The sequence below is a fragment of the Eublepharis macularius genome, chromosome 5 (genome assembly GCF_028583425.1).
Source record: "Eublepharis macularius isolate TG4126 chromosome 5, MPM_Emac_v1.0, whole genome shotgun sequence".
Classification (NCBI taxonomy): Eukaryota; Metazoa; Chordata; class Lepidosauria; order Squamata; family Eublepharidae; genus Eublepharis; species Eublepharis macularius.
The window spans coordinates 129823341-130081493 of record NC_072794.1 but is presented as its reverse complement, the minus strand read 5'-3'; the positions used below and the strand labels follow the sequence as shown (position 1 = coordinate 130081493).

Sequence of the window (258153 nt, the reverse complement as noted above, 5' to 3'; positions counted from 1 at the left end):
CAACTTGCCCCCTATCTCTCAGCCCGGGACCTAACGACAGTGATCCATGCAATGGATCACCTCCAGGCTCACTCTAACTGTAACTCACTCTACGCAGGGCTTCCCTTGGGTCTGATCCAGAAACTACAACGGGTCCAGAATGCTGCTGCTCGTGTCCTGATGGGTGTTCCATATAGGACACATATTACACCAATCCTACAGCAGCTTCACTGGCTACCCGTGGAATTCCGGATCCGTTTCAAGGTGTTGGTTTTAACCTTTAAAGCCCTAAACGGATTGGGACCAGCATACCTGAGGGACCGTCTCTCCCCGTATGTGCCCCGGAGAGCGCTTCGTTCAGCGGATAAGAACTTACTGGTGATCCCTAGCCCTAGGGAGGCTCGTTTGGCCTTGACCAGGGCCAGGGCCTTTTTGGTCCTGGCCCCAACCTGGTGGAACTCTCTGTCTGAGGACACTCAGGCCCGCCAGGATCTTGTATCATTTTGGCGGGCCTGCAAGACAGAGATGTTCCACCAGGCTTACGGTTGAGGCCAGCATCAGGACCATCATTGAGCCTCCCACCCGTCTCCGGTATTCGAGTACAGCTCGTCTGTCTGTCTGTCTCCTCTTTGTATGCTGGGGGCAGGAACGTGTACCCAACCATTGGAGGTTTTTGTATATATATGATTTTAATTGCTGAATTTCATTGAAAATGTGTTATGCAATTGCATTTGTTATGCAATTTTATGACTGTTGTACCCTGTCCTGAACCCACATGGGGAGGGTGGGTTAAACACCGCATAAACTAAACTAAACTTTATTGATAGCGGGCCATTGGCTGCTTGCCAACTGTAACCACCAATAAGACTGAGCATCAGGAAAGCCTTATTGTTTATTCAAGCTAGGGCTAATACATAACACACTCTTTTAATGACTCAGTATGTGTGCTTGTGGAGTGGTGATTAACATTAGACTTTGAACAGAACTAGAACATATTAGATCTTCTGGTTTAATTAACTCAGAGCAAATTTTTGTAATTTTGAAAAAAAATAGTTCCCACAATAATCTAAAATAGCATGGGATTCTTTGTATGCATCTTAGTAGACTGTATACATCAAATTACAAAATGCCACAAGCAGAGACTAGGAATGTGCAAACGGTGTACCTGCCAACACACACCTGTGCATGAATGTGTACACATGTACATGCACTCCATTTATCTTACCATGTATCATATTCCCTTTTCTGCTTCTTGTTCCTCTGCCTTCTCTTTCTATGCCCTTTCAGTTTCTTCTTTATTCTAATGCCTACCCACTGCTAATTACCACATTTTCCTTCATATTTGCTAACAGGCTCAACATGAAAATGACTTAGTCTCTCAGGATATTAAATATATAGTAAATTGGTCGCTCAGGCATACTTTTCTGCTGACACATTTGCCCAGGATTCATAAAACTCATGGGAGTAGAATGGTGATGAGCAAATAAAAACTCCCCATTCTGTGGGGACTGGGTACAAGGGTCGTCAGAGGCCCACCCTTGATTTCAGCACCTTAAAACTCTGACATGATCCACTTCCGGAGTGGATTTATTTATTATTTAAGTACTTTTTTAAGTCCACATTTTCTCCAAAGGGCTCAGGGCATTGCATATGATTTTCCCCTCCTCCATTTTATCTTTGCAACAGCCCTGTAAAATGCAGATTGAAAATTACTGACCCAGTCATCTGGTGAGTTTCATGGCATTTTTAGATTTGAGCTTGGGCCTCCCCAGCCCTATTCCAATGCTCAAACCACTCCATGACACTTGCCTTTTAATTGTGGCTTTGACCCTAAACAGAGGACAAAACTACCCTATGATGAGAGTACTCATCCCTGGGGCAGCCTGATCATTAGTTTCAATTTGTCAAGTAGTTAAGTGGGAATTTACCACAAAAATAATCAGCTGCATATACATGGTAGAAGGCAAGTAAACCTAGGCAGTGTAATTCTCTTTTCTCGAGAAATGGTTAAATCTAGTCAGTGCTATTGGTTCTGCCTACTCAGGTCAACTGCTTACAGAGAAATTATGAAACTGTGAACAGGAAGGAAGGGTGAATTCATGCTTCTTAGACTCTCTGAACCAAGAGTCATCATATGGATATGAGTTTGGTTGTATCTATTAAAATGAATGGGACTATACTTGGTTTTGTTTCACAAAATTGATGAGTGATCTGGCAAATGACAAAAGAAACTCAGTGGTCCATAATGTCCTGAAATCTCTATGAAGACCCTTTCAGAGTGAGGAACAAATAGACAGCTAGAAGCAGTGATTGTTTGAATATGGAATCAAGTAGAGGTAGGGAACTCTTACTGGAGTTATTTAATCTGAAAGATTCAGGGAAACCATGGAAGTTCATTGTACTGTTTTAGGGATTATGATGCATGGTAATAGGTTTACTGCTTTTTTAAATAGGTGTTTGCTTGCTTCCAGTAAGTTCTGTTTGTACATTTGTAAAAAAAAAATCACAAAGACACCATAATTATCTAATGGTCTGTTATCCAAAGAAAAGAAAATCCTGTTTCATTTATTTATTGCATTTATCCCACCCTTTTCCAGCTCAAACAATTTACTTCCAAAGCCATTTATTTTACAGTGATCTAGATTTCGCCATGATACAGGATGCCTGGCTGCTGCTTTCCTTCCTTTTGGTGTTAACGATGGCACTTTATAGCTAGAAGGAAAGCTCTTAGATGGTGCTGGCTCCACTTAGGATAGCATTTGGCTACTGTCTTATCTTCCTTAAGTCTCACTGATTGCAGGACAGCTGGGAGAAGAATTGATCAGGCACAATGGAAGAAGCCTGGCTGTTTCCTATTCTTTGTAAGAAAATGGCTGGGCTTCTCACACCTCGGTGGAATGTCTATGTGTAAAAATATATATGAGGATGTGGTTCAGAATTAGATCACCCAGTTCAGTCTAGTCTTCTCTGATTGGCAGTAACTCTCCAAAGCCTCGAGTAGAGATCTCTCCCAACCCTGCAACTTGAAATGCTTTTAACTGTAAATATCAGAAGAGTGAATTTGAGATCTTCTGTATGCAAATTAGATCGTCTGTCTCTGAACTGCAAGCTCCCTCCTCAATCTATCTAATAAAATGTATGCATGAATAAACTATAACATTTAAAATCTCTATGTCCTAGTCAATCTATTATCAATCATTGAGTATTTTGTGTTTGCAGCTGATGCAGAATCGTGTATTTCCAAGCTTCTAGCTTCAAAAGGACATACACCTGACATGGAGCACTTTGGATTTATACCATAGGCATTAACTTATTTTCTTGCAATACAGTTTTATTTTGTGAGAGTGCGGTGACAAAAACCTTTCCATGCATATCACACACTGTAAAGATAACAGCTGTATATTCTTTTCCATTCAACACTGGGATGTCCTACACCTGGAAGACAACAGGCAGGTTCTTTCTTTTTGCTCGCCAAGGATGCACAATGGCTTCGAGGTACTGAATTAATTCCCTTCGGAAAACAGGCTGGGTGCAAGCATAGAGATACATGTTGAGGGCAGTGTTGGTCATTTCCAGCATGGTGCCAATATCTGCCGCAATGTTAATGCTCTTAGTGTAATCTTGCCTATCAATGTTATAGTAGGTTGTCTTGAGGAGAATCTGGGTAATAAACCTGGTGGTGCAGAGATAAGCAAATGTCATTGAAACTGTCAGCAGGAGAATAATTGATTTCTTCTTCTGAGTCCTGAACTGGGATCCAGATGGGACTCTGTGCAACATTCCCTGTGTGACACAGTGTACTTTATTACTGAGTATTATCTGTCTTAGACTGAGAGTGTTTAAAGTGAAGATGATGATGTATGGGATAATATAAGTCAGAGAAGTCTGGAACCACACAAGTCCTTCAACATATACACTAGACAAGTTAGGATTATATTTGCAGATAACATCTCCTGTAACATTCACTGCCTCTGAGTAGTTAGACCAGAAATAAGGGATGGCCGCAGTGTAGCTGCAGATATGAACCACAGCAATGGCGTAAAGTGTATTCCTGGGGGAACAGAGTCTCATCTTCAGCCTGCAAGTGTTGATAACAATGAAACGCTCAATAGTGAAGGATACCACCAACCAGACAGAAGCGTTGACTGATCCGTAGTTGAACACATCCCGTAAGGTACACCAGGGGTCTTTGTACCAGAAAGGTCTAACACTGAACGATTTTGTGATAATCTCAACAATGACGAGGAAAATAAGAACCACTGTGTCTGCCACAGACATAGCCATGAGGTGATAGCGACTGGAGGTGGAAATTAGGCAGTCTTTTTGCCAGAAAACTGCTAATGTCACAATGTTTGCTGCAATGAAAAGGAAAAACATGTAAACAGCTGACACAGAAATAGTGGGAGATCCCTTGTTCTTTGCCTGTGTGTTCCTGCTGTATAAAAATAGGATCCCATTAGAAGCACAACTATAATGGGGCCCAAACACTATCTAAACAGAAGCCTGCAGCCAATACGTTGGTTGGGTAGCTCAAAGCAGCAGGTGGAATTCAAATTCCACAAAATTCTACTGCTTCTTAGGTCTCACAGCACACTCTCATTAGTTTCTTGCCTTTCCTCTCTTCCTTGTCTTCAGTACACCATAAACTTGATAACATGCAGTTGCCTTATACAGAATTAGACCTCTGGCCTATCAAGGTCAGTGTTGTCTACTCAGATTGGCAGTGGCTCCCCAGCATCTTAAGTAGAAATCCTTCACATCACTTACACGATCCTTTGAACTAGAGAGGCCAGGATCGAACCTGGGATCTTTTGCATGCAAACCAGATGCTCTGCTATTGAGACTTGACTCTTCCCAAAGCATCTTCGGTACCATTCACTACCTCTGAATAGTTAGACTAGTAATAGGGAATGACCACAGTGTAGCTGCAGATATGGATCACAATAGTTTCCTTAACCTATCTCAGTATTATTGTAACTAATTCAAAGAGAAGACTCAACAACAGCCAATAATATATATTCACAGATCTTTGGAATGGTCCATCATTCTAGCTATTTGGTTTTAAAAAATTTAAAAGTGCCCTTTGGTGGTGACAAGAGGGGAAGGAGAGCCATGGAAATCTGAATAGAGCAAAGCGTGGGGAAAACAGCCATGTAGATACTGCAGCTGCAATTACTTCTCTTGTGTGTTTGCAATAGCAATGAGAGCTCCATGGAGCAATCAGAGTATGAAGCAGCTGATCTAATCTTTAATAGCCCAGCATTTTTCAGGAGCTTTGTCATGGTAGTAGCTAGAAATATAGGGGAACTGTTGCTGGATTTGACCAAGATGATCATAGATGGCTTTACACAAAGAAACTGGGCTAGCTTGGCCCCACAACTAGGCATGCCAAGAAGGAAGTCTGGAGACCCAGAATTGAACAATCTTGGAGAGGGACATGAAACAAAGGAGTAACACAGCTGTATGGGTTTATATAGATTAAAAGAGCCATCAAATCCATATCAATAGATACCATGTCTTGAAGCCCAGGGTCACAGAGCACCTGGCAGGAAATGTCCAATTTCACAGAAATTGAAGATACGATTCAGTGATGGGCAACAAGATATTCAGAAATATGAGAAACTTGTGATCATTATTTTTACATAGACCTTAAGATTAAAATGTAGCAAGAATGAATTAACAATTTTATATACTTTTATGGTGTTTTAAGTTATAAGATAATTAATTAGCAAAGAATGTTAGCCCTTATCAAGGACAATCAGTTATAGTTAGGAAATGGTTCTGAAGCCCTATAAATAAGAAACAGAATTGACTGGGAGTTTCTTCCTAGAAGGGGCTCCTTGTTTGTGACCTGCTTAGCTTTGGTAAGATACTTTCTTGGACTCATGGAATCATTCTCCTTTAATGACCTATGTAGATATAATGGGTGGTATGATTTTCTGTCGATTGAGCTAATATTAAGAGTGCAGAACAATCATCCTACTATCAGCTTAAAAGCAAGCCTTATTGGCAACGACTCACTTTTTATCCTCATGCAGGTACACTCTGGCCTTGAGGTCGCTGAGAAGCGCTTGCTTGCCACCAGGAAGGGGCGAGCCGAACTGATGGCCTAAGCACTCCTCCTTACACCTCCCCTCAGTGCCCTCCCGCTCTGGCCTCCAGGCCACTGTGAAGCACCTGCTTGCCACCGGGAGGAGCGCTTAGGCCATTGATTTTCTGGGCCCCCTCGCGGTGGCAAGCAGGCACTTTGCAGCCAGCCCCAAACCAGAGCAGGAGGGTGCTGAAGGGAAGAGGAGCAGAATACAAATTAACTTTCATGCAGGCACATTGCTGGGAGGGGACCTGCTGAATTGGAGGCCTAAGCTCCCTGCACCTCACCTGAGGGTTGCTGAGAAGCCCCGATGGCACTGAACGCCTGTCCATGCTTGCCTGAGAGGGGTCCCCACTGGATCCTGTGATGCTTATTCTCCCCTCCCTGAAGAAGCCTGGCTGCAATCTTGAAGGCCGTTTTCTTGGAGTAGCTCAACTGATTATGTTTCATGAATTTTTTTTTAAAAAATGACAAACAACAGTTTTCTAGAACCTGTTGCATTTTTTCACACAATGGGCTTTGTTGCTAGTGTTGCTAAGCCATAAAGGCTTAGAATGGAAGCAGATTCTGTAATAGTATAATTTGTGTACTATATTTGATAATAAACCTAAAATGTTATTGAGCTATATCTCTTGCCAGGAGTTAACACGATTTGATATTGAAAAAGTAACTAGGAGCTTAAGGCTTCTTAAGTGCACACCTGTATCTGAATCAGACCTGACCAGAGTCATCCAGAACAGCTTGCACCCCAAACTTACCTTCCTGTATAACATGTGGCACATGTTTTCTGCTTTCTATTTACAACAACAACAACAAAAGCTCTGATATTAAAATTATTATATTATACCTTCAGAATATGTTTGTATCTGACCACAAACACTTGGTTGGATGGTTCCTCATTACTATTGGGAAATATCAATACAGGAGGATTTTAAAGGTGTTCTGGTTGCCTGAAGGGTAAAGGTGATCTAATACCTGAAAAATACAGGTTGCAGCTAATGGTTTTTATACGTCTGCCATTGATTGGTCAAAGAAACAATCTTGGTGATGTAAGCATTTAAAACAGAAAGCATGTTCCAAGTTCTTAGAGGCTTATAAAAGAGGCAATCCCTCCTCCTCCAAAGCAGGCTTTGTTTGCAGACCTGTCTCAGTATGTACATGCTATCAGAGACACAGAGAAAGACTAGGATCCATTGCTTTTTACAAAAAAGAAATAATTGATTAGTATCATAACATTCTGTCCTGAGGAAAAAAAGTCAAACACTGATGTTGCAGAGGGAGCAAAAGGGCGGAGTGCTGGCTCTACAACTCACATGATCACATTTCTTGCATACCTGGTATCGAGGTGGTCCTACTTTCCTGCTAAACTTAATGACTGCAAAATGGCATTGTAAAAAATGATCTCTCTCTCCTATTACAGGCTTCCTGTTTTCTGGGACTACTGTGCTCAAGGCTGCCCTCTGCTCATTAAATGAGACCCCCCATTTTCTATCTGAAATCTGCCAGGAAGGATCACTTGGGGGAAGGTATGAAATGGAATGAAGTCCAGTTGGAAGAGGAAAGTTACTGACAGCAGCACACTCCCATTGAAACCAGTGGAAATAAAAAATAATTAAAACAACCTTTAGAAATAAAGAGAACAAAGCAAATTTTCTCCTCTGCATCCATACTACCTATCCTGTCTCTTCCGTTACCCGGCCTCTGCACTAACTTCAACGACTGTTTTTTTGTCTCTGCTTGTCCTCCCCATTTCCATCTTTAAAAATTGCGAGATATTGATCCTTACCTAACATTCCCTCACAGAAATTGAATTACAAATGTTCCATGCTACTTTCAAAGGTCAAGTTCCAGAAGAACAAATCTCAGAGACTTCTTCCTTTCATTGCACTGTATCCAGAACAACAAGTTCAAAGCATCCTAGGCTCCTATCTATAACACTTGCCAGCACAGGGTTAACTGGATGTTAACGGCTAAAGTTGTCCTGGATGTCAGAAACACAATGGAAGGAGCTGCTGCCGCCAAGACTGGGAAAGACTCCTACTTTCAGGAGATGTTTTCCTTGTCCCTTCCTTTACAGCTGCTTCTTCCTCACCTCATGACTGAAAGATATGTAATCCATTTCTTATTGCTGGTTGTTTTTCCCAACGTTAATCTCCTGTACCTTTAGCTCCTGTTGTTTTCCATATCTCTGATTCAGTTAAGGAAAACATTTTAGTAGCTTACGATTTTGAGATCTGCTTTACCTTTTCCCTTTATTAACTTCTGCTTTTGTCCCTCATACTCACATGGAATGCCAATTATAGCCAGAAGTGGGTAGAACATCTTTTTAAGAGTTATCATCCAGTGTTCCTGCATCATTTTGTAATCCAGGTTTCTGTTGTCAGTATCTTGGTTCCTAGGACCATGAGCAAATGTCGCCAGTCCCCCTCCAAGCCCAGTTTTCCTTACAGCAAAATGGTTCTCTGCTTATCTTTCTTATACTGTCTGTTTAAACAATCAATTACTGTACTTAATTTACTCTAGCACCTACACATCTCTGGTTAATGATTATTTGGTTGCAGAAGGTGAAATTACATGAGAAGACAGGTATTAAGGCTGCACAGAACTGAAGCAGAACAGTTAACGGGACGAATAAGGATCTTGATCAATGACAATTTTGAAATAAGAAAGGATAAGATCTGGCTTTGGATTCAGAAAACTCTGGTACAGCCTACTTCCATTTTGTATCTTGCATTTCAAGTCCACCGCATTTGCCTCTCATTGCCTATACTTCTTCTACTGTTCTATCACATTGTTGCTATTCTAGTCTTTTCAGCAGAATCTGCTGCTGGCTTAGATTCAGGGCAGTATCCAAGACAACAGCACTTTGCTTATGTATTTGCAGACAGGCTCATACTAGGTGACTCATGGAGAGAAAAGGAAAGCCCAAACCAGGAAAGATTTTAAAAGTACATTGACAGCAATGCTGTTGTCCAGTTGTCCTTAAGGACAATGCTATGCATTAATACAGTAAAAAATATTAAGGCAAATACACTTGCATTTCTTTCCCCTCCCAAGCTTTGAACTCAAGAATGATAAAAAAATTCTGTTAATCCAGAATAGAGCTTGATTTAGAAATAATCTGTTTATGACACCGCATCTTAGAAAAATCATTTATAAACAACGAAGAAAAATATAACCCAGGAAAAAAAATTAAGGGCTGCTGGACAACATCACTACGTTTCTGCATGGAAGAAAACCTTTGGAAATCCAAAAGTAGCAAGATATGAGAATTACACACTATTACAAAATGCCCCAAAGGTAACAATTAAGCATTCAAATTGTAAACAAGAGACAAGTAGGTGTAATGAATGCAAGTAAAGCTTTAACGAAAAAGCTAACCGACACCTGCAAATCCATATAGGACTTAATAACAACAACAACAACATTCGATTTATATACCTCCCTTCAGGACAACTTAATGCCCACTCAGAGTGGTTTACAAAGTATGCTATTATTACCCCACAACAATCACCCTGTGAGGTGGGTGGGGCTGAGAGAGCTCCCAGAGAACTGTGACTCGCCCAAGGTCACCCAGCTGGCTTCAAGTGGAGGAGTGGGGAATCAAACCCAGCTATCCAGATTAAAGTCCCGTGCTCTTAACCACTACACCAAACTGGTACCAAATAGGACTTTATAAATGTATGCCTTTCAGCAATATCTTTAGCAAACCCACACTGAAAAGAAACCCTTTATTATATATGGAAAGAAATGTTTACTCCAAAGGGTCAACATTTAGAGTACCAAAAAACCCATATACAGATAAACACAACTGAACCAAAGTCTGCTGCACTTCAAATAATATTGTGTTTTATATTATCTTGTCTAGGGCACACTGAACAACGCTTAGGATATTATATGCACTAGCAAGATGCCTACCAAATATTGCACATCCAAATGACGAATCACTCAAGTTCAATGGAAAAGAAACTTGCAGATGTGTGGGATATCATATATAAGATATTCAGTAACAATCACTCAGTTTTACTATGTTACCTCAATTTTTTTTAACCATCACGTTTGGTAGCCATGTTCTATACTTAAGCCTTTGTTCCATAGCTGGCACACAGTTTGAAGACCCAAGTTACAGTGAGTTCTCCAGCATCAGAGCCAACAGGTTACCAAACACTCAATTAGGGATCTTCCCTCCCTCTGCTACAGAAGTCACATGCTCCCAGAAACACTCCAAGCACATCAGTCCACCTCTTGCTGTATGAAAACTGATAGCAATCTCCCAACACTTGAGAATGTACACAGGCACAAAGGACAAATAACTACATGGCACATACAAGCAGACTGAATGGAAGTGACCAAGCTTACGTAGAAATGAAATATATATTCTTACTGTGAAGGTAAAAAGGCAGATGTTAAAGAGATTCTAGTGAGGCCTACTATTTTCCTATACAGCTGCCTCCATTTGGAAAATGGATGTTTACCGTCATGCCTAAGGCACATGGAGAGTGTTTCTTTCTACAAGTACATGGATTAGTGAAGAAATCTAAACTTATGACAGCGCAGACATTTTTGTAGATAAGAGAAATAGTAGTGCTAGTGCAGCAGTCGTCTTTGAGCAGTTCTTCTAAAAAGCACTGAAAACACTTGATCATCACTCTCTCATATTGTGAATATATGAAATGTTAGAGGAGTCTTTCTAGCTAGATACTGCACAGAAACAGAACACTGGCTTCTTTCAAAGGAAAAAACACAGGACACGTTGTGTTAGCACCAGAAGAATTTTAGTTGAAGTTGTTCTTTTCCAGATCAGAAAGTATGCCTTACATAAGGGTTTGACGCAACCCTATTACCAGAGAATATTATTTCCCACTGGTGATCCCACAATGTATACCAGAGGCTGGCTTATCAAGTCCAGTAATTTCTGGAGGTTTTGTATATAATCTACAACTAAAATAAAAATTAGGCTTCGTAAAGACTTCAGTTTGTACCAAGCGAACTACTCAGGAATCTTCAGATGTGTGGAGAAGGGAACTGTGGGTGCCACCAGTCAAAGAGGCGCACACTGTGCACAGGGTCCATGATAACTTGTACTCCAGGGTCAAATCGAGGTTTCTTGCTATTCCACACTGGAGAATCATGGAATACCATTTTCACTCTGTGATGTCTCATATCAGTACTTACATTTATTGTGAACTGCAAAGGAGACAGAATAAGAAACCTTAAGCACTATTTCTGAAGCACACTCAGTTCCATTAAAGTGAACGGCATTTCAATGTAACCAAGCTTTCTACATCATTTGAGTTTAACTCAAATATTTTCAGAATAAGCTTAATCTTTAGAGAATACTTGGAATCACTGAAATTGATTGCAAGGCCACAGACCTGTCAATGTTGCCAACAGCTTTTAAGGTGTTAATCTTCTTGGATTTTATTATTTATTTACTTATACCCAGTCTTTTTCCCTAGCAGGGACTCTCAGCTGCTTACAACATCATTCTCCTCTCTTCTACTTTATCCTTGCTACATCTCTTTGAGACAGGTTAAGCTGAAAGTGAGTGACTGGCCCAAGGTTATCCAGCAAGCTTCTGTGGTGACGGGGTGTAGCATTCAAACCTGTAACTTCCAGATTCTAGTCCGACACTCTAACTACTACATCATACTAGATTAAGTGTGAAACAGGCCTGAGAGGGAGGGGGTCTATTTTAAAGTTGATATACAAAAACATTTTACGCTCAGTATCAGATGCAATGACTGTGTTCTATCCATGAATCTGTCTAGTAACCATCTGACATAAATTGTCATAGTCTTCACTATGAATGGTTATCTCATTATCACAGGTAACTGATTTCCTTTACAGAGGCGGGGTCAGGGGGAGTCCAGTGGCACCTGGCGTGGGCTTTCGAGGACCACGGTTCTCTTTGTCAGATGCATCTGGCGGGGAGGACTGTGGTTATCGAGGGCTTGTGCTGCAGTGCTGCTGAACTCTTTTTGATTTTGCTACTACAGACTAACATGGCAAACTCCTTTGAATCTTTACACAAGCAAACTGATCCCCACACCAAAAGGAGCTGTCTGCATCTCCATATCAAAGGAGTTTTTTACATCCCCCCTCTCCTCTTTCCCCCCTTCCCCCTCTCTCCTCCTCTATATTTGGCCAGTTTCCTTCTGCCCTCCATGCATCTGACGAAGAGAACGTGATTCTCGAAAGCTTATGCTACAATAAAATTGGTTAGTCTTAAAGGTGCTACTGGACTCTTTTTGATTTTGCTACTACAGACTAACACAGCTAACTCCTCTGGATCTATAGTCTTCACTATGCACTACAGAAAAATCTTCTATTCTTGCCAGTCTAGTATAAAGACTGTCCTGGCCATTTTTAAGGTGGTGGCAGGTACTTACCAAAGTAATTGTCATGCCCATGACTATGGGTACATATATAAAGTTGAAGGTAGTTATCTGCAGCAGGCAGCAGTCTTGGTCAGGATTCATATGGACATCTTCATACTGGACAGGTGGTTGAAGTTTCAAATGTCTATTCTTGAACTTGGGAGACTCAAAAGAAGGAAGTTCATTCTGTTTATCTGAAACTGGCTCCATATCCATAAACTATCACTATTACAGTTTATAGGCACAAACTCAAATTTGGGAGAAAAAGAATTAGAACTGCTTGAGCCCTCTGACTTGCATTTCTTTCTCTGTAAGAAGGACTTTTCACTTGGTTCTAAAACCTTCCATTTACTGAAAGAAGTGCCAGCTTTTACTAAGTTTTGATGTCATGTGAACAAACTTATGATTTCAGTGATGGCCTAAGATTTGGTAGGACAACTGAGAGTTAAATCAATTATGGGGAGGGGGAATACACTTTCAAAAAGTTCCTAAGTATGGCGATATTCCATATTTTATTAGATCGTATTTGACAGTCAATGAGATTCAGCTCAGGGTTGTTTCATTTTTTTTTGCACACTCAATAATACAAGTACTATCACATATTTCAAACTGTTAGCATTCAGATTAATAGTGTTTTATTTTCTTACCTGCCTTTGAAATTTGAAGCTGAATTCCCACAGTGAAGACTGTTTGTCAATCCTTTTAGACCAGAAAAGCAGACACTAAGGCAGAAAAAAGAAATGTCTAAATTGTAGACATTGTTTAATTTAAAAAAGAGACTTAGAAGTAAAGTAGATCTTGTAAACCAACTCAGATTAGTAAACACAGCATAATTCATGAAGCAAAATCTGTCATACTTTTAAAAGTGGTAGAGGGCAGCACAGTACATGTTCACAGCTTAGACATGCTGCTGCTCCATTTATTCCAGGAGATACTTGTGTTAAACTTCAAGCTTACATTGAAACATAGGCAGTAAAAGTACTAAGTATAAAAGGGCAATACAAATTGTGCTTACAGTTTACTGGTAGATAAACTGAAGAAAGCAGTTCATGTCATTAGTGCTATTAAGGATACTCTTAGGCACAGAATACAAAACCTGAAAAATCTTATTCATTTTTCAGAAGAACCCACAAATATTGCAGGAATTTTCCGTGATAAGGCAACTTTTCTACATAAAAATCTGTTAACTTATTCCTGGAAAGAATTTGATAGTGAGCATGGAGCCATGTACCTACTGCTTCTTACTTGCCTACATGCCAAATCTGTTGCTACTTTTTTTATTAACGACAATTCCAAAAGGCTTTCTTCTTCTGCAGTTCCACAGACAAATTTCTATCCTAACTGAAAAGTTGGAATTTTAATTACGTCTATGCAGTTTTCTCCACAGTTACATGGTAAAGGCAGGGAAAGTGACTCCTAATGCATACAAGCGAAGACTGGCAAAAAAACCAGATTCTAGATTCTAATTCCTTGCTTTCCACTGTCTTCTTCTATTACCATTCAAATCCTTCTCTCCCTTGACAGATTACCCTTGAGCAGTGGGACTATTTGAAAACGTTATTACATCACAGCAAGTCAGCCCATTGTTTAAGGTGACGGTTGGTTTCAATACACTGCAGCTGGAGCTCTACTAGCTTTTATTTCCAAGCTACTGATATTGTAGCCTATAATATATGCACTTGTGCCTGCATCTCCGGTTCTTTCAACATCCAATACAACGCAACTTATCAATATAGGCTTCCTGCAATTTGGGGAGGGGGGAGGTTTACAAAAAATTTCCTCAAATATATGGGCTTTGTGATTTAATGCATCTCTTTACATCCATAGCTAACTGGCCTGTAAACTGTTTACATAGAAGCATCATATTAAGAAGTAGGAAATGAATATTCATGTTTTTGTAGAACTGGAAACAGATTGCCAAGAGGAAACAAACTGCACATCAAAGCTTGTATTTCAAATAAAATTTCAATAGTCTAGATCAGCAATAATGATTTCAATGTACAGCCGAGAACAATGTTATTCACAGTACAGCCAAATGAAAAACATTTCAGGACACAATACTGTGTTCAGGACATGGAATCCACATTTTGGATTTACATGGAACAATTAATCCTACTAACATAGCCCAAGTTACACTTATTTTAGTGACAGCATCCTATGGAAGCTCTCTATTACCTTGTCAGTCATTCACAAGATTTAATAAACATACACAACCAGTTCCAAATATACCAAGCCTTGGCACCACTGTAAAAATACCAATGCAATCCCTCCTTATGTGTAGAGAGCAAACCTGCTGCCCAAGTCAACAGCTAATAGGACAGGCTTTAATCTCAAATTATGCACAGAAGGCCTAGAAGAATCTTTATAATGGAGTCATGCACAAGCCAAACTGTCAATGTGCAGTACTGAGGGAGATTTATGCAAAGTGTCCCCTATGCCTGGGTTAATGGAAGCATGCTCTCTATGCTTAATCCTACTTCCATGCAAAATCTATTTCACTGAGCAGCTTTGGATATTAATTACAAGGAGGAAAGTAGTTACCTCCTAAGGGGCAGAGGACGTCGTCCACATATCAGCTGTCCTGCCCTTCAGATGTGTGCCATATGGCCAGCTGCTCCAAAGAGTATGGGTGTCTTTAAGAGCAAACTTCTGCTGACACCAAAACGGCTCCAGTGTCCCACATAAGCTACACTAGGAAAGAGAAAAGGAAATTAAATAAAAAAAGCTGGATTCAGTAACCAAAAGATCCAGGTCTCCCTGCCTTAAACACTTCATGTATGTGGTCATCTCCCATAAGTGAGAGAAGGATCTAAAAGGGTAAAGGTAAAATCCAAAGGTATGGTTGTCTGGTAGTACAGTGTACAAAGACACGCAGAAGTACATACAAAAGAATGACTATTTTCCATAATGCCAAGATGCAGTGGAATCAAGTTGATATTAAATTTCTATGCTTTTAAGCCAAACCACAACCATTACTGCAATACAGACTTTTGACATTTAATTTCCTTTTGAAAACCAATTTATTATGCTACCAATCTGAATATCCCTTTTATACAATATAGTATTATCTGTGGACACCAAAGCCGTTGTGATGTGAACATGAGAAAATCCAAAATGCCAATCTTTCCATTGGACTGAGAGCTGGCTAGCCCCTTCTCCTGCTGGAACAGAAAAATCTTGACAGGGGACAGAAAGGTGCTTTAATACAAGAAGAATACGTAAATTGTTACTGAACTTTCCAGAAACAGAGATGACTATAATAATGATTGTGCCCCCAAACTAAATTAAATATTTTAATTTCTACTGTGATTCTATTTTATTTGGCCGGTCCAAAAACCAGCTAGTCACTGAATAAACATCCCTGAGAAACCCAGTGTTAAGCACAAAGTAGAGATGCACACAAATGCTCCTTGCACTGACAAATTATGTCAGGAGCTGAGTGAAAGTATTCATTCATGTGCATTTCACTGCCTTATCAAAAATAAGTTAAAGAATTCTGTTACTTACTTTTGAATTTTTTAGAGAGCTGGGAGTAGTCTCTGGAATAGCTGGATTTCTGCCTACTCGAGAAGCAAAAGGTCTATACATATGGTATAAAGAGCGAATTACACATGCTCGAAGGCAATACATCTTTTCCATTGACTCTGGTTGTAAACGGATTGGGAGGAATGCATTCCTGTTGTAGTGCCTAAAAGGGAGAAAGTTTAGGCTACTAGTACCAAGTTTCAAGTAAACACCATTTAAACCAGTGATTCTTAGATTTCGAGCTTGGGTCTCTCATCTAAATTTATTCTACTTTCTGAGAATCCAAACCCAACACCAACCATCTTTACACAACACAGCAGGCACAGATCCTTCCATACTGCTGTGTAGATGCTGCTTAATATGCGCAAACATTTGTGCAGTGGAGCACTAGTCTAATATTGGCATTAGAAAAGGTAGCACAAGAAGACACCTTGAGCCCTCCTAAAAGTCCACATAAAGAAACATTATTAGACTGAAGCTACATATCTTCCCAGATCAGGTTTGAATTTGGGGACAAGTGTGGGATTAAAATGGTGCAATTCCACTTAGGATTCCACTGTACATCATCTACCCAAAAATGCTTGACATACTGCTATACCTCCTGTAAAGTCTTGTCCAAAAGGCAGCAGTGCAAGTGACAGTCCATGCTCTTTTACAAATAAGAGAAAAATTCACAATATCTTCTGGACGTATATAGGATGCCAACATCAACCAAATATCGATGGGATATTCCTTGCCTACTGCTCCATCAGTGTTTTCTAAATATAATGAAGAAACAAAAGTTATAAATAGGAATGTACATTATTAAACATTTAAATAAAAGACTAATTTACTATTTAGATACTCTGTAAATGTTTAAGCAATAAAGCCAACAATCAGCAGGGGAGCCAAGAGAGAAATGAGAGGCTCTGCGGGTCAGTTCTTTTCCTTGTATCTGAAGCTATTCTAATATTAATTATAGGGTCCTCATTAAAAACAATATTTATATCCTTTACATCCCCAATTATCAACTGGGCTAATGGCAACAATCTTCAGAGCTAGCAAGGAGCTAATAAACCAACTTCAGTTTAGTAATATTAAAAAAATATTCAAGTCTCTTTATTGCAGAGACTACAGGGTTTTTTAAAAAATAGATTTGTTATAGTAAGATCATAATATAATTTTCATCTCTTTGCAATGGTAGAAGAATTTTTACTTAACTAAACTGTTTCATTAGAAAGCTTGAGTTTGATGCCGTACTTAGTAGCAGTCCAAATGTAGCTCGGAAAAACATTCAGACAGATAGATAATATTGAACTGTTTGATTCATTATTTTAAATATGTATTTTTCCCTTTTTGTTCTCAGTAACTGCCTTGAGCAGATATTTGGAAAGGCAGGGCATAAATATATTAAATAAAGTAGATCCAGAGGAGTTAGCCGTGTTAGTCTGTAGTAGCAAAATCAGAAAGAGTCCAGTAGCACCTTTAAGACTAACCAATTTTATTGTAGCATAAGCTTTCGAGAATCAAGTTCTCTTCGTCAGATGCATAGTACAGAAACTGGTCAAATATAGAAGAGGAGGGGAGGAGAGAGAAGATGCAGTTAGGGGGGGGGAGAGGGAGGGTGCAACCAAAACATTCCTTTGCTAGTAAATGTAAACATCTCCTTTTGGTGTACTTTTGGGGTCAGTTGGCTTGGGTGAGGGCAAACTCACCCAAGCCTCACCCAAGCCAACTGACCCCAAAAGGACATCAAAAGGAGATGTTTACATTTACTAGCAAAGGAATGTTTTGGTTGCACCCTCCCTCTCCCCCCCTAACTGCATCTTCTCTCTCCTCCCCTCCTCTTCTATATTTGACCAGTTTCTGTACTATGCATCTGACGAAGAGAACTTGATTCTTGAAAGCTTATGCTACAATAAAATTGGTTAGTCTTAAAGGTGCTACTGGACTCTTTTTGATATTAAATAAAGTAATACACTTTAAATCAATAAACAGGGAATTAAGCCTTTAACTCCCAAGCAAGTGCATGGAACAAGTATAAGAAGTTATCATGCCTGGATGTCTGCAAGAACAGGAGAGAACACCTCTTTATCATGGATGCAGCTTCAGTTATTTAATAATTTAGTTTGAGCTTAAGAACCATACATAAGAGTTACTCCAGTTTATCTCGACAAGAACCCTATCAGGTGGCTGAGATTAACAGATCCAAGATCACTCAGTAAGCTTTATAGCTAAGCGGGGATTCAAACCTATGTTTCCTGTTCCAAGTCCAACATTCTATATACCTCACTAGGTTTAGACAGGACTTGGCCTTCAATCCTATAGAGAAATAATAATAAGATGATGATGATTAGCCAAAGAAATAAATGCACAGATGTTCAATCACAGTTTTTACATGACTGACAAATGGGAATGATAAAAAAGCCACAGCTGTTACCTTTATGCCTCTTGCTTTTCTTTTTTCTAGATAATGTTCTATCACCAGTGAAGTCCTTAGAATCCATTTCATCACTACTGCCACAGGATTCTGTTGCTGATAGTACTTCATCAGTAGGTACAAAAGAAGCCTCCAAACCACAAAGTGATTTTACTGAAACCACAAACACACACAATATATAGAGAGATATGAGCTGGTCCACATTTATGATGGGCTTCAGTCTCCTAAATTTTAGTGCCAACGTAGAAGAAATGATTAGAAAAGAGTAGTTCTAAATCCAGCACAAGCTATTCTACAAAACTTCAGGTTGGATCCCATGCAAAATCTTTGCTAGCAGAAGAAATGAATCCATAGGAAGATTGATCAACAGACGGCAGACTACAGGAAGTAATAAAAGAGGGCAGTGCCCCCCCCCAAATAGGAAACCTTAGGACACAACAGGCAATGGAGACAAGGCTTTGACAAAGGAGCAGTGAATAATAATGGGATTGTGAGAAACACAAGCTACACATCTGGTCTAGAGAAAGTTGTGTACTATTGTTAAGAATTAAGTATGAAGACAATGAACATTTGGATGGGTGCCAGTGATCCCAGAAAGTATAGCACTGTGTCCAGATCCCACAGCGGAATTTTGCCAGTTAGGGCTTCTACTGCAACATCATGACATAGTAAATCATAAGAAAGCAAGAACAGAACCACTTTTCTGCTTATTAAATTTGAACCAGTCAGTTAATTCTTTGGCTGCAGAAGCACAGGGGGGTTGGGGGGAATAGTATTGGAAGCACTCCTTCATTTTTGCACTTAGAAATGGATACACTATTTCAGAACAAAATACAAGCACACACTTTGCAGCTACAGGATAATCCAGTATTTTCTCTTAAACAAACAGTCTTCTACTTTATTAATTCAGGAACAGAGCAGTAGTTACTGAGTAAAATTAGATTCCTCCCCACCTTACACACACTTGTCAACTGGAATGCATTGTAAAAGGGAATCTTAATATACCCTAATTCCATTCCTCAGGAATATATTGGCAGACTGTGGATAATCCTGCATGGGGCCTCCCTGCTCTGATAATTCTACAGTGATGGATGTATCCATCATGGTGGCTTTATTCTTCAAAGAACACTCAAGTGACTGTATTCTGCAGTTAAATAGCTGACCAAATTGTTCAAATTGGTATGGAGAAGTTTGGCTTTATTCTCACTTTAACAGGGTTTTTCTGTGTCACAGTGCTGCAGTATAAGCCATAACTGGCGGGATTCCCCTGTAGGGTCTAGATTTAGCAACATAATGCTAGGTATGCTGGGATCACTCCATCCCCATTCGCAGCACTAGTGTACCCCAGCATACAGTTCTGAAATCACTACCCTGTAGCGGAATCACTACCCTGCCCATTAAATGTAATGCTTACCTTGGTGAGATACATATTTGAGATATTTTTCTTAACCTTTGACTGGAGTTAAAATATGCTACTTAACGTAAAGTGGATAAAAAATAACATAAAGGTTGTTGAGTGGAAGATAGATACAAAATACATTGTTGAAAAATGTTTATAATCTTAGTGGTACTTTTATATATTCATCTGAGCATTGTTTTGCAACAAATCTGTTTTTAATCAAACAAATCTATGTCAGTGCCAATCAACCTTTAGGACAAGTCCAAGGATGCCACAAATGCCACTTCTATATGGCACGATGCCACAAGAGGCAAGCAGAGACACATGATAAGAGTACTCATTTCACTTTTTTACAGTTGGCACCCTGAGGTATCTGCCATGTTCTGCATTGCTGGGCCACTGGTATTCAGTTATAGGGCAAAATAAATTCCTGACTCCAAATATGGCAAGATTAGGGCAGAAACATAATCCATGATTCAAATCATCCCCCTCTGTGAAACTAAATACTATATTCCTGGCTGTGGCAGTTCCTGATGCCAAAGAAATAATGATAAACAAATGATAAACATAGTAGGGAACCACTTAATTGATCCCAATGGACAAAAACTGAGGCATCATGGGGGAAAGTCACATCATGCATGTCTCAACTACAGTAGACTCATTGCATTCACAGCAGTTCCAGAAATTTTATTTCTAATCCAAATTTATTAGGATCCAGAGACAAATTTGTAGGCACTGGTTCCCCTACTCAAATTGCTTCATTATGTTGCTCCAGTTCTTAATAAATCCTAAGGGAAGGTTTGACAGTACTCCTCCTTTATCCCCAATGAGGACCCAAAGTGGCTTACATAGTGACTAGCTCAAGGTTACCCAGCGCAGTTCCATGGTAAAGCAAGCATTTTAACTTGGGTCTCCCGCATCCTAGCCCAACACTGCAACCTCTACACTACATTGGGTCTCTATTTATGGTTGAACATTCCTGTACGTTTCAGATCACTCTCACATAACAGACACCTTACCATTTCAATTCTAAAGGCTTGGTATTGACTGCTGTAGAGCTGATATAATTTAAATTCACAAACACGTCAGTTTGCACAAGTACTGCTTCAGCTGTATTTTGCGCAAGTTCAACCCTGTCAGTGTTCATGATGAGATGGCAGTGATGACTTCCGTCATTACTTGTTCGATCCCTTCAGTTTTCACAGCAATACATGAAATGTTGTTACTTAGCTACAAGTATGCAGCTGCACAAACTGATAGCAATTATGGGGGGAAGTGGCAGATACCGTAAGAAGCCGACCAGATCCCATTCATAATGCAAACCAGCACGGTATAAACAAGCAGAGTGCTAAATTTACACAAACAAGGCCAGAGACACCTTTAGCAACCCCCCTCCCCCCCATAATAAACACCATGTTCTTTTCTAAACAGAGAACTGGAAACCACTTGGGAACCTAGGGAAACCACCACTGAAGTTACATGTCCCATTAGCAAATCAAAGTGAGAGTGCCATCCCATGCAGAGCAACTCCCATATAAACGAAATATTTCAAGTGGGTATAGACTCTGCACAGAACCGCCTTTCAGAGATACATTAAGTCCCTGACGTGCAACAAGAGCAGGCGAACGCGGCTCCTCCTTCGAAAGAGGCGTCGCACCGGGTGGCTCTTCGGGTCAGAACCAGCCTTCGCGGGACCTTCACACCCGAACTCACCTTCCTGCTGCACAGCGTTGGCCACAGCCTTCTTCATGCGCCCTGACTTCACCACGGCGGGATCCGAGTTGGCGTAGTCGGCCACAGTCACTGCGGAGAGAGCGCCAGACAGTCAGCGATCCGCGCGACGAGGCCGCGGCCGTCCACCGCGGCAGGCGCCGGAGGACCGGCTACTCACCGCGCTCCGAACAGACGTCGGCGGCCCGAAACTTGAGGCGCTTCCGGGCACCGCGCTTTCGCATGGCGAACTGGGGTGCCGCTACCGGACGGTCCCGAGGCGCCATTTCCTCCCCAGGGGCTGAGCCGCGGAGCCTCCCTCGCCGGCCCCGCGCAGACCCTCAGCCATCCTGCTCCTGCCGGCACCTGACTGGCCCAAGCGCGAACTCTCGCGACATCCCCAGGCCATTGGCGCGCGCGAGAGCGCCATCGGAGCCCTTACGACATCATTATGCGACAGTAATGGCGGCGCGTGATGGGATTGAGCGCCGCGGACAGCGCGACTCTCTCGAACCTTGACTAACCCAGCCCGGTAGAGCACGCTTGAAGTCTCTTCATCACTCACCTCACACTCCTCCATGAAGCCGCCGACAAAAAACTGTCCTCGGTTGTGTACCGCAAGCCAAAGAACCGGCGTGGGACTGTAGCCGGGCCTCTGACGGCGAGACTCGGGTTAAAATCTCGGTCCAGCAGGCCTTGAACAAGTCACTTTTTCAAGTGATCCTACAAATGTATTGAAAGGATACAGTAGGATAACTGTCTTTGCACCGCTCTGATGAAAGATGGAAGAAACAATCTTAAGCAAGTCTGTTTAAAAGTAAATTTCGTATTACACTTCCAGAAAAAAGACCTTTAGGGTTGCAGCTGGAACTTATTTTTCAACGTACCTTTTAAACGTATTTCTCTTTCTAAATCTCCAATATAAAGGTTCGATACGGAAGTTGTGGTGTCCAAGATGTAATAACTATTTAGAGTGTTTTGGATGTAAAGGAAATGTTAGGTATGTTTACAGAATGTTATGCTATAGTTAGGCTGTATTTTAGCTTTTATCTGTTTGCTAAAGAACTTATTGTGTGCAATAAGCTATCTGCTCAGCTATTATTTGTTTTTGTGCAAGTAAGCAAGTTACAAAGGTTTTTCTCCCCCACCTGCCTAAGTGGGAGTAGTCACGGTCCCCTCTAACCTACATCTTCAAATGGGTCATGCTCAGATCATTGTTGTCAAGATTTGCAGTATTTTTCCTTCTAAGCAGTCCTGCTGAGGACAAGGTCCCTTCCCTTCAAGCCTCCCAAGTTGATTTACCTTCAAATCCTTTCTTACCCTGGTGAAACCTTACACTGGGGTCCCCAACCTTTTTGAGCTTGTGGGCATCTTTTGAATAATATAGGATGGTGGGTGAAGCCACAAAAGGAAGGGAACAAACCACAACATGGTTAAGAGAGAGAGCTTGGTAACGGGACAGGGACTATTCTACTGAGTACTTGTCTGTTGATGTAGTTATGGTCCTACTGGGTAGATTCCATGTGGTTAAAAATGTCATGTTTAATTATTTATGCTTTATTTCAGCAATGTTTTCATCATCAGATTTATTCTGGTTTCAAATTTCTATAACCCATAGTGTATTGTATTTGCTCACTGAATGTGCTAGGTGTTGAGCTTATTGACTTGCACTTGGATCTCAGTGAGAAAGATGGACAATAAATAAATAAATGACTAAATAGAGAGGCTATGCATAACAAACAGCAACTCTTCAATATTTCAGGCAGAAGTTCTGTTTAACAAAATAACATTTAAAATTAACGTTTTAAAATATTTTCTTGCATGACATTCAGTCATGTAGTGCAGATCTGTGTAGTGGTGGCAGCTGCTGCTGAAAGAACTTTTTAAAAATCTGCACAGCCAATGAGATCTCTAGAAGTCCTGCTGGGCAAAATGTCCACTTGGCCCCATCCCCACCACTTTCTAAAACACTTGGCTGGTACCAGGAGACTTGCATGTTCCCAGGTGCCTATGGGTCCCACAGTGGTGATCCTTGCCTTATACTGTAAATCCTACCCTCTCTCATATTTCTTATATTATGCCTTAGTTGATTTATCCTGCTATTTTACTTTGTAAGAACTTTTGTTCCCATTTCTTCTTTCTCTTATATATAACACAGTTACATACTCCCATTTCCTGGCATTTTGAACTATTGCTCACAGCATTGCCACTCTTAGTAATTCAGTTATACAATATTCAGGTTGTCATGAATTGCAAAACTAGGAAACAACACATTTCATACAGAAAGGCCCTGATATCATTGTGCATTAATCATATGTGGGGCTACCAGCCTGACTAGAAAAAATGACCTGGTCTGAACTTGTGATTTTAAGAGCTGCTTGAGATGTAGAAATCATAAGATGAAGTTTCACTTGTTAGAGTCAGTGTGATAATGTCACACTGACATTAAAGGAATGGCTTTGTGAGCTGTTGAAAAATGACCACCCAAATGTGATTGAGTTCTCTCAGAGGATTTTGTGAAAATGCTCACTTCAGTTCAGTGCTGATCTGAGTAAAGTGTGTTATGCTATATTCTTATTCTTGAGGGACTGAAAGTTCAAGATGGCTGTCTCCTGAACACAGAAGATGGTGTGCTTTTTTGAAAGATCTTTTATTCAATCAAATTTGGTATTACAAATATGATAAATTTTCCTTGGCAATCAAAACATTTTTTACATAAAAAGTCTACATTTGTTTTTTGAAATGGAAATAGATGTGGTCATAGATCACTATTATATACTGTTTTTTTTTAAAGCTCACAGAAAGCTTTGTGGTGGCATAGACGAAGGAAAAAAATGTGGGGGGAAATGGGACCTGAGAGGGGCTGATAGCAGGAAAATGGCACAGATGACTTGGCAGCAGGAAAATGCACATCATTCCTGTCACATGAAATGCAAATACACTCGAGTGCTTTTCTTTCCAAAAGGATTGGAGCATATTGAGCAGAGGGGAAACATGGAAAGATGATGATCACAGAATAATACACTAGATGCTCAAAGGTGCGAGGGGGGAGGGCTGGAAGGGAAAAAAAGCCAAGATGGAGAATCACATCCTTACTATGGCAAGCAGCCATAATAAGGATGTGATTCTAAATCAACCTTTTTGCATAATCATAGAGCAATTCACAGTGCAATCCTAAATAGAGCTACTCTAGTAAAAGCCCACTGAAATCAACTCTGCTTAGGCTTGCACTGTCAGAAACTCATTAGAACCACATTTAAAACACTTTTTCTTTTCCACACATGCATAAACACTTAAACTGCTTGTTTCTCAGATGTGTGCTCCCAACAGTAGGAGAAAGTTGAACAGTGCTTTGAGTGGTCCATGGAACCTGGTATGTGGGGCTTTTTAGAAAAAAAACACTGCTAAGAGGAAACATAACAAAAGATAAGAATATGATGTGGAGAAAGATCTATCAAGACCCCCCCCCCACTTCCTTTCATAATACTAGAATTTTGGTGTTATTTTGTGATCTGCAATAGCATCAAAATGGACAAGAAATACTGTTTCACACACAATATGGAACTCTCTACCATAGCTGTAGTGAAAGCACTAATACTGAAAGTTTTAGAAACGGTGCTAGAGATAAATTGAGATGGCTATTGTTGTCTATCAGCAATGATAGCCAAATGGAGCTTCCATGTGCAGTGGCAATATAACTCTGAATATCAGATACTGTGGGCACACAACAGGAGAGGGCTGTTGTCTTCATATCCTGCCTGTGGGCTTTTGGGAAGCATCTGGCTAGAAAGAGGATGGTGGATTTGATGGCCCCTCAGTGTGGTGCAGCAAAGCTCTTGTATTTTTTTTAAAAAAATATTGAACTACATAAATGTGATACTGGACTAAAAGCTGACAAACAATATAAAGTATATTTACATATAATAAATAAACCTCTGTAATTACATACATATGTGTGTGTGTTTGTGTGTGAGAGATTTAAATAACAAAGGTAATAGTTTAAATAAATGGAATATGTTTGATAGGAGCAACATTCAGACTGTAAACTGCACATGCTCTGAGGCATTTTGTCCTTAGGCCCACTTTTTTTGTGGATGGATTGTATTTTGCTTGGCTTTTCTTCATTTTTTTGTTCCAGCTCAGACTTAAATTCTAAATGACCTAATGCATCATTCTGAATTAACTATGTATTTATGGAAGCTGGCGCTGGCAAATGATATAGGCCCCTCCTCCCTCTCCCAAGTACAGCTGGAAGTCAAGTCTCATGAGCAGAATAGAAAAGATTAAGCAGGTTCTCTTTCTACCTGCTTAGCTAGGCTGTCATATAATACTCTTGTTAGCATGAGATGGGTGTACTGTTTGGATTTTGAGGGGGAATATTTACACAGTCGTGTAACAGCTGTCCCTCCCCCATATATACAATTATACAGTTAACATTAAGTAACTCAACAGTTCCCATGTATTTTTACTTGGGGGCCAGATAGTAATGGGATTGCCAGCTGACATTAAGCATTCGTGGATCTGATTTATAAAGGTTTTTTTTTTTCCTTTTGAAAGTAAGCTCCACAGTGTATGACCTCCTCGGAAGCAAGCCAAATTGGGTTCAGCGGGGTTTATTTCTAAATAAGCATACGTAGGCTCTTAACGTTAAGCGATTTCTATGGACGGTATGAACTTGTTCTATGATGCCGTTTGGAAGACGGGTTTGGACGTGACTCAACGAGGAAGAAGAACAGGGCCTTGCTCCTTCCGCCGCAGGACAAGCACCCCTGCCTCCCAGAAGCAGCGATGCTCCCGCTAAGGAGCGTTTCCTATCGGGAGATCAGCAACACCCTCCGGTACCGACTAACCGCTTCAGGCACGGCGTCTTCTTATCCGCATGGCGAGAGGCGGGGCTATCAGGAGGCTTCCAGGGCGTGCCGCTGAAGTCACGGCGGGGCGGGGAACGGCTGTGAAGGCCGCGCAAGAGCTCGGGGGGGGGGGGGGAGAACTGAGGGGGCGCGGCCACGTTCTGAGAGGGAGCCCTGCGGAGGGGCGTGGCTTCGTGCGAGCCGGGAGGGCAAGGCGGCGCGGGGGGCGTGGCTTTGCGCAATCGGGGACTCTCTGGTAGCCGTCGAGATGTGAAGCTTTTTTCCGAAAGCGGGTGAGTGGCGGTTATTTCGGAGGGGCTCCGGGGTGGGGGATGAGTCTCTCTGGCTGTTTCCCTCCTGAGGGCAGTATGCGCGGATGGAGAGGGTTCTGCGGAGGGCGGCGAGCAACTTGGCTGTCAGCTGTGAGGCGTTGTGGGGATGGAGGAGTTTTGGGCGGCTGGGAGCTGGTGCTTCTGCGGCTGGAGCGCGTAAAGCGAGCGCGTCCGCGGTTCGGGCCTCGCTGTGCCCGCCCTTGCCGCAGCACATAAGCCCCCCTCCCCTACTTCCGCCGAGGAGCATCTGAGGCCGCGAACAGGTGCCTTTAGGGAGCACGTAGGAGCCACCGAGGAGGCAACACGAGCCATGCTGCCTTTTCGAAAGGGAGGCGGCCGGCATCCTTGCGAGGCCCGCTGGTGATGCCAAAGGAGGCTTTGCCTCGAACCCGGCATTCTGCCTGTAGCTCTCTTACGAGAGCTGCTTCGCTCTTATGGAGTAACGGGAATAAAGGCGATGGGCGTAGACGCGGCGATGCCGGAGGGAAGAACACTTGTGGGGTGAGCTTGGTCCATGCCGCCCTTCTGCCATGCTTGCTAGTGAGGCTGGCCTGAGGCTGCTGGTGGAGAAATAAAAACGGGCTGCGCTCTTTTTTTTTTTAAAAAAAAGCCATGGCATCCTTCTTTCAAATAGTAAAGGGGCTGTTTTCTGTTGATAATAAAGAATACAGCAATACCGCAGGAAAGACAGGGGTTTCTGCTTGGGTTATTCCTCAGGTATGCAGAGAAAATGATTTAGTTGGTTAACCAACACAAGATGGGAAGCTCCCCCCCCAACCAAAATGGTATAATGAAGACTAAAAAAGTTCCAAGAGGTATGGAATGTTGAGAGCAGCTGAGAGTGGGTTGATTGGGAGGGGTGGGAATAAGCCCAGGGTCTGGGGGCTTTTGGAATCTTAGATTACAAAATTTAGTGTGGTGGTGGGTAATTTCCAAATTGTTTCATGTAATTCCTTGTGGATGCCCAGCTTTTTTTCTGTAAGAGCAAACTCAGTAGGGTACATACTCAGAGTAGAGGGATTCCTCTGGTGACAAAAAATGACTGTAAATGAGCTGAAGCCCTCCCTACCCACATGACTGAATGAGGACTGAATTTGCTTTGGGAGATGGCTTTCAGAGGAGAATCAGGTAAGGGAGGGTGGGGAGGAAGAATTAGCTTGTTCAAATCACTGAGAGCTTTTAGAATCAGGGAGGAGAGATTTGGGATATGGAGGGGGCGGGATTATCAAATTGTTTTTCCTTGCACCTTCACTCAGGGCCCTAGGTTATTTTGTCCTTGCCGGAATCCAGAATCTCCTTTTTCCCTTTATTTGAAGTGTTTGGTGGAGAAAGGAGGGTCTCAGGAATTGATTATCATTTGTAACTGAATTCTAAAGATTCAGCTTATATTTACAAAAGTGTGGTTCTCCTATTTGGGAGAGATGGCTTTGTACAATATTGTGATGTGAGTCTGTAATATAAACCTGCTGTTAGTATTTGCTATGTTTTAAAATGAAGGTGAGTTTTCTTAGTGGTTACTATCTTCATTTGTGTACAGTTTTGTTAGGTGGTTATCATATGCTACTGTGAAATCCTGTCAGTGTTGCAGGATTATATTCTGTACTAAAATGAATAGCATGCCAAATTACTGTGGGAAAATACAATACTAATTAACTTGCATTGTGATAATGGTGAGAAAGGGATGACTCTGTTTCCAAAGATGATGTGCAGGCTTGGGAAGAGGGGGTGATGGTGCTGGAGTATTTGTCCAAAGAACTTGAAATCAAGCCTGAAATAAGAAGGAACAGATGGATGTAACAAATGGTTGAAAGAAACACAAGGGGACAGCATGACAGTACAGAACAGGAGAAACAGCTGTCATAGCATACCAGCTGCTGAACCATTCTTGAGTGCTCTGTAAGCATTATGGCGGCTTTTATAATTGTTTGTATGTATGTACATAGAATGAGGCAGAATAGATACTTTCATCTACAAGATGAATGTATTGGACTGAAGTCCTATAAAACAGTCCCTTTACTATCAGTGGATGGAATTATATGGGGGTACTTTGTGCTCTCTGTAACCATTGTTCCTCCATCATTTAATAAACGATTATAGATTGCTTCATCTACAGGACTCAGCGTGTGTCTCTTATTATGATTGGCTAAAGGGACATTCGAAGTACCAGTTGCATACTACAATAGTGAATAGAAAAAAGAACATAACCAGGTTCCATTCCCTTGCTTCATCACTAGTCCAGGAACTATAAATTCTTTAGGATGTCGGCTATGCATGTATACTTGCAAGTTGTATGAGAACTATTGATGGTCTATTTCCTGTTTAGTGCCTTAGTGTATGCTACCATGGGGAAGGAATTCTGGGTAAACTCTTAGGTAACCTGGTGAAGGAGCAAATAGACATACTATAATCCTATACAGAGTTACTCCAGTCTAAATCCATTGACATCAGTGGGCATAGACTGGAGTAACTCTTTAGGATTTCACTGTTAGTTACTTATAAAACAGTTCCCCCCCACCCCCTGCTTCTTGTTATATCTACAGCAAACCAAAGGTGACACAGCTTGGCAGTGCTTCCTTTGATTCTGAGTATGGACTTGCCAAAATTACTGAGGTAATAGGAAGGGCATTTGGCGTCTTTTCAGTGGATGGAACCCCACACTCTACTGGGAGGCTGCCCCTCTTCCTCCTAGGAGAATGTCATATCATGGGGAGGATTAGCTGAGCCACAGCCAAAGAATAAGATAATTTTCCTTACAGGTTATCTGTACCTGCTTCATTGGTGGTGGGAGGCAGTTTTTTCCTTTTTCCCTAAAGCATTGTGGCACCTCTTGGATTTTCTCTTGTTTTCTCCCATTATTTCTCATATCTACACTGATACAAAGTTTTGTAGTAAAGCCTGGATGATGAGCACTGGAATGTTCAGATTATCCTGGTCCCATCCTCATGGCAGCATTTTCCCCACTGTGGCCATTTTCTTCCCTACTTGCGGAGGACTTTTTTGTTTTTGAATCAGCAACTCAGTATCATTAAATTGATATAACAATACAAGTTGGAAACCCAAAAGGGGTTGTGTGTGGGGATGTCACTTAATCGTCCCTCATATGCTCTTCCCCACACGACTTACTCTTCTGTGGTACAGTAATTAAGTGGTTGGGTTGCAAATCAGCACTCTGCTGGTTCAAATTCCACTACAGCCGGAAATTCAGTAGGTGGCCTTGGGTAACCCACTCTTGTAAGCCCCTGTTACCCAGTTGTATTGTGGGATAATACAACACTGACCTTATTCACCACTCTGAGTGAATAATCTCTCAAGAAGAGTGGTATATAAGTGCAATTGTTCTTCTCTTAGCAGCCCCTGTGTCTTCTCCCATTTCCCTGCTTCCTTCTGTCCTCAGATGACACGTGAAGAAGGGAATCTGCATGTTAGTGTAATGGTTTTATCTAGTTTGGGGATGGAGACCTATCATTCACATGGCATATTTCAAGTATTTAAAAACCTTATATACACATATTATTATCACAGCTACAGCAGCCTGTAAGATAGATCAGTTTTGTTATCTTGATATTACAGATTGGGGATGAAGGAAAATAGTACCTTGTCAAAGTTAGGACCCTATGCATTTTATTAATAAGTAATTCTCAACAAATTCAGCTAAACCTACTAAACATTCTTAGAATTGCAGCTTTAGGTCTGTATCCCTGATACATAAATTTGCTGCTCTGTATCTCAAGAAAGACACTTAGGAGGATGTGAAAAGACCGCATATTGAGAGCCAGTTGGTGTAGTGGATAAGTGCACGGGACTCTTATCTGGATAACGGGGTTTGATTCCCCACTCCTCCACTTGAAGCCAGCTGGGTGACCTTGGGTCAGTCAGAGCTTCTAGAAGCTCTCTCAGCCCCACCCATCTCACATGGTGATTATTGTTGTGGGGATAATAATAACATACTTTGTAAACCGCTCTGAGTGGGCGTTAAGTTGTCCTGAAGGGTGGTATATAAATCGAATGTTGTTGTTATTATTATTATTATATTAGTATGTCCAGAGTAGGTTTAATTCAACCTTAGTAACTGCAGTTCTCGTCAATGGGGTATGGAGGGGCAGATCTTGCATGACTGACACTATAGCTTGGGGCTGTCTGGAGCTTTGTATCTTTCTTTGAAAATTAAGGATAGAAGCATAATCATGGCAAGGCTGAAGTGGCATAAATCTTTGAGGAATTAGTATAATCTCCCACCTGTTTGTCATCAGCTTGTTGTAGTCTTTGGGTTTTAGAGCTTTTTGTTTCAAGCTGTTTGTTAAAAGAGCAACATATTTTAGGCTATTGTTATGTGTGCTCCATGCTTCAAAGTAGAAATACCTGGGGTATAGCTTTACATGGGTTGGTTCTTTTTGGAAGAGAGAGCACTGGAGACTTAAGATGTATTATACTATTTGCTTTGTTTATAAATATGCAGATAAAGTGCAAGTGAAGGCCCAGAAGAAGGTCTAAGGCCTACAGAACTGCTACTGGTAGTTTGCTTCTCTGTCTCTTCCAGCATCTAAATTAAATAATACCCATCTGTTAGCTTGTTCTCTCCCTCCAACTAGGCAGGAAGCCCACCTCTTTCATGCCCTGACACTTAAGGACTGGTCTAGAAAGATATCTATAGCTAAGATCATTATCCTTACTTTTGTCATGTAGGATAGATTGATCCACACTGATCAGAAGTCAAGCCCAAGAATTCACCACACTTAGCTCTGGCAAAGGCCAGATCTCCTGCCTTCTCTTTTCTTCCTTCTGGCACCCTTTGGTAATCCAAGGGTTTTCTCTCTGGTATTAATTCTAGCTTGTCACAGGTCCTGCATCTCTTCCAGCATGCCCATGTTTTCTTTTGTACATCGTGTTGAAGGCAAAGAGGAAAGCACTAGACCCTATAACTAGAACAACAGCAGATATCAAATGAAAGAGCCACAAGAGACACAGAATCAGTACTACTGTGCTAGTGTAGGTACCATAGTCGTTCTTAGGTTATTCCTTAAAAATTAAACCAGATTTGTTAATCAATTTCAAATCTTCTGACTCTTGCTTCTTTTTCTTGTCTCTAAGGTCAGAGAAATGTCCATAGAGAGGGATTAGGTTTCTATGGCACTGACTCTCCTGTCTGGAAGTTTCTAGTGTATTTGTATCTGTTGCATAGGCACATTTTAATTTGCTGCATTGCCAAGTAGTACTCTGCATTAAGAATCTTCCTTACCTCATCTTAATTAAAGTTAAGTATTCTTGCTCTTCTGTGCTTTGGACATTGCTTCCACTGAGGCCCTATGTTGATGTTTTTAACACTTAAGTGGTCCCTGCAGGTTGCAGCAAATTTGCACCAGTGCATAATGTACAAATAATAATAATGTGTCAGCTGCTTGTTATAGGCTAGAAACATACACTAAAGTTTTATTTAAACTTTTAAGTTTTTTAAAAAAATCTTCACTGGATTAGTGCTTTGTCCTACATTAGCATTCGTGTAGATCCATGAAAAGGAAACTTCGTTTCAGACAGCATTCAGTAATATTTATTTTCTTCTGATGTATGTACCATTTTTCACACACTGCACTGCATATCTCACAAGAAGTGTTTATTTTAAAAAAGGGGGTGAGGGAGGAGGACAAATGGCTTTAACCTTTAGAACGCTATCACTTTACAGCAAAATGTGTTATGCCAGTTCTGTAGGTTGTTGTGGATTTTCCAGGCTGTATAGCCGTGGTCTTACATCCTGGAAAATCCACAACAACCATTGTTCTCCGGCCTTGAAAGCCTTCGACAATATACCAGTTCTGTAGGATCAGACTTAGCATAAGTGGCAGACCCAACCAAGGAGGGCTAGGCAGTATGTTTTCCTAACCTACAAATAAAAGTAATGTTTGTGGTAAGCCCAATGTTCTGTTCTTCTGGAGAGGAAGGCATCATGAACAAGGTATAACACAGACATACCTCCCACCACATGTGCAACTATCTGCTGTGGAGCAGCCTCTGAGGACTTGCTGAAGAATCTTTTCCCCAAGGCTTTCCACCAAGGTGAAGGAGTCCACTCTGAGTGTTACTCGGTTAATGACAGAGGCCCATGTTGCAGCTTTGCAGATGTCATCTAGAGAAGCATTAGTGCTGAACACTGTTGCAGCTGCCTCTCTTACTGAGTGGACTGTAATTCCTTCAGGAATTGTTGCTTCTTTGGTAGACTGTTGTAATAGGTTGGTGTGGGCATCCCTTTTTCTTGTGCTGTGGGGTAAAATGAATCAAATAGGAACATATTGTACATATTTCAATTTTGGATGAAAATACTATGCTCTTTAGACATCGAATTTGTGGTGTTCCCTTTCTTTTGGGCACTGAGGCTTAGAATAAAAGGAAGGAAGACATAACTCTTGAGCTCAATGAAAAGTGAGTTAATTTTAGGGATAAGCGCTGAGTATGCCATAATGTGACAATTTCATTGTGAAACATGCAGTGTTTTTATTTCTGAAACCCTTCAAGCAGATGCCAGTACTATGATAAAAGGACCTTGGGCATAAGGAATTCCAGGGATAATGTTAGGTATAGGTTTGAAAGATGATTTGGTTAGAGCTTTAGGGTAGTTAATTGAGTTTTCCAGTTAACTGAGTGCTAGTTAGCAAAGTTTTTATTGTATTTCAAGGAAGATGAAACTAGTGGGGAATATATCCTGCCTTCACCTTGGTGGAAATCCTTGGGGGAAAGATTCTTAAAGGCTGAGGCAGGATTGTACATCATTTTTACTGTACATCTGTTGGTTGTAAAGTGATAAAAATTCTAGTTGAAAATGGAGGGTTGGATTTTTTGTACCACTAGTATGTGGCACTGAAGGAAACAGATGTTTCCCTGCCTTCCCCTTCTCCAAGCAGCTCCCTCTGAGGGATGAAAAGGTGCTTTGGGGTCAAGCAGCATACAACATGGATGGCTGCAATGAGGAGGCTGAAGTGGGCAAACTTGTACCTGTAGTCTCTTTGGCTAGCAGCATTTCCACTGGTTCAAGGGACTCCACTGGTGTAAGGGGCAAACTACAATTTCACCTCCCCCTCCTTACTGCAGCTGCCTGTGTTGTATGTATTTTTTTCTGTCAATGTGACCCCTCCAAGATTGCTTTTATGCTGTGCCCAGAGAGATGCTGGGGGAAAGTGAAAAATATTTACCTCTCTCAGTGCCTTTTACTAATGGTGCATATTAACAGTTAAATGTAATTTCCATTTAAATCAAAAATTCTGTACCAATATTCTGCACTAAGAAAAAAGTATTATGTAACTTGAATAAATGTTTGCTAATCTTTCTTAATTTGTATTTGTTTGTTTTCCATAACTGCTGAACATAGGAAGGGTAAGAAACTACTGAAATCGTGTTCAACGGTGTGTTCCTTCATCCCTCCACAGCTTTTGAATCTTCACAAACACCACTTGCAACTATAATCTTGAAAATGGTTTTTCTAAAATGGGGAAGTTGGTTCTCAATATACTGAGTTTTTTGCTTAGTACAAAATATTTTGTGTGGCTAGCATAACTAGAATGTCATAGTACTTACAGGCCTTGGTATAAATAAATACATGTTGTTATAAGTAAATGTTTTTCTTTAAGGTGCCTCTGGACAGACTTGTTTTTACAACATTTGGTTTAAGAGTATATATTTGTGATATCCTTCTCAGACTAATTGTTCTTCCCTACATATCAGTCATAGAAAGACTAGTGCATTTGTGAGAACTTTGTGCCTAATGCAATATTAGCTACTTCTCAAGATAACAAGCAGAGGATTTGAGGGAGAGGGGGGAGTTTATCCCTCTTACTGATTTTTACTTTTCAGGACTTAAACTCTCTAAATTCTTTCTAGTTTTCAGATTTTTCTGTAAATATTGGTGTTCCCCCAAGTTTGTATAAATATCTTCTATATATCTGGGTGGCGCACTGTGCTAATTTTTTTCTTTTATATGAAAATGGGGTTAAGTTGAGAATTAGATATATGGTGGTTTATGCCATATATTCTTCAGAGAGTCCTCAAGGTCGAGAATTATAATGAAACGCAATATATGTTTGTACAGGGCATTCAGTGTACACCGAGTCTTATGTCTTTATACAACTGCTAGCTTAAGGTTTGCATAGAACATCTCCTATACCATATATAAATCTCCTGACATAAATCACTATTTTGACCTGTTTCAGTTATTCCTGTGCCAGACACAGATTTATTTTTCTTGTACTAAATCCATTATAAAAAAAACTTTCCTAGGCTTTCTCCAGCTTGCTGTATTTGAATGATATTGGTGCTTCATTGTAGTATTTGGAAGATCTTGTTTGCCTTCATTGGCTTTTGATCCTGACCTCATTTAAGTGGTTTAAGCAAAGGATTGCTACTGCTTTTTCCGCTCTCTTTGGGGATGGTATAGTTATGCTGATGCTGAATATTTTGTCGCCTTGTTTGATTTCCCCAGTGCAATGTGCTGTGAAGGTTTTCTTTTAGTACCATCTTTAGTGAGCTGTTCCCACCTCTCACTTATAATCGTTTCTGTTAGAGTGTTAATGAAGAATTGAGTCACAAACATTCTGTTTTCTGTGGCAGTCTTCGAGTTAGAATTCTTTCCCATCTGATGATTCTCACTGGTGCTGTTTCAGTTTGGAGATCATGAGTGTTGTGTCCAGTGGTGTTTCCATCTTAGTGCTGATAGTGGTCTTGCTCTGCGAGAATGCAGTATTCATTGAAGCGTTGTCCCCATCATCGCTACTACTAGGCATGTGGCAAGAATAGTGGAAAATACCAGAACAGCCGATGTTGACTGAGTGGCATAGATGTAAACTTGCTATCATCTTTATAGTCATGTAATCTGAGTAGCTATTGCCATATCTGAGAGTAAAATGGCTGGCCTTCATGGTAGTCACGCGAGCAGCAAAACCCACAGAGTTTTGCTGCCTCCATATATTTAAGGTATACCCAAGATACTCTGAAAAGTATTAATTTGTAAATGAACCAAATAGGCAGGTATGAATTATTTTGTGCAATTCAGTCAGTGAATGCGGAAAAGAGGAGGAGGAGAAGAAAAACTATTCATAGGATTTGGGGTCATGGGGGATTTCCAAATTGTTTTCTCCTATTAAGAACATAAGAAGAGCCTGCTGAATCAGTACAGTGGCCCATCCTGTCCAGCATCCTGTTTCATCTGGTGGCCAGCCAGTTGCTGTGAAGAGCACTAGTATCCAGAGGTTTGCTGCCTATGGATATGGAAGTTCCCTTCTGTCACCATGGCCATTGATACTAGCCATTGATGGACTTGTCCCCCATGAATCTTTCTAACCTCCTTTTAAAGCTATCTGTGCTGTTGGCGTTCGTTTCTTCCTCTGTCAGTATATTCTACAGTTTAATTATTTGTTGCGTAAATAAATGTTTCCTTTTGTCTGTTTTCAACTTATTTCCCAACAATTACATTGGATGCTTCTGAATTCTAGTATTGTGGGGGAGAGAGAGAAATCACTGCAAACTGGTTTGTTCATCAGTTGGGCCTGACACCAAACAACCAACATGTACCAAATGGGCAATATCAGTTCTGTAGTACTGTCTCCAAGTCTCTGATAAGCCACTGTACATATCAATGTACACTGATTTCATACATTAAAAGCCTTTTTAAAATTCCAGATGTGTCCATGTAACAAGGTCATATACAACTAAAATAGGGAGAGTGCCAGTATCTCCTGCATGGCTTCCAGCTTCCTCACTTTAAAGGTTGTCCATATAAATATGATATATAGATTATTAAAAGCCAGAGGCCTAAGAGCAATCACAATAGGAAAGACTGGAGAGCCTGGACTTTTCAGTCTAGAAAAAAGATGGCTAAGAGAAATACAATAGAGGATAATATTTTGCATGAGGCAGAGCTTAGTTTTATATGTACAAACTGATTATTGAAACCTGTTTGCAGGATGTTTGTGGTGATTTAGATTGAACTCCGAAGAACTGGAACAAGCCTGTGAACATAAGCAAAAAACCCAGAATTAGACATATATATTTGGTTAGTGCTATATGGAGTAATGGTTGTTGTGGATTTTCCGGGCTGTATAGCCATGGTCTTGGCATTGTAGTTCCTGACGTTTTGCCAGCAGCTGTGGCTGGCATCTTCAGAGGTGTAGCACCAAAAGACAGAGATCTCTCAGTGTCACTGTGAAACACAAATATAAAAAAATAGAAAGGAATAATCTCCAATTTTCTCTGTGACAAATACATAAACATTACATATTATATACTCACTCTAAAATTGCCATAAGCAAAGTACCTCTCCTTTCCCTCTAAATTTTTTTTTGCCTCTTCTTAATCTTCAAAAGCATGAGTCATCAGTTCATTTCTTTCTGTTTCGTGCAAAAAGTCTATAAGGGGTTTTCAAGTTTAGCTATCTCTGCAAGCTCCATCATCTTCACCAACCATTCTTCTGCTGTAGGTAATATTGAAGTTTTCCATTTTTGAGCATATAACAGTCTTGCTGCTGTTGTCATATATAACAACAATGTTCCATGAGTAGTGTCTAGTTGTTTATCCATTAATCCCAGTAAAAATGCCTCTGGAGTTTTGGATTATTCTTCTAGGTTATTTAAAACGTTATATTAAGTTGTCACCGTAAGTTGAAAGTGAACTTGATAGCACATAATATACACACTTAGCTATAAATCAATGTTTTGTTATAGCAACCAGTTAGTATTTTATTTATTGAGTTCATTTATAGTCTGCCTTTCTTGCTGAGACTCAAGGGGGTTACATTTAAATGCTTGTTCAGTAAATACGTGGATTTCAGAATAAGAAACTTGACTAGAATAAATGTTTAAAGGGGACATAAAAGTTATCTTTTGCATCTATGTAGCTCTTTTTTGATTTTGAGCTACTCCTATATATTGTCACTGCATTGATTCAGTGTTGATATTACATAGTCCATGTGGCAGCCATGAGGACTTCAGGCAGTTTTGTGCGAGGAACTCAAAATCAGACCATGATATGCAGGGAGAGTAGGCTTTAGTCTCTCCTTACTAATTTCCTGACCTGCAACAGCCGCAGGGAGCCAGTCTTAGCCATGCTGGGGAAACAGATGTATTCATCACTACGTTTAAGTTTCCCCAGTAGAGTAAAGAAGAGCCCTCGGGTATGATTCAGGTCAAGAAAATGGTGCGGAGGGAAGGCTTACACTCCTTTGCTCCCTGCATTATGATCTTGATCCAGTGATCAGGCTGCTGTGTGCTTGGGAATGGAGTTTCCAGTACACAGTATTCACAGTCCACATATTTACCACGTAGATTTTTTGACATGTGAATCTTCCCTCAGTAATATTTCCTCAATGTTCTTGTATTGCATGTTGATTTAAATTAATTCTATTAATCCCAGTTTGTGATATTACCTATCAGTGGTGGTAGTGGGGGACAATATATTTGGTTCCTTCTGACTTGTGGAGGGAGATAAAGAACAGAATAAAAGATTCTGAACTGAGTCTGATTTTTCTTGTTAGGTGAAGTAGTTTTGTATTTCTAGACCTGTAGAATCTGAATGTTGCTGTAATAATAATTCTGTCTAGATAACGATAATATAGCTAGAAACTGGTCATTTGCAGTATTCCCATATGCTTTTATGTGACTTCTTAAGGTCACCAAAGTTGTTCTGTGAATTGTAGAGCAATGTTATGAAAGTAAAGGGAATATGGTGAAATAGCAGTCTGAATGGGGGACGGGGTTATGTAAGTCCAAGCCCCCAAGACCATGCGGCAGTAGAGCTGAACAAATAGCATTGTGCCTGAAGCTTTGCCAGTTCAATCATGAGATACTGTGCTGCACATGAATTGCTTTGAAATCCTAGACAATTTATTTGCCTAGTAACAGTTGCTGACTGCAGTATCATTGAACTTGTAGTTAGTGGTTGCTAAGGTGCAAGTGATCATGGCCTAATTATGTTTATGACCAAACTGTATGTTGTCTTAACCTGCAGTATGTTTGCAGATTGTATATTTATAAAATATATATCAGGGCTTGTGGATTTTAAGGACAAAACTTTCAGAGATTTAACAGCAATTATGCCAAAAGTAACTATTCACTTATGTTTTTACCATTGTAGATATAATCTTATTTATTCACCTTCCACACTGTAAAATCCTGACATATAAACCCAAAGTGTGAAAAAAAATTCATTAAAGTAACACAATTTAGATGCAGGTATCTAGTTATCAGTTGGCTAATGGAACATACCAGGGAATTTCAGAAGAAAATCAGCCTGTTTTATAGATTAGAGCAAAGCTTTTGAGAGTGTGGATCATGAAAAGCTATGGAGAGTGTTAAAAGAAATAGGGGGGCCACAATATCTGATTGTTTTGGTGCACAACCTGTATTCCAGACAAGAAGCTACTGTCAGGACAGAATATGGAGAAACAGAATGGTTTCCAGTTGGCAAAGGTGTCAAAGGTGAGCACAAACTGTGCAGTTCATGGTTTGTTGCGTTTCACGAACCACAAACTTTTGTGAACTTGCCCTGGTTCACGAACCAGTTTGTTTAGTTCATGAAAAGGTCACTTCCAGGACTGTAGAAAGCCCATCCCCTCCCACTGTTGCCAGGCTGTCTGCAGTGATGAACTGAAAAATGAACCAGACAAACCAACCTAAAATTCGTGGGCGGTTTGTCAGAAATGGGCTCTGATGAACTGCCAGTTCACGAACCATGAACCAGCCCAGTTTGTGACTAGTTTTGGTTCGTATTTTGGTTTGTGCCCACCTCTAGTGTCAGACAAGAATGCATATTATCTCCCTATCTGTTCAACCTCTATGCAGAATATATCATAAGGAAAGCTGGATTAGATCTAGAAGAAGGTGGAGTGAAAATTAGCGGAAGGAACATTAACAATCTCAGATATGCAGATGACACCACGCTACTGGCAGAAAATAGTAGACTTGAAATGACTACTGATGAAGGTTAAAGGAGAAAGTGCCAAAGCAGAATTAAAGGTGAACATCAAGAAGACAAAAGTAATGAAGAGTTACACAATTTTAAAGTTGACAATGAGGAAATTGAAATGGTTCAAGGTTTTCTATTCCTTGGCTCAATCATCAACCAAAAGGGGACTGCAATGAAGAAATCAGAAGAAGATTGAGACTTGGAAGAGCAGCTGTGAGGGAGCTAGAGAAGACTCTTAAAGATAAAGATGTCTTTCTGGGGTCCAAGATCAAGATAATCCAAACTATGGTATTCCCCATTATTATGAATGGATATGAGAGTTGGACAGTGAAAACTGACTGGAAGAAAACAGATTCTTTTGAAATGTGGTGCTGGAGGAGAGTTTTGCGGATACCATGGACAGCCAGAAAGACAAATAAGTGTGTACTAGATCAAATCAAGCCTGAATTCTCCCTAGAAGCTAAAATGACAAAACTGAAGCTATTGTACTTTGGTCACATCATGAGAAGACAAGATTCTCTGGAAAAGTCAATAATGCTTGGAAAATTGGAAGGTAGTAGGAAAAGAGGAAGATCTAAAACAAGATGGCTTGACTCAATAAAAGAAGCCATGTCCTCCAGTTTGCAGGATGTGAACAAGTCTGTTAATTATAGGACGTTTGGGAGGTCTTTCATGTAGGGGTGTGCAATTCGGGTATATGATACCCGGAAAAACCCCGAAACATTTCAGAAAACCCGAAACGTTTCGGGTAATCCGAAACAGCGATTTCCAAAACGTTTCGGTAGTTCAGCTTGTTTTAGTAATGCATTTCAATGGGAAAAAGCCTCCCCCATGCTTCCCGGAAGCCTGGGGGAGGCATTTTCCCACCAAACCAAGCCAAACTTGGTGGGGACCTTCCTCTAACTCCCCTCTAACAACCCCCCAAGTTTCAGAAAGAGTGGACTTTGGGGGGCCAAGTTATGGCCCCCCAAAACAGGTCCCCCTATCCTCGCCTAAAAGGGAAATGTTTTTGCTTGCTGCTGCTGATCTCTTACGTTGTGGATGCTGCTGCTGATCTCTATGTTTCCTATGGGGGAAAAATGAAGAGGCAGGCTTATGCCCCCAACCCTCAGGGGCCCTTCTCCTACCTTTCCTCCCACCCCCCACCAAAGCTCAGCCTGCTCCCACTTGGGAGGGGCATTTCATGGCCTCCCCAAAGTAGGTGCTCTTACCCCCCCCCCTTTCTGCACTATTTCCAGCTGGGAAATAACAGAGGCTTGACTTGCCAGGGGTGGCATTTTGCATGCAAAATGCCTCCAACCCTCAGGGGCCCTTCTCCTACCTTTCCTCCCACCCCCCACTAAGGCTCAGCCCCAAGGCTCAGCCTGCTCCCACTTGGGGGGGGGGAATTTCATGGCCTCCCAAAGTAGGTGCTCTCAGCCCCCTAAGTCCACCCCCTACAGCCCCACACATACCCAGTTCTCCCCCAGCTGCCACACACAGATCCAAATCCCCACAGTAGCTCCTCACAGGCCCAAATCCAGCCCCAGCAGCCCCACACAATCCCAGGAACAGGCTGGCCAGCCTTCTCCCTTTGTTTCCTGTGCTGTGAACTATAACACTCTGTTTTCCAGAGCAAATGTGCACAGCCCAGGGATGCCACAGTGGTGGACACACTTCTGAGTGCCAGCTTGTCCCTGTGAAAGAGCACCTGAACCACAGACACCCTCCCTCAAATTCCCCCACCACCTACAGAGAAGGCTGGCCAGCCAGCCCCATTGTTCTCTATGATGGGAACCAACTGAACAACAAAGAATAAAACACGAACAACACAAAGTTTTTTTAAAAACATTTATCACTTTCAAAGTACAAGTAGGCAAAGCATTATGACACACACCAGCAGTCCCCCCCACAGAAAAATAACATGACTCACTTAAGATCAGAGAATCACAAAAACACAATTCCTGTCAAAAACACTTTATTTCTTTAACTGTTTTAGGTTACACAGTAGGAGGGCACAACAGGGCATGAAAGCAGCGTACTACACAAAATAATACAGCCCACTTCACCTTTTTTGACAGCAATTGTGTTTGAGTGATTCTCTGATGTGAAGTGAGTTGTGTTATTTTTGTGTAGTAGACTGAGCCTTGGTGGGGGGTGGGAGTAGAGGTGGGAGAAGGGCCCCTGAGGGTTGGGGGGCATTTTGCATGCAAAATGCCACCCCTGGCAAGACAAGCCTCCCCCAGCTGTAAATAGTAGAGAAAAGAGCACCTACTTGGGGAGGCCATGAAATGGCCCCCCCAAGTGGGAGCAGGCTGAGCCTTGGTGGGGGGTGGGAGTAGAGGTGGGAGACGGGCCCCTGAGGGTTGGGGGGCATTTTGCATGCAAAATGCCACCCCTGGCAAGACAAGCCTGCCTCTTCATTTTTTCCCCATAGGAAATAATGAAGAAGATTAGCAGCAGCAAGCTAAAAATACGTTCACGTTTCCCTTTTTAAGGCGAGGATAGGGGGACCTGGTTCGGGGGGCCATAACATGGCCCCCCAAAGTCCAATCGGTCTGAAACTTGGGGGGTTGTTACAGAGGAGTTAGGGGAAGGTCCCCACCAATTTTGGCTTGATTCGGTGGGAAAATGCTTCCCCCAGGCATCCGGGAAGACGGAGGCATTTTCCCATTGAAAAGAAACCCGAAACAACCCGAAACGATACCCCGATACCCCTCGTTTCGGTATACCCGAAACGAGAATCCCGAAACAGTGTGCCTTTGCACACCCCTATTCATAGGGTTGTGATAGGCTGGAGGCAACTTGACAGCACATAACACACACTCACCTGCCTGCCTGAAAATTATCTACTGTGCTTTGAATTTTATTTGCTGCTCAGGAATGGGATCAATAGTACTTAGGATGAATAAATTTCTCTTTCAGCTGTGGGGAAATCACGTTTCTTAAAACAGTTGCGTTAATAGATGCATTGTATAATGAAGTCAAGAGTTAGGTTGCTGAGGTATTATTATCTGGCATTCTTAACTTCTAAATGAGGGACTGCTGTTTCAGATTAGAAGGATGTCTTCTAAATGCAAAGGCTGAGTGGGTCAGGATCAGTTCAAAGTAGGATTCCAGGTCCCTTTACCCTCCTGGCGGGAATGGGAAACCCAGCACTTACCTGCTGCTGTTTTTTCATCTGCATGCTCCCAACATGGCATGATGACATCACTTCAGGGCGTGACACCAATTTGTAGACCCCAGAAATGTTTCTGGCCTTTGCACTGGACTGATTTGGACCCTCAAACGGGCCAAACTGGCCTGGCATGAAGTCTGGGAACACTCCCAGGGTCTGAGTGATAATGTTGCTCCTGAGAGTGATGTCGTCATGCTGCAGTGGGAGTGTGCCCTGGGAGGCCTGTTCCTGTGCCTGTTCCCCTGCTGGCAAGGTGAGTGATGGTGGGGGGAGGAGGCTGGAAGCAGGAGATATCCTGCCCCCATCTGGGGGAGCGGCAGCTGTAGTTCAAAGCTGAGCCAGTCTTGATGGGCTTGCCCTTTTTTCAGTGCTGCTTCCATTGCTGTTTTGCCTTTTATTAGTTATCTTACTTGCTTCTTCCCTTCTGTTCAGTTCATCTATGACTTGTCTCTTCAGCCATGTTGCTGAAATCCCCACTGAATGACTGGAATGTATATGGAAACATGGCTTACAAATGGGCATGTCTTTTCATTATGATCAGGTTTTTTTCATTTAAAACCTAGAGAACTTGTCCCTATGTTCCTGTGTCCTCTACTTGTGTATCCATAGTAATGATGATGGCTGCTCACCCCTGTATGTCTACATTAATCTCTGTTTCTAGGCCTCAAGTATGGCAGATTTTGCCCTTTTCCTTGGTGCAAAATTCATTCAAAAGAGCAGGTTTTTGTCTTACAGAAATATGGAGGATTTGAATGCAAATAGGTCTGAAATGAGCAGGTAACAATTATTCAAATGCTGAACTGGAACCCTGTCTAGAAGAAAAGAGGCAGTTAGGGAAATCTAACTGCCTATCTTTCTATTCATTACTTTTTCTGAAAGTTGCTCCCCTTTCCCGAAATGCTGCTTTGTAGACAAAAAATAATGTTTGGGGTTTCAAAATACTAAGTGGCGCAGAAAGTGTAGTTCTAACTTCATTGACAAGGATCCTTTGAGTATAGTACATGAATATCCATGTAGGAAAGAGATTTGACCAATTGATTTAAATAGTTTTGTAATCAAGATGCAAATTTCTGGTTCCCCAACCCTGGTAGCAAGCTTGTACTTGCCCCATTAAAAATACCTAATAACTCACAATTCCAGAATGTCACCACATGTTCTTAGATGCTCCTAAGAGCATCTATTTTATTTTATTGCGACGCATCACATCAGTTCTTGGTGAAAACACAATGCTTATTTATAATTTTGCATTGACTAGTCTACTGTAACACATTCTCCCTTTGAAGTCAGTTCAGAGATTCCAGTTGGTGCAGATTGCCACAGCTTCACAACTATCAGGAGCATATTACTCCGTTGGCTGCTCATCAGTTACTGGTCTCCTTGGAATGTTTGTTATAAAGCTACATCCTGGGATGGATAAAAGGTTGTTGTTTTGGCCTTTTGGTACCATCATAAAACTAGAGGCATGGCCAATGTGACAAGGGCTAGCTAGCCATGGAGTTTGAGAGAGACTGGTTTTAAGGGAGAGAACTCCCTTCCCTATTTGGAAAAGAGGGTACAAAAAGGCTCTGCAGCCTATTGTGTGTGTGGTTCAGTGGGATGGAGAATAGAGGGCCCTAGAGGCGGGCTTGCCTCCATCTTCCCAAGTGTTGAATACCCATCCCGGCAGGGGATGCCTCAGGTACCATTTGGTAACTCTCAAGTGACAGTTACATATTAGACTTTTGAGTTTTTTAAATTTCTCATACTAGCTGTTAAGCCTTGTGCACTGATTCTATATATATATTCTTGTGGTCTGTGTATTTTATAGTCTATAGTAGTACAATAAACAGGTGTAGCCATTACTACATTTAAGTTTTTCCAGTTGCGCAAAGAAAAGATCCCTCAGGTCTGTTTCAGCTCAGGAAAATGGTGCAGGGGAAAGGCTTAAGGTTGTTTGCACTTTGCATTATGATCCTGATTGAGAAAAAGCAAAAGCTTCTATTCACTTTCTTCATCACCACATCTATAATTTTAAACCTTTATCTTGTTTTTCCCCAGCATTTTTTTCTAAACTAAAAATCCCAGACACTCTAGCCTTTTGTCATAGGAAAGGTGCTCCGGCCCCTTTATCATCTTAGTACGCTTTTCCATACATTTTCCAGTTCTGCAATATATTTGAGAATGTAGGTTCTTCTGAGATCGGACCTTTGGACACTTACCGTGAAGGGTCCTTCTCCTCTGAGGAAAGGAGGACATCTTGGGTGATTCCCACCATCCAATCAGGGAGGCAGGAACTAACTTTCTTCCTCTTCCTGTCTAGCCTGTGGGACCACCCTCTCTTCAGTTCAGGTGACTCCACAAAGCAGTAACATTGAATTTATCATTCAGCAACTGTTAATACTGAGAGAAAAAACACCTGTTGCATTAACATGTACTGTAAATAAAGCATAACCCGGAGGAGGTATAAGAATGAGGCAGCAGGGTAGAGAAGGACGGAGACCCGGGGAGGGCAAGATGTCCTCCTTTCCTCAGAGGAGAAGGACCCTTCACGGTAAGTGTCCAAAGGTCCGTTCTCCCTCTGAGGCGGAGGACATCTTGGGTGCTCCCAAAGCAGTTTCCAGTTTCTGGGTGGGATGTGGTCTTCGTCCATGATCATGCACTGCAGTACTTTTCCACTACAGTCGGTGTCCACTGAATCATATAGATTCGATTTGTAGCATCTTAATAAGGTCAAGACTGACAAACTTGTAGCCTTCTTCTACAAAAGTGTTCCCGTGTAACGCTGCACTGGTAGTAGCATTGCTCAAAGAGTGAGCTGGTATTCCACAAGGAACCTCTGCGAAAAGAGTTTTTAGGAGTTTCGATAGTGTATGTTTTGCTATTGGCACCTACTGCTGCTGAAGACATTTTCTTCCCTAAACTGAGATGAGATATATTTAAGAACAGTAAGACTGACTTTCTAATTTGCACTATTCGGAGCAGAGGCCTTAATCCTCCTTCTGACATCTAGGTTGTGTCAGAGCCTCTCCCTCGTCTATTTAGGGTACAGGTATAAATATGGTAGCCTTATCTCTTGCAAACTATGCAGTTTGGAATACGGTTTTGGAAGACAGCACGAGGCATCACCTTACTATTGGGAAAGATACAGAGTTCAGGTCTTCTGGCAGACGCGAACATAATAAGGAAGATAGTCTTCATTCTCAGCCTTCTCAGGGGAACATCCTTGACTGGTTCAAATGGATGCTTGGTCAGGGCTGTGTAAAATGTCTACTGAGTGAGGGCTTCCCAATAAGAGTTGTAAATTCTGAGCATAAACTGTTTTCTGAATGCTAGGAGAGTGTTGGTCACCTCTCAGAAATATTCCCATCTTAGGAAGGCGTTCCTTTCTATTTCCACACGGTTAAGCAGAGTAAGTCTAAATGAGGGAGCCAAATTGGTCCCTGCTGTAACTTGACCGAAGAGGTCAGTAGGGTAAAAGTTGGAAATATCACCATCTGTTGGAGGGTGGAAAGGCATGGTCTGTTACTAGTAAGGGTAGTAATACACAGAGGAGGCCTAATGGCCACTGCAATGTCAGGGCATCTGCTTGTGAGTAGAACAAATCTTGTCATGTACCCCGGTAGTTGATGGCTGTGTTGGGGCGCACACAGGTTCATGAGGTGTTGTGAAGTGTAATGTTATGAGATGTTTCTTAAGGGACTATTCCCATTGTCCCCTCAGCCAGTCTGCCCGGGCATTGGATATGCCTTTGATGTGTACAGTTCTGATTGAAGCTAGATGGCCATCCTCCCAGGTAAGTATCCTTGCTGCCACCTGTGTCACTTCAAGGTCTTGAATCCCCCCTGCTTGTTTATATATATTTTGTCTGCAACCTTGTCCATACAGAGCTCTGAACTGGAGCAGGGCCAGACAAATTGCTCCCCTTCCTACGTCATTGATAGGGAGACATGCCTAACCTGATTCTTACACCTGTAAATATTTGTTGTTCTCGAGGGATCATGAATCTTTTGCTTTGTATTGGGTTGGTGACCTTAGCTCAGATGGGTTTTGATCTGAAGTGGTATCTGAATGGGAAGATCTGTCTTCTCCATGATCTGTTGTTAATGAGATCTAAGAAAGGTCTGAAGTGGTCTTGCCTATAGACGACCCCAAAGGTATTGCATTGTAGGTAGCAACTAGCAAACCCATCAGTTTCAGTAGTGTTGTGAGAAGTGATTATGCACTCTGATGACAGTCTCAGTCAGCAGTTTGGTCTTCCTGACCTTTTCTTTGGTGAGGGATAGAAAAAACCCTTTTGGTGACTGTGATCTAACCCAGGTGTTCAAGCTTGTAGGGACTGAATGGTGAATTGAGTGTTGTGGTGAGATTTTCTCTTGAACCGATCAGGAGATCATCTGGGTACAAGTGAACATGAATACCCCCTGTCTCTGAAACATATGATGAGGTTGATCATGAATTTTGTAAATACTCTCGGTGTGACGGACAGGCCAAAACAGGATGGCTCAGAACTGCCAATTTTTATTTTTAATTTTTTTTTTTAAACATAAAATCTTAGATAATTTTGATGGGCTGTCAGAATTGGTACATGGAGGTATGTCTCTGTGAGATCTGTAGATGTCATGTGTTCTTCTGATTGATTAGTCACTGCGACTGAGCCCAGAGTCTCCACTCAGAAGTGATATAATTTGATAAACTTGTTCAAAAAACTTGAGGTCTAATAACACCCTCCAGTCCCTATTCTTTTTAGGGACTGAGAAGAAGATTGAGTAGACCCCTTTCTGGAGGGCAGCTTTCAAATTGTATGGAATAGCCTTGTGAGACTATGTGTAAGGCCTGCCTGCTTGTCAACCTAAGCTTGATGGTAAAGAGTAGTTGGCCTCTCACGGGACAGCTAGCAAGTTCTGTCTTAGAGATCTGGGTATTAAGGTTGATCTCTTTCCCCGTGTGGAGAACTGTCTGTTTGATCTTGGGAAAAGGTAAGCATTATCCCCACAATACAGCTGGAGAGCTGGGACTGAGAGGACTGGTTTATCCAAGACCATATGGAAAGTTCATGGCAGCAGTGAGAAGTAAACCTGCAGAGGACTGCATAACTGTTCAGTTATTTAACCGCTATACTACAAGTGTGGTCTTAAAAAGACCCCCCTTATTAAAGGGTTGCCTAGATTAACCTCAGGATGGCCATTTGGAATCTTGTCTGGACCTTAGTAGTGCGTGTTATGAATAAAAGGCTGAGGTCCAATGGATCTCCTCTCAGATTGTTTGAGTGTTTTTGGCAACACATTCTTCTGTCCTAGGTCTCAATCTAGATCTTTCCCAGGGCACCCCCAAATAGCTTGTCTCTCTGAAAGAGGTAAGCCAGGATGATATTTTTAGAGTGTGAATCTGCTGGCCATGCTCTTACTCAAGTGTGCCAGCTTGTCACTGCTGTCAAGACCATAATCCTAGAAGAAAAAGGTAAATGTATCCAGGATGATGTCTGCCTTGAAGGTATTGACCCTTACATTTCTGTTTGCCCCTTCAATGGGGGCAGCTATTGTTGTACAGGAGGAGTTGGATCAGTTTCCAGATCCATACTTCTGACACTCTTGAGGCAATAGAGACAATAGCTGTAGCCTTAATAGCCATGGTCATGGCCTCGTGAGCTCTTGTTAGCATGGCCTCTCTCTTCTTGTCTAAGTGGTCTCTGACTGATCCTTACCCATCTTCTGACCAGAGCCCAGATGACTGAAGAGTAGCCACTGGAGGTTCCATCGCAGGTACCTGCAACAACTCATAGCAAAGAAAGGTAGTAAGTACAGTTTTTTGGGGGGACCAAGTTTGAGGATTATTAATTGGCTTATGGTGTAGAACACTCAGCCTTGAACCTTCTCCACAAATATTCTGGAAATGGGAGGACCTTTTCTGAGGAACCTTCACGAGGAAGTGACTCGTTTCCCTGGGCTGGATTTGGTATTCCCAGTCTAAGGGTCCTACTCCCCCAAGGCTAATTTTTACAGCTCTAAGGCTGAGAATGTCTTAGGTGTAAATTCTGGTAGACCTCAGATTCTGACAGCTGGACTGACTGCTCTGGTAGGGATATTTCTTCCTTTGCCACATCTGAAGGAATTCATCCTTCTCCCTGTCATTACAAACTCTATCTGAGGGCGATCCCCCTGCTCCGTGGGGATCCCTGACTGATAAACGTTGCAAACTGCCTTATTCTGACTCAGACCATCGGTCAGTGTTATCTCCTCAGACTGGCAGCAGGTCACCAGGGTCTCAGAAAGAGGTTTTTCTCCTCATCTACCTAAACTCTTAAACTGGAGTTAATGGGGAACAAACCTGGATCTTTTGCATACAAAGCAGAAGCTCTTCCACAGAGCTACAGCCTTACTCATGGAGGGAGGAGGTAGACACCACACCACTATTTCCTCTCTCCTGGTTAGTCTTAAGAGTTAAAAGGTTCAAAGACACCGGCAAAATTGCGCCCTTTATACATTACCCATCTGACAGGGAAAGGCAGGGCTAGATCCTGTTGTAAAAGCAGGGCTAAATCCAAAGGGGAAAGGCCTGCTGTAAAATCTCCAGCCAGGAGATTGGCATGGGCACATTCACATGGAGCCAGGGCTGAGGAGATTCCTGGAATCTTTATAGGGCCAAGGTGCTTCTGACTGGTAAAGTAACAGGATTTCCTCCCTCACAGTCAGTCTAATTGCTGACAGGAATTCTGGAGATATAACACGCTCAGGGGAACACTTACGTGGCCCTCCTGGGCTTGTCGGCTGGAGCTCTGGGTGTCTGGATTATGTTTCAGCCATGTTTCTCCTGCCAGGAGATTGGCAAGTGCGTTGCGTTGTTTCCCGCCAAAATTGAGCTCCACCAGGTGGCGCTGTTCTCAGCTGGCTGGCTGAGGCACGCTGTTTGAACAAGCTCCCTCTGTGGAAGAGGGGGCTGTTGAGAGGCCTGCGTCTCTTCCAAGGCCATTTCCTTGCCGGGGAACACATACAGCCTCAGAGGCATGTTGGTGCCGGCTGGGCCTGTTCCCGCCATCGGTAGGACGGCACTCCATGGGAACAGCCCATATTCTCCTTGCCAGGGAACCCATACAGCCTCAGAGGCATGCTGGTGCTGGCTGGGCCTGTTCCCGCCACCGGAAGGATGGCTCTCCGTGGGAACAGCCCAAATTCTTCTCCATGAAGCTTTCCTCAGAGTCCGATGACTCTCTAGAGACCATCTCGTCCTCTTCTTTTCATTCTTTGGCAAGAGGAGTAAAAGAAGAGGAAATGGGAGGAGAGTAAGGTAATGAAGTAAGTAAGGAGTAAGGTAAAGAATGATTTGAGGAAGAAGAAAGATAAATAAGAGATAAAGAGAAAAAAAGGCAGCAGAGCTAGTCTGCTGCAGAACTGCTCTCCCTGGAGGCAGGAACAGAACTGAAGAGAGGGTGGTCCCACAGGCTAGACAGGAAGAGGAAGAAAGTTAGTTCCTGCCTCCCTGATTGGATGGTGGGAATCACCCAAGATGTCCTCCGCCTCAGAGGGAGAAGATGGTTATTCCACACAAGAGAGGCCTGGACATTTTTCTTTGGTTCTAAGAGCAAGCCCAACAATTTAGGAACCAGGCTTATTTGTCAGCCTTCAAGGTTTTCTACTTTAATGTTCATATTTTAAAATTATTACTACTACAGAACGTAATCCTTTTCAGTTTCTTGTAAATTTATTAAAGCTATGACAAAATTGTCTATAAATAAATGTAGGAGATAAGCCTGGTTGTTGTCACCACAACTAAAAGCTAACCTCTACCCTAACTTCCCCCAATTTCTTGTAATTCCGTTATTACTTTAAAAACCTCCGTTTAATAATATAATTATTTCAGCAACATCTAGATTCTACAGGTCTAGAAATACAAAACTACTTAGCATGACAAGAAAAATCAGACTCAGCTCAGAATCTTTTATTGTGTTATCTATCTCCCTCCACAAGTCAGAAGGAACCAAATGTATTGTCCCCACTACCACCAATGATAGGTAACATCTCCAACTGGGATTAATAGAGTGAATTTAAAACAACATAGAATATTGAGTTTATACACAGCTGTTTGGAAATACTACTGAGGACAGATCCACGTGTTAAAAAGTCTACATGTAGATATATAGACTGAGTAGCAATCAGAGTTTTGTCCTGGTAACCCCATTCCCATAATACTGAAACGTGGAGGCTCCCAATGAAGTTGAGAGACAGTTGGTATATGACAGACAAAGGAGTAATTAAAGTATGGAACTGGCTGTCCCTGAGTGTCATGATGGCCACAAGCACAGAAGGCATTAACAGGAGGTTAGGCCTCCATATTCAGAAACAGCAAACCTCAGAAACCCACTACTAGCAAGCAACATCATGAGAGGGCCTTGGCAACAAGTATGCTCCCCATACAGCTGGAGAATCCAGACACTTAAAAAAAATACACTAGAGGTGCATACTTACTTATTTTACTTTATTTTATTTTTATTTATGTTATTTATAGTCCACCTTTCTTACTGAGACTGAAGGTGGATTATATAGTGTGAGTCAGTAAAGTCAATGTCAAAGATATTTCAAAAAAAACTTGTAATGGGTTCTTAGATGTGAATTTGCAGAGTTAAATAAACCTGCAGAAATCTGACACAGAGCAGAAGAAATGTTGAAACAGAGCATAAGTAAATCTATGACTGACATATTAAACATTAGGAACTATTCAGTAGGATCATATGTATAGCAATAATCGTGGAGTTTATGGTCTATCAATATTTACAGCAATAGTAATAAAGTCTGTGGTTCCTCCCTATCCCTTCATTTATGGATCATTCTCTATAAGACCGCTTCCTTATGCCATCTTGTAGTTCAAACATCTTGTCAAATGCATGCATCCCCATGGCCTCTCAGAGTTTCCCCAGCATTAACAAAGTTAAAGGACAACAGTTGCCATGGTCTAGACCAGTGGTTCCCAAAGTGGGCAATACCGCCCCCTGGGGGGGGGGCGCTGGAATGATCCAGGTGGGCGGTAGAAGCCTGCCCTTGAGTACAATTGGAGGGCATTGAATGAAAATAAGGGGGTGGTGGAAGCATAAAGAAAGAAGAGTCCAGAACCTATCTAAAGCAGCCTTTTTTGCCTTCTCCTGGTCTTCCCTGGGATCAGGGAGGGAGGGGGTAAATTTGTCTCTGCATCTTTTTGTCCACTTCTTGAAGGTAGATTTCCAGGGGGACACTGAGTAATTTTTTTTCTGAAAAGGGGGCGGTAGGCCAAATAAGTTTGGGAACCTCTGGTCTAGACATTGCAAGATCACACATGTGTGTTCTTGTATCACTTAGAAATCATTCTCCAGTTCTAACTGGTCTCTGGCTAGTGATTGAGCTATAGGAGTGCACTTCAGTCATATCGTAGTTTAACAGAAGTCTGAGAAATGTGCAGCCATAAGTTCCTCCAAATCTTAGGGATGGAGTGGGAGTGCATTTGCTAGGGTCAGTAAACTGAGATTGCATCAGTGTTCTTGTGCTGGTTTTTAAGTGTATTACCTTGCCGTTACTGTATTTTTTCTACTTTTATAATTCAGTTTTCTGCATTGGTTATGGTACATTATGTCTTATGTCAGTTTTTATTTGTGTTGTTTTCTAATTTTGTAATCTTTTATTTATTTATTTTCAATTTATATTCCACCCTCCCCACATCAGCAGGCTTAGGGTGGATTACAACAAAGTTTAAAATCACATTTCACAGTTTAACAGTTTAAAAACATAAAACACCTGTGTGTGCGCGCGCACACGCGTGCTTTTTCGCCATTTCCAGAGCATTTTAACAGGGAGATATGTGAGAGATGAAAGGTTTCACTGGAAGGGAGGGCATATACTTTACTCCCCCGGCTAGGGGGCACCACCTTGCATCAACCATATACCTGGCAGAACAGCTCTGTCTTGCAGGCCCGGCGAAAAGCTAACAAATCTTGCCGGGCCCTGGTCTCATTAGACAGACCGTTCCACCAGGCTGGGGTCAGGACTGAAAAAGCCCTGGCCCTGGTTGATGCCAGGCGGGCCTCCCTAGGGCCAGGGATTTTTAATAGATGTTTATTGCTAGAGCGAAGAGTCCTCTGGGGTTCATATGGGGAGAGGCGGTCCCGTAGATATGATGGTCCTAGTCCACATAGGGCTTTGTAGATTAGTACCAAAACCTTGAACCTGATTCGGTACTCCACCGGCAACCAGTGCAGCTGGCACAATACTGGTGTTATATACGCACATATCGGCATTCCAGTGATGACCTGTGCTGCCGCATTCTGTACCAGCTGTAACTGCCGGATCAGATTCAGGGAAAGCCCAGCATAGAGTGCGTTACAGTAGTCCAGCCTAGAGGTGACCATTGCTTGGACCACTGTAGTCAAGTTGTGGGACGAAAGATAAGGGGCAAGTTGCCTGGCCTGTCTAAGGTAACAGAAAGAAGACCTAGCAACCGCAGTAATCTGATCCTCCATCGTCAAGGAGGGATCGAAGATCACCCCCAGGCTCCTAACTCTTGGAGCTAGTTTAAGCACCGCCCCATTGAGTGTGGGAAGCTGGGGTCCCAAATCCACGTTTTCATGACTCAAGTACAGGATCTCCATCTTCGCAGGGTTCAGTTTCAGCCGACTTTGCCTCAACCATCCAGACATCCAGCTTCAAAAGCACGTTCCAGGACAACCGTGGCCGATCCAGGCCGTCCGTCCAACAACAGATACAGCTGGGTGTCATCCGCATATTGGTGACACCCAAGCCCAAAACTCCGTACCAACTGGGCGAGCGGGCACATATAGATATTTAATAATAATGGGGAAAGTATCGCCTCCTGTGGCACACCACATATTAGTGGCCTACGGGACGATAACATCTCCCCCAGCGCCACCCTCTGTCCCCAGTCATGGAGAAAGAAGACTAACCACTGTAGTGCTGTCCCTACATCGGTGAGACGGTGGGTCAGAAGGTCATAATCGACCATTTCAATGCTGTTGAAAGATCTAATAAAATCAGCAGTGCTGATCCACCTCGATCCAGATGCCTGCGAAGATCGTCTGTGAGGGCAAACAGCGATGTCTCCACCCCGTGTCCTGGGCGAAAACCGGACTGGAAGAGATCTAGGGCTGAGGTCTCCTTCAGGAAATTCTGCAGTTGTTTCTTCGCCACCCCGCTCAATCACCTTACCCAGAAATGGGAGTTTTGAGATCGGGTGGTAGTTGAGTGGGTCGGTGGGATCCAATTATGATTTCTTCAAAAGAGGCCACACCACAGCCTCCTTTAGCACCCTGGGAAAGACTCCAGAGCTCAAGGACAAGGTTACAATAGCCTCCAAGGAATACTGTAGTCCGTCAACACTGGCTTTTACCAGCCATAACAGACACGGGCCCAGGAGGCATGTGGTAGGCCTCACCACCTGCAGAATCCTGTCCACTTCCTCCCCGGAAATGGGGCTGAAATGATCAAATATCTGCCCCGAAGATGGCCAAGGGGCCTCTAGTTCATGTACTGTATCAACTGTGGCTGGTAAGTCATGGCGGAGAGACAGGATTTTATCAGCAAAAAAGCTCGCAAAAGCCTCACAACTTATCTCCGAATTCAAATTATGACGGTCCCTACCTGAGTGGGAGACCAATGAACGCACCACATTGAACAATTTAGCCGAGCGTGAACTAGCTGATGCAGTGGAAGATGCATAATATTCCTTCTTCACAGCTTTCACTGCCATCTCAAAGGATTTCATAATCAACCTATAGGATGTTCTTGCTTCCTCGTCATGAGATCGCTGCCACACACACTCAAGTCATCTTAATTCCAGTTTCTATCGCCGTAGCTCCTCTGTATACCAAGGAGCTTGAGGGTTTCGAGAATGAAAAGGATGACCAGGAGCGATTTCATCGATGACCTTGAAGAGCCAGACCTGCCAGTCCTCCACCAGCTCATTTAATGAACTGCTGTGGAGCATCGGTTCCCATAGAGCATTCTGGAAACCAATTGGATCCATGAGTCTTTGCGGGCGAGCATAAATTTGCTCACTGCCCTTACGGGGGTGTGTGTGTATGACACCCTCAACTGAGCCTCCAGGACCGTGTGGTCTGACCATGGCACTGACTCTATTCTATCCAGAACCACATCCAATCTCATCCCGAAGATCAAATCTAGTGTGTGGCCTGCTTCATGTGTGGGCGCCGATACAAACTGGGAAAGCCCCAGTGTTGCCATCACCGACACCAGGTCTGTAGCCTGTACAGAGGTGGCATCGTCAGCATGGACGTTGAAGTCCCCCAGCACTAGCAGCCTGGGGTAGTCCAAGGCCCATCCCACCACCACCTCCAACAGCCATGGCAGGGTGTCTGCTGTTGCGCTAGGCAGTCAGTACACCAGACAGACAGACAAACTTTCTTTGGCGCTCCACACCAGTTCCACACAATCAATGCCAGAGATCTCTGGGATGGGAAGTGGCCTGAAGGAGAAACCCTCTCAGATGAGGATTGCCACCCCTCCCCCTCAACACCCCGTTCATGACTGATGGAGGACTGAGTATCCTGGGCGGGTCAGCTCACCCAAGGCAACTGTTTCACCCTCCCTCACCCAGGTCTCGGTCACGCATACCAGGTCCATATTAGCTACTGCAAAGATATCACACAGAGTTATGGTCTTATTATTTATGGACCTGGCATTGCACAACATCAGTGTCGAAGGGGGATTTTTCTTAGCTCCAACACCAGCGTGTCTCAGGATGAGACGTAGGTTAGAAGGGCACCGAGCCTTTTCATATCTCCGTGGCCTTCTCCATTTTAACCAAGTCCCACTGCTATACCTCCCTTGTCCCCAGAGGACTGGGATCCCTGTCCCTGTTGCCCTCCTCACATCCATCATCATCACATCACAATACACGATATCCTTTTAGCAGCAGGAAGTAGCACTAGTTCTAATAGCAACAGAGAGTAGCAACCAATTCTGATCCAATACATTTCTATGGGTCAACCTAGCGATTTCCACCTGATCTAATAACATCCAGTAAAAACCAAGGCCTAAATCAATTTTGATATTCCAATTCAGTTCAATTCATAGCATAATCCCCCCGCTACCTAATTGCAGATTTCAAACTCCCGATTCCGACATTTACCATCTTGTTTAGCAGTTCCAATTTGCAGCAGGACTTTTCCCCCCCATTTATTTTGGGAGAACTCTTTCATGATTCTCTAATTCAGTTAGGGCTACAACTAAACTCTCAGCAATCATTTAAATTCTGGGGGGAGTGTACATCTCCCAAGTTGTGACTGAAAAACCTCTGTTCTGTTTGCTGTTACCTCGGGTCGTCTTTAGTGATAATTCTAGTTATTATTTAATTGTTTTTAGTTATTCACCCGACCTCAGCGGAGCTCGAAACCTCAAGCCTTTGCTCATACCGCCATCTTGTTCCTATCTGCACCATCTTGTTCCTTAGTGCTATTGCACTATTTATTGGATGTCTTATATTGCCTGCATTGTTTCATATTTTGAAATCTGTCTCGACTCTCTCAGCAAGAAAGGTAGGCTATAAAAATACATAAATAAAAAACCTTAATAACCTCTGTCAAGTTTCCATAATGTTTGCAGACACTGGGGTGGGGTGGGGGGGGGGAGAAATTTGAACTGCTTACTGGAAGTCCATGGAATGGAATTCAGTCCAATGAATAGTCCAAGGGATACTAATTTAATCTGATCTCATCTGATTTTTCAATTGTCCCTAGTATAGGTGTGGAAAATTCTCAGAAGAAAAATGAAAGAACAGGGATACTTGGATTTAATCTAAATGCTTTGCTTTCCTAGGTATTTGTGGCCCTCGTGCTTCCAGTCAAATCACTCTGGGTACTACCTTCAATGTCCTAGTCAAAACATTGTCTTCTTTCTTTAGATTTGTTCTCTTTGACTTGAGGACCCTCCACAACATTAAAATAAGTTGAATAGCCATCCCTGCAAGTTAAGTTGTGTATGAATTACCAGAGAAGACTTTTCCATGATGTCATACTTCTTCCTGCTGATTACAATAATGGTTTTGTAGCTTTGAGCATCTGCTGCTGAGCAATGACAGGTATTAGAAATAGTCTAGTTCTGTTTAATAAGAATTTTCACTGCTGCAATACATTTCTCAAGCAGTCTACCCTAGGAATTTTCCAAGGTACCATGTATTCTATTGACATCTAAAACATGGCCAAATGTGGTATCCAACTAAAATATCATCTAAATTTGTGGGTAAAGCAGGGAAGGATGCTTAAATCTTTAGGAGGAGTATGGATTTTCTGAATAAAATCTATGCTACTAGAAGCTAGCCCTGACCTGGATAGCCCAGGTGAGCTTGGTCTTGTCGGATCTCAGAAGCTAAGCAGGGTCGGTCTCGGTTAGTAACTGGATAGGAGACCTCCAATGAAGACCAGGGCTGCAGAGGCAGGTAATGGCAAACCACCTCTGATAGTCTCTTGCCATGAAAACCCCACCAGGGGTCGCTGTAAGTCAGCTATGACTTGAGGACATCACACACACACACACACGCCTAGAAGCTAAGGCTTCATAAATATGCCAATGTTACAAACTATGCATTTTATGTTAAAGGAGAATAAATTTTGGGTGGTAAGTAATGCATATTTCAATGTTTCCCAAAATTTGTGTTTTTCCCCGGAGGAAAAGAACTGAAGAGAAATGCCTGTTTTTTAAAGGCTTCAGAATTTCCAGAAACGTATTTCTACTTCTGTTTCTGTCATAGCAAATGCTATGTCTATAAGTGAGGACTCCAGGTAGGTGAGCCTAGATTTGGAATAAAATGCTAGGAATTGGCAGTGCTGAGGTTCTATCTTACAGCATGGAGGCTAACTGAAACATTCTTGTGATGAGAGGAAATTTGGCTTACTTTAGAAGACCACAGTGGTTAGGATATCGAATGAGAAATGAAGAAATCTGACTTCAAATCTCCCCTCATCCATAAAGTTCATTGGGCAACCTTGAGCCAGTCAAACACTCTCAACCTTACCTGAGAAAATGGGTAATGTAGGAACCATGTATGCTGCCCGGAGCTCCTTGGAAAGAGAATGGGATAAAAATGTGATAGTTCAACTAATGTTTTAAAAAATAAAAATGAAGAGTTCTGATCTGGTTAGAAAACTGTCTGTAGTGTATGCTAGCTCATAATCCATTTGCCTGGTAGCCCTTTGTTATGAACAAGATGCCAGTTCAGAACAATTAAAATAGTTCCCTTAGACCTAATGGGTCATGCAATTCAGTAGTCAAGGGTTAGCTGGATTCCTGCTTAGTGTGAGTTTGCAGGGCAGGACTGGGAGATGGTTTCAATCTTATCTGTATTGCCAGTGTTGACATTAAATTAAGTCTGAAACAATTCAGGATTTAGACAAAGTGTGAAATCTATTATCAAGCTAGGAGTCAGTCTCTAGAATGCTAGAGCATTCAAGCATTATCCAAAGACTGCTCTTGTAGAGTAAGCATGCGTGACAGGGGAGGGAAGATTGACAGTACTAACTAAAGTGTCTAGCTTTTCTTGACACAGCAGCAGAATTAGCAAGTAAATGTACAGGTTCAGAATTAGCAAGTATCTGTTTCTCTTCCAGGATTATGAAACTCTCTTCTGAAATACATATTCATATGGATATTAATAATTTGGTGTTCTTGAGAATGTTAGCGGAGTGCAAACAGAGCAGAGAAGTTATGCTGTGTTGATTAAAGAGGCTAAAAAGTTTATTTAAGAAATACATACTTGAGAGTGAAGTGCAGAGAGAGATAGGGTCCTTGCTATCTGACTATATCTTGTAGAAGCGTGAATAAGGCAGGGGAGAGAAGAAGCAGGATATTGCCATGTTTAGCCCAATAGGAGACAAGACAAGGAAATGACCCCCAGGAAACAAGAGGGTTGCTGCTCTCACTGTCTAAACTAAGTGATCCTTGCTGCCCCCTGCATAGAAGGCTCTTCTTCCCTTCTAGCTGCTGCAGTACACCAGACATTGCAGTTTCCAACAGAGAAAACAGTCCGGTGGCGCCTTAAAGACATTTATCCAATACTAGCAATAGAGCTCATTTTTTTTTAAAAAACGGGCCCTAGAAAACGGCGCTGCCCCTACCGCCACCCCCCTCACTTGCAGATCAGCTGGGCAGGGAGATAGCCTTCTCCCTGCCCAGTTGAGCGGCAGGCAGGCTGGCTGGTGGGCGGACTCCATTTTGCCACTCAGCTGGGCAGCCCTGTGCTGCAGCGGGCTTCTCGGTGGTGGGCTTCTCAGCAGCGGGAAGGCTCGGCGCCACAGCACTGGGTCTTCCTGTTGTTGGGCTGTGTCTTCCTGGGCCTCCAAAAGATCCAAGACAGCAGGAAGCCACGGTGTTGGGCCTTCCTGCTGCCACACTGGGCCTTTCTGGGCCTGTGGAGGCGGTGGGGAGGCAAACCATTTTGCCCTCGCTCGCTTCTTATCCCTGTGCATTACGCATGTGCGGCGACGCGGTTTGCCTTTTATATAGTAGGATGAGCTTTTGTAAGCCAGATCTTGCTTCTTCAAGTGCAACGGAAAAACCTTACCCTGTTATTTAGAATGATAGAAGCGGGTGAGAAAAGGGGAGGAATTGAGCAGTAATGTATCATAAATCATGTGAGATCATAATAATAATAATAGTAGTAACAACATTTCTAACCTGCCCTTCCCGCATGTGGGCTCAGGGCGAGGTCAGGGACTTGAATGTTTACATTGTTTATACATGTTTATGAGAAATATTAGTGCAGTAAAGATTAATGTTCAATAATGTTAGGTAATTAACAAACCAAGGAAGAAGCAGTCAGAAGGGTGACAGAATTAACTAACATCAATAATGGTTGTGATATGATACAACAAGTTAAGAGCAGTCTATTAAAGTTTCTAAAAAGTGGGTCTTGTTAGGTTATTAGAAAATATGAGCAGCGAAGAAATCCAAATCACATTTTAAGCCAGGGTGTTCATAAGAGTCTGCTTTTAAACACCTTGGCTATTTCGTTTTCCTTTCATCTACCTTGGGTCTCAGTTCTTCTCCTATAACTTATTCTCTGTTCTTGTTTTACTGAACAGGTTTGTATTGTCTATATAAGCATGTACATACTGACCCTGCCTATTTGGCCAGACTGACATCTACATGTCGAATAACCTTGGAATAGTACCTTTAGGCGCAGAGCCAAAGTACATCAGCCTCATGCATGCAATTAATTATTAATGTACTGTCCGTCCTTTTCAGGGATAACAATCATGTGGACTTGAGGTTTTGCCAGCTTTTTTGCTCATTCTTGCCTGGTTCCCTTTCTTATCTATAGCCCCTGTCCCACATGGCTTTTGTTCATGCATGTCTCATGATCTCTAACATAGCCTATTTGGTTGTCAAGGGGAAACCCCTCATGCTACCTTTACTAGTGGAAAACCTGGTTGGATCTAACCCTTTAGCCCTCTATAATAATAATATTCAATTTATATACCCCCCTTCAGGACGACTTAACACCCACTCAGAGCTTTGTGTTTGAGCCTTGTTGCAATGTTAAATATTGTGGATGTCAGATAGGACCAAAAGCTAGTGGGAAGTTTCACACCATAGGTCTTGGAAGAGGTACCACTTGGAGGAGCTGCAGCTGTTTTAACACATGACACATGGTCTGTTTAGATTACTGCCACCTCTTGTTTGTCTGACCAGAACCTTTTTCTCAAAGGATACCCTCACGTATACCTTGGGAGAGATTAATATAGTATGGTAACTAATATAATTGAGCATTGGGGGTGTAGCGTTGGTGCTGTACAGGATGGATGCTTAAAAGAAAGCTCTGTCTCTCCCTGACCCGAAAACCACAAATAAAATCATTGTAACATTCAAAATTGATCCAAAACTATCAGGATATGGGAAAACTAGACACAAAGAGCAAAAAAAAAACAACAACCAACAACTTAAAAGCAGTCAAGAACCTTCAGGATTCCGTCGGTTTCGTTTTCTCAGCCATGTCAGACGCTCCTCTTCGCAGGTCCGAGAGGAAGCGCCCAAGCACCCTGTCCGGGCAGCTGATCTGCGAAGATTAGCCCCCAAAACTCCCAGTGAGGGAGGCTGGGTCCGGGACGCTGCGGGAAGAGCCCCCCGGAATCAATGCGGGGGGTTAATTGCCCGTTTGTCCCTACGGAGGCCGGCAGACGTGCGCGGCGCCTCGAGTGCTGCCGGGCCATGGAAAACGGCAAAGAGCAGAATTAGGCGAAAGCCTGCAAGTAAGCGAATCCCTTCTGTTACTACAAGCGCACGCGAAGGAGTGGTGGGATCTGAAGCAAAGAAGGCTCGTTCTTCCCCTTCGCTGAGTTTCAGAATCTGGTTGGCGGTTTCCCCCCCCCCCCCCTAAAATGGCAACGAAAAAACAAAGTCCCGCTCTGGGCAAGTCAGTTTCGGCTGCCCTGAAGGGAGAGTCGTTGGAGGAAGTAGTGCGGAGGGCAGTTGGTGAAGCCATAAAACCCTTTGTTGACAAGCTGAACGAAACAGATCAAAGGGTGGGCTTAATTGAGAGCGAAGTGAAAACCATTAAGGAAGCAGCGGGGGGGGGCAGAGAAGTCTGCTCGGGAAAGTGCGTCACTCGCGAAGGCTACGAGTAAAGAGCTTAAGCTGGTGGAGAACCAGCTGATCGGGCTACAAGTGGAACGAACACAGACAATTTTGCGCCTCCAGAATGTGAAAGAGGAGGAAAATGAGGATTTACGGGGTCTGGTCTCGGAACTATTGGCGACACCCGCGAGGGCAACTAAAGAAGAAGTAAAAAGCGCCATTTTGGAAGTCCGTCGGGCTACTTCAAAATATGCAATGAAGCGTCAGCTGCCTCGCGAGATCATCATTGATTTTTCATCTAAGAGGATCCGGGACACTATCCTATATAATTCATACAATGCAGATTTGGACTTTTTGGGTAATAAAGTTAAGATATTGAAAGACGTCCCATTTCTAGTTCGGAAAAGACGTTTTAAGTATAAAAAGTTCGCAGCTCTTCTGAGAGAACGTGGAATAAAGTACAAATGGTTATTTCCGGAAGGAATCTGGTTCAGTCACAAAGATCAAGCTTTCAAGATATTATCAGAAGATCAACTAAGGGATTTTGAGGATAAAAATCCGGAATTTCAGTGCACCAAGCAAGACGAAAAGGAGAAGTCTGAGGGGGGGGGGAGGAAACGAGCACTGCGGCTGCAGTTGCTCAGAGAGAATTGCATCCGGGACCCAGGAGGGGAAGGAAAATTTAATTTGAATTTAAATTGTAATTTGCATTTAGTAAGGTCAACCACTCCATCAATATAACATAAAGCTTTAACTTTTGAATAATGGCAGTATGAAGGGAAAACATTTTGTGTAGCATAGTTGTTACATGTTGTAGTTGTTGTGTTTTTTTTTCTCTCCTCCCCTTGTTCCCTTTCTTCCCTTTGTATTGTTAGTTAATGTAGTTAATAAAAAATAAAAATATTAAAAAAAAAGAACCTTCAGGATTCCCCCCTCCTTCTCAGTCTCAGAAGCCAGCACTTCAAACGGAGAGCAGAAAAGACACTTATATGCTGAGGGAAGCCGGGTGAGTTTGCTCCCCACCCCCCATCTTGCTCTAGTAGCTCTGATTGCTTCCATGGAGCAAAACCTTCTTGAAAAAATGTCCCTACTTATTAAACCAGTAACAGATCAATTTTCAGATCTTAAAATAAGCATAAACAATGCCACACAGAAAACAAACTGTCTTAGAAAGGGGTGAGACAATACAGGAAGAGGTCTGGAAACTTCAAAGGGATAAGAGGCAAATGCAAGAGAAAATATTGTACTTAGAACTCCAATCAAGACAATCAAACCTGAAATTTAGGGGTTTTGAGGAACATCTGACTGCCTCAGAGGACCTTCCTTTCTGGCAAATTGGCTAGCTAATATTTTAAACTTAGAAGATGGTATTACCCCCTTAATAGGAAGAACTTACAAGATTTGCCCTCAGAATCACCAGATCAGAAAAGGCCCCAGAGATATCATGGCAGTCTTTTCTGACAGGAGAGCAAGAAAAAAAATTGGCACTGCCAGAACTCAGTCTGCACTTACATATAAAAGTAATCCAGTTTTGGTTTTCACTAGTATTCCAAGTGAAATACTAAATAAAAAAAAGGAACTTAAAACGACGACAGAAGCATTGAGATGAGCTCATATCAGATACAAATGGGTAAATTACACAAAATTACAAGTGAGTCACAAAGATAAACTGCTTTGTGCCACAAACTATGATTCAGGTCTAACGGTTGCAAGATGTAAATCTGTCTACACCTATGGATCTTGATAAAACTTGCCAAAAAAGGAAACTAGCACAGCCATCTACTCCTCACAAGGAAAGTAAAATGACTGTTTGTCTCAACTAATGGAAAATGCAGATGGATACTAAATACAAAACATCAATTTATTATGATTGCATAATACCTTAAAATTCTGTGGAAAGTTATGACTGTAGTTTTATAATTAAATATAGAAAGCTTTGTGATTGAAGGAACATTAACAATTAAATCAGAAAGTGCCAAAGCAGGATTACAGCTGAACATCAAGACAACAAAAACAGGTTGATAGTAGAGAAATTGAAATTGTTCAAGATTTTCTATTCCTTGGCTCAGTTATCATCCAAAAGGGAGACTGCAACCAAGAAATCAGAAGATTGAGACTCGGAAGAGCAGCTGTGAGGGAGCTAGAGAAGATTCTTAAGGATGAGGATGTGTTGCTGGGAACTAAGATCAAGATAATCCAAAGTTTGACGGTGAAGAAAGGTGGCAGGAAGAAAATGTGGTGCTGGAGGAGCTTTTGCAGATATCTTGGATAGCTAAAAAGGCAAATATAAGTGGGTTTTAGATCAAATCAAGCCTGAATTCTCCCTAGAAGCTAAAATGACAAAACTGAGACTTATACTTTGGTCACATCATAAGAAGAGAAGATTCTCTTGAAAAGTCAATAATGCTTGGAAAAGTTGACGGCAATAAGAGGAAGACCCCAAATGAGACGGCTTGATCCTCTGACTTGCAAGATCTGAGCAAGTTTGTTAATGATAGAATGTTTTGGAGGTCTTTCATGCATAAGGTCACCATAAAGTGGAAGCAACTTGACAGCACATAACACATACAAAGGTAACTATTGACCTGTCAGCTTGACATCCATACCTGAAAAGGTTTTAGAACAAATCATCAAACAATCAGTCTTTCGTAAGAGAAATATATAATAAACTAGAACAGCAGGAGGAAAGAATTCTTCACCTGGAAGTGTCAGCTCGTTACAGAAATCTCAAGCTCCGTGGGATTGAAGAGTCCCTTATAGAAAATGAAAATATAATCAGAACATTAACACCTTGGCTATCTAAGCTGCTGGGCATTAAGGAAGGCACAAACCAACTCATAACAAAAGCTTATCGCATTGGATCTTTAAGCCAGCAGAAAAAAAGAAATATGCCGAGAGATATCATTATTGAAGTACCAGATACTAACATCAGGAAGAAAATAATCAATGAAGCAAGATCCAAAGGCTTTCTGTTATTCAATAACACCCAGATACAAGTATACAGTGACCTGCCTAATGAAGTTCTCTTAAAGAGAAAAGAACTTAAACCCACAACCGAGACTTTGAGGAGAGCGAAAGTACAATACAAATGGTGGAATTACACGAAACTACTGGTCTATCACAAAGGACATCGTCTTATTGCTTCGGACTACGACTCTGCAGCATCAATGTTAAATGAACTGAACCTAGAAGAACCGATGGAAACAAGCAAACCAAGTCAAAAAAGAAAATTTTCTCAGTCAACATCTTCATCCCTCAGAAGGGAAGTAAAAATTCAGTAAGAGACAATTGATTTAGACACTTAGCCACAATGCTAAAATTTAAGGGAAGCGTTATCATAATACTCTTTATTGAAGATTCAAAACGGGGTAAGAAAGGGAGGGGGGAGTTCGGTCCTTTCAATGTAACTCCTTTTTTAGTTAAGCCCGGTAAGTTTTGGTATATACCAAACTAGTGTGTGAATAGAACACACTAGCTAAAAGGGCTTTGGGGAACAAATCTATTATTTTTGTGCAGTTTGTAACAACTGGCCAGGGGATTTGTGGGAGGGAAAGGATTTGAAATAGATCTCCCATTATTGTGATCTTAGAGCTAATCAACCAAGAGTTCCGTGGGAGGGAAAGATAAGATAACTAGGGAAAGGGGAAAGGGAAACATCAAGGGAGGGGGAGAAATTTCCAAAGCTCATTTGTATTGCTAATTCAGACTTAAAGGGCAAAGTTGGGTGGGTTAGGGAGGAGGAGGGAATAGAAAGGAAAAGAGAGGGGGGAAAGGAGGGGGGAAAGGGGGAAAATTAAACGAAATAAGTTGATTTATCTAAACAAAGGATATAAGAAAATAGAACAGAGTAAGGAGTTAGAGAAAAGGAGTGGACAGCTAGGGAAAATCAAATAAATCCTTCTATATTACATTCAAACTACTTAGTGTGAAACTACAACACTGCAAAAAAGAGGGAAAGAAAAGGGTAAGAGGTCAGTGGAAAGGAAATCAAACAATTTATTTTCAATAACTATTTGAAGTGTGAATAAAACACTTCACTAATAGAATCATTTCTCTTATTTTATTTTGGCCTATTTTTGTCTTGAAATAAACAAAAGAGAGAAAAGAGAAAGAGGCAAAGCTTAGAAACGTTCAAGGGTAATTGCTAAGTTATATAAAGCTGAATTCATTGTTCAAGTTAATAAAAATCTCCATAAGTTATAAACACAGAAAATCATTTAACTTTTACTTGTTTAAATTTACTTGATACCTGTACCAAAGAACACTCTAAAGATTATTTATAGATCCTATTGATATAGTCACTACTGCAGCAATTTGTGATCTCTTCAGACAACGTTAGAAGGGAAAGTATATACACCAAGCTTAACAAGTCAAAATAAAACTTTTCAAGTGAACAGGAATTTACTAATCTATTAAAACCTTTAATACTAAGTATCCACAATTCATCTTAGCTACTAAAGATCCTTCATATAAAGCTAGCAAGTTCTTCTATAAATTGAATCCTACCAAACAGTACAAAACTACCACCTATAAATTAATTGCCATAATTGGAAGAAAATTGATTGGGGGGAGAAATACCACATCATCAATTAATTAAACCCTTATTCTCGATTTTATCAATCTACCTTGAGATAGTGCTATTACCAAATAATTAATTAAAATACATTTTTAAAAGAGGGGGGGAATTCATCTGAACAATTCATTAGATTCAATATGTCATCAAATATTAAAATCACCTCTTTTAATGTTCGTGGTCTAGGTAACCCCATTAAAAGAAAACGCATTTTGGCAAACTTAGCTAAAACAAGGTCAGACATCATCCTTCTTCAAGAAACACATCTCCACCCCATAAATAGTCAAAATCTAAAAGCAAGCTGGATACACCTTCAATACCATGCAAAAGGCACTTCTAAGGCGAGGGGAGTAGCTATCCTAATCTCTAGAACCATTTCTTTTCAACATCAAAGCACATTAAGTGATCCCAAAGGGAGATTCATTTTTGTAAAGGGCAAAATAGGATCACAAACTTACACCCTAGCTTCAATTTACGCCCCAAATTCAAATCAAATTGCGTTCTTGGAAGACAGTTTAAACAAATTGACTTCTTTTCAGGAAGGTGAACTGATCTTGGGAGGAGACCTGAACTACATAGTAAACCCAAAATTAGACAGATCCAAACCTAAAAACAAAAAATGTAAAAAAGAAACTTCAAATACTAAACTAGCAAAGCTTCTAGACAATAACTTTCTAACAGACATATGGAGACATTTACATGGTATAGAAAAGGATTTCACATACTATTCATCTAAATATAACATCTATACTAGAATAGATTACATTCTAATTTCCAATACAGCAATAAATAGGCTACTTTCCTCTGAAATAGGTAATATCACCATATCAGACCATGCCTGGACTAGTTGTACACTGATGGCCACCCAAGACACATTGAAACAAAGGCATTGGTCATTCAATAAATTACTCATTAACAACCAAAATGCTATCAAAGAAATTAGCAATAACATTGAGCTGGCTATAAAAGAAAACACAACAGATGATGTTAATTCATGCATCGTGTGGGATACAATTAAAGCAGTTACTAGGGGCCATATCATTTCTTTATCATCACAACTAAATAAGAAGAGAAATGTCATGAAACAGGAATTAATAGAAAACATCAAAGCACTAGAACTCAAGCACAAAAAAACTGGTAGCAAACAGACATATAAAAAGTTATTGATTCAGCGTAAATTATTAGAAACCTTAGAAACTAACAAAATTTTGAAAAATCTCCAATATGTTAAGCAAAACTACTGGTATAACAATCCGAAATCATTGAGGTTACTATCATATAAAATAAAAGAAAAAAAATCATCCAATATCATTAAACAGATATATGATAAAAATGGGAAACTACAATTCAAAACAAAAGAAATTCTTGATACTTTTGTCAATTATTATAAACAACTTTATTCATCTAAAATACCAAATGAAGAGAAAATTACACATTTCTTAAAATCACTCAAGAATTTAAAACAATTGGATGACGAACACCGTTTACTCTTAAACAGCCCCATCACACATCAAGAAATACTTGATGTTATTAAATCACTCAAAAATAACAAAACTCCAGGACCTGATGGCTACCCATCAGAATTTTATAAAAAGTTTGCCACACTAATTGCTACTCCACTAATGCATGCTTGCAACACAGTTTTAAATACCGGACAAATACCCCCATCATGGCTCACTGCAACGATCATAGTAATCCCTAAACCAGGTAAAGACTCAACTAAAACAACTTCTTACAGACCTATTTCATTACTAAATCAAGATTATAAAATTTTTACAGCTATACTAACTAAAAGGTTGAATTCATTTATTACACATTACATGCACCAAGATCAATCAGGTTTCATTCCAAACAGAGATTTAACTAATAACATCTATAAGACACTCAACTTAATTTCACACAGTCAAAAAAAACAATTAGAATTAATATTTCTATCTTTGGACATAGAGAAAGCGTTTGATTCTCTAGAAATATCGTACTTAAAACAAGTTTTACACTGCATGGGATTTGGAGAGACATTCCTCAAAATAATAAATGCTATATACTCACAAGCAACTGCCCAAATAACAATTAACAATCATCTATCCCACAAAATATTAATCCAAAGAGGCACGAGACAAGGGTGTCCTCTCTCACCAATCTTATTTGCGTTGGCTATCGAACCGTTGGCTATAGCTATTAGGGAAGACCCCAAAATACAAGGAATTAACATAGAGAACAATCAATATAAATTAAGCCTTTTTGCCGATGACATGGTTGTATATATTACAAATCCCATAGATTCTCTATACCCACTCCAAAATAAACTACTGGAATTCGGCTCAATTTCGGGCCTTACAGTCAATCAATCCAAGTCACAGCTCTTTCCAATATTTCTCCAAGCAAACACTGTTACACATATCAAACAATCTAGTCAGTACCACTGGAACCATAAGCAAATGTCATATTTAGGCATAACCATCCCTAATAACCTTAACCAATTGATGGAACTAAACCACATCAAAACAATCAACCAAATTAAAGCAGATCTACATAAATGGGGAAGGATTACACCCTCATGGTTAGAACGATACCACCTAATTAAGTCATTTGTACTTCCAAAATTACTCTTTTTTTTTTAGGGCAATACCGTTAACAATTCCACAAAAGAAAATTAAATCATGGCAACAATTATTAAACCAATTCTTATGGGGGAAGAAACATCCAAGAATAGCCTTTAAAACTCTTAAGCTAAGAAAACAGCAAGGAGGCTTTAAATACCCTGATCTAGAACTCTATCAGACAGCCACCAGACTATTCAATACATTACAAATTTTAATTACAGCAAATAAGACTGACTGGATCGCAATCTTGGAGTCAGAACTTAAACATTGCAATATACAAAATATGTTTTGGAACACAAAAAAAGATCGACCCCACAAAATAAATAACCCTTTTCTAGAATCAATAATCAATACCTGGGATCGTACAAGATTCAAACTTATACCACAATTCTCAAGATTCTCTTCTTTTATAGAACAGCATTGGTTCCCTCCAGGGCAAACTAAAGCCTTTAAAAATATATGGCTCCAAGCAAATATGATCCGCATAATTGATATAACAACAAAAAAGGGAATCATAAACAAAATAGAATTAGAACAAAAAATAAAACACAAGATTCACTGGTTTGCCTATTTTCAACTCTCAAACATGCTACAACAAATAAAAATACAAGAATTACTTAAAAAGAACGCAACCGATTTTGAACTCCTACTTGATACCAAATCACTCAAACAAAAGGGATTAATTTCTAAACTATACAACATCCTTTTATCTCTCAACCAAATTAAAACTCTAAAATGCCAAACAAATTGGCACTTAGATTGCAACATAGAGCTAACACCTGAACAATGGAGAGAAATATGGACTGCAAACATTCTAAAACCTAAGACAGTTACCTCCCAAATCCAAAATTACAAAATCATTCACAGATGGCACATAACACCAAGAAAACTCTCACTAATAACTAAAACAAATCCTCCGCTCTGCTGGAAAGAGTGTGGAAATATAGGAACATTTAAACATTGCTGGTGGGAATGCCCCCGAATAGAACCTTTTTGGAATGATATATTATGTTATATAAAAGAAATAACGGGCTACAAAATCCCCCTTGATCCAAAGATCATATTCTTGAATGTATGGGATACTTTCGAAATTCCACAAATAAGAAAAGATCTAATTAGCAACCTTTTGGTTGTAGCCAAGAACTTGCTAGCTTTACACTGGAAATCAAAGACGGTTCCCACAGCAGAAAAATGGTTAGAAAAAATATGGGACCACTATATACAAGAAAAAATACATGACGAATTATACCAGAGTGAACACTATTTGAAAGAAACTGATTTTATTGCAAAATGGTTACCATTCATTGAATTCATTTTCAATACAAATCACTCTCCACCTAAGCATTTACTTTTTGTTACTCAGATTTGAAGCAACGACTATCAAATAATTGAAAAAAAAATGCTAGTTGTCTTTGTTTTAACTATATTGGCATGACGTTTATTGTATATAGTTCACTAAGACTTTGTTGTTGTTCTATTTTACTTCTGTACATTGTTTTTGTTTGTTTGTTTGTTTAGTTTAAAAAAATAAAAGAACTTGGCACAAAAAAAAAAACAATCAGTCTTTGAGCATTTAGAAAAGACAGCTGTGATTACTAAGAGCCAGCATGGGTTCTTCAGGAAAAAGCCATGTCAGATGTCAGACTAACCTTATCTCCTTTTTTGAGAGAGAGAGAGAGAGATCACATCCAAAGAGTGCTTGTAAATGGTTCCTCATCCTCTTGGAGAGGAATGACAAGTGGAGTGCCTTGGGGATCTGTCCTAGGCCTGTAGTGTTCAGCATCTTTATAAATGATTTGGATGAAGGAATTGAGAGGGAATGCTCATTAAATTTGCAGATGATACTGAATTGAGAGGAGTTGCAAAGACAATAGAAGATAGAATCAAGATTCAAGGTGATCTTGACTGGCTGGAAAACTGGGCTAAATAACAAAATAAATTTCAACAGAGAGAAATGTAAAGTTCAGCATTTAGGTAGGAAAAATCAAAGGAATAATTATAGAATGGGGGAGACTTGTCTTGGCAGTAGTGCATGAGAAAAGGATCAGGGGGTCTTAGTAGATCATACACTGAACATGACTCAGCAGTGTGATGCAGTAGCTAAAAAGACAAATGCGATTTTAGGTTGTATCAACAGGAGTGTAGTGTCCAGATCATGCAAAGTGATAGTATCACTTTACTCTGTTCTGGTTGGACCTCAGTTGGAGTACTGTGTTCAGTTTCGAGCACCACAGTTTATGAAGGATGTTGACAAGCTGGAATGTGTCCAGAGGAGGGCAACAAAGATGGTGAGGGGTCAAGTCCTATGAGAAAAAGTTGAAGGAGCTGGGTATGTTTGGCCTGGAGAGGAGGTGACTGAGAGGTGATATGACAGCCCTCTTCAAGTACTTGTAGGGTTGCCGCATAGAGGATGCCGCCGAGTTTTCTGTTGCCCCAGATGGTCGAACCAGAAACAATGGGTTAAAATTAAAGCAAAAGATTTTTCAGCTAAACATTAGGAAGAACTTCCTGACAGGTCCTCAGTAGAACAGGTTTCATCAGAAGGTTGTGGCCTCTCCTTCCTTGGAGGTATTTAAGCAGAAGATAGATGGCCACCTGACAGCTATGGTGCCTCTGTGACTCAATATGAATGTACACAGATTGAGAGAAGGAGGACATGAAGGGATGAACCAGAGCTAGGCTGTTATGGCCTTTTCTTACATGCCCCAGGTAATGTCAGTTGCCATTTTGGGGTCAGGAAGGAATTTTCCTCCAAGCCCCCTATCTGAGGATCCTGGAGGGTTTTTGCCTTCCTCTGGGCGTAGGGGAGCAGTCACTGGGGCAGGGACAATGAATTTCCTGCATTGTGCAGGGGGTTCAACTAGATGTTCCTTGGGGTCCCTTCCAACTCTCTGTTTCTGTTTTAAAATACATAATTACAAGTGGGTGCCTTCCCTCATACCCCCCCCCCACACACATAGCATCCTCTGCCTGGGAAAATTTCTGGGTGCACTTCTGGCCACCGCTCTGGGTTATGGCCATTTGAGTGGCAGAAAGCCTACAAGCACTCAAGGGGGGACATACCTCACTTATCCCTGTATCCCCTTCCCCACACCATCTCCTCTTTTCCTGGCAGCTGCCATATCCTCACATATCTTTGCTTCCTTTTCCTCCTTCCCTGCCACCAACATTTCATTTGCTTCGTAATTTATATCCCACCTAGGACCCCAGTGGGGGCCTAAAGCAGCTTATATCATTCTCCTTGTCTCCGTTTTAGCCTTACATTTTAGCCTAATGTATTCTTTTTTTTTTTTAAGATTTCAAATTTTTCTGTAAACCTAGGGCTTTTTCAGGTTTGTAGAAAGATCTTTCACTCCACATTCAAAGTGTCTTTATTTCTTTCCCTGTCCTCTTTATTGTGACCCATGTGCATCACACCAGTGGGATCTTGTGATGGAGGCTCATTTCCCAGCTTGGGCTTCCAACCCACTAGCAAAAACTAGTGATGTAGGTAAATCCAAGTGAGTAGTTTAATGTCTTGTTTTTAATCCAGTATTAAAACCATGTTAACATACTGTTCTGCTCTTTATGAAATGGATTAAATGAGCAGTAACACTCTATTGCTATCAGTACTCAAGGAAAACGGGTGTTAACAAATATGTTTTGACTAAGTGTGCATGTGTGTAGCACAATGTACTTTCCTAATATAAACAAGCCTCCACCTCTGTTTGTTCCCAGCAGCTCTTTTTGGAGTTCTCATTTGCAGGCTTTGTTTGAGAATAGAACTGTGTCGTTATGATTTTCTATGGCATTTTGGCATGGAGCATCATTGTGCTTCTTATGTTTTTTATTCATTAAATCAGTGCTTTTTTTCTAAAAAAATGTTTGGGGTACTCTCAGTACGTGGGAATTCCAACATTTTAAAATTTTTACTTTCTCCCGTTAGATTCACAAAATGTTTAGGGGTATGCGTACCCCTGCGTACCCCCAGAAAAAAAGCACTGCATTAAATAATTTTTCTGGGTATTGACTATTACTGACTTATTCAGTGTAGCAAGACTTCACTGTAGTTGTAATGAACTCAGTTTACCAGTTTAACCATAGCAGCTTTCTTTTCTTTTAAGCTGAACATAACGGTCTTTATTCCTGTTGCCTGTGTGGAAATTTACAAACCTGAATTCAGCTCAAGGAATCTGGAGACCTATAGATAGATTGTTTCTGTAATAATCAGGATATGGCTGCACATAAACAGGCCACTGCCGTACATCATGTGTTACTTTACTGTGCATAATGAAGAGTCAAGTCAAGTATGTCCATATTGCGTCCAGTCATTTTGGATGCAGATTCATTACCTGTCAGAAGAATTTGAAACTAAAAATATGATTAGGAATATATTCATAGCATTTGTTAAATAACCAGAGCATCCATGCTTTGTTCAAACTGTTAAATGTCATGCTGGGGCCAGAGAATGGTTTTATGACACTTGGCGCAGTTCTGTTCTGAAGCTAAGTTAAATGAAGCCTGGCCAGTTCTTGGATGGAGAACCTGTGTACTATATGTTCTTTAGGAGGAAGGTTCACATTTTTTTAAAAAGTGAAGTATTTAAAGGGCTTTGGGAAGGAGGGGTCAGCAGTTTGTCTATATTTTGAATAAACTCTTGTGTTCATGATTAGCTTAAAAAGCTTAAGGCTTCTTGGGATGCATTAAGTTGTGTTCTGTTTAATAGACCATTGCTGCTGTACTTTCTTAGCACTATTCTGAGCACTGAACAAACTATTTGAGCATTAGAAACAATCCCTTTCTTTGCTTTATAAATAGTTAAGCAATGCACTTCTTGGTTCTGTTCATGATTCCCTGGACTTTTTCACTGTTCTTCTTTCTCAAAATCCCATATTCCTGGAGGAATCCAAAAATATCCTGTTTGCCCAGAGGCAAATAGATGTGCATGTAACTGTTTCCTGAAGAAGGTACCCATTGGGCCAGTTACTGGAATGGAGTCTAACAGTCATGTTTTCTTGTTTAAGAAATACATGTTACTTTTCAGATTTAGGTTATATGAGTTTTTAAACCTGGTTATGCCCATCTGTGACAAAGGCCATCTAGCACGCACGGAACTTGATCATAGGACCCAAGCCGATGTCTTTATATTGCCTCAAAAGGCAAATGCTGCACTAGTAAGGAAGATAGAGAAACTTATTCTAAATGAAACCAAGTGGTTTATTAAAGTAAAGGGTACAAGAAAGCATAAAAAAAAATTACACATGTGGTAAGATGAACTGAATATGCATTGTAACAAATAAGAGCAAAGGGTTGTGGTACTACAATTTGAAATGAAACTATAGGGTAATTTTTGCCTTTCTAGACTCTGTTCTGCCCATTCTAATTTGAAGCTAAGTTACTCAAAGTATTCTCCGGTGGCCTAGAGGGAGTGGGACAGTCCTTACAAATGGGAAGTAGCTCTTCCTCTCCAGTGCAGGGTCAGTCAACTTGATTGATCCCAGATGGGGAGGGGCTCTCCCACAGCTCACCAGTTTTTTCTTGCCCTGCCTTGATGCAGAATGTTGATGATGCTCCTTCAGAGCACAGGATCCCCCCCCCAAAAAAAAACAGAAGAGAAGAAAGAAAGAGAATGAATGGGGCAAAACAGAGAGCTCACTGGGGAAGGAAGGGTTTCCCACCCACCTACTCCTCGATTGTGGCAGACACAAATGAGAGCGGCGGAGCTGACAGCACTTGGTGCACCTAGCTTCCAAGGCTTTCGCCCAGGCTCCCGCGCTGAGCTCCAGCCCTCGAGCAAGGAAGCTTCTCCCCCCCCTTCGCTTCTTCTTCTCACTTGGGGGAGCCAGCAAGAGTAAGATTGGGGCTGAGAGGGCCTTTAACAGCTCAGTGCAGCATTTTTCTGTTAGAGGCTTCTTACAACACCAGAGGAGTGGCAGTAACATTGGTTTGCTGGCAAAACGTGCAGTAAGAAGCCTTTTTTCAGCTGTTTGGGCAGCCTTTTTCTTTGATTTCCCTTTGTTTTTTCTTAGACTTCCACTTCTCCCGCCTTTTTCCTAGTGAATGTTGCTAATTTGAGCGTGAAAGAGCAGCTCCTAGCAATAATGGCAGCCAAGGCAGGCTTAACTCCTGCTGCTGATACAGAGGGTGCTCTTTGTGATTTGGACTTGCCTAGCTCTCCTACCTCCTTGTCTCCATGTCAGTCACCACGGGGTGAAAGGGAAGGCAATGCTGAGTTAGATTTCTCAGGTCCTGAAGCCAAAGCTAATTTTCTAACATGGCTCAGAACAGAGATGAGGAGAGAGTTTAAGGAGGTATTAAAAGAACATGGCCATATCAGTCAGGGCCCTGCTTCCTCGGAAAGGCAAGGAAGGCAGTTCAAAAGGGGGCAAACCTCCAAGAGAGAAAAAGCAAGGGATGCCTCCCCCTCCCCATCAAAATCTAAGAGAAAGAGGGAGGAAGAGTCTGTTGTTGATAGGGATCTTAGCCCCTGCAGAAATGATCAATCAGACTCAGAAATATCAATCCCATCCTCAACTAATGAGGAAGGAGAGTTATCTGAGGAGGAAGAGGATACTTTCACCCCATCACAGGCAAGGTTGTTTCCTCAAAAGGAAAAATGCTAGACTGTTGCCTAAGGTCTTAAGGGTGCTGGAAATTCTACCAATCCCCTCAGACAAGAAGGAAATGGACCCTGCCTTCCCACAGGGGTCAGAGATGGTTCTACCCAAGAAAGGCAGTCTACAAACTGGTGTGCTCCTACCTGCAGTTTTCTGTGATATTATGAAAGAAGAATGGGAAGCACCAGCAAAATCAAAAGTTACTCCCCCTATCGTGAACAAGCTTTACTCACTGATATCAGATGCGGCTAAGAAAATAAAATTACCCATTGAGGACGATCCTGTATCTAGTCTTGCAATTACTTCAGTCTTACCCATGGAGGCAGATGGACTCCGTAAGGACCCTTGCAATAGGAGGATTGAACAGGCACTACGTAGAAACTTTGAAGCCTCAGCAACATCATTCAGAGCTTCAGCAACTGGCTCCTTATTTGCAAGGGCAGTGTTCTCCTGGGCTTCAGACTTAGCTGCAGCAGAAAGCAATGTTCCAAAGGAAATTAAAGATGAGGTCAAGAAGACAGCCCTGACAACAGCCTTTGTGGCGGATGTCTCCTTGGATGCTCTTCAATTTTCTTCCAGAGCCATGGGCTTCAATTTTGCGGCTAGAAGAAATACTTGGCTGAGAAAATGGGAGGTAGATCCTTCAGCAGAAGCCAAGGTTGCAGCCATCCTGTTCAAAGGAACTAACCTATTTGGTGAGGCACTGGAAAGAGTAGAAGATAAGGAGAAGAAGGTTCTACCGTCTAAAAAGAAGGAACCACAACAGAAAAGGAGGTTCCAGTCCTTTCGAGACCCCAAGAGGACTCCACGGTTTGGGAGCTCCAGACCTCTTAAAGGACGGTGGCAACCCAGAACCAGATCTAGCAGTAGATCCACAGCCTTCTCCAAATTCAATCAGTACAACAAGGGACAAAAGAAAGAGTTGTCTGCATGACTACGACACCCCAAAAGAGACCTCTGATATAGGGGGCAGGTTACAGAAATTTGCAAGCATATGGCATCAAACAATCTCAGACAGATGGGTTCTGAACACCGTAACAAGTGGATACTCTTTGGAATTCAAATCAACACTACTGAGACATGTCCTCCAAATGTCAAGGAATCCATCAAGTCAAAAGCATCAACTACTACTAAAAGCAATCTGACACTTACTCGACATAGGTGTGATAGAACTGGTCCCTCCAGATCGCAGGAACCAAGGGGTTCACTCAGTGTTCTTCATAGTACCAAAGAAAAACGGAGATGTCAGGAGCATACTAGATCTCCGGTGGCTGAACAGCCACATTAGGATGAGCGAATTCTGGATGGAGAGCCTACGGTCCATTGTGTCCGACATTCAAAAAGGGGATTTTTTAGCCTCCATTGATCTGTCGGAAGTGTACTTGCACATCTCTATAAAGGAGACACTTTGAAGGTTCCTCCGTTTTGCTTACAATGGAAAATACTTCCAGTATCGAGCACTGCCTTTCGGTCTCAAATTGTCTCCCAGAGTATTCACCAAGGTACTAGCAACGCTGATGACACTCCTTAGGCTTCAAGGGGTCTCATTATTTCCATAACTCGATGACATTCTAATAAAGGCACCCTTCTTGCAACTGGGCTTGGAGGCAGTAAAAAGAACATCAGAATGTCTGAAGGAACACAGTTTCATAATTAACACAAGAAAGAGCAGTCTGGTACCAGTTCAGAGGATTGCACATCTGGGAGTAATGATAGATACAACAAAGGACAGGATATTCTTATCTCTAGAAAGACAAAGGAAGATATGATCCATGATATTACAGATTCGAAAAAAACCAACAGCAGGATGTGATGTTCCTGGCTCAACTCACAAGAATGATGGTTTCGTGCCAGGACATACTACAATGGGTGAGATTCCACACATGGCGACTCCTTCTTCCTTGCCATCACACGCAAGAGACACATTCTGATAAAGGTACCAAGAAGTCGTCTTCTAGAGATCAATTGGTAGATGGACCCTTGCAGGTTCCAGTTAGGTGTCCCTCTTCAGGAACTGAGGAGAGAGGTGATAACTACAGATGCCAGTTGGTAGGGCTAGGGAGCCCATTCCCTGAGCAGGATGGCCCAAGGTCCTTGGTCGGAGGAAGAGAGATCCAAGAGCATGAACCTGTTGGAACTGAGGGCCATCAGAAAGTGACTACTGGAATTCAGGAATCAACTTTCGAATACTCACATGTTTGTACAGACAGACTACATGATGGTGAAAGCATCTCTGAACAGGCAAGGGGGGACCAAGTTCAAGACATTACACAAGGAAGCCAGTGCCATAATGGAATGGGCAGAAGCCAATATCCAGTCTTTAAGAGCAATGCATGTGGCAGAACATAACAACATTTTGACAGACCAACTGAGGAGAGAAAAAATAGATCATTCAGAATGGATGCTGAACAATGAAGTATTCCAGGGGATATGCAACAAGTTCAGCATGCTGCTCATAGACCTCTTTGCAACCGGTCAAAACTGCCAGGTTCAAAGGTTCATGTACAGAAGAAGGGACCCTCAGGCCATAGACACTGAATTGCGTTTGGCCACAGCAGCTACTGTGTTTTTTTGCCGATACAACTAATTCACAGAGTAATAAAAAAAAATCATAGAACAACAGGCAGAAGTAATACAAATAGCACCACATTGGCCAAGAAGGGCATGGCTCCAAGACCTGATGAGACTGTCAACCACGGAACCATGGCATCTACCCATCACAGAGAATCTGCTGACACAAGGTCCTCTCCATCATCCTCAACCAGCGGTACTAAACCTCACTGCTTGGAAATTGAGCGTGACCAACTTAGGTAGTTAGGTTATACAGAGGACTTGATATCCACTATACTAGTCTCAAGAAAGAAGTCATCAATCAGAAGTTATAACAACACCTCGCCGCTTTTGTTCATGATGGTCTTGGAAGTATTATTGAGGAAGATCAGGGAGGATGATACTATAAAAGGGATAAAAATAAAAGGGTCTTCCTACAAATTGAGAGCATTTGCAGATGATGTGATGTTTATAGTGGAAGACCCTCTACAAATCCTGCCAAGATTGCTAGATAAAATAAAAGAGTTTGGAGATTTGGCCGGCTTTTATATAAATAAAAAGAAATCAAAAATAATAACAAAAAACATGACCAAGAAGAAGCAGCAGGAACTGAATGATTTAACAAATTGCGAAGTGGTACATAGAACTAAATATTTGGGGATAGAGCTGACAGCTAAGAATATAGATTTATTCAAGAATAATTATGAAAAGCTCTGGACTCAAATTGAAAGAGACATGATAAAATGGAATAAATTAAATTTGTCGTGGTTAGGTCAAATTGCCACAATCAAAATGAATGTGCTGCCCAGAATGATGTTTTTAATGCAAACAATACCAATAGTGAAAGATAAAATGCAATTTGAAAAATGGCAGAGGAAAATTTCGGAATTTGTCTGGGCAGGAAAGAAGCCAAGAGTGAAAATGAAAATTCTTTGTGATGTGAAGGAAAGAGGAGGTATGCAACTACCTGATCTAAGACTTTATCATGAAGCGATATGTTTGGTGTGGATTAGAGAATGGGTAACCTTGACCAATCATAAGTTACTAATACTGGAAGAACATAATAAAATATTTGGATGGCATGCATACATGTGGTATGAAAAATATAAAATGGATGCAATGTTTCAGCACCACTACTTAAGAAGAAATTTACTGTTAACCTGGCTCAAATACAAGAAATTTATAGAAGAAAAGAAATCACTTTGGATTGTGCCGGCTGAAGTAGTTAATCCAAATTTGGAATATCAGGGGAAAGAATGGCTTACCCTCAAAGAACTAACAGTACTAGAAGATGATCAGTTGAAGCTTAAGCGAAATGAGGATTTGCCATTTAGATATGGTTGGCTACAATATAGACAAATTAAAGACCTATTTGATTCAGAGCAAAGGAAGGTAGGTTTTAGAACTAAAAACTCAGATTTGGAAGAGATACTACTGGGAGATAATATTAAGGTAATATCCAAAATGTATAAGCTGTTATTGAAGTGGTTCACAGAAGATGAGACAGTAAAGGTTCAAATGGTAAAGTGGGCTATAAACTGTAATAAAGAAATAACCATGGAAGCATAGGAACAGTTATGGAAAAATACCTTAAAAATATCAACTTGTACCAAGATTAAAGAGAATGGGTATAAAATGCTGTATAGGTGGTACTTAACACCAAAAAAGCTAGCCACTGCTAACAAACAGTTGTCAAACAAATGTTGGAAATGTAAAGAGCACGAAGGTTCTTTGTTTCATATGTGGTGGACTTGTCAAAAGGCTAGGGACTTCTGGTCTAAAATATGTGCTGAAATGTATTTGATATTACAATATAATGTTGCTAAAAATCCAGAAATGTTATTATTATCTTTACACTTAGAAGAGGTTAATAGAAATGATAAGATATTGATATATTATATGATAGTAGCAGCAAGACCTCTATACGCTCAATATTAGAAAAAAGAAGTACCGAATATTGAAGAATGGACAAGGAAACTGTTGTATATGGCCAAAATGGACAAATTAACTAGAAATCTGAAAGAGCAAGATCCAGAAACATTCTTGGAAGATTGGAAGAAGTTTAAGAAATATTTGGAAAAGAAATGCGATGTTAAAGGGCAATTGTGGTCTTTTGAGGAATTTTAAATCATATACAAAAAGACTTTAATCAAAGAAAATATATTAAGATCTATACCAGGGTATAAGTATTAGCAATATAGTGTAATAATAATAATATCTATGAATAAACGGGGGGCTCGAGTGTTGTTGGAAGTCAACAAAGAAAAGGGGGAGGGGAGGGGGTGGGGTATATAGATATGTAGAAGAACTAAATTGGATAAATATATTGTACTAAGTAATGATTGTATATTACCTCATCCAATAAAATTTTCTAAAAAAACAAAGAAGTTATAACAGCACCTGGCAGATTTTCCAAGACTGGTGTTTGAGGAGACCAAAGGACCCAATATCAGTTGTAGTTCATGAGGTCCTAATGTTCTTACAGGAAGGTTTAAACAAGGGTTTGAGCACAAGCACCTTAAAACAACAAACGGCAGCCATATCAGCTCTTAGAGGGTGTAGGAAGGGAAAATCTCTCACCCAACACCCACACATTAAAAGATTCCTCAGAGGCACAACATTGATTAATCCCCCGCAAGTACACAGATTCCCAATATGGAATCTTAACTTAGTGTTAGAGGCATTAATGAAAGAAACTTTTGAGCCTATGGGGACATGCCTCTTGAAGGAGCTAACCTTTAAAACTCTTTTCCTAGTAGGGATAACATCAGCAAGAAGGGTATCTGAGCTAAATGCGCTATCAGTGGATAGGGAACTCTGCATTTTTCACAATGACAGAGTTGTATTAAGGCCAGACCCAACCTTTATTTCTAAAGTTAATTCCACTTTTCATAGAGGTGCAGAAATAAATTTACCTTCCTTTTGCACAAATCCCAAACACAAAAAGGAAAAGGAATGGCACTGCTTAGATGTTTTGCAGAGCCTTGTGTTGCTATATAGATAGGACAAAGCAGGTCCTCAAGTCAGAATCCATGTTAGAATTGTTTAGAAAACCATCCCTGGGCAATAGAGAGTCTACTTGTACGTTAAGCAGGTAGATCAGAGGATGTATCATTGTGGCTTATCCAGAAGGGATAACGGCCCACTCTCTCAGAGAGGCGGCTATCTCAGCTCTGTATAGATCTCTTCCTTCTCTGAAGATGATTTGTAAGGCAGCCACTTGGAGATCAGTACTCTCGTTTACTAGAAATTATAAAATAGCCTCGGCCAAGGCTTCTTTTGGAAGGAGAATACTGCAACACACCCTCTGAATCTGAAAGTCGAGTAACCCTCCCTGGGGCACACTACTTTTTTATTTCCGTTTGTAAGGACTGTCCCACTCCCTCTGGACTGTAGGACTGTCCCACTCCCGGCTCACCAAGAAGGGAAGCACTGAGATTCAAATCTTCCATTCTCCGGTGGTCCAGAGGGAGTGGGACAGTCCTACCCACTCATCAGAGGGAGAGGGTGTGCTGAAGTAATACACTTTGAGAGTAGGGTTTACTACAGTTAGCATTATGGAACCAGGATCCGATGTATATAGTTGTTACAAAAATAAATAAATAAATAAATTATTGTTATAAGTTGTGTTATAGACAGCAGGTTGAGTTTTTGACAGAAAGGTGGAGGGGAGCTTTTTTTTTTTTATTAACTACATTAACTAACGATACAGAGGGAAAGAAAGGGGACAGGGGAAGGAAAGAAAAAAAAACAGCAACATATAACAACACTACACTACACTACACTACACAGAATGCTTTCCCTTCATACTACCATTATTAAAAAAAAAATTACAGCTTTGTATGATATTGATGGAGTGGTTGACCTTGCTAAATACAAATTACAATTCAAATTAAGTCTTCCTCCCCCTCCTGGGCCCCGGACGCAATTCTCTCTGAGCAACTGCAACCGCAGTGCTCGTTTCCTCCCCCCCTTCAGACTTTGCCTTTTCTTCTTGCTTGGTGTCTTGCTGAAATTCCGGATTTTTGTCCTCAAAATCCCTTAGTTGATCTTCTGATGTTATCTTGTAAGCTTGATCTTTGAAACTGAACCAAATACCCTCCGGAAATAGCCATTTGTACTTTATTCCACGTTCCCTCAGAAGAGCTGCGAGCTTTTTATACTTAAATCTTCTTTTCCGAACTAAAAATGGGACGTCTTTCAGTATCTTGACTTTATTGCCCCAAAAGTCCAGATCCACATTGTATGAGTTGTATAGGATAGTGTCTCGGATCCTTTTAGATGAAAGATCGATGATGATCTCGCAAGGCAGCTGACGCTTCGTTGCATATTTTGAAGAAGCCCGATGGACTTCCAAAATGGCGCTTTTTACCTCTTCTTTAGTTGCCTTCGCGGGTGTCGCCAATAGTTCCGAGACCAAACCCCATAAATCCTCATTTTCCTCCTCTTTCACGTTCTGGAGGCGCAAAATTGTCTGTGTTCGTTCCACTTGTAGCCCGATCAGCTGGTTCTCCACCAGCTTTAACTCTTTATTTGTTGCCCTCACGAGTGACGCATTTTCCCGAGCAGACTTCTCTGCCCCCCCCGCTACTTCCTTAATGGTTTTCACTTCGCTCTCAATTAAGCCCACCCTTTGATCTGTTTCATTCAGCTTGTCAACAAAAGGTTTTATGGCTTCGATAACCGACCTCTTCACCAATTCCTCGAGCGACTCTCCTTTCCCCTGTAGGGCAGCCGAAATTGACTTGCCCAAAGCGGGACTCTGTTTTTTCGCTGCCATTTTAGGGGGGGGGACCGCCAACCGAATTCTAAAACTCAGCGAGGGGGAAGAACGAGCCTTCTTAGCTTCAGATCCCACCACTCCTTCGCGTGCGCTTGTAATAACAGAAGGGATTCGTTTACTTACAGGCTTCCGCCTAGTTCTGTTCTTTGCCGTTTTCCATGGCCCGGCAGCACTCGAGGTGCCGCGCACGTCTGCCGGCCTCCATAGGAACAAACGGGCAATTTACCCCCTGCATTGGTTTTCAGGGGGCTCTTCCCGCAGCGTTCCGGACCCTGCCTCTCTCACTGGGAGTCCTGGGGGCTAATCTTCGCAGATCAGCTGCCCGGTCAGGGTGCTCGGGCGCTTCCTCCTGGACCTGCGGAGAGGAGCGTCTGACATGGCCAAGAAAACGAAACCAACTGTGGTGGAGGGGAACTTTCTATACCGATCATGGAGGCTCACAAGAACACAAAGCTTGAAAAAGAACTGGTGAGCCCCTCCCCATCCAGGATCAATCAAGTCGACTGGAGAGGAGGAGCTACTTCCTATTTGTAAGGACTGTCCCACTCCCGGACCACCGAGAAAGGAAGCTTCACGGTGAGATGCAGATCTTCCATTCTAGACCCATGAAGCATAGACAGCCATAATTATCTAGTAGAGGCTCAGGACATGGGATGACTCCAATAAATCTTCAGTTCAGGTACTTTAGCTGCTTGATTAGACCCATCCAAACCCTCTGCCTTTTATTCATCTTTCTTGACTAGGGTTCCCAAAGCTACAAGAATTCATTATCTCATAACATTTCTGTGGTATCTGACTTCATGTAAAGGTCTTAGAAAAGGCACCCCTTGGAATCATGATTATACATCCACACAGTTATATGGGCATCTCACATGCATGGGATCTTGCCTTGTGCACTCTGGTTGCATTTAACATTGGTGTCTGATAGCATCAAGAACCCACTAATGTCTTTTGACATCTCAGCAGCTGTTGATCTTAACTCAGTTGACACAGCGTCAGCACAGCATATTCCTGTTTTCCAGCATAAAGTTTCCTTCTATTGAATCCACAGATCTTTCTGGAACTACTGGAAGAATAATTCAAACTGAGGTCAAAAGTCCAGTAATTCAAGCTTTCCCCAATACTGCAACAGTTGGGGTCATCAGGAGGGGGGGGGGCTTCTTTTTTTTTAAGATTCCTTTTGGGGGGGGGAAATCTTTCTATAAACACTAAGAGGTACATTTAAAATTATTAAAGCTGCTTGTGGTTAAAGTTTCCCCACAAAATGCAAAAACAGCAGAATAGTCTCAGCAGAAGTTAGTTTCTGATTAAAAAAAAAATACACAGTCAAGATGTGAAATTCATCATCTTCAAGATGCCAAACTGAAAGTGCTTTAGTCGTCTCAGGGCAGGACCCCGCAGGATAAGAGGGCTGCATTAACAGCCTTCTAATAATATGACTAATGACTATGCAGCTAATGTCCTTGTTCTTCTTGGTGCTTGTTGCATTTAGCATAGTGTGACATTCTGCTTCATAAATGGATTGCAGATTCAGCCTTAAAACTTAAAGTAGAACTACTGCTTCCATTTCATGTCCTTCTAACGTAGCAGCCTTATAGAACGAGCTGTTGAAGATGGCGTTTTATAAGCTGAATGTGTGTTATCCATTAACTGTTCTTATAGTAGCTGATGCTGAGAAAGTGTATTGGGAATTGGTGGCATAAAATCTAGCTGATTTCTGGAAATTTAATCGTTAAACTAAGTCAGCAGAAACTGACTGGAAAAAGTGCTACCTGGTATGTAATTGGAGATTAATGAGCATTAAATGTATATGATACAGTGATGGGAGGTGATTTGGTATTTCAGCTTTTACTGCAGCACAGTTTGCAGGTATACATAGAATAACAGCATTTATTTAGAATGTCCTTTTTTGTAGACCAGGAGCCCTCAGCATTTTTGGAATTTTGAGAAAGGGTAACGGTACCATTGCAAAATGCTAGTGATGGGGGAGTCTAACATTTAAATTTAATTGAGTTTGCTTTGGGGGTGGGTGGCTGGGGGATTTTTCTTAGTCCCTCACCTTTACATCTCTCTGAAATTTTTAATTCCCCCCACCCCAGTTTATAAATCAATAAAACATACATGTACATTTACATCATTAGGGATAATTACCTGAAAAACGTAGCTGGGGAGGGGGGTGTTGGAACAAGCCAGGTTTAAGTCCAAGGTATCATTTGAAACCATAGTAGAGATTAACTGTGGCTAATAAACCAACTTCACACTATGGTTTCAGATCTGGGTTTGACAAACACTGAATTACTGAGTGGAGTGTCCCTCATTCAGACTTACACACTAATTGTAGCAAGTTTAATTAAACCATGTGTGAGGAAACAGCCTTGCAAGCCCTACTGGGGTTTGTCCAGGATCTCAGAAAGTTCTGCTGCCGTCCTGTGTCTCTGCCCAGTGAGACACCCCTTTCTTTTACTCTTGGAGTACCACCTTCTCTCTGGATATTTTCCCACCATCACAAAAATATCTAGAAGAGCATATCCTGCTGCATGTACTCCTAGCACTCTACTGGATTGCCGTTTAAAGGCTCTGCCTAGTGGCCATATTTCCTGCTTCACTCGTATCAGTTAGTGTGGGGAGGTCTGTTGAGCTTTCTCACTTTACGAAAGGCAAGCTCAGTCACTACTCCTTCTCTTTACTATTTTTTTTGGTAGTAAGGCCAAATTAAGTATGGTGTGGTTACAGGGACCTGGCTTTGAGTTTTAAATTATAAGAAAGTTTAATAAACACATAGAAACTACGCATTGTTGATACAAACATCAGGCTTAGAAGGATTTTAAAAAATGGTGTAAATATGCAGTCCTCTAAACTCTAACTCTGTACTTCCTCTAAACAGTCTTAAATTAGGCTAGAATGATGTTGCAGCACTTATAACCCTCCATTATCTTAGTTCTCAATTTGGGCCTTTTTTCCCATTATCCCTTGACACATGGTCAATATAGAGTCCTGTTGTAAAGACTTAATTCTTCTTTACTCAAGCAAAGAAGAACAAGAAAGAAGAGAGCTTCTTCCTCATGTCCAGAGATGTTATCGCCCCCTGGGAATCTGTCTTCCTCTGGGGTGAGTTCCAGTCTTCCTGACTCAAAATGAATAAATATGATCTAGCCTTCTGACTTTCCCAGCTTCTGTCCTTTAGGTGTGACAACCTAGCAGAGGTGTTGGATGGTAAATGTTTTGTCTCACTCTAGCCAGAGCCATTTGCATCTCTTAACATTGGAGTTCTTGGGGAATGATGACTCAATCCCAGTAGTATTCCTCTTCACTAGCAATGAACTTGCAGCTGGGCTCCAGTACGCAGACTGCAGTCCCAATTACTGCATTATAAATGAGATGCCTTCTTCAGGGTAGAAAGCATTTCTCCGCACCATGTTTCTGTGTGATATCTGAACTGAGCCAAGTAGTCAAACCGTATCTAGTTTGGTTGCTAATTCATCTTGCATCTCAGTGAAAAGAGTTGACTGCAAATAATATAAATAAGTGAAGTGTGAGTCCAGTAGCATGTTAGACCAACAGAGTTTACAGGGTACCATACACTGTACCATGGCTTGAGCACAGGCTTATAAACATTAGAGGCATAAAATCATGTTTGTTTGTTCTTTATTTATTTATATTAGTTTCAGGTGAGTAGCCATGTTTATCTCCAATAGATGGGCAAACCTCAAGTCCAGTAGCACCTTAAAGACCAACAAAGAGTTTCCAGGGTATAAATGTTCGAAAGTCAAGCTATCTTAATCAGATATGAGTAGCATCTCCATTCCTACCTGTTTCACATTACCTGTACTGCTTGCCCATCCCTCCTCATGCTTAGCGTTTAACATCTCCTCCTTAACCAGATCTATTCCATCCCAAGCAATCGTCTTTTCATTGAACTTCTTGAAACTTAGCTCTTGAGGTAAGAGATTGATTCTGTGTACATTGATTTGCAGAGGAACAATAGGACTGAGGTCTCTTTCTCTCAACTCCATATGTTTGTTTTAAAACATTTTGCTGTTAAGAAGAGGCATGTTATCTTTGTAGATACAAATTCACAGTTCTGAGAACTGCAAAACCAAGCATTTGTGATAGCATCTTCTAGATAGAAAAATTTTGCAAAATAAGCTTATAGAAACCTCTGGGAGAGCTTGACATTGGAGCCCTACTGAATGAATTAATGGAATTCATTTACAGAATTTTAAAAACATTGCATGAATACACAGTATCATATTACATAATTAAATATTAATTCTTATTTCATAATGAAAAACCTTTGGGCTATAATGCATCTTAAATAGAAAACTATCTTTAAGTAGATTTTCTCTCAAAAACCATTATATCAAATAAAATCCAATTATATAAAAAATTCATTTTTAATTGTTTAAAAAATCATTGATTTTTATCCACCCTGAGTGAAATAAACCTCTCCTAATGGTGCATAGGTTAATAAATGTAATTTGGTCCTTTAATTTTGGAATATTTTTGATTACAGGGATAAGCAAGCCTTGCTACCTATGCACAGCTGTGTACATGTAACATCTAAAAATATGCTGGATGGTACAACTTTGTCAGTGCTGAATTTTGTTTTCATTGCCTTTTTCTTGGTTTAAACCTCTGGTTTGAACAGTCTAGACTTGGTTTTTGTGTTTACAAAATGCAGTCAACCCTGAGGAATGTCAGTAACTTCTCTAGATTAAAATACTTTGCATATGTAAAGAAGTAAAACTATTTTTGTTTTGATTCTGTTGAATTTGTTTTTAGTACATAGTTAATCTTCTGACTTAATTACCACTACTTTGAACCTGACTGTTTTTTTCAAAATAATGTTGTTTAGCTGCTTGTTTAGCTGTTGTTTTGTTGTTAAACAACAAAATAATATTATTTAGCTGAATTGTACTTGTTTCCACAAGGTCTTACCAAAAATTCTGCAATACTGTCATGCCTCTTCTATGCTTCTGTTCTTAGATGGTTTTATGCTTCCATACAAAACCTACTACAGACATTCGCCAGAAAAAAAAGGGGGGGGATCCAGATTCGGGTTTCAGGGATCCCCCCAAACTCTAGGATTCCTGAAATCTGGGAAAGTGTTCAGAGAAGCCAGAAATCTTACCCGGATCAGAGAAGCCTGGATTTATTTGGCCATTATTCCCTATGGGAAAAACTTATTCTCTACGGGAAAAACTATCTGAGGGCTATCGGTGGGGGGAGGGGGGGACTGTGGGAGTTCAGTTCTGTGGGCCCCCAACCACTTTCCATTATGCATTTAATTTATGTAATTCTGTAAATGAATTCCATTAATTCATTCATTAGGGCTCCAATGGCTAAAAGTTAAGCACTATAATATGATTAATTCCATAGGGAAGTTGTTAACTTGAAGATGATGCCTTAATTGGAATTGGTTTAAGAGATTTTAAGCAGTGATTATTCAATATAGTCCCAGGAGGACTAAAACTCAGAACCAGTCAGAACATGCTTAGGAGGCAATTCCTAATTGCTTACCAGTGTCTGAGCATGGCTGTGAGTTGTTTCTTTGACATGTTTCATCTCAGTTGTGTTGCTAGCGTACTAACTTATTTTCTTGCGTGAAATGAATAGATAGTAAAGATAGGCAGACTCTTTTAAAAGTGGCAAGTAAATTAGAGGGGGGGGGTTATCTCATAATTCTTGGAGCTTAGAATCTTCTGCAATATTGGTCGATGCAACAATGTCTTTAGTTCAAGTAAAAATACTTTTAAAAACCCTACATCATTGAATGAGTGGAATGTCATGTGAGCCAATGTGGAGACTTGGTTCAAATCTCCACTCAGCATTGATGCTGATGTTAATGCAGTATAATGGGTAGGGGTCCCAAGTAGGGTAAATGAGGGACAAGAGGGGAGCCAATTCTCTTGGATATAGGGATGGCCACAGGCATAGCCTGCTTTAAAAGGGGATTAGACATACTCATGGAGTTAAGGAGTATCACTGGCCATGGTAACTTGCCATGGTAACTAAAGGGAACCTCTACATTTAGAGGCAGTAAACCTCTGAATACCAATGTCAGGAGGCGTCAGATGGAGGCCTTGGCCTCTATGCCCTGTTGTTGACCCTCCAGAGTAACTGGTTAGGATGCTGAACAAGATAGACCACTGAATAAATAAATTATGATCCTGAAAAATAATTTATAATACTCTAAATGTTGTTGGTCTTTAAAGTGCTACTACACTCAAATTTTATTCTACTACTACAGATTAAGACAGCTCCCACTTGAAAAATGAATGATTTTTTAAAGTGAAAAGAATATTTTAAAATGAAAACCATATAAAAATGTACAACCTTAGTGTAAGTCCAAAAGTGGTGATTGAAGGAGGTGGCTAAAAGGCAATAGAAACATATTATAAACAGTGTTGGGATCTCTAAAGAGCAAGATACTCTCAGAGAAGAAGGCCAAGTGGCAAGGTCTGAGGTGATTGCTGAGAATTGGTTGGATGACTGTGGAAATGTCCAGGACAGATTGTTGCAGTGTGTTATATGAATGGTTGGTTACGAAAATCATTTAGATATTTCAGTTGTTTGGAAATGCAGGACCAAAGTATCAGTGGGGCTCACAAATGTCGCTTTAAATCAGCATTTATTCCATCATCGCTGGCTACTAGCTAATTTCTGGGTATGGTTCATAGTGCTGGGATTTATCTTTTTTAAAGCCCTGAACAGCCTAGAATTAAACTAATTGAAGGTCCTTGCTTCCATATGAAAACTACTATGGGCATGCCACACAAGCAGCAGAGGGGGAGGATCCATATCCTGGTTTCAGAGATCCTCCTAAAATCAAGAATTCCTGAAATCTGGGAAAGATTCTCTGATCTGGTCAAGAATCCCAGATTTATTTGGCCATTATTCCCCATGGGAAATCTATCTAGGTGTTATCAGGGGGTGGGGGTGGGGCTGTGGGAATAATTTTTCAAGCAAACTCCACCAAATTTTCCGGGAACCTACCCCTGACTGTCTTCTAAAGACCACCACCCAAGTTTCAGGAGAATTGAAGCCTGGAGTCCAATTTTGTGGGCCCCTAAAGGTGCCCCCAACCACTCTCCATTGTTTCCCATGAGGGGAACATTTCCAAGCAGGCTCTCAGGCAGAAACACACAGGGGCAAGGCTACAAGTGACCAAAGGCACACTCCCAAATGTAAGAGGAAGCCCAACAGACCCAAACTGAATCAAGGGAACCAACATCAAACCAGAGAATTATGTCAAAACAGAGAATTCCACCCAAACCAAACTGAAACAAAGGATACTGTTGCAACTTAGCCCAACTGAACCAGTGTCACTCACAGAGTTCAGGCAGACAAGGAGAACTCCTGCATGGACTGGCCACTCCCTTCCCCCTCCTTGCCTCACTCCCCCTCCCCTCTTGGGAAAAAAATTTGGAGAAGCCCAAGAAGAATCCAGACAGAGGCTAAAGCCATGTTTCATGGATTTACCTAGATTTATCCAGAGTTCTGGATGCAGGTTCTCAGATCAGATCCCAGATTCTCTGATTTGTTTTGGTAAAGCAGGATTTAGCCAAATTGGCTAAAATCCAGCTTTTTTCCTGAATCCCAGACCAGGATTGCAAACCTCTAGAAACCTACCCATGCCTTGTGATCTTCTGGGTGAACCCACCTTTAGAAATGAAGCAGGGGGCTATTGAAAATGAGGCATATAATAATATATTAAATATGTTATTAAATATTTTACCGAATAATATTATAAACATGCATAGTGAACGATTTAAGTACATGGTGACGGCGGCAAGAATAGTATTTACAGAAAATGGAAGGCAGAAAGATGTCCAGTTCTGCTGGGATGGAAGAATAAGTTATATGAATATACGTCAATGGCAAAATTAACATCTTATATGCATAATAGACCAATTTTGGAATTTCAAGAAAACTGGAAAGTATTTTTGAATACTTAGTTGAAAACTAAGAATAATTAAGAACAATTATTAAATATGAAGATAGATGGAAAAATATTTAAATAGAAGTGAAAAATTAAGAACATGTATAAGCAAGTTCTATATAAATATATGATTTAGTTGATGACAATATGATTTAAATGATAGTAGTTTATTCATTATATTTTTCTATGTGATCTAGATGATGTGTTTAGATTTTATGTATAATCTAGATGATTACTGATGACTGTAGTAGTAGAAGGTGTGATTGTAGCTTATGTCTTCTGTTTTTGAGCTTATTAATTGAAATAAAAATTGAAAAAAAGAAATTGAGGCCTTTCCCTAATGTCTCCCATACTTTGGAGTACGCTCTCCCTAGGCATCAGTTTTCAGACACCTATTCTGTTTTCTTTTAAATGCAAGTTAAAATATATATTTATTAAGTCTTTGTCACTGTCTGAGTTTTGTTTTTTCCTCTCCAAGTTTGGTGCAAGTTTGACGCAGGTTTGGTGTTGTGAAGTGGTTAAGTAGTTGAATCTCTTGAAACTTGCCCTGGGTAAGCCACTGTTTTCAGCCCCAACTCCCCAGCTGCATTGTAGAAGTAAGAACACTGACTTTGTTCACTGCTCTGGATGCGTCTAATCTGTCCAGAAGAGCGATATACAAATGAACTGTTATTATTATGCTACTATTTATTGTAATAGATTGGTTTTGGGTTACGTGTAACTTTGATTGTAAATCACCTTGAATGCTTGGATTAGGTGAAAGGTAGGGTACTTTAAATAAAATAAATGTAGAATGACAGAAGGAGAAAAAGAATGACAGAAAGGAGAAGTTCAACACCACTTGAAGCAAAGCCTAGAATCCACTGGCAAATCCACTGGAGAGGCAGTGCTAACCAAATTAATTGAGGCTGAATATGAGCATAATGGCAATTGAGCTGAAGTAATGTCCAGTGCCAGCAAAGGCTCTGGCTTGTATTTTGCTTCCTGAAATGAACGGATCTCCCTTCAGATAGCTGCACACTCAGCAGCCAAGTGCCAGAATGTGTTATACTTCTGGTTTTCTTAGTATCTTCTGTTCTTAGCCTTCCAGTCAATGAAGTGTCAGAACTGAAAGAGAAGCATTGTTCATGCATAGGACAGAGCCTTTCCAAATCGATAAAATGATGCCACACCTCAATAGTGTTCCTTCTAATCACTTGTAATGCAACTTGTCATCTCCTCTACTCAGCTGCTGTTCTATTTTTCTTTGAGTAGTCATGTACAGCACCATATATGGATGATCAACGTCATATCATTTTATGGAACCCTTTGGAAAGTTTTGTCTAGGTTTAAAGTTGTAGTGCCTCTGTCACCTGATAAGTATAGCTGTGGTGTCCCCTCTACTTTTTTCAATAGTTAACAGCGATGGCTAAGAACATGTGGTCCTCAATGAGTGAAGTGTAATTCTGCTCAGTTAGGACTGAAGATTTTTGCATTACCCTAACATGCTGCAAGCATTCTCCAGAATCTCAGCAAGCAAAGAGAATGAGGCCCCAGTAGCCCTAAATGTCTGCAAGTTCCCTCGGGTATCTCAAGCCAGAAGATATTATTATATATATGAAAATGAAACAACTAAGAGCAGGTGCTCTCTCTCTTACACATGCACGCGTGCAAGAGAGTGAGTGAGTGAGAGGGCACATGCGCTCTTGGTTTCATTATGTGTTTACTAATGACTAAACACATAATATTATTCTAGTCACTTTTACGAGTACAAGTGCTCATGGCATTTTAATTCAACTCTGGGTCTGAATTCTAGTAGGCGTGTTGTTTTCTCTTAACACTGAGTTTGTGTGTGTGATGAGAAAGATCTTGTGTCTCAGGGCCACACCACATACTGCAAAATTAACATGTGTGTACCACAGTATATCAAGTCAGGTGTGATGGGGGTGGGAATATACATAGGAGTTGGACAGAGCCAGTTATGCCTTCAGGTAGTACATGAAATGCACAAATAGTAGAAAGAAAGAAAGTTAAGATCCTGTTCTGCAAAAGAAACACAATGCTGCTGTTTTGTGCCAAGTAAGCTTAATTATCCAATGCTGTGCTCCAAATGTCTAGCATAGGTCGTAGGATTTTGACCCAAACCTTAGTTTGAGGTGCCTGGAAAGAGGTGTTCCCTGTTTTTAGAGTATCTAATTGATTGCTGTAAAGAATGATCAGAAATGTTAGGAATCCAGATAATTTATACTGAAAGCTTGCTACACTAGCTCCTTTTTTCCATCCCTTTCCCCTACTTTTATCTTCCCTCTTTAAAATGTAATTTCCTAGTTAGTCATTACCCGGTCACCATTAAAAACATCCTTAGATTTCCTTGCCATTGGCATCACATGCCAAGTTCTACATATTTTGGTTTTGCCACTGGTTTCAGTTCCCATTACTTGGGGCTAAACAGCTTCTGAGTAAGCAGGGAGCACACAGCTGTAAAAAACTTTTCTTTTGATTTTGATCCTTTAATTCCAGACTGAGTTAACTCTTATAGGAATGGGGAATCATTGGGAAGAAAGGAATTTTGTGATAAGCCCCACTGCAAGATTCCCTGTAGTGCTGGGGTGAGATGGCTGTTTGATCATGACCCCTACATACAGTGGAAAGATGGGAGTATCTTTTTCCCTGCAGAGGGATGTCAAACACACGTGTGGAATACAAATTGGGGTTTAAGCCTCACCACTCAGCTCGAGTTAGTGTGTCTAACTCAGGAGGAACTAGTGACAATACCACCAGAGAATCGAGACTTGCAGCAAGTGTTTGAGGAAGAGGAAGCAAGTGAATTGCCCCCCCCCCCGTCCTTCAGACTGTGCAATAGAGCTGATTCCGGGACAACCCCTCCCCAAAGGAAAGTTATACGCAATGAGCCCAGCAGGGAGAGAGGAACTCCGTACGTTTATTGATAAGAATTTACAGAGGGGATTTATTAGGCCAGCCAATTCATCACATGCAGCACCTGTCTTGTTTTGCAAAAAGAAGGATGGAGGCTTAAGACTGCATACAGATTTCAGGGGCTTGAATGCTGTGTCTGTGTCAAATGCATATTCCTTGCCTTTGATTAAAGATTTGTTGGGGGTTCTGGCCCAAGGCAAAATCTTCACAAAATTGGATCTGAGAGAGGCCGAGAGTTGTGGAAATGCTGAACCAGCAGCAGGCTGAGGTGGGGGAACTGAGAAGGGACATGCACAACTTTATGCAGCAGATGCAGGAGCTGTTGCAAGCAGCCCCCCAACCCCTTGACAGGCAAGGAGTTCCTGATTGCCAAATACTGCCCGGGGGCCAAGCTCCCTTGGGACAGGCAGGGCAGGCATTTGACAAACTAAAAGAGTTGTTCAGCACAGAACCAATTCTAAGCCATCCAAATGAAAATAAAAAGTTCTTTATACGTGTGGACTCTAGCGATAAAGCAATACGGCAGTGGGAGTCCCCTTGCACCAGGCGACAATTGCAGTAATTCCTGGACTTTGCCAGTTTCTACAGGCCCTTCATTCAGAACTTTGCTAGTATTATGCTGCCCCTCACTGACCTATTGCACACTAAAGGGAGGGGGCAGCAGCGGGGGAACCAAATGCCAAATTGGCATGGAATGCAGAATGTCAACAGGCTGCCCTGCTCTCTCATGGACCTGTTTGCATACCAACACAACCATCGACTACCAGGGTACCTGACAAGATTTGTTCTACTCACAAGCAGAAGGGTCAGATGCCCTGACATTGCAGTGGCCATCAGGCTTCCCCTACGCATTACCACCCTTACCAGTAATACCCAACTCCTGAGAAAGATCAAGGAACAGGGAGCGAAGTGCTAGTGGTTGCCTCTTGGTGGCCCCCCCAGACTGTGCTTTTCCACACTCCCAACGGATGATGATAGCTCCACCTCTCATTCTACTGACCTCTCTGGTCATGTTATAGCAGGGACCAATTTGGCACTCTCATTTAGACTCACTCTGCTTAACCGAGTGGAAATAGAAAGGAACACCTTCCTAAAAGGAGGATATTCCTGAGAGGTGACTGACACTCTCCTAGCATCCAGAAAACTGTTCACAGTCAGAATTTACAACTTGTCTTGGAAAGCCCTCACTCAGTGGGGCAGGAGGAAAGCGCTGGACATTTTACACAGCCCTGACCAAACATCCATTTGAACTGATCAAGGACATTCCCCTGAGAAGTCTGAGAATGAAGACCATCTTACTCATTGTAGTCACGTCTGCCAGAAGAATCTCAGAACTAAGCGCACCATCAGTCAGACCTGAACTCTGTATCTTTCACAATGATAAGATGATACTTCGTACTGTCCCCATCTTTCTTCCAAAAGTCTATTCCAAATTCCATAGGTTGTAAAAGATAAGTCTACCACATTTCTACCCGTACCCTAAATATCCTAAGGAAAGGCTCTGACACAACCTAGATGTCAGAAGGATGCTCAAGGCCTATCTGCTCCGAATAGTGCAAATCAGAAAGTTGGATTTACTGTTCATCAATATATCTCCCCTCAACTTGGGGAAGAAAATTACTTCAGTAGCTTTAGGTGCCAATAGCAAAACATACACTATTGAAGCTCACAAAGGTCTCATCGTAGAGGTTCCTAATGGAATAATGGCTCACTCTGAGAAGTTACCAATGCAGCATTACACAGGACCACTTCTGTAGAAGAAGTCTGCAAGGCAGTAACATGGTCGTCAGTCTTGACCTTGGTGAAATGCTACAAATTAAATCTATGTGATTCAGTGGACACCACCTGCAGTAGAAAAGTACTGCAATGCATGATCTCAGATGAAGACCACATCCCACACTGAAAGTGGAAACTGCTTTGAGAGCACCCAAGATGTTCTCCACGTCAGAGAGAGAATGGCCCTTTGGATGCTTACTGTGAAGGGTCCTTCTCCCCTGAGAAAAGGAGGACATCTTGCCCTCCCCAGGTCTTCCTTCTCCTCTACCCTGCTGCCTCATTCTTCTACCTTCTCTGGGTTATGCTTTATTTACAGTACTTGTTAATGCAACAGGTGTTTTCTCTCTCAGTATTGACAGTTGCTGAATGATAAATTCAGTGTTACTGCTTTGTGGAGTCACCTGAACTGAAGAGAGGGTGTCCCACACGCCAGGCAGGAAGAGGAAGAAAATTACTTCCCGCCTCCCTGACTGGATGGTGGGAATCACCCAAGATGTCCTCCTTTCCTCAGAGGAGAAGGACCCTTCACAGTAAGTGTCCAAAGGTCTGTTCTAGCCTACTCTATCCCAAAGATCCAGAGTAAGAAACAATACTTAAAACAACATTTCCATAAAACCAGTAATGACATAACCTGTAAAATAAGAAATGAGGCTAGATTTTATGCTAACAGTTAAAAGCTCTTGAGGGATTCTGCAAGGATTTATAACTGGTCCAGTAGCACCGTGTGTGTTTGCATGTGTGCTTGTGTGCATGTGTGTGTGTGTGCATATGCGCACAATCAACTTATGGTAATAATAATAATAACATTCGATTTATATACTGCCCCTCAAGATGATTTAACACCCACTCCGAGCGGTTTACAAAGTATGTTATTATTATCCCCACAACAAAACACCCTGTGAGGTGGGTGGGGCTGAGAGAACTAGAATCTGTGACTAACACAAGGTCACCTAGCTGGCTTCAAGTGGAAGAGTGAGGAATCAAACAAGAGAGTCCCATGCCCTGAACCACTACATCAAACTGGTGACCCCAGCAAGGGGCTTTCAAGGCAAACGAGAAGCAGAGGTGGTTTACTGGTGCCTTCCTCTGCAGTCATCCTTGTTGGTCACCCATCCAAGTTCTGACCTTGTTTAGCATCTGAGATCTGATGAGATTAGGCTATACTATGCTGCCTTCCCTCCCAGTAGTACCCTAATGACTAATAAAATTTATTCCAGTGCAAGGTTTTGTGAATTAGAGCTCATTTTATCAAATGTGTCAGATGATGTGAACTCTCTTGCACAAATGTTGGAGAAAGTTTCATTAGTCTTTAATGTGCCACTGGACTCATTTTTATTATGTTGCTGTAGAGAAATATGACTACCCTTCTGGAACTATAAGGACTTGTGCACTTTTCCCTTGTAACCTTAGAAATAATCTGATTTGAACTGCTGTTTGTGACTGGATAGGGCACTGGTAAGTTAAATCCCCAGTGCTGAAAGTTCTTCTGAGAGTTGGCTTGGGAGTGAGGGGCCTAACAGCTAGGTCTGATGCAATGAAACAAACTCTATATATAGTAGAATAGACTTGATCTTGGTACATTCATTATTTCTAAGTCACATTCTGCATGTTGTCATCTCTCATGTTTGCCATTTCTGCTCTTTGCCTGTTGATGTTCTTTCACATATTAACTGCTGGCTTCCAGTTGGCACGGTTTCCCTTCCAGACTGAGAAGTTTCAGTCAGTCATTTATTATTACAGCAAAAGCCAGTAAAACAAAACAAATCTGCGATAAAAAATAAGTTATTACATCAGGGCATAACAATAAGATCAGAGCATTAGTGATGGAAGAATTGATTAAATAAAAACAATGAAGATAAAAGAGAGTTAAGAAAAAATTGCAAAAGCGATTATACCACATTTTCAGCTAAAAGGAGTCTACATTTCCTAATGGCTAAAGAACAAAATCTGGCCATGGCATAAGTCACTGAGCTCTGAGTGTCTTCTAAAAGGAAATTGCTCAAGATTTCTGGTCTAAAGTCGAGATAGGAATGCAAGGGGTTAAAGTTAGACAAGAGAGGCAGTATAAGACAAACCCTTTCTTCTTGATATAGTTTGCAGAATAAGAGAAGTATGGCTATACTTTTGGATATTTATATAAATCAACAAGGGCAAGACACTTTTGGGTGGGAAGCTGAAGCATGTCTCAGTCTACTTTCTTTACTTGCTGAAGTTCACAAGGTGTACTACCCTTACTCTACCTTAGGGCAAACTAATTTCATTGTTCTTTTTCACTTTGCCGAAGGTGGCTGCTGAACAGGCCAAGTTTGGCAGCCTGTCTGAAAATCACTATCGTAGTGTGTCTGCAGAAGTGCAAATTTGTGGTTTAAATATGCTAGAACTCAACAAATGTAATGGAATTGCCACTGTGGGTCGGTAGGTTATTTCCTGCTTCAGAATGTTTAGGAATAGATGTGGAGTTGGATCCAGCCAGCTTTTTTGTTCAGTCTTGCCTAATGTTCCGGCACACTACAGCTCGCATAGCTTTTGTTCATGCATGTCCCATGATCGTTAGCATAGCCTTTTTGGGTGGTCAAAGGAGACCTTTCCACCTTCTTCTACCAGCAGAAAAGCTGGTTGGATCCAACCCATTATCCACAGGATTTGCTTTGGACCTTGACCACAGATAATGGGTCGGGACTGTATATGCCTTTCTTCATACCAACAGTTTACGGTTTACATGGAAAATGGGTTTAGCTTTGAGAATGAGAAACATGGATGTTCAAAGTAGTTAATCAGTGTCACCCTGTGTGTTCTGCTGATGCAGAGGGAGGCAGCTGATGGTAAATTCTCTTCCTGACACTGGCTTTTTGGTTTTCCTAATATAATGGCTGATTGGGACCCTCCCTCTCAAGAGTAGCTTCTTTGTCTGTGTTCCAGAGGGTGAAATCACTCCCCCTTGTGACTTGGGTGCTAAGGCAGGGGGTGGGATATGTTACAGCTTGCAGATGATGAGGGCAAGGCATAATTGTCTCATCAGAGCTTTAGTTATAGCATATACTTTGGCAATGCTGCTCAGTGCTGGTAACTCTGAATAAATTAGCACTTGTTGTCATGGTCTGAGTAATGCAGAGGAGGAACTGTGTGTGCCAGTGTTGTTGAGAAAGCAGAGATTGCTCTAGTTGAGGGATGCACCATTTCCACAATCATAGATCCAGAGGAGTTAGCCGTGCTAGTCTGTAGTAGCAAAATCAAAAAGAGTCCAGTAGCACCTTTAAGACTAACCAATTTTATTGTAGCATAAGCTTTCGAGAATCAAGTTCTCTTTGTCAGATGCATCTGACAAAGAGAACTTGATTCTCGAAAGCTTATGCAACAATAAAATTGGTTAGTCTTAAAGGTGCTACTGGACTCTTTCATTTCCACAATGACACTGATAATTACTCATTGATACATTGGCAACTTGATAATGCTAGCAGCTCTTTCTGCCTTGATGTCTTAAAGATATGCCAGTATTCCTTCTCAGTTTTAGAAGAAGGAAGACCTGCACTTATGGCTATGCACTTGCTTTGTAGTCTAGTAGTTTTCTTTCCAAAATTTGTGTTTTGATTAGATTATTTATCTCTTGCTTGGGTGAAATAGCCAGAAAAGCAGCAGTTTAAACTCTGTAGTATTTATTAGTGGTACTTTGGAACTTCGCAGTATTTACTCAATAATGTGCACTGCTGTAGAAGTCTTTGAATTAAAGTCTTGCTTGTAATTTGAAACGTAAATGGTTATTTTTCCATCTCACTTACCATGTTAGGTTTTTCTCATTTGCACCAGTTCACCCCAGCACAGTTCTCAGACTTGTAAATGAAAAGAAGTAAATTAATCACTGAGGGCCACTTTTCTAAAGACTACCAGCTGACAGGTATCAGAAGACAGTTTAGGGGAATAACTGCTAGTCTCCCCTGGCTTTGTGCTATGGGATTTTGCTGTACCCTCTGCTGTTTAATACTATATGAAAGCACTGGGAGAGCTCACTTAAGAATTCAGAGTGAAGTGTTGTCAATCTGCAGGTGACATCTACCAGAATTTGAGCATGTTTTGATGAAATACAAAAATCAAGGTAGGTTTATTTTGCATATTGATAACCAGATGTTCTGGTGAGGCTGTAGAGGTTCTGAACCAGGGCTTGGAGGCAATAAATGGCCTAGATAAGGACCAAAAAACTGAAGCTCAGTTGAAATAATAGGAAGGTTGATAAAGACTCGATCTCCCTTCTGAGCCTCCTCTCAGTTCTGCAGTACAAACCAGAAGATGTAGACTATGATGATGCTCTGGTCCACTGGAGCTCAAGAATCATTTTGAGATGCTTGAGATGGTGATGGAGACGAGAGTGGAAGGAGAACCACAAAGACCTGAAGGAAGAAGTGAAGAGGGTATGGGGCCACACGGAAGTGGAAGAAAACGGAAAGTGGTGGTCATCGGGGACTCTCTGCTCAGGGTTATGGAACATCATGTGTCCAGGCCAGATCCCCTGCTCCAAGAGATGTGTTGCTTGCCAGGGGTCAGAATTCAGGATATTACAGACTGACTACAGAAACTGATCAGAGCTACTGATCAGTACCCGTTTGTGCTGGTCCACGTGGGAACGAATAGCCACGAATACCATCACAAGAATTAAACCATAGACAGCTTCAAGAGGGGATTGGATAAACATATGGAGCAGAGGTCTATCAGTGGCTATTAGCCACAAGGTATAGATGGAACTGTCTGTCTAGGGTAGTGATGCTCTGTATTCTTGGTGTTTGGGGGGGGAAATCAGTGGGAGGGCTTCTAGTGTCCCTTCTCCACTGGCAGACCTCCTGAGGACACCTGGTTTTTGGCCACTGTGTGACAGTGGCCTGATCCAACTGGATGGGCCATTGGCCTGATCCAACATGGCTTCTCTTATGTTCTTATGAGGACTATGAAGCTCTTGGAAGGCAGTTGAAGACATTGGGGGCACAGGTGATATTCTCTTCTATTCTTCCTGTCAAATGAAGAGGAATACGAAGGAAGCAGACCATACTCGAGGTGAATTGTTGGCTGAGGTGGTGGTGCCAGCAGGAGCGCTTTGGGTTCTGGGACCACGGGATAAGTTTTCTCAGAGAAAGCCTTCTGGCTCATGATGGGCTTCACCTCTCATGGTCAGGGAAGAAAATGTTTGGAAAGAACCTGGAGAGCTTCAACAGGAGAGCTATAAACGGATGCCGCAAGGGGAAGGGGACAATCAACATGGGGATTTCAGTGAAGAAGTGATAACAGCGGGGGCCCACCTGGGTAGGACAGATCAAACAAAGGTACAAGGCTACAAGTGCCTATATACCAATGCCCGAAGTATGAGTAATAAGAAGGAAGAGCTTGAGCTTCTCTTGCAAACAGAGGGCTGTGATACTGAGACTTGGTGGGATGATTCCCATGACTGGAATGTGGTAATGGATCAGTACGAGTTGTTCAGGAAAAAATGGAAGGGTAGAAGAGAAGGTGGAGTGGCATTGTATAAGAGGAAAGGGCTTGATTGTCAGGAAGTTCTGGAGAATGTGGTTGACAGTCCAGTGAAAAGTATATGGGTGAAAATAAGGGGAGGAAAGACAAGGGGTATTGTTGTTGGAGTCTGCTATAGTCCACCTAATCGGGAGAGGAAATGGATGCTGCCCTCCTTGAAGAGATTGGTAGAGTATCCGTACATTGTGCACATGACCATACTGTGTGAACATGTTGAAAAATCAACATCAAAGCACTGCTTCTAAATTTGCTGCTTGGGTTTTTTTAACCACTTAAGAGTGGTTTTACGTGTTTCAATGGATCTTTGAATCCATCTCTGAAAGTTTCTGTTTTGGTGAAAGTTCTTAACTTACTTGAACTTGATACACACGAAGTATTAACTAGTGTACTGCTCACTGGACACTTTACATAAGGCTCTTCCAATGTGGTTTGTCTGCAAATTGATTTCATATCTTCAGTACAACTCACAGCTTACCTAGTTTTTGAAACCTGTTGCTTCTTGCTTGCCTGTATGTCGATGAAAAGATCATAACAAAACAAGGAAAAGGGAGGAGGAATGGTTCAATGATTATGAACATCCAATCATTTTGAAGTGGGTTGGAGGTGTGTGGGAGTGAGCAGGACAAACAAAACCAAAAGAAACATGCATGAGAAAAAAAAGGTGTCTCAGAATTGGCTTCTTGAGAAAGATTGGGGTAAAAGTAGTCTCAAAAGAACTGGAAAAACTAGGGGGGGGCAGGGGGACTAAAGGCATAAAAATGTATGGAGAAGTCAGGGGTTTCCTGAAGCAATATGAGGGTGGGGAATTAGAACTGATTTTTAAAAATCCTAAATTTAGTAGGCATAGGATTAGAGCATGGGTCCTCTTGTGGCATAAAAATTGTCAAGTGATAGGACATAGAGTATAAGAATACATAGACAGTTCTCACAATGGGTGGGAGGGAGCAGTGGGGTATCACAAGAATAAGTGTTGGGACTGGTACTACTTAATTTGTTCAAAATAATCTGGAATTTGGGGGTGAGCAGCATAGTGATAACCAAGATAATGAAGGGACTGGAGCACATTTCCTGTGAGGAAAGGCTAAAGTCTGGGACTTCTCTGTTTAGAAAACAAACAAACATAGTTTAGATGATGGTTGTTTTTGTTATGTTAATAACAGTTTATAATAACAGCTGTTATTATAAAAAAAATAGAAAAAAAGACAAGAGGGGTGACATGATAGAAGTTTATGAAATTATGTCAATATGGATGCTTAAAGTGGATTGAGATCTTTTTCTCTGTCTTGCATAATACTAGCCCTTGAGACACCCTGTGAAGTTGATTGGCAATACAATCAAGACAGACCCCCCCCTCTTTATTTAATAAATAAATAAATTGTGGAATTCAGTGCCACAAATATCAATGGCTTTAAAAAGAGATTAGACAAATTCATAGGGGACAAGTCCATTAATGGCTACTAGCCATTTTGGTGTAGTGGTTAAGAGCTATGGTGTTTGATTCCCCACTCCTCCACTCAAAGTCAGCTTTGGTCAGTCACAGCTTCTAGGAGCTCTTTCAGCCCCACCCATCAAATAGGGTGATTATTGTGGGAATAATAATAGCATACTTTGTAAACCACTCTGAGTGGGCGTTAAGTTGTCCTGAAGGGCGGTGTATAAATAAAATGTTGTTGTTGTTGTTGTTAGTCATGGTGATTAAAGGAAACCTCCATACTCAGAGGTAGCAGCATCAAAGGAAGGCCTTGGCCTCTGTGTCCTGTTCATTGGCCCTCCAGGGTAACTCGATGGCTGCTGTGCTAAACAGGTTGCTGGATTAAATGGACCTTTAGTCCATCTTCTTACATTCTTACCCTTTTTGGAGAGTAATAGTGAGAAATATCTCTAATAGTTACAACGTACTGCTGTGGTCTCCCAAATGTTTTTTTTTAACTATGTTGTACAGCTACCAAAACAGTATCAGAGGATGATGTTAAATGTAATTTACTGCAGTTCAGTTGGTCTTTGCATGTTGCTGAAAGAACAATACTGCATCTCAAGAGTGAATGGCAGGAGAAAATCAAGGTGGTATACGTCAAGACTTATAGTCTTGCAAAAGGCTCTGGTATGTATACAGGTAGATACATACCAGAAATGATTAATGGACTGAGGAGTGTTTAGTAAACTGATCAGTTTTCATTGTGAGTTAAAAATTGTGGGAAAAAAAGTTTGTTCTCTTGTCTTCTGCAATTTGAGCAAGGTTTCTGTTACTGTTTTTTTTTAAAGGCATTGTCTGTATTAGGTGGATTTATTTACTGTTTAAAATAAAATACTAAGTTTTCACATTCTGTACTAGTTTATTAAGCAAATGTTTTAAACCTTATTCCATGCACTACTTTGAGAGTTGGCTCTCAAAGGACTGTTGTCATGATTAAGCTCTTTGTTTTTGTTAGGAAGTATTTCTACAAGATTACTTGAAACATATGGCTTTCTAAAAAAGCAGCTGCAAGATGTTGTTTCCCTTTTCTTATGCTGCTTGTTGCTGATTTTTTTTGTTGAGCATATGAATATGAACTTGTTTTGTAAGGGCCTGTGTGCACCGGACTTTTGATTGGATTTCTAGTATATATCTGCCTATTGGTTCCTTCTTTGTCCCTACTTGTCACACTGTAGGCAGCTAGTTGCAGAACCATTTGGGGTATTCATTCTGCAGTATAAAGCATAGATGGGGAGGTTTTAATGTTTTCAGGCACCTGTTTATTTTGCTTTCCTCTGATACATTGAATTGATAAAATCAAAAAGAGTCCAGTAGCACCTTTAAGACTAATCAACTTTATTGTAGCATAAGATTTCGAGAATCACATTCTCTTCGTCAGATGCATGGAGGGCCAAAAGAAACTGGTCAGATATAGAGGAGGGGAGGGCAGGGCGGAGTAGATGCAAACAACTCCTGATATGGAGATGCAAACAGCTCCTTCTGATATGGAGATCAGTTTGCTTCTGTAAAGGTTCAGAGGAGTTAGCCGTGTTAGGCTGTAGTAGCAAAATCAAAAAGAGTCCAGTAGCACCTCCAAGACCAACCAATTCCACTGCAGCACAAGCCTTCGAGAATTCTCGAAGATAAAGTAATTGTATTCTAGAGATAAAATATAGAAGAGATGACTGATTAAAAATCACTGACATTAAAGTTTGGATATAAGCAATTAAGGAGAGAGGAAGAGAGTTATATAATCTAGTTGTGCTGTTAATATACTTTGAGAATATATTTTTCTGTTGTAGTTTAAATCTAATTCAAACGTAGCGGTTTGTAAGTGTCTAATATGGATATACTTTGCCAAGTTAGGTGTGTGTGCTCTTATGTGAATTCTGGCACAGCGATGGGGCTTCTCAGTTGACGAGAATAGCATGGCTTTATTCTCAGCTGGCAGCATCATTCTTGGAGGTAGACAAAAGAGGCATGGATTTGATGAAACATTTAGAGTAGATTGTCTACAAGATGGTCTGAGGTATTCTGTTTTTCTTGCTGTAAAACCAAGTCCATCTCCTGTTTCTGTTGCTGCTGATGCCATCCTGATTCTTTATTCATCTCTTTACAGAAGGTGATAGAAGTTACAAATATCCATCAGACTAGTATTATCTTCACTCTTACGGTGTGTGTTCATGTAGTGCCTTTGTCTTAGAGAACATTGAACACAATGTGTCAGATGGTGTTGCCATTCCGTTTACAGTTTTGAAAAACTCATCCTTCTCCAGTGTGGAAATGGATAGTACAAGGCTGGTTATACTAACATAACATTATTTTAATAGAAATTCTTTACTAGATTCGGTCCTCTTTCATGTTCTCCCCAGTCTGATCAGGAAAGCATATTTGTGATCCTCTCATCTCCTGATCACAAAAGAGCAAAAAGACATGACAGGACAGCACACTCTTTCATGATATGTTCCAATCATGAACATCACAGAGTCTCCAATCAAATAGATTTTGCGCATCTTTCTACTTTTCATCTTCAGCTTGTCCATTGCCTTACTCATAGAGGTAGATAACAAGACACTGTATTCCTGTGCCCGCTAAAATAATTGGCCTTAGTTGGGTTGGGTGAACAGCTGGAGGGGCAATTTCACTTTATTTTATTATCAAGTTCAAGTTACAACATGTTAAAATCTATATATTACAATGGCTTTTAAACAAAATATCTGAAACTTCCAAAACATGAAGATTAAACTCCTAAAATAATCACATTAATATTCCTCCTTTATTCCATTATAGAATCCAAGGCAGGCTAAAAGGTTTCAGACCAGCATAGCTTTAGTAAGGCCTTTCATGTGCATACCAGCCATACCCTGGGACCAAGTAGACTTGCCTGAGCCCTTTTGCTCCCTCATGTGGCTTTCCTGTATTGTTATGCAATTTTTACAGGTGTGAAGCATACATCCTTAGGTTTATTGGGTTTGTGGTAGATTACAGTCTTCTGCTGTGAACCTCCATCAGTGTTTTTTCTTGGAAAGTACCATTGTGCATCATTTGGGCTAGCAACATCCTAAGCCCTATCTAACTAATATTTGGGCTAGCAAAATGTTTCATACAGTATCTTCAAATGTTACAGTGGTCTTGTTGCCTAGCACATGATTATTCCAGACTTTGTTGTCAAGCAAAATTGATTCTGGAGGCAGGTTTGCGATGCTCTGTATATAGTGTACTGGTTTCATTCTGAAGGACTTCCTGAGAAAAGTGAGGATGACTTGAATCCACCAGAAACTTTGGCTGACAGAGACAGTTTTTTGTCAGCACAGCATGACTTTCTTGGGTCCTGCTGCAGCTCAAAATGTCACCTGAAAAGCTGCTCCTAGGGGACAGGGCACCCCAGGAACAGCATGATGAGGGGCAGTCAGAGATCTGCAGCAGGAGAGGGGAATTGGCAAAAGTTTTTCTTCCCATCTGTGGAAATCTTCTGGTGCATCCAAGCCTTATTGTATAACTTTGCCTATCTACAGTGACTGAACTTCTTGATGCTAGCATAATAACATATTGATTGTGGACGAAGAATCATGTCTTTCCCTAAAGAAATGCATAATCATTGATTGCTGCATCAACACTAGCTTCTGGTCCTCATGCATCTAGAAGGTAGCCTGAGTGCACCTGCATAATACAGGTCATCCATATTGTTACTACGTCCTCTTTGTCCATTCTCAGCATTTATGCTTTAAGGTGTAACATTTTCCAATAAGCAATGAGAGGAAAACACTTCTGGAGATCTGTGCAGTTTCCCAAGACAGCTTTGAGGTTTTTTAGATGACATACGTTCTCTGATCTTGTCCTCTTCATGTAGCTCTGTGTCCTAAGTGGCCAAGAATGTGAGCTAGTTCTAGTTCCTATTCCAAGACAGCATGACAAGTCTTGAGGTTTGCATTCTTAGTCTGTTACAATCATAGTTCCACATTGTAGCAATGGGATATAAAGATAACATGATGAAGTCAGTTTATTAATTCTTGGTGACTGTAGGATGTATTGCTCATAACTGAAATGCTTGTAATATCATTAGAGAAATGCCCTGAATGCTGTGTATGTTTGAACCACTATGTCTGAGGATGTAAGTCTGAAAATAATCTTGTCAGAATACAGTTATATTTGCTTTCTATTTTTGTCACAGATATTGCCTGTAGACTAATAAATGAAAACCCAGACTTCAGAATATTGCACCACAAATGGCAACTCCATACTCCTCAGTGGAGGGCTATTGGTGGAGATTATGCTGTTCAGTCATTTATAGAAGTGTCATTTGAAATTGCAGTGGTCAAACTTTGGCATAGTTAGTTAGTTGTTCACTCAATTGAGATTTAAAAGTGAAGCCAAAAAGTTTAAGGGTTGGACAACATTACTAGTGTAAATGTGTCAGTTAGTTGTAACTAATCAGGAAGGATTGCGTTATGCAGCCTCTCCCTGAAAGAAGAGACATTATCTGATTGAGAAGCATAGGGCCTTATCTGATAGAATAAGGATGCTGTTGTTCTTGCTTTTTCTTCTTGGGACAGAGCATCTACAAGTAGCCAGTCTCATTTGGTCACTCCTGTGAGAAAAGTGTTGCATGAACCTTTTGTGCCAGAGCTCTTTCCTGAGCAAAAGAGCAAAGTCCGTGCTGCTCTTGAAGTTTGGATATTGCCACTGTCTGAACACGTGAAATGGAACGTCAAATTGAGCCACAAATTCTGAATGTCTAGTGAACAGTGCTCCACTTACTTCCCCTTTGTTGGGGGCTAGATTTTTGTGGTTGTCCTCAAGATGCCTAAATGGAAATGAGTGCAGAAATTATTTCCCTGTTGTCACTCATATATATGAACTGGCCAGCCAACTGGAAGGGTGGTGTTCTAGCATCTAAGTTGCTACTTTAGTTGTCAGCATCTTGGTTGCTATCCAAACTCCAGAACCAGCCTGCCCACATTCTGGTATGTATATGCACGTTCCAAACATGTATTAATTTCTATATTCTGTCACAGGGCAGCTGATTGCACAGTAGGAAATCAGCAGTTTGTGGGCGAGTGTGTGCGCGCACGCATGCACGCTGCCTCTATGGAGAGTGACAGACAAATGGCTCTGGTTTCTGTGTTTGGCACAATGAACTATTTCTACATGAACAGATATATCAATTACTGCAGTTTGCTAATGTTTTATTCCTGGGCTGGAGTGCCATGTAATTTATGGTACTAGCTTAAATATTCTGTATTCTGGGCCTGACTAGAGCATGATTTGAGCAGGATACATTTGCAATCAAGATCATAACAAGAGCCCTGTTGGGTCAGATCAGTGGACCGTGTAGCCCTGTAACATGTTTCACACAGCAACCAACCAGTTACCCTGGAGGGCCAACAAACAGGACATGGAGACCAAGGCCTTCCCCTGATGTTGTCTCCTAACTTTGGTCAGATACAATCTGATTTGCAACTGGAGTATTCAGTTGCATCTCCTTCAGTATTGCTAGGGTTTTAATTACACAAACACATGAAATTTTCTTATACTGAATCAGACCACTCATTAGTCCAGGTCAGTATTATCTACTCTGACAGGCAGTGGCTCTCTTGGTTCTCAGGCAGAGGTCTTTCATATTGTCTTTCAGTTGATTCTTTTAATTGGAGATATAGGGATTAAAACTGTGATCTTCTGCATGTAAAGCAGATGCTTACCTCAAGCTAAATAAATCTGTATTTGCTTATTATTCAATTAGCTGCAGACTGCTTTTCATGTCAGTGTCCATTGCCTTCTGCTGATTCCACCTTTTAAGGCAAATTGGTGCTTAGCATTTTTCTTTTAGTATTAGTGAGAAAAGTGTATTCAGCTTCAGTGACTCTTATAATGTGATACATTTCCCTCCTTGAGTGTTTTCCATCAGATTTATAGCTAGATTGCTCTTGCAACTCTTGTGTGTAGTGAATATCTTTCAAATGACTGATTCTTCAGTGTGTGACTTTTTTTTGGTCTGGTTCTAATAGCAATTTATTGGACTCTTGAAACAGTAGGTGAAGAAGCTAGCCAAAACATTATTAGATCATAAAGCTGGAAAGGATTACAGATCTAGGGTATGTGTATACACATCTGTACAGAAGGACCTATCTGTGGGCATAATCCAGAGCACTGCTTATCACAAACAGAGGGAAAGTGACTACAACTAATCATCAAATACTTGAACAAAGCAATACATTTCAAGGAGGGAATGAATGAAGATCCAATATGTAAAAGTAAATACTGTTGATCTCAGTGGAATTGATTTTTGATATAACTTATTTCGGATCATGTGTGCGCGCACGCATGAGAGAGAGAGAGAGAGAGAGAGAGAGAGAGAGACCCTTCAGTTACTTTGCAGTTGTTATTTGCCTGATTCTATACATATCCCTCTTCCAGTTTTTAAAACCTTTTCTTTTTTGTCCTGCTCTTTTCTTGTGTTTGGCTAAATTAGATTATTGGACCGATCTTATGTTTTATTCCTCTTCTATAATTTCTAGTGATGATGATTAGCCCGTCTTTCTCACTGAGATCCAAGAGATTACACACTGCAAGTGAAGACAATAGAATCAATAGCTAGGACATTCAGTGAGCAAAATACAATATTTATTTATTTATTATTTATTTTATCATATTTATATTCCGCCCTCCCTGCAAGCAGGCTCAGGGCGGATAACAGCATTAAAAACATTTAAAATATTTCATTAAACATTATCATAAAACATTAAAAGCAGTATATAACGATATTAAAAATAGCAGCACTCTTTTTTTTTTTTAGTGGCGATTACAGAAAGTGCAGCAGTGCAATTGAAACATGGCAGCAGCTTCAGAACAGTGGTGGACAGCTCTCATAGGGAGGGGAGTAGATGTTATATCCTCCAGCCAGTGGAGGCCCAGCCTCAGCCATAAGCCTGGCGGAACAACTCTGTCTTACAGGCCCGGAGGAAAGATAGTAAATCCTGCCAGGCCCTGGTCTCGGTAGACAGAGTGTTCCACCAGGTAGGAGCCAAGACTGAGAAAGCTCTTGCTCTAGTAGAGGCCAGGTGGGCCTCCTTGGAGCCAGGGACTGATAGTAATTTCTTTTCTCCTGATCGGAGGGTCCTCTGGGGAATATACGGGGATATGATCAACAGGTAGGACATTCAATGAAAATTTATGCAAAAGTAGCAGAAAATTTGACAACTAACAAAGCTGAATACAAAGATGAAACCTTTCTGAATTAAAGTTTAATTAATTAACATGACATCTTTAGCAATGTGGAACTACACAGTAGGAGCGTATCTTCATAAGCTGAAGATCTCTTTGAGCTATTTCTTATAACAGAGTCCTATATTTTAAGTATAAAGTCCTCCAGAATAATTGAGTGGGAGCTTTCCTGACTTTCTCAGGCGCAGGCCATTCCATATTTCTATACAGAGAGTACATATACAATTACCGTTATCTAGAAATATGAGAAGTCGATAAACTAACAGCTGAGGAATAATCAATACAAATTGTTTTGTTATTGTTTTGTTATGAAAATGTGGTGGAATGATGCTGGTCAGGACCCTTAATTTCAAGTTATTCGGTTATAAATGAGAGAAGAGAGCTTTGGAGAATGTAGCCTCAAAAAAAGGTTAAAATGTGCAGATTAGGACAAATGGTCCATAGCATCTAAAATGTATAGGCATATTGTGCCTAACAGGTAAAAGTGTGTGCCAAGTTCCTGAGTAGCATTGATTAGATAGTAAATTAAGGCCTGTAGTACAAAACTTTGTAAAAGCACCCAAGCCCTTCAGCATTTATCTTGTCACTTGGATCTTACAAGTGAATTACTTTCTCATTCATTTCATGGAAGTAATCAGGCAATATACTCAAAGTACTTGAAATATGGATTTGCAAGGCAACTGGTGGACACCATTCTAATGTTTAAAATGTTCTTTCCCAATAGATCCTGGATGAATGGAAGATTACTTTGGCTCGGCAAATGACCAGTCTGCTGAAATATCATGCTAAACCTCACAAGGCAATGGATGATCTGTCTGCACTGACTATTAACATCAAGAAAAGTGAAGTACTCTGCAATCTCTGGATATTACGGTGTCTGTGCTGAAAGAAGGCGGGATAATTTTTTGAGCAACATAGAGCAGTATCCCATGGGTGCTGGCCCCCACTGGAGAGCTCTAATATCTGTCAAAAGTGCTTGGAATGACCCTCACAGGATCACATAGTCTGTTCAATCCAGGGGCCTTGCTGATTGTAACAACCTCATGTATCCCATGTTAATAATGCTGTGATGACTTTTTTTAGACTTTTACAAGTGCAATGTAATCTCCAGCTTTTTACAAAGGGAAATGAAGGGTTTACGGACCTTACCATACAGCCTGCATTTGACACTTGCCATGACCTGCGGTGGGCTACAGTAACAATGTGACCTTAACTTGCTGTTTCTACAGCCCTAAGAGGCACCCTGACTAGGAATTCCCTGCCAGTCCCTAAGCTTTCTGTAACACAGGGTATTCACCACGTGTTGCCATGATGTGTGAGGTGATGCCTACCATCAGCGAGAGTGACCCCTTGGGGTCACAGCCTGGTTCTGATTCTGATGCCAACTTTGAACAGCTGATGGTGAACATGCTTGATGAGAGAGACAAACTGCTAGAGACTCTTCGGGAAACTCGTGAGACTCTGTCGGTGACTCAGGGCCGGCTACAGGAGGCCTTGCATGAGCGAGACCAGTTGCAGAGGCAACTGAACTCTGCTCTCCCTCAGGTAAGAAAGTAAATATGCAGATGGTGGCAGCTGCTCAGCAGGAAGCAGTAACAGAAATATTTCTGGGTGAGGGTGTGTGGAGGGTTTTAGGGACAGATGGAACAGCTTTCTTACTAGTACCTAATCTAAGACAATAAGATATCAAGGCAATATGGCTGAAGTCACATAAGGATTTAATGTAGAATGTACTGGTCTTTTATCTGTCCACTGGGAGTTCGACATGTACATAGTTTTGCAGTCTGTTTAATTCTAAATTAGTGTTGGCTTTCTCTGAGAATAATTTTGGCCAGCATATTTGAGAAATATCATCAGCATACAGAAACATGTAAGAAGAAAGACCTATTTTTCTTCCAGTTAACAACATTTTGTTGTTTTCAACATGGAGGAAGCACCCAAGCTTTACATGGCTTTTAGATAGTTATGCTACATTCTTGATGCTTTGTCCCTTAATATTAGGATGTTAAATTCCATCATGCTGGTCAGTAGCTTTCTTAAGGAATTTTGCTGCTTAACTACATCTGAGCATTGTTAACTCCTTAGAGATCTGTTTTTAGAATTCTAAGGGTTTTATCTTTGTAGAAAGGAGAGGAGGACAGCATATGTTTATTATTCATGGTACTATTATTTGTGCAAGATTGTAAATTTTTAGGTTAATGTTTTAAACACAATGGCAATGTCTGTGTTCCTTTAATAAAGATTGAATGACTACATTAATCATTGTCACTTTCTAGAAACTAAGTGTCTCAGTATATAATATTGATTTTTTTTTTTACAGAAAGACTTGGTTGGAAAGTCTAATTTAGCTTAAATTTGAAATAATCTTGTCATATGTTTTATTCTGAATTATTCAGTATGTAATGATTTGCAACATTCAAGTTCTTAACAATTCACTTAAAGACATTGTGGCTGGATTTCAGAGGTGTGGACTTCTTGCCACTTATAACAGCTGCTGGCTACCTCTGCCAAACAAGGAATTTAATATGATATAAAATGCTTTTATACATTTATTCCCTAATGTGGTAAACTGGATAGAAAGAATCATGTGTCGTAACAGGAGTGTGTGTTCTGCCACAAATGTATGTATTGACTGAATAGTCCATATACCAGACACCCAATCCATTAATCAACAGCAATTAAAATCTGCAGCCTTTCTTGTGTTTGCACTTTTTCATTTTGGAGAGTAATCTCTCTTTAGTTGGAAGAAATTAAATGTGAATCAGTTCTGAAAAGAACCTGAAATTAAATTGATTTATTTTTCCCTGCATTTTATATACAGCTAATTTTATCTTTTTTCTTTTTTGAAAAATAGCGGAAACTTACTGTGCTGAGTTACATCACTTACATTTGAGACTGTTCATAATGACCCAGCTTGTGGAATAAGGGGGTTGCCTAATATGCAGATAGAACAGGGGTCTCCAGCATTGATAAATCTCTGGGCACTTTTGGAATTATGAAAACAGATAACGAGCACCACAGCTGAATGACTGTTTTGGTAGGCGAAACTAGACACTAAACCTTGGTAGGTTCCATGCTAACCATACTCCTGTGATGGTGTCAGCTTAGTTCCAAATGAGTGCTCCTTGCAAACACAAAGTTGCTGTCCCCCAGGCTCTTCAGAAACATTTTCTGTTTCACTGAGATGGGGGAAAGTTAGGATTGGCTATTTGGTTTGAGGAGGCAAATAGGGTACCAAGAAGCACATCAAAAGTGGGGCATCCAGCTGTTCGCATGGGGCAAAATCCAAAGTGGAAGCAACCCATGTGAGTGGGCAACTAAGCAGTTTGTTGTAGATATGTACTATATTTTGTTAAGTTTGGTAGCTTCCCACCATCTCTTAGGGTTGCTGGGGCTCAGGCTTTGGCCCTAGACACAGGCTTCATGGATTTACTTGCAGGGCCTCAGTGTGGCAGATTGTAATCTCTGAACCATCAGCTAGCTGGCACACTGGTTGGGAGTCCATAATCTGGCACTTGAAGCTCAACTGCATTTTACATTTAGTGCATCATTAATTTTGATTTTATTTTTTGTTTGTGGTGAATAGTCCATTTCTGAAGAGCCATGTGATTGGGACTATACACATTGCAGGTAACATGTATTATTTATTTTATTTAGGACATTCATATTCCTCCTTTCCAGAGATCTGCTTGAGGCAGCAATACCTAGTGTATGTTGGCAGTAGTATCGTTAATATTGCTATGCAGTGACATCACTGAACTCCCACTCATGACATCAGGTCCCCAACTCAGTATGATTCAGGAATTGGAATAATGGAAGCTGTTCAAATGTACTTATGCCGTCTCACCATAAACGTTCTATATTGTACTGTTGTGGAACTCATTCTGGTTTTGCCTGCTACAACACATTGCTTAGGAATGTCATTATTCTAGATAGGCTTAGTGATGAAACAACATCTCATAGTTAATTTATGTATGCATTTGGATGACAAATGTTTAGTTTGTACTCAGCTTCTGAAGTTAACCTTAAACACCACAGGGATGCAAAATATGGTAGATCAAACTTCTAGCTAGTTTTCAGGCTGGCTTCATGAAGAGCATGACACTTGTTAATGCTGTTTAATATTTTTATATGCCATTTTTCAACAGTCCTGCTTGATATGGCTTACACAAAAAACAATATAAAACCATTTAAAAAGTCATATATTATGAATATAAAAAACAAAAAATCATTAAAAAGGCCTAGAGTATGAAAACAGCACAAAACCATTGAGTACCCTAAAAACAATAAAAATAAAGTGTTGAGTAGCTAACAGAGCAAATAGTTGTAGTATTAAGACCCTCACAAAACCAGCAGTCTCACCAAGTCATCTGTATCCAAGACTCTGGAATTTTCCACCAGATGCAGAAGTGGGAGGGTTGGTTAAAGGAGTGTGGCATGTGAGGAATTCCAGGAGGGCATCCTCAGACAAAAGGGAGAAACGGTTGTCATTTTTGGCTCCGTGGATGAGACGTGAGAGCATATGAACACAACAAAAAGCTGGGTTCATGCTCATGAAGAACAAGCCTCCATTTCTTTATTATATCTGAATGCACCCTGAGAATTGTTGTTACTAAAATAGAAAGCATTTCTTCAAGAAATCTAAACATGTTGAAATGTGGCCATCCCGATAACTCCGGGAAAATGGTTTTTAGATACCTTTCAGTCTTTCTGAATTCCTGTGCTTGGCCAAATTGACTGTGAGGAGAAGTTTCTACTAGTCTGAGAAGATCCGGAAGGTTCCCACACTTCTGTCATTTCACAGAATGTGCAAAACAGCAGTGTTCAAGAGATTATTTTTATACAGTGAGTACAGCTGTAATGGAATGGATACCATTATAATAGAAAAGTTGTTCTAGCTATCATTGTGCTTTTACTGCATTGTTTTCTAACTGTATAATTCCACTCTACTTTGCCTAGGCAATTGTGGTTAGCATTGTCTACTAATTCTGTAATCCTAATCCAACTGCATTGTTCATTGGCTGTTTTAATAATGTATAATTGCATTGTTTTGAGTCTCAGCAAGAAATGGTTTCTTTCATGCTAGCTATTTAGTATGGAATGGACATGATTATTTACTTATTTGACACGACATATTAACCAACGTGAAACTAGCCAGTAGGAGCATATTTACAGCAAGAGCCAGTATATAAAAGAATAGGTTCATTGTTATATCTTTCAGTGCAGTCCCACATTGGGACTGTGCAAGTGCAGGCCAGCCACAGAGAGAGATCCCTCAGCTGTGAAAAGATGTAGGGGACTCATGTAATTGCTCTCCTTTAACGATCTATGTAGTTATAATGGATGGTATGATTTTCTGTTGATTGTGTTGATATCAAGAATACTAAATAATTATTTTGTAATAATAAAGGCTGCCCCATGGCGCAGAGTGGTAAGCTGCAGTACTGCAGCCCAAGCTCTGCTCACGACCTGAGTTCGATCCTGGCGGAAGCCAGATTCAATTAGCTGGCTCAAGGTTGACTCAGCCTTCCATCCTTCCGAGGTAGGTAAAATGAGCACCCAGTTTCCTGAGGGTAAAGTGTATATGACTGGGGAAGGCAATGGCAAACCACCCCATAACAAAAACTCTGCCAAGAAAACGTCGTGATGCGATGGCCCCCATGGGTCAGTAATGACTTGGTGCTTGCACAGGGGACTACCTTTATTTATTTTTTTAAAATAAAGACTTAAAATGGAAGCAGACTTATTACTTGGGTACAGTACCCAGTAATGAACCTAAAATGTTATCTGTGGTGTACCTCTTGGTAGGAGTTAAATGATTTGATATAGGAAAGCCAACTAGACACTCAGATCTTCTTAATTGCACTCCTATATCTAAATCAGGCCTGACCAGAGTCATTCAGAACACTACCCCTGCAGTAACGTGTAGTGGTAGAGAGTGGACTGAATATCAGGCTGCAGAAGGGAAATGCCTTTTTAAAAAACATAAATGCACTTCTCTGCAGTTAAAGAACTACAGCATGAGAGAAAAAGATTCCAATACAGTCTATTCATTGTACTGTTTGCCTTTAAACATAAGCAGCATTCAAAGAATATATTTGATTCCCCATATATATTCTGAAGCAATACATTTAATTCTACCCCCACAGGACTCAACTACTTCAATCCCCACCTTGCTGCCTCTGGAATTACACAAGGAAGGGATTTTGTACACTTGACACATGCTTTGAAATGGAAACATTGACCCCGAACTTGTGACCTGTTCAACACCCATATTCTTTCTCCTCTTCCCATTCAGGCAGACAGCTCTGATCTAGGTCCACAAGTATGCTTAGAAGGACAAAGTTATTTGTTCTGAGTGGAATCCAAGGACCCTGGACTAATATTGCAGCAGAAAGCAATCTTCTAGTTTTCCACACATGCACATACCTGTTTTCATCTTTCAGACGGCTGTGCTGTAGATGGGCTTGTAAACCAATAGTGATCTCTGTAAGCATGTCAGCCAGTTGCTTCAGGATCAGTTGGTTTCTTGTGAAGGTCCTGTCTAGGCTTAAAACAAAGAAAATGGGACATCCAGTAGACCTTGTTTCTGTCCAGTTGAATAACTTAATAGTAACTTAACCCACCAAATTGGATTGTTACACAAATATTGGTACACAAGAAGTAATAAGTTAGGAGAAGCAGAACCTTGTTTGAATGGGATTTACCTCTAAATAAGCATATAGTGAGAATTTGCCCGTATGTTCTGTCATTTTGCTGAAGGAAGGTGTAGAACTATAAAGAGTCATATGGAAGCACAGTCTCACTTGCATTTGCAGCTACTTGCAGAAAAGTTATGGTATGCTTCCTGGTCTAGAAGCAGCCTTTGTTGCTACAACCATTGTGCATATTGCTGAGGAAAGTTATTGCCAGCAGATGGTGCTACAATCTAGGGAAGACCCAATTGCTGGTGACCAGTTCTAGGTTCCCTTTTACCACCCCTCCCCCTTTCATCTAAAGCTGCTTATTTGTGTTGTATGAACTACTTTTTCATGACATTACCTATTTTACTTCTTTCAGACTATTTACTTCTCATTTTTAATAAATATGTTTCTGGTCTTATATTTATCAGTCTATGGAACTGCTGGTGCTTAAGATAGGATAACTGCAGGATTTGAGTCCAGTGGCACCTTAGTTTTCAGGATATAAACTGGATATCTAAAGAAGATAGCTTTGACTCTTGAGAGCTTGTACTTTGAAAATCTTGTTGGTCTCTAAGGTGCTACTGGTATTAAAAACTGCTGTTCTCCTGCAGACCAACACAGCAGGATAACTGTTATGTTAAAGGTAGACAAGACAGTTGGAAAGCATGGTGGGTATTTTGGTAGTACTAAGCAGGGCCGGATCGATGGGGGTGCAGGGGTGTAGTCTGCCCCTAGCACCGTCAAAGAGGGGACGCCGGGTGCAGCTGCCAGGAGTGCGACGGTGGCAGCGCGGGCAGCTGAGCGGAGGGAGGGAGGCTGCCCACGCCATTTGCCTACCCTGCAGGACAGGGAGCGTGTGGCAAGCCGGCTGCCCCCTCAGCGGGGCAGGTGAATGACACAGGCGGCCTCCCAGCCGCCCATGCTGCCGCCGCCTTGCTACACTGGCGGCACACTCCGCCCTGTATGATGATGTCACAGAAATGACATCATCACATAGCGCCGGGCATGTGGGGCCCAGACTTGAGTTGCCTGGGGCACCAGCAATCCTAGATCTGGCCCTGGTACTAAGACACCCTAAGAGGAAAGTTAAACCTATGAAATCTTTAGGCTGGTGACAGGTGACAGGTGGATTACCTTAGAAAGGTAAAGGTAGTCCCCTGTGCAAGCACCGAGTCATTACTGGCTCATGGGTGACATCACATTACAATGTTTTCTTGGCAGACTTTTTGTTATGGGGTGGTTTGCCATTGCCTTTCCCAGTCATTTACACTTTACCCCCAGGAAACTGGGTACTCATTTTACCGACCACGGAAGGATGGAAGGCTGAGTCAACCTTGAGCCTGCTACCTGAACCCAGGATCGACCTGAACACCAGGATTGACCTCATGTCATGAGCAGAGGTTGGACTGCAGTACTGCAGCTTACCACTCTGCATCACGGGGCTCTTTGGTAAAGACAGTCCCCTGTGCAAGCACCAAGTCATTACTGACCGATGGGAGGACGTCACGTCACAACGTTTTCTTGGCAGACTTGTTATGAGGTGGTTTGCCATTGCCTTCCCTAGTCAACTACACTTTACCCACAGGAAACTGGGTACTCGTTTTACCAACCTCGGAAGGATGGAAGGCTGAGTCAACTTTGAACTGGGTATTTGAACCCAACTTCCGCCAGGATCGAACTTAGGTCATGAGCAGAGCTTGGGCTGCAGTACTGTAGCTTACCACTCTGCTCCATGGGGCTCCTTAGAACCTCACTACAATTAAAATACACGTTCAGTTTAGAGCCATCTAGAAAAAGTAGCCGTTCATTTATGCCTAGGAAAGCCCATCCTGTGATTTTTTTTACTAAGTGGTAGAGCACATTTTTTTCTTGCATAAAATATAAGATTAAATCCCTGGCACATCCAGTTGTCTAGGAAAGATCTCTACTAGGCATGGTTACGAACCGAAATACAAAACCGAAAAAACAGCCCAGTTCGTTATGAACCGGGCTGTTTTTTGGGTTTGCAAACCAGCAGTTTGTCGGAGTGCAGTACCGATGAACTGCAATGAACTGCTATGATTTTTAGGGTGGTTTGTTTGGTTCATTTTTTGGTTCATCACTGCAGACAGCCTGACACCGATCAATCTATTCCATAGACAACATGGGGGATGGACTTTTGCAGACTTTCTGCTGCCCTGAGTATACCAGTGTTAGCCCTCAAAGCTTGATAGGCAGCTCTGGCTACTAACCATAGAGCTTCCATTCTGCTCTATGAGAGTGGAAGGATATATAACCCCCAGCTCTCAGGTGAATGGTTTTGGTTTCCTGTGCCAGCCTCAGGGGCCAAGCCGAGTGGCTTCCTGTGAGGACTCACAGTCCTTGCCAGGTGCAACTGCATCCTGCTGCAAGGGGAAGTTTAACCTCCTTGGGGACCACCCCCTGTCCTTGCCAGGTGCAAATGCACCCCCCACAAGGGGAATTTTTAACATCCTATGTGATCACCCCCTGTCCTTGCCAGGTGCAAATGCACCCCTCCCTGCAGGTGAATTTTAACCTCCAGTTGTGGAGATGGTTTCTGCTTGTGGAAGGCTTCCCTCTCGGCCACCCCATTGGGGAAATGGATTCTGGCGGTTTCCGCTCTCACCTTGAAGGGATAGGCTTCCCCTTTGTTCCTTTCCTCCTCTCCCAGCAGAGGGACTCAGTCATCCAGAGCCAGGCTCTGACCCAACCCCAGTCTCTGTGCCACTGCCAGCCTCAGGGACCAAGCCAAGGTTAACTTCCAGATGCGAATGCCCCCCCCCCCCAAGGAAGGGGAATTTTAGCCTCCTGCACCATGGATTGCGGAGATGGATTCTGCTGGTGGAAGGCTTCCATCTCGGCCACCCTGTTGGGGAGATGGATTATGGCTGTTGTGGCAACTTCTACCTGGTCTTCTACCTAGCAACTTCCAATGTCTGTTTCCACATTAAAAAGCTTTTCCTTTCTGGCTTCTAGGCTCCCAGTCCCTTGCCCACCTGGTTGGGAAGATTTCTGTTCCCCCAAGGTCTCCTTCCCCCCAGGATTAACCTCCCCTCATGGATCACCTCTTTCCTTTCCTGTACAAGAATATTCGTGTCTCCTTGAACATCTTCCTCCCAAGATTAAACTCCTCTCATAGATTGTCTCACTCCTCCTGTCCTTTAAAAGAATATTCCTGTCTCCCCAAGAATATCTCCTTGACTGTCCCCTCAAAGGATACTTCTGTTCCCATTCCAGCCCCAGAGCAGTTTAGGTGGTCCCAGGGACTGTCATTCCACTCTGGGGGCCTTCATTCTGTTCTCAGAGGAAGATTCTCTAATGCCATCCCACGTTTTCATTGCAACTTTTTGCTGTTGCAATGTATTTCAACGAACCAATGCAACTCAATTGACATTTGTGGCTCCCATTATATCTAATGGAACTTTCCTGGGGATGCCCGCTTTGGGGGTCTATAAATTGGACATCCGAAATCCAATCTTCGCCAGACTTTGAGAGTGGCTGAAGGAGAGCCTGCTGAAGACTTCTTGTGAGTTTGGCATCTCTAACTGCCAAGGGGGCCATTCTACAGCCTCCGGAAGTGATGAACCACAAACCAAACTAACTGGTTCGCGAACCGGGCAGTTTTGTGTAAGTTCGTGGTTCGTGCAATGCGACGATCCACGAAATAGCGGTTCGTGGATCGTCGCACTGCATGAACCACGAACTGCTATTTTCCCGGTTCATGCCCATCTCTAATCTCTACCTGAGGCTTGAGAGAGCTGCAGTCAATCAGAAATTTATAGTTAGATGTGTTTTCACAACATCTGTCAATTACTAGAATATTCTCAGCATTTCAGGAATATTCTCAGCATCCTTACTTTGTGCATAGATAATCTTATGTTAATCTCCAGAGCACCTTCATCTGCAGTGAAGACAGAGTATCAAGAGTCTGGACACAATCATGTGTCCCCCCTCTCAATACCAGGAGGATTGCTAACCAGTAACTTTTTGTTGTAGGTTTGAAGGGAGGTGGACTTGAGGTTTTTTCCTACATTAGTTTTTATTCATGGTACTGCATTGGAAAGCTCTCCTGTAAACATTTGTCCTACTTTATGATTTTACAAGTGTCTGAGTCACACAATGGCATACAGAGCTGCTTCTGAATTCATGGCCCATTAGTGACTGTCTCATAGAGATATGAATAAATCCTCTGCTCTCCTATTGTATGAGTAAAATTAGAGCACAAGGATTAGTTCCCAAAGATTGATATAGGACTGATATAGAAGCTATCTCAAGTACCTTTTCTGTTTGCTGCCAGGTAGTGTTTTGGGTTGTAGAGCCTGATATGGGATCTAATGTCAACAGAGGTAGAAGTTTGACTTTGAACATAACATCCCTGTTGCAGAACAATGCTGCACATGGCACTAATGTAGCTTAAGGGCACAAAGATAAACCTTGAATAGTGAAATGTAAATAAACCAAAGGCAAGAGGCTCAACACTTTCTGTGGAGGGTCGACAAAATTTTCCAAGTAGCAGTAGATAGTGCAAGTGGCTGTTACTAGTGCTACAGTACTCTGAGCCACACATGCATACTCCACAGAACAGCAAGGAACCGAGGTTTGGATTAACCTGGGCAGTTATGTTCTGAGGATATTATTTAATAGATCAGCCATGAATCCATAATGGAGACCTTAGCGCGCCCCCCCCCCACCTCCAACTTGCTGTAGAACAGCAGATAAGTGACCTCGTTCCTCTTGACAAATTCCCAGCTGAGTCAGACAGATCCACTCTAAGCTGGTCAAAACGTGCCCTGGCCCCAACTGGGCTGAGCTAATTTTCACTTTCACACCCTTTTGTAGCCTTCCATGCTCAGCACCCTCCTCCCGGATTGAATACCCAGACTCTTGTGTCTATACTGATCCATGCTGAGCAGCTGGGCAGAGAGCATGCCAGGTCAGCCAAGGGAGGGTTATGCCTTTTGGGCTCTGCAGCCGCTTGGATTAAGGGGCTATGCGGATTTACTCTCTGCTCCTGCTTCAATTCCTCTCCCTTCGTTGTTCAGTTTAGGGAACATGCAAGCAATGCAGAGCAAACTAGGTCATCACAAAGGGACTTCGTGCATCTGTGAGATCCTCTGGGGGAGGCTGCTGGCTCTCCCAGCTCCTGCTCTTAGCTCTTTTGCCTCCCTTACCAAGTAACACTGCTGCCTCTCCTGGATCCTGAAAAGGGATGTGCCTAGTGCAGGCAGCATATGGGGAATTTCTGTGAGTTCCCAGTGTCTCTTGCTGACAAGTGCTTCGCTGACTGTTCCAGGGCCCAGTTTTTCTTCTCCTGCTAGACAAAGAGACCCCACAAGAAGCAACTTCCTGCTGGTTTGTATCTCATATCCAGAGTGCAGCACGACATGGAACCTAGTCTGTTTCTAACATTTATCTCTGGATTTAGCTGCTGCTGCCCCTTCAGATTGGCAGAACTATGGATTTACAGATCAAGTTGGCTATGATTCCTCAATATGAATACAGGGAACAAATCCATAACCATCCATCTCTCCAATGGCATTAATTTCAGCATGTACATGTATCAGGTAAGCAGGATATCTCCTTGCAATGCCTCCCTACCATGACCTTCTAGGTATATGGAAATACTCCAGGCTCTTGAAGGTAGTATTTACTCTACAAGCATTCCCTTTGTTGCTGGACGGTCTTCCTTCTTGCATGAGTTAACAGTGGTCCTGAAGAAAACCTTGTTTTTGTTTGTGTTAAGAAAAGAAAATAGCAGGACTCTGGGCTATTTTAAAAGTCCTGTTTGGGTTAATAAAGCATTGGGCACAGTTAGTAGTACCTGTACTGTCACCAACAGTTAAGAGGGAATAAATGTTTCCATAGGGGCCTTGCTGAGAGTAGGATATACATTCTAAGCCTGGTCCTTAACATGCTAAATTTCTTGGGGACAAGCAAAAAGTGCTTTGACTTTTGGGATCTACTGATCTATTCTAGTTTGGGGTGGGATGTCTTTTGCTGTAGCTCATATAAACACAGGAAGTTCCATATAGGGAACTGGAAGTAGGAAATAAATGAGCATATATAAGCATTCTGAGTATGTAGCTTGTTCTGTCCTTTTTTTAAAAAAAAAGTGTTTAGTGAGCTGTGTGCTGCACTTGCTGCTAAAACGGTACAGTGCAGGGTTCTTGTGAACTTGGGTCATACCTTCAAAGGGCTGGTGGTCATAATGGTGGATCGTGGATGATCCATTTTTCTGCAACTAATTGACCATAATTGACCCAGGGTTAGAGACATCCTAGGTGTGTAGTCATATGTGATCCTAGAAATCACTTGCTTGATGTTCCAGAATTTGAAAACTATTAGGTTCTTGTAGGGGTGATACCTAAAAATATGGAACCTAGTTTCCAAGAGAGAAAACTTGAAACTTTTCCTCAAACACTGCCCATATCTATCAATCAAAAGCTACTACTGTGTAATAGTTAGCGTAGGGACTTGACTGACTAGGGCTCAAATTGGTACTTGGCAGTGGTATTTCTGGTTGGCCTTAGACCAGTCATTTTCTTTCAGCCTAACCTACCTAATACAGCTGTTGTCAGAATAGAGATCTATGCATGTTGCCCTAAGTACCTTGAAGAAAGTCCGAATATAAATGCAAGATAGGTAGAAACCAGTTTTGCAGATTATGGTAATGCTTCAAGTTGAGCTTTTTAGAAAAGTTGAAAATAATTCCAGAAGTACAGTCAATGCTGTGGCAACCAATATGTTAGTGGCATCATCTTGTTCATTTGGATGGTGACCATGAAGAGTAATATACTTCCACATGCCATTCTGTGTGCCTGAGCTGTTTTGGACCTGTGCAACATAGATTCTATGCATTAACATCCCTCTAGGAAAGTAAACATTCACATAGTTGTTCCTAATTAGATTTGGTGGCTTCCTGCCACTATGGGCAGTTGTCACGTGACTATGGGGAAACTGGATCTATGTAGAGTTTGCAACAGGACTTGGCCACAATAACAGACTCCAAAGTTGTACTCATTATTAATCACTAGGAGACTGAGGGAGGGTTTAAGGTAGCTTTTAATGTCTGTTTGCTGCTTAGAGTGCTTGTATGTATACAGGTGTAGAGTGGCTATATTCAAGTTTCCCAAATGTAGGTAACCTAATTTGCTTATTATGGAACTTACTAGCCATGCAAGTGAAGCACATTGTGTTATCTGCCAGTTGCTTTGCATTTCCTCTTGCTAACTGTAACAAAAAGATCTTTACCTGATCTTTTTGATCATGCCAGAATTTGCCCTGTGCTGTCTTCTGAAACAATGGCAAAGTTTCTCTGGAAGAAAGAATGATGAAATAAGGCACTGTGCCCTGTGGTTTTGGGTTTTGTTGCTTCAGAAGTATATGGCTGTGCAAATAATGTGTAGTAGAAATTCCTATGAGAGGGTATTCTTGAGTTTTTTTTCTCCAAAGTATTGAACTGTATAGACTGTTTAAATACTAAACTTGCACAGATCTTACTTGTGGCATTTTTAGCCTTAACAGAAATGAGGTCCTTATAAAAACCTTAAGAGAAATAAGAAGTCGTCATAAAAACCCTTTTCAGTATTTTTGGAGCTCTTTCTTTTCATTTGGGAGAGCACCCAACAGGTGTATGCTCCTGGAAGAATCACTCAAGGTGGAATGGTCAAAGCTGAGACACCAGACTAAGATGCATCCACCCCCTTCAGGAATCAACCGTCACATTAGCAGAAGAGAATTAAAAGTTCCAATGGTGATGGGAGTGGAGGAATTCTTGAAGGTTAGCTACTTGGCAGCAGCAGTGGAAGGTGGCACTGGTGGAGGATCTTTCACAGACAATGGCGGTGTCACTTCAACTAACCTTGATTAATATTGCACAGAAGAAGAAGGCAATGGTAAACCACTTCTGCTAATTTCTTACCTTGAAAACCCTATGATGAGACAAGCCAAAATGGAAAAAGCTATAGTTCTGGAAGACAGGACCCCCAGGTCGAACTACTGTGGACCGACTCAGGACATTATCAGTCAGAAAACCACACAGTGTTTTACTGCGGAAATGAACTCAAAAGAGTTCAACATAAACATCATTCAAGTTTATACTTCAACTACAGATTATAAACATCATTCAAGTTTATACTTCAACTACAGATTATGAGGAGGAAGAAATCGAAAACTTTTATGCAAGTGTCCAAGAAGAAATTGATTGCACACCTAAACAAGATATGCTGATAATCAGAGATGACTGGAATGCAAAAGTAGGAGATAGAGCAGGATCAAACATAGTTGGAAAATTTGTACCAGGATCACAGAATGAAACAGGACAGCGATTCATAGAATGTTGTGAAGCTAACAACCTGTTCATTGCTATACATGCTTCAGGCGACCAGAAAGACAACTGTATATGTGGAAATCACTGGATGACCGATATAGGAACCAAATACATTACATAATTTGAAGCATAATATGGCAAAGTTCTATTCTCTCTGCTAAAACAAGACCAGGAGCTGATTGCAATACAGTTGCTAATATCAAAAATTAGAATAAAGTTGAAGAGAAACACTAAAAGAATCATAGTGCCAAAATACAATCTAAATAATATTCCTGAAGAATTTAAAGACCAGGTAAGGAACAGATTTGCAATCTAAGTTTAATTGATCGTGAGCCAGAAGAATTATGGGCTGAAACCAGAGATATTATCAAGGAAGAATGTGCAAAAACTATTTCTGTAGCCAAAAGAAATGAGAAGCCTAAATGGATGACTGAGGAAACTCTTAAAATTGTTAAAGATAGATGAGAAGCAAAAGCAAAAAGTGACAGAAATATGGTCAAAATTATAAATGCAGCTTTTCAGTGACTTGCACGCAGAGGCAAAGAAATTTATTATAATAATCAGTGCAAAGAAATAGAAGACAACAATAAAAAAGGAAGAGCAAGAGATCTGTTCCAAAAGATCCAAGAAATTGAAGGGAAATTCCATCCATGGCTTGGGATGCTGAAAGATCAACACAGTAATACAGTATCTGATCAGGACAAAATAAAGGAAAGATAGAAACAATACACCAAGGAACTATGCAAAAGAGAAGGAAGGGTGACAGATACTTTCATCGAAGAATCCTTTGATAAAGAACCAGAAATCCTAGAAAGTGAAGTAAAAGCTGCAATCAAAGCAATTGAGAGAAACAAAGCACCTGGAATAGATGGAATACCAACAGCTATTTCAAGCTACAGTAATGGAGTCCATCAGAATCTTAACAAGAATCTGTCAACAAATATGGAAAACAAAACAATAGCCCACAGACTGGAAATTCTCAGTCTACATTCCAATTCCGAAAAAAAGGGGATGCCAAAGAGTGCAGCAACTATCAGACTATCATGTTAATTTCCCATGCAAGCAAAGTGATGCTCAAAATTCTACAGCAAAGATTCTTACCATATATGGAATGAGAAATGCCAAATGTTCAAGCTGGACTCAGAAAAGGAAGAGGCACTGGAAATCACATTGCAAATTAAAAGAAATGGGAATGCCACCAACCTGTACTCTGGACAAGGGGTACTGTCAGGACAGAATATGGGGAAACGGGATGGTTTCCAATTGGCAAGGGTGTCAGACAAGGATGCATATTGTCTCCCTACCTATTCATCCTCTATGCAGAACATATCATAAGGGAAACTGGATTAGATCAAGAAGAAAATGGAGTGAAAATTGGTGGAAGGAACATTAACAATTTGAGATATGCACATGACACCATGTTACTGGCAGAAAATATTGAAGACTTGAAACAACTATTGAAGGTTAAAGGAGAAAGCACTAAAGTAGGATTATGACTGAACATCAAGAAGACAAAAGTAATGACAATTGGGGAATTACACAATTTTAAAGTTGACAATGAGGAAATTGAAATTGTCCAAGATGTTCTATTCCTTGGCTCAATCATCAACCAAAAGGGAGACTGCAGTGAAGAAATAAGAAGATTGAGACTTAGAAGAGCAGCTGTGAGGGAGATAGATAAGATCCTTAAAGATAAAGGTGTCTCTCTGGGGACTAAGATCAAGATAATCCAAACTATGGTATTCCCCATTACTATGTATGGATGTGAAAGTTTGACAGTGAAGAAAGCTGACAGGAAGAAAATTGATTTGTTTAAAATGTTGTGCTGGAGGAGAGTTTCGCGGATACCATGGACAATCAAAAAGACAAATAAGTGGGTACTAGATCAAATCAAGCCTGAATTCTCCCTAGAGGCTAAAATGACAAGACTAAAGCTATCGTACTTTGGTCACATCATGAGAAGTCAAGTTTCTCTGGAAAATCCAGGGCTTTTTTTCAGGGGGAACGCAGGGGAATGGAGTTCCGGCGCCTCTTGAAAATACTCGGCAATAGTGCTTGAAAATAATATGATTTCAAAGAATCCCGTATGTTTCTTCCTCATTTCCCTCTTGAGAGTTCCGCCACCTCTTCTCCTAGAAAAAAAACCCTGGGAAAATCAATAATGCTAGGAAAAGTAGAAGGCAGCAGGAAAAGAGGAAGACCTAAAACGAGATGGCTTGACTCAATAAAAGAAGCCACGTCCTCCAGTTTGCAGGATCTGAGCAGGTCTGTTAATGATAGGATGTTTGGGAGGTCTTTCCTTCATAGGGTTGCTATAGGTCGGAGGCAACTTGATGGCACATGCACACACAACAGGTGATCCTTTCAGTATGCATGTTTGCAAGGGAAAAGACTAGAGATTTAATTTTTTTAAAAAATGAAAACAAGAGTTCAGAGGACCTGTTGATATAATAATATTCCAATACTGAATTTATTTTTTAAAATATTGAAAAAGGTCTGTTGGCCCTAGGGTTGACAGCTCCACGTTGGGAAATTCCTGGAGATTTGGGGGATGAAGCCTGGAGAGGATGGGGTTTGGGGAGGGAAGGGACCTCAGGGTGCCATTGCCCTATGCTGTTCCCTGCTGGCGCCACCTCTCCCTAACCTTTTCCCCTTGTCATGTTTGCACAGAAATGCTGATCTGATGAGAATCTTCGTGACCCCTCCTGCAGACTATCAATCCCCCTTCACAGCTGAACCACTTTCCAGCTGTTCAAGGGATAACTTGGGGGGGGGCGGGGTTTGAGCTTAGTTTTGAAGGCAGTGCTATGCTCAACCCTTTTGGATTGGATAGGGGCAGAACTTTTACATGAAGACTGTGCTCACAGCTGTTGTACCATTTTCATTTAAAGTCAGAGCGAAGGTTTTCCTTTGCTCCACCTTAAAAGATAACACCCTGGGGGTTCCACAAGCCATGCTCCTATAGAACTGGTTTTAAGTGCTAATTGCTGCCCAAAGTCTGTAAAACTTGAATCTGTTTTTATTGGCATATGCAATCAAACTATTTGCTGATGATCAGTATATAGATCATCAAGTAGTAGGTATAATGCTGTCCCTTCATAGTATACAGTTCAAAGGAAGAGAGTCCTACTGAGCAGAAAGATTAGTCTGGACCTCAAAATTCTTGTGAGCATTCAGAATGTTTATCATCATGTCTTCTGTGCAGTCCCACATGGGAACTGCGCATGTATAGGCCAGCCACAGATGTTCCAAAGCTCTTAGAGGCTCAAGACGCTCACCTAGGCTTTTCACACACTTTCCCCCCAGGCGTGGCTATAAAAGGTGGGGCGAGGAACTCCCTCCCTCCGTTCTTCTTTTGCCGAGGGAGGCCTGAAGCAAAGAAGCCCCACCACTGGAGAAGGCCAGCGGCAAGGAGGCCCCACAGCTGGCAGGCTGGCAGAGCCCCGTGGCCTGAGGATAGGACTCAAAGAGGAGCTCAATGGTGCCTGCAGTCACCAGCGGCAGGCATTCGCTGCTCAAGCCATTTGCCAGCCCCTTGGCCAGAACACTGCAGGACCAGCGGTGCTCAGCTACAGCCCCACTGGCCAGCACCAGTGTGTAGTTCGGAAGCTGCGCTTGCTTCCAGCTTGCAGCTGGCTGCCACCGGCAAGGGCCCAAGCCCAAGTGAGGCTGGAGGGTGGAGCCAAGCTGCAGGCCCCAGCAGACTGCGGGGATGGGGGGTGGCAAATCCATGTGGCCACCCCTGGCCGGGTGTTGGGCCTCACCTTGGCGACGGGTTTGTGTGGAGCAGGGTGGGGACTGTGCTAGGCAAGAGGGAATTTAAGGAGGGCTCAGAATCCTGGCCGGGGAGGAGAGCAAAGGACTGTCCCTATGCAGAAGGGGCAGCCTCCCAGGCGTAGAAGAGTTTTCAAGGGTTTCACAGCCCTGGTGCTTCCCCACCATTGCTGAGGCCCTTGACCAGGAGGGACAGACACGGCGACAGTGGCTGATGAGATGGACAGGGGCCAGAAAGCACAGTGTCACCATGGCAGATGGACAACTGAAAGACTATGGCCTTAAAGTAATTTATCCCAGCTCTGTGTTTTGATTTATACAATCAAGTCATTGCACTGAAAAATCAAAATATTGATTGTAGTGTTCAAATGTAACATGCTCCCAATAATTGAACAACCTTGTCCTGCAGTATTAGAAGTTCTTGGTTAGTCTAGGATTGTAAATATTCTTAATTGAGTCAAGATTAGTATCCTTGTTTCACTTTCTAATCCATTTATAGGTGTCCCTATCTAATCTGGAAATCTTATGGCTGTGTAATTTACTATTTAAGAACTGAGAGAACAAGTCCCATGTCTTGTCTGTATTCCTTTGGGGGAAATATCCTAACAGAGTTATTCTCAGATCATAAGGAATATTCATGCCTATTATTTGAGTAACCGAAAATATTATGCCCCAAAAATTTAATAATAGGGCATAGCCACAAAATTTCATACAGAATTCCTTTCTTTTTTTACAACATAACATAGAAGCTGAAGGTGCGATTTTAGCTTTTTTAGATGGAGTGTAATACCAAACTTTTGCAAATTTTTCACCTTTTACAGCTATTCTCTCTAGCCGTGAAATGTTGACTAGTCTAATTTCCATGATCAAAGGCTGCTAGGACTTTTGGCATCCATGACAACTGTAATAACTTTTGCCAGATTACAGATGCACCTCCACCATGTTTCAACCCATGGATTCAAGATCACGTTTGCATTTTCTGCATCAAGTACAGCACTCCCTGAAATGGTGGCCAAATCCCATCAGGTTTTTTGTATGATTGCTAGGCTGGCTTTATTTATTTGTATGTAAGAATTTTGGCATATTTAGAAATAAAAACTTTTTCACATATTTTTATCTGACAATAACACTTGTAGATCCCAAAATAATTGCAAATAGCATGTGTATGCACCCACGCATACATACAGGCATACTTTTTATTTAATTTTATTTAATCTTATAAATAGTCCTCAGGTCACCCCCCTCCATCCAAAAAAAACCTTAAAAGAAAAGCATTCAGCTGTAAGCAAGCCTGGGTGAACATTGGTGTTTTAATCTGGCCCAGCCTAAACTATGGGGAGGGCATTCCAGAGGTGCCATTACAAATACTGTCTTTAGTGGCCGCTGCATTGCTTCAACAGATAATTGAAATTGCCGAGCAAGTTCATGTGGGACCAAGCAGTTTCTTTAAATACTCTGGATCTAGACTATTCAGAGCTTTCAAAGTAATGAGCAGTTCTTGAGTCTCAGTGGGAGAGGCAGGCTATAAATAAAGTATTGATCCTCTGATACCGTTATTGTTACAGAATAGTTATAAAAATGTGTTTGAGCTTGTATTTGGTCCTACTTGTCACAAGTTTCCCACTTTGTGGCCAACAGCTGCTCAGTAAATCAAGGAGCTCAGATCATAGTGCCTTTTATCTTTCCTGGTGCCGGATCTCTGTCAGGGCTGGGCTGTGCAGTCTCAGTAGCAACCATATATGGTGGAAAGTAAACACCAGTGGGTCAGGAGTTAAATCTGGCCCCTGAACCAGGTGACCCTAGAACTGAAAATTCATCTAATTTTTATCTGCATAGTCACACATTTCAATCTGTATAGTTCTACCCTGCGCATTGTGCTTACTTTCAAGCTCACCAGAACTCTTCATCAGTGTCAGGTCTTTAAACATTAACGTGTATAGGACAAAGTAAAGTGTACTGGGACTGAATCTGCTCCTGGTACAAATGAACCTAAACCTATCTGTATGCCGCATCCACTTCATCTATATCCTGGGTTCTGCTTCTTGATCTCTTTAAAGTGATGGTATATTGGGAGCTAGCTTTTTCATATATGTAGGTGATGATATGTTGGCCAATTTCTTCTATTTGGAGCTGGAATATTAAAGTTAACATTAGGTCCACTAAATTATATGTAGATCCAAATAGATCAGACATTTACCTTTTTCTGTAAATCTGCCTGAATTCTCTGTATCTCAAATTTATACCCCAATGTCTCAGATGGAAAGAGAAATACACAAGATTTGTTCTTTTTTCTTATTACAGTAGCTTGAATACTATGTCAAGATCCCAGACAGATGATATGAATTGACTAGGTAAATGCTGTTCTTTTGTTTGTATTCTGAAATGAAAGAATCATAAAGACAGGCCTGCTCACTTCCCTTTAGGATATTTGAAATGCGCTGCCAGTGATAAAATCCTTGTTCAGTATTGACTTGTGAAGATGCTTTATCAAGTGTTTCACGTGGGTGCGTCCTCGGCACAATTCCTATTTTTGTTTTTTACTTTGAACTCTGCTTGGTTCATCCCTGCCCTTTCAGAGCTAATCCCTACAGCTGTTAGAAATTTTCCAATTGACATTTACTTTTGATAAGATTTCTGGTATATAGAGGAAGAAACTAGAGGTGCTGGCTGGTTAAGAAGTTCATGTCACCATTTCAACTTCCTTAGTTGACTCACATCACTTTTCCTTTTCTCTCTCCCTACTTTAGTGTATTAACCTAAACATTCCCAATCAATGGGGAGAGGTAGTATAGCTCCAGCTCAAACACCATGGCAATAGCTTCTGTTACAGAAGCATTTCTCTGTTCCTATACAGAGGGGGAAATCAACAATTGAAGAACATCTTTGAGAATTCAGCAGTACGTTATGATAATTGTGAAGGATGTTTTGAAGGACTCATTTGAATTTTGGCTGGGGAGGCTACATTTGTTACATTTATTCTTTCAAATATATAGTCTGCCCTGTCTCAAAGAGTAAAAATTTAAAGCATAAAATTCCGGCTTGTATCCTGCAAACAGAATTTACAGACTGGAACTTTCCCACCTTCTTCTTCAGTTCCCGGAGACCCCCTGAAATTTGGTTCCTGGAGTTCCTGAATTGCCATAAACAGCATAAGGGACAAAATAGGAGTCTGCAGTGGAAGAGGGAATCAGCAGGAAATCCTCCCCGTAGTGGCAGAAGTGCCCTTTCATTATTGAAAACGGAGCATAGGATACAAGCCTTTGTTTATAATAGTAGAGCCCCTCAACTAGATGTTGGGCATGGCAGGGAAAGGTGAGGAAGCTTAATGAACAACATTATAGAAGACAAGCATCCCATTTCATCCAGTTATAGGATGTTTGATTTAAAGACACTCCTTTAGTAGTTCCTTACCACTGGTTAGAGGTTTTAAGTATTTAAATTGGCTGCTCTTGGCCAACCAGTAATTCTGTTCTTGGACCAAAATCTGCATGCATGAGATAAGAAAAAGATTCCATCTTCTCTAGTTCTTCTCCCTTAGTTTTTTGGAGTGAGCACAAAGTAACCACATGGAATTAACTCAAAGTTCAATTTTTTAAAAAAGTTTTTATTCTAGGCACACATACATACATACTAATAGGGGGAATCTAAAAGCTGAAACTATAGTAGAGCTACAATTAATAGAAAGCTCGTGGTACATCAGACACCCCCGTTATCATTTAGGATGGGATTGCCGTCTACTGTGTATTTTATAGAAATCTACCTTTGTAAGGTACTGGACCAGTGGCTTGCTTTCTATCTCATACTTGGGTTTGAATGTGCATGGGAAGTATCAGTAATCTGAACAGATACTTCTAAAAGCCAAGTTATCTGTTTATGAGATACATATTCTTGACCAATTTATACTTGGAATTCTGTCAGAATAGCAGGCTTTTCAATGTATGGTCAGATCCATGGCTGATCTAAACAAATTGGGCTGAAAAGTGATGCTGAAGTCTCAGAGATTTATTATTCTGGGGAGATTCAATTTAAATGATAATGTAATATTGTAGGATTGAAAATTTTTGGATGTTGAAATGACTTGAGGAATACTCCAAAACAAACGCAAATCTGAACAAGCTCTAGCAAATGTCTATTATCCTCAGTTTTACAGTGCGTAAGAACTGCTACTTATATTACTAAACATTTATCTATGCTGCGATACATGTATGGCAGTAGCAGCTGGCACGCAAATCTCAAGCTGTTTTATTGAGCTGAAGATACACTTGACTACTGACATGTAGCTGCCTTAAGTGTGTGGAATGAAATGCTCTACCACCTGTTTCTGTGATTACTTTAACTGGTACAAAGGGAAGCAGGTAAAGAACTGTTATGCAGGGAGGAGTTCTGGTGGAACAAGTCCTGCCTTTAGGATAGCAGTATGTGGCCTTTGCCTGGAGTGCTGATTCCATGGGAAAAACAACAATCCTAAAGTGACTGATCAGTTTTAATGCTAATTCTTTATGAATTCATTATGAATCAAGATAATTAGTGAGACAATGGTGTTCTCTGAAGCGTTCCTTCAAACCCACTGAGGAATCCTAGAATAAAAGTAGTGCTGCCTTTCCATTTGGCAAAGCAGGGAGTATATTTTCTTATTTATCCAGTACTGTGATTCTGATTCATAATTGTGCTCCTGTGTAATAGTCTGACTTTGTCAATCAACATGTGTTTTGACCCTCTTGGGACATGTAATACAGCTATAAGTTTTTACTGCTGTGATTGTTTGATCTTTGTAACACTGAAAATTGGAGAGTGTGCTGCTCAAGCCCCTAAGTGTTTTGTTCTGGCCAAAGGGAAACCTGGCTGCAGACAATCTCTGACTGTAGAAGTGTGATTACTTTGCAGGAATTTGCAACACTGACCAGGGAACTCAATGCATGTCGAGAGCAGCTTCTGGAAAGGGAAGAGGAGATCTCTGAGCTGAAAGCAGAGCGCAATAACACAAGGGTAAGTAGAGAGTAAGTCTTGGTTCTGAAGTCCTCCTGTGCTGTTGGTAGCCTTATCTAAGGCCATAGAGAGTAAATGATCTAGTTTAAGATATGATTGGTCTCCCTGATTAATCTATGGAAGACTTGCAGTCTTCTCAATAAGGTTTAACAGAATATGGAATTTCCTGCCCAGTCAGTATTTTATGGGAGATTTGTATTCTTGATAGAATGTTTAGGGCTTAGCATAATCTCTGGAAAATCCAATTTAATTTCATGTTGCTGTTGTCTTTCATTCTTATTATAGTATAGCCTGTTTTCATGCTTGTAAAGGTAGTTCAGCTCGACGTCACAATGGTGTTTATTCCTGACCTCTAGATTTGCCAAGAAACCTTTGTCTGCAGCTTCTCCATTAGCACTGTGCAAATGTAAATGGACACCTTCTGTTTTGCAGGCATTTGGCATTTACAGCCACATTTGAACCTTGCTGGGCTATTGCTGCATCTCAGACTCCTTTTTCCTATTGCTGCATTGATCTTTTTTTGGTAGTTTGCTTTCAAAGTGGAGTAAAACATGAGTTCAAAGTTCTGAGTGTCTTTATGAAGTTGTTACAGTATAAAGCAATAGCTAGAGAGGACTCAGGTCCCTTGCTGCCTCTGACCATTGTCCTGGTCAAATTTTGTCTGCATTGTCCCACTTTGTTCTGATATACTTCAGTGCAAATATGAACGTCACTGATTAGATTCTTGAAAGATGGTAACAGAAAGTTTATAAAAATAGATTTTTATTACTTACTTTAAAAAATACAATGAGAGCAAATAACATAATACAGCTAAGAATATATATACCAAGTATTGTATATTCACAATTAAATGCATAGGCAAATGAAAGCTTATATCTCATTATAGCCTCTAAATCTAGAAAACACTCAATTTACTTAGAACAAAGTAATTCTTTTCAGATAATCTCTAACATCGTCTCTTCCACATTATCTTTTGGTTTTATTCCGAAAAGCTACAAATAGGCTCCAAACCTGTATCTTTACTCTCCCCTCCAAAAGATGGCTACTTGCTGTAATTTTGTACATTAGAATATTATTCCAAACTTTACACAACCAAGACAATTGGTGGAGGAGTGTTGCATTCTTCCAATATTTTACAAGAAGCATGTGAGCTGCAACCAACAAATTCCTAATTAAAATCCTTAATTTCAGCATCCAGTATTTTGAGAGTATTCCCAGTAGATCAATCTTTGGATTTACTGGTATTGCTTTCCCTACTATCTCTTCCATGATTTTCAGTGCAATCTTAAGCAGAGTTACTACAGTCTAAGTCCATTGATTTCAGTGGGCTTAGATTGGAGTAACTTTTTAAAGGATTGCACTGTTTAAAGATATTTTTCCAATAAGACCTGGCTATTGGGCAATGCCACCAAATGTGCAAAAATGTACCTTTGTTATCTTTACATCTCCAGCAGCCCATGGAATTCAATTTTTACATCTCTGTTCAGAGGTAAGTACTACCTAAACAGTTGTTTCAGTGCATTTTCTCTTAAATCTTTATTACAGGAATCTTCCTTTGCATCTTTATAAAGCTCTAACCAAGCATTTTATGTAATCTGAACCCTTAGATCTTTTTTCCATTTTACTTTATAAATCTTCCTCTTCTGTCTTTCCTTCAGTAACATTCAATATAGAATCAATAGTAACTTCCTCTTTCTCTCTGGTTCATTCAGTATTATTTCAAAGTCATTAAATGGCTGGAAAATATTCATTTTCTCTTCTTAGCTATATAACTTCTGACCTGTAGATCCTGGGAAGTGGAGATAACACCTTTGCTTGCTTTTGTTAGAGACTTCTTCATATGACAGGATTCTCTTCTCAAATGTAAAGTCTACTAGTCTTATCAAGACTGTCTCAATCCAGGAGTTGAATCTTTCCATTCCAAAGGCTCATATGAATTCTTTGCCTACTAATACTGGTTTGCAGATAAATAGTTCAATATATCTTTGCATTTGTCCCAAGTATGTACTAATGCCAAAAGAAGCATACTTTCTCTGTTGTCTAATTGGATGTGTTTATCCCTCCAAATCCAGATAACTAGTGGATCCTGGATCCCCAACTGCTCCACCTCCCAAATTATCTTAGCCTTATCCTTCCTGAACCTGTTGACAATTGATACTAATCTGAGGTATTCTGGGCCGCTATACCTCAGTTTTTCCAAGGTTGCTGAATTTTCTTAGTTTGAATCCTGGGTTTTTTATTGTTCCGTATAAATTTTGTAAATATAGATTGTAATTTGCTGAATAATGATTGTGCTAGTAATAATGGTCGAGTCATAAAAACAAACAGAATTCTTGGCAACATTTTCATTTTTATGATGGCAACTCACCCCAACCAAAAGATCTTGAAGTTAGTATTTTTCTCTTTTTTATTAGCTGAGTGATATTTTGTTCCATCATCTTGCTAAAGTTGTCAGAGAAGAGAATCCCCAAATAGCTAATCTGTTCTGTCTTCCAAACTGAATCCTGGTCTCTATCTCCACTCTTATTTGTTGATCCAGCAACACTGACTTCTCTGCATTTACTTTATAGCTTGATATCTTACCAATGACTCTAGTGTCATAGCAAGTTTCTCTATTGAATTCTTAGAGTTTTGTATACAAAAGACTATATCATCAGCATATTGAAGTGTCTTAGTAGTTGTAACCACATGCCCATCAGCTGAAGCAAGCGGCTTGGGGTTTGAAACTTAAAGTGCCCCATTCCATGCTGCTTGCATCATGGAATGTGACGCTTTCAAACCCTGCACCGCTTGCTTCAGCTGACGGGTGGGTGAGCCTCCTCCCCTGCCAGTCAGCTGAAGCAAGTAGTGCGGAGTTTGAAAGTGCCCCTTTTTGTGCCGTTTGCAAGTGGCACAAAAAGGATGGCTTTCAAACTTCCTGCCCCACAGCTTTCCCCCCTCCCATCAGGGGAAAAAAGCAGCAGGGTGGGAAGTTTGAAAGCAAACAGCACTCATCTGGCTGTTTGCAAATGCAAATAGCTCGAACAGTGCTACGAGCTGCTCCTGCTTGACTTGAAGTTTTCCAAAGTGATCCAAATCACTTCAGAAAGCTTTGATTCGTTCTTTCCGAATCGGGCCAGCAATGCTGGGTCTGATTTGGGAATCCCGAATCTTTCCTATTCAAGCTTGATGGGGGGGGGATGTCCGAATTGGAATCTTCAATCGCACACCCTTCGTTACCTATCCAGACAATAGGCTTCAAATACAGCAAGCCAATCCATCTAGAAAAATTATTCCCCAATTCTAATTTATTTATTTTTATTTTATCGTATTTGTATTCCACCCTCCCCGCAAGCAGGCTCAGAGTGACAGCATTTCAACACTCCTTGTAGATATGGCCGTTCAGTCTTATCAAACATTTCTTTTCATCTGCAAAATCAAATACACTTGACACACGATGTTTGATACCTTTAAAGGCCCCCAAAGGCTTGGCCCTGGGTACTTAAAGAAGTGTCACTTCCCAGTCTGCCAGTTACCACCTCCCTTCTCAAGCTCTGCTCTCTGTGCCCTTGCTTACAGAGTTAGACTTGTTGTGACCAAAGACAGGGCTTTTTTAGTGGTGACATCTTGCCTTTGGAATGTCTTCATCCAGAGGGAGGAACTTGGTGAGAAATTTACCAGTTAGGGTAGGATGTCATAAAACATCTTTCAGCTGTGAGTTGGCATTTTAATCCCCCCCTTCTCGAAGCTGCTCACTGCATCCCTGCTGGGACATAGTGCTCTTCCACACACCAACTCTCACCCATACATGGATCTGCCAAGCTGCATGCAGCCCACAGGCTATATGTTGTGCATCCCAGGCATCTTGTAACTATATATAATTTCATATTCCTAGGTCATTGGATTTGAAACCACCCAGTGATTCATAAACTGGCAACTCTAGCATGATAACTGTTAGGCAAGTAATACATGGTGCTTTTCACTTTTAAGAGCAGAAGTAATTTGGCAGTAAAACCTGATAATCATTGGTGAAGCCTTGAAACCCTTTTCTACTTAAACTGACTTTGAATACAGAGTAACTGATGTTATACCCTGTCTTTCAGCTTCTGTTAGAGCACTTGGAGTGCCTGGTCTCAAGGCATGAACGTTCTTTGAGGATGACTGTGGTAAAGCGGCAGGCTCAGTCTCCATCGGGTGTCTCCAGCGAAGTTGAAGTTCTAAAAGCACTGAAATCTTTGTTTGAACACCATAAAGCATTAGATGAGAAGGTGAGGCTTGAGTTAGCTGCTGGTTTTGGTGGCAAGTGTCTTGTCTCAGCAAACTAACTAACCCCAAAATAAGATCAAGTGAAAGTATTACCTTTGGTCAGCATGTTCCTGCAGCATTCTTGCCAATCTTCCAATTTCTTTTATGAATGATCACCTTGAGCTTTGCAGAGGGATTTAAAATATAAGTACTGTGTGTCCCAGGAACCTGCTGTCTGGATAGAATTCATACTTGTTTGTACAGGTATTCCAGCTCCTGTTTCTCAATTCAACTTCCTGCCCCATCTGGGCCTGCATTTTGAAGGGGAAGATTGGTGTAGGGGAAGAGGGGCTTTTAAACTCTTTTTCTTTGTACCATATTCCTGCTGAAAATCTCTACATCCAAGGTGCATTTATCCCCAGTGGTTAAGACTTAACAGGACAATTTTTAGGAGGAAAGCTGGCTGCATTTTGTAAAAGAAAAATGTCCTAAAAAGAGTAACTACATGCACTGCATTAACTGCCTCAATAAGAGAACAATCCTAAGCAAGTCTACTCAGACTTCTGTGCAGGTCTATTCAGTGAGGCTTACTCCCAGGAATGTGTTCTTAGCGACAAAGCCCCCTGCTTAGTATTTGTTGTTATTTACTTAGTTAGATGGGAGTCAGGCTCCTGGAGTTGTGTTGTTCTTTTGAACCTTTCTGCTTTTCAGTGAGAATAGAGAGGCAAAGCAGAATTATCAATGAACCAAGCTTCTTGATGCTGGAATTTGTAATGTATGGGACCTTAGACCTATAAGTACCTAGGAATGTCGCTGAGGCATCTACCTTTGATCTGCCTTTGAATAAAAAAAAATCTTTCCTTTTTCTTGCTTTCAGGTGAGAGAGCGCTTGCGGGCAGCACTAGAGAGAGTAGCTACACTAGAAGAACAGTTGGCAAGTGCCCATCAGCAGGTAAATATATGATTTAAAATTCCAATGCGAATTTCACAGATGCTTTTCAAAAACTACAAGACTGCAACAAGAATATATCCTGTTGTCTGCTCCATAGTGCATAAAGAAGTAATATGGGCTGATTTGGTTGAAGTGTTGTCATCATATACTAATTAAACTATGTGGTATAATAGGGCAGAGGGGAAAGAGGCCTGAAGAATAGATAAGGGCAGTTTAAGAAGGAAAGAGCAATTCGAAAAATATTAGGAGTTTATTAATGAAAGGTAAACTTAAGTCATTATGGTGAGACTTTTTTAGAAAATTTCAGAAGACCAGTATGATTATACAAGGAACCGTGTAGAGTTTTGTAATCCAAAAAGAAACATTGCAAGATTGGGAAAGAAAGGGACAAGTGACTAAGTATGAATATACTGTAGTAATATGAGTATATCTAGAGGATGTTAGGAAAGTAAACAATCAAAATATAAAGTTAGCCAGAGATGCTAAAAGCTGCAAGAATGAATATTACAAGTGTGTTAGTGGCTAAAGAAAGGCAAAAAATGAAGTTCAGCCACTCTTCACGTAAAAAGAGCCTATACTGACAATTTACATCAAGAAGGTTGAACTCAGTATTAGCTTTATGTCTAACCATCCATGCATGGAAGGCAACGGAGTTTTCCCACATTTCTCTCTGTACCTACAGCCCCTTTTGATGATCGTAAAGACGGTTTCTAGTGTTATGGGACCTATGCAGAGGAATAAGTGCATGGGTCAGGGGTCTGGAGTGAGGAGGGACAAGGGGATGAAATCACCCTTCACCTCACCAGAGCTGCCCTTGAAGAAGAAGTGATTACACCCCTTTGTCCCTCCTTACTCTAGTTTCCCAGCCCACAAGGTTATTCTTCTGTGTACATACCATGTCCCCCAGGACAATATTTCTGGTAGTTGGAAGGGACTGTAGGAGCAGAGAAGAATGCAGGAAAAACTCCACGTTCCATACATGGATGGTTGGATATAGGCCTAAGTTTTTATGGAGCAACCTTTGAGATTTAGGTTGCAGGGTATGAACTGGTATGATATGGCGACCATGTTGAAACTAGAGGTGGGCACGAACAACAATACGAACAAAAAAAGAAAGCCACAAACAGCCAGATCAACTGTTCACAAGCAAGCTGTTTGTGAGGCCCTGTTCCTGACAAACATGTTCATTCCAAGCCCTGTTCCTGGTGTTCAACAGCCGTTTGTCAAGCCAGACAGTCTGGCACCTTTCAATCAATTCCCTTGGCAACAGTAGGCACGGACTTTCTGAACTCTGTCTGAACTCCTGTTGCCCTAGAAACCCCAATCTAAGCCCAGAGGCACTTCACCCCCAACAAGCAGCTGAGTGCAGCCTGTCGCAGTTTAAATTTCTCTCTCCCTGCTGCTGCAGCGTAGGAAGAGGAACATTTAAATCCCCCACTCAGCTGCTTGTCAGGGAAACCCCTGACAAGCGGCTGAGTGCAGCCTGCCGGGGTAAAATGCCCTTCTCCCTGCTGCTGCACAGCAACAGGGAGAGGGACACTTCACCCCCGACTCAGCCACTTGTCAGAGGTTTCCTGACAAAGTCTGTATCCCTCCAGCCGGCTGGAAGGAGGGAGACTTTGAAGGGAAGGAGGTTCCCCATGCCATTTGCAAACAGCATGGGGAACCTTCTTCCCTTCAGAGTCTCCCCCCCTCCCTCCCGCCGGCTGGAAGGAGGGAGACTTTGAAGAGAAGGAGGTTCCCCACGCTGTTTGCAAACAGCATGGGGAACCTTCTTCCCTTCAGAGTCTTCCCCCTTCCAGAGTCTTCCCCCTTCCCCCTCCCTCCCTCCAGCTGGCCGGAAGGAGGGAGACTTTGAAGGGAAGGAGGTTCCCCACGCTGTTTACAAACAGCATGGGGAACCTTCTTCCCTTCAGAGTCTCCCCTCCCTCCCTCCAGCTGTCCGGAAGGAGGGAGACTGTGAAGGGAAGGAGGTTTCCCACGCCACCGTTTGCAAACGGCATAGGGAACCTTCTTCCCTTCAGAGTCTCCCCTCTCTCCCTCTAGCCAGTTGGAAGGGGGAAGACTTTGAAGGGAAGGAGGTTCCCCACGCTGTTTGCAAACGCCTCAGGGAACTTTCTTCCCTTCCAAGTCTCCCCCCTCCCTCCCACGAACATGTTCGTGAACAGGGTCATGTTTGTGGTTGTTCGTGATTCCCTGTTTGTGGATGGCAACAAACAACGAACATTGTGTTCGGGTTTTTTCCCCTGTTCGTGCCCATCTCTAGTTGAAACTAAGCAGGTTGAGGTCTGGTCAGTGCCTGGATGGGAGATTACTTAGGAACCCATGTAGAGTAGAAAGGCAGGATATAAATCTCATAAATAGCCCCCCTCCCAAATTCCTTTATGGCATTTCATGAATGAAATCTCTGTTTTGTGTAAAAATTTGTCATAATGCAAATATAAAATCTGATATAGTGGGGATAAAACCTCCAAATACAGCCATCTCTGACTTAGAATCAGAGTCTAGGGGCCATGGCTAGATGGATGTGGGTAAACAATCTGAAACTGAATCCAGGTAAGATAGAAGTGATGTTGTTCATGAAGGTAGATGTTTTTGAGCAAAGAGTCTGGGTGTACTTCTGAATCCAGTCTTGCTTTTTCAGAAACAGGTTGTTGTTGTTGCCAGGAGTGGTCTCTGTCATCTACATCTAGTTCATCTTCTTTACTTTGTCAAACTATCTATGTTGATCCATAATTCTAAAACCTCCTCTTTGTAACCAGAGCTTGTTCAATGCCCAAGCTGTTTTGCTTGGGGTATTGTGTTTACAGAGGCTATGTCTTTGAATGGTAATCTCCCATAAGATCTTTGCTTTTACCACCTGAGTCCAAAGCAGACTGTAAAGAGTGCAGCCTGCCTGCCAGCTGGTAAGAAGAGCATGTCAGGAGACCCACTGTTTCCCACGTGCTTTTGATAACCTCCTACATGGGCTACAGCTGCGGCCAGCCTTGGAGCTCATGCATACAGCACAGGAGGAAAAACATGAGCCTTCCTGACTTCTGCTGCCAGGCTGCAAGATGTGTGTGTGTTCAAAACGTGGTAGCAGCCTTGTAGCTGGGGTTGGGCTTATACAGCAGTACTGATTTTACAATCTTTGTATTAGCTGCTTATTTGTTTGCAGATGCAATTCAAAGTGCTGCTAGTCTTACCCTTTAAAGTCCTTCTTCATTGGATGACCTGCCCCTTTTATGGAGCAGACAGGGAACTCACTCTCACCTGCCCTTTGTCTATGGCTTCTACCCAAATACACCCAGCACAGGAGGAAAGCCGTCTAGCTAGCCTGACTCCACTGCCAAATCCAGGGAATTCACAGAAGATTCACAAGGCCCACATGTATGTCCTCTCACCAGATGTCATTGCCAGTGTGTGAAAGCTGCACAGCATCTTCCCTGAACTGTTTGAAGGAAATACCTGGGTGCTGTATCACTGTTACCATTTGTGTTTAAAAAGGCACAGATTGTCACATTGATTTTTTTTTGTCATGCCCTGCTAGACTTTCTGTATTTCAGTGCCTCCTCCATACATACCTTTCAAGCAAACCAGATGGTCTGTGTTATTGGAAAATGTCTTAGACACTGAGCTACGTCAGTGTGTATAGTCCAGAAAAGCTAATGCACTTTGTCTCACCAATACCTGTCCTTTCTTCCAACTGGATCACAATGACATCAGGTAGCCATGTACAACCACTTCCTTCTTGAGCCTGGGAGCTAAACCTGTTAATTGCATGCCTTGATGGCCTAGCCAGATAATCTGTAGAGTTTTCCACAGGTCGAACTGGATGTGTTTTCCAAAGTACCTTGCAAAGAGCCCTGCCCAGTGGGTAACATTGTGGCTGCAAATCCAAACTGCTTTTATGACATCAGCTGTAAATTGTTCATCATACACTGGTGTCTCAGCCAACACTGAAAACTCAGTACACTGTGTCACGTGATTGAGTAGGTGCTAGCCTCACTATAGATAGGCTGCCTGGATGACACTTCTGTAAAGGGCTCTCTCTCTCTTATTGTGCATTTCTTTGGTGCATCTCACTCTTGTTTTGTGCACCTATTTTGCACATTTTACTTTTATTTAGAGCACCTGTCCTGCCTGGGCTGGTGTCTGTGTGGTGGTTTTGGGGCTCTCCCCCCAAACCCAATCTCAGGGCCACTGCCTGGCTCCGGGGTCCTGGCTCCACTGACAAAACCCATTGGTCAGATGCGGTGGCTGCCTGTTGGGGCACAAGAGGGGTGCTGTGGGCCACCCCCCACCCGCCGAGGCCGTGGCACCCTGGGGGATGGAGGGGAGGCAGTCCAGTCTGTAGGCCGTCTCCTGGGCCTGTGAGGAGGGGGCGGCCACCGACAAAAACCCATGTCTGGGGGTCCATCATTCCATTTTCAGTTGAAGATTCTCTTAAGTCCTTCCTGTAACTTTTTGGTGCTGTCTGTAATGCCTTCAAATGGAGCCATTGGTGGCTCCAGTTATATCCAATGGGGCTTTCCTGGGGGTGCTGGGTTTAGGGGTCTATAACTTGAAGATCCGTATTGCAATCTTCGCGAAACTTGGAGGGTGGCTGGAGGAGAGCCTCCTGAAGACTCCCTGCAAGTATGGCATCTCTGAGTATGAAGGGGACCATTCTAGGGCCCTGGGATCTGACGAACCATGAACCAATTTGTGAAACAGGCAAGTTTGTGAAAATTCGTAGTTCGTCAAATGGACCGAACCACGAATCTCAAAGCTCGGGATGATTACCTCTAGTAATCATACTGAGCCCCACCCCCACTCTCCCCCACACACACACTTGTCCCACTCCCCCTCTTGCTGCACTGATCATAGTGACAATGGCCTGGTGAAGGTAGAGCTCCCTGCATATTTAAAGTGGAAGGGGGTCCTTAATCATTCATCCTTTTCATGTAGTCCCAGGGTATGGACTGAAGGCATATTATGCAGCAACGTTGCTGCTGCTGAGCAGGATTGGGCCTGCTCAGTGACTGGATAAGAGAGGCTGCCTATAAATCATCTTGCATTCCAAAACTGAGGTATAAATAAATTCAATGGTCTTTGTTTGCTTAATAAGGCGAATGGTTGAAAATGGCATCATCTTGTGTCCAGATTCTACCATTCCCCACCCAACCGCATCCTCTCAGAACAAAACTAACTTTCCTGATTGCTATATGGGCATACTGGTACGTCATACATTGCATAATTTAAAATCCATTGTCTAACAAAACCTTTGGGTAGCAGTGAGGATTTCTTAATAATAGATAAAGAGGAGGTAGTAGAAGCTTTAAAGGCTTTGGTTGCAGTAGCAGAAGGCAGACCAGGTGAGCAGCTATCTATGTCTTCATTTTCATACTTAAGGAATCTTTATTCTTCTCCAAATACATTGAAGGTTTGTTTTGCAGGTGAGTGCTCTCCAGCAAGGTCCTTCTCAGAGGGAAGCCCCTGTGGGAGAAGATGACAAAAGGACTGAGGGAAAAGAGCCTGGTCAGAAGATGCTTTGGAAAGTGAGTGCTGTCCTGCTGTGAATAGGAGTCTGCTGCCGTGGGACAGTGATGGGAATTCCTGCAGTTTGGAAGAGTGCTTTTTATGCAGAGAGGATTCATATGATCCTTGATATTTTTAAACTCAATTATAAGCAAGTTGCGTAAGTGCCAATAATTTTAAAATGTAAAGTGTACATCGAACTTAGACCCCTCAATTCTAGAAGGCACCATTACTATAGTAATATGTCCACATTGCGACTTCCTGTTTGGGATCCATGGAGGTCTAACGCAGCTCCACTTGCGGAGCTGACCGGACTGCCGTTTTAACCGGCCGGCGGGGTGAAAATAGCCCGCGGCCGACTGCTCTCAGGCGGGGAGCAGGCAAAGAACGCTCAAGACCCTAGGGTGAGCTAGATCTCGGACGAGGGGGGGCTTTACACAACGAGTCTCCCCCCGATCCTTGAGGTCCCACCTTGCGACGGGTCGGCTATAATCTCTGCGGCAGTTTTGGGGCCAATTCGGCTGGCATAAGACCTACATACCCAAGCATCGATTGGGGGAAGAAGCTGAGAGGAGAACTTAAAATCGAAACAGCGATTACAACCCGAGAAAAGTGAAGAGAAGGTAAAGATCATTATCTTCTGAGACGGGACAGATTGATAAAAACAGAGAGGAAAAAAAGTAGATTTTTAAACTGCAACAGACTAGTGAAAAGGAGGGGAAGACTCGGCAGGAATCGAATTTAAAAAGAGACTAAGTTTAAAGAAGTTATTAAAGAAATGGGACTATTGTTTTGAATACCTGTGGCTTTGGAGCTGTGAGAAAAAGACACCATCGCGAGATCTGCTGTGGGAAGACGGGAGACAGGAAGTGCGTAATAACAATAGAGTGGCTGGAGAGAAGCGGCCCTTGCTGGAGGGCAGGAAGTAGGGAATCGCCATTTTTGAAAGGGGAAGGGTCGCGGCTTCAGCGGAAGAGGAAGTAGGCCATCTTGGATTACAAAATCATAGAGAAACCATAGAGAAAAGACGCCCGACATTTTGGACTCTTTAAAACTTAATTTCTATAAGAAGACCGGGACATTTAAAATAGAAAAACGTTAAATTTTACGCCACGGAGTTAAGGAAGAGAGCGGATTCGTGGGAGCGAGCTAAAGCAAGCCCCACGATGTCAAAAAAAGAGTGGCAATCGGCAATAGAAAACCTGGATAAAAACCTGGACAAAAAACTTTTAGATATGATTAAAGAACTTAAGGACACGAAATTGGAGCTGATAAAAGAGGTTAAAGAGGTTACACAGACAGTAAAATCGGAGCTGTCAGAAGTGAAAAAAGGTATGGAAACAATACGAAATGAATTACAAGGAACGCAGCAGAGAGTTAAAACAGTAGAAGACGCGATGGAGAATTTAGCAGACACGCAACAAACAGAGATGAGATTGGTGAAGGGGAGAATGTCAGTTGCAGAAACTAAACATATGGAGAAGCAGCTACGTTTTCGTGGCTTGCCAGAAGTGGAAGGAAAGTCAGCGCAAGAACAGATGACTGAGGTGTTGGCTGAGTACCTGGGGAAGGAGGAGGAGGAAGTTGTGGCTATCCTAGATGTGGCATACCGTGTGAATTCGAGAATAGCAACCCAGAGGAAACTACCAAGAGATGTGATTGTGCAGTTTACAACACGAAATATGAAAGAGAGGATTGTGACAAAACAGTTTCAAGATCCATTGGAGATTGATGGCAAGACGATTATTATAATGAAGGAACTGCCCAGATCAGTGTTACTGGACCGGAAAAAATATAAAGTGCTAATTCAGATTTTGAAGGACATGAAAATCAGGTACAGATGGGAGTTACCGGAAGGAGTGTCCTTTGAGTTTGGAGGGGCCAAAAAACGCATCAGATCTGAGCGAGAGATGGAGCGATTTATTAAGGACAATGAAAAAGACTTACCAACAAGATCATGAGTATGGAGTGTAAAGTATTATCTTGGAATGTAAATGGACTAAACTCACCGAATAAGAGGAAAAATACTTTTCACTGGCTACTAAAACAAAAATGTGATATTGTTTGTTTGCAAGAGACCCATATCAGAAAGCAGGATGTAAAATATTTAAAATCTGGAAAATTGGGCAAAGAATATGTAGCGGCCTCCAACAAGAAAAAAAGAGGAGTGGTGTTGTACATAAAAGAGGAGCTACAGCCAAAATTTGTTATGAGAGATGTGGAAGCTAGATTTGTAGCAGTGGAATGTATTTGGAATTTAAAGAGAGTGTTGGTAGTCGGACTTTATGCACCTAACGGTGCAAAAGAAAGCTTCTTTGAGGATTTAAGGAAGCATTTAGACGATCTTGCATACGACCAGATAATTCTTGCTGGAGACTTCAATGGAGTGACAGACTTGGAACTAGACAAAAAGACTACAACGGCACAAAAGAAAAGAGGACTATTACCAAAGCTTTTTTTTGAGTTGATTCAACAAGAGACTCTTGAAGATGTATGGAGGAGAGAATATCCTAAAAGCAGACAGTTTACCTTTTATTCTGCAAGGCATTCTACATTATCAAGAATTGATATGATCTGGGCCTCAAAAGACTTAGCATTATGGACTAAGGAGGTAGAAATAATGCCTATGGTAGGCTCAGATCACAACCCAATTATGTGGAAATTTGGAAAAAAGAGAAAAAGGAAAGCATGGAGAATAAATGAGGACTTGTTACAGGAAAGAGAGAATATGGAAATACTGAGAAGAGAGACAAAGTTTTTTATACAATACAACGTGAATAAAGAAGTACCAACCAATAAAGTTTGGGATGCTTATAAGGCGGTTGTAAGGGGCATACTAATGGACTTAAATGGTAGAGCAAGAAAGAAGAAAGAGGAGAAAAGACAAGAGATTGAGGAGAAAATAAAAGCCAAAGAAATACAGCTAAAAAAGAGACCAGGGAAAAAGAAGGTATACCAGGAAATTAAAATACTTCAAGAACAGCTAACAGCAATGAGCAATAAAGAATTGGAGTGGAATCTCAAAAGACTGAATCAAAAAGCGTTTGAGGGTGCTAATAAACCTGGGAAGTACCTGGCATGGCAATTGAAGAAGAAAAGGGAAAAGAAGATAATAAATAAAATTTGCGAAGATAACAAAACGTATTTGGAGCAGGCTACCATTAGTAGAGCCTTTTATAAATTTTACGCTAAGCTGTATAATAAAAAAGAAGTAAACAAAGAATCAATAGCGTCATATTTGGAGAAAACCAAACTTCCAGAAATCTCGGAAGCTTGGAGAAATAAGTTGAATAGTGAAGTAACTGACGAGGAAATAAGTAAGGCAATACAATCTGCAAATCTAGGAAAGGCGCCAGGGCCAGATGGACTTACGGCTAAATTCTATAAGACAATGGCTAATGAACTGGCACCATTCCTAAAAGAGGTGATGAATGGGGTTTTAAGGGATCAAAGGATTCCAGAAACTTGGAGTGAAGCGAATATATCATTGATCCCAAAAGAGGGCCAAGACCTGACTAATGTGAAAAATTATAGACCTATATCGCTACTCAACAATGACTACAAAATTTTTGCGAAGATATTGGCGGAGAGATTGAAGGGGTGGCTCTCGGAAGTCATAGAGGAGGAACAAGCAGGCTTTTTGCCAGACAGACAAATAAGAGACAACTTAAGGACAGTGATCAATGCTATTGAATATTATGACAAGCGTTGTGACAAAGAGGTTGGTTTCTTCTTTGTTGACGCTGAAAAAGCGTTTGACAATTTAAACTGGGACTTTATGTTTGCCACTATGGAAAAGCTACAATTGGGAGAAAGATTCATCAGAGCAATTAAGGAAATTTATAGAGACCAGACTGCAGCAATTGTGGTGAATGATGAATTGACCAAGAAATTGACGATAAGTAAAGGAACAAGACAAGGTTGCCCGTTATCTCCATTGTTGTTCATTTTAGTATTGGAGATTCTGATGATACAAATACGTCAAGATGATGAAATTCGTGGAATAAAAATAAAGGACTATTCATACAAGGTCAGAGCATTTGCGGATGACATAATGTTAATTGTAGAGGACCCATTGGAGAACATGCCAAGAGTGATAGATAAGATCAAGGAGTTTGGAGACTTGGCAGGTTTCTTCATTAACAAAAAGAAGTCAAAGATATTATGCAAAAATATGACTAAGCAGAAACAACAATTGTTAATGGAAACAACGGATTGTGAAGTAACAAGTAAAGTGAAATATTTGGGAGTCGAATTAACTGCAAAGAACATAGATCTATTCAAAAACAATTATGAAAAACTATGGACTCAGATAGAGAGAGACTTGATTAAATGGAATAGATTGAATTTGTCATGGTTGGGCAGGATTGCAGCAGTTAAGATGAATGTGTTACCAAGAGTAATGTTTTTGCTACAGACAATACCAATCATCAGAGACTCCAAACAATTTGAAAAATGGCAGAGGAAAATATCAGATTTTGTTTGGGCAGGCAAGAAGCCTCGAGTGAAAGTGAAAGTTTTACAAGATGCAAAGGAAAGAGGCGGAATGCAACTGCCCAATCTGAGACTTTATCATGATGCAATCTGCCTAGTTTGGTTGAAAGAATGGATGACATTAAAGAACAAGAAACTATTAGCCCTAGAGGGATATAAAAAAATATTTGGATGGCACGCATATTTATGGCATGACAAAGTAAAGGTCAACTCGATGTTCCTGCATCACTTTGTTCGGAGAAGTCTATACATAATCTGGAAGAAGTACAGAATTTATCTACAAGAAGGAACCCCTTTGTGGGTGGTTCCATATGAGGTGATAGACCCGAGAGCTGTTGATAATGAACAACAATGTTTAACGTATAAAGAAATAACTAAAACTGAAGCATCCAAACTTAGAATAAAGACACAAGAGGAACTATCACCTAACTACGATTGGTTCCAGTATAGACAGATCAGAGACTTATATAATTCGGACTCTGTAAAGGGAGGTATACGAATAGAGAATTCGGAACTAGAGCAGACCCTTCTTAAAGAAGATAAGAAAAGAATATCCAAGGTATACCAAGTACTGTTGAAGTGGTATACCGAGGATGAGATAGTTAAAACACAAATGGTGAAATGGGCTATAAACTTTAATAAAGAAATAACAATGGAGGCATGGGAATACTTGTGGAAAACTACATTGAAGACAACGACATGTATTAATATCAAAGAGAACATTTATAAAATGATCTATCGTTGGTACATGACACCAAAGAAGATTGCGCTAGGGAATTCGAATACTTCTAATAAATGCTGGAAATGTAAGAAGCATGAGGGCTCCCTCTATCATATGTGGTGGTCGTGTGAGGTAGCCAGGCAGTACTGGGGGGAAATAATAAGAGAAATGAGTGAAATTTTACAATTTCAAATTAATAAGAACCCAGAACTCCTGCTACTGAACTTGGGAATGGAGGGAATTCCAGCCCAACACAGGACGTTGATATTTTATATGACAGCAGCAGCTAGACTTTTGTATGCGCAAAAATGGAAAGTACAAGAAGTGCCAACTATTGAAGATTGGACTTACAAATTGCTGTATATGGCTGAAATGGACAAGATGACAAGAAAATTGAGAGATCTGGACTCAGGGCAGTTCAACACAGACTGGGAGAAGCTGAAACAATACCTGGAGAAGAAATGGGAGGTGGGAGGAAAACTGTGGCAGTTTGAGAACTACTGAAGTATTGAAGTAGAGGGGGGAGACTTTACCGGGGGGAGAAGAGATAAATGTGAATTAATAAGCAGTCAGATTAATAGATTGACATATATATAGATATATATAGGTTAACAAACAGAACATAGAGAAAATAATTAATTATAAGGACTAAATATAAGGAGCGATTAACTAACAATATTTTCTTTTTTTTTCTGACAAGTTTTGTACCAAACTGAATGTCTGAAGATATAGATGGGTCAAATTGATTGACTACGTGAGGAGAGATATATAGAACTATTATAAAAAGATAGAATGAGTAATATATATAGAGAATAAGTCAAATTGTTTGATATAAACGAATGTATGATCTATATGGTTTATGATATATAGAAATACCTGAAATTGAAAAATTGGGATAAATTGTTTATCTAAGATGGAAACAAAGGCTTACAGTTTGGGCATATAATGTTAAAAATAGTTAAGGATGTACTGCTTAGAATAATGGAGAATATATATTTGTTTTAGATAGAGGAAGCTAATAAAAGTAAGGGAAAGGGGACAAAGGGTTGGAAAGCTGTTGGAAGTCAACAAAAAGGGGGGGGGAAAGGGAGGGGGTTAGAGATGAAAAAATTGGGGAAAATTGAATGTAAATGTGGAAATAATGGATTCTAACCCAATAAAAATTTTTCAAAAAAAAAAAAAAGTAATATGTCCACATTGCTAGGTTAAAGAAGAACTGATAGTATCTACAGTGCTGATATATTGTCACGTGAGGAAGTAATTTCCAGAAATTTCACCAAGAGGGGAATTTTTTTCAGTGCTCTCACTGTGAATTGCAGTGAGTATTGTGTATTTCACTGGAGACCGACATCTTTTCTTGTGTTTTTACAGAGACTTCCTAATGGATCTATACACCCAGATGATGAGGCAAGTCGGTCTGTAGAACTGCAGGAACTTTTAGAGAAGCAAAACTTTGAGCTGGCACAAGCGAAAGAGCGGTTATCTGCTCTGGCTGCCAGTGTTGCTGAGCTGGAAGAAGATCTAAGCACCGCCAGGAGGGACTTAATCAAATCAGAAGAAATGAGCAGCAAGTACCAGAGGGACCTACGAGAGGTTAGAGAGTTCTGTTCAAACAGTGGAAATTATGTCATAGAAACCCTGGGTCCATTAAAAAACCTACTATTAAAAATTCTATCAGTTTACTCAAGTGTCACCAAGACACAGTAGCACTCTGAGCTTCTGCCTGCAGAAGACAACTATTGAAATAGCATCCAGGGGCTGAGTTATCCAACAGCAAAATAAAAAATGGCTATCATATGGAAGGGGGATTTATTTTAGAGTACTCTGTGTTTCAGTTCACGCCCCCTTCAGCCAATAACCTCAAACAGAATCAAGATACCAAAGCCAGTGATCTATAAAGAAATATGGGTTTATTGTGTATAGAACAAGCCCATGACACATATCACCAATTTCAAGGCTGAAATGTTTAAGGACCAGTTACATTGGAGGGCTTTATATACCCTCAGTACTGATTGTTTACAGAATAATTGCTATTTGTTTACAGAATAAAAGATCAAAAGGTTATTATAAACACCCTGTCAGAATGCTGCAAAATGACATATTTTCCAGAATACATGGTAACTGACAAGTTTGAGTGACAAATGAATTATACAAACATTTGAGAAGCTGAAGCCATATATCTTGATATGCTCCTGAGAAGGAATGCATTCAAGGTTAAAATCTTAATTTTAATAACCAAAACAAGAACATGTTCATACTTTGCTCAGTGACCCTTCTAACCTACCTGAGACCTATCTGACAAGCAGGATATCTCAGAGGAAGAATTGTGATACTAGAGCAAGGCTATCTTACGTGTCTGCATGCTTTGTGTGATGTCAGCTTGAATGTGTGCTCATAATAAGATTTTATGGAACGGGGTCTAAAAATCCTTTAACCCATATCAAGGTACCTCTTTGCTATGAAGCGTTCAAGTGTGGGATCTGGCTGCAGCAGACCAGAGCTTTCCTGCCCATGCTGTAATTCAGGAGGAGAGTTATGTCAGCTTAATAAACAAAAGTGAGTCATGTTCTTCACACCTTACACCCTCAGGCTTTGGCCCAGAAAGATGATATGGAGGAGAGGATCACCACCCTGGAGAAGCGCTATCTGGCAGCTCAGAGAGAAGCCACTTCTATTCATGATCTCAACGACAAACTAGAGAATGAGCTTGCTAATAAAGATTCTCTTCATCGCCAGGTAATGGGTTTTGGTGCCATGGCACCTGAAATACTAGTGGCAATCAGTCTGAGAGATACATGGGTGATGAGACCTATCTTTCGGTGCCCCATTTCCCTCTCAGCAGAATATTCTGTCTGTGCATCTTTTTCTTCTCATCCAAAAGAAGGGTCCCCCAAGCAGTACTGCTTGGCCTTCACTTTGGCTCTTTAGCTGGGAAACTGGGCCAGGTTGTCTCTTCATAGTATTAATCTTGGTGTGATGGAGACCACAGGCCCAGACTTCAATTGTCTGTAAAATAATACTGAGAGTTGGACAGGATTAAGTACTATAAAGCTTTTGTAGGAATATATCCTTGTGGAATAACATTTTTGGTGCACAGCTTTCTTGGACAGAGTCTGAGGCATGTGCAGCCACTGAATCAAGCACTCTTCCTTCAAAGAAGAGAGTGGCTGTAGGGCTGTGGTATTTTTAACATTTTAACATGGTGTTTTTAACATTATTGCTGCCATCTGGCATTGATCCACAGTGTGAGGAGAAGGCACGGCACCTCCAGGAGCTTCTAGAACTGGCAGAGCAGAAGCTGCAGCAGACAATGCGGAAAGCAGAGACGCTTCCAGAGGTGGAGGCTGAACTGGCCCAGAGGATAGCAGCACTCACTAAGGCAAGTGCATGTCCAGGAGCTGCCAGCAAAGCCTAGAACTAGAATTTCCCTAAGATGGAGGAGAAAGTTGGAGGAGGTGAAGACCTTTTCATTTAATTTTCTTCAGGTTATACAAACTTGCAATAAGAGACTGAGGCCCATTTAACTTGGTTATGCTATAATTGGGAGTTTGATGTATGTACATTTATCCACATGTTTAAGAACTGAGCTTGGGGCAGAGAATGTGAGCGATTCTTGTAAGCCCCTCTGCCTATATACTACAAGGATTACACTGAATCATAAAAATGCAGTACATCAAAATTCAGAGACTTACCCCGCCTTTCTTCAACCCTCATCTGGTACAAGATTATCTTAGGTCTGAGCTTAGCAAGAGTCCGCAGTCTGTTGCTTATACCTGTACTCTAGTGCAAGGCTTGAAAAATTCTGTTGTCTTTACATTCATTTTTGTTTGCCACCCACACAAATTTCCTGTAAATCCACCATGGATTTATGGAAGAGCATGTTAAGCCATATCTCCAGAGTTTGTAAGCATTGCCGCCTCCTTGGAAGACTGTCTTGTTTTGCACAGGCAGAGGAAAGGCATGGCAGTATTGAAGAGCGACTACGGCAGTTGGAGACTCAGTTGGAGGAAAAGAACCAAGAACTAGCAAGGGTAGGTTAAATTCCATTACACTACAGCTGCTTTGGTGATGATGATGTTGTGAAGAATGATTTTGGTATTAACTTCTGTATTTGTTGCTAGTTGTTCAGAACTGGAAAGTTTGTAACTAGGGGTGTGTGCGTCAAGATTCCGATTCGGGAAAAATACCCGAATCGGACCCGATCTGTAAAGATTCGAGATGTCTGAATAAGAGCCAGCATGCTGGCCCCAATTCCGAAATCCCAAATCAAAGTTTCCTGAAACATTCAGGTTGCTTCGGGAAGCTTTGGGATCAGGGCTGGCTTCAGTTGGCAGGTGGTGGCGATCCCACCGCAGAGGTGGCAGCATGGCCGCGCAGAGGCGGCTCCTGCCTTCCCCGCAGCCCAGCTGGCCGCTGCAGGCCCCGGAGGCAGCGGCATGGCTGCGTAGAGGCAACTCCGGCCTTCCTCGCCAGACAGTTGGCTGCTGCGGGCCCTGGTGGCGGCAGCGCAGTGGCAGAGGAACTGTCTCTGGGCCATTCCATCCCTCAAATGGTCACTGTGACGGTGGTGGAGACGGAGGAGGCAGAGAGACACAGCTTCCCCCCTCACTTTGCTATGCTCTGAAACTTTATGGAGTATACCGAAGCGATTTAAATATCCATCTCCCAAAGCGGCTTGCCATTTCGGGGTTTGGGGTTCCCCAATTTTTTTCCCACTTCGGGTAAACCCAAAGCAGGAAACCCGAATCTTTCGGCCATGCACACCCCTACTTGTAACAGAATTGTATGGTACAAACCAAGTGAGAAGATGACTGCTTGCCCCAGGTCTTCAACCACACTATTATAGCCCAGTTTATAAGGGATATGGTTTGATGGCTTAAAACTGGGGCAGCCAACCATACCGAAAGACCACTTCACACATACAAAGTAATGTGGTGCATCTCTTACAATCCTTCACTCTGATTGCACCTATGTACTGAATCCAAGTTCTGAGCTAAAATGTGTCTTTTCTCGAACTCTACTTCTGTCTAGATTGCTTTCTCTCCCTGCTGCATAAGGTCTGTTAACCAGACTGTTCCATGTTATCTAGCACTGATGATTCAGTGGCTGCTAACAATACCAGTTTAAAATGCTAGTTTTGTACTGGGGAAATAGTTGCCCATTTGTCATTCTTATAACCTAGAATAAATTTGTGCTCAGAAGAATTCATTTCTAATTTTCACTATAATAAATATTCACAGGGATCACTGTCTCTGCTAGTATAAATTAATGCAGCTGTACCTATGGCAGCTTAGAACATACATTCCTAAACCTTTTGACACTCACAGCTGATGAGGGGGCGCATAGCAGGGTTGGTTGGTTGTGAAGACATTTCTGTGTCAAGATGGGCTGAGAGTAGTGAAGGATAATTTCTAGTCTTAAAAAAAAAATTATAGCTATTTTTACAGCAGTCTTAAGTAGGGGTGTGCACCTCAAAAATTATTTGGGTTTCCCGCTTTGGGTTTATCCGAAGTGGGGAAAAAATCTGGAATTACCAGAATCTGGTATTTAGCTCACTTCGGTATGCTCTGTAAGGATTCGGAGCATACTGAAGTGAGGGGGAGCAAACTCCCCACCCCCCTGGGGCAAACCTACCCACCCCACTTACCTGGCTGACAGGGAGAGGGGAGGCTGATCAGCTGGCCGATGGAGAAGGCTGGAGCCAGCTCCTCCGCCACCTGCACTTCCTTTTCCTCCACAGCGGCCAGCTGGGCAGTGGGGAAAGCCGGAGCTGGCTCCTGCAGGGACTGCGCAACCTCCTCCGCCGCTATAGTGGCCAGCTGGTTGGCGGGGAAGGCCAGAGCTGGCTCCTTCGGGGCCCGCTCCACTGCCGCAACGGCCAGCTGGGCAGTGTGGAAGGCCGGAGCCAGGTCCTGTGGGGCCCGCACCGCCACCTCTGCCGCTGCATCGGCCAGCTGGGTGGTGGGGAAGGCTGGAGCCAGCTTCTGCAGGGCCCACACCGCCAACCTCTGCCACTGCAGCAGCCAGCTGAGTGGTGAGGAAGGCCAGAGCCAGCTCCTGCAGGGCCCACACCGCCAACCTCCACCGCTGCAGCAGCCAGCTGGGTGGTGAGGAAGGCCAGAGCCATCTCCTGCAGGGCCCACACCGCCAACCTTCGCTGCTGCAGTGGCCAGCTGGGCCCAATTTGGCATGCTGGGCCCGATTTGGAAATCATGAATCATTACGAATCAGGTCCAATTCGGGTACTCTACCTGAATCAGAAACCCGAATCGCACACCCCTAGTCTTAAGGCAAATCTGCTTGGAGTTGCTTGGCTGATCTTGATTTTCCTCACAGGCCCGTCAGCGGGAGAAGATGAATGAGGAGCATAACAAACGGTTGTCTGATACTGTGGATAGGCTGCTAAGTGAGTCCAATGAGCGCCTACAGCTTCACTTGAAAGAGCGGATGGCAGCCCTAGAAGAAAAGGTATGGCCCTGTTGTGGTGCAGTACTCAATTGGCGAAAGATAATTTTGCTGAGAATTATGATCTCTGAAGTGCTGTGAGTCTCAGAACAGCCTACAAAGTTGCTGAGACATTCAGTATATATATAAGTGGTACCGTACATGCTCAGGGCTTATCTAAATAATGCTCCCCTTTTGTTTATAGAAGGACAAATGTTGCAGTATAGGCCAAAGCAGAAGGTCCTAGAGAATTGCTAGGAGGAAAGGGGATGTCCTTGTTTTGCTGCTTTGGTTCCTGCCCATCTGAGTTTCTTTGCTCAGCTCTTAGGGCTGGATTTACATGGGTTTCTCACCAAGCCCAGAAGGGTGGAGGACTAGATGCTTTGTTGGCATGATTAAATTAGTTTCTTTAATAAACTTGAGATATATTTGGGCTTTTATGTTTCTCTTTTTGCATGTATCTACTCTGTGTTAAGTCATTGGTCCACTGAAGGTTCAGGGCAAGTATACTGGCATTAAAAGACAACTGTTATTTCTTCACGGGAAGAGGGAAATGCCTGGGCTAGAAGATTTGGAGAGTAATTTTGTTGTATTTTGCAAAATAATTGATGTGTGAAAGTGTGGTCAGGCTCAGGCCATTCAACTGAATATTGGTGAAATTACACAACAACCATAAGTATTTGAGAGTAATCTGGATAGCATACATATCTGCTAACCCACTTCCTACCTTGTAGTTCAGATGAACCTTTTAAGTGGTCCTACTGCTATCTTCCTCCTAGAATATAGTGATTCTAGCATCTGCGTGTATAAAGGCAGAGTTCCCTAAGCAGCTCAATAAGAACAAATGGTTCACTTCTGTTCTTATGATCCTTGTACGATGATTTGTCAGCTGTCTTGAATCTATGAAAAATAATCACTGTTGGCATACAGCAAAAAATTCTGATTAGAGTTCATAGCTATAAAGTACGTACTTGACTGCTCTGATCTCATTAAGGAGTCCCTCATCACATCAAGGTTTTCCATGGTTGTAGAGCTGTCTAAGAGGATGATTACTTTGGTAAGCTCTACAATATACATGTGACAGGAGATCCTCTCTGGGGCTGAATAGGAATGCCTCTGTATTTTAAACACTGCCATTAACTTTTCCATATCCCTTGTTATCAGGTGTTAGGAAAGGATCTCCACCAGGCTCTCAAATATCTAAGTTCAGCACTTTTTGTTCAGACTGTAAGTCTGTGTAGGCCCCAAACCAGGTTTGGGATACATACCTAGGCATTCTGTGTTCAGCCTGCAGTAGCCCAGTAATCCTATTTTGTTACACTGCCAGTGTGAGGGCCGGCATAGTCGGCACAGTGGTGATGAGATGAGATGTTGGAATACCTTCTCCTATGCTAGTTCCTGCCTTTTTTGGGGGAAGTACTTTTTGTGCTAACACATTACTGGGAAAGCAGAGGTAACTTGCATGCATTTGTGCCATCAGACATAGAGCGCGTAGCAGTCATCTGATTGGGTTCACCTGTTTCCTGAATCCCAGAATGAATGCTCTGTGTCCATAAGCTTCTGGTGAAAGGAAACTGGCTTTTCCTTGCATGAACTCAGTACCATCTATAGCAAAATCTCCTCCTCTAGTTAATGAGTCTAGAATTTAGGGCACTGATGGGCCCTTACCTCTTGTATTACTTCATTTATGCTAGTGCTGAATAATAATAGCATTCCATAAGCATTACATCCAGGTGTAAGTGATTTTATGTGTGTTCAGGGAAAGATGTTCTCGTCTAATTGTTGCCTATCTGGGAAACAGTTCTCCTGTAGTGCTATCCAGTTTATAATGTTGGCAGGAAGAACACTGGTCAGCTGTGACAGTAGCAGATTTAAATGACCTTTGCTGCTTTCCCCATACCATCTGCCTTCCATAATGCTAATCAAAATGTTTGTCTTAAGGACTGAAAACATTTCGCATACATGATGTCAGTAATTTATTTATTGTTTTTGCCTTGCTTTCTCTGCCAGTGCTCAGAGCAGTTCACAAAACATTTAATAAAAGCAATTCTAATATCTACAACAGCCTTACAAGATAGGTCAGTTTTGTTACTTAATTGGGATTTTGTAAATATTATTGATCTATGATTACAGTAGGCGTAATTCACAATTATAAACCAGTTTCCCCCAAATAGTTGCTAAACTTGTTAACTTTTTCTGGCATTGTCCCTGGAGACCCCAATAACTATTCTAGAAGGTGCACTACTGATAAGACTTCTGGCTCACCCACTCCCACTGTTGTTCTGCTGCACAGAACTGTACTTTTCAGTGGAGGATGGTTACATGAATACCAGCTTTGCCCGCAGCACTGCAAATTAGTTGTCTGATGATTAGACATGGTATGAGTTAATTGCTCTTGGGGTCCCTAAAGGCAGCCTGTGGCCAAAGTGCAGGTGTCATGAATGTTGCCTGTGCCAGTCATGCTAGGAATATCTCCTGTCTTTTCTGATAAGTAGCTTTTCAGTGTCGGCCCCTTGAGATTTTTTTCTCTGATTGATCCATGTGACCCCCCCCCTTTGTAATTACTCATTTTTGCTTTTCAAGAACACATTGTTACAAGAACTGGAAAATACCCAAAAACAGATTGAAGAGCAGCAACATGACAAGGTAAACACCTTTCCAAGGCACACTGCTAACATCGTCAAGCATGCGTGTCAGTTAATAGGCATTTTTAGTGCCTTGAAAAAAAGCACTGGTGTTGCATGTCTGGAATATGATTTTATCATTATTGCCAGTAGTTCTACTAACACTAATTGTCTTAGGTGGTTATAAGTCGCTGTGCATCCCTGCTGGCTCCTCATTCATAGTGAAGAAGATTTAGAGCCAAACTACAGGTGACGCCTTACACAGGTTCGATACTTGTCAGCTTCCCTCAAGTTTTGATGGGAAATGTAGGCGCCCTGGTTTTACAGCTTGGCTCTCCATTACAGCTGCAAGACCAGGATGCCTACATTTCCCATCAAAACTTGAGGGAAGCCAACTAGTGTCCAACCTGTGTAAGACGTCACTTGTAGTTTGGCTCTGAGCCTAAACTGCATTCTTCTTCTGTTAACAATGCAATTTAATTTAGGACTGTGTTGCTCCTGTTATGTCCAAATGACATAAGAACAAGTTAAAACCTCTGTGAAACACAGTGCTTTCCAAATGAAAACAAAATAGAAACGAAGATATATACCAACTATTATAAATAATGCTTTAATTATACTTAGTAGTCCAAAAGTAGCTGATAGTGTACAGTAACATTTAGAAAGCACTGTGTTTCACAGTGGTTTATCTTGTTCTTGTGTTGCTCACACTGTGATTCCTCTGGTATTACTGTCCAAATGACATGGCACTGCATATTTAATATAATGTTAGCAGAAATAGCATCTGTATTATGTCAGAAAGCTAAAATATGAATAACAGATAAGTTGTACCTGAGATGCTTGGATGTGTTTATGAAGGCCAAAGTCTGCCAAGCAATGGTGGTGGTGTTTTTGCTTTGATCTAGCTTCTACTGACTTCCCATTGAACTAGAGCACTTAGTTTAATGAATTATCATTGGACCACCTATTGTGACCATGAATATTCAATTAGGGAAGCCAGTCATTAGTAAGAGGAAAGACTGGAAGCCTTTTCAGATGATCTTTTTGTACAATAGATGAATAATTGTTAATCATTTTGAGTCTGTGCTTTTGTTTCACAGATTTTTTGAGTCACAATACTTTTTTACTGGTCAAATAATCCTTCCCTGGCTGTTACAGGATCCTATTGGATAGTGTTATGATGGCAATGGTTATAAGAAACTATTTGCCTGTACTTCTCTGGCTAATTTGTCTCTAATGAGCAGAGCCAAATTCCCAATTTGACTGTCTCAAGACTCTCTTGTAACAATTTGCTTTTCAGTACATTGATGGATGTGGCATCCCCCCCAATTTACAGCAACAGCACAAGTACTTCTCCTTTTTTTTACATGGAGGTCCAAACTCAGATTGCTGTTCTGAAATTCTCCAATAGTGAAAATTGTTCAAGGTTTAAAACAATACGTTTTGTATAAAAAGTGGTATGGTGGGAGGGAAAACCAGCAGCAGCAAAATGCCCCCTGCAGTAGAGCTGTATTGCAGTAGCAAGCCTGTTGCACCCCCCTGTCTAAATGTGTGGAAGAGAAATTGTGCCATTATCTCTATAATGAATACGATTATTAAGAAAAATCAGAGTTGAGGCTTGCTCTCAGTGATTATCTGAATAAGCCTTGGTTGGGGGGAGAGGTTAGTTCTGTGGATTGCTCACTTGAACTATCCATTGCTGATATGCTTGTAGACATTCTCTGAGCAATATCAAGAACACATCCAGTGCACGAATGATATTGCTTTTCCTTCATGTAACATCCAAGAACCAAGAAGTACCTGCTTTACGTTCTTTTGTCAGCATCTTTGTCCCAGATACTTTTGCTTCCGTGTTTTACCTTCAGAATGATCATCTACCATTACCTGCATGAAATTTGCCTGCAACTTATGTGCTAAACATGTTTGAAATGGTTGCTTTTTATGGAGGTTTTCACTGGGAAAACGATTGGTGATACTGACTATAGACAAACCATTTCTTTTTTTATTCTGAACAGAGAAGGCTGTCAGATGAAATTGAGAAACTGAGATTAGAAATTGACCAATTAAAGACAAGAAGTGGATCTTTTATTGACAGCGTCCATACAAGGTAAAGATGTCCTGTTATTTTTCATGGCACAGCAAAATGTTCAGGGAGTTGAAAAGTTAACCTGTCAAGTGCCACCAAGAGAAAATGCTGTGCCAGAGAATTTCCTCTCTGGAGTGGGGGCTCAGGCTGTGTTGTTGTAGTTGCAGCATTTCCATCTGGATGATATATCACACCTCTAAGTTTTTGCACAGTGAAGCAGAAAGAACCATCAAGTCTTCATTCGTATGTGAGAACATTCTTTCCAGCATATTTGTTGTCTTACATTACTTTACTAAGTGCTACTTGGTGTCTCCTCCTCCTCACTATATTTTAGGGTCTTGGAGTTTAAAGATTGTCATGGCTGAATCCAAGTGGGGAACTCATAAACTGTGTCCACTTTAATAAGACATGAAGTACAGGCAATCATTCCTGTTTACATGCTGATTGTGTCCTGACAGAGCCTACTTAGTGGTAATCCCTTGTTCCACTGGGTTTTATTTTTATTTATTTCTAGCTATAAGAATTTTTACATAGATTTTTTTTAAAAGCATGGCAAAAACACCCACATAAATATCAGTCAGGGCTCAGAGGCAGCGCCCCCAAAGGTGTATTGCTGCTGAATTGTATACTGCTTCCTGCAGTATCTTCACCCTTTCTTCCTTTCACCCAGAGGCAACTGTTGAGGGGAGAGATTTGCCCCTATTTATGTGCCTGAGGAAAATGACCTAACTCAACACAATTACTTGCCCTCCTGCTGTTCTTTGTTAGGGTTGGCATCCAATAGAGTACTCTCTGCTGCTGAGAATCGTGTCTTCTTATGATGTGACCAAAGTACAACAGTCTTAGTCTTGTCACTTTAGCTTCTAAGGAGAAATCAGGCTTGATTTGATCTAGTACCCACGTATTTGTCTTTTTGGCTGTAAAGTCGAAAGAAAATGCTGGCTTCCTGAGAAACCCTCAAACCAGTGACCAGAAAAAAGCCCAAAAAAAACCCCCACAGTCATAAATGGTCACACAAGAAAAAAGCCCACATGGAAAAATTGACCCTGGTTTTTTTTCTGTGGGCTTTTTCCCCATGAGCTTTTTTCCTGTGGGCTTTTTCCCTAGAACCCCTCAAACCACCTCCAGCTGAAAGAGCAGTGCTCTTCCCTGTGCCAGAGAAGAATATTCTCTGGAAAAATCAATAATGCTAGGAAAAGTGGAAGGCATCAGGAAAAGAGGAAGACATAAAACAAGATGGCTTGACTCAATAAAAGAAGCCACGTCCTCCATTTTGCAGGATCTGAGCAAGTCTGTTAAAGATAGGACATTTTGGAGATCTTTCATTCATAGGGTCACCATAGGTCGGAGGCAACTTGTCGGCACATAACACACACACATTAACAGAGAGCCCCCCATTTGTACTCCCACATATCTACATAGAGGGAACTTACTTTATTAATCAGGGTGTCTACATAAAACCTTTACAACTTTGAATAAGTACTGCTTCCAAATGAGGTCACATAACCTAACACTGTTTTTTGCATATGGTAAAGCAACTTAGAAAGTTTATTACTGCAAAAAATTGTATTCTGGGGATCTGAAAACCCTCATGTCGTGTGAGAGATGGAACACAACATTGAGCAAACCTGATGTTACAGTATTGAAATTATATTCTCTGTGTGACAAGTGGGGGTGGGGGCAGGGGCTCGTGTTGAACTGGAGTTTGAATAACTGTATGTAAAAATAAACTATTAAACTTTTGGACATGTTTTATTCAATAAAATAAACTTCATTGCTATACGTTTTTTCATTCAATATTTATTGTGATTCAAAGTTGTAAAGGTTCCATGTGGACACTCTGTAAAATATACATGGACTTATAGTGTTCAGATATATGGCTGCTATTACAGGAGAAAAAAGTGCAAATAACAGAGAATGTTTCTGTTATTTCCTTTTTCCTCCACAAAAATACGAAACTAATAACATTTAGCGGGAGTTAAAATCTGGCCAACTGCTATTTCTGAGTGATCCTGTAGAGGGCACAACTCTATAACATGCATGTAGGTAGAGCAGATAAGAGAGCCAAACTTTTACAACTTAGCAGCTGTCTGTTGTGCTGCAGACTGACTGATGGATAGGAGGGAAGGCTTCTAAGGAGCTTTAGAACATCCAAAGGCTTTTTTGCATACATGCATTATTGCACTTGTGTGTGGTTTCATTTAGTATTTGTCTGCTTTATTTATTTTTTATTTACATCATTTATAATCCACTTTTTCACTGAGACTCGAGGCAGATTATGCAGTGTACGTAATTACAATCAACAAGACAGGACATTCAGTAAACAATGCAATAGGATTTGGATTGCTGAAACAGCTGAAACAAAACAAGCCTTAACATGACATGGTTAAATGATGAGGAAATTACATAGAAGGATCATACTTACAGCAACAGACAGTATGTACTATACACAGTAATATAGTCCACAGTCCCTGTGCATTTACCAAAGCATTTTTCTGAACCATTTTGTTGCAATACAGCCCTATTATCTATGTAAAGAAGCCCTCCTGAATAATTCAGTTTTGCATAGCTTACAGAAAGCCAGGGCAACTGATTGGACACTGTGTGAAACAGAATGCTAGACTAGATGGACTACTGGTCTGACACAGAAGACTGTTCATCTGTTCTTATGAATATGGGAGCCTTCCTGATCTCAACAGGCAGGCCATTCCATAAAGTGGGACCCACAACAGGGAATGCTCACATATGGACAGTTGTTGATTTTTGACCATCTGCAGGGTGGCACCTGCAGAAGGCCTTGCCCAGATGAGTAAAGCAGTTGTAGTGGAGCATAGGAGGATATATGGTTCTGCATATATGAAGGACCAAGGCCATGAAGGGCTTTATATTTGATAGCCAGAAATTTAAACTAAGCCTGGTAATTGATGGGCAGCCAAATGAGAGATTGCAGAATGTGATTAATATGCATGGTCCACCTTGCTCCTGATAATAATCAACCTGTGGCATTCTGCACCAACTGGAGTCTCCAAGTTGACTTTGAAGAGAGAACTTTGTAGAACGCATTAGAGTAGTCTAGTCTCAATGTTACCCTGGCATGTATTCAGGTGATCAGATCGGCCATGTCAAGGTAAGAGACTGTCTTCTGGGCTAGACTGAGTTGGAAGAAAATGCTTTTTGCAGCTGCATTAACTTGCATTTCTAGCAGTGATGTTTCATCCAGTATACCCTCTATGCTCTTAGCTGAGTCAGCAAGAGTCAGTGGAATCCCATCAAAAGTGGAGAGCACAATGTCCTTTAAGATCTCCGCCTTTCCAACTAGCATCACTTCTGTCTTTCCAGGGTCTAGTTTCAATTTGTTCACTTTTTGCCATTTAACCACATCAGTCAAGAGATTTGGATAAGGAGATATAGAGGTGGGTATCATCAGCGTATTGAAGACAACCAACCTCCAAACTACAAATGATTGAAAAGCATAGAGGGTAGAATTGTGTCCTGTGAAACTTCACAGGATAGGCCCCACACTGATGCTAACTGGTCTCCAACAGCAACCCTTTGGGTCTGGTTCATGAGGCATCATAGAACCAGTTAATGCACATCCCCTGCCTCCAAATGCCTCAACATGATGGCACAATGCACAGTATCAAAGGCTGCAGATAAATCTAGTAGGAGCAACAAAGAAGCATAGCCTTTCTCTACACTCAAACATAGATTTATTTACTTACTTTCGGTTTCTATTCCGCCCTCCCCGACTAGCAGGCTCTGGCCGGATTACACTCTGCAAAACAACACTTGAAAAACTTACATTTTACAATTTTAAAACAACCATATAAAACAGTGCAATATAAATATTTTAAAAGGTACAAAAAAGCAGTGCAGGAATAGTCAGTTGATCAATAAGTCTGCCACCTGCTCCACTATATTAAAATTACCTGTGTGGTAGGTTAAAACAGTTTGATGGTGGATGCCTCTAGTAGGGAGGGCGTTCACTTCAATTTGGCCAGTAGGGGCCCAGCTCAGCCTCAACCGTAGGCTAAGCGGGCCTCTTTGGGGCCAGGGGCCACTAACAGTTGTTTGGCACCTGATCTAAGCGTCTTCTAGGGCACGCATAGGAAGAGGCGGTCCCGCAGATATGCCGGTTCCAGTCTGCATAGGGTTTTATAGGTAAGTACCAAAACCTTGGATTTGATTTGGTGTTCCACTGGCAGCCAATGCAACTGGTGCAATACCAATGTTATATGTGCACTGTCAGGCACTCCAGTGATGACACGCACCGGTGCATTTTGAACTAGCTGCAGCCACCAGATCAGACCCAAGGGAAGCCCCGCGTAGAGCGTGTTACAGTAGTCTAACCTAGAGGTGACCATTGCCTGGATCACTGTCATTAAGTCGCGGGTTGAGAGATAAGAGGCAAGCTGCCTGGTCTGTCAAAGATGGAAAAAAGAAGACCTGGCAACCGCTGCGACCTGAACCTCCATTTTCAGGAAGGCATCTAGGATCACCCCCAGGCTCCTGACCCTTGGAACTGGTGTAAGCAACATCCCATCGAGGGCTGGGAGCCGGAGCCCCGAATCAATGTGCCTGTGGCTCAAATACAGGATCTCCGTCTTCGTGGGGTTTAATTTCAGCCAACTTTGCTTCAACCAACCAGTCACGGCTTCAAAAGCATACCCCAGGACATCCGGGGCTGAGCTAGGCCATCCATCCATCAGCAGATATAACTGGGTGTCATCAGCATACTGGTGGCACCCAAGTCCGATGCTCTGTACCAACTGGGCGAGGGGGCGCATATAGATGTTAAACAGTAATGAGGAGAGTATTGCTCCCTGCGGCACACCTCATATCAATGGCTGGTGGGATGACAGTTTCTCCCCCAGTGCCACCCTCTATCCCCAACCATGGAGAAAAAAGAGACAAGCCACTGTAGTGCCGTCCCTTGTATCCCCACATAGGCGAGGCAGGGGGTCAAAAGACTGTAGTCGACCATATTGAACGTTGCCGAAAGATCATATCAGCAGTGGCGCTCCACCTTGGTCAAGGTGTCTGCGGAGATCGTCCATGAGGGCGACCAGCAGTGTCTCCGTCCCATGTCCCAGGTGGAAGCAGGACTGGAAGGGATCCAGAGCTGAGGTATCCTTCAGGAATTTCTGCAACTGCTCCTCTGCTACCTGCTCAATCACCTTACTCAGAAACAGGAGGTTCGAGACTGGGCGGTAACTGACCGGGTTGGCAGGATCCAATGATGGTTTCTTTAAAAGAGGGCTCACCACAGCCTCCTTTAGCGTCCCAGGAAAACCCCCAGAGCTCAAGAACAAGTTGATAATAGCCTCCAGGGAACCCTGTAGTCCATCATCAACCAAAGCCAATAGTGCTGTCTCTGTTCAGAGGCTCAGCCTGAAACCAAACTGAAAAGGGTCTAGAGCTGATCCAAGAATACCCATAGTTGGTCCGCTGTTGCTCTCTCAATCACTTTGCCTAGAAAGGGCAGATGACAGACCAGGTTATAACTGGCTTCTTCATTTTTCTGTAGGAATGTTCTTTTCTCATATAATTTGAGTTGGAATTTCCACCAAAATGTGGTATGTAATAAAATTAAACCCAGTGTTGGACTACTGTAAACTTTTTTTATACTAAAAGTGAAAAATATATTCTAGGAACTATTCAAGCTTTCAATTTAAGTTATCCCAATAGTTCTTTTTGGTGTTGCAATTTGGATAAATTCAGTTGAAGAAACTGTAGATCAACCTACAATTCTTGCAAAGGTTGCTAAATGTCCCATGGTGCATTGCAGGTGTTGTTATCTGTGCCAAGTTTGGTCAAATGTCTCTTGAAGCAAGGTTGTTTGCTTTTGTTTGCTTTTAAGTTATGGCTTAAATTGCTCTTTAGTACAGAGGGCTACTTAGCTCTTTTGAAGCAAGATTTTGGGGGGGTGGCTGAAAACTAGGCCACAACTTTATTAACAACAACAGCAACGAGAAGTATTGACGCCGCATGTGGATCAGATCCCCCAAAACAGCATCGGCTGACCCGCCTGTCAGCCGATGAACCCCCCCCCCCCCAGACCCAGGCTGAGAGGAGGGAACCAAGGAGTGGCATTAAGGGGGAGATCACCCGGTGTACACCCTTTGGTGATTCCCCTGCCACCTGGGCGTGAGAATGCCCCTAGTCCACCTTTCTCACTGAGACTCTAGGTGGATCACACAATGTGAGATTAGTACAGTCAGTATCAAGGACATTTGTATAAACAATGCCATAGAATAAATAAATACAAGTTTACATAGACATAGCATTAGCAAGAATCCAATACAGAGTTGAAGAAATGCTAAAACAGAGCATAAGCAATTCTGGGACTGATATTAGACAGTGTGAAGCACAGGTAGCACATAGGGGCACATATTTAAACACGTCGTACATAAGGCAACATAGTGGTGAAGTCTGTGAGGAACTCAGACCGTACACCATCCCTGTGATGGAGCTTTGGCAGTGCCTGATTTGCCTCATAGCTACTCAGTGGCTATCATAGTGAAATGAAGCAAGCCCAGTCTTTTTAGCCACCACCTCTCACAGTCTGTTGTGTGTGGCAGGTACTGTGTGTTAGCTGTCAGTGTAGAGACCCCAGGTTTCTGCAGTGAGAAAGCACTCAAGCGTTAGTACAGAGGGCTACTTAGCTCGTTTGAAGCAAGATTTTTATAGATCCCTCTGGTAAAAACTCTTAGTGAGAACTTGTTGCTGATCGATTAATCATCTGATATGATTAGTGAGCTTAGTCTGAGGCATTTAACTGTAATAAAAAAATTAAAGAAATTGACTATGGCAGCACCGTGTTTCAAGCGTGTCATGCTTGCTCATCTCAGTTTTTTATTTTTCCTCCAGAACTCTTGCCATCATATACTTACTTTCTGACAATTCCATGCTTGTTAAGAGCCTTTCCTTTTTCCTACCAGATTAAATGCCAATCTTTCTATGATCATGAAGGGCAAATATATTAAGTTACCTTACTCAGAAAGGACCTGTTCATGTTCCTATGGTTTGATTGATTCATTGATTGATTCTGATTGATGTTATTGGATTGTCCTTTTAATGAGGATCTTCGATTACATTATATTACTCCTCTTTTAACTGATCGGCCTGGACTACCTGTGTCTTAGGTAATACCCTTTTTATTGAGTGTTAGGGATTCTAAAGTTACACTGGCAGTTGCAAAATTTATATCAGTCCTTATGTAACTTAAGAAATAAGTTTAAACAACTTCGCTGCTCAAGAACTATGTATCGAGGAGATTCTAAGGGATAAAGGAAAGGAATGGAGGGTGTTTTTTAAAAAGTAGTGGACAGATAACTGCCTCTTTGAGTGGCCAAGGGAAGGTGCCCGGAGTTAGTGATTGATTTATGGTAGCCAATAAAGGCTCATTGATGTGGTCTTTACATGATTTTAGCAACCAGGTGTGCAAGGATCCAGGGCACAAGCAGCAGCCTTCACATGTCCCAGGATTGTGTCCATCACAAAAAAATGGGTAAAATTGGTCCATAAAGAAACTACATGTTTTAATCATGATTACAGGCTGAATGATTCTGTACAGCATTTAGCTATATAGAGTCTCTCCACACAAGATATCTGACACATGAAGAACATGTGTTGCGAGATGCAATGGTAGCTGGGAACAGTAGTTTAAAAAGACATCTGGTTGAGGTCAAAGGCTTTCCTATACATTGGAGCTCTGTGAAGGGGCTGTGAAATGCCAGAAGGGAAACTTCAGCACATTATAACCTCTCCAGGTCCAAGCCTGACTCTGAAAGGCAGCTGCAGCCCGTTTCCATTCCTCACTGCCCTCTGATTGCGATCCCACACAGTTTTAGAGGAGAGGTGAAATTGACAAAACCTTCAGGGAGCCAAAGATGAAATTAACAAATCCTCTGAGGAAGGATCTTCACTGGCTCTGCCTTTGTAAACTATGCTTTCCAGCTAATATTGTGTCTCCCTGCACTTGGTGAATGCGTGCAAGGCGTCTTGTGTAGTGAGATTCATAGTCATGTGCTTACTTCAACATGCACTATCTTGCAATTTCATTTTTGTCAGCTTTAGTTGCAATTATGTGATATAGGCTTCACTGTTTCAGCACATACAGAGTGTTTCACTTTGTCATTAATTTTTAATGTGAATTGCTTAGATGCCAGGAAAAAGGATAAATGATGATGATGATAAGAGAAAGTTGAAGGTACATTAAGATGAAGGAAAACTTCCATGCTGGCCATCACCAATGATCTTAGTCCAGGCTTCTGCCTATGAAATTGGAGTCTTCAGAGGAAAGGCATGAGTCCAGTTATGTAGTCTATTTGATCTTTGTTTTTAGTGTGAGCAGTATGTTAATCCTAGATAGAAAAGATAGAAATCCTATCTTTTCTAGAGACACAGAAAAGAAGTTAGAACCAAGGAACAATGAGGGGACAGTTTCCAAAATAGTCTCATTATGTGCCTCTTTACCTCCATGTTACCATCACTGGACGTCTGGAGGTGGCACTCCCACTTACAGTTGTTTGTCCCACATTGTCTATTTTGCATATTAGGAAAAGATTTTTTTCTGTGGGTTGAACTGCTTATTTTTAATGGTCTGAGTGTATTCACATTAATGGGTTCCACCCCAGCATAGAATCTCAGTTTGGAACATTCCAAAGCTAGACTTTTAAATGTGAAATCATCCCCTCTCTGACCCTGTGCATCAGTGAGAATGCCCAAGGAGGAAGAATTGTGGCTTCCTACTCAGTTATCTTTCATTTGTCTCTGCAACAGCTTTGATCAGAAACCTTCTCCTCAGAGAACTTTCTGTAAGCTAGTGAGCATTTTAAAAAATCGTTCAGATACTGTTCAGTTTTTCTGTATTTTCTATACCTTTATCCAGCCTGCATATGTATGGCGCAGTGGACTATCTTCAAAAGGTGTTGGCAATGTGAGATCAAATTACCTTCCATAGATAGGAAACTTGTGATTGTTGCCAGAAATTTCACTAGCAAGGCAAATTTTTCTTTCCCATGTCATTCTGAAACAAAGGAGACAAAATACTTTTTGAAACCCTCCTTGAGTATGATCTGATCAGAGTGAACTGTCCATTGGAACAATACCAAGGCGCCATGGTGTGACCCCCCTCCCCAAAAAACCTTAATTACAGCACAAAACTATCACCTTGCCCGTGAGCAGAAACATTTGAACTTTCGGGGCTCAGCTGAGCTTTTTGTGTGTGTGGTAACCAGGAGCTGAGAGGACAAGAAAAAAAATGTAATGCAGAAAGCAGGACATATAAGGTACCCTTTGTGAGGTTTATTCCAGAATTATTATGTAAATGTTTGACACAAATTTTAGAAATGGACAGTTTTCATATTTTACTAGCAGTATTTGTAATTTAGAAGAGGTTTCCATGTTAGAGAGATGTTGCAAATCAAAGGTTGGCTGTTTTAGGAGCCCTGGAGCTCTTGCATGGTTGGGTGGAACTGATGACTATCAATTGAGGCTGTTGCTATGTGTAAGGAAAGATTTCCTTGTGCATAGGCAGAGATTTATGTTTCTGTATGTGTGTCTGTATGTTTTCTGCAACACTAAGAAGCCAGTTGGTAGGATTGGAAAGTCCTGCACCCACTGGGGATCTCAGCTGTTATTTTTCCTTTGATCTTTCTTTCCAGACTAGAATGGGCCCCCAGCTCAGCCAATGTGATGAGAGATGGCTTGACAGCCTGTCTATGAACCTATTATGGCATATAGTAAACTGTCAAGATTAAAAAATGTTTTAAATCATACTCTGAATTTTAAAAATATATACAATTTAAAAACTGATTATGTATGCACTCATAAGACTGCATTTCATATTTTCTTTTGGCCTTTTTAAAACAACTAAAACTTAATACCTAATTCTGTTGTCTCTGGTTCTAAGTTTTTAAAAATTTATTTCTATCCTGTCTTTCATTATGGAGCAATGTGGTATACATGGTGTTTCCAGGAGGTCTTCCACAGTCTCTCTATAGAGACTCTGGTGCGTGTTCATCAAGTGTAGGAAGATGCAATGTTAGCCAGGAAGTATAGTTTTAAAAGACAGAACTGGTGGAGATCGTTCCTCAGAGAGTTTCTTAATTTCATCTTTATTTATTTATTTATTTTATTCAATTTATATTCCACCCTCCCCACATCAGCAGGCTCAGGGCGGATTACAACCAAGTTTAAAATCATATTTCACAGTATATACAATTAAAAACCATAAAACATCTTAAATACACAGATTAAAATACATATATACAGGGCTCATTTTGAGGGGGAACGCAGTTCTGGCAGTTCCCCAAAGAGGTCACATGTCAGGTGGCCCTGCCCATCTGACTCTGCCATTTTGGGCCTGTTTTGGCCTGGATTGGGGCCGAAATGGCCCGGATCAGGCCTCTGACGGGTGGTGGATCACTTTCCCGCTCATCAGCGGCCTGATCCTGACCATTTGGGACCCCTTTTCAGCCATTTTCAGCCCCTTTTTGACATTTTGGGCCCAATTTTGGCCATGAATGGCCAGGATTGGGTCCAAAACAGCCAGAATAGGTGTCAGGGGGTGTGGCATATGCAAATCAGTTATACCAATGACACTTCTGGTGATGGCAAGAGGTGTGGCATATGCTAATGAGTTATGCTAATGTGTTATGCTAATAAGTTCCTCCAGCTCTTTATCTATGAAATGACCCCTGCATGTGTGTGTGTGTGTGTGTGTGTGTGTGTGTGTGTGTGTGTGTGTGTGTGTGTGTGTGTGTGTGTGTGTGTGTGTGTGTGTGTGTAACATAGTGGCACATAATCTAAACGACCACCTTTTTAGCCATCTTTGAAGCATTTTGACAGGGAAATATGAGAGATGGAGGTATCACTAGTAGGGAGGGCATATGTTGTACTCCCCCAGCTAGGGGGTACCCCCTCGCATCAACCAAATGCCTGGCGGAACAGCTGTGTCTTACAGGCCTGGCAAAAATCTAACAAGTCTCTCCGGGCCCTGGTCTCATTGGACAGAGCGTTCCACCAGGCTAGGGCCAGGACTGAAAAAGCTCTGGCCCTGGTTGATTCCAGGCGGGCCTCCCTAGGGCCAGGGATCTTTAGTAGATGTTTATCGCAAGTGCGAAGAGTCCTCTGGGGTTCAAATGGGGAGAGGCGGTCCTGCACATATGCCGGTCCCAGTCCGCATAGGGCTTTATGTTAGTACCAAAACCTTGACCCTGATTCAGTACGCCACCGGCAGCTAGTGCAGCTGACGCAATATCGGTGTTATATGTGCACGCATTGGCATTGCAGTGATGACCTGCACCGCTGCATTCTGTACCAGCTGTAACCACCAGATCAGGTTCAGGGGAAGCCCAGCGTAGAGTGTGTTACAGTAGTCCTGCCTAGAGGTGACCATTGCTTGGACCACTGTAGTCAAGTCGCGGGATGAAAGATAAGGGGCAAGCTGCTTGGTCTGTCAAAGATAACAAAAAGAAGACCTGGCAACTGCAGTGACCTGATCCTCCATCATCAAGGAGGGATCTAGGATCACCCCCAGGCTCCTAACTTTTGGAGCTAGTATAAGCACCGCCCCACCGAGTGTAGGAAGCCGGGGTCCCGAGTCCACGTTTCTGTGGCTCAAGTACAGGATCTCCATCTTCGCAGGGTTTAATCTCAGCTGACTTTGCCTCAACCATCCAGCCACAGCTTCAAAAGCACGCTCCAGGGCAGCTGGGGTCAATCCAGACCATCTGTCCAACAACAGATACAGCTGGGTGTCATCCGCATATTGGTGACACCCAAGCCAGAAACTTTGCACCAACTGGGTGAGGGGGCACATATAGATATCAGCTCTTTGTCTCCCCAATGGCTCTGTCAGTTTCACCTCTCCAGTCTAAAACTGTGTGGGATTGCAATCAGAGCGCAGTGAGGAATGGAAATGGGCTGGAGCTGCCTTCCAGAGCCAGGCTTGGACCTGGAGAGGTTATAATGGGCTGAAGTTTCCCTCCTGGCATTTCACAGCCTCTTCACAGAGCTCCAGTGTATAGCAAAGCCTTTGCCCTACCGCCAGTTCTGTCTTTTTAAGCTGCTCTTCCCAGCTACCATTGCATCTCCCAACACGTGTTCTTCATGTGTCAGATGTCTCATGCAGAGAGACTCCCAGGCACTGGCTAGACCTAGATCTGCTTAGATTCAATAAGATTGCCATATAATATGCCCTCAGCATGGATTCCCAGTCCACATACTACTCTAAGTCAACCATCTTGAAAGGAATTAAGTACTTTCTTGATATTACACTAAACAAGATGTTGATCACAGTGGATGAAGAGTGGAGATGGATGTTGTGCATGTATTTCCCTTGGTTGGGAAAAAAAAGATCCGAGTAATCAGTTCAGGGTAGCTGATGATTGGAGCCCCAGGTCAGCTCTTTGAATTGTTCTTTTCAATTCTGGAAACTATTGATGCAGCATCCATTGCACTGTGTTCCTCCTGTTGAACAGAGTAGTTCACCTTGTGTGGTATCACTTGGGAAAGGAGGGAGAGGGTCTGTGGCTTGTTTCCACATGGAGCAATTCCTCATTTTGCTCTTATTGCCCCAGACACTCAGAGCTGCAACTTTCTCCATACTTTTTGAGCTTGCGAGTTCCTTCTGTACACTTCTCATAGAATTTTTGCCGTTTTTAAAGAATCAGTAGGACACTATAGCAACATATCTATTGTTGCTATATTGATTTTTGATTTTTCAAACAACTTTTTAAACAATTTTTGATTTTTTAAAACAACTTTTGATTTTGTTTTAACAATTCCTTATAGGGATACCTACTACTAAAAAAGAAACAGAAATCTTTTTCTGGTGATTGGGGGTGGGGGGTGGGAATAGTGGGCATAAGGGAAATGGGGAGAAAATTGCACTGGACGTAGGCATAGAGGTGCAGAAATCCATACTTTCCCCTCCACACCATCCCCAAACCCTTTATGCAGAGGGTGGAAAGCCTGAAAGGTGGGCAATGGTACAAAAATTTTGTACAGAAGCCCCTCATCCAGGTCTGCTCCATTTGGTGGGTGGAGTATGTGAAGCATGTGCAATGAAGCTTGATTTTTTAAGCATCTGGAACTTACTTCAGGACCTTGCTTGTACCAAGGGATAGAACTAAGGTGAGCAGCACTATTTCCCCTGCCCCACGCACTTTGGATTATTCTTCCTTGGTACTAGTGATGAATCAACATGTGCTTGCGCTCTCTCTCTCGCTCTCGCTCTCTCTCTCTCTCTCTCTCTCTCTCTCTCTCTGTGAGCCTCAGTTACCTGTTGGTATCTGTGTTCCTTGCCTGTTCCTGAGAGTAGTCTTTGACTGTACTAGTCCTGTATAAGGTATTCTTGTTTTTCTAAATCTGTGATTATCTTATTGTTCTGGAGCCTTTTTAGACCATTTGGATAGAAGATATTGTATTGTATTCAGTGTGTGTTCTTTTTCAACCACTGACAGTACTCCTAACTTTAGAAAAGAATATATTAAAGAGGAAAGGAAAACATATTAAAATATAATTAAATTGATGAACTCTGCCCCTTAAAAAAGAGACTTTAAATGGCAGATTTGAATTATTTAGTGAAGGTAATCTACCTTACTCAGAAGAGCAATGTCTTGCCGCATGGCTGTTTTTCCATAGGTCTCTTGTTGGAAGTACTCCAGACCTCCGGTATCCCCTGAGTACTATGGTCCATGCACCGATTGAGCCCTTTGGAACACCATCTAGCCTTCACCGGGCACCAAAGAGCCGATTTGCAACTCTGCGGGAAGAACCCTCCAAGGTAAAAACGCCTGCTAATCTTTAGCAAGCAGCTCCAGTTACACTTGCATCTTGGAGCATATCACCAAATGTTTGTGATGGCAACAGCTGCAGCAGCTGTCCTGGGCCTTTTAAATGAGGGGCTTTAGGCTTTCATTTGGCAGTAACAGCTGCAATCTAGCCCTCTCTGAAGGAAAGAGACTCCCTGTTGTGCAGAAAGGCTACTGGATGGTGGCCAGGACAGTACTTATTTGATGGGCTTTTGCAGAAGGTGGTGATATGAAATTTCAAAGGATCTTTGCTATACTGTGAAATCTGGACAAGGAGGAAACCTATTGCAGCCCTTATTTGGCTGTGGTATTGGGATTTGTTTTATTGTATTGTTATGGTTTTAATTATTGTGAGCATCTCTAGCGATAAATGTGTTAGTGAACTGCTCAGGCATTTAACTAACAGCCCAAGACAGGAATTGTTTGGATACTATTGATATAGTTACAGGTTGAGAAGTGTTTTTAGTGACAGTGACCATATGGGGCAAAATCACACTTGCCTTATAAAGAAGGTTGAAAAGTGATTGTAAACCAGTCTTCACACACAACCGTTGGCCAATTCAGAGACCTGATACAATTTCATTCAAAACTGCTTTTCTGTTTTTCCATCATGTGCTTTGGCAGAAGAGTGTATAAAATTTAGTCCATGTGTTTGATATGTAGATATAAACCCCACGTTCAAAACTGAATGTAGCTGCAGCTCAGTAAGTTTGGTCTTACATCAGTCCAGTCTACTAACTACACTAACAAAAGACAAAGTCAAGAGATACTGGCAAAGGCCTTGGTGAATTGTTTTCTTCAAGAGTTGGAAAAGTGCCGAAGGTTGATTAGCTATGGAGTAAACAGTGAGATACTACTTGTTAAACTCTAGTGTAAAAAGCTCCCTCTGTATAGAATTGACAAATACTGGATCAGTGACTTTGATATTAGGGGAGAATTTTATCTTCGTTTTTTTCCTGCTATGATGCTAATAGAAATATCTGAGAAGGCTGTGACCACTGATGTAATCAGCAGCAAATCATTTAGCTCCAGCTTTCTAACAGAGACTTGGGAAGTATAGAGAAAGTAGTCTCTTATGCCTGTGTGGCAATGAAGCTGTGCCAGGTTTACATGTAGTTGATAGACCAACTAAACTAATTGTCAGCTAAGTAATCTTTAGTGTGTGGTTGGGGGTGGGGTGCGGGGGTTGGTAGCAAGTATAGCAAGCTATAATAAGGAAATCTGATTGTTTCTTTTATTGTGGCTCTGTGATATTCATCTTTATTATGACCTATGTCTAGACATACTGGCTGAATCCTACCACGTTGTTCCGCCAAATTCGAAGTCTTCTTCCAGCCTAAGAAAGCTTCCTTTGTTGGAAGAGGAGCCTCTTTCTTTAGGGAAAGGATTCAGACTTGGCTGAGCAAAGTGATAGGATACAAGCCAAGATTATTTACGGTGGGCAGTGCAGCATTTGCTGAAAGGCTCTTCTGCATAATTATTAGTAACTCATGTGCTACTTCATACTTAATTTGGCAAGCAATGTCTAGACTACTACACTAAATATGAGAAACCCAAAATACATTAGACAAAAGAATCTTCTTTCCTTTCTTTTAAATATCTATAGTGAGGCAAAATGCCAGTACAATTTATAAGCATTATAAAATCCTTGAAACTGCAGAGTGAATTCTACCTGGGCAGTTTTCTACTGCTTGTTGTGAATTAATTGTAAGAATATATCTGCAGCCCTCTTATTTTCAAAGATCCAGATTGCTATTTCCCAGCCTGATCCAGTCATCTGAAACAGGAGAAAACCAGGTTTACATTTCTTCTGCTTCACTGCTGTCTCTATAAGTGTACCTGCAGGGAGCCAGGCCTGGATACCACAGGCACTAGGGAAAGAGAGCAAACTAACTGTGTGGTTGGTTGGGATATGACAATTCTTATTGTGAAATCAGTGTAAAGGCCTGTACTGTGTAGAGGCACATCTTTCAGAAGTAGGAAATCTTCACAGGACCAAGTTGAAATTCTCCAAGGCCCAATCTTAGTGCTGTCCTATCAAGATTGGATAGGGGAGGGCATAGCACAGTTTTCAAAAATGTTATTCTTTCCTGTGGCATTTTCATACTGATGTTTCAGCATGGTGATGACATTTCAGCTACTAACAGAGTATGGAGAGGTGGTGCTTTGTATCAGCTATCTTATGATTTATTGTGTGCAGGACTGGGAACTTGCTCAACCAGGTGGAGTCTTGGCCACCACAGCTCACACCTTTGAGAGTGATCCAGAGATCTCTGATGTTGATGAGGATGACCAGGAGACAGTCTTTAGCTCTATGGACATGCTGTCTCCTAGTGGTCACTCAGATGCTCAGACCCTTGCCATGATGCTGCAGGAACAGCTGGATGCTATTAATGAAGAAATCAGGTATGAAATGCATCAGTCCAACCTATATCCAATTGATTTGAGCCCATGCATATTTATAGTGAAAATCTGTGTAGGAATGTTTAATGCTCTCTAAGAAGGGAACAAACATGCTGTATACAGGCTTCAGACTATCTGGAGACTGAGGAACAGATGCTGACAGACTTGGCCACTCTAATAGTCCTGGGCTTGAAATAGAAAGTAGCTGTTCATTCATGGAATCATAGAAACATAGAGCTGGAGGGGATGCCAAGGATCATCTAGTTCAACCCCTGGAATAATGCAGTAAATTCACAGCTACCTCCCTCCACTCACTCACTGACACCCCCCCACCCCCCGCTCAGTGCCCAGACGAAGACAAAAAACCTCTAGGATCTCTGGCCAATCTGACCTGAATGAAAATTCCTTCCTGACCCCAAAGTGGAAATCAGCGTAACTCTGGGAACTGGCTTATCTCTTCCTGCTCTCCCTCTCACAAATTACCTAAGTCTGTACTGAGTCATAGAATCCACCATTGCTGGCAGTTTGCCATCTAGCCTCTACTTAAAAACCTCCAAAAAAGGAGAGCCCACCACCTCCTGAGAAAGCCTGTTCTACTGAGGAGCCGCTTAACAGCCAGGAAGTTCTTCCTAATGTTTAGCTGAAAACTCTTTTGATTTAATTTTAACCTGTTGATTCTGGTCTGACCCTCTGGGGCAACAGAAAACCATTCAATCCTTTATGTGACAGCCCTTCAGATACTTGAAGATTGTTATCTTATCACTTCTCAGTCACCTCCTCTCCAGGACAAACATACCCAACTCCATCAACCTTTCCTCGTAGGACTTGGTCTCCAACATCTCACCATCACACGTTCCAGCTTGTCATCATCATTCTTAAACTGAGGTGCCCAAAACTGAACACAGTATTCCAAATGAGGTCTAACCAATGCAGAGTAAAGTGATACCATCACTTCATGTGATCTGGACACTGTACTTACTTACTTACGTTATTTGTAGTCTGCCTTTCTCAGTGAGACTCGAGGTGGAACAAAAGAGAGGGGCGGTGAGCCCAAAATGGCATTCACCTTTTTAGCGACTACATCACGCTGCTGAATCATATTCAGTGTATGGCCTACTATGACCCTTTTCACATGTATTCCGCTAAGACAAGTCTCACCCATCCTATAATTATGTATTTGATTTTTTCTACCTAATGCAGAACTTTACATTTATCTCTATTGAATTTCATTTTGTTCGTTTTAGCCCAGTTTTAACAACAACAGCAACAACAACAACATTCGATTTATATACCACCCTTCAGGACAACATAATGCTCACTCAGAGCGGTTTACAAAGTATGTCATTATTATCCCCACAACAAACACCCTGTGAGATGGGTGAGGCTGAGAGAGCTTCTAGAAGCTGTGACTCACCCAAGATCACCCAATTGGCTTCAACCGGAGGAGTGGAGAATCAAACTCAGTTCTCCATTAATAATAAAATAATTTATATTAAAAAAACCCTCAGTTCTCCAGATTAGAGTCCCATGCTGTTAACCACTACAGCAAACTGGCTCTCAGGAGCTGTAGCTGCATTCATCAACAGGAACTACACTCCGACTGTCAAGATCCACCTGAATCTAGATTCTATCTTCTACTCTAGTAGCTACCTCTCCCAATTCAGTATCATCTGCAGATTTAATCAGCATCACCTCTATTCCTTCATTCAAGTTACTTATAAAGATATTGAACCACGCAGGGCCCAGGACAGATTTCTAAGGCACTCCAATTGTCACTCCTCTCCAAGTTGATGAGAAACCATTTACCAAAGATTGTATCTTTGGATACAATCTGTCAACCAATTACAAATCCACCTAACAGTAGCAGCACCCAAACCACATTTTACCAACTTGTCACCTCATTCATCTCTAGTGTCATCCTTCTGGAGGTCTCAAAAACACAGTATAAATTTTAAAAGATAGAAATTTTCATAATTCTTAAAGGAAGAAGAAATGCAGCTGTTTAGCATTTTCTCTCTGGAAGCCTGCAAACAAAGGAATAAATGTTGGCAAGGTTAAAAAGTAGATTGAAAGTTGCCTCAGAAAGTTGCCTCAAATTACTCAACCACATAAGGACGCACAATATTGTTCTAATTCCAAGGGGCAGGTTACTTACGTTGTCTCAAGTAATGAACCTTATGCACTGAGCCAATACTATGCCAAATAGAGTGTAACCTTTCACTATGCAGAGGATATAGTATTAAGTTAGACAAAAGGAATAATCTATCCTTGCCTCAAAACTTGCAAGTCCGTAGCAAGTATTTGATTGTAACTTAATTGCTCTCAAAAGAAAACCGGGCCTTTTTGACATGAAGAATCTGAAACACAGGAAACTTGAATTCACAGAAAATTTGTTATGAGACACCACTGGAAGTACAGAATAGGGATAGGAACCAGCGTCTTTGATTACTATTTTACTGTCAGGGCCAGTGCCAGAGTTTCTGGCGCCTGAGGCCGGGGGCAGCTTCAGGGCTGTTGGTGCTCCCACGCGTGTGTGCAAAGCGCATGCGCATGCACCCGGACTGCGTGATGATGTCACTGCATGTGACGTCATCACATAGCATGCCGCTGTGGGCTGGCCCCATTGGTGCAGCAGGCAGCTGGGACGATGCATGGGTGGCCTCCCAGCCCTCCCGCTCAGTTGCCCCACGCCACCCCGGCTGCCTGCTACGCCTGGCCTGCTGCTGTGTGCAGGCGGCGGTGGCAGCATGCCACCGCCTGCACACAGCCCTCCCACTCAGCTGCCAACGCTGCTGCTGCCAGCTCCACGGTGCGTGCCCCCTCCAGCACCTCAGTGCTCGAGGCAGCTGCCAGACCCGCCTCCATGGATGCGCTGGCCCTGTTTGCTGTTGTAATTAGTATTACCTTGATTTTTAAATTAGCAAGAAATGTCCTGAGTGGAGCTCAGATAATAGTAATTTGATCTCATCTGCATCTAAACTTGTAATAAAAAGATTTCTGGTCTAGCGCTACAGATTTTGAAAATCTTGAAAAATGTGAGCTACATGTAAGGAATGCCATAGAGCCTAAAATAATAGCTCTGCCAAAGCCGGAATTGATTTCTGGTGTCCAAAGGACTATGTCAGCTGGGGACATTGTGCTCAGAACCATTGAAGATCTTCATTAATGCTATATAGAAGATATATTGGAAGATGCAGTGCTGAAATACCTATTCTTCTTTAGAATGATCCAAGAGGAGAAAGAGTCCACAGAGCTGCGTGCTGAACAGTTGCAGAGCCGGGTCACAAGTAGTAGTATGGAGGCCCTGAATCTTACACAGCTGCGCAAGAGGGCATCCATCCCCACCTCCCTGACTGCCTTGTCCTTGGCCAGCTCTTCTCCTCCTATCAGTGGGCGCTCCACTCCCAAGCTCACCTCCCGCAGTGCAGCTCAAGATCTTGATCGAATATGCAGTATGACCCTGGTAAGCATAAAAGGGGGTGAGGTGGGGGGGAATATACCAGGCCAGAAAGACAAGTAGGTTCTTTAATCATATGCTATAATTTTGTTTGGATTCCTTCCTACTATTGCCTGCAAGGGAGAGGAAAGCCCGATGTGGTTAAGAAGCTATGCCACATCAAAACCTGATGTTGAAAAGCCCCTGTTTCATTTGATAGCACATTTGATTTCAGAAGTCCTCATTCACATGGATACAATCTTATGTTAAGTCTGTGTGGCAACTTTTCCCATGATCAATGGGAAGGGTAGCATCCAAACATTTTAATACATAAACCTTTAATAAATACAATATTAGCATTCTGCCTTCTATTTCATGATTTCATTTTAAGCTAACTTTTCTCCACTGTGTGCCCTGCCATTGACAGCCCAGTGACTTGAGGAAACACCGAAGAAAGCTGCTTGTGAGTCTATCAGTTTCTTCTTTTTCTCTGATGTATGCTTCTGTTTTCTTCTGTTACCCTTCTGTTCCTCTGCTAACCCTCTCATAGCAATGTTGAGCAATTTTAGAACTTTAGCAATGTGGAGCTGGCTGTATTGTGGAAAGCTTCTGTATCCTTTAGACAGTAGTATGGTGATTGCAAAATATACAGCTGTTTTAAATAGGGATGGCTAGTTGCAGTTTTCAAACAGCTAATTGATTCCTATCAAAAGGAAAAATTGTACCAAGATCTTCTATAGGTCTGTCAAGCTACAACCCATATAGTCCTACCTTACCACAATATCATTATTGCTCCTTGTAAAGTTGGGTTCTTTGAATTATACCTTAGCAACTCAACTCTTCTGTAGAAGACAGCTATGCTGAAAGTGCCTTAAACAAGAGGCTATGCATAGGAAACTTAAATTGCTTGGTCTAACTGTTGGTGGACCATTCTCAGCTGCAGATAAGGTAGATAAAAGTTTACCTTGTAGTCACATACGCTGCCTTGTGTGTTCTGTGAATGCATCTAGGACACCCTAAGAGCTTTTCTAAACAAGTGCTTTGTTCTGCAGTAAATGTACAGCTGTTGTTCAGTTGTTGCAGAGGGTCCAGAGGTCTTTCTGTAAGACAGCAGCTCTGTTGCAGAGATATCAGGTTTTCACTGCACTCAAACCAAGATACTTTTGTTGCAGAGAGAACTTCAAGTGACATTTGCAGTACTGTGTGAAATGTGATGGTGCAAATATAACATCGTCTCTTGGCTAGTGGCAGTGATATCACTGAACCAGACAACACCACTCTCACCTACCTTGCTGCTTGACTTTTTAAATGTACTTCTTTAAGAAAGTTTAGAGGGTCTTAATCTATGTAGAGCAGGCAGTGGGCTATACAATGCATGCAACATTGTTAACTCAGACATTTTTTTACCTGTGCTCCTCCCATAAATATAAAATGTATTCTGTCCATTTTTGCACACATGGCTGTAAGCTTGGAGATCTAGAATTCTGCACTTAAAATTCAGACTCTGAAATCAGAAGCCTCAAGGTTTTTTAAAAGTAATATATAAGAAATATGTAATCAGTATGCGTATTGCACATATAAAATAGAAGGGTTTGTTTTTTAGTTCAGGGACTGTGGAGATTAAAAGCTGTGTTGGTAAACACATAGACAGGAAAAGATTTATACAGAAGTTCTTCCTCTTGAATGATAACTAGGGGTGTGCAAGGAAAAAACTTTCGGCTTTCTTGTTTCGGGATTACCCGAAACAAGATTCTCTACCGTTAAAGCCGAAAGCCGAAACAAGAATCTCTTTCGGGATTCGGGATTCGGGATTCTTTCGGCATTCTTTCGGCATTCTTTCGGGTTTTTTTTTTGGGAAAATGCCTCCGTCTTTCAGGACGCCTGGAGGAGGCATTTTCCCACCTAATAAGCCCAAAATTGGTGGGGACCTTCCTCTAACCCTTCTCTAACAACCACCCAAGTTTCAGACAGATTGGACTTTGGGGGGCCATGTTATGGCCCCCCAAAGCAGGTCCCCCCATCCTCCCATAAGAAAGCGAAGGAGCAGCATATTGTTAGCATGCTGCTGCTGATCTTTCTTCATTATTTCCTATGGGGAAAAAATGAAGAGGCAGGCTTCCTTTGCCAGGGGTGGCATTTTGCATGCAAAATGCCCCCCTACCCTCAGGGGCCCTTCTCCCACCCCTCCTCCCACCCCCCACCAAGGCTCAGCCTGCTCCCACTTGGGGGGGGCCATTTCATGGCCTCCCCAAGTAGGTGCTCTAATCTCTACCACTGACAGCTGGGGGAGGCTTGTGTTGCCAGGGGTGGCATTTTGCATGCAAAATGCCCCCCAACCCTCTGGGGCCCTTCTCCCACCCCTCCTCCCACCCCCCACCAAGGCTCAGCCTGCTCCCACTTGGGGGGGCATTTCATGGCCTCCCCAAGTAGATGCTCTGCTCTCATCTCTACCACTGACAGCTGGGGGAGGCTTGTGTTGCCAGGGGTGGCATTTTGCATGCAAAATGCCCCCCAGCCCTCTGGGGCCCTTCTCCCACCCTTCCTCCCACCCCCCACCAAGGCTCAGACTGCTCCCACTTGGGGGGGCCATTTCATGGCCTCCCCAAGTAGGTCCTCTCAGCCCCTAAAGTCCACCCCTTACAGCCCCACACAAACCCAATTCCCCCCCAGCTGCCACACACAGACCCAAATCCCCACATTAGCCCCTCACAGACCCAAATCCACCCCCACCTGCCCTACACCCATAACCCCAGGAACAGGCTGGCAAAGGCCAGCCCTCTCCCTTTGTTCCCTATGCTGGGAACTTCTAAACTCTCTTTCCCTGGGCAATTCTGCACAGCCCAGGGGTGCCACAATGGTGGGCACACTTCTGAGTGCCAGCTGGTCCCTGTGAAAGAGCACCTGAACCACAGACACCCTCCCTCAAATTCCCCCACCACCTACAGAGATGGCTGGCCAGCCAGCCCCATTGTTCCCTATGATGGGAACCAACTGCACAACAAAGAATAAAACAAGAACAACACAAAATAAAGTTTTAAAAAAATTATATTCTCCCTTCCAAAGTACAAGTAGGCAAAGCATTATGACACATTACACCAGCAGTCCCCCACACAGAAAAATTAAAACAAAACTCACTTAACATCAGAGAATCACAAAGCATGATTCCTGTCAAAAACACTTTATTTCTTGAACAGCTTTAGGTTACACAGCAGGGGGGAACACCAAAGGGCATGGCAGCACTATCTTACACAAAAATAACACAACTCGCTTCACATTAAAGAATCACCCCAAAAAATTGCTGTCAAAAGCACTTTATTTCTGTAACTGCTTTAGGAAGGCACCACAGAGCAGGAAAGCAGTGTACTACACAAAAATAACACAACTCACTTCACATCAGAGAATCACACAAACACAATTGCTGTCAAAAACGGTGAAGTGGGTTGTATTATTTTTTGCAGTACATTGCTATCATGCCCTGTTGTGCCCTCCTACTGTGTAACCTAAAGCTGTTCAAGAAATAAAGTGTTTTTGCCAGGAATTGTGCTTTGTGATTCTCTGATGTGAAGTGAGTTGTGTTATTTTTGTGTAAGATAGTGCTGCCATGCCCTTTGGTGTTCCCCCCTGCTGTGTAACCTAAAGCTGTTCAAGAAATAAAGTGTTTTTGACAGGAATCATGCTTTGTGATTCTCTGATGTTAAGTGAGTTTTGTTTTAATTTTTCTGTGTGGGGGACTGCTGGTGTAATGTGTCATAATGCTTTGCCTACTTGTACTTTGGAAGGGAGAATATAATTTTTTTAAAACTTTATTTTGTGTTGTTCTTGTTTTATTCTTTGTTGTGCAGTTGGTTCCCATCATAGGGAACAATGGGGCTGGCTGGCCAGCCATCTCTGTAGGTGGTGGGGGAATTTGAGGGAGGGTGTCTGTGGTTCAGGTGCTCTTTCACAGGGACCAGCTGGCACTCAGAAGTGTGCCCACCATTGTGGCACCCCTGGGCTGTGCAGAATTGCCCAGGGAAAGAGAGTTTAGAAGTTCCCAGCATAGGGAACAAAGGGAGAGGGCTGGCCTTTGCCAGCCTGTTCCTGGGGTTATGGGTGTGGGGCAGGTGGGGGTGGATTTGGGTCTGTGAGGGGCTAATGTGGGGATTTGGGTCTGTGTGTGGCAGCTGGGGGGGAATTGGGTTTGTGTGGGGCTGTAAGGGGTGGACTTTAGGGGCTGAGAGGACCTACTTGGGGAGGCCATGAAATGGCCCCCCCAAGTGGGAGCAGTCTGAGCCTTGGTGGGGGGTGGGAGGAAGGGTGGGAGAAGGGCCCCAGAGGGCTGGGGGGCATTTTGCATGCAAAATGCCACCCCTGGCAACACAAGCCTCCCCCAGCTGTCAGTGGTAGAGATGAGAGCAGAGCACCTACTTGGGGAGGCCATGAAATGCCCCCCCAAGTGGGAGCAGGCTGAGCCTTGGTGGGGGGTGGGAGGAGGGGTGGGAGAAGGGCCCCAGAGGGTTGGGGGGCATTTTGCATGCAAAATGCCACCCCTGGCAACACAAGCCTCCCCCAGCTGTCAGTGGTAGAGATTAGAGCACCTACTTGGGGAGGCCATGAAATGGCCCCCCCAAGTGGGAGCAGGCTGAGCCTTGGTGGGGGGTGGGAGGAGGGGTGGGAGAAGGGCCCCTGAGGGCTGGGGGGCATTTTGCATGCAAAATGCCACCCCTGGCAAAGGAAGCCTGCCTCTTCATTTTTTCCCCATAGGAAATAATGAAGAAAGATCAGCAGCAGCATGCTAACAATATGCTGCTCCTTCGCTTTCTTATGGGAGGATGGGGGGACCTGCTTTGGGGGGCCATAACATGGCCCCCCAAAGTCCAATCTGTCTGAAACTTGGGTGGTTGTTAGAGAAGGGTTAGAGGAAGGTCCCCACCAATTTTGGGCTTATTCGGTGGGAAAATGCCTCCTCCAGACGTCCTGGAAGACGGAGGCATTTTCCCATAGAAAAGCCGAAAGAAAGCCGAAAGAATCCCGAAACGTTTCGGCTTTTTTCTTTCGGCTACCCGAAACGTTTCGGCATTCCCCGAAACGTTTCGGCATTCCCCGAAAGAAGCCGAAACACTTTTGTTTCGGCATTCTTTCGGCATTCTGAATGCCGAAACGCACATCCCTAATGATAACCATGAATTATCATCTTTACTAATGGTTCTTCTTCAGCAGAAGAGAAAATTGAAATTTTAAAAAATTCATTTTGAGATTCTTGAACTGCATACAGCCTATGCCTTTTGAAAGAAAAGAGGGATGCCTTCGCAGTCTTTCACTTACAGGGAATGCAGTACATCTCCCTTCCGGTTCATCCTCCATTTCTGTTTTTCCAGTACTCAGACAGGAGTTGCGATGGTGGTTTAAATTCTGGTCTCCTTTTAGCTGGTGTCTGATAGCAGTGGACCTGTCATAGGCACTTGTTTGAATAATCTGAGGGCTAGATACCCAATATAAATACCCGTATGTTTCTCCCTTTGGAACAATCAGTAGCTCTGAAGAAAAACGGCATGGGGAAAACAATTTAACACCCCCCTCCCGCTGTTTTTACCTTTAGAAAAAAAACAGGAGTTCCTTTGGATTCTGCATGAATCGCTGGTTTAGCATTCAAAACCCACTCTCCACAATTCTTAACACAGCTGCAACCCCGCTGCCTAAAGTACTATGCATCATTACACTGCCACAGTTCCTGCATGTTCCCACCTGCTTCTCTGCTTTGTATGTGCCTTCAGCCCCTGTACCTGCCTGTGATGTGCTCAGTACAAATGAGCTTTAATACAATCTCCTACTTAAACTATAGCATTCACTCTCTGAAGTGGCCAAGTCTTCTGGTCTCCATGGAAGCATGTTTTGTGTTATTGACTGGGTGCTTTGGGTGATTTTGCTTGCAGCATCAAATGGTATTGCTTTAAGCAGAATGCTGTATACAGCAGGGGAAGCCAAAACAGTTTGATGTTGAACACCAGTGATTTTTTTAGTAATGCAGAAGTAGAAATCTTAAGAAATGACTAGTAATGAGAATTGTGATATGTTTCCCAGACACTGTAAAAGACAGCACTTTGTCTCAGGCCAGATTCTGAGAGAACAATGCATTATTTCAACATATGTTCCCCTTCTATTTGCCACTTTTCTCCCACTCTGTTTTATGCATGTGCTGTTATTTACGCATGCCCCTTCAAGTGCTTTTACAAAAGAAGGTTCACCAGGGTACGCTATCCTGCCAATGCTTGACTTGTGCAGATTAGTCCTATTTCCCTGGCACAGGCAGGGTATTGCCAGCGCCCTGTCCAGTGAGTGGAGGCCATATTATGTATGGCTAATTCATTGATGGCTATTATAATAGTGAAAAGCTGCTTTAGATCACATAGAACTAGATGAAGAATAGAAATATGCAAAATGCTAATCTACATGATGCCAATACTTCCCTGCCTTCTAAGGTGCTAGATTAGTCAGACTCAAAGAGAAACCCCCTACTCTGTGTGCTGTGTGCTCATACTTTGGCTTGGTCCTTGGGAAGAGAGCATCTGCTCTCCTCATTGCTGCTTGTTGCTGATAGGTCACAACCTGTCTCCTCCTTCCTGCTGTTATTGGGCTCCATTCCCTCTCATTAGGGCTACATCACTCCAAATGACACTGATAATTGTTACTCAGTCATCCAGGCCTTTGGATTAGGGCATACAGTGATCAGCAGCCCCCGTGACATTCTGAATGCATGTGGCCCTGTTCCACCTTCTCCTTTAATTGAACTGGCAGGTGAGCTATGTCTCTGGTGAGTCTGCTAGAGATGGGAGGGGAGGTATTTGGGCAGGAATCTGCACTCTGACCTTGCCCTATCTGTTCAGTCACCAGCAGGTCGGGATGAGAGTCGAGAAGATAAAACCACCATAAAATGTGAGACTTCTCCTCCTTCCTCACCCAGGACCCTCCGGCTGGAGAAGCTTGGACACCCTGCATTGAGTCAGGAAGAAGGCAAGAGGTACAGGGTCTGGCATGGGAGATGAAATGGAAATGTACCTACTCTGGGGCCAGGTATAAACTACACTACTGAACAGAACAGAAAAGAAAGATATTCCTATATCTTTTCCAGTTGAAAGGAGGAAGTGACATATGAGAATCAGAATCAAGTACATAGTTGACAAACATCTACAAATGTTTTCTGCTGAATTTTGCCTTGCTCTTTGAGGACTGGGAGAAGAACTGGTACCAAGAAGTTGAATGCTCTTTATTTATGCAACCAGCTGAACCCTGTCAATTACTCAATGCAGTCATTAGAACATGCAGCTTATGATGTAAGCTGACTATGCACTAAATAAGATTCTGTAGATGACTGAAAACTTCCCAAGCGCACGCATGTTTGATGCAAGCTCCGTGGCTTGAAATGTCTACCAAATATGTACAGAACTATGGCCATACATGGTAGCTGAGTGGATATGCAAGTGGTGGCTGCTGTTCAGCATTATTTACCTACATTCATTCATGGCCCTACCCTGATTTTGTGTCCCTCAGCTGCTAGGCATACAAATATGTCTGAGATGAGTGCAGGAATTTTCTGTAATGATTGCTGATGACACTGAGACAGTCTCTAGAGTGGGGATATCCCTCTATGTAGTTCCTAAAACAGCATTTCCCCCATGCAGTTCTTAAAGGGAAAGGGCAATTAGGGGCTTTCCTCAGTGTGAAAGGTTGCAGGTTCTCCACTGTCTTTTGCCTTACCCTTCCTTTAAACTTTCCAACAGCACTTCTCCTACCCAGAGAGCAAAACAGTTTAAGAAAAGGAAGGCTAGCAGAGGTGTCTCATTGCTATCTAAGATTCTGTACACAAATATTCAGTAAATGGACATCTTGAGGTTTCTTTCTGGGTTCTAATGATAGCCTCTGAATCTGAAGAGATGGCAGAGCCTTTTGCATTCTTCAAGTAGAACATGCCCCAGTTACTTGGCGCAACATTGAGGTTGGCTGCTGCCCTCCTACCCCCAAAGATCTGAGTGGATAGTGCAGACCAAGAAATGTGATGCATGTTTTGGTAAAAAGAAGAAATAGGACTAATTCTGTGAAGGGAAATCTCACTTCACCGTGTTCTTCATTGTTAATTGATATAAGTCCCTATAATGGATATAAGTCCCTTCCACGTGTCCCTGTGCACCAGCTTGTCTTCAGGCAGTCATCTGCTGGCAATCCCACCTCAGGGTGGCATCGACCAGAACTCCATAGTGGCCATTTCTATTGTGGCCCTTGCTCTGTGGAATGAGCTTCCTGAAAAGGTGAGGGAAGCACCCACCTTGGAGATCTTTAGGAGGCACCGCAAGGCCTGTCTGTTTGCCATGGATTCTGATGGGGTTTGTTTGACAGGCATCTTTGGGGGGTGAGTTATTTTGATTTTAACTGTAAATGTTTTTAATCTGTTTTTATAAGCTGCCTTGAACCACAAGGAAAGGTGGGGTAAAAATATTTCAAGCAAATACATCTTAATCTTTTGCTCTTTCCTTCACATTAGCTCTTTGGAGGACCAGGCCAGTAACCCCAGCAGCAGTAACAGCAGCCAAGACTCTCTGCACAAAGGCTCCAAGAGAAAAGGCATCAAATCTTCTATTGGACGTTTGTTTGGAAAGAAAGAGAAAGGCCGCTTGATTCACATGAGCAGAGACGGTGCTACTGGCCAAGGTCTTTAACTTTCTTTCATCCTCAAAAAAGGAAGGTTATCCTCCCACATCTCTGGGCAGGTGACCTCTTTGGATAGAGAGTTATTACTGAACATCCTTAGTAGAATGGAAGAATAGTTAGGGACCCCAGCTGGCCTGTTAAATCTGTTTCCCTCAATTTGTGAAATAATCATCTTCCCCCTTCCTACTCCAGAGGGGTAGCCATGTTAGAAACTGCTGCAGCCAAAAGTAACAGTCTTATGGCACCTTGGAGGCTAACAAATTTAGTGTGGCGGATTTCATTTTGTCAGTTGCATGAAGTAACACTGATGAAGTGAGCTCTGACTCAGAAGCTAATGCCACAATAAGTTGATTAGTCTTTCAGGTGCCTCAAAACCCTTTCCTACTATGGCTGAACACTTACAGAGTAGCCAAATTGGAAGTGTTTGATAAATAAAAAGGAAGGCACATATGGAGAGGAGACAAGGTTTGGAAATTAGTGAAGATTGTGGAAAGGGATGTTCAGCACAGAATAGCTGTGTTGGTTCACAGAAGGCGTTAAACCCAGACAATGCAGTCCTGCAGACATTTGGACTGCTCGGGTCCCTTAAAATCAGCATGCAGCTAAAGTAAATCTTGAAAAAGTATTTAATAAAGGAGAGGGGCAGTGAATGAAGATGAACTGCGATAATAAAAGTTTTCAAGTCTGGCATAAAAGAAAGCACAATGACAGAGACAGGAGACCTAGCCAGAGGATAAATAACAGCTTTCCATATTTATGCAGTCATTTATTTAGTACTAAAATGGAAATGTCGGAAGTGGAAAATAGGTCACTTTTCTTGCACTAATACTATGAATCTACTGGAAGCAGTCAGATGAGTATCCAATACATGTCACACCCCATTTTTTTATCTTCCTGCCCAAGAGGGGCTGGTGGCAAATACATTTGTGGGAAGCAGACTTGAGCAAGAGAGAGCAGATAGAATGAAAAGTTTTGAAAGTAAGGACTAGGAAATTGAAGGTGTACAAAGGGAGCAAATACTGAAATTGAATAATGCTGTGGTCATAGCAATAGAGTAGAAAGAAGAGTTTAGCAGAGACCTTTGAATTGTTTGTGGAAGACAGTGCCTATAAGAGAAAAAACCACTGAGAAGATGCTCCAGTGAGTATGAGTTTTTCTCCCTTCTGTGTAGAGTAGCTGTCTCATTCAGAATGGCAGCCATATCATAACATCCTATCAAAGTGATCGGTCTGAAAATGAGCACGTTCAATAATAGGCTGAATAGTAATGCAATGGAAAAAGCAAAAAATGTAGGAAGACAAAAGTAGAAGAAATTAAAAGGTTTGAGGAGGAAGGGAAGTTGGGAAGGAAGTGTGGGTAAAGTGAGATCAGTGAAAAGGTAGTAGTTAAGACACTTGATGAAATAGAGTGTTGTGTAGTTCCACATATAGGATTTAGAAATAATATTGTAATGTGTACAGTGTTTAAAACTAAGAGGCTATATTCATATTTTTAGGAATGCACAGTGCTGTAGTACTCTTTTAAAAGAAAATTGCTTGTTGCGTATTCTCCTGAAATCTCATTGATCATTTCCTGAAGCATCATTGAGCTCTGGGGTTTTTCCTGGGGCACTAAAGGAAGCTGTAGTGAGGTCTCTTTTGAAAAAAAACATCTTTGGACCCCACTGACCCGTCCAGTTACTGCCCGGTATTGAACCTCCCATTCTTGGGAAAGGTGATTGAGCAGGCGGTGAGGGACCATCTACAGGTGTTCCTGGAAGAGACCTCTGTCCTGGACCCATACCAGTCCAGGTTCCATTCGAGTCATGGGGCGGAGACAGTATTGGTTGCCCTCACGGACAATCTCCGTAGGCACCTGGATCGGTGCAGGTTGGCGCTGCTCATCTTGTTAGACCTTTCAGCAGCGTTTGACACGGTCGACCATGAGTTGTTGGCCCACCGCCTTGCTGATATGGGGATTCATGGGACAGCCTTGCAGTGGCTTGTCTCTTTTCTCCGCAGTTGGGGACAGAGGGTGGCGCTGGGGGAGAGACTGTCTGCACGCCAACCTTTGGAGTGCGGCATCCCACAGGGGGCAATACTCTCTCCCCTGTTGTTCAGTCTTTATTTGCACCCCCTTGCCCAGTTGGTGTGGAGTTTCGGACTGGGTTGTCATCAATATGCAGATGATACCCAGTTGTATCTGTTGATGGGAGGCCGACCTGATTCTGCCCCTGACACCCTGTTGAGAGCCCTGGAGGCCATGTCTGGGTGGGTAGAACAGAGCAGGCTGAAATTGAATCCCGCAAAGATGGAGGTCCTGTACTTGGGCCGTGGACTGTCGGAGGCAGGGATCCTTCTCCTGACCTTTGGGGGGGGCACCACTTGTGCCCATACCATCTGTTAGGAGTTTGGGCGTGCTTCTGGATTCCTCCTTCTCTATGGAGGGCCAGATTGTGGCTGTGGCTCGGGTGGCCTTTTTCCACCTTTGGCAGGCCCGACAACTGGCACCCTACCTCTTGGCCCAGGACCTAACAACAGTGATCCATGCAACGGTCACCTGCAGGTGAGACTACTGTAACTTGTTCTACTCAGGGCTGTCCTTGGGCTTGATCCGGAGACTTCAACAGGTCCAGAATGCTGCTGCGCATGTCCTAACTGGAGCTTCGTGTAGGACACACATTATGCCTATCTTGCAGCAGCTTCACTGGCTCCCAGTAGAATTCCGGATCCGGTTCAAGGTGTTGGTTTTGACCTCCGGTAGAGGTGTTGGCCTCTACCAGGGCCAGGGCCTTTTCGGTCCTGGCCCCAACCTGGTGGAACTCTCTGTCTGAGGACACTTGGGCCCGCCAGGATTTTCTATCATTTAGGTGGGCTTGTAAGACAGAGATGTTCCGCAAGGCATATGGTGGAGGCTAATTTTAGTCCATCATTGCTGAGCCTTCCACCAGTCTCCTTCTACAAGGGGTATGAAGAGTCCACTCACGCTGGTTGCCCCAAAAGGGGTACAGTATTTTATCTGTTTTTATGATTGATTTTACATTGTATTTTAATCAGTGTTGTACCTCGCCCTGAGCCCGCTTGTGGGGAGGGCGGGTAAAAAAAAAAGATCTTCAGCACTACTCCAGCACATTATAGTAGGCTAAGAAGGCTTTGTATACCACTGTCATGTGTAAATACAGATCATCAGACTACTGAGCATGACTAAATTCTTGATATCAAGCGGAATGCAACAACTAAAAATGTGATAACAAAGTAAACAAAGATTTGCTTCATTTGACTTTCCCTTTGTAATTCTATTTTTATAGGTCATCAAAATCCTCTAGTCTAATCTTCTGTCCTTTATATTTCTCAGTTATGCTGACAGATTCAGAGATCAACTTTCAGGATACTCTTGGTCTTGGCAAGCTGGGAGCTCAAGCAGAGAAAGACCGACGGCTAAAAAAAAAGTGAGTGTGCTGGTTCAGTATTCCTTTCAAAAATGTTTTTCAAATATCCTACCCTCAGGGAATCTACACTGATTTGGATGCTGAAGAATCTTTATGCTTTAGCCCTGTGCCATTGCAGAAGATTCTGGGATGCTTTCTAGAATGAAGTCTCAGTTCAGGTGGGATGCTCTTGGAGGACTATTATTCGATATGTGTCCATATGTTCCTTGTAGATAGATTGCAGGGGAGTCTTGTTTAACATCTTATTGGCAGAGTGTCTGCTATTAATCTTATCAAGGAATCTCTGTTAAGTTTCTGAGGAGCCACAGGATTTCTTTGAGACCACTGATGTATACACCAGAGGAGAAGAGAGAAAGGAATGTCAAAAGCTTCATAATCTATGCCTTTTCAGTAACTTGCTGTCCCCACAGCAGAACTAGAATGGTTAGAAAAATTTCTTGATGATAGCTAGAGATAAGCTTATCTGTCCAGATCTTTATGTGTGTCTCTGGGGACTTTCCCAATATTACAGAACCTGGATTCTAGTGATGGAGGCCAAAATCTGTTGTGCAAAGGCTTCCCATCTGACTCTTAGCATAGTCCCTGATTTTTGTGTACATGTACACAACGATTATAGACCTCAATCAAGTTAAGACATAGGCATAACTGCATTTTCCCAGAGTAAACAGCAACAGAGGTTGCCCCTTCTTCCTTGCGCATCTTAGCTGCTCACTGTCATGTACAAGCCAAGATGCAAATGGTAGTGAACAATTGTGGTGTCTAAAGACTTTGCCTCTGCTGTTGTTTGCATAGGGAAGAGGGAGCTGAAGAGCCCATTGCCTGCATCTTACTTGGTATGGTAGTAAGTTGGGGAAACCCATTTCTCAGTTCAAAATATGGCCCTGGTTAAAAGTAGGTGCTGACCAGGACTTGTTCTCATTCACTGGACAGGGGAATACCTTACTGTAGGGCAAATATCTGCATTGTTCTTCAAAACTTTGTTCTCCCTAAATATAACATTGTGAGAGCTCCAGTATTAACTATGAACTAGAGATTATGCACAACTAGCAAGCAAAGGTCTGTAGACCAAAGCTAATTATGATGGGTGATTGATGATTAGATCTAGATCTCCCACATTTATTTATTTATTTATTTATTTATTTTTATTTGAATTAAAAGCAGCCTGGGGGCCCAAGTTAGCCAGGGATGTTGCACTAAAATACACCCCCAACATTTTTTTTCTCATAAGGAATAACGGCCAGTTAAATCCAGGATTCTCTGACCCAGATTTCAGGGATACCAGATTTTTTTGGTATCCCTGAAACCCGGATCCAGATCACCCTAGTATATTGTCCCTTCCTCTCATCATTTTCACAATCAAAATAACCATCCTTAAACTGTGTTTGCCCCATAGAGGAAAGCAACCCTTCCAAACCTAACCATGACTTTTAAATTTTTTTTTATTAAAAAGGCTTTACAAAATTTGATCATCAGATTACAGAACATGTAAAGATTATGAAAGCAGGAAAAGGGCATGGCAAACAATTCAGAAAGGTGGGTTTCTAACATGACTTATTTTAATTAAAATATATACAGGCAGGATATCTCCCACTCTCTCTTTTTGTTTGACCTACTAGTAGAGTATTCAGTACCTGCAAATAAGTAATATATATTTGAGAACTTTTTCAATTGTGGAGTAAACGGTTACCCCATCAATGTATCTGTAAAGATGGCCAAGAATTGTAATGACTCACTTACAGCTTGCATTGTGGAATTCACTGGCAATGGGCAGAGTGATAGACTTTAAAAGAGGATTGGTCAAATTCATGGAGGATAGGTCTATCAATAGCTACTAGCCACAGTAAACCTTCACATCTAGAGGCAGCGAACCTCTGAATACCAGTTCTAGGAGGCAACATCAGGGAAAGGCCTTAGCCTCTCTGCCAGGTTTGTTGGCCCTCCAGGGCAACTGATTTACAAGTGTATGAAACAGGATGCTTGACTGGATGGACCACTAGACTGATCCAGCAGAGCTCTTCTCATGTTGTTTTCTTCTTCTAGACATGAGCTTTTGGAAGATGCTAGAAGAAAGGGCATTCCCTTTGCTCAGTGGGATGGCCCAACTGTAGTGTCTTGGCTGGAGGTAAGGGTACTTCAAGAATTACAGATTGTTCAGTTCTAGAGCTGAGACAAAATAGAAAAACTTTTCATCCTCTCTGAAAAACGTCCAAGCTTGGTGCTGGGTGGGGGGGTAGGGGACAGAGCACTACATTTCATTTCATTTAACACATTTCTATGCATCTTAACACCCATATTCCGAACATGAAAACGGCGTTTAAAATATATACAATATTTAAAACAAATCAAACAAAACACGTAAGTACATATAAACTCACAAATAGGGAAGAGGGCTAATAAGAGATAGTGAGGGAACACCAAAACAAACAAAGGAGTCTTCATCCACCAGCTGAAGACAGTGATAGAGGGAAACAGACTAAGCTTCCTGGGGAGGGGGTTCCAAAATTTTGGAGCAACAGCCAAGAAGGCTCTTCCTTGGGTCGCCTCTACAAATGAGATAAAAGTGTTCACTGGCGTCAGAAAGCATTAGCTTTATTCTAAATTAGCCTTTGAGATGTCACACAGCTAAATCTCATTTGCTCTGTGGTGTTGTGACATCACATTGACTATGAAATCCTCAGTTGATTAGACAAATGGAACAGACTGCAAACAATAATGAAGAAAATGAATAAGGGAGAGGGTGTTAGATATTTTGGCCGCCTTGGGACAAAAATATGCACACAGAGACATTGAGTACAGTCCCCTTCATATCTGAGTTACATTTTAATCTGTTGCAAATGTTCCATCCTTTATAAGAATTTTCTTCAAATGGAGTATAAAACATATTAATGAGAAAAATGTTCTCGTTAATTACCCTCATTTCTTCTTAGTAAACATTATCTGTGCCCAATGTAATAAAAACTTGGAGAGAACATTAAATGATTTGATGTACATCCCTGAACTAATGGAGGGGTGTACCCATCTGTGGTTTTCTGTGTTGCAGCTTTGGGTGGGCATGCCTGCCTGGTATGTTGCAGCATGTAGAGCCAATGTGAAGAGTGGTGCCATCATGTCTGCTTTGTCAGATACAGAGATACAGAGAGAGATTGGCATTAGTAATGCCCTTCACCGGTTAAAGCTGCGTTTGGCCATTCAAGAAATGGTGTCACTTACAAGCCCTTCAGCTCCTCCCACCTCAAGAACAGTAAGTACTGTGTGTTGTATTCCTGAGATTCACAGAGGGGCTTTTCCTTCCTTCCTTATTGCTAGGCTAGTGTTAATAATTTCCCTTCCCATGTAAAGAGCTAAAACTCAAATCCCAGACCCTTTCAGCAAGACAAAAAAGCACAGCTTGGCAGCTAGCATTGAACATTCTGGTGAAGACTCATTTCCCCTATCTCCTCAAAGAGGGCGTCATAAGTCCTGTGTTTCAGGCAAGGCTCTTAAAATATCTTCAAGAAAAGTAGTCTTTTCCTCAGTAGGAATGTTTTAAAATATCCTTTGCTCAATTGTTGTGGAAGCACATGATCAAGATAGACTTATAAAATGGCCCTAGGGTGCTGAGCCCTTCCCTCACCACTGTAGGAGGGAATAGCTACTTCAAAAGAGGCTTCTAAACAGTGCTGGCTGGTAGCAGTGCCAGTGTGTCAGGGTCTTTCCCATGATCAGTAAAAGTCCAGGGCACCTGCTTTGTTGGCTTTATGTGAAGAGGGCTTGGCTCTCCCCAAAACTCACATGTTTGCTTTGAGTATCTGAAGAAGGGAACTTTGACTCTTGAAAGATTATACCCTGAAAATATTGTCTCTGAGATCCCACTGGACTCAAATTCTGTCGTCTTACAGATGAACGTGGCTACCTATCTGAAACTATGCTTGCTTTGGCCCCCAGCTTGATGTGTGTGGGTTATCAACAAGCAGAAATATATGTATTCAGATCTCTGATTTCCCCTAATTGATCTAAAGGAAAAGAGAGTAGGTCAGGACAAGGTGGGAAAGTAGGGCAGGGAGAGGGGCTGGCCAGTAATGAGAAGAGCTGAAGGGACATCGGCCCGACTAAGCTCTAGACAAGCAAGAAGCTGAGGAAACAACAGCAGAGGCTGCACTTGCTGCAAACATGAAGTTCTATAAGAGGCTTCCATGATCTCTGTTCCTTTGGAACTGAACCAAAGGCAATCCCTGCCTACCACTAGGGAGAAAAGTGGTCTTACTATTCAAACATCTCAGAATTTATTATCCTGTGGCTCTTTGTCTTGAGGATAAACTAAAAATGACTTTTCATAGCACCTTTGTCATGACAGCCACTGAAAACTGTCCATCTACAAATCAACACGTGCCTAACTTAGGATGGCTGTCAAGTTAAAACAGTTGAGTGACAAGTTCCTTCTTTACCTGTTCACCTGTCTGATCTTTCTCCTTAGTCATCTGGAAATGTCTGGGTCACACATGAGGAGATGGAAACGATGGCAACTTCAACCAAAACGGTAAGTCTCCTCTGGATGGTCCTGTGTGCTTCGATGTCTGAGATCCCATCCAGTTCATCCTTAGCAAACTTTGAGTAGCATGTTGGACACATGAACACATGAAACTGCCTTATACTGAATCAGACCACTGGTTCATCAAAGTCAGTGTCATCTACACGGACTGGTAGAGGCTTTCCGCAGGCTCAGGTAGAGGTCTTTCACATCACTTGCAACCTAATCCTTTTCACTGAAGATGCTTGGAATTGAAGCTAGGACCTTCTGTATGCTAAGCAGATGTTCTACCACTGAGCTACAGCCCCTCTCCCGTTCCCAGCATAATATATAGCTACTGGCAATTAGCCCAAGATCACTTGTAGGAAGGAACGCCATACTCCCACGGCTCAATCCTTTTGGGATAGGAGCTGCTGCTCTTTCATAAACTCAGCACCTGCTGTGTGTTTTGAACATACCCACCTGCCTGAGCCACAGAGCATGGAATGGAGTCATGTGTGGCTAGGGTTGCCAACTACCATGAAGAAAAATGTCCGGTCCCTTTTAATAGAGGCTTAATGTATGGAAATGGACAGGTGAAGCTTTTTTCATAGCATGGAGGTAAATAACATTGTCTGGTAAATTACATCCCATTAAGCCTCTCTTAAAGGGACAGGTCATTTTTCTCCAGGCCAGTTAATAAACCTGTGTAGCTAGGGCAGATCCAAATTGCTTGTTAGCCTCTGGAGGGCTGAAATTCTGACCATAGTGTGATCTTCCACAGTTTGATTTGGTAAAGATTGGGAGCCTCAAATGGAAGCATTCCCATGCCTGTGGTATTATGTGCAGCCTCGGTGAAAATATCCTGATGATTCTGTTGTGTTGTCTCTATTTGGTCACAAATGTTGGTCCTCTTCTTGTGTATTTTCAGTCCATGTATGGTAGTGGTAACTGACTTTGCCTATTGTTTTGTTGACATGCTACACTGTTACATTTAGGACACTGAGGAGGGCAGTTGGGCACAGGTGAGACTCTTGCATTATGTTGTGTTGTGTTCATTGTATTTGGGAGCATGAAGTTACGTGATCAGGCAGAATCCAGCAAGCCTGCAGTGACACTTTGAAACTTATATTACTTTGCTTTTCTGAATTCTTATTTCCTAAGTTAGTCTGCAAACATGCATCACTGAAAGATCTAGGAAGACAGATTTTAACATTTCCTAAACCATCTTACCTTACTCGTCCTTTTGGTGCCTTATATCAGAAATGAGCTTCTATGAAAACTTTTCACAAGCCCCCTTGTTACAGTATGCATAATATTGAGGGAATGATTGCTAGTTATATAGCATATATTCATACTCTTGTAAAGTGCTTTCTAAACTATAACTTACATCCTGTGATTGTTGACTTCACTGGGGCTACCCCAGTGTAAATGGTCAACGAACAGCCTCTTCAAAATAGTGGAGCAAGAATCAGTAGTACTAGTATTAGGGGCTTTTCAAATGCAAGGTATAGAGTTATCAGACCTATGTCTATATGCTTGAAATTTCACCCTGGAAGGTGGCACTTGGTCACTTGGAGCATGCACTCACATTTTTCTTTATTTTCACAGACACTAGCTTATGGAGACATGAACCATGAGTGGATAGGGAATGAATGGCTTCCCAGTTTGGGCCTCCCTCAGTATCGTAGCTATTTCATGGAGTGTCTTGTAGATGCAAGAATGTTAGATCATCTGACCAAGAAAGATCTCCGAGTGCACCTGAAGATGGTGGACAGTTTTCATCGGTAAGAAAGTTCTTTAGACATATATGTTGTTTTGTTGCAGTCAATTTAGAGCTGATTCCTGTTTCTATTTTTTGAGGTTCTGTGGAGTCTTGAGTATATTTAAATTCCTTTAGACCACTAAAAATAATTTCCTTCTTTTTTAAAATGAAGTACTCTGATGTGAGACACAATGCAGGCTATTAGAAGTTGAGAGTCATCTGCATAGTCTCTCATTCGTACTAAAAATTCCAGAAGATGGTATACCAGGTTATATGAACCAGGTCCTCCCAACCTCTTAACTCTGGGTGTTGATAACAGCCACCCCAGCAATCAGGCAGGAGGAAAGTACCTGCCCATTTAATTTACAAGACTCTTCAGTCACTGGGTTCGTTCTGAGGTGCATCCATGTTTAAGCTATGGATTCCAGACACAGTTTTAAATAAAACTGTTTATTGACTTAAGGAGTGTTGCAAAGCATGAAGCACCCAAACATAGGCAACATGAATAAAACAAATAAATCTTACTGTTGCTAGCTAAAAATCTACCTTACTAAAACATACAGAGCTAGCTACCTAACTTCTCTGGCTGGAATCTTCAGTTGTTTCTCATGCGCTTATAGAATGTGAGGCCTCTCTCATGCCACATGGCATGAGGCAGCTGAGATGGAGAGGCAGCATGGAGCTTCCAATTTCTCTCTCGCATCGTGGTATGGCGTAGAATGGAATGGAATAGAATAGAAGGGACCCGGGTGAACTGAGGAGCCATATTTTCAGGCCTCAGCCCATTATGCCACAACTCAAGAGTCAATCAGGGCAAAGCCATTAATTGGCATTTCAGCTGTATGGGAAAACTGGGGAGTGTAGATAGAGCTGTGTGAGACAGTTTCCTAAGGTTAAATCCTTAGGGAACAGAGACTGCTCTGCAGGGGTTACCAGTTAGCTGAGTGGCACATTCTTTGCACTAAGCCAGAATTCAAATAACACTAAGAGGCTCTAAACCTGAGTTCAGCAGTTTTACCAGAACCTGGGCTCTAAAGTAGCAAGTTTCTTGCATAGGTCTAAGGAGGGATGGAGTCTCTTGAATACTTACCAGTGTGGCTTTGCTTCTGCAGTATAAACAATACAATGTTTTTGTCAGCAACATAAATTACTATAGTTAGTTCCCATGGTGTTAATAAGCTCTTGAAACCAGTGATGATTGAAAAATAGCATCATATGCAGTGTTTGTCTCTCATTGTAAGTGATTGGGAGAGTGGATTTACATTTCGAACTGTGTAATTATACAGTGATCTTAGATTTTTATGATGTATCACTCAAGTAATTTTCAACTTATGAGGGATGCTATGAAAGGTCTTGTAGTAAAGTCTGTGTTGAAATCTTGCAGAACAAGCCTGCAATATGGTATTATGTGCCTGAAGAGACTGAATTATGATAGAAAGGAACTGGAGAGAAGGCGAGAGGAGAGCCAGCATGAAATCAAAGGTAGGTGACAAGGTAAAGATCTCCCTGCAGCAAATTGCAAAAGAAACAGTCCCTAATACCGAGTTCTTGGTGCCATTTTTGAAATCCAATGACTGATACTACAAAGGCAGAATCTGCTACAGGGTATTCAGTAGAGATCTGTGTACAAAAGGTGTGTTTGGAAAAAGAGTCAATTTTATTTCCAGAATTGACTATTTTCCTTATTTGTTCTCCCAATTGTCTGTCTTGTTTGTAGCATTTTGCTTATTTTCCCCATACAGAGAATTCTTGCTTTAAGTGAGAGGTTGGTAGCTTGTCTTTGGGTTTCTGAGGAAACAGAACAGGTAAATTTTTAGTTGGTTAATAATCTATCTTTTAATATGTTACGTAAATGTTCCCATTCCCCAAACCTTCAAAAATGTTAGGACTTTTCAGGAACATCATAATTTATCTTGAGAATGAGGTAAGTCGTATAATCAACAAAACCTAGTGTTCTTTTTTAGAAGGAAAGGCCGCGAAGTATGTGCTTCAATTTGGGATATAAGCCATTTCCACACATCCTTAAAAGGATGGCCCACTCACCAAACGCTGCCGGCATTTCTCCTTCATGCCACACGTCTCTGATTTCAAAACAGCAGCAGGCTTCTGTTTTTTCAGCACCTTTTCGGGGAACTCGGCAAATGTGTTCTCAGAAAAGGCGCCAAAGAAACGGAAGCCCAACAGCCTGCTGCCGTTTTGAAATTGGAGAGGTGAGGAGTTATTCAGTGAGTAGGCTGTCCCTTTAAGGACATGTGGAAACGGCTATAGAGAGTACTCTCAAGTACTGTGTTACCAGAGCCCAAACAAGAGTGCATTCAAATACTTTCAGTAGATTTACATGATGTATTTACATTCATTTCAACTGAGTATTACTTTTCTGGCCAGAAATAAAGAAATGGTGACTTTACCATAAAATGCAGAGTACAAATTGACAGGAGAACAATTTTTTTTCCAACACATTTGTACAGAATTATACAAATGTCTATGTCAGCATGTCTAGGCAGTCTGCATAGTGTTGATTAATGAGGGCAGATTTTAAGGCTTGGATCCTATGAGCGAGTTCCATGCATCCTAGATCGTTGCTGCTGTGAAATGCTCTTCCTCTTCCAACAGCAATTCCATTTTCATGAAGGCCCATTGAAAACTATTGAACTTGGTCATACAGAAGTTGTAGTGGAAAAATAATGCACAACAGAGACTATCTAGCCTGCATAGAACTCACTCATAGGATCCAAGCCATTGGCTTTTGTTAATTGATATACTCAGTAAAACTCCTCTGGATCAGTAAAACTTGTAGCCCTTGGGATTTTGTTTTGTTTCTTTATATTTTTGGTGTGATCTGGAGTGACAGTATGCTGTTAACAGTAATTATACTATTCTTACAGTAATATATTAACTATAAATGCAATGTGATGATACTAGGTATGGGATGTCAAAAGGATTTTTAAAAGCCAAAAGCATATGTACAGACAATGTGTCTAGTGCACAGTGTGGCACTGTGCCTACTGTTTCTGCTATAAATACCTCTATATTTTATAAGTTCTTTTTGTGCGATTAGAAACTTTGGAAAATAAATGTTCCCAGTTATGTGGTTGGGAATCTGTGTGTATACAATTCAGATGCATATAGGACCTGTGCCAGTGTGGGGATCAATGTGTGGATAAATATGCTTAAGTGAGAGGTAGAGCTAGTGGATGCAATCAGATCCGTGCTCTATACATGTGAATTGTGTATGTGCACACAGACCCATATATCTGTGTGTGTGTGTGTCATGTGATTAGTTCTAGGAGCAATATCATTTAACATTATTTATAAAACAATCTTCAACTATCCTTCCACAGTAGTTTTTTCTATCTTAGGCTGTTTATGGGGACTTGAAAACTGTTCTCAATGGTAGTTTTATCTTTCCTGAATCTATGGCCACACTGTCTTCTAGATGTGTTAGTCTGGACCAATGATCAAGTCATTCACTGGATTCAGTCCATTGGACTTAGAGAATATGCCAACAACATCATTGAAAGTGGAGTCCATGGGGCACTCATAGCTTTGGATGAGAATTTTGATCATAATAGTCTGGCACTTGTATTACAAATACCTACTCAAAACACTCAGGTAAGAAGAAATGTACCCTGATATTCCAGGACAAATGTCACATATGTCGTCTGTCTTTGAGTCTTGTATCTGCCATGTAATTAATGAAATTTCTGAGAACATGAAAAAAATCAAACAATATATCAATTGAAATCAGTCCCATTTGAAAAAAACTGGAGAATTCCTGTTTGTTTGGATGTGTGACAGTTTGTGCCTTGAACAAGTAAGGGTTCTACAAATCACGTTAATCTATTTCAACCACATTTCCCCTCTACTACACTCCACCTACCTATACTTCCTTGTACCTGTCCCACCAAAGCCAAACCTATGGAATCCCCTTTCATCAGTCAAGATAGCAAAATAGAATCTCCAGGTTCAAAGGTGACCTACCTTAGAACACCAGATGTTTATAACAAACTGGAGAGGTTATTCTGGTGTAAACTTTCCAAAGGCATGTGGCTAGTCACTGTTCAAAGTAGGATGCTGTATTAGATGGAGGCATGTGTCTTGCCTATGATCACAAACTGACTGCAAGATGTAGGCGGAGTAAGCCACAAATATCAAATTTCTAAAGCCTTTCTCCTTTCAATTAGTTTTCCCACAGAGATTATTCATTTCCCTCTCAAATCAATTATCAATTCATCTATCACAAAATATCTACATCTTACCCAGATACACCTCAACACTAACTTTCCATTCAGATGTTCCCATTCAATAAATTTACTACAAAAATTTCACTACCCCTTCACTACCAAAAACTTTCTCCCAATGTCTCCCTCAGACTCTCTCTCCCTTTTGAAATGAAAGAAAATACCTGTTTTTCTCACACATCTTTTGATCACAACCAGACAGTGCAAAGTAGCTCTGTGTCTTGAGTCATGCCACCTAAATCTGTGCATTAACACTGGCTTCCTACCTCCAGCTTGAAGAGGTGGGAGAACAAGATGCCAGAATCTGAAACACTGAGTAAGTGATCCAGTCAACAGCCTTTTGTCTCCTAGTGCTGCCATGACTCATCCCTCCTTCACAACCCATGCATAGACATTGATAGGGCACTTAAAAACATAAAACAAACCCTGCTGAAACTTGGATCAGACCAGTGTTCCATCTAGTCCAGCATCCTGTCTTAACACAGTGGTCAACCAGTTATTCTGGAAGGTCAATAACAGTGCATAAAGGCTGAAGTGTTCCCCTGATGTTGTCTCCTGGCATTGGTATTCATACTGCCTCTGAATGTGGACCATTCCCTTGAGTCGCCACAGCTAGTGACCCATCCTCCATGAATCTGTCTAATCCCTTTTTAAAGCTGCCTGTTCCTGTGGACATCATTGCATCCCCTGGCAAATTCCACATTTTAATTATTCATCATTCGTCATGTGAAGAAGTATTTCCTTTTGTCCATCATGGACCTACTGCACATCAACTTTGCTGGATGCCCTGAAGTTCTAATAAAAGTTAAAAGTTCCACTCCCCCTACCCTGTGCATAATTCTATAAATCTCTATCATGGACCCCCTTAAGTATCTCTTTTCTAAACTAAAAAGTCCTATACTCTTCAGCTTTTCCTCACATGAAAGGTGCCAACCCCTTAATCATCTTGGTTGCCGTCATTTGTACTTTTTCCAGCTCTGTGATATCCTTTTTGAGATATGTTGACCAGAACTGCATAGACTATTCCAAATGAGACCACACCATAGATCTATACAGGGAATTACAATATTGGCTGCTTTATTTTCAATCCCTTTCCTAATAATTCTCAGTAAAGAGTTTGCCTTTTCACTGCTGTGGCACACTGGATTGACACTTTCATTGAGCTATCCCCTATGTCCAAAGGTCTCCTTCCCTCCCAATGTCAGCAAGTTCAGAGCTCACTAGCATATACTTGAAGTTGGGATTTTATGTTCCAGTGTGCATCATATTACACTTATGCACACTGAATCTCATCTGTAGGGACAGCAAGGAGTAAACCTATTTGCTCAGCTGCATTGGTAACAAGAAGCATTCATTTTTATTGTGTGTTTGCAGTTCGGCTCCCTGTGCATGCTGAAGGTTCTTTACAATTGATGCTAGCCTTAAGTAACGTTCATAGATGTTCTGATGTTTATATATTTTAAAAATGCTTAAAGTTCAGGTATGTTCCAAGAAGGCAAAGCAGCTTTTAGGAAATGCTTGATGATTTCCTATAACTATAATGTTCCTAGTGTTAGTGTAAGTTGCTTCCTTTTGATAGACCTTTACTGTAGTCTTATCTAATGTTATTTCCAGGCACGGCAGGTGATGGAGAGAGAATTCAACAATCTGCTTGCCTTGGGCACTGATAGAAGGCTTGATGATGTGAGTACCAAGTACTATGCTCTGACTAAATCATGTTGGGAATTTGAGAAATTTGGGGCACATGGTATTGGGTAAGAAATTGACAAAACAAATGCAGTACTGGAAATATGGCTGGCATTGTAGTTATCTTTCATAAATGGAACATTGTAGTGCTCAAGTTCTGTGCAGGGAAAAAATAAAATGTAGGCATGCTGCTCAGGGAGATTCCAGATTGCAAAGATGGGGTCCCTCTTTCATTCCTTGTGGAAAACGGGTTGTTGTAGCAGAGCCTATGCTGTTTCCTTTTCTTGTTAATTTTCAAGGAAATCCTACTTGCCAGATACTAGGTCATTGGTAACAAACTAACTTGCTCTTTTTTTTAGGAAGCAGGATATCATTTCTTCTTTAGTTTAGCTTAAAACTTTATCAGTTGGATAGAGCTAAACAAAGTCTGAGCAGCCACATAGTTTAATATAATCTAAATTCATCCCATTAGTCAAAATGCTGCAAGTCTATATGTAGACAAATCCTCAGTCTGTATACCATGGAATCCACTCACTAAGAAGTGATAGGAACAACACTGTTTCATACTGCTCTGGACAAAGATCTGAAGACCAGTGATGTTGCCTTCCTTTGGGACCTCATAGTCCTCATCTGTTACCACTACCTGTCATCCAACCCCATGAAGTATGGAGCTGCTCTCCTTCTCAACTTTATGATGGCCGGCTATCAGAGTTTCCACAATCCAGTTGCTCTGGGGAGTATAATATTTGTTTGCTTTGTGAAACAATGTCACACTGCTTGCTGTACTAAAATACCTATGTTATTCAGTCAATAAATACAAATGCTGGACTGAGAATACACTGAAGGGTTTCTTTAAACTTGGGGATCGGAGACCATTTCACTTCAGATGCCAGTTCTGCATGAGCATATTTAATTTATCCAGTAAAAGAATCTGAACACACGTCCCCTTGGAGCACGGTGGGCCAAGAGAGGAAAAGTGGGGAAAGGAGCCATAAAGCCTTCTGCAATGTTTGTTGTTTCACAGCTAAAGGGAATGCTAACTGTTCTGTAAGTACTCCTGAAAGTGAGAAATAGGGAGCAGATTAGAGTGTGGAAGTGGCACAGTCCAACGTGAGACATTTCTAAGCTCCTATAAAGATGGGTGAGTAGGAGGAACAGACAGATTTGAAGTGCAGTATAGGTGAACAGAAGGGAAAGTAAAATTCTCCCACCTTCCACAGTTGCTTCTTCCTAGCTATTCCTTCCCCCACCCCCCAACCTGGACTTATTTGGATTCACAGAGTACCATCAGGAGCAGACAGGCTAGAGAGAAGCAATGTTAGTAGAAGGTGTTGAGTGAAAACATGGTCAAAGAAAGAGTCCAGCATTTTCTTTTTGCTTGCTCATACTTTCCCACAAATTCTTGACATTTTATTTTTTGTACATCTGCACTCAGTGTTGGTTTCATGAGCAGCTAAAAGTATGAAGTATGAATGAAACCAGCACATATTTGCAGACAGGTGTGCATCTTATTGTTAGGTTTACACTTGGTGGCAAACCCCGGGTCTGGTTCTGGATAACGAGTGAAACAGCTTCTTCTTTTGAAGGATCCAGATATGACACATTAATCTAGGAACAGGGATCAGAATGAGGTGTGGATTTGCACCCATTCTTCATGGTCTGTTCAGGAGTATATTAAACGGAAAAACAATGGAGATAGACCTAACCCTTGAGGGCAGTTTTGCACATGCCTCACCAACACCGAAAGCTGTCAGATTTAGTATATCTGGTCCTTCCATGCCTTGGAAAGAAGAAAGAGTTCAAGATCCTGTTTCTCATGAAATCCTTAAAATAACATGACATTTAAAAGCAGTCATGGTGGGATCATCACATATAACAGAAGAGGCAGACTTTGAAAAGGTAAGTGTACCTGCAAAGCTTCCCTGCATTTCTACAACCAGAATCATGAAGGGAATCCATTGAGGTGAAGCCTATATTATCAAAAGTATAGCCATGAAGAAAAATCTGAAGCACCAAAAACTGTACACAACTATATATGGAGCAAATAGAACTTTTACAAGTAGCCACTCCACCACCACCCAGTGGCTCAAGCAGTAATGCTCCATGTGGCACTTGAAGCACTTATCTAGGTAGTGTGGCCAACACCAGGTAATCCACTGTCAAGCCCCAAAATGAGTTTTTAAAAAAATAAATAAAAATAAAGTACTTTGGGTGATTTTCATCTTCTGCTGTCTGAGTCGTGACTCTCTATAAAACAAACAATCCTCTTTCAAATTTATTAACTAGGGGTTTGAAAGATTAAGATTATACCCTATATTTCAATTGTAATAACTTTTAAAGTGGTTTTAAACTTTAATGTTTTGGACATTTTGATTCTACTATCAGCAGGAACAGTTTGATATCTGTATATTTTGATTCCCAGGAATTTTCCACTCTGCTTTCTCTGGATGGCATATACTTAAATTCATAGTGTCATTCATTCCTTCACTATGGAATCTAAGGTACATGTCCTTCTGGGACAGTTCCAACTGTTTTATGACAATCTATGTGGAAAGGATAAGTTCCAAAGCAGATAGAACACTCCTCCCTTATGAAGTGTATATCCTGAAATACTTTTGAGTTCAAGTGGTTCTACTAATTGCATTCTTTATCAAAACCCCTAGCATTGTCAGCAAGCTATTCTGTTATCTTGGGTGAAGCTACATGACATTGGTCTGTATTCTATGATTCTACTAAGCAAAGTTTGAAGGATTTTTCCAGCCTAAAGAGACTGCCTCCAACTTAAATAGCTCTTCCTCCAATTGAAGAGTGTCTTTGACTGGAGGAAGTTCCTCCAGCCTAAGATAGGAAACTGCATGCTGAAATTAGCTTATAAATTATTCATGACTAAGGAGATGTTCCTGGAATCACACAGTTGTTATTGGCAAAGCACTTAGAGTGTGCTAATTGTCTTTCCAAAATCAAAACTGGGCACAGTAATCTCCTGAAGGATCTACCCAGCCTTAACACCAAAGAACAAGGCTTAATTTGCAGGATGAAGCAGCAGAGACGTAGTTTGAAGGCTGCTTCAATCACAACCTATTTTCTTATACAGAAGATCATCGCTGTAGGAAATAAATTCATATAATTGTGTAGGGATGCCCACTAAAAAAAATCAGTATTTTTCAGATGTGGCTATCAAGAATCCAATAAATGTATTCCTGATATTTTGGTCTCAAAATACCAGTTTAGTATTTGGATTTTTTTTCCTGGGAATCTGAATCTATTTGGCTCCATTATTCCCCATGGGGGAATCTTTCTGGGAGATGAGGAATATTTTTTGAGGAAACTACACCAAAATTACAGCGGAGTGTGGGCTGGGTGTCATTTCAAGAAAATTGGGTCAACCGGTCCAATTCCATGGGCCCCTGAACATGGTGCCCCCAGCCACTCTCCGTTGTTTCCTTTGAGGGGGGGGGAATCCAATGCTTTTTCCAGGGCAGGAAAGCCAATGCCAAACACACAAAGAGCAACTACTGATCCAAAGCCTCCCTAAAAGAACTAACAAAGCCCATCAGAACCAGAAAATCACAGTGGACCCCAACCACTCCTGAGGCTGCAGCTGTTTGCAACAGCTTCCCCTCCCCCCTTGGCTTTTGGAGGTTTCCTTTCGTGGGCTACAGCAGGGAGGAGGGATGGGAGGTGACCCTCACAAGCAAATGCAGTAAGTTAGGGAGAGCCTGTGATTGGACAGACAGTTGAACAATGGTCTGAATCAGGACTATTGGCCTGTCACGGTCAGTATTGTCACAACCCATACACAATATAAAAGCAGTAGAAATACATTTAAAAGCAACTAGAAACCAGAGCTGTCAAAGTAGCAAGACACTAGATTGGAAAAATACATAACATAATTATGAATGCATAAAATCTATGAAGAAAGATAGATTTCGTAAGTAATTGGTCTGGCAAATCTTTTGGCAGCAACCCCTTTGTCAGAGTCTGCACATGAGCCTCCTTTCCAACTACTGTACCAATGCATGAACTTAAAGATCCCATGGCATCAGGATCAGTACCATCAGTCTATTCTGGGCTCTTTCCTTGTAGGGGCAGCAAGAAAGAAGATATTTGGAGGGGAACCTGTTTAATTAGCCAAATGCTGGAGATTGTCAGCTGAAAATCCAGGCCCCCTTCAATGTTTCACCCTAAATATCGTGCTCTTCTACATATAAATCTATACATGGCTACTTTGACAGAATGTTTTCCTCTGCTTTTCCCCCCTCTGCTTTTCCCTCTACGTTTACATCCGAAGTTAAATGCTGTTTTGGGGAGCATCCATACAGCAGTGTCCTTTAATCTTTCATATTTTCCAGTTTTTCCCTGTTCTTAGTCCACTCTTTCTCAAACCTGCTTTACTATGATATTTGGGGGGCGGGGGGAGAAACGCAGTCCAAGCTTGTTAGCATGCTGTCTGGGTGGGAAAGTTCTTATTTTCAAAGGCCACCATTTCCCCTGCATACCCATAAAGGGCAGTTTGATTTTTTAAAAATTATATTGCTATAGCTAAGCCCTGAAAAAGCCTACTGATGCAGGAAAGTACACAGAACTCCCATGTGGATGCTCCATCGCCAATGCAATTGGCTTGCAACAGCAGCAGGTACACAACAGACAACTCTTGCTATGTGGATGCAGCTTAACTTTAGTCCTGGAAAGGAGGAGTTTGGCAGTTGAGGGATTACAGTTTGTGTGGCCAAACCACCCAGAAAGCCATCCTGCTGCTGTCAGTGAAAGTGGAAGGGAAAACGAACTAGATCACAAGGAGAATGGCAGTGTCGGGTGAAGAACCTGGGCCAAAATGTTGTAGCTGTAGAGAGTACATTATGTCTTCTCATTCAGGAGAACCAAAAGGCCCCCCTCATTCAGGGGGCCAAAATGTATCTGGTGAGTTGCACAACAGCACTAATTTCCTGGTATTTTTAACAGGCACAGATAATGGCCTGTTCTCAGAGATAATAAGAATTTTGCTGAGAAGTTCTGATGAAGCTGACTTTCATTGTTCATGATCGTTAAGACTCAGCCAGTTTGCTGTTACTGGTCCTAATTTAAATGGGTGTGGTGTAGGTGTATATATGTATGTGCGTCTGTGTGTGGTTGGTTTGTCCTTTCTGGATGAACTAATATAGGGATTCCCAGCCTTTTAGAGCCTGCAGGCACCTTTCAAATTCTAACATGGGGTGGTGGGTGCAAGCTCGGGAAAATGCAAAATGCCTGCTGCAGGAGGCAGAGCCAACCGTAGAATGTTAGGGAGTAAGGTTATGCATAACTCTAATACTAACTTTTCAACACTTGAGGCAGAAACTTTAACAGGATGCCCTTTAAAATGCACACATGGTTTTGTTTTTTGTATAGATGCAGCTTACTTTGACTTGGGCAGTGATGTAATGACAGCTGCTGCCAAAACATTTTTAAATATCTGCACAGCCAATCAGGTCTTCAGTGGTCAATCAGAAGCCTTCCTGGGCAGAAGCCCCACCTGCCCAACCCACTTTTAAAAAACAGTTGGCAGGCACCGAGAAAGGTGTTGATAGATGCCAGGATGGTCATGGGCCGCCACACTGGGGACCCCTGAATGAATGGTTTAACATTTAAAGTGCTAAATTGGAATCAGCCTTCATTAGTGTGGATGATACATCTTTTTTTATTTCACCATTCATCCAAGGAGCTCAGGGTGACATTTTAGACTCACCACAACCCTGTTAGCTTTATGACTGTATTTGAACCCAGATATCTTAACAGTCTAGAATTTCACACAAAGTGGAAAACCTAATTGAAACGCCAATCCAGCGTATGTGATTGCAGGGTTTTCCCTCTACAGGAAGCATTTCCATTTTTCACCTGGGAATGGACAACCTGTAAAATTTCAATTCTTTTGTCAGGTTCTTTAACTTGCTCTAGTTAATCTTTGCTCTGTTCCTTTCATAACCTTTGTTTCCAAAATGTCTGCCAAGGATGATTGTTCTACCTAAGAATGACACCTAATCTACATTTGTTTTTTGTGCCTGTTTTTTTAAAAATGTATACTTCTTTATCATCTGGTTTTTAATTAGCTGAAATGTGTTCTGTTGTGTGGCATTTTCTCCCTTCCCATATGAAATGATGTGAGGTGCCAACCTTGCCACCATTTTGAATTTTTTCTCCTAAACATTACAGAACTCTAATTTCTTCTGAGATTTTGTAGAAATTAGTGTGAGAATCCTTACGAGCGAAGGATTGTAAGCTTGCTCTCATTTGACTCTGAATATGACCTTTCTGTGTCTACTTATGTGATTAAATGGATTGTTGTATTATACACTGTTAGCAAATTTTAAATTTTATAAATAAAACTAAGGAGTATTAAATGCCTTGGCAGCTAAAGGTACAGTGGCCCATCTGAAGTGCTAGCAAGCAATTACTACATTTTTAAGAAACATTTTAGTAGGGAAATCTAAGAATACATGCCCGGGAGCTGGTAAAAGAATCTCTGCTTGGGCCTGAGTTTGTCTTCAAATGCAGATACTACAGAGGCTACAATCTCACTATACTACATGCCCCTCACTATTATTTCATAAATATTCTTCAGGAATATACTAACTTGCATATGACACAGAAGTGTTGTCAAAGCTGAGTGTTACTTAGCAATAATTCACCATTATAGTTATCTTGATAACGGTTATTCAGTTTGGGGAATGGAACGTTCACATTCCTAGAACATTTCTAGAATCATAAAAGGGGCATTCATATAGTGAAATAGGGTCAGTTTCTGAAACCATAGGTTAGGATATAGCCATTTTGCTGGGTGCTGAGCTCTTTGCATTATTGAAACTGAACATCTGTTCTCAAAAGGAAACTGGCATGTTGAAAATACACTTTGAGATGATCCATGCTGAACTGGCTACAGGGCAAAGAGTCCAGTGACTGTTTCACCCAGTGCTCAACTTACAAATGAACCCACGTTTGTTAAGTTTCAGATCAGTAGCTGTGTTCGTCTGCAGATTTGTATCTGATGAAGGGAGTTTGACTCTTGAAAGGTTATATCCAGGAAATCTTGTTGTTCATAGTTGTCCCTGCATTGGGACTGCACAGTTGCAGGCTGGCCTCGGAGAGAGATGTCAAGCTTTAGGACCCTGCGAGGGGCAGCATCTCCTCATGACACATGCATGCCTCTTTTCCAACCAAAACAGGGTGGTGTGAGGCAGAGCTCCCCTCATTCCCTCAGTTCTTTTTTTGCCACCGTCGAGAGATGATTATTTCCTTTCCCTGCATTTATCATTTTCCTGTTCTTCAAACGATCATTGTGTCTCAGAAGGCATTCAAAAGATGCTCCAAGTGTGACACAGACGAGCACGAATTATGCATAATCTGTTTGGGTGAATCCCATAATGTGATGGGCTGCCGCCACTGCCAGTGCTTCACACCTAAGGCCAGGAGTGATAGGGCCGTGTGCCTAAAAGCTGCCTTATGGGAGAAGATGCAGTTGAGCACTGACAGCCCAGCAGCAAAGACATCTGTCGTGCAAGAACCAATGTCTGGATCTGATTGTCCACCAGTTCCAAAGACTCCATCCCGACACCATTCATGAACCTTATTGGTTCTGATCTCAGATCCAATTGCCAGTCATTTGCTGGCCCCAAGGCCCATGACTCCAGAATGGCACCACTGTTGGCACCCATCTACCAAGCACTCAACTTCTAAGCCCCTGGCTGAAAAAGCGAAGACTTAAAGCAAACACCCTAAGTGAGCCACTTCTACCTCTTACCATAGGGGAAGCAGACACACCACGCCAACCTGCACAGTTAGCTTGATCCGTGAGGAGAACCCAATTGCTATTCCCCATACGCCATCTCCACCCTACACCCCATCTCACACGTTCAGCATAGGGGACCTAATCTCAGATCTGTCAGCGTTCCAATGTCAGATCCATCCTAAATACCAATTCTGGTTCTACAAATGATACCTACAACACCTCCCTGATCAACACAAACTGTTCTGTCTTCCTCAGTTCCATGGTTGGCCCAGCCAACTCCGCAATCATCCCAATTGGGAAGCTGGCAGGATCCCTTCCACCTTCTATAGCAAGTAGCCACTTTCCCCTCTCAAGATCATTCATCTATGCTTCTGACCCTGTCGGATCCAAGTTCTTGGTTCCCAGTGCCTCCACTGTGTTCTGAATCCAAAGATGAATCTCTATCACGAATGAAAAAGAACCAACAAACGGCCAGATCACTAAGGGTCACAGGACCATCTCAAGACCATCTCAACCATCCTCTTACAGGTACTGTTACCAGCACCATCAATAACAGCCGCAGCAAGTGCACTACTGCATTCCAAGATACTCTGTGCAACAATACTATCTACAGAGGTTGTACTCCTCATCGTGTTCTCAGAATTCCAGGAGACCTACTAGATCTAGGCCCAAGCAACGGCAATCTCAGTTCCCAAGATCCTCACAAGTGGAACAAAAATCTCTCTTGTGACTATATGAGTCCAAAGGGTCCCCCCACTGTCTGCTTCAATGATAGACTGAGCCCCTTCTTTTCAGCTTGGCAGAACATCACTGATGATTCCTGGGTCCTTGCCATTGTTAAGTGGGGCTACAGATTACATTTCAAAGAGCTTCTTTCTCTAAGCCCTCTAACAACAACCTGTTCGGACTATCCAAAGGAACTTGATTTGTCAGTAATTGATCTCCTGTCAATGGGAACAATAGAAGCAGTCCAGGAACAAGGCACCTTGTTGGGTTTCCACTCAAGATATTTTTTAGTTCCTAAGACAGACAGGAGAGTGAGGCCCATTTTGGACCTGTGGGATTTAAACAAATTTATTAAAAGTTGCGAAGTTTCACATGTTAACATTATCCAAGGTTATGCAATTATTGCAATCTGGTAAAAATAGGAGAGTATCACAGTAAATGAACCAAAATGCAAAAAACAACCATTGCCGTGATATGCTTACTATGTAGAATATTTTATGCCACAATAAAAGTAATTTTATACAATTTATAAAAAGTCTCTTTATATGTAATGTTTAAAAGCATATATTCCGTTATGGTTACATGTGTGAAAGGTAACACATCAAAAACACTTTTGCAATAGACAAACAAAGTGCCAAGTATATAACAATTTTCTTATATAAAAAATGTTCTTATATAAATATAAAGTGCTTGTGCCTATAGATGACAAATTAATGTCTAAACAAGTAACCAATTTTATAATTCAAATACTATCTTTCTGAATGGTGCAGTATGTATCAAAGTTCAAAATTCTTCATAGGATGATCCAACAAGTAAAATTCTATGTAAAGAGTAATAACTGCGAAGGGAAGCCAGCAAATTCGCCCGTTTCAAATCTTCATCCTGGCAGTTATTAATGTAGTAATAATAAAGTACAAAGATAATCAAGAGCTTCAAAAAATGTTCAGTATGTTCCAACAACATCAGCAGCCTACCAGTCTTCCAGCAATGAGGTTTTCCTTAGGTTGACCTGTTTGCCTCAGCTTCCAACGCCAAGGCAGACAGTTTCCACATGATAGCGGGCAGCGACCCCAGGTCCCTAGGGGACACTTTTCAGATACCTTCGGGCCATGTACTCTTTTATGCATTTTCCCCTACTCCCTTCCTGCTCAAAGTCCTGTGCAGGGTTTGGGAGTTCAAAATGCATTGTATCATAATAGCTCCCTTCTGGCGGCAACAGGAATGGTTCTCTACCCCTCTCGCTATGGCATACATACATCTGCCACCCAAACCTGATCTCTTCAAAGGCCAGGTTTTTCACCACGATGAGATAAGACTCAGGCTGACAGCATGATTCTCAATCCCCAGAGGAAAATTTTCCAAGGAAGTAACACAAATCATATTAAATGCCTGCAAGATTTCTACCAGTATCTCATACGGCCACAAATGGAACCATTTTGCTGTCTGGGCTGCCCAGAAAGGAGACTCTCCATTCCACTATTCTAGATTATCTAGCCTCCCTACTAGGAGAAGGGCTATTAGTCTTATCCATATCCACCTTCCATGAGCCAATAGATGGTAAAACTGTTTTATCACACTATGTTTCTAAACAATTCTTGAAAGGGCTTCTCAACACCTTTCCCCCAAGGTCCATTCTAGTCCCGCAGTGGAATCTATCATTAGTCTTGTCAAGACTCATGCTAGCTCCTTTTGAACCCATGGCCTCCTGTACTGTAGCTCTCCTCTCTTGGAAAGTAATCTTCCTGGTTGCCATCATGCCAGCCAGAAGAGTAGGGGAGTTTACAGCCCTCAGAAATGATCCACCCTTCACTCAATTTTATCCTAAAAAGATAATTTTGCATACAAGTTTGAAATTCCTCCCCAAGGTAGTCTGTAGATTCCACATGTCCCAATGCATCACCTTATCTGTATTCTTTCTCTCACCAAGCTCTGGAGCTGAATGGACACTATACAAGCTCAATGTTAGAAGAGCTTTATTATATAACTAAGAACCAAACATTTCAGAAAGTCCAACATCTATTTGTCTGCTATGCCTGGTCCTGTAAGGGCCAAATAATATCATCCCAATCCCTCTCGAGATGGATAACATTTGCAATTCGATTATCTTATGAACAAGCAGGCATTTCCTACCTAGTGCCAGTCACTGCCCACTCCACTAGAGCTCAGGCCTCATCAACTGGGTGGTGGAGTAGCAGCGGTGGCGGTAGCCTCAGCAGCTCTTTCTGCCGCTGCTCGCTGCTTGCCAGCTTCATGAACCCTTCCCTGACTCTCTACCTCCCGTCCACCTGCTGCTCTGACATGCCTTCCCACCCCCGCCCCCAAGCTCCCCAGAGCTTGAGCAGATCTTGAGCAGATCTTGAGCAGATCCGCTATGCTCAGCTTTTCTTTCGAGAACTTGGAGGTGGGGGGAGAGGGCATGTCAGAGCAGTGGGAGGACGGGAAGGAAAAGTCAGCAAAGAGAACCTGAAGAGAGGAAAACCCAAGCAGATATGCTTTGCTTGACTTTTCTTCCAGCAGCGGCAGAAAGCAGGAGGCCAGGAGGGAAAAGTCAGCAAAGAAAGTCTGAAGAGAACTACTTGGAGGGTGGCTGGAGGAGAGCCTACTGAAGTCTCTGCGAGTCTGGCATCTCTGGTTATGAAGGGGATCATTGTAAGGCCCCGGGATCTGATTAATCACAAACCTAATGAATTGTTTTGCGAAATGGGACAATTTCATGAAAGTTCGTGTGTCGTGGAACACAACGAACCATGAAACTCAGGGTTCATTTTTTCCCCCGTTTTGTGCCCATCTCTAATTGTGATACATGCAGGTGCATATAATAAAGCAGTCACAAAATTCCTTCACCATTCTGATCTTTGGGTGGAACCATTCAGTTCACATATATGTATGCTGTAAACTGCTTTGAGCACTAAATATGGTAAAGAGGTGTTATGTAAGTTAAACAAATAAAGATGTCACATGCCTGTTTGGTTTTGAAAATTAACCTTTGGAGAAAATGTAAAAAGTGCAAGCTGTAGGAGATGGCCTAGCAAATTTGTTCAAGCAAACAAACCTTGATAAATACTTTGTATGCAACTTGATCTAGGATAAGCAAGGGAGACCAACAGGTGAAAAGGTGCTGTGGTACCTTGGAGATGGGCTATCATTGATAGTTTCTTAGTAGCTTAGTAACATGAATGTCTTCACGTGGAAATATTTTGTGGAGATTGCTGGAGCAGAGTGGGGTTATTCAAGAACAGACTGGATGCCTTCAAGACTCTGCCCATTTCTGAAAGCAGGTTAGCATTGATGCCTACAGGTTCTAGGTTTCATCATTATAAAATGCATGCCATGATTTTAGTAGGGACTTTTGTGATGCTTTTCAAACATCATATTCTATACAGGCAGCCATACAATAGATGCACAATTACACAACAACAACCGTGGGCTGGAAGCTCATTTTGATGGGATTATTTGCTCTGTTAATATGCAGTTTCTTATCAACAGAGGAGCCATTTGGTTTTGGAATATAATGAATGTGGGGATGAGGGGTTGTGATAATTGATTTTTCAAAACCAGTAACAGGGTAGCAAGATTCAAATCTAGTGGCACCTTATAGACCAATGAGATTTTCAGGGTAGTTCTACTGCAGACTGACATAAGTACTCACCTGATAATAGGATACAGAATCCTCATGATTATTTGACTACTTGCGTGTTTCTTAAAGCCCCATCCTTGATTTTTAAACATAAAAGAATTAAACTCCTATCTTCCTATCAGGCTTCCTGGCTTGATTCTTCCTAAAGGTTCTTCTGTTCACCACCTGATATTGGGAGGAGGAGGGAATCTTAGTATTGTGGCATGTTGTTCTAGGGTCCAAGAGCCTGGCCTCAGACATGTTCATGTTGGGGACTTTTCATACAATCAGGCTTTACAATGCAGGTATAGTCTGAACATGTCCTTACATAGGCTTGCTTGCTTGCAATAAAGGCTTTCTTGATCACTGTATTTTTCATTCCATCTGTCCATTCCGTTGATGCAGGATTAATGATATTATTCTGCTGTTGCAGCCTCCCTGAGCTACACTTTTTTGTAGTACAAGGGGGCATGAGCTCTTTTTTTCCCTTCTACTTGCTCTGCCTGATCACTTGGCTTGATGCACAGCATAATTTCCCTTCCCCTACAGGGTGATGATAAGAGCTTTCGGCGGACCCCTTCTTGGCGAAAACGTTTCCGACCACGAGAGTTTCACAGCATCAATATGCTTAGTGGGTCAGCAGAGACTCTCCCAGCAGGGTTTCGGGTGACTTCCTTAGTACCTCTGCCGCCTCCTTCAGCACCACCGAAGAAAATGCCACCAGAAGGTAATGTTTAGTTTTTAGGGTCTTTTGTTCTTATGTATGGGATAAACAATTCCAAACTAACATCTCCTGTCTTTCAGGTATTTGAATGCTGCATGGTGTGCCATTGTTGATAGAAATCTTAAAGGCAGCCATGAGAGAGTGGGGAGATCACATTGCTGCAGGGGAAGTTTGTAAAAAATCCCATCCTTTCACTTTTTTGCAAGACAAGTCATCCCCCTGGAATGGCTGCTTGCCCTGCAGGGCCAAACATACATGTGTCTATAGGACGCTGGTATTCCTCTCTCCACCACCTCAGCAAACAACAGTTCTTGCCAGGAGGTGTGGGGAACAATTTGCATTGGGAAAATGGCATGGAGGAAAGGGTGTGTTTGTTTGTTTAAAGCCTCCCTTTGCACCACACCCCAGATGGATGTTTTCATCCTAAATAGGAATGGGGTAGTTTGTCTTATAGTTCCTTTAACATGAGAGCAAAGATATAAAAGGAACAATTTTATGAGTGGTTTCTTTTACATTTGACTCTGGCCTAAGCCCTTGTCAATAGAATATGTTATTTGGGTTCAAAAGAACTCTAAAAATCTGGAGTATGAAACCATTCTCTACTTCAGCCAAGTTTTGGGACTGCCCCAACTCTATCCATTTGAAGACCATGTATAACATTGTCTAGCTCTCTTGAGACTTCATTTTTGTCATTCATTCATCCAAATTTTCCTCAGTTTTTACTCTTTGAGGCCATAAACTGATTGTTCCAGTCTCCTTCCCGTGCCAGCGTTCTACATTTTCACACCTATTAATAGCATCAAATGGTAGCTCTTTATAGTCAAAATATTATAATTGCTTGAACAAAAGCATCTTCATCCTCAACAGGCAGCCCGAGTCTAATGGTTTGCTTCGCATGAGTGCTGTGTCCTCATTAATTGCATGCTTTTGTGTGTTGTTGATGAATGGTTTGCAGTTGGTGCATCTGGGTCCCAAAGACTGGAGACGTCTACAGTTCGTACATACTCCTGCTGAAATTCAGTTTCCAATGAGACTTGGCCCAGGCCCCAGGTAAGTTTAGAAACTAGGACAGAGCAGCTACAGTCACAGTACTTCACAGAACTTCATGGAGGAAACTACAATTTCTGTACAACATGCTTTTAAGTGTATTCCCTCTGTGCTTCCAAACGTAGCTCTTCTTGTCTTAGGCCTTGTTTTCAGGGAAGCCTCCTTTGCTGCTGGAAGTGCAGGAAACAGTTTGAGGATAAAGGATGTCACGCTGGGCACATGCGTGTATGTGTGTGCATAGACTCCAGCATCTACACTGACCCACAATCTATTCTTGTCTGTATATCAAACCGGAGAACTTAGTATATGTGCCATGTGGCTTTTGGCAATCAGGTTAATTGATTTTTGATGGATGCTACCTATTTGGCTCTAATGTAGTGGCTGCTTTTGGTCTACAGGACCTGAGGTTTTGATTATAAAAGCAAGTGGGCTCCCTAGTTCTAATCTGGTTCTAATGTCTTCTGCTTTTGTGAATAGATAATATTGAAGACAACTATTCCTGTGCTATCTTAAATATATTTGAACCAGTAGAAACCATAGAAAGCATGGTTTAACAGTAAAAGTGATGTGGGAAGCCTGTTTTCTAATCCCTACTCGACTAAGAAGGTCTCTGGATGAGCAAGTCCCTTCTCTCAGTTTAATCCACCTCACAGGGTTATCATGCAGCCAAAACACCCTGCCTTGGAAGAGGTACATATGTAAAATAAATGGATAAGCAGTGGACTCAAGACATTTAGGATAATGGCTAAGATACAGAAGTGAGCAGCCTGGCAGATGGATCTTCCATGTAAGCCAACTTTACTATCAAGCCATTATTTTAAGCAAGCTTCATTAAAAAAAAAACCCCACCAAGATGGATAAGGCAGATGCAATCAGGGTCCATTTTCCAGCAAAGCCATTGTTGCAGCTTTGCTGCTTGGACACTTTGTCCTTTTCCAGAGTATTACAGAATCTGCTCTCTGCCCAGCAGGATACTAGTCAGCCTGGTCTCTTGCTGAGAGCTCCCTAGCCAAGAGATGTTAGTGCCTGAAGCTCTGACAAAAGTTTACTGGTTACAGTAACAAGGAGGAGGAGGAGGAATGTGCTGAATAGAGGCTGAAGAGGAAACTATGGAAAAGAAGATGACAGCTGTTGGATAAAGATAGTAGGCTTTCCTCCCTTCCTCCCTCTCCACAAGGCAGCATCAGCCCTGAATCTCCTGGGGACAAGAACAGACTTTGATCTTGTTCAGTGGGGATTCTGTTGCCCATGAACCAGCCACTGCTTTCCTTGTGTTTGCTTGTAGAAGCCTCTATGCCAATTCTGCATCATCAGCACAGGCTGTGAATGTTTGTGAAAGACTAGTGAATGGTGTCATGGGAGGAGCCAAGTGGGGCAAAGAGGATGACTGTACCCTTCCTGCCATTCATTTTCAATTGTATAGACCCTCCCTTGCCACTGCTTGAGTAGATCTATTTGCCTAGTCATGAAAGGAGGCAGTCTTGTGGCAGCTTAACCTCCGTGCAGGCTCATGCCTGGACTACCTCAGCTGCTAGAGCAGAGCAACATTAGATTGACAGATGAGGGTGAAAGCACTGAGTCAGAGCAGATTACTGTAGCACTGTATCCACTTGTGTTAATGTAGCTTCTCTCCTTGTTTGTTTTGCAGCACATTCCCACTACTTGTATGGTTATACACTGGCTGCTTTCCGTGAGTAAGCCAGAGACCAGACTATGCTTGCTCCTTGGCTCCAAAGAACGGAAGCTCCAGGCCACCTGTTTCAGGCCACAAGGCCAAAAGGACAATCTTCCTCCTGCTTGTACACAACCCCTGGTCTCCTGTTTGGTGTCCTTAAACCCTAATTATATCTGTGGTTTCCCACTTCTCTCTCTTCCTTCCCTTGGTTATCAACCCATTCCTTGCTGAGAAAGGGAACAGGCTTTTCTTGCCCCAGGTCAGTCGTTTGCGTGATGCTGTGATCTTGACATAGGTCTAGTAAGACATGGAGACACCCTGATTTTGTTCAGCAGTTGTCCCTGCACCACTATCTGCCTGTGCTTCACTTTGCCATTATGCCAGAGAGCAGCAGTGCTGTTGGGGCCCTGTAAGACTATCTCCAAGGAAATAAGGCAATGAGAATATTGGAAACTCCACCTTGGATCTCTCCTTGAGGCATGCCAGCTTCTATTGGGACTGGCCACTATGCCCAAGAAAGAAAGAGAGAATCTGCCCATGGACAATGTTAGCTCTCAGAAATGGAAGAGCTAGGGCTAGAAACAGGGCAAAATGCTGGTTGCTGGAGGGAGAGAGAGATAATCTATCAAGCAAGTGTGTATGTCTTCCAGGTCCCATGTCATGTATCAGATCTGTTGCTGGGAGTACAAAGTGCAGTCCGCACATTTCTTTTGGGTACACAATAAGTGCCCTCTCTGTCCCTTGTAGACAAACAGAAAATTCCCTCTTCTCTTTGCATTTACAGGTAGCCTGTGATCCAGAAGATTCCTAGCTCTTTCTGTTTCTTCCTTCTAGGGTAGGATCTGTTTGTCTCCTCATGCTGCCTTTGCCTTGTGTGGCCCCTTATTACTGACGTGGTATTTCTTGATGGCTGGAATGCCCTATACTCATACCGTGCTGTTTGGAAGTGCAATATCCAAGAGACTGTACAGTTGCAATGTCTTTTTGGTGTACTACTTGCCTAATACAGTATTAAATATTTTTTTAATTTAAAGAGTAACTGATCCCTTTATATCAATAACCCATTTCTTTTGTCATATTGGTACTGCATGGATTCCAGACCCTACAAAAAGGTCAGGAATGGGTGTATGTGTGTTCCAATAAACCAGATTTTAAAGCAAGGCTGATGGATTCATAATTCTCTTCTGCATTCATATACATTCTCTCGGCACAACCACAAGTGCTCAGATATCTTTCTAGATCAAAAGGCACGGTAAATTCAAATAAAGAGCCACATGATCATATGTTGAATCACCCTTCTGATCGAATGTTTTAATGCCAGTGGTAACTGGTGGCATGTGAGCCAAAGCTGACTGACCACTAGTTGCCTGGCTTCTGATGCTTCTTCCACTAGCCTCAGGAGATCTCCATCTATTCTCCATCTTTCACAGATTATGTGAAAGATGGAGAATACCTAACCATGCCATCCCGTCTAATTAGCTTGAAATATAAATATGTTAAGATTCAGGTTTTTTGAATCTTAAGACTGATGATGCTTGGAAATCTGTTAGTCTAATGAATTATCAGAATAGAAGAATGCTAATAATCACATTTTGTGAGGTGGGCACGGAACCCCAGAGGCTTGTTGAGGGGAAATACCCCAAACCTATATGGACTTCGTGTTCTTAATCTGCAGTTCAACAAATCTGTGTCCCTGTGTTTGTGGGAAAAGTTAGCACTTGATGTCATGTTGGGTAATTAAGTATTCAGGTATATTTATACTGCCCTTTTGCTGCCTTTTTGACATTTTGATTTGTTTTGCCCTTTATTAGCTTTGAATATTCTGGTAGAAATAGCTGGACAGGACAAGAAAATGAAAATGGAGGATTTACACACCTTGTTGTCAGGGAATCCAACCCAACTTCTTAGCATCTGCAACATTATTTGTAACATTATTATTTTAAGCTTCCTTGAACCATGAGGAAAGGTGGAGTAAAATGTTTTAATTAATAAATAAATATCCAGAATATAGAGCTGCCAGGAACAACTTGGCAATTGTTGGGAAATGGGGAGATGAAGACTTCCTGCGGGGAGGAAATTGGCATCCCCAGCACAATGACAACCTGGACCTGACATCATCATGCTGGGGGTGATGCTCTAGCATTGGTTTAACCACAGATTTCTGGACAAATACTAAAGCATCACCCGGCATGATGACATCACTTCCATGTTGCGCTGGATGCCACGTCAACATGCTGGGAATGCCCTCGCCCCTTCACCCAGGAATTTCTTTCAGCTGCTTAGCTGAGTGGAGATGAGCAGTGAGAACTGGGAGCAGGACATCTCCCACTTCCAGTAGGAGGCTGGCAACTGTACCAGAATATCTATATACATGCATGTGTATACACATAAATAAAATCCATTGTATACAAATTTATAAACTCCACAGTATTAACTTCAACTGGATTCCACAGAGCCACCATAATTTATTTCTATTGCAGAAATCTTAGCCCACATTATACTATTATTGGAAATGTTTCTTGATTCCACCCCCCTCCCCACTTGAAATCTTCCATTTCCCTCCCTCCAAACATTTTGCTAAACTTTATTTAAAAATACATGTGGCAAAGTTTAGGGTTCCCTATTTTGTGGTAGTACCCTACTGCCCTTTCTCAAAATTTGAAAGGTGTACTCAAGCTTGAGAAGACTGGTGACTCCTTTATAAATCACTTTTAGACTGGCTAGCATTTGTGGGGAACGCTTGCTCACATTGTCACTTTAAGAAACCCTGGAGTGGAATGTTAATCAGAATTCCATGTGGTCATGGACCATGCAAGAGAGTGAACATAAGAAAATGGTCCAGAATGATCCTTAAATGTAGCAGATACTTGGAGTGATAAAACCCTGGAGACTGGTGGGTGGAGTGTAAAGTTTATGGAATGTAGACCTAATCTGGCTTTCTGTGATGAAAGTAAAGAATCCCTAACCTGAATGTTTTTGAGATTATTTAAAACATTTATACTCCCCGTAATCTCTACAAACTCAAGGTGGCTAACAAAGCATTAAAAACCACAGGATACAGATATGTGTCCAACAACTTAAAACAGAATTATTTATATATATATGTTGTTTATGGTATGCCTTTCTCACTGAGACTCAAGGTGAATTACACAGTGTGAGCCAGCACAATTTCAAAGATATTTCAATAAGCAATGTAATAGGGTATATAAATGCAAATTAGCAAAGATTTAAAACCAGCAGAAATCCAATGAAGAGTTGAAAAAATGCTGAAATGCAGCATAAGCAATTCTAATCCTGACAACATAGAAACTACCCAATAGGATAATAATTACAGCAACAGACAGTACGTAGAAGTCTATAGTCCCTATCTCTTTACTAATGCATCCCTTTGAGACCACTTCCTTACTGTACAGCCCTCCTATCAGAATATAAAGTTCTCTTGAATAATTAAATTTTGCATAGTTTGCAGAAAGCCAGGAGAATGGGAACTTTCCTGACCTCTTCAGGTAGTCTGTTCCATGAGGTGGTGTATAGGCTGCTGTTGATTTTGACCATGTGCAAGGTGGCACCTGTAGAAAGTCCTGCTCAGATGAATGAAGCTGCTGTGGTAGAACACAGGGAGAGGGGTGGTCCTGTAGATATGATGGACCCAGACCGTGAAGAGCTTTGTATGTAAAACAGAGTTAAAAGCCAGTACCCAGTTAACACAGCTAAAACAGTTCATACTACAACAAATGCCCTCTGGAACAGATCAGAACATTTAATGTTTGATTTTAATGAATACCTTTTAATGTTTTATTTTTATTTTGTAAGCTACCTCTGGCAAGTTCCTGGAGAGGTGACATAAAATTTTTCTAAATGAATAGGCTGGCATGCCTAACTGAATGCAGTAAATGAAGGCAGCTGCCACATCCACTATGGTGGACCATTCCACAGGAACAGTAGGATTAGAGTCTGGTGGTGCTTTAGAGACAAGATTTTCAGAGTATAAGCTTTCAAGAGTCAGAACTCCCTCCTCCAGACACATGACTTGTGTCTGAAGAAGGGAGCTGTGACTCTCCAAAGCTTGCACTCTGAAAATCTTCCTGGTCTGTAAGGTGCAACTGGACTCAAATCCTGCTGTTCTACTGCAGACTAACATGGTTACCCTCCTAAAAACATTCCACAGGAATGGATCTACCAGAGAATGCCTGTGACTGGACTGTTGCCAACAGATCATCTTAGGTGAGGGTTTCACTAGGAGAAGGCTGTCTGAAGCAAGGGCCCCCAGACTTACCTGGGCGGCCAGTTTGCCGGCGGCGGGGCAGCGGGCCGGGCCGGGAAGCCGGTCATGCATTGCTTCCCGGCTGCCTCCTCGCGCCCCGGCCAATCAGATACAAATCCCGCCCGGCCAATCAGCAGCGGCCGGGGTGCCGTTGGTGGGCGGGGCACCGGGGCGCCGGCGGGGCGGACCTGAGGGGAGCAGTCTTCCCTCCGGTCCGCCTCTCGGGTATTTACATGAGGCAGCCACCCCGGGACGTTCAGTTCGTTCCCGTCGGCGAAGTCCCACCCTCCTCTCCCTCTTTCTAATTCTGTACAAGTTTTATTGTCACAACTTTTAGGGGCGGTTTGGCATTGGGATCCGATCCCTCTGGGGGGAGATGGGGCCTGAGGCCACATCGAACCCCATTTATAGGGGATTCCCTTAAGGAATTCAGGGAGCGAGGCCTAGCGGCGGGACCCAGCTTGGGGGCCCCGCACACAGCAGCACGCTCCCTGGTGGCAAGGGGGGCAATAAGGGGTGTACACTCGATTGTCCCCGCCAACTGCCATCCCTCGGTTTCCCCCTCACAGCAGGGGCCTGTGGGGGCCGGAGGGATTGGCTGGCAGGCGGGTCAGCCAATCACTGGGATCCAATCCCTATGCGGCCATCACTCCTTGGCCGATTCCAGACGGCCCCCTGCCTTGCGAAACGTCGCGCGTCGTCGCGCGTCGTTGTGCAGAAAACGCGAAATATCGCGTTTTCTCGCGCGAGTTTTGCGCGACGTCGCGCAAAACTCGCGCGAGAAAACGCGATATTTCGCGTTTTCTGCGCAACGACGCGCGACGACGCGCGACGTTTCGCGAGGCAGGGGGCCGTCTGGAATCGGCCCTGGTCACTGTAATCAATAAAGTTGTGGCCTGGTTTAACTCCAACCCTGGTCTCTGTGTGTTTGTCTCACTGCTCTCCCCGGCCTCGGCCGGCCGCCCATCATCGCTCGGCGGCAAATACAACTAGCACATAGGAGTATACTGGGAGATGCGATTTGGGAGCTATGAAGGTCCCAGGCCATGAAGGGCTTTAGAGGTGATAACCAGCACTTTGAATTGGGCCTGGAAACAAATAGGCAATCAGTGCAGTTGACACAGCACTGGTATTATATGTTCTAATGTATTCGTGAATCATTCCCTACAATCTTGCTTCCTGCCAGCCAGAAATGAGTGAAACCAATGGAGTGCTATCCCTTTTTACCCTGCACATTGATTGCAGTTGATCTACCCAAATAACATGACCGATTGTGTCAAATCAGCTGATAGGTCATCAGCAGCAATGGATCACCTTGTACAGCCGTAGCTGGAGGTCATTCACCAAGGCCAACAGATTTGTTCCAAAACCCAACCTGAAGCCTGATTGAAATGGATCAAGGGCAGATGACCGATCCAGAAATGTCTTCCGCTGTTCACAATCTGTTCATTCACCTTACACTAAAAAAGGGAGATTGGACACAGGTTGATAATGCCATACACCTTTCTTATCCAAAGATGATTTCTTAAGAAGAAATCTAATCACAGCTTCTTTCAGCTGTGAAGGAAACTTCTCTTGAAAGAAAGATGCATTAATAACCTTCCACAAAGGAGGTATCACTTTTCCCCAGCGTGATTTTAATAGCCAGGATGGGCAAGGATCCAGTTTTCAAGAACTGATATAAACAACCTGTTGGCATCAGTCAGGGAGACCACCCTGAAACTATCCATCGTACTCTGACACAAGGTTGCTGCCGGTACACCCAACAGAATATTAATCTTAAAACTGGCATAGAAGTTGGGTTGGATAAAAAACTTTTATCAGCAAATAATTAAACAAAATTATCATAGATAATATCCAAATTAGAATTAAGAATGTTGGGCCCAGATGATGCTGGGTCTTGAACCTCCCTAAATAATTTTGCTGGATGAGATTCTGCTAATGCAATGGTATCCTAAGAAAAGGGATTCTTGGCTTCCATCATCACCAATTATAGGCCCTTAAATGGGCTGTACAGCATGTTCTATCTGATTCAGCATGTGTTTTCTGCCAACAATGCTCTAGCCATCTCCCCAGGCTCTCATGTTGTTTTGTAAGTATATATATTTACTCAACAAGGACAGTCAGCCAAATATTGCATTGTCCCCTAAACAGATATTTCTGTGTCATTGGAAATATCCTGAAACAGAATTCCATGAGGCAATTCAAACAAAAAAAATGCCTTTATTTTTTTTAAAAAATCTCACAATAAGTTAGCAAAAATACAAAAATGGCAACTCCACACAGTAGAAAAAACTTCAATTGCAGCGTTTATATGGCTTCAGTGCCTGGAAATTGCAAACTGCCAAAAGAAGTTGGTCAGATAGTTTATTTTTTTTAAGTACACACACTTGCACACGTACACACAAAAACCATTGGCCCCCAAAGAAGCAAAACTTCTACAAATAGGGAAGAAAATAGCCACTCTGGAATCCTTCCTTAATATGCTGAAGTGATGTCCTCTCGCCCTTAATTAATGTTCCCCAAGTATATCAGAATGCTTTGATCAGCCAATTCCAGCCCAATTTCCAAAGAAGATAAAATATTTATTTTATCAGTGAAGTCTCTACCATTTGAAGACCAGGCAGATACATTAATATTAATAATTAGGCATGTGTCTCATTAGCATGCCTCTAAGGCTGTGGGATGGGGGAGCAGAACACCTTCTCAGACATATGGAATTGGATAAGTGGCTTCACCAGTTAAAGTTTATGACTTTGACTAGGCAAATGAAATCTCATCCAGTGTTAGAGGGGAAGGAGAGCTTTTCCCCATTAGGAACATCTTCCAGTATTAGTGAGGAGAGCTTCTCCCATCTGTAAAGTCCTAGTGTCATTTTTCTTCTACTCTGCAATCTGCTGCTGGTGACTTTTGTTTGAAAAAGTGAGCGAGATGGACATGTTCTCCTGTATCCTCAGTTCTGAGACCGCTCCTCTTGGAACGCAACAGCCACATCCTCCACAACAATACTGTCCACAATTGAAGACAGAGAGTGAAGATTGCGGTCTTCAGATGAATCATCACTCAGCAAATGATCTGTTGAGAACAAAAGAGTAACCATAAGCAGGTGGCTTTCTTTGAGAAAGCAGTGGCATCTGAACAAATGTGGGAAACAGTCCCAGAGAACAGACATGGGCACGAATAGCATTACGAACGAAAAAACCCACGAACAGGCCGTTCGGTTGCTTGCGAACAGGCTGTTCAGGATGGGCCACTCCAGCCGAACAGGCGGTCGGCGCAAGCCTTGTTCACTGCGCTCAGCTGCCGTTCGGGAAGCTAGACACTCAGGCACCTTCAATCAATTGCCTCGGCAATGGAGGGGGGGAGTGCCTGAACTCTGTCTGCACTCCCTCTATCGCCCTGGACACCCCAATCAAAGCCCAACTCATCTTGATGGGCAGGTCTTCCTTCCAAGCGTGGAGCTGCAAATCGGTAACAATCGGTAACGTGGGAGCAGACACCGGGGGGGGGAGGGAGGGAGGAGGGGGTTGTTCTGTGGCCATGGGAACTCCAATCTCATCCCTGAAAACCCTGTTAGGCAGTTCTGACTGCCAACCACAGGCCTCCTGCATTTCTCCATGAGTCCTTGGCTTATAAAACGGCACTGCGCTCCCAGTTCTGGTTTCACTTTCAGCAAGCAGTGGAGTGGGACAGAGCTCTTAATAGCGTTTGGGAGGAGAGAATGGGAGAGTGCATTGGAGCTGGGCTTTTTTCTGTGTGTGGTGGGTGGGATAGGGAGCTATCCCCTCTGGTTCCAGGGTTGCTGCCAGGCCCTGGGGCCAAGCTCAGTGGGCACCTTGGCTGAGGGCTCACCCTGATTATTAGTGCCTGATCTGGTCAGGTCTCTGGGAGTGTTGGGCTAGGGCTCTACCCCCTCCCTCTGGGAATGTATAACTCTGATATCCATACTGCAATCTTGACCAAACATGAGTGGTGGCTGGAGAAAAGCCTGCTGCACATTCCCTGTGAATATGGGCTCTCTAGGTGCTACGGAGGCTGCCCTGGTGCTGAGGAACACCAAACACTTTCGGGAACGGGACATGTTCGGGTCTGGTCGGCTGTTCGTGTTCATTGTCGGGAACGAACACTGAACAGCCTGTTCGGGTTTTTTTCCCCATTCGTGCCCATGTCTACCAGAGAAGAATAAAACTCACAAATTTTTCACGGCTAGAATCATGCCTGTCTTCCTTAAAGTTACTTTTTTTTCTTAATACTGAAGTATTTTGTTGCTGAGTTAGACCATAATTATGATAATGCTTCATGGCTCTGTTCCTGAGTACACGGGTTGCATCTGTGTCCTGTGTAACACACATGAGTTCATCTACCCTTGAAACAGGCTGATCACTAAGTATTCTAGAGGCCTTTCCCTCTACCTGTCACTATCCTGCGCTAGGGGAGATGTATATGGAAGCAGAGTTTTCTGTTCCGGTCAGAACCTAGCTGCCAGGTCTAAACGGGGAGGTGGAAACAATATGTAGACCTCTCTGAAGAAAAACCATGACATATAGCATCGGAGTGAAGAGATTTAGGGCCCAAATTATAACTTTTAGGGTCTGTTATTATAACTTACTGGGGGTTCATATTGTTACATAAAATACTTACCACTTTTCTTTGCACTTAGCTGTTTACAACAATAAATAAATACAGCCAATTTAAAACTTCAATGAAATGAAAACGCAGCCTAATAAGACAGGCAATCCATTCAATCACTTCGTTTCCATATTTATTATAGCCTTAGCTTAATAACTGAATCCAAACTATGTTGTTTTAACAGTTATTTACATTTGCTATATGCCTAAGATAAGTTCTGGGTAAGTTTTAGATATGTTTTATTGGAATAGCTCGCCATTAAGCCAACTTCTTATTTTTAGATATTTTGGGTATCTTAATAACATTTGGTTGCTCTTCAGGGACATATTACAAGTCTGATTACATCCGTAACAATACAGATTCCACTCCTCAGGAGAAGCTTTTAAGCTGCACACAACTAGTTGCCTGCCAGTTTTCAGTGGGAAAAAAGGTGATAACTAGACTGTCCTACAAGACTGAATGTGGTCTTCTAGAATCCAGGGCAGCTTTACCAGGCTGCAGTTTGTGCCAGTTACAAAATCCACAAGCTTCATTACCCCCACATAACCTGTCTTCTTGAAAACAGGAGTCTGGAATGTGCTTATGATTCCACAGGCACTTTCAGCTCTCAGGACAGGCTGGGTAACCTCAGTACGGAGGAAGAGAGAACATACATTTCTGCCATAGCAATCCTGAGAAGAGCACTGATTCTCCATAGCAGAATAACCTACTTTCTCACAGTGTTACTGGGTATATCCTGCTAGAGGTAACTGGTGAGAGAACTTTGTGTTGAGAATTTGGAATGATGAAAAGGGGATAGAAAATCTGCTTACCTCCAGGGTGAGAGCTGAACTCAAGCTGGGTGCTCCAGTCAGGGCTACAGGAGCTGCTGCTGCTGCTCGGTCCATGGTCACTTGATACCTGGAATTATAAGAGTCCTTGGAAATCAAACATTCAGACTCCCTATTATGCTGTTTCACCAAGCAAGCCCCCCACCCCCCAACATTTACCCTTCTTCCTCCTATAAATAAATTTAGCAGGAATTTTGGTGGTATAAAGTGCCATAAGCCATATCTGACTTATAGTGACCCACGCTGGGGTGTTCAAGGCAAGACACTAACAGAGGTGGTTTGCCATTGCCTGCTTCTGCATAACAACCCTGGTCTTTTTTGATGGTCTCCCATCCAATTACTAATCAAAACTGAGCCTGCTTAGCTTCTGAGATCTGATGAGATCAGGCTTGTCTGGGCTAGCCAGGTCAAGGCATTGCCAGTAATTTATTAATGAAAATATGGACTACAAGAAGCCCACAATGCATGAAGGTCCACGGTAAAGAGAATTCCACTGGGATTTGAATGAAGGGGTTCATATTCACAAACAGCCTACACGACCGGGTTGTGTGCTCCTGGCAGCTGGCTCTGTCGGATCAGGTTCAGCAAGGTATATACTGCAGTTCTACCACACTTCTTCCTTCTTCCAGAAAGAACAAAAGGGTGATTCTGAAGCCCAGTGAGAAAGCCACAAACCCTTGGCACACTAGCATATAGATGCATCAGGCAAGTTCCTGGTAGAAGTGACTGCTTCAACAACAAAGAGAGAGGAAGGGGATTGGAAGGAGGCTTCCCATGACTCTGGGTATGCAGTGACCTAAGCTGAGAGTACTTGGGCTGATTCTGTGCACAGATTGGTCAGGTGGGGCTTTTGTTCCTAGTTGTGTGATCTGCTTTATTCTTGTTAACTGTAAACATGGCATTAACCGACTGGGCTGACCAGAAATTGTAATTCCCCCTTCCCAAATGTTCACTTGCTGTAAAGCATTTAATTATATTAGACTTCTTTTCACTGACTGGTTTTACTTAAACTGATTTTATTCAGTTGAGAGACAGTGAGATTTCCATTTTTGTTTCTCCTTTGTTTTATGGTATCTCTGCATGATAAAGGGGGGGAAGATCTCTGAAACATATTTTACAGTTAACACTTGACTTCTGCGAGATCAAATCCAGTTCTGGCAGCATGACAATTTATCCCTACCTAATAGGTGTGTTTGTGCGCGCACCTGTGCACGCGCATGTGTGCAAGAAGGGAGGCAATATCATGCAGCTGTTCAAAACTTTTTAATATATATAATGAGTCTGGATGAGCATTCCAGAGCTGACTTTGTCCAGTATAGAAAAACACTGTTTTAAAAAAAGTAAAGGTTCCTGAAATGATCTGATGGTGTGGAAAGAAAAGTAGTAGCGAATAGTGATACTGCTCTTTGAACTTTTGAAATTACTGAAAATATTTCTATCCCACTTTCCCCAAAGTCTCAGAGCAACTTGCAACAAAAATTATTCTTGATATTGACTGTACTAATCTCACACTGTGTAATCCTCCTTGAGTCTCAATGAGAAAGGCGGACTATAAATGACAAATAACTAAAGACTTTAGACACAAAATTAAGAGTTCAGCTCAGTTTTCAGCAAAAATGGAACCTGATCATATATCATGCGGGATACCATAAATGCTGGTGAGCCCTCGAGTGCTAAGAGCATACAGCTAGCAATGGGCCCCCAGACAGACATCGCCTCCTGCTTCTCATTGCCTGCATTCAGAAGGACACACACAGGATGCTTGATTAGAACAAATATGCTTCTACCCTCTCCAAGCAGAATCTGCCTGGGGGTCTCTGGGCGACCTGGTCCCTTGGAATTTTGTCCCCTTTGTCCCACTGTGCTTAACTTGATCTCATACAACTAGAGGACAAAGTGGGACAGACAAGGGAATTCTGTCAGTTGTCTCAAATGACACCCCAAGCAATGACCAACTGGAGCCTGTGATATTTATGCAATCACATTCCATTTGGCAGTCATAACAACAATAGATATGTTGTTGTGTGGAGAATTCTGCATTTTCATAGGTACTAGTTCATAATGTATTCATCCAGTGCTGCTAAGCTAGAAATGGAACTCTGGAAGAACTAGTGCAGTCTGCATGCAGTTAATTAATACCTGAGCATTTATTATACTATAAACTGATCGTATAGAACGCTGATTTTCACAAAATTAGCATTCTTTTGTAAAAATGAGATGGTTCCCAAAATTAGCATTCTATGGTAAAAATGAGGCGGTCCACGTAGAAACAATATTATTTCAATGTGATATGTATAAAACTAACAAATATTAAAAAGCAAGCCTTCCTGATTTAAAATAGTTTAAATAGGAAAACCATGAAATAATAAAACATATGAACCTCTCTTATACTGAAGCAGGCCATTGGTCTACAAATATTATTATTATCTACTCTGACCAGCAATATCTCTCCAGAGTCTCGAGCAAAGCTCTTTCACATTAGGCTGGATCCAGCCAATTTTGCCACCTGATTCCCCTCGCTATAGTCCCTGTCCACATAGCTTTTGCTCATGGAAGTCCATTGATCCCCTGCATAGCCTTTTTGCTAGTCAGTGTGGACCGTTTTTACCAGCTAAAACCATTGTTGGACCCAACTGATCACTTCTGACCTGAGACCTTTACCTGAAGATTCTGGGTACAGAACCTGGGATCTTGTGTATGCAAAGCAAATGCTGTACTGCCGAGTCACAGCTCCTCTCTGATAAACATAGGACAAGATATGTACATACAGGGAAGCCTCTGGACAAGCCCTTCTGCTGCTGGTGACATCCATGGGATGAACCAAGAATGCTTTTCAGGCATTTGTGCATCTTCGATTCAATGTCCAGGCCCCTAAGAATAAAGGTCTGTTTGTTCCCAAATGCCCTTCTGCAGCTTTAAATGGAGACCTCTAGTAACCCATCTGAATTCAACAGGTGTCCCCGTCTCAAGTCCCCCTCCCTATCCTTTCTCATTGGCACATGTGCTGGTATTTGCTTCTGAAGTGCCATCTGTTGAGTAAAATTTTGTGTGCCAGTCACTTCAGTTGTAAGGGCTGAGCCAATCGTTGCCTTTCTATACATGCCCATCTTCTGTGGTCCATTTCTATGGGCCCTACACTTGACCAGCAAGTGATTACACAATGGCATCCTTTTGACTAAGGAATGATACTCCATTCATTTAACTGGGAGGTCCCTGGACAGTTGCAGCTGTGCTTGAAATGTATCATGAGGTAGAAGCGCAACCAATTGTTGAAGATTAACCCCTAAAAATTACACTCACTAAAATAAATTCCTCCACCTACTGTGCTGAATATATGTGTAAAGAAGATAATCCTCCAGCCCATGCTGATTTCTCTAAGCAAGGGCTAAGGCTGATTTTACAGTTGCCTTAGGCTGTACAGATTGAATAGACTGAGAAACAGAGTACATCCCTTCCTCTGTGTAGGAGGAGCAAAGACAAAATATCTTTATCTACTTTGCTTTGGGTAAGGCTCTTATGCAAAAAGCCCTGACCTGGATGGTCCAGGTAGCCCAATCTCATCAGCTCTTGGAAGATAAGCAGGGTCAGCCCTGGTTAGTACTTGGATGGGAGACCTCCAAGGAAGGCCAGAGTTGCTATACAGAGGCAGGCAATGGCAAACCACCTCTGTTCATGATTCCTTGAAAACCCTATTGTGTTGCCATAAGTTGGCTATGACTTGATGGCACTTTACACACACATTATGAATGAAAGCTCCGGTATGGGATATCCATAAGCCAGCAGTGCTGGTTCCTAAGGCTGGTTAAGGAACATGCTCCCTAGCAACACTTATTCTTTATTGACGGCTTTTACCCCTTTCTTGGCACTTACCCCTGACTGGCTGCTGCTGCTACAGTAGCGCAGTTCCCTCTGGTCCCGTTCCTGCTGATTGAGGGTACTCAGCAATGCTTGCAAGCGTTCAATGTATTGAATGGCACTGCGCAGGATCTCCACCTTGGGCAGCCGCTGGTTGGGGTTCAGCAAAGTGCTCCGCTTCAGAGCTTCAAAGGCCTCGTTGACTTTTTTCAGCCGGCGCTTTTCCCTCAGAGTAGCGGCACGGCGCCTGTCAATGGAAACGCTCTTCCGCTTGCATACTTTGCACGCCCACGGCAGGCACTGACCGGGACTGTGATCTGGCAGGGCTGAGGCCTTCTCTTCCAAACCAGCCCTGCCCTCAGGACACAGTGCCATGGCTGCTCGGTCTTGGTAGGTTGTCTGCTCATAGCCATGTAAGCGAGGGCTTAGGTAGTTTTCCCCATCATAAAACCGCTGTTCTGTGAAAAAATACGGGTTGGTCTCCAGGAGTTCCATAGTAAGCGTCTGGCAAGGAGAAGCCTGTGTTGGGGAGTGAAACTCCAGCTCCTCACACCAACTGCTTGGTGGCATTTAAACCCGTACTGGCATTAAATCACAGAGATAAATATAGCAAACCTCCAGGAAACCTGAGCTCGCCCTAAGCTGCTGCTTCGCATCAAAACTTGTCCATCTGATTTCATGTACTCTCCCTGTGGGGATTAGTCTGCTGCTTGGGGCAGTTCAGTGGCTGCTGGGGGGAGAGGAGGGATGGGGGAGCTGGCATGTGCTCCAGAGAAGCCCAGCCGCCTCTTAAACAACAGCCCCATTGGATTTATTTTCACTTGCTCTCCTACAATGATATTGATGATCAGTCGGCTCCCTGAGCTGGCAGCTCTGTGCAGCATTCCTGCCTCATCTGCTCCTTTCAATTACTGCTGCCTGCCAGCCCCAAGGGCCAGACTTCTCAGCCCTTCCAGAAAAGAGCAATGCAGGGACAGGAACAAAGGCACTCTCCCCGCACACACACAACGGAACAGAACTTCCCTTTTCTAACACCTCAGCTTCTGCCTTGACCCAGGTAGCAGGACTAGGGTTGTCCCCTCTTCATGGAGGGAAATGGTACCTTTGACTACTTCATTAGACACTGGGCAGCCACGGCAGGGGAAGCTTTTACAGCACTGCAGATCCATGCTGAAGAAACTTTACCTGTTGGTTTTCTGCCTCTCAGGTGGTGTGCACAGAATCTCTATCTATTGAAAAAGGCAGCAATCTAGGCAAGAATAAAATTTTCTGGTTCACTTGGCACACCCAGTCATCTGCAGCTAATTGTCAGGTCTCCTACTCTTTTTGCACCTCAGCTTATTTATTCTGTTTATCACTGAATGCAATGGTGAGCAAACCAATCTTCCATGGTGGAGACATTAATTTCTTTAACTAGATTCCACGGACCATCCATTATAGATTTATTATTTTATTTATTTAAATATTTTTATCCTGCTTTTCTTCTGCAAAGCAGGTCTTAAAGAGGTTTACAGAAGCCAAAAAATGAACAGTTGAAAATCATGATACACGTAAAACAGAAGCAGCAGCCAGACAGTAGGGCTGAGTAACTGGAGGACCTTAGCCCTTGGTGGAGTAGTCTCCCCTGTCAAGCAACAGCATAGGCAGCAACAGGTTAGTAGTTCTGCTTCAGGACTGAGCAGCCAAAGGGTAGGTAGAGGAAGAGCCCTTGATGGAATAGTCTCTTCTGGAGAGGAGTGCTGTCTCCTCTGACAGTCTAGAATCCTAACTTCTAGTTAGTTTCTGAGGTCACCATTCAAAAGGGATATGTGTAAATCTTTGCAACTCTAAATCTTCTTGCATGTAAGGAAATCCTTTCTCCCACACCCATCATCCTTTTTGCTCATCTTATCTCATAGAATCATAGGGTTGGAAGGGGCCATACAGACCATGTAGTCCAACCCCCTGCCCTCTCAGGAGGTTCTCTTCAATTGCCACAAGCCTTACCTCTGTATAGGAGGCCACAGGTGTTAAATTTACAGAACTCAGCATACTCAGCATCTTTTCACAGCTGATGAATAACTAATCTGTTGAGATGCTGAGAAGCCTCTTACCTAGTTCAGCAGGCTTTAAGGGATGCCACAAATTTTCCTGCGAATGTGATAGTCAAACATACCACGTTTGATTGATTGTGACAATCAGGTGTGAGCTAATTGCCCAGCCTGTTCAGTTCAGCACCTAATGACCTGAACGCCTGCCAAACAGGATTGCACCAGGTATTTTCAGACCTATGCATGTCTGAAAATCCAAAAAGATTGGCGACTATTAATGCTACGAAGTATTACTTAGGTGAATACTGAACAGTAGGAGTTGTTTTAAATTAATATTCATGACTAATCTTTATGATTTGTGGCTGGTTTAACTATGTGCTTTAAATACTTCTCTGCTGATTGCAGCAGCAGTGCAGCAAAGGGAGGGTAGGACTCATCTGGGCTGCGTGAGAATCAGAATGCACATACTCAAAAAGACAAGTGTGTTATATTACACTATTAGGAATAAATACAGTGAAGCAACCTGCTGAACAACCAACTGCAAATGAGTCAACAAACAAATACACAGTCCATCTTGACTGGCAAACGAGACATGAGCCAAACCAGTAGGCATTCAAGCATCTCTAATTCTTTGTAAGAATCCAGCCAGCAACAATAATAACATTCGATTTATATACCGCCCTTCAGGACAACTTAATGCCCACTCAGAGCGGTTTACAAAGTATGCCATTATTATCCCCACAACAAAACACCCTGTGAGGTGGGTGGGGCTGAGAGAGCTCCAAGAAGCTGTGACTAGCCCAAGGTCACCCAGCTGGCTTCAAGTGGAGGAGTGGGGAATCAAACCCGGCTCTCCAGATTAGAGTCCCGCGCTCTTAACCACTACACCAAACTGGATCTCAAGCAACAAGATCTTGATGGCCCACCAGAAACTGATCAGTGGTCCAGCAGTGGATTGTAACCTATCATCTGCCTACCGCTGACTTAATGAAATATCCAGGCTCCTTGATATTATTCTTTTCCTGCATGGATGTATGTCTCACCTTGCTTCATTCATGGAATTGAAGGCAGTTTGTGAAGGCCTCTCTTCCAATCACCAGTCAATACCTGCTAGCTTCATAAAATTGCTGATTCATGCACCCTCCAACCATGCCTTGGTCCTGTGCCATAAAGCCATACCCTGGACTCATGGAGGACAAACTCCATGTGGAATGGCTAATTTTACATGGGTTTGTTGTGGCACAAAGCTACCTGTAGTATGGCCTGTGGTTTCAAATAATTAGGGATTTTGAACAGCAAAAGCCTAGATAATGGTAATTGTGTTGTACAGCAGAGGGATGTGATAGGTAAGCAGTATTATGACAGTATTTCAGGGGGTTGTGTCATTACACTGGGTGTATAGTAGCACTGCTTTACCTGTGAAAGTATCAAAAATTGAGATCCAGTGCCAGGTATCTGTATCAAGCACTGATCTTTTTTTTATGCCAGGCTGGAAGCAGCTTGAGAGACCAGGATGCCTGAGAGGGCTGTTTCTGGCATGAGTGCTACCCAGCATAACCTCAGAGGCACTCCTTCAGCTCTCCTATGCTGTTACAAAGGGTTTGAAGGAGTGTCTGTTTTTTTGTGGATGGATCAGTTCAGTGTGGGTGGCCACATTTGCTCTTGGCTAGCCAAACAGAAGACATATTGGAACAGCTTTTACATGGCTGCTAGGATGGAATTCCAAGAATAATCCTCATTCTAAACCTGGTTGACTCTGACTTGCTTGTTCCCCACATTATTATATTTATTTATTCATTTATTTACTTTATTTATAGTGCCTTTCTTGCCAAGACTCAAGGTGGATCACACAGTGTAAGTTAATTCAATGAACAGGATAGGGCATTCAATAAACAATACAGAAGAAATTTGAGAGCATAAGTATTAACATCACATTAATGATTCAAAAATTATATAGTAGGATCATACTTACAGCAACAGACAGCATGTGTGTCTATGTGCCATCAAGTCACAAACAGCTTATGGCAACCTCAGCAAGGGGCTTTCAAGGCAAGTGAGAGGCAGAGGTGGTTTGCCAGTGCCCTCCTCTGCAGACTCTTCCATGATGGTCATCCATCCAAGTACCAACCCTGCTTAGCTTCTGAGATCCGACAAGATTGGGTTATACCATGCTGATTTTTCTAACAGACAGTATATACTGTTTGTTTGTTTGTTTGTTTGTTTGTTTGTTTGTTTGTTTGTTTATAGTCCTCTTTTTCCCATTGAGACTCAAGGTTGATGATACAGTATAAGTCAGTGCAATTAGTATGATGAAACATCTAATAAGCAATGTTATAGGACTTGAATCATAGAAATCTGAAACAAGCAAGAGATCTGGAATAATCATAAGTATGGAGCATGACATGTAAGCAAGCAGTAAATGGGGTTATATAAGTAGAAATACAATGCACCAAAACCAAGATAATGCAACAGCAATAGATAACACATACCATGCTCAATAGTAAAGTCTATAGACCTGTTCCATTCCTTGAAATATCTCCTGAACCATTCCCTTGTAATATAGCCTTTACAAAATCGCCTTTCTGACCAATTCTGACCAAATTGCCTTTCTGACCAATTCTGTTTTACATAGTTTGCAGAATGCCAGAACTGTAGAGTGATACAGTTCTTCAGAAATGAGGGACCAAGGCCATGAAAGGCTTAGTATGATACCCAATACCTTCAACTGAGCATACTAACTGATGGGCAGCCAGAGGAATGACTGCAGAATGGGAGTAACATGCATGCTCTACCTAGCTCCTGATAATAATAATGACCTGTGGCATTCAGCACCACCAGGAGTCTCCTAGTTGGAGACTCAAGGGAAGACATAGGTAGAGTGCATTCCAGTAGTTTAGACTTGATACTATGGTGTGGGTCCAGGTGATCAGAAGGACAGAGTCAAGGTAGGGGGCCATCTTCCAGGCTAAACTAAGTTGGAAGACTTGTTTGGCAAGAACTCAGAAAATTAAACTCACATTTGAATCCCACCCTTCCTTGATGGAGCGCAGTGGATCTGATTATCCTCTTTTTATCCTCACAACAACAACCCAGTAAGCCAGCCGAGAGCTAGTGTGGTGGGTGACTAGCCTTGGGGAGCTTCATGAGTCAGACTAAGCAGAGACTTGAACCCAGATCTTCTTTCTTGGTCTAGCTCTCTAAACCACATCTCAATCAAGGCCTGATTTTCATTTGCTCACCACATTGTTCCACTGTTCACTAGGAAGCGAAGTATACTTAAGGGGAAGAACCTCCCACTGAACCCATTAGGGCTTACATGTGAACATGCATAGGATAGAATTGTAAGAGTCCTCCATCCCTCTATTTCTTGTGGTTTCAGCCTTCCTCTAGGCAAAATACCAGCCAAGGGACTGGTCAATGGAAAGAATGTCAGCAAAAAAAGGTGATAATATTTTCCTTTCCAAATTCCCCCTCCCATTGAGAGAGGCTTTCTATTTTGCTCACATTTCTCAGCCCACAAGCTCAATGGGGAGGGACTTGGGGCAGATTTCTGGCATGTTTCAAGTTTGCCCCTGCAGAGTCAGAAGTCACACTAGCCTATGATTCATCTTACAATCCTTTTTTTGGAAATTCATAACTGAGCTGCTGAACAAGTCCAGATTTTTATGTTTAATTTTAAACAGAGCATGAATAGTATTTGCTGGAGAATGAGTTACTCCTCATACTCTAAATTCTGGCTGTTTTCATCTCAAGACTCTCCCTTGTATTTTTTGCTCTGATAATCTGACATTCCCTTTTGCTTGCAACTCAGGAATACGGTACTCACTCACCTTCCTTCTCTTAGGTTCACACAGCCGGGATGGGTGTATTCAAAACAACATCCATTTATTAACAAGGAGATACAGGGGCAAGAGCAATTGGTTTCAGGACAAGGGGGCTCATGCAGTCTTCAGTTCTAACTAACAAGCAGAACAAACTGAGCAGGGTCTCTCCACCCCGTGAGATTTAAACCCACAAACACAAATACTGAGGTGGGCGGGGCAGACCGGTCCATTGTAATATATGCAATAAATACACCACAGAGATAGTTCAATGCAGAAAGAATAAGAAGCCACAGCTCAGAAGAGCCCCAGTTCAACCCCAAATCTGATTTGATCTAGCCCACTGTGTGTTATCCCCAATCACATTATCACATGTTCAAGTAGGTGCCCATTTGCGCCAGATGTGACCAGGAATCTACCTTTGCTCAATATATTACATATTTATACCCACTCCTTTCTCCAAGATACTCAGGGCAGCATGAATGAATCTCTCTCCTCTTAAGAGATAGGTTAGGCTCTGAAAGAGAGAGAGAGAAATACTAGCCCAAGATCACCGACTGAGCTTCATGGCTGTGTGGTGGTTTGAACCTGAGTGTCTCCATTCCAATCTGACACCCTGACCTCACTGTTCTTGTAACAGACAGAATCTCTGTGCTGTTTTCTCTTCCAGCTGGCCATCTACATGTGATGAAAAGACAATTCTCTCCAGTATGTATCTGTGCAGGAAGCTGGTACCTTGCTTTGTGAATACTGAGTGCACACTTTGTGAATACTCAGGGGAAAGCTTAAATTGCCCATTCAAGCAATCAGCTCACAAGAGAGTTAGTTTCTTCTTTCCCTTTTTTTATTCCAAGTGGTAAAATAAAAACAATTTGCAGGTCAATGAAGGAGAGAAAGGAGAGAGAGAGCTATTGCTCAGTTAGGTATGTAGTGAAGGAGTTTGCCTTCTTCTTGCCTGATATATTTGGACAAAGGGGGTGGGGGTGGGGTTCTGGGAATAAGAAAGTCTCCCGTATAATGGTGGGAGGCAGCTAAGCTTCAGGCAGTTCAGGGTAGCTAAGTTTTAAGAGGGAAGCTAAGAAGCAACCATCAAAGAAAGCAGAGATACACTGGCACATGACCAGATGCGAGATGACTAGCCAGATGAAAAGAAAGTAACCGGATGATTTTAATCTGAACCTGGACCTGGATCCAATATGACAAATTTGTCCATCTCTTTACACATCATGGAGATAAGTGAAGGGAGAGAAGGATGTGTTTAATCTTGTGTGCTTTTCCTATGCTCAGATGCTGTAGTATTGTGTAATCTCGTGGCATTAAATTGTATGTTTTTTGGTGTATACATTGTATGCTATACTCTTTAAGAAAAACATTTCTCTTTCTGAAATTGGTGTAATTTGGTCTCTGCACCCACAAAAAGCCATTTGCTTGGACTCATGCTTGTCAAGGTAAGAAAGAAGCAGGGAACTCCTGCTTTGTGGAGAAAATCTCTAGCAACTGAAGTTTGAAGTGTTTCCCCTTATATCCGTGTTGACTAAGCCCATTGATTTCAATAGGCTTAGAGTGAAGTAACTCTTCTTAGGATTGCACTGAGGGCCAAGCTAGAAGTGACAAATTACACTTGAACGGCAAGTGAACAGACTCACATGTATTCCTCCCTATTCACTTGCGCTCCACTTGCACTCCACTTGATAGTGGAACGCAAGTGAACAGGGAGGAATACATGTGAGGGCCAAGCTACACATGACGAATGACACTTGAACAGCAAGTGTATTTCTCCCTGTTCACTTGCCCTCCACTCAATCCACTTGCCATTCAAGTGTCATTCGTCATGTGTAGCTTGGCCCTGTGTCTGTTCACTTGCCGTTCAAGTGTAATTCGTCACTTCTAGCTTGGCCCTGAGACTGTAAAACCTCTTAGAGGCCTGTGGTGGCAGCTGTGAGAAATGAGAAAGAGGTGAACTCCTTGTTGAAGCTTAACAACTTGAGACCGGTGCTAGCAGTATAAATCCCTGATTCTCTGTGGTAAAAACAAAAACCTGAGGGTATATTTTACCACACTATGTGTTTAACCTGCTGTGTTATACTGTCTTCTTACAATGTCACAATTCATTGCATCTCAGCCTCCACTAAAGAAATACCATTTGGTTGTCTGAACCTTTGCAGCATTCTCTCCTCAACTCCCTGTGATTGGTATCCAGAGTGGTATCCAGAGTGAAACATTCCACACAGCCATACTTCCACTCCTGGAGGCAGATGAAGTGTCTATCCGATCTCTCTGAAACTTCAGTTCCATTATACTTCATAGTGGACTGTAGGACTTGGAAGCATCTCTAAAGTTTAAAATGGGCACAACCCTATGTCTAGGGGCTTTGTAACCCAATCCCCAGACTCAAATTCACCGTCTGCTCAGAAAACATCACATGTGGCATAACAATGCAGACTGTTTTATAAGGTATGAAACTGATGAGAGGACACTATATTTTTTTTTTAAAAAAAGAACCCGAACATCACATTTCATGTAAGACCTGCCACTGAGACCAAAATTTATCCTGAATTCAATGGGACTACTTCACAGTGAGTATTTGGAGGTTTGCAGATTGTGTGAAACATAATTTGATTATAACATTGCTCCTAGGTTTAGCCTTTTTGTACACAGGAAATGTTTGGATAATGTAATAACTTCACAGGGATAACAGAAAGATATGAACAGGTTACTGCCGTATCTTAAAGCTTAACAACATTTAGTCCAGCACAAGCTTTCAAATCTAGTCAAGAAAAATACAGAAATCGTTCACTGTTTATGATAAACTAGTTAACAACACTTGTAAAGAATGGGAAGTCCTAGGTTTTGGTAAGATAGTTAACATAACAGTAGGATAAAAATCCCAAGTCCAAGGTCAACCAGGGTGGGGGCAGACTTGGAATCTTGTTTTTTCAGACAGAGTCTTGTTTCTGGGTTTGTGCCTCTGTTGTGTATCTCATTGTTGCTGATAAGATGTTTTAGGTTAAGAGGCTGTCTGTAAGAGAGGACAGTCTGCCACTTGTGGCCAGTGAGGGAGAAGTATCATTATCCAGAATGGTCTATATATCATTGATGATATGTTGAGCTGGGTTGAGCTGGGAGCTGTAGGTGACAATTACTGTTGTTATTGTGGTATACTAGAGTTGCCAGGTCCCACTGGCCCCCTGGTGGGAGATGTGGACCTGGCTCCTACCTGTTCTTTTCCCTTTCCTGCTCTTGGCTTGCGTGATGACATCACTTAGTGATGTCATCGCATGGGTCACAGGCTGCCCTGGGAGTCCTCCTGAGCTACCTGGGGGCTGAATCGGGCCCAATTCAGCCTGATTTGGGTTCGAATCTGGCAGAATTGGACCACTGTGGAGCGTGGCAGTGCTCCTGCACTATGCAGCAGCACAATTCAGAGTGTGGGAGTGCTCCCACGCCCCGCAGTGGCTCAATTTGGTCCAAATTGGGCCTGAATCTAGCCAAATTGGGCTGCTGCAGTACACGGGACTGTGCCACACTGCGTAGGGGCATGGCCCAGGAGGTGCGTCCCCCTCCCTGCTAGCCAGGTAAGTGGGGGGAGGGGGAGGGGGGAATCCCTTGCTCCTGGTGGCGGACTGGCATCCCTATGGTATACTGTTGTTATTGCTTCTGATCCTATCTTGTAATATGCTATTTCTGGATACCAGTCTGGGTTTGTTGGTCTTACATCACTTCGAGTGAGTATTGTAATTCCAAGAATGCAAATCCTTCAGGTGGAGTTCCTGTCCAAGAGACTAGGAACTTTTCTTTCACTATAGCTGTTTTCATACTTTTTGGTTTTGGCTCTCCAGCCATGTATAATGTGAGTGCATGCTACGCATGAGCCCTCTAGTATGTGCATCTGCCATTTTGAGTGAATATGCATATGCACAGATATTTTCCATGGACATTCACCTTTGGTATATGCAAATGTATTCTCTCAAAAACCAGGGGTTCTGTTTGCACATACCATGCATGGAAAAATATGCATATTGCCTAAGATACACAAAATGTGTGTCTTAGATCTATCCCCCATTACACATTATGTGTGATTGGATTGCCAAAAGTGAACATCCAATAAGGATTTATAAGTGCTAATTACCTAAGCAAAACTAGGACTGTCTACTGATTACAAATGTTAGTACATCTAGTAAATGGTTTCTATTTTTCTTGATTAGATTTGAATTTTACATAATTACATTTCACATGGCCTATGACCTCACAGTGTATGGTAAATTTTGTTAGTCTTCAAGATGCCACAAGACATCTGTTTGACACTAATATATAAATAAGTAATACGCTAATATGTAAATAAGTAATGATTCAGTGAACTCATTTTTAGTAAGACCTGGTCTTTTAATAACAACAACAACAACATTCAATTTATATACTGCCCTTCAGGACAACTTAATGCCCACTCAGAGCAGTTTACAAAGTATGCCATTATTATCCCCACAACAAAACACCCTGTGAGGTGGGTGGGGCTGAGAGAGCTCCAGAGAGCCATGACTAGCCCAAGGTCACCCAGCTGGCTTCAAGTGGGGGAGTGGGGAATCAAACCTGGCTCTCCAGATTAGAGTCCTGCGCTCTTAACACCTATACCAAACTGGCTCTCAGTATTTTGGTATTATTCAGCATCTACAGCTGGTATATAGAAAATCATATAAAATTTGACTGACTCAATGTACAAAATAAGGGATTTTTCATTGCATACAGAAGTGATTATGTGTGTGATGCTGGTCTCTGTAATGAGGTAATAGCTCACAAATGAACATAAAAAGGTTTGTGTAAATGGAATCACGTCTGCTTCTCTTTGCTCCACACATTCATGTGTTCCATTTGCACACAACCTATGCAAATATGCATGGGGGCTTCCATGCACAAGGACTGGAACAGGCATCCTGTGGGGCAGGTGCACAGGCTCCATGCAAGCAGAACCCCTGAATGCAAGTAGGCCAGGCTGGGGCCAATGGTCACAACCCCAATCAGCTTCCTCCATGCATCTATTTGTAACCAAAGAAACAAATATGCCTTCAGCATTTCAGCCCTGTGGTTCTGGTGCTGTTGAGTCTTGATAAACTCTGTTAAATTGGTTGATTTACAATCTGCCGGAGTCAGTTTGAGAGCTGTGCAGTATAACTGAGCAACATCTGACTGGCAAACTACATGAATTCTAAACAAAGCAAAGCTAGTTTTACTTGGACCTTTAAACAGAAGTTTGACATATAGAAAGGAATCAGGTGGAGCATTTCCTACCATGGGCTAAGCGGACAGAGAAAAGTGCCATCTGCTTAATTCCAGCATGCCAAGCTGCTGATGAAAGCCCTTGTTAAGGAGCAAGACCAAAAAAAATAGTTGGTAACCCTAGCAGGAATCCTCTGAAATAGCCTAGCTGGCTTACATTTCCACATAGGAAAACAGGATGCAAACTGGGCTTTTTGAAGATGTAACAAGTCAGCATATGATGACATTCTCAGCCTCCCTTAAAGTAGAAAGGTGAAGAGGAAATATTGCGAATGGCTTGCCACTATCCCATAGCACTTGTGTTGCCTGCAGCATTCTTAACTTGCATGTCTGTTTTCAATTGCATCTTAAGTAAATTGAGATAAGAGGAATCAGCCCAGAAGAACTGTACTTGGAATCTGAAAGGTTCTTCAAAGAGAACTATCAGATGCCCGCTTTAGCTTTTCTATACCAACATGCATTTTAATACAGCTGTACAATATTATGCCTCTAGAAATGGGTATGGGATAGGAGGATGCCCTGTGCACTTGCAAATTATAGAAGTTGGTGCCAAAAAGCACCACAATGAATGTCTAATTCAGTGCTAGTTCCAAACAGCAGGCTCAGGTGTAGATCTCAGGCTTGTAAAACAGGCAACTCTTACAGAAATGTGTTCTTTTAAAAAATACAATACACATAAATACCATTGGTATGTGGAAACAGGTGGGCTAGTAAACTTTTTTGTGGTCTAGTGACTTTTATGGACTTATTTAGCAAGTTAGAGGGGTTTGTGCTTTGCATGTAAAAGGTCCAACATTCAGTGCCTGGCATCTCCAGACAATAGGTGATATGAAGGCTAGCGGCTGCCAATCAGAGTAGACAATACTGACCTAGACAGACCAATGGTCTGATGCAGTATAAAGCAGCTTCATTTACTCCAGGGGTGGATCTACATTTTTGGGGCCCTGAAGCTTGAATTGTTATGGGGGTCCCTTCACAACCATCAACAATAGGGCAACATCCAAAAAGGTCCAAAGGGCCTTGCTGCCCTTGCAAGGACCTCGAGGCCCAAATGAAAGAGATCAGGGTGATGGGGTGCAGCCCTTGAAAATGAGTGTCCCTTCCCACCAGCAATGAGGTCTGGATAAATGAGTGAGCCCCTTCCCATCAGCAATGAGGTCTGGATAACCACTAGGGTGGACTCTATGGCATTATACCCCATTGAGGCTCCTCCACTTCCCAAACTCCACTCTTTCCAGGTTCCACCCTCAAAATCTCCAGGAATTTCCCAGCCTGGACCTGGCAACCCGAGTAACCACTGTTATCTTCTTCACTGGGGTTGTTTCATGGCACATCACCACAATTTTTTAAAAAGTTTAACCGCTACTTCACAGATTTTGATAAAAATTTCCTAGGCTATGCCTTATAGTTTCCGAGTTACGGGGGATAAAAATTAGGGAAACGCTGTATACATGCATGATGCACCATAGAATGATAAAATAAAACATAGCAAAGACCAGAGTTACTATAATCTTTTATTTTAGACACCTATGAGAATACATACTACATGAAGCACATTTTACAAAATACTCTTTTTTTCTAGCAACATATTCACATACAGTTTTGTCATATGAGAGTTTCCTTGTAATATCATTTTCTAGAGACAATATGCGTAAAGAATTTAAGTGTTCTTCAGTCATGGTAGACCGAAATTTGATCTTTATAAAGGAAAGCTTTGAGAAATTCCGTTCTGCTTCACAGCTTGTGATAGGCATTGTCAAGTACAGCTTAAGTGCAATAGCAATATTAGGGTACACTTCAATCAGATGTTGCTCACAAATAAGCTGAAGAACTTCTGCACATTGCATTTTAGATGGCATGTTTTCTTCTGTGTTCTGGGATTTCCTAAGGTGTAAATATTCTTTGTACTGATAACACTTGTTTACTAATTTGTGGTCAGTATCATCTTTGTAATGCGATTTTGTAAGTTTAATATTGTGCTCATCAATTTCAGAATTGTTCACCAATTCTGAGAGAAACTTGAACCTTTTTGCAATCTGCTCAGATGGGTCAACCAAGTAGTCATAGAGTTGATTTAGAACTTCTATCCTAAATTTGTCAGCTCTGTTTTAAGAAGCCCCACCACTTGTTCCATCTGAAAATTTCTTTATAACAATGCATTTGGAAGCATCAGAATAACTTGAGGTGGTATCTTCACTAGACATGGGCACGATAAAAAAAAAATACCAAGCTGTTCATGGATCTGCGCTGGTGACGACCCCAGATCACCGATTCACTCCAATCAAGTCCCATTTCTGATCTGGGATCTGGGATTGGAGGGGTGCCCCCCCCACACATTTAGAGCAGATGGGGAAAAAAAGTTTTTAATCCGGCGACAAGCCACCTCCCCTCAGGGAGGGGACGTTCTCTCTCTCTCTCTCTCTCTCTCTCTCTCTCTCTCTCACACACACACACACACACACACACATTTAGAGCAGAGGGGGGAGTTTTTAACCCAGCGACGAGCCGCCTCCCCTCAGGGAGGGGATGTTTTCTCACACACACACGCACACACTTAGAGCAGAGGGGGGGAAACCCGTCCCTGCCTCTCCAAATAGAGAGAGAGAGACACCCCGTCAACAAGTTTCAGCCAGCTTTTTAAAAAAAGCAGGTATAGAATCCATTCCTCCCCACCCGATTTTAAAAGCAAGCAGCCAGTCTTCCACAAGCATATTTTAAACAGGAAGAAAGTAAACCCAGGATCCACACGGATCCTCGCAGATCCTATGGTTTTTTAAATAGGAAAAACACAAATGAAACATCAAATCACATATCAACTTCTTGCAAAAAGCAGGCACTGGGCTGAGAAGCCAGGAGGAGAGAGATATCTCTTTTCAGTGTTAATTCTTTCAACACACTGAATGAACTCAGGACAGAAGCGCAAAACAGCTTCAGTTGATAGCTGGTCTCAAAGCAAGGGGTTTTTGTTTTCATTCAGCGTGTTGAAAGAGTTAACACTGAGAAGAGATCTCTTCTCTTCTCAGCAAAACAGCTTCTGCTGATAGCCACACTCAAAGTTTTCTCTCTCTCTTAACCCCTTCCTCTCCTGCCTCCGTTGCCAGGGGAATAGATTGTTGGCGCCTGAATGTCTAGCTTCCCGATCCTATCACGATCACCCCGTCCAGCCCCGGTCCAGCCCCCTCCCAACCGCTGGATTGTTTGCCATGGAAGACAACGATCCACCAGGTCCCGATTGTGTGAATGCCATTATCGTGGGGGTTTTTTGATCGTAATGCAGATCGTGCCCATCTCTAATCTTCACACAAACCTTTTTCTTCTGATTCATAGTGTGCAATCCAATCAGCTGAATTTTCTTGGAGTTCTTTAACAAATGAAAATAAAGATAACCTTCAAATACAACAAAACCAGAGGTTTGGAGTTTCTTGCTCGTTTTGTTGAAACGCTCAAGAACTTCTTCCCAAACAACTGTTAAAATAGCATATTCTAACTTTACCAACTTGTGGTATAAATTCTTTGCATCTCACTTACATTCAGGCTTCTCTTCTGAGTCTTCAAAAATATGTCTGAGAGTTTTGTAAAATATCTGTTTATCCATTTTTAATTGCCTGGCCTGCTTCATATTGTGCAGAACATCTAGTTACACTTAACTCTTTAGGAAAAAATCTAGATTGTCCTGTGTGTTTAAAATTCCCCATCTCGTGGAGATCCAGGAAAGAAAATATATAGCTCCTGCAAAATACCAAAATAGTCAACAACTTCAGGCACAGTAGACACTGCCTTTACTCCAATAAGGTTGAGTGAAAGGGCTGCACATAGTACATAGCCTGCATACCTGTTAATGTTTTTAAAGAGTGCTTGCTGCCCTTTCTCCAAGCCCTTCATGTTAGATACATCATCGTAGGAATCCTCGTTCATTCCAGTCCAGTTGCTTCATAGCAAAAGAACCAGTTTGGTGTAGTGATTAACAACACGGGACTCTAATCTGGAGAATCAGGTTTGATTCCTCACTCCTCCGCTTGAAGTCAGCTGGGGGACTTTGGATCAGTCACAGCTTCTAGGAGCTCTCTCAGCCCCACCCACCTCACAGGGTGTTTTGTTGTGGGGATAATAATAACATACTTTGTAAACCACTCCGAGTGGGTGCTAAGTCATCCTGAAGGGCGATATATAAATCAAATGTTATTATTATTATTAAGGATCTTTAGGATATTACTGGCTACAAATATCTTCAGCATTCATAGATATGCACAGTACAAAAAGTCTAAGCATATAATACAGATATTCTAAGTACAGGTTAGTGCTCACAATACTGGAACAGCAGGTGATATTGCCAGGCTGTACCTGGGAGGCTGCAGTTCTTCTCACTTGAATCCTGAATCCCACTTCACCTTTGTTTTAAAAGATCTCTAATAATTGCACAGGTTACCAACATTTACCTGCAATAATTCAAAGCAGGCCTTGAAACAACAAGATCTGTGCAGGCCTTTCCCTACCCTTATGGTACTGTATCCAGGCTGAACTCCTCAGAAGCATTAACAAATAGAATACTAAGAAAGAGGTACTGCAACAGTTGTAAATGGGCTAATAACTATAAAATTACATATTTTTCACAATCATATGAATTTCCCATTAAAAGTCTTAATAATTCCAAACCAACATTTAATCATTTCCCAAGAAGTAATTTCACCTTTGTTTTAAAAGATCTCTAATAATTGCACAGGTTACCAACATTTACCTGCAATAATCCAAACAAGATCTGTGCAGGCCTTTCCCCACCCTTATGGTGCTGTTGCTTCTTCCTGGGCCAGGCTGAACTGCTAGGCTGCTGGGAACCACCAGCCCACTTTAGGGGAAGCTACAACACTGAGCATGCTCCATTTTAAGGTCAATATTAAGTACTTCAACCCATTGGCTTATGATTCTATCACTAAAATAGCCTTATTTTAATAACAAACACTTTAAAAAACTCCATTAATTTTTGTTGAAAAATTCACTCATTAAAAAAAGTTGCTTCAGGGGCCCTCTGGGATTAGGGGCCCTGAAGCTTAAGATTCATTAGTTTCACAGTAGATCCGCCTCTGATTTACTCATGTGATTTTACTTTGAATTCTAATGACATCAAAGCCTTTATGTGCTCCTTTCTTAACCTTCTTTTCTTAGCAGCAAAAATCAGTTGTTCTACTCCACTTGTCATATTTGCTTCTCCGTGTGATGAGGACAACATGAAGTCTATCTGCATGTGAAACTGCATGTGTGAAACTGTGTTGTGTTATGTGCCGTCAAGTTGTCTCTGACCTATGGCAACCCTCTGAATGAAAGACCTCCAAAACATTCTATCTTTAACAGACTTGCTCAGATCCTGCAAAATTTATAGAGTCAAGCCGTCTTATTTTAGGTCTTCCTCTTTTCCTGCTGCCTTCCGCTTTTTCTAGCATTATTGACTTTTCCAGAGAATCTTGTCTTCTCATGATGTGACCAAAGTACGATAGCTTTAGTTTTGTCATTTTAGCGTCTAAGGAGAATTCAGGCTTGATTTGATCTAGTACCCACTTATTTGTCTTTTTGGCTTTCCATGGTATCCGCACATCTCTCCTCCAGCACCACATTTCAAATGAATACATTTTCTTCCTGTCAGCTTTCTTTACCGTCCAACTTTCACATCCACACATGGCAATGGGGAATACCATAGCTTGGATTATCTTGATCTTGGTTCTTGGAGAGACATCTTTATCTTTAAGGATCTTATCTAACTCCCTCACAACTGCTCCTCCAAGTCTCAATCTTCTTCTGATTTCTTCATTGCAGTTCCCCTGTTGGTTGATGATTGAGCCAAGGAATAGAAAATCTTGAACAACTTCAATTCCCTCATTGTTAACTTTAAAATTGTGTAATTCCTCAGTAGTCATTATTTTTGTCTTCATGATGTTCAGTTGTAATCCTGCTTTGGTGCTTTCTCCTTTAACCTTCATCAGTAGTCGTTTCAAGTCTTCACTATTTTCTGCTAGTAATGTGGTGTCATCTGCATATCCTTCTATCTCTTTTGTGTACTTCTTCAGTGTATTGTTTCCATCTTTCCTTCATTTTGTCCTGATCAGATACTGTATTTCCATGTTGATCTTTCACCATCCCAAGCCGTAGCTTGAATTTCCCTTTGATTTCTTGGATCTTTTGGAACAAGTCTCTTGTTCTTCCTTTTTTGTTCTTCTTTTCTATTTCTTTGCACTGGTTATTACAATAGATATCTTTGTCACTGCGTGCAAGCTGCTGAAAAGCTGCATTTAGAGTTTTGACCCTATTTCTGTTGCCTTTTGCTTTTGCTTCTCATCTATCTTTAGCAATGTTAAGAGTTTCCTCAGTCATCCATTTAGGCTTCTCATTTCTTTTGACTACAGGAATAGTCTTTGCACATTCTTCCTTGATAATAACTCTGGTTTCAGCCCATAGTTCTTCTGGCACATGATCAATTAAACTTAGTATTGCAAATCTGTTCCTTACCTGGTCTTTAAATTCTTCAGGAATAATATTTAGATGGTTTTTTGGCACTATGATTCTTTTAGTGTTTCTCTTCAACTTTATTCTAAATTTTGATATTAACAATTCATGGTCTGTATCGCAATCAGCTCCTGGTCTTGTTTTAGCTGAGAGAAGAGAGCTTCTCCATCTTCTGCTTCCAATTATGTAATCTATTTGGTTCTTGTATTGGTCACCCGGTGATTTCCACATATACAATTGTCTTTTTGGTTGTCTGAGGCATGTATTCGCAATGAACAGGTTGTTGGCTTCACAAAATTCTATGAGCCGCTCTCCTGCTTCATTTTGTGATCCTAATCCAAATTTTCCAACTATGTTTGAATCTGCTTTATTGCCTACTTTTGCATTCCAGTTGCCTATGATTATCAGCATATCTTGTTCAGGTGTATGGTTAATTTCTTCTTGTCCACTTGCTTAAAAGTTTTCTATTTCTTCCTCCTCAGCAACCATAGTTGGAGCATAAACTTGAATGATGATTATGTTAACAGGCTTTCCCTGAAGTCTGATTTATATTACTCAGTCAGACTTTGCATTGTAGCTCTTAACTGCTTGTGCTATGTCTCATCTCACTATTAGAGCAACACCATTTCTTTTGAGTTCATTTCTGCAGTAAAACACTGTGATTTTCTGACTGAAAATGTCCTGAGTCGGTCCACATTAGTTCACTCACACCCAGGACTGCAATGTTTAAATGTTCCATTTCTTGTTATACGATTTCTAGCTTACCTGTTTTCATACTTCTCACCTTCCATGTTGCTATTATGTGCGTTGCACAGCTTTGGACATTCCTTTTGCATCTATTCACGTCCACAACTAGATGTCCTTTCAGCTTTAATCCAGTCCTATCATTAAGAATAGTGCTATTCGTACTTGTCCTCAGCTCTTCCCCAGTAGCCAATTGAGCGGCATCTGACCTGGGGGTCCTGTCTTCCAACAGTATATCTTTTTTCATTTTGTATTGTGTCATCATAGGGTTTTCAAAGTAAGAGATTAGCAGAAGTGGTTTACTATTGCCTTCTTCCGCTTCGCAGTACTAACCAGTGTTAGTTGAAGTGACACTGCCGTTGTCTGTGAAAGATCCTCCGCCAATGTCACCTTCCACTACTGATGCTGCCCATTAGCTAACTTACAAGAATTCTTCTGCTCCCATCACCATTGGAACATTCAATTCTCTTCTGCTGATGTGATCGTTGATTCCTGAAGAGGGTGGATACATCTTAGTCTGGTGTCTCAGCTTTGACCATTCAGCCTTGAGTGACTCTTCCAGAAGTTTAGATTCTTGACCAAGCCTGTGCTCCTGCTGGTGTTGCTCTCGGCTTCACTGACACACTCAAACCCCCTCACCACGTTAAGGTGTGTATCCAAGAAGGAGATGTGTGAAACTGGCCTCCTGCAAATGAGAGAAGGAAGATAACCTAATTGCCCCCCTCAGGGTGGCGCCATGGAATATGATGTCTATTGCTGCTGTTTACACTAAGAATAGTGTTGAAAAGTTAGGACACGTTTTTTAAAAAATAAGTTTAGCATTGTCTGAATTGCACATGATATATTTCTGATGCTGCCATGAAGGTATTTTTTTTAGAAGTCTTAATGCTTGGGAACCACACAGAAACATTTCTATGTTTTTTGGAAGGTGTTAGTGTAGTAGATGAATAATGGAAAAGAAGAATGTTTCTTAGAGCAATACATGAGTCCTTCTCCAGTTACAGCAGGATATAAGAAACAGCCTGATGGGAACACCATCTAGTCCACCTAGTTTCCCACAGTGGCCAACCAGGTGCCCCGAAGGGCCTCCAAGCAGAGCGTGAGGGCTGGAGCATCTCCCTGTTGCCCTCCAGCAAATATTGTTTAGAGGTATACTGTATCTGAACCTGGAAGCTCCAATTCCTCCACTCTTTTCCTTGCTTTCATGTCCCTAGCACTCTATGGTAAATTAGCAAATGTCTTCTTTGCAGCCCCTCCCATGTAGCTTCAAGTGAAACAGAAGGGATGGCAGTGAGGCAAATGACATAGGAATGATAAACACCATGCTACTGATGCTTACAGCCCTAATTACAGTGCACATGGCTGATATGGTTCCTAAGCAGGTCCCTTGGGTCTAATGTGCACTTGCATACATCCTACAGGGACTACATGTATGCCCCTGGGTCACTGGAAAACTGCAAGTGCAGATGGAGATGCTCCATTAAAAAACACAAGATGAACAAGTTACAATAGAGAACAGAATACAGTAGAGTGTGGAATTCCAGGAACTGGAGGACTAGAATGCCTTTTTTGCCATTAAATGGGAAATCGTGCTATGAAGATGCTGTCGTGCCACGAGTTTTGCATGATTTTCCAGAGGCATTAACAGGCGTGTGAGAATGGCCTTCATTAGAGCTGGTGCCCAGGGCAGAAAGTCTCCTGTGATCACATTTGCCAAACCCCAGTGTCTCTGCCCCATGAGGGGGAGGCACACCAAAGGGGCAGAGAGGGCACCCACCCAGTCACTCTCCCAACCCACATGTCTGCCAAGGGCCAGGCAGGCAGTGGAAGCACCACCCATTTGCAAACTCCCCCCCTCTGCCACCGCCACTCTGAGAAGCACGCACCTCCTCCTTCAAAATTTGGACCAGCTGCCAGCACTCAGGATCTGTCTCCCAAGTCTCAGAGAGGGAGACAGTCCAGGGGTTGTGTGCTCACCATCAAAAGGGAGTTATGAGAGCAAGTGCCCAGTCACCACGACCTGTGGCCACGCTCTCCTCTCTGCCTGAGTGGGGAGCCCAGCCAGGGGAGTGGTAATGGAGCCCTGGCATGGGCTGCTGGAAGTCCGTCCCCCACTTCCCGCTACTCCGTCAAGCATAGCTCCTTGGGTGACTGCCTCTTTAGTGGGTATAGACTCTGCCAGCTCGCAGGCAGAAGTTGGCCCTCTCCCTGGTGAGCCTCAACAGCAGAGGCTGGTGTATGGGGGAGGCATGGGCAAGGGGAGAGGGGAGGCTGATATGAACAAGCAATCTGGGGCAGCTGCCTCCCCAGCTCCTTGTTACCTGTCAGTGTGCCCTCGGCCCTCCCTGAGCCAGGAATCAGGTACCCTACAAGGCAACTTTGGAGTTAGTTGTTAGTCAGACATTCTGGACTGAGCTTTCCTTACCAGAGTGAGTGCAAAACAATCCCAAAGTTCACTCAGTTCCTGCTCTGCTCTTTTGCCCTGCCACTGCAAGCACTCTCTCCTGCCTCATGCTCTAAGTCCCCATAGCAAATTCCTGCAACCTGTACCGGGCAGAGCCTCCAGCCGTGTCCCTACTTATCTGGAACCATGGCTGCCCCAGCTGGAGTTATGTATGGTGGGCAGGGCACTGATTGGCTACTGGGGAGGGGGCACAGCTGCTGCAGGGGGATGAACAGATTAGTCACCACAGTAGTTGGTATCCTATGCTCCACCGGGCTGTTGGGGCAGGGCTGGCACACAATGGGCATCTATGGACTATGCTGTTGTTTTTTGTGGCGTAACATTATGCTGCTGCTTGGGGGTGTGCCTGGGCCTGAAATGGCTTAGGGAGCTGACTAAGTTGTGCCAGCGCCCAGCTGCCATGGCTGGGTGCCAACAGAGGGCTGCAGCATAGTGGCGCCGTGCCACCACGTCAGTATAGGGGAGGTTATGCTAATGTTAGTCCAAGATACGCTGGTGTGACTCTTAGTTGGCTCCCTGAGCATTTTTGCCACCCCACCCCTCATGATTGTGCTATTAGTCTACTATGAAATGCATTGGAATTTCCATAGAGACCCAGACACATTTCTCACATTAAATCTTCTGTCCGAGATTTCCTTAATCAAAACCCTAGTTCCTTATCTTGGTGAGATCTTTTTATACTAAACGACATGTGCTGTCTATAAAGACACATATTGCGTGTGATAATAACGTAAAAATGTGATTAGTCTTAGATTTAGCTGATGCTTCATATTTTTAATCATGTGACATTTTACTAAGCTAATTGATGATGCCATTGTACATCTGCATATATTATACATCTTTAAAAGATGTTTAAAAAAACTAATGGAATCTAGATGAACAGACTATACTGGGTCTATTCTAGTAATTAAAAAATCATCTCTCTCTCTTTTTCCAACTACACTTAACTGGTTGTCAAAAATAAAAGAACATCTGTGTTTTTCTATAACCTGCTAACAAACTACATTAAAGGTCATACAAAGTTCACTACAATACATTTGTATAACTAGAGTGTATATATAATTAATATCATAACTTCAACAGCAGCTACTTAGTGGCAAAACAGTTTATATGAGAAATGCTCCTAAGACCTTGTGGAGAAAGATGTGAAAACCAAAGGCAGGACTAGCCTATTGTAATGTGAATGCTTCTTTATTGGGGGGGGGGGGATCTCACATTCTCTACAGGCTTTCCTGGATATTCTGGCCAGTGTTTTTCTGTCTGAATCATTTCCTACCTTTTTATTACTCTACATTGTAAGTGCAACTTATTTATTTATTTAATGCCTTTCTCACTGGGACTCAAGGCAGATTACACAGAATGAGTCAATACAATCAATAGGATGGGAATTCAATAGTGTAATGGCTATTGAATGTAGAAATCTGGAACCGACTGGAGATCAAAAACAAGCGTAAAGTGGAAGTATTAACATGACACATCAAATGATGCAAAAATTACATAATAGGAACTTAGTTGCAGCAACAAAGACGATGAACTATATACAGTGGTGTAGTCTACAGTCCCAAACCCTTCACCGCAAGCTTCTTTCTGAATTATTTTGCTTACAGTATAGCCCTATTTAGTGTGCAAAAAAATTCTCTGGAATAATGATAGTTTCTGCATAGTTTATAAAAAGCCAGAAGCCAGGCAAGAAACATCAAGGTGTCTTTGGAGTATATTCCTGCATCATCTAATTGTCACGTGGTTGGTAACACTTCTTGCAAATATCCGTTTGTGGTGTTCGTCTATATTAAAATTTTGCATTCTGTTCCTTCACCCTTCATCACCATTCTGTCCTCCGCTACAAGTATCTTTGGTTACAGTCCCATGAACTGCAATAAGTCCAGTTGAAACAAGTGAGACTCACTTCTGAAGACAGCATTCCTTTTTTCTCTCTGTTTTAAAACTATCAGAGTTTGCACATTCATTCATTTTTTTCATTTCACCAAATTCTGTCCTCTTCCTCATACAACTCCTGGCTACTTTGCAATCCCCCCAGTTGTCTCATAGGTTTCACTTCTTCCAATATATGTAAGTGTTCATATGATAATCACGTATGATAATCACTTATGCCCTTGTTTATATGTCTAGATAAACTGCTATGTGTGTCCTCCTCCAGGCACATGGCAGGCACACTATCCCTTAGTGAGTTGTCTTGGTACAGAGCAGGGCTGAGGGACCTGTGGAGCTTCCCTACCGTATAGCTCACAAGTAACAGAAGTCAGAGCTCCTTCCTCCACATCAAGATGAGGCTGCTGGATGGAGGTGGCTCCTGTAGCCTCATAATTTCAAGCTGGCCTGGGGGATTAGGGCTCTGCTGCCGGCTGTCAGGTTAAAACATGATGGATGGCCACTGATGGTAGCAGCACAAAGGCAACACTGTGTGTGAGAGAGGCGAACGTGTTCCAATCCGTCATGGGCTGACATTTTTGTGTTAAAAGGAGGAGGGCGGCTGGAGGGCCCTTGGTGGGGGCAGCTCGCAAGCTCAATGAAGGGAGAGTTGTAGCCAAAGGGCAAAACTGAGCCCTGTCTTTAAACTACTCAGGCTGTTGAGGAAACTGCAGGGAGCAAAGCTGGCCTTCAGGCCTTGAGGTGTGAGTTCAAGGTACTCTGGTCTGGTTCTCCGGAGGTTCACAGCAATGCCTGTCAATCTGTTCATTCACCCACCAAACTTATAACAGAATTAAAATAGATCAAGATTGATCCACATGTTTCCTAGAAACATTCTCTGAAACAAATTTGTAAGTCTTGTAAAGCTAAGGAGTTTAGTTGCCTGTCTAGATATACAGTTCATAATTCTGTGTCTGATGAAACCCTCAACTGCTAGCCTTCTCCCCTGCTCAGTCTGAATATCTTGCCTGCATGTTGTTACACAAACCCTATTTTTCATCTTGCTCCCGTCCTCCAGGAACATTTCAACTTCTGTCAAGCCCAGAGTGTACTTTGACAGCAAGATGCAAGCTTTAATCCAATTACTTGTTAGATTACTGTTGATTAACAAGGGAAAATCTGAATTGGCAAAGAAGTAATTGAAAAGTTCATTTGTCTTCAGTATGTGTTTCTTAAAAGGGGGATTGAAGGGAGCTATTAAAGTAGGCATTTCCATTTCTTCTGACAATGAATGGAGGATTTTGTTTATTCAATTGTTTCCTTCAGTATTTCAAAAAGGCACTCATATTGAGATTTTGGGCCTGTGCAAATACTTTTAAATATAATGAATTAGAGAACATATGATTAACTAAACTTTCTTTAATTGGTGGAGAGTCTTAAGGCACAAACAAATGTGGCGAAGACCTCTGTAAAAGGAAAAACTGCATGCACACACAGTTCAGTTTGGGATCAAGGCTATTGCTGAGAGGAGGGCTGGTTAACCCTTCAAGTCCTGTTTAGTTGTGTTAATTGGAAACCAATTTCCTTGTGTTTTTGTCCGTATTTTAAAGGAAAAGACATTTCCTTAAAAACCAATTTCCTTGTGTTTTTGTCAGTATTTTAAAGGAAAAGACATTTCCTTAAAAACTTCAACTTTCCCCATTTAAAATGCTAATAGTATAAAAAGCCTAGTTTTGATTAGTGAAACTGAGCAAGGTGTGTGTGTGCGTGCGTGTGCATGTGCATGTGTGTGCGCGTGTGTAAGAGTTACATTCCCTTCCCAGAATGGCCCTGAGTTGAATCAGAATTACATGCACATGGAATTTGCCTTTTACAGAGAAATGGAATTCCATGATTCTCATCACGTCTATTTCTGCCAGTGTTTTTTCTGCCTTTCTTCATTATTTATTTATTTATTTATAATCCACCTTTCTCACTGAGTCTCAAGGAGGATTACATAGTGTGAGATTAGTACAGTCAATATCAAAGACATTTTAATAAACAATGCCATAGGGTAAATAAATACAAAGACATAACATTAGCAAAAAATCCAATACAGAGTTGAAGAAATGCTGAGAAAGAGCATGAACAATTCTAGGACTGACATTAGACAACATAGAACTACCCAGTAGAGTCATACTTAAAGCAACAGGTAGTACGTAAGGCAATATGGTGGTAAAGTCTATGGTCCCCAACTCGCTAGTGAAGCATCTTTCTCTACTACATAACTTCTGATCTTCCTGAGTCCTGACCACTCTTGTATGTCTTTTAGCAGATTTTAGTTCT

General features: G+C 42.0%; 3 protein-coding genes across 10 annotated transcripts; 1 reads left to right on the top strand and 2 right to left on the bottom strand.

The window, feature by feature from the left end:
- Positions 1-10829: 10829 nt before the first annotated feature.
- On the bottom strand, positions 10830-21945 carry TMEM183A (transmembrane protein 183A). Of its 2 annotated transcripts, none has more exons than XM_054981737.1 (8): positions 21685-21945; positions 21507-21596; positions 18395-18547; positions 16574-16733; positions 15958-16138; positions 13098-13172; positions 12463-12606; positions 10830-11257 (listed from the first exon to the last, which is right to left on the bottom strand). In XM_054981737.1, exons 1-8 carry the CDS (start codon positions 21788-21790, stop codon positions 11075-11077), a joined length of 1092 nt encoding a protein of 363 aa, XP_054837712.1. In that variant the 5' UTR covers positions 21791-21945; the 3' UTR covers positions 10830-11074. The 2 variants fall into 2 exon arrangements, with proteins under 2 accessions (XP_054837712.1, XP_054837711.1); XM_054981736.1 differs by having other exon boundaries at positions 12463-12615; positions 21685-21943.
- Positions 21946-26571: 4626 nt separating this feature from the next.
- On the top strand, positions 26572-220646 carry PPFIA4 (PTPRF interacting protein alpha 4). Of its 7 annotated transcripts, none has more exons than XM_054979371.1 (30): positions 26572-26646; positions 109966-110786; positions 132912-133013; positions 137096-137260; positions 138115-138189; positions 143610-143711; positions 150278-150499; positions 151496-151642; positions 152151-152289; positions 152858-152937; positions 155243-155374; positions 157934-157996; positions 159990-160081; positions 173714-173855; positions 176084-176289; positions 179509-179749; positions 180150-180185; positions 186586-186719; positions 188238-188404; positions 191738-191831; positions 193872-193953; positions 194872-195072; positions 196285-196347; positions 197929-198104; positions 199467-199564; positions 201519-201694; positions 203938-204006; positions 216663-216840; positions 217793-217887; positions 219533-220646. In XM_054979371.1, the coding sequence occupies exons 2-29, from the start codon at positions 110550-110552 to the stop codon at positions 217849-217851; spliced, it is 3678 nt and encodes a 1225-aa protein (XP_054835346.1). In that variant the 5' UTR covers positions 26572-26646; positions 109966-110549; the 3' UTR covers positions 217852-217887; positions 219533-220646. The 7 variants fall into 7 exon arrangements, with proteins under 7 accessions (XP_054835346.1, XP_054835349.1, XP_054835350.1 ...); XM_054979372.1 differs by lacking the exon at positions 26572-26646 and adding an exon at positions 27125-27186; XM_054979377.1 differs by lacking the exon at positions 26572-26646 and adding an exon at positions 130329-130378 and having other exon boundaries at positions 110721-110786.
- A 5384-nt stretch (positions 220647-226030) lies between these two features.
- On the bottom strand, positions 226031-233707 carry MYOG (myogenin). Its single transcript, XM_054981198.1, has 3 exons — positions 233153-233707; positions 229265-229352; positions 226031-226898 (listed from the first exon to the last, which is right to left on the bottom strand). Exons 1-3 carry the CDS (start codon positions 233705-233707, stop codon positions 226777-226779), a joined length of 765 nt encoding a protein of 254 aa, XP_054837173.1. The 3' UTR covers positions 226031-226776.
- Positions 233708-258153: the final 24446 nt, after the last annotated feature.

Excerpts from the sequence above, each read along its gene's own strand:
- MYOG (XM_054981198.1), bottom strand. The coding sequence starts at position 233,707 with ATGCCACCAAGCAGTTGGTGTGAGGAGCTGGAGTTTCACTCCCCAACA. Across the intron at positions 229,353-233,152 it reads GCAGCAGCAGCCAGTCAGGG|GTATCAAGTGACCATGGACC; the intron begins GTAAGTGCCAAG and ends TTATAATTCCAG. Across the intron at positions 226,899-229,264 it reads GTTCAGCTCTCACCCTGGAG|ATCATTTGCTGAGTGATGAT; the intron begins GTAAGCAGATTT and ends TGTTCTCAACAG.
- TMEM183A (XM_054981736.1), bottom strand. The coding sequence starts at position 21,790 with ATGGCGCCTCGGGACCGTCCGGTAGCGGCACCCCAGTTCGCCATGCGA. Across the intron at positions 16,734-18,394 it reads GAAAAGCAAGAGGCATAAAG|AAAACACTGATGGAGCAGTA; the intron begins GTAACAGCTGTG and ends CATTATATTTAG. Across the intron at positions 11,258-12,462 it reads TGGGCATGACAATTACTTTG|TTCACAATAAATGTAAGTAC; the intron begins GTAAGTACCTGC and ends TCTCCTTTGCAG.
- PPFIA4 (XM_054979371.1), top strand. The coding sequence starts at position 110,550 with ATGATGTGTGAGGTGATGCCTACCATCAGCGAGAGTGACCCCTTGGGG. Across the intron at positions 150,500-151,495 it reads ACCAGAGGGACCTACGAGAG|GCTTTGGCCCAGAAAGATGA; the intron begins GTTAGAGAGTTC and ends TTACACCCTCAG. Across the intron at positions 191,832-193,871 it reads GACCGACGGCTAAAAAAAAA|ACATGAGCTTTTGGAAGATG; the intron begins GTGAGTGTGCTG and ends TTCTTCTTCTAG.